The sequence below is a fragment of the Coregonus clupeaformis genome, unplaced genomic scaffold (assembly GCF_020615455.1).
Source record: "Coregonus clupeaformis isolate EN_2021a unplaced genomic scaffold, ASM2061545v1 scaf0080, whole genome shotgun sequence".
Classification (NCBI taxonomy): Eukaryota; Metazoa; Chordata; class Actinopteri; order Salmoniformes; family Salmonidae; genus Coregonus; species Coregonus clupeaformis.
Window position 1 is genome coordinate 306,862 of NW_025533535.1, and position 247,431 is coordinate 554,292.

Here is a 247,431-nt window from a genome sequence, read left to right on the forward strand (position 1 = left end):
GTATGCATGGGTGTCCTGGCTGTGTGCTAGTAGAAATAAACAGACACCTTGGTGCATTCAGAATCTCAACACTTCTTACAAAAACAAGTAGTGATGAAGTCAATCTCTCTTCCACTTTGAGCCAAACTTCCCATGGGGCTGAGGGATCAGAAATGTCCGGTGTGAGAGAGGCAGGTTGAGGTTTCAAGGGTTAGAGTAATGAATAAGTTGTTGTATGCTGAGGCAGTAAAGAAAGTAGAGGAAGACGGGTTAAGGTGGAGGGATGATGAGAGAATTCGTGTGAGTAGTAGATAGGCCAACAAGTGAGATATGCTTTAGTAAGATTGGATTTTTAGCATCTATAGCAATGGTTATCAACTGTTCTACAGGGATGTAACGTAAGTCGCAGAAAATTGAGGTTGTGGTGGCAGCTGCAGAGAAGTATTTGGGTATATGAGACTTGACGTCAGAAGAGTTACAGGGTGTGTTGAGTGGTGGTGTCCCGTCCTTCCAGGCTTTTGGCCTGAGGTAGGACTAGATATATTTAAATAGTGCAGTAGGGTGGTGGGCTTTTAATGAGTGTAGGGTTAGATGGTAGGGTATTTGTTGATTTAATTCAATTTTATTTATTTTTTAGCAAAGTATAATGGAGTTATACTCCAGTCCAGTAGGTGGCGATAATACAACATTTATTGGATGCCAACCGCCGTTAAACCTCATCAAAGAAGAAGAAGAAGAGCATTGCAAGAGTGTTGCTTACCTCTGGCTATATCGAGTCGGTGTCAGTCGATGTCAATTTTTTCATGCATATGCAGTACCTTGGAATGTGTCCAGGTAGTGTCCTGTGTAACTGCGTTCTTTTCTTTGGGTACTGCAATCGGTAAAAAAAAATTATGAAAATGTGCAATTTGACAGAGGTCACATCGATTTACGTGTTTATCAAAAACTACGGATTGCAGCACCCCAAGAAAATAACATTTCAGTAAGGTGAATTTGGAATAAGTGGGACACATTTCGCATTTCTGTCTTCTGTAACCTCTTTTGACATCTATCCAACATATTAGCCCAACCAACACATGATACATTACTGGAATCCTCAAGATGTTTCCTAATCACACACAAAAACGAATGTTGATATCATTTTCACAGGAGGCATGGCACAACCATTTGTGTGCACTGAGTTAAATATTTTCAGTTCGCATTTGGTAGACTGCGACAGCAGGTTAGATAAACTGGGACACCATTATTATAGTAAATTGTACCCCAATTACAATTCTATTCAATTTTGTGATTTGTGAAACATCTGAGGATTTCAGAAATGTATCGTGTTGGGCTAATATGTTCGATAGATGTCAAAAGAGGTTACAGAAGACGGAAATGCAAAAAGTGTCCTAATTTTTCTGAATTCACTTAAATAACAGGACTACATGACATAATTAGCAGGATATACAGTACCACTACAAGAACCAGAGCCCTGCCTAACCTAAGTATTGTAAACTGGATCAAATCAATCAATCAAATGTTTGATTAAAGCCCTTTTTACATCAGCAGATGTCACAAAGTGCTATACAGAAACCCAGCCTAAAACCCTAAACAGCAAGGAATGCAGATGTAGAAGGATATCTTTTCTCCATTGGAAAAGCCTTTAAGACTGCCCCACTTTAGCTAATACATGCTGCCCTACTTTAGCCAGCTGTGGTTAGTAAAATATTTCTGAATTACAATTTGTAAACATAATATTGGCAACTTTTTTAAATGTATTTTCATGCACCAGTACATAGTAGGCACATTTACAATTTGGCACAGTGCATTATGTATGAGTTTTACAATCTTACATTTACAGTGGTCCTCTGTAGCTCAGCTGGTAGAGCACGGCGCTTGTAACGCCAAGGTAGTGGGTTCGATCCCCGGGACCACCCATACACAAAAAATGTATGCACGCATGACTGTAAGTCGCTTTGGATAAAAGCATCTGCTAAATGGCATATTATTATTTATTATTTTACATTTTAGTCATTTAGCAGACACTCTTATCCAGAGCGACTTACAGTTAGTGAGTGCATACAGTTTTTTTTTTCGTTTTTTTTTTTCATACTTTAACATCAACACTGAAGAAAAAAAAAGCTATGTCGTAACAATAGCTTAGATTTTCTCTTGTCAGACCAATAAATAAATGCCTCAGTTTATATGATGTCCACTCTGATCTGAATTCACCCTATAAGGTATGAAATATAATATATATATATATATATATATATATATATATATATATATATATATATATATATATATATATATATATATATATATATATATTTACAAGTATGGACTGATACCGACCCGTTGTTGTCGGAGGTAGGCTACACTCCGCCTAAATTAATCGCCTCGCAACTCAACTCCTTTGAGTATCGTGGAGTTGTATAATTCTTTGCTAGGGAGCAATAACCTGTGGAAATGCTGAATAAATAAAGTAGCGGAAAGTTTATATATCGATGACTGTTTCACTCGGGGAGTTGCTGAGGGGCACTATGGTACGGACTTTTTAGCGTGTAACACCCGGTGTTTGAGTTGCGGTATGGAGTTTCGTTGACTCTGTCCAGTCAGTAAATCTTCTATCGTTGGTATCATTCTCTTTTGTTACACAGTGAAATAAATCGGGATCACAAACCCGAACATCATGGCAGAAAATATTGTAAGTATGACAACACGTTGTAGTTAAAGCTAAAATATTTTGGATTGATAGCCATCTAGCTAACGTTACCGAAGTCTGACCGGCGGAGTGATGAGGCAGCAGAATTAGCCATTTGCTAGCTAACATAGTTAGCATCTCACTAGAATGACAGGGCCTAGATAACCGCTAACTTCCTCTGTTAGCAAGCTTACCTAGCTAGTTAATCAGACATTTGTATTTCAAATCAGCCCACATGTAACGTTACGGTGGTTCAGTTTACGTTGAACTATCATAGCTATTTATTAGAAAAGTAGCTAAATCGTGTGTTAGCTAGGTAGCTAACTATCTCTGTAACTATTGGTTTTGAAAAATGCGTGGACGTTCACTTCGACAAAGGCACGTTGCTGTTGACGTTGTTAGCTAGCTTCCTAAAGCAGCTAACGTAAGTAGCTAAGTTAACATGTTTTATCAACATTGTCCCGGCCCCCAGTTGTTTTTTGCAAGAAATAAGTGATAGCTAGCTACAGTAGCTAACTTTATTAAAAGTTAAATTATCTAGTCAGTGTTCATAGCGACCTTGTCTTCAACTTGTGGCAAAAAATAGTTTTAGCTAGCTAATTACTTAGCCACAAGAGTTGGCTTGCTAGCTAAATAATTAACGTTAGCTAGCTAGTTATACTGTATTAGGGTTGTTGTTTTCTCTGCTCATTCGAGACAAAACAATCCAGCTAGCTAACGTACCAAGCTACAGTAATTATTTAAAAACCAGCCACCGGTAATTTAGCCAGTCCATGACAGAAGCTGCTCATATCATGTCCTTTACAATTCCTAGCTAGCTAACTAGCTAGATTCGATAACTAGTCCTAGCTAACTAAACTAGGTAATTCACCATCGCAACCAAATTATTGCTTGTTAATTATTATATTTTATGTCACTACATCAATGAACGATGGGTGCCAACGACCCTCCACCATCACCCACATTTCTGCACTGTCATGGCCCTGGCACTGCCAGCTCTAGCAGAACAATCTAGCAGGCTAGCTAGTTACAGCAGTGTCATGTTTTCAGTGGGTTGCAGCAAATGTCAGCGAGCTAGTTTGGGGTGTTCATCAAATTAGCTGATGAGTCAAATCACATTTTATTTGACACATGCTTTGTAAACAACAGATGTAGACTGACAGTGAAATGCTTACTTACGGGTCGTTTCCCAACAATACAGAGTTAAAGGTAAAAACAACATATAAATAGTGACACAAATACAAAGTGAATAACAATGAGTAAAAATAACATGGCTAAATACAAGGAGTACCAGTACTGAGTCGATGTACAGGGGTACAAGGTAATGTGTACATAGGTAGCTATGTGTCTAGGCAACCTGATAGATAGACAGTAGCAGCAACGTATGTTAAAGTATGCGCATGGCATCAGTATGCATGTGTGCTCGTGATGTGTGTGTGGGCATATGTGTGTGTGTTGGGGTGTCAGTGTAATAAGTATGTGTGGGTAGAGTCCTGTGTGTGTGCATATAATTAGTGCAAAAAAGGGTCAATGCAGTAGTCCGGGTAGCCATTTGATGAGCTGTTTAGTATTCTTATGGCTTGGGGGTAGCCACTGTTGAGGGTCCTGTTGGTTCCAGACTTGGTGTGCTGGTACAGCTTGCCATGCAGTAGCAGAGAGAACAGTTTATGGCTTGGGTGGCTGGAGTCATTTACCTTTTTTTTTTTTTGAGCTTTCCTCTGACAGCCTGGTATAGAGGTCCGTACTCACCACCCTCTGTAGTGCCTTGCAGTCGGGTGGCTTGCAGTTGCCGTACCAAGTGGGGATGCAGCCAGTCAAGATACTCTCGATGGTGCAGCTGTAGAACTTAGAGAATTTGCCAAATATTTTCATTGGTGATGAGTCATGATCAATATGGTTTTCCAATGTATTTGGTTTGGCAAAGCAATATACATTTAGGAGATAATGGAAATGACCGATTATGATGTGGTGAAATGTAATGTTTTTCCTAATTTACAGATCATCCGTGTTCAGTCCCCGAATGGGATGAAGAAGATCCCCGCCACCAAGAAAGAGACAGCAGCCGCTTTCCTCAATAAGGTATGGAAACATGACATGAAGACAAACATGGGCTCTGAGTGATATTGTAGGCTGTATGGTTGGGCTGTATACAAAAACCAACTACTCCCCACAAACACATGGAAAACTTGTGGGTCTTTCTGTCATTCTGTAGTCATATTCATAGTACATTCTGTCCAACTGTGCTATTGGCCAGGTAGCGTCAGAAGATGGTCATCTTTCTCTCTCTTTCTCCCTTTGCCTAGCCTGTGCTCAACCTCAGTGTTAATTTATTTATGAGGCAGGCAGCTCTGCAGTAAAGGGGGGGGGGGGGTATTTCTGCAGTGTTCCCCATTGCCTGTGCACTGGGCAGCTAATGGGAGTGGCCATCCACTGTGGAAGGATCCGATGCATGGCCCAGCAGAGACCTGTGGGTGTTATGTGGAGAGGTAGAGCTGTGTGTTATTGCAATGCCTTTGAACAGTGGTTTATAAATAGCTGTATCACAGCAGCTTGCTTGCCTGCCAGTCTTGGACCTTCGGCGACTGTGAGACAGTATTGGGTAGGAAATCAATGAAATACCTTAAAGGGGCAGTCAGTAGTTCGGACAACAACTAAGTGGCCACCCCACCACTGTTTTGGTAAAGAGCTGAGGGATGGGGTTTGAGAAATGTAACCACTTTCAAATTCATAGACGGCTATGGATACAAAGAATATCCATCCATCAACATTATAGTTAACCATGTTTTGAAGCTAAATAGTGTTTGTTTACAATTACATAGTTTACAAACAATGGAGTAAAACAAGCTTATATTTTGTGTTCTGATGGAGTAAGACAGTTGAACTAAGCTCATGAAGCATTTATAAGTTATATTATTCAAGAATCAATGGGTACATTTAATTTAAGTCAAAAAATGGATGTAGCAATTACAGATTGCCCATCAAAGTCAATTCCAATATCAGTGTCTGAAAAATAAGTGACCGGCTGTTTGGTTAGAGTGGAGAAGGGTTGCCTTGCCTGCGGCAGAGCCCTATTAAAAATTCATGTCTTTTAGTTAAAACAGAAATGTGTTGCAGATCAATGGAGAGAGTAGTCTATTGTGTATTCCCTGCCTCTGATGTGCAGTCAGTCAGTGAGAGGGAGAGATGGAGAGTTGCATGAAGAGCCCAGAGAGAGGCACTGTGTCTGATCCAACAGGGAGGGAGGAATTTGCCCAGATGCATTCATACGTTATACTCCTTTGCATGGCGTTGTTATATTTATGCTGATATAGGCTAGGCCGCTACTGTTGTCTTGCCCATAAGAATGAATGAAATGCATTTTTGTGACCTGTTCATCTCCCTAGATAACTTTGGGTAGAATGTCAAGTATGGCTGACACAGGATTTTTACCTTGAGCAGTCTACTGATAAAGGATCTTCACACTAACTAGACTTTTCGCAAAAATACCGTCGCAGGGCTTTACAGTGCTATCACTTTGGACACATATGCTCCTAAATATTTTACTGTGCTAACTGGAATTTTTATTTGGGAGCACCAGTGCCCCTAGGGGGAAAAACTTTTCTAATTGCTAGCGATTCTTATTATTAATACCTCAAATATTTTTCATTGTGCTCCTACATTTTTCAACAAAGTGAGCACATGTGCGCCTTGTAAAAAATGTCAGCGTAAAGCCCCGGCTATATTTTACTGCAAACTTGTCACGGCGGTAGCGCACGACACTCGCCCGACAGTTGCCCCCTTATGTGTTGTATTGGAACTGTTTTATTGTAGCGCATGGTGCAAGTATAGGCATGACGTCATAAAAGGTGATTGGGCAAGTCAGTCCGCGTGCATCCGTCATCATAAGTCCAGTGAAGACAGTCTCCTGTGTTATGTTTAAGTGATAATGCCTGAGAATCCGGTGTTTGGAGGATATATTGGCATGGGTGTTGTTCGTCGAGGGCCGGCAAACCATGCCAATATATCCTCCAAACATCGGCTTTGAGGGCATTATCACTTTTATACCCAGTCGTTCGTTGGAAATTTTCTATTGCCATACAGGCTGGCAACGTGCCAATCCCTTGCTTGCTAGCTAGACATCTACGGCTAACTTGTAGTGAAGTCAAACAGTGCAGCCAGAATAACAACAAAGTAGCTGCATTTGCATTTGTTTAAGCTGTTTTCTAGTGACATTTATTTGGAAACATCCATAACAATGAGCTAATGATGCGCGATTTCACCTGGCATAGAAAATGTTCTCTCTCGTCAGCACACTGTTGTTCAGAGGAGCTAGCTAACAACACAGCTAACACAATCACTTCAGACTGAAGCTGGAAAGACTGCAAACTAGAAGCACTTTGTTTTGTTTTAACTGTTTGCTATTTACATTTCTTTGTATACAGTGGGGGAAAAAAGTATTTAGTCAGCCACCAATTGTGCGAGTTCTCCGACTTAAAAAGATGAGAGGTCTGTAATTTTGATCATAGGTACACGTCAACTATGACAGACAAATTGAGAAGAAAAAAATCCAGAAAATCACATTGTAGGATTTTTAATGAATTTATTTGCAAATTCTGGTGGAAAATAAGTATTTGGTCACCTACAAACAAGCAAGATTTCTGGCTCTCACAGACCTGTAACTTCTTCTTTAAGAGGCTCCTCTGTCCTCCACTCGTTACCTGTATTAATGGCACCTGTTTGAACTTGTTATCAGTATAAAAGACACCTGTCCACAACCTCAAACAGTCACACTCCAAACTCCACTATGGCCAAGACCAAAGAGCTGTCAAAGGACACCAGAAACAAAATTGTAGACCTGCACCAGGCTGGGAAGACTGAATCTGCAATAGGTAAGCAGCTTGGTTTGAAGAAATCAACTGTGGGAGCAATTATTAGGAAATGGAAGACATACAAGACCACTGATAATCTCCCTCGATCTGGGGCTCCACGCAAGATCTCACCCCGTGGGGTCAAAATGATCACAAGAACGGTGAGCAAAAATCCCAGAACCACACGGGGGGACCTAGTGAATGACCTGCAGAGAGCTGGGACCAAAGTAACAAAGCCTACCATCAGTAACACACTACGCCGCCAGGGACTCAAATCCTGCAGTGCCAGACGTGTCCCCCTGCTTAAGCCAGTACATGTCCAGGCCCGTCTGAAGTTTGCTAGAGTGCTTTTGGATGATCCAGAAGAGGATTGGGAGAATGTCATATGGTCAGATGAAACCAAAATAGAACTTTTTGGTAAAAACTCACCTCGTCGTGTTTGGAGGACATAGAATGCTGAGTTGCATCCAAAGAACACCATACCTACTGTGAAGCATGGGGGTGGAAACATCATGCTTTGGGGCTGTTTTTCTGCAAAGGGACCAGGACGACTGATCCGTGTAAAGGAAAGAATGAATGGGGCCATGTATCGTGAGATTTTGAGTGAAAACCTCCTTCCATCAGCAAGGGCATTGAAGATGAAACGTGGCTGGGTCTTTCAGCATGACAATGATCCCAAACACACCGCCCGGGCTTCGTAAGAAGCATTTCAAGGTCCTGGAGTGGCCTAGCCAGTCTCCAGATCTCAACCCCATAGAAAATCTTTGGAGGGAGTTGAAAGTCCGTGTTGCCCAGCGACAGCCCCAAAACATCACTGATCTAGAGGAGATCTGCATGGAGGAATGGGCCAAAATACCAGCAACAGTGTGTGAAAACCTTGTGAAGACTTACAGAAAACGTTTGACCTGTGTCATTGCCAACAAAGGGTATATAACAAAGTATTGAGAAACTTTTGTTATTGACCAAATACTTATTTTCCACCATAATTTGCAAATAAATTCATTAAAAATCCTACAATGTGATTTTCTGGAAAAAACATTCTCATTTTGTCTGTCATAGTTGATGTGTACCCATGATGAAAATTACAGGCCTCTCTCATCTTTTTAAGTGGGAGAACTTGCACAGTTGGTGGCTGACTAAATACTTCCCCCCACTGTATATCCATAAAAATTATGCTGATTCATGATTTCGACTGGCTGAGAAAAGCTGCCTGTCTGCCTCATCCTGACTCCCGACCCCTACACATTCATTACTATAGGACAGTGGGAGATAGAATTTCAATACTGAAACAGTGGTGCAAATGTCAGACAGACAGCAAAGTTTATACAAATCTCCGCTATTGAAAACCAATTTTTAGTCTAAAAGAAATGGGAGACAATGTCTAGATTATGTTTTACAGTGGAGATCAAGTTTATAAATTGTCTGGCTGGGCTGATGAGACAGTGGATTGCTTAGTGAGATGGAACAGAGTAAATAGGCATTTCAACGTCATAGCTTTAGCCGGTGGTAACTTGTGGAATGGACACCGGCTGGAATGCGGTTTTAACCGATCAGCGTCCAGGATTAGGCTCACCCGTTGTATAACACTTATTGATTCCTTAAAGTCAACCAAAGTGATATTCTCCTCCAGATTCTTCATATATAGCATAACACTACATGGTGTCAGAAGATCATTAATGATGGCTATGTTTCCACCTCCAGAAGACTTCGACTTCGGTCACCCAGAACGCTGGCCAGAATGGCGCCAAACAATTTCGTTACAGGATAGCAACTAACCTAAACAAAGAGGATGGAGAGGTACAAGTTTGTACTCGGGGTGGCAGGTAGCTTAGTGGGTAAGAGCGTTGTGCCAGTAACCGAAAGGTCGCTGGTTCTAATCCCTGAGCCGACTAGGTGAAAAATCTGTCGATGTGCCCTTAAGCAAGGCACTTAACCCTAATTGCTCATGTAAGTCGCTCTGGATAAGAGCGTCTGCTAAATGACTAAAATGTAAAATATAAATGTACTCTGCTCTATTCGCTGGGTTAAGAAGCTGAACAAGTTTTCAGGACATTCATGTTTTCTATGGAGGAGGATCAGAACTATTATGAGATTGTTTCTGGGTAAGCTGGACAATTATTTTGTGCCCAAAAAGAACACTGTTCATAAAAGAGCCCGCTTTCATCAGCGCGCCCAAAAGCCTGCGGAATCCGCTGAGGAATACATCAAAGCCTACACGAGCTAGCTGATAAATGCTCTGTCGACATTGCCAAGAACCAAGAATATATCCGTGACAGGTTGGTCATAGGGATATTAGATAAGGAGTTGTCAGAGAAGCTTCAACTAACGCCTGACTTGATGCTTGACAAAGCGGTAGAGCTTGTGAGGCAATCAGAGCAAGTAAAGGGGCATATTAGCGAACAAGGGGCTAATGCTAACGGTGCACAGCTCAGTGAAATAGCATACAAATGCATGGTGCAGAAACAGGCATGTACAGAACAAAGGGGCCAAAGCAAAAGGACACCATGTGAACATGACAGGATGCAAACGCTTCAGATGTGATAAGGCACATACTGATGTGCTACTAAGAATGCAGAATGCCACAACTGTAGGAAGATGGGGCATTTCGTGGGCATTTGTCGCTCGCGTGTGGTCAACAAGGTTACTGCACCCAACGAGGGAGGAGAAGCGGATGAGTTCCATATCCTGGGAGTCACAGATGTTGATGACTCAAACAATGCACGGACAGTGAAACTGCCAATAAAAGTTACTGTATTAGACTTTTTAAGATTGATACAGGGGCAGATACAAGTGTCGTATCAGAAAATACTTATAGCACACTGAAAAACATGCCACCACTGAATAGCACAGTAACTAAACTAGACAGCAAAGGGGGTAAAAACTCATTCTGATTGGCTGGGCCTGGCTCCCCAGTAAATCAGAATTATTTCCCCCACAAAAGTTATTTAATTCAGACAGAAATACTCCTCAGCACCCACCACCCTCGAATGTGGAGGTCTTGGGCAAGCGTGGTTACACGTGGTCTGCGGTTGTGAGGCCGGTTGGATGTACTGCCAAATTCTCTAAAATGACGTTCGAGGCGGCTTATGGTAGAGAACATTCAATTCTCTGGCAACATCTCTAGTGGACATTCCTGCAGTCAGCATGCCAATTGCACGCTACCTCAACTTGAGACATCTGTGGCATTGTGCTGTGTGACACAACTGCACATTTTAGTGGCCTTTTATTGTCTCCAGCACAAGGTACACCTGTGTAATGATCATGCTGGTTAATCAGCTTCTTGATATGCCACACCTGTCAAGTGGATGGATTATCTTGGCAAAGGAGAAATGCTCACTAACAGGGATGTAAACAAATTTCTGCACATTTCAGAGAAGCTTTTTGTGCATATGGAACATTTCAGGGATCTTTTATTTCAGCTCATGAAACGCAGTTTAGGTTCAAAGTGTATGTGATAAAGGGGTCGCGTGGAAGCCATCTGCTAGGCCGTAATGTAGCTGTTGTAATGGGCTTGGTGAAGAGATCAAAAACACAAAGTAGCTTGAGTGCTCATCCTGCAGATGTGGACAAGCTGAAGACTAAACCAACCAAAATAATTCAGAAATATGATGCGGTGCCCTACAGTGTAAACACAGCCAGTCGTGTGTCAGTGCCCATGCTCCCCAAAGCAAAATAGGAGCTTGACCGCATGGAAGTGAGTGGTGTGATCACGGAGATCAGGGAGCCTACAGAGTGAGGTGATCTAATGATCCTGGGACCCAAGAAAAACAAAGACTAGCTGAGGGTATGTGCTGACCTGATATGGTTAAACAAATCTGTGAAAAGGGAGAAATAAATTCTACCCACCATGGACGATAGCCTGCCAAAACTTGCTGGTGCAGAGGTGTTTTCTCTTTCAGATGCAGCAAGTGGCTTCTGGCTGATTCCACTAGACAGAGTGCCAAGCTTACCACATTCATAACGCCTTTTGGAAGGTTTTTTTTAACAGCCTTCCATTTGGAATCACTAGTGCTCCAGAAATCTTCCAGCGCGAGATGGACAGAGCTCCTGATGGACGAAGAAGGCGTGGCCATTTACATGGATAATATACTTATTTACTCGGACACGCCAGAGGATCATGTGGTGAGACTCCAGAAAACCCTATACGCACTGGAGAAAGCTCAACCCAGACAAATGTCTACTGCGTCAGAAAAGGCTTAACTACCTAGGATACTGCATCGACGAGAATGGCATTTTTCCTGATGAGTTCAAGATCCAGGTCGCCATGTAATGTCTGATCTGAGGAGGATCCTGGGTATGATACACTACCTAGGCAGGTACCTACTGGGTCTAGCCGATGTCAACAAACCACTCAACGACTCTGCTCAAGAGTGATGCTACATGGACATGCAGTGCAGGAGGAGGCCTTTAAGAAGGTAAAAAGTATCGTCACAGAGTCACCTCTACTGGCATTCTATAATATGACAAAGCCTACCGTAGTCAGTGCAGATGCCAGTAGTTAAGGGTTAGGCGTGGTCCTACTACAAAAATAAGCTGGATAGTTAAAGCCAGTAGCTTATTGCTCCAGGACTCTCACAGATGCAGAGAAGCACTATGCACAGATAGAAAAGCAGTGTCTCGCAGCAGTCTGGACATGTGAAGTTTACCAGATATCTGTATGGCCTCGATACATTCACACTGCAGAGTGATCACAAACCTCTTATTCCACTAATGAACTGTAAAGACCTTGACTCAGTGCCTTTGAGGTGTCAGAGACTGTTGATGCGCATGATGCTTATAACCCTGCAGCCAAGTATGTGCCGGGAAACAGCATGTTATAGCAGACACCCTTTCCAGACATCCCCAGGCAGCTGTTACACGAGAGATCGCAGATCTGACCAGTGAAATCGAGTCCGATGAGGATGTAGTTCGTACAGCATTGCCTATCTCACCCACCAAGCTTGACGTCGTCAAGAAGCAGACACAACCAGGGGTAGCCTAGCGGTTATGAGCGTTGGGCCAGTAACCGAAAGGTAGCTGGTTCGAATACCCGAGACGACTAGGTGAATAATCTGTCGACGTGCCCTTGAGAAAGGCACTTAACCCTAATTGCTCCTGTAAGTTGCTCTAGATAAGAGTGTCTGCTGAAAGACATATGTAAACTGAGATGTTGAAGCGCATACACGATTGTGAAGTGCCGGGCGCGAGCTAGAGGTAGTGTGTGGTGGCCTGGAATAAGTAAAAACATCCAGGAAATATTCAGTACATGCAAACACTGCCAGGAGTCCAAACCTACTCAGAGGAGGGAACTTCTGATCACAACTCCATTCCCAAGTTGCCCATGGGGAAAGAGTATCAGCTGACATATGTGAACTCAACAAGCAAAACTACTTGATAGTTGTGGACTATTTCTCTTGATGTATAGAAATAGCTTACCTCAAATACATGTCAGGAGAAACTACTAGAGCTAAACTGAAGAGCATCTTCGCCAGGTGGGGGTGACCAAATATTCTAATTACAGACACCTAATCTCTTTACCTATTCTCTTTCCACAGCCGTGTCATGAGTCTGGCAAGAGAGACTAATCATTATTTCCCTATTTTTACTGTCAGGTGGGCAAAGAGTTTGGCTTCACCTCCAACGGCTTCTCTATCTTCCTGAACCGCAACAAGACCGATGAGATCCAGTCCCAGAATAAGACCCTCAGCCTGCTCAAGATCAAGTGAGTTTGGAGAAACATTGGTTTGTTACTATTAGACCTAAAACACACCTGTCACTTGGTTCTCCCCAGGAGTTTTTAACAAGGTGATGCTGCTGAGTATAGTAGCGGGAGGGTTGTGTTTTTTAACACACATAACTTCCATTTTCTGCAATCTAGAGCAAAAAATGGCCTTAAATAGCTAGGTTTCCATCCACTTGGCGACACATTTTCAGGCAACTATTCTAGAATCCGCATAAAGAAAATATGCACATTTTCCCACAAGTGGTGTTCCCACTAAATGGACTTGTTGCGGATAAAAATCAGTGTGTGATGACGTAGTGCACACAATGTACTTTTTCACTTAAGTTTTCATGTACCGAATAAAAATCTAAAGTTCAATATGTTTCCATCGCATTTTCAACTCCTAACGATTTAGTTTTGTCACAAACTGTTGCTTTAAATCGCAAATGTGCCTACTCCGGTCTTGGCAGGTGAGCTCTAGCCAACAGGTCGCAGATACATGATGACATTATTATGGATAAAAGCGAGAATATTTGTCAAATTGCAGTCGGGCATCGATCATGTCACCAGAACAAGACCCTCAATATTTATTGGAAAGGAGCGTCAAGATCACAGTGCACTTTCACCACCCTGTGAAGTTCATAACTTATTTAATCTGTAGCCTAATAAACTGTTTGTCTTAGTGGGAGGACCACAGCCCATATCATCACGTGAGTGACTCCAAGTTTACTTTGATACGATGGTTATTATATCAATATTTCCACCGCCATTTCTCGCATAATTAATTTTACAAACACAAAATGATCCCACCACGTTGAACAAACAAATGATCTGTCGACATTTATACAATTGTACCGCGACTCCCTGTTCCAGCACAGCTGTCGCAGTTATATTTTTATATATACGGTATGACTTTACTCACATGAAAACTGTAGATAGAAACGTGGTTAGAGATAACAAAATACTTCAAATAACAAATTACAGTGGTGCAGCCAGTGCACAAGGTGACGCAGCACCCCTCTTACATTCTTTGGGGAGAACCCTGTCACTAATTGTTAGGCTACTCCATTTAGCTAGATACACATGTAGTCATTATTTACACTGATTATACCAAACATTAGGAACACCTTCCTAATATTGAGTTGCACCCCCCTTCTTTTGCCCTAAGAACAGCCAGTCTTCGTCAAGCGTTCCACATGGATGCTGGCCCATGTTGACTCCAATGCTTCCCACAGTTGTCAAGTTGGCTGGGTGTCCTTTGGGTGGTGGACCATTCTTGATACACACGGGAAACTGTTGAGCGTGAAAAACCCAGCAGTGCTGCAGTTCTTGACACAAACCGGTGTGCCTCGCACCTACTTCCATACCCCGTTCAAAGGCACTTAAATATTTTGTCTTGCCCATTCACCCTCTGAATGGCACACATACACAATCAATTTCTCAAGGCTAAGAAATCGTTCTTTAACCTGTCTCCTCCCCTTCATCTACACTGATTTGAAGTGGATTTAACAAGTGACATCAATAAGGGATCATAGCTTTCACCTGGATTTACCTGGTCAGTCTGTCATCGAAAGAGCAGTTGTTCTTAATGTTTTGTACGCTCAGTGTATATCGTCATTTCATTTTGTTCACTTGTTATTATCTTGGATTATCATTATGCTCATTGTGTGTGTGTTTCTCTAGACATGGAGACATGCTCTTCCTGTACCCCTCGGGCTCCCCAGGACCCTCAGGAGAGACCATGGATGTGGCCACGCCTCACTCTTCATCATCACTACCCTCATCCTCGTCTTCATCATCCATGATGTCACGCTCCCACTCGGGACCCCACATCCCCGAGGACGAGATTGACCAGGACCTGGCCAAGCAGGAGGGCAAGATCTACAGGAACAAAGATCCACAGCTGTAAGAGATTTATATCATTTCTGTATGTTGTTGTATTGAAGCAAAGATACACAGCAACAGAGATCCACAGCTGCAATATATTTATAGACTTAAAGATCTACGGCAGGGGTGTCAAACTCTGGGCAGAGTGTCTGCAGGTTTTTGGTTTTCCTTTCAATGAAGACCTAGACAACCAGGTGAGGTGAGTTCCTTACTAATTAGTGACCTTCCATTCATCAATCAAGTACAAGGGAGGAGCGAAAACTTGCAGACACTCGGCCCTCCATGGAATGAGTTTGACACGTGATCTACGGAAATGGAGATCCACAGCTGTAAGAGATTTATAGAATTAAAGATTAACAGAAACCGAGATCCACAGCTCTAGAGAGATATATATATATATATATATATATATATATATATATATATATATATATATATATATATATATATATATATATATATATATATACATACATACATAATACATACATACAGTGAGGGGAAAAAAGTATTTGATCCCCTGCTGATTTTGTACGTTTTCCCACTGACAAAGAAATGATCAGTCTATAATTTTAATGGTAGGTTTATTTGAACAGTGAGAGACAGAATAACAACAAAAAAATCCAGAAAAACGCATGTCAAAAATGTTATAAATTGATTAGCATTTTAATGAAATAAGTATTTGACCCCCTCTCAATCAGAAAGATTTCTGGCTCCTAGGTGTCTTTTATACAGGTAACGAGCTGAGATTAGGAGCACACTCTTAAAGGAAGTGCTCCTAATCTCAGTTTGTTACCTGTACAAAAGACACCTGTCCACAGAAGCAATCAATCAATCAGATACCAAACTCTCCACCATGGCCAAGACCAAAGAGCTCTCCAAGGATGTCAGGGACAAGATTGTAGACCTACACAAGGCTGGAATGGGCTACAAGACCATCGCCAAGCAGCTTGGTGAGAAGGTGACAACAGTTGATGCGATTATTCGCAAATGGAAGAAACACAAAATAACTGTCAATCTCCCTCAGCCTGGGGCTCCATGCAAGATCTCACCTCGTGGAGTTGCAATGATCATGAGAACGGTGAGGAATCAGCCCAGAACTACACGGGAGGATATTGTCAATGATCTCAAGGCCGCTGGGACCATAGTCACCAAGAAAACAATTGGTAACACACTACGCCGTGAAGGACTGAAATCCTGCAGCGCCCGCAAGGCCCCCCTGCTCAAGAAAGCACATATACAGGCCCGTCTGAAGTTTGCCAATGAACATCTGAATGATTCAGAGGAGAACTGGGTGAAAGTGTTGTGGTCAGATGAGACCAAAAATCGAGCTCTTTGGCATCAACTCAACTCACCGTGTTCGGAGGAGGAGGAATGCTGCCTATGACCCCAAGAACACCATCCCCACCATCAAACATGGAGGTGGAAACATTATGCTTTGGGGGTGTTTTTCTGCTAAGGGGACAGGGCAACTTCACCACATCAAAGGGACGATGGACGGGGCCATGTACCGTTAAATCTTGGGTGAGAACCTCCTTCCCTCAGCCAGGGCATTGAAAATGGGTTGTGGCTGGGTATTCCAGCATGACAATGACCCAAAACACACGGCCAAGGCAACAAAGGAGTGGCTCAAGAAGAAGCACATTAAGGTCCTGGAGTGGCCTAGCCAGTCTCCAGACCTTAATCCCATAGAAAATCTGTGGAGAGAGCTGAAGGTTCGAGTTGCCAAACGTCAGCCTCGAAACCTTAATGACTTGGAGAAGATCTGCAAAGAGGAGTGGGACAAAATCCCTCCTGAGATGTGTGCAAACATGGTGGCCAACTACAAGAAACGTCTGACCTCTGTGATTGCCAACAAGGGTTTTGCCACCAAGTACTAAGTCATGTTTTGCAGAGTGGTCAAATACTTATTTCCCTCATTAAAATGCAAATCAATTTATAACATTTTTGACATTTGTTTTTCTGGATTTTTTTTGTTATTCTGTCTCTCACTGTTCAAATAAACCTACCATTAAAATTATACACGGATCATGTCTTTGTCAGTGGGCAAACGTACAAAATCAGCAGGGGATCAAATACTTTTTTCCCTCACTGTGTGTTATATATATATATATATATATATATATATAACTTAAAAGCCATTACCACGAGCCCATCCTCCGCAATTAAGGTGCCACTAACCTCCTGTAGTCTACAGGAACAGAGATCCACAGTTGTAAGATATTTCATAGACTTCGTGTATGTTGTATTGAAGCAAAGATCTACAGGAACAGAGATCCACAGGTGTAAGAGATACACAGCTTTATAGAATGTAGCTAGTTATATTATTGTATTAAGGCATTCAATTGTATCAGTGTATTGATTCAGTTTTTATCTTGTTTCAGGTGTCGACATGGATCGATGGGAAAGTGTGTGCACTGCGTACCACTAGAGGTAAGTGTTCTTGCCACCTTCATTCGTCCAACTAGTACTATTTACTTAAAAATTGTGGTTTACATGTCAGGTTTACTTCTTTGCTGTAAATTGAATTGTTACCTCTGGCTGCCAGCCTTTTGACGAAGAGTACTTGAGCCATCTAGACCCGCCTGTCAAGCACATGTCATTCCACGCCTACATCCGTAAGATGACAGGAGGCGCTGACAAGTGAGTGGCACCAGATGTTCTGTAGCCTGGTCCCAGACCTGTCTGTGCTTTCTTGGTAACATGTTTGGCATGACCACGTCCATAGAAGTTGGCAAGATTGCACAAACAGATCTGGGACCAGCCTATGCACTCTTCACTTCCCTAGCAGGAGAATTGGCCACATCCACAAGCTCTTTGTCTTTATTTAAAACCTATTTTCCTCTACAGAGGGAAGTTTGTGGCCCTGGAGAACATCAGCTGTAAGATCAAGTCAGGCTGTGAGGGCCACCCTCCCTGGCCAGAGGGGATCTGCACCAAATGCCAGCCCAGCGCCATCACCCTCAACAGACAAGTACGCCCCATAACTCTCTCCTTCTTGCTACCAAAGGCCCCATACACTCTCACCTTCTTGTTCCCAAGGGTCCATCTCAATACTCCCCTTTGCTGCCAAGGGTCCATCTCAGTATTCTAAAGTGGCTTCCTCTCCTTGTCTCCTCTCCTTGGCTTCATTTACATTCACATCAGTTCAGATTAAGAGAAGGAGATGACGAGAGGAATCCAATTTAAACTATTGAAATGCGCCACGGGAGATTTCTCAGTCACTACTCATACCTAATGGAGATGGTGATTTTTATAACCCGCCTCATCCCTGCTAACAGAAATACAGGCATATAGACAACATCATGTTTGAGAACCACACCATCGCAGACCGTTTCCTGGACTTCTGGAGGAAGACGGGCAGCCAGAGGATGGGCTACCTGTACGGCAGGTACACCGAGCACAAAGACATCCCTCTGGCCATCCGAGCGGAGGTCGCTGCCATCTACGAACCCCCGCAGGTGAGTGCTCTGCTCTCTCGGGAGTCAGTCCAGTGGCTTGTTAGTGTGAGTTGTAGATGTAGTAAGGTTGGTTAGCCACAGGATGGCAGTAAGTTCACGTTCAATGGTGTGTTGGACAGGTGATAAAATGCTGCTTTTGCAGGAGCAGTTGTCTCCAATAGCATAATAAATAAATTGATGTATGCAATGAACTGATTATTTAAAGATGAACTCTCAAACTTTTGTATAGTTTCAGCCAGTAGTTATGAAAGTGGTGGTCACGACCCAAAACAGGTCCCTGTTTTTTGTGTTCTACATCATCCAATTGTGTACTACATTGTCCATTTCGTGTGATAGGTTACGAATTTTGCAATTTGTGTGATCTGTTGCTAATTAGGCAAATTGCAAAATTAGTCATTAGTGGTGGTGCGTTAAGCCAATCAGAAATACTATCAGATCCCCAAATGGGCACATTTATATGCCTACATTTGCGCGCAGGCCAGGTAGCCTATAGGCCTACTTCTATGAGCAACTCAACATTGACAGGAGCGCTCCAAACAAAAGACAATGACTAAATTGACGAAAGGGAATAAAATAAACCAAAACTTGTTTCTCACAAGTGTAGCAATTTGTGCAATATGCTATGAATTTGTTGTGCTTAAGATCCCAGAGTTCATCTTTAAGTCTGTGATAGAATTACTGTAAGATTGTGTACTTTTTCAGAAATAATGTTAATCCTAGATGTGTTATATTTAATGGTTTGTTTAGTTTTAACTGTTGTGAATTCCTCTGTCCATTAGATTGCCACCCAGAACAGTCTGGAGCTGGTGGAGGACCCTAAAGCTGCAGCCGTAGAGGAGATCGCAGCTAAGCTGGGCCTGCGTAAGGTTAGACGAAACCACTAATTTATACTATTGACTTTATTTGAGCTATTCTAGATTCGGTTGTCAACCTCCCTTCACTCCATATCACTATGAATTCAGTTAAATTGACTGAATTGGAATAGAATTGACCCCAACCCTGGTCAAGACACTAAGATTGTGCTCTGTAATATACATCCACCCTGGTTTATATGGTGTAACTTTAGACTTAGACGTCGCGTTAATGCAGAATTCTGCATTTTTCACAAAGGAATAAAAAGATACAACGCATAAGAAATATCTTGCTGCGTTTTGCTCGGCATCAGACACATTTTGTGCTTCAATTGCACTTCTCCACTCGGATGAGAGTTCAGACAGCGCACTGATGTGTAGCTACTTTTCTCCAGTACTTTTCTCAGTGTAGCCAACTTTTCTCAGGTAAAATTCAAGGGTAACTTCAAGCAAAACATTTGGAAATGTAGCTGGCTACATTCTTTCTATCATAAACATTAGAAATATGATGGGCAGAGCCTCCCGAGTGCCGAGTGGCGCAGCGGTCTAAGGCACTGCATCGCAGTGCTTGAGGCGTCTCACAACCGTGATCGGGAGTCCCATAGGGCGGCACACAATTGGCCTAGCGTCGTCCGTGTTAGAGGAGGGTTTGGCCGGGGGGGCTTTACTTGGCTCATCGCGCTCTAGCGACTACTTGTGGCGGCCCGGGCGCCTGCAGGCTGACTTTGGTCGTCAGTTGAACAGTGTTTCCTCCGACACATTGGTGCAGCTGGCTTCCGGGTTAAGCGGGCGGGTGTTAAGAAGCGCGGTTTGGCGGGTCATGTTTCGGAGGACACATGACTCGACCTTCGCCTCCCGAGCCCATTGGGAGGTTGCAGCGATGAGACTAGATCGAAGTTGGGGAGAAAAACGGGGTTAAAAAATTATATAATGGCCGTGCATCGTGTTTGCCAAAAAATACATTTCTTTTTCATTGTAAGCTCATTTACTTGTGTGGCTGCTAGCCAAATAGTGTTGCACTTCAATTGTCATCTGATGAAAAGGAAGCTATTTTCTGCCGAATGTGTTGCACTGATGTATTTTCTGTGAAGAAAAACTATAGTTTCACTCTATTGAAGCAAAAAAACACTGTTGATTTTCAATATAAAACACAGGTAAAATGGTTTAAAATGCAGATTTCTGAACTCTAACGCAACCCCTGGACGTCACAACTAAACTAAACAGTCTATTCTTCCCCACCTCCACCACCTAACTCCTTCCTGTCAGGATAGAGGTAAAGAGGAACATCTGGGTTCAAGCAGTAAACTCAGGAGGCTACAGACAGGATAGCCTGCGCCTGTCTAGTCTGACTGGCCAGTACAGCCCAACCCAACCCACTGGCCAGAGACATCGATGGGTGGAGGGTCTCTGTCTGCATCCCTAATGGCACCTTATTCCCTATATAGTCTGCACTGCTTTTGACTATTTGGGATGCAGCTTCTTTCTCTCAGGCCATGATGCTCTAATCAATTCTCAGGATTCCTTAGTCTTCACAGGATGATGGCTTAAACAGCTTCCATATGTGTAATGTGTAGAGCTTACACAACCAGCATGGGTTCTCTGGTTTTTGACTCAACCGGGGTAGGGACAATGGTGGAGGACAAACTGTTTGCCAAATGTATTTTCCAAAATGGTATATGTGAGTCAAGCACTACACCTTATTCAAAAGATTAGCCAGCTGGCTCTATGGCTGGTTCTGGAGCTGGATTTGTCATAAGCAAACTTCCCCGCAGATGGAAACCACTGGCCTATCTTTGACGCCACTATCTATTGTTAACTCCAATGTTTTGGCATCTTCCATAAATCACGCCAGCGAATCCGCCACAGAAATAGTCCGAATGAATAGGATGAAGCTCTGGTAATATGGATAACTATTGAAAGATGGATGATGTGTTTTTCTAAAGCCTACCTACCAAAGGTGCAACCTTTGGTAGGTAGGCTGCTGGCAGGCTGATGATGCACGCCACAGATGACGTCCAGTGCCTTCAGAAAGTATTCATACCCCTTGACTTATTCCGCATTTTGTTCTTACAGCCTGAATTCAAAATAAAAAAGTCACCCATCTATCTACACACAACAATTTATTGAAAATGAAATACAGAAATATCTCATTTACATAAGTATTCACACCCCTGAGTCAATACTTTGTAGAAGCACTTTTTGCAGCGATTAGAGCTTTGAGTTTTCTTTGGTATGTCTGTATCAGCTGTGCACATCTGGATTTGGGGATTTTCTTCCTTGCTGATTTCCTCAAGCTCTGATAAGTTAGTTGGGGAGCGGCGGCAAACAGCAACCTTCAACTCTTTCCACAGATTTTCAATGGGATTCAAGTCTGGGCTTTGGCTGGGCCACTCAAGGACTTTCACATTCTTGTTCTGAAGCCATTCCAGCATTGCTTTGGTTGTGTGCTTTTGGGGTTATTGTCCTGTTGGAATGTAAATCTTCGCCCCCAGTCTGTCGTTTGCACTGAAGCAGGTTCTCAATAAGGGTCAAGGATTTGCCTGTGTTTAGCTCCATTCATTGTTCCCTTTATCCTGACCAGTCTCCTAGTCCCTGCCGCTGAAAAGCATCCCCAATGCATTATGCTGCCACCGCCATGCTTCACGGTAGGGATGGTGTGACGGGTTTTCTCCAGACATAGTGCTTTGCATTCAGGCCAAAGAGTTACAATTTTGTCACATCAGACCTCGTAATCTTATGTCTTTTGTCTTTCACGTGCCTTTTTGCAAACTCCAGGCGTGCTGTCATGTGCCTTCCACTCTCCCATAAAGCCCGAATTGGTGAAGTGCTGTAGAGACTGTTGTCCTTCTGGAAGGTTCTCCCATCTCAGCCAAGGAACTCTGTAGTTTTGTCAGTGTTCATTGGATTCTTGGTCACCTCCCGCCCAGTTGCTCAGTTTGGTCGGACAGCCAGCTCTAGACAGAGTCTGGGTAGTTCCATATTCTTTCAATTTCCCGAAGATGGAGACCACTGTGCTCTTGGAAACTTTAAACACTCCAGAAATTGTTTTATACACTTTCCCAGATATGTCTCATCACAATTCTATGTCAGAGATCTACAGACATTTCCTTGGACCTCGTGGTATAGTTTCTGCTCTGACATGCACCATCAACTGTGGGACCTCATATAGACAGGTGTTTCTTTCTAAATAATATAATGTCCAAACAATTTAATTGGCCACAGGTGGACTCCAATGAAGTTGTTGTGACATCTCAAGGATGATCAAAGGAAATTGGGTGCACCGGAGCTCAATTTGGAGTGTCATAGCAAAGGGGTGTTAATACTTATGTAAATGAGATTTCTGTATTTCATTTTCATAACATTTCAAAAAATATTTTGACTTTGTCATGATGGGGTATTGTGTGTAGATGGGTGAGGGGGGAAAAATAACAATTTAATCCATTTTGAATTCAGGCTGTAACAAGTTCCTTGAATTTTCTTTCGCTGTTGCCTTTTAATTATCTGGATAGACACTTGTGGTCTAGCTAACGTTACACCAATCAAAGCAGTGGAGCGTGTAGTGAAGCAAAACTTTAGTGGTCAAAACCATACATCTTGGGGCGACGGCGTGCAGGTTTGCAAAATGCTATCATATCACACAATTATACCATTTATAAAATGGTCAGATATACACTGAGTGCACAAAACATTAGGAACACCTACCCCTTCCATGAGACTGACCAGGTGAATTCAGGTGAAAGCTATGATCCCATATTGATGTCATCTGTTAAATTTACTTCAATCGGTGTAGATGAAGGGGGGAGACAGGTTAAAGAAGGATTTTTAAGCCTTGAGACCATTGAGACATGTATTGTGTATGTGTGCCTTTCAGAGGGTAAGAACTGCAATGCTGCTGGGTTTTTCACACTCAACAGTTTTCCCCTTGTGTATCAAGAATGGTCCACCACCCAAAGGACATCCAGCCAACTTGACTCAACCGTGGGAAGCATTGGAGTCAACATGTTCAACAGGGATGCTGGACCACTTTCCATGCCCCAACGAATTGAGGCTGTTCTGAGGGCAAAAGGGGGTGCAACTCAATATTAGGACGATGTTCCTAATGTTTTGTACACTGAGTGTATTTACATATTTTTTAAATACAGACTAGCTAAAAAATAAGTGAAAATTGACTAATTATCCAATTAAGTTTGCACCACCACATTTTAATTTGCTCCATGGCTCAGGTGGCCAAGTGGACACAAGGCTGTTTGGCTCATCTTTCTGATTTAATAAACAATGCCATGCTGGTTGGTGGTAACATTCAAATAAAACACAGCCCTGAAACTGGCTTAAAGAATTTGTATGTCATATCAAAGAAAATAAACCGCATTCACACGGATTTGCACGATGTGGGTGGTTCGGAATTGTCAATTCAAGGCCAAATATATCATACTTTGACTAAAACGTTGACTTATTGACTTAAATCGTTGTGCAACATCATGGGTAAGCTCTAGCCATCGTCTTTCAGTTCAAAAAAGTGGATTTCCACCTCAATTTCATTCAGGATCAAACTCTAGACTACTGATTTGGCTACATTGACGGGGTCACTGACCCCCTCCGGACCTCACCCCTACCCAACCTTAGGTCTACATCAGCACCACCTTCTCAGAAAATTCTAGGGAGAGCCCTGACTGTACATTCAAAGTTATTTATAGTTAGCTACTGAAGAGAATCCAATTACCAAGTACCCAAAACAGTATTTTGCCTACCATTTCTACTGAGGCAGTCTTCTGCCAACATTATTAGGGGTGGAAAAGGGTGCATTTGCCTATGATCTGAGCAGTGTGGGTGTCGCGCGCGCCGCCGTGGGGTCCGAGGCTGGGAGTGCCGCCGCCGCACTAAATTGGTACTCATAAAGATTATTCAAGTTTGACTGTCTTCCTGTGTTGTCTGTGCTGTAGGTGGGGTGGATATTCACTGACCTGCTCTCTGAGGACACCAGGATAGGAACAGTTAAATACACCAGGAACAAGGTGAGAGAACACATCCCTACCCTGCCCGGACAAGCACTTTAACCTGTAAACCAGAATAGCCAAAAACCAGGGAATAGCCTAACACCTTGTGACTGTTTCTAAAGCATTAGTTTTGTGAACGAATACAGACTTCTCTAGGTGGACAAAGCTGAAATATCTCTGACTTCTTTATTTCTTTGATCATTTAAAATGTTTTATCTTGTCTGTGTAGGACTCGTACTTCCTGAGTGCAGAGGAGTGCATCACGGCTGGACACTTCCAGAACCAACAGTCTAATCCCTGCAGACTCTCACCCGACGGACACTTCGGGTCCAAGTTTATCACTGTGGTGGCCACAGGTACACAGGCTATCTATGGCTCACTTCTACAACAGAATACTACCACACCAAAAGCATGTGTAGATGTGCCCGAGTTGCTTCTGACTTTAGGGCGGCAGGTAGCCTAGCGGTTAGATCGTTGGGCCAGTGACCGAAAGGTTGCTGGTTTGAATACCTGAGCTGGCAAGATGAAAAATCTGTCGATGTGCCCTTGGGCAAGCCACTTAACCCTAATTTGCTCTATGGCTGACCCTGTAAAACAACACATTTTCAATAAAACATTATTTGTTTTTATATACAGTGCATTCGGAAAGTATTCTTTTTCCACATTTTGTTACATTTACAGCCTTATTCTAAAATTGATTAAATAAAAAAATTTTCTCATCAATCCACACACAATACCCCATAATGACAAAGCGAAAAACGGTTTTTAGAGATTTTAGCAAATAAAAAATAAAAAACCTTATTTACATAAGTACTCAGACCCGTTGCTATGAGACTCGAAATTGAGTTCAGGTGCATCCTGTTTCCATTGAACATCCTTGATGTTTCTACAACTTGGAGTCCACCTGTGGTAAATTCAATTGATTGGACATGATTTGGAATGGCACACACCTGTCTATATAAAGGTCCCACAGTTGACAGTGCATGGCAGAGCAAAAACCAAGCCATGAGGTCGAGGGAATTGTCCGTAGAGCTCCGAGACAGGATTGTGTCGAGGCACATATCTGGGGAAGGGTACCAAAAAAAAAATCTGCAGCATTGAAGGTCCACAAGAACACAGTGGCCTCCATCATTCTTAAATGGAAGAAGTTTGGAACCACCAAGACTCTTCCTAGAGCTGGCTGCCTGGCCAAACTGAGCAATCGGGGGAGAAGGGCCTTGGTCAGGGAGGTGGCCAAGAACCCGATGGTCACTCTGACAGAGCTCCAGAGTTCCTCTGTGGAGATGGGAGAACCTTCCAGAAGGACAACCATCTCTGCAGCTCTCCACCAATCAGGCCTTTATGGTAGAGTTGCCAGATGGAACCCACTCCTCAGTTAAAGGCACATGACAGCCCGCTTGGAGTTTGCCAAAAGGCACCTTAAGGACTCTCAGACAATGAGAAACAAGATTCTCTGGTCTGATGAAACCAAGAATGAACTCTTTGGCCTGAATGCCAACCGTCACGTCTGGAGGAAACCTGGCACCATCCCTACGGTGAAGCATGGTGGTGGTAGCCTCATGCTGTGGGGATGTTTTTCAGTGTCAAGGACTGGGAGACTAGTCAGGATCGAGGGAAAGATGAACAGAGCATAGTCCAGAGAGATCCTTGATGAAAACCTGCTCCAGAGCGCTCAGGACCTCAGACTGGGGTGAAGGTTCACCTTCCAACAGGACAAAGACCCTAAGCACACAGCCAAGACAACGCAGGAGTGGCTTTGGGACAAGTCTCTGAATGTCCTTGAGTGGCCCAGCCAGAGCCCGGACTTGAACCTGACCGAACAACTCTGGAGAGACCTGAAAATAGCTATGCAGCGACGCTCCCCATCCAACCTGACAGAGCTTGAGAGGATCTGCAGAGAAGAATGGGAGAAACTCCCCAAATACAGGTGTGCCAAGCTTGTAGCATCATACCCAAGAAGATTAGAGACTGTAATCGCTGCCAAAGGTGCTTCAACAAAGTACTGAGTAAAGGGTCTAAATACTTATGTAAATGTGATCTTTCCAGGTGTTTTTTTTATTTTTATTAATTTGAAAAAATGTCTAAACCTGTTTTTTGCTTTGTCATTATGGGGTATTGTGTGTAGATTGATGAAGGAAAAAAACTATTTAATCAGTTTTAGAATTAGGCTGAAACGTAACAAAATGTGGAAAAAGTGAAGGGGTCTGAATATTTTCCGAATGCACTGTGTGTGTATACATAGCTAGCCTTGGCTTGCACTACTTTCTAAAAGAGCAATCTGTTTACATAACATTGAGTGATGATTGGCATTACCTGATCTTGTGATAATCGTCTTGCCACTCGTATTTAATCATTTATTTGTGTCCATTTCGAGAAATTCGTCTTGCATCTTCTCTCAAACTCAACAGTACAGCATCATCACATATAGGTTATAAATTACAGAAATATAGGAAGCAAATCCTATGGTCGTTGACCAACGGTGGTATCAACCCCCAGTCGGACTCTGTGTTACCCGCCAGGTGGTCCTGATAACCAGGTGCACTTTGAGGGTTACCAGGTGTCTAACCAGTGCATGGCCCTGGTGAGAGACGAGTGCCTACTGCCCTGCCGAGACGCCCCCGAGCTGGGCTACGCTAAAGAGTCCAGCACGGAGCAGTACGTACCGGACGTCTTCTACAAGGTACAGGAACACACACACACGTTTTTATACTGTCTGAACTTCTCAAAACTCAATAAACTCTGAAACACACTGCACTCAAAGGAAGTACCTTTCTTTCTCACCACTAACAGACCATTTGTTATTTTAGAGCACCAAACATTTCATTTTTGCTAAAAACTAAAGGAGCAAATGTTGACATGCTTGATTGATGACATGTATTATGCTTCAATTAAGAGAAAGTTAAATGATTCAGTAGATCAGTTAAATGGATGTGGCTAGAGTATGAATAAATGGAGCTTGCCAATAGTGTTGGGGGAAAAATCGATATGCCGTTACATTGCGATTATTATTTTGGAGTATTGATTGTTTATTTTTGCTAGGTAGCGTTAGCTAGCGCTAGTCGGCTGTACCTGTGCAATAACTCCAGTATTTTTCATCCTATAGCTTGTTCTCATCTTAATTTTAAATAGTGAGCCAACATGTTTTCTGCACTTTTATTTCTATTACTAACCACTTTTTCATCTACAGTTTTTATGCAAGGAAAGTCCTACCGTATAAAAAATTAACCACGACATCTGTGATGGAAACGGGAAGTTTCAGGACAAATGTATAAATGCCGACAGATAATGTTTGTTCGACATGATGGGATCTTTTTGTGGGTAAAATGTATTATGCGCAAATTGGCTGTGGAAACGCCTTAATGCGCAAATATTGATATAATAACCATCATATCGAAGTAAACTTGGAGTCACACGATGATATGGTGTGTGATCCTCCCATTACGAAAGCATGCAGTTTATTAGGCTACAGATGAAATAAGTTATGATGAACTTCACAGGGTGGTGAAAGTGCAGGGTGTTGAGCATGATGTTCCTTTCCAGTAAATATTGAGGGTCTTATTCTGGTGACATGATGATCGATGCTTGGCTGCCTTTTGACGAATGTAAAATAATCTCGCTCGTTTGTCCATAATAATCTCATCATGTAGGCTATACCTGCACTGTATCTGCGGGCTGTTGGCTAGAGCGGAGTGGGCACATTCGCTATATAGCGCAACATGTTTAGTGATAAAACCATCAGTAGAGTTGAAAAAACATAGGAAACCCATTTAAATTGTATTTTTTATTCAGTACATGGGAATTTCACCACAAAAGTTAGTTTTATGTTCACTACATCATACACACAGACTTTTGTCCCCAACAATTACATTTGATGGAAATACGTCTCTGGTGGGAAAATTAGCCTATTTTAGAACATTCACTTGAAAATCCGTCGGCAATTGGAAGGAGACCTAGCTACTGATCAGAATGAATTTTCTCATGTTCTGTCTCTCTGCAGCAGACATATAGGGCATAGACATCCTTCACGTTGACATGACCCTTGCTTGTCCCGTATCACAGCACTGCAGAGAAAGAAAGGGAGAGAGATGGAGTGTCACAGTTTTTTGCTACAGTATTACTATTTCTCTCTCCATTGATTGTTGTTCTTCCCCTCAACAGGACAAAGATAAATTTGGCAACGACATCACATATCTAGCCCGGCCTCTTCCCGTGGAGTACCTTATCATAGACGTGAGTATGATTGAACATTACCTTTTCATATAGGAAAACATCCAGAGTATGTTTGAACTAGGGATGTGACAAATGGGAAAGCAAGTCTTAAAGTTTAAACAGCTATTTATTTTAACTAGTTTTCTGTTAAAATGATAAAAATTCATAATTCCATGTAAATTCACAATGCTGCTGCCAGCAATGGTTTGGGTCTCATGTTACATCCCTTTCACATGGTTAACTATTGCACCTGTACTACTTTACTTCAATTTCCTTCTCATTTAACTTCTCAAAGTATTACAGGACTTCATTGCTGTCGCTTGCCTTTCTCTTCTCTATTTTTCAAACTGTTAACGACGATGACGTAGTGGTGGAGAGTCGACTCCAAAATAATTGATTCCTCGACTTCTTGCACGTCGACTACCATTTCTGAGTGTCAAGATTCTACTCCTAAGATTCAGTATTTTTGGAACAGCGGAGACTGATTAGTTGCCGTACTTTCGAGAACGCTCGCATCTTTCATAGCAAGCTAGCGAGGGACGGAGAGTGCGTGGACGGCCACCAGTCAGAACCATGCTGTTTCTCTCAATGGAAGGCTGTATGTCACAATATTATTGGCTTGCAATGTCTCGCAACTTCAGTAGAGCATGGCCTATCATCAATGAATAGGCTAGGATATTGAGATGAGCGAGATGCAAGACTTCGCTCTCACACAGTCACACATCTGTACATGTGCACAGGTTAGCTTCAAGCTGTTCACAGCGTGGTAGCCAGGGCACCAAAGCAGCAGGGAAGTTGAGACTTGCGCTTCAACGCTCTTAGTCGTTGCAGAAAATGACCCACTGTTTACTTTCTGCGTGTACATTCTTCTTAATGTTAAGGATCCCAATTTCGTTTAAACGTTCACACCCCTAGATTGAACATAGTATTTGCCTTCAGAAAGTATTCACACCTTCACTTCTTCCACATTTTGTTGTTACAGCCTGAATTAAAAATTGAGATTTTGTCACTGGCCTACACACAATACCCCATAATGTCAAAGTGGAATTATGTTTTTAGAAATCTTTACAAATTAATAAAAAATGAAAAGCTGAAATGTCTTCATTCAATAAGTATTCAACCCCTTTGTTATGGCGAGCCTGAATAAGTTCAGGAGTACAAATTTGCCTAACAAGTCACATAAGTTGCATGGACTTACTCTGTTTGCAATAAAAGGGTTTAACATGATTTTTGAATGATTACCTCATCTCTGTACCCCACACAATTATCTGTAAGGTCCCTCAGACAAGCAGTGAATTTCAAACACAGATTAAACCACAAATCAAATTGATTTATAAAGCCCTTTTTACATCAGCAGATGTCACAAAGTGCTTATACAGAAACCTAGTCTGAAACCCCAAACCGCAAGCAATGCAGATGTAGAAGCACGGTGGCTAGGAAAAACTCCTTATAAAGGCAGGAACCTAGGAAGAAACCTAGAGAGGAACCAGGCTCTGAGGGGTGGCCAGTCCTCTTCTGGCTGTGCCGGGTGGAGATTGAGTACATGGCCGTTAAGGCCAGATCGTTCTTCAAGATGTTCAAACGTTCATAAATGACCTGCAGGGTCAAATAATAATCACAGTGGTTGTAGAGGGTGCAACAGGTCAGCGCCTCAGGAGTTGTCAGTTGGCTTTTCATAACCGACCATTCAGAGGTCGAGACAGCAGGTGCTGGAGGCTGAGACGGGGGGTCGGGGGACCCTGTGGCCATGTCCGACGATACCCCCGGACAGGGCCAACCAGACAGGATATAACCCCACCCACTTTGCCAAAGCACAGCCCCAACACCACTAGAGGGATATCAACAGACCATCAACTTACTACCCTGAGCCAAGGCTAGCCCACGAAGATCTCCTCCACCGCACAAGCCCGAGCAAAACCGGACAGGAAGATCACGTCAGTGACTCAACCCACTCAAGTAGAGTATAGCAAAGAAAGCCTGGCACGACTTGAAGCATCCCTTATAGGGATGGCATGGATGAGCACTAGGAAACCAGTGACTCAGCCCTCGTAATAGGGTCAGAGGCAGAGAATCCCAGTGGAGAGATGGGAGCCGGCCAGGCATAGACAGCAAGGGCAGTTCGTCACTCCAGTGACTTGCCGTTCACCTTCGCACCCCTGGGCCAAACTACACTCAATCATAGGACTTCTGAAGAGATTAGTCTTCAGTAATGACTTAAAGGTCAAGACCAAGTCTGCATCTCTCACATGGATAGGCAGACCATTCCATAAAAATGCAGCTCTATAAGAGAACGCACTGCCTCCAGCTGTTTGCTTTGGAATTGTAGGGACAATAAGGAGGCCTGCGTCTTGTGACCGTAGCGTACGTGTAGGTATGTACTGCAGGACCAAATCAGAGAGATAGGTAGGAACAAGTCCATGTAATGCTTTGTAGGTTAGCAGTAAAACCTTGAAATCAGCCCTAGCCTTAACAGGAAGCCAGTGTAGAGAGGCTAGCCACTGGAGTAATATGATAATTTTTTGGGTTCTAGTCAAGATTCTAGCAGACGTATTTAGCTCTAACTGAAGTTTATTTAGTGCTTTATCCGGGTAGCCGGAGAGTAGATCATTGCAGTAGTCTAATCTAGAATTGACAAAAGCATGGATTAGCTTTTCTGCATCATTTTTGGACAAAACGTGTGTTACATAGATGGAAAAAAGCTGCCCTTTAAATATTATTGATATGTTAGTCAAAAGAGAGATCAGGGTCCAGAGTAACACCGAGGTCCTTCAGTTTATCACGTCTATCATTCCAGTGTTAATACTAAATTGTAATTATTTTGCACTATGGCCTATTTATTGCCTTACCTTCATAACTTGCTACATTTGCACACACTGTATATATATTTTCTGTTGTATTTTTGACTTTATGTTTTGTTTACCCCATATGTAACTCTGTTTTTTATCGCACTGCTTTGCTTTATCTTGGCCAGGTCGCAGTTGTAAATGAGAACTTGTTCTCAACTGGTTTACCTGGTTAAATAAAGGTGAAATAAAATAAAAATAAAAAGAGGAAGGATTAATGGCTGTGATAGGAGAAATTGAGGATGGTCTCAATTGGTAGAGCATGGCGCTTGTAACGCCAGGGTAGTGGGTTCGATCCCCGGGACCACCCATACGTAAAAATGTATGCACACATGACTGTAAGTCACTTTGTATAAAAGCGTCTGCTAAATGGCTTATTATTATTTATCAACAACATTGTCGTTACTCCACAATGCTAACCTAATTGACAGTGAAAAGAAGGAAGCCTGTAAAAAATACAAATATTCTAAAACAAGCATCCTGTTTGGAACAAGATACACTGCAAAAAATGTGGCAAAGCAATAAACATTTTGTCCTGAATACAAAGTGTTACGTTTGGGGCAAATGCAACACATCACTGGATACCACTCTCCATATTTTCAAGCATAGTGGTGGCTGCATCATGTTATGGGTCTGCTTGTAATTGTTAAGGGCTGGGGAGTTTTTCAGAATAAAAAAGAAAGGTAATGAAGCAAAGCACAGGCAAAATCCTAGAGGAGACCTGGTTCAGGCTGCTTTCCACCAGACACTGGGAGATAAATTCACCTTTCAGCAGGGCGATAACCTAAAACACAAGGCCAAATCTACATTGGAGTTGCTTAACAAAAAGACAGTAAATGTTCCGGAGTTGCCGCATTACAGTTTTGACTTAAACTTACTTATATCTATGGCAAGACCTGAAAAAGGTTGTCTAGCAATGATCAACAACCAATTAGACCAGCTTGAAGAATTTTGAAAATAATATTGGGCAAGTGTTGCACAATCCAGGTGTGGAGAGCTCTTAGACTTACCCAGAAAGACTCACTGCTGTAATCGCTGCCAAAGGTGGTTCTAACGTGTATTAACTCAGGAGTGTGAATACTACTGTAAATTAGATATTTCTGTATTTAATTTTCAATAAATGTGGAAACAGTTCTAAAAACATGTTTTCACTTTGTGATTATGAGGTATTGTGTGTAGATGGGTGAGATTATTTTACAATTATTACTCAGGCTGTAACACAACAAAATGTGAAATAAGTCAAGGGGTATTAATACTTTCTGAAGGCACTGTAGGTAATTAATCAATGACATGTTGATGAGTAGCTGTAGCACAGGTTTTAGAGCCAGTCAACTGAAAAAAGCCTCTGTCAATCAATATTATTCCATTTACATTCTCCAAGCCTTCCAACTAGCAAGTGTATATACAGTGGGGAGAACAAGTATTTGATACACTGCCAATTTTGCAGGTTTTCCTACTTACAAATCATGTAGAGGTCTGTAATTTTTATCATAGGTACACTTCAACTGTGAGAGACGCAATCTAAAACAAAAATCCAGAAAATCACAATGTATTATTTTTAAGTAATTAATTTGCATTTTATTGCATGACATAAGTATTTGATCACCTACCAACCAGTAAGAATTCCGTCTCTCACAGACCTGTTAGTTTTACTTTAAGAAGCCCTCCTGTTCTCCACTCATTACCTGTATTAACTGCACCTATTTGAACTCGTTACCTGTATAAAAGACACCTGTCCACACACTCAATCAAACAGACTCCAACCTCTCCACAATGGCCAAGACCAGAGAGCTGTGTAAGGACATCAGGGATAAAATTGTAGACCTGCACAAGGCTGGGATGGGCTACAGGACAATAGGCAAGCAGCTTGGTGAGAAGGCAACAACTGTTGGCACAATTATTAGAAAATGGAAGAAGTTCAAGATGACAGTCAATCACCCTCGGTCTGGGGCTCCATGCAAGATCTCACCTCGTGGGGCATCAATGATCATGAGGAAGGTGAGGGATCAGCCCAGAACTACACGGCAGGACCTGGTCAATGACCTGAAGAGAGCTGGGACCACAGTCTCAAAGAAAACCATTAGTAACACACTACGCCGTCATGGATTAAAATCCTGCAGCGCACGCAAGGTCCCCCTGCTCAAGCCAGCGCATGTTCAGGCCCGTCTGAAGTTTGCCAATGACCATCTGGATGATCCAGTGGAGGAATGAGAGAAGGTCATGTGGTCTGATGAGACAAAAATATAGCTTTTTGGTCTAAACTCCACTCGCCGTGTTTGGAGGAAGGAGAAGGATGAGTACAACCCCAAGAACACCATACGAACCGTGAAGCATGGAGGTGGAAACATCATTCTTTGGGGATGCTTTTCTGCAAAGGGGACAGGACGACTGCACCGTATTGAGGGGAGGATGGATGGGGCCATGTATCGCGAGATCTTGGCCAACAACCTCCTTCCCTCAGTAAGAGCATTGAAGATGGGTCGTGGCTGGGTCTTCCAGCATGACAACGACCCGAAACACACAGCCAGGTCAACTAAGGAGTGGCTCCGTAAGAAGCATCTCAAGGTCCTGGAGTGGCCTAGCCAGTCTCCAGACCTGAAACCAATATAAAATCTTTGGAGGGAGCTGAAAGTCCGTATTGCCCAGCGACAGCCCCGAAACCTGAAGGATCTGGAGAAGGTGTGTATGGAGGAGTGGGCCAAAATCCCTGCTGCAGTGTGTGCAAACCTGGTCAAGACCTACAGGAAACGTATGATCCATGTAATTGCAAACAAAGGTTTCTGTACCAAATATTAAGTTCTGCTTTTCTGATGTATCAAATACTTATGTCATGCAATAAAATGCAAATTAATTACTTAAAAATCATACAATGTGATTTTCTGGATTTTTGTTTTATATTCCGTCTCTCACAGTTGAAGTGTAACTATGATAAAAATTACAGACCTCTACATGCTTTGTAAGTAGGAAAACCTGCAAAATCGGCAGTGTATCAAATACTTGTTCTCCCCACTGTACATGTTGTTTTCAGAACATGTTGGTTGCTGTGTGTGTTTACGAACAACTAAATGGTCAAACCGAAACTTTTCCCAATGATGTCAGGATGATGTCTTCCTCTTTCCACAATAACGTCGTAAAATGTTGGCATCTCCACGCCATACATCTACCACCTCATCCTGGGGTGCTGCTAGCCAATGATGAGCCAGAGAAAATAAAGAGAACTAGACAGACTTGCCAAATATTTATTACCATCTGAGAGCACTTTATTACTTCTCTTGTATTCCTCTCTGTTTTCATACTGACATCTGTTTTCTTGGCTCTACATCTCCCTGATGCAGAGGGAAGGAACGTGCTCTCAAAGATCTAACTAGTTTCCTCTTCTTCTCTCTCTTTCCTTCCATCTCCATCCAGATAACCACCACATTCCCCAAGGACCCACAGTACACATTCTGCTCCACACAACGCTTCCCCATTGAGAACAGAGACATCCTGGGAGAGACACAGGTACACATTATCACACACCATTCAGCTCCACACAACGCTTCCCCATTGAGAACAGAGACATCCTGTGAGAGACACAGGTACACATTATCACACACCATTCAGCTCCACACAACGCTTCCCCATTGAGAACAGAGACATCCTGGGAGAGACTTGCTCAGTAACACACCCACAATAACAACTAAAAGGGTTCTATTTTGTTTTCTTCAGTGGCCAAATGGTGACCTACATACTTCTCTCTGTCTCAGAGCTTTCAGAAGGCTCTGTCATTTATTTCCTGACATATAACCCTCTTTGGCAACAGCCATCATTTCTGCTATGTTTCAACCCGACCTGATCACATATGGCTGTCTGCCAGTGAAAATGAATGCTCATGTTTAGAGTCCCTGGGCTATGGGGGGGTTATAGGAGTTATTAATCTGGATCATATTCCATGTTTTCCCCTTTCCTTATGTGTGTCCGTGTGTAACAGGATTTCCACAGTTTAGCTACGTACCTATCCCAGTGCACCTCCGCTGTATTCCTGGACATTGTGTCAGACTTTCACCTACTCATCTTTCTGGTCACCAACGAGGTCATGCCTCTCAGAGTAAGTACTGTAATGCTACACTCTCTTTCACACACAAACACTCTCATACAGATTTGCTCACACACACACAAACAAAACACGTTCAAGCAAAATGTTTTGGTTTGTTGTCACGCTACAAAAGGTTCTGATTATCACCACGTTTGTCCAATGTGGAAGTGGTTATGGTTTTTCCTGAGAATATCTTTGTTGATTTAGGTTAGATACATTACACGCTTTACATAATCACGCTTCACCATCTGGCAGTCCGACAAACAAATCTGGGTTTGGCGGATGCCAGGAGAACGCTACCTGCCCCAATGCATAGTGCCAACTGTAAAGTTTGGTGGAGGAGGAATGATGGTCTGGGGCTGTTTTTCATGGTTCAGCCTCCTTAGCTCCAGTGAAGGGAAATCTTAACGCTACAGCATACAATGACATTCTAGACCAGGGGTGTCAAAGTCAAATGGACGGAGGGCCAAATAAAAAATTTAGCTACAAGCCGAGGGCCGGACTGTTCGAATGTTCATTGAAAAAATTTTTAAATGACGCATATAGTCTAGTGAACCTAATTGAACCTACTGAAAACCTAACAAATATATTCCAATATGATCAGATAAATAAAGCAATATTTTCTTATGGCTCTGTCAGTAATCTTTAATTTTCAACAGACACAAAAGACAAATTTCCTTTATATAAAAATCCCCATAACATGAACATTAAATGAAAGAAACCGGTATTCAAGGCACCATCAGTAGCCTATATTTTCTATTTTAGCAAAAGTGGGCTAAATTTACTTCAAAGAAAAAAAACAATAATAGCAATTTTCTATCATCCACTCAACTGAAATATTTTTAAAATATAATTGGATTGAAATACAATAAAATAAAGTGCAAAAATCTATTAATCAAAAACAACACTTTGTTTAAGGAGAAGTAACATGCAGTGAAAACAAATATTAAACTTTAACTTTTAAACTTGAACTGAGTAAAAACTCTAAATATGTGATTGCACAGTAATGTTCACTTGTTTGAGGTTGAGGGTGATACTTGGTGGTGTCCCATCTTTTCCACAAGTTCATCAATGTTCGGGGTAAGGCTCTGAGCTGAGGAAATCCTCAGAATTGAGTGGAGGTGTTCAGCAGTAAGTCGACTTCTGTGTGATGTTTTGTTCAGGTTCATCAAAGAAAACAGTTGTTCACACAGGTATGTGCTGCCAAACATAGACAACGTTTGAGCAGCCTGGATGCGCAGCTGGGGCATTGTGTCGGGAGGAAACGGGCGAACTCCGCAGCACCCACTGCCGCATATTTTGCCCTCAGTGCATCATTGCATTGGAGGTCAATCAACTCCATTTGGAGGTTTGGTGGTGAGCTTTCCACGTCAACAGCAAATGGGTTACCGAGCAGTTCCAACCTGCTTTTTTGTGCTTCAAAGTCAGCAAATCGGCGTCGAAAGTCAGCGGCAAGCATACCTATTTTATCAGCCAACTGTGCGCTCGGGAACGCACTGGTAGAGAGCTTCTCTTTCATGGTCTGGCAGCTGGGAAAGTGGCTCAAATTTTCTTTCCGCATCTGCGTCTCCCACAGAGTCAGTTTGGTTTTAAATGCCTTCACTGTACTGTACATATCAGAGATGACATGATCCCGACCCTGCAGCTGCAAGTTCATTGCATTCAGATGACTCGTAATGTCACACAGAAAAGCCATTTCACACAGAAACATTTCGTCTCGGAGTTGTGTTGTGTCTTTCCCTTTGCTGTCCAAGAACAGACAAATCTCCTCACGAAGCTCGAAACATCTTTGAAGCACCTTTCCCTGGCTTAGCCATCGCACCTCTGTGTGATAAGGCAAATCACCATGCTCCGTTTCTAACTCCGTCAGAAATGCCTTGAACTGGCGGTGATTCAAACCTTTGGCTCTGATAAAGTTAACTGTGCGCGTGATGATGCTCATTACATGCTCCATTTTCAAGGCTTTACCGCACAACGCTTCCTGGTGTATGATACAATGATAAGCTGTCAGCTCACCTGTCGCGTTTTCCTCTTGCATCTTTTCCCGTATCTTCGCCACCAGTCCGCTCCTGTGTCCACACATCGCAGGTGCTCCGTCGGTTGTCAAACCCACGAGTTTTTCCCAAGGCAGCTCCATCTCATTTACACATCTTGACACCTCTTCATACAAATCATGCCCCGTAGTTGTGCCATGCATAGGACGTAAAGCCAAAAACTCCTCTGTCACGCTTAGGCTGGAGTCCACTCCGCGGATGAAAATTGACAACTGGGCAATGTCAGAAATGTCGGTGCTCTCATCCACAGCCAAGGAATATGCAATGAAATCTTTTCCCTTTTTCACAAGCTGCTCTTTTAGATTGATGGACAACTGGTCTACTCTCTCGGCAATGGTGTTTCTGCTCAGACTCACATTTAAAAAGAGTTGCCTTTTTTCTGGGCAAACTTCGTCACAAACTTTAATCATGCAGTTTTTGATGAAATCCCCCCTCCGTAAATGGCCGGGCTGATTTAGCGATCTCTTCTGCCAAAATAAAACTGGCCTTGACAGCAGCCTGGCCTTGTGATTTGGCTTTTTGAACAGAGCCTGTCGAGATTTGAGGCCTCGTTTTAATTCCTCTGCCTTTTGTAGCCTTTGTTCCATGTCCATATTCTTGTTTTTGTCCGCGTGTTTCGTTTCATAATGTCGTCTCAGATTATACTCTTTCAGTACCGCCACACTTTCTCCACACAGAAGACACACAGGTTTTCCAGCTACCTCCGTGAACATATACTCCGACTCCCACCTTGTTTGAAACCCCCGGTTCTCAGTGTCCACCTTCCGTTTTGCCATTTTTGATGGGTATCTGAAAGTTAATTTTACTGTGATGCTGACGACTGCTGTGCCAATAAATATTGAAATGAAGCAGCCTACTGCTCGGTGCGTCACCGTTGCATTGTGGGAAATGTAGTATTGGTGCGTGTAAAAGATCTGCGGGCTGCCGGCTTGCTGCGGTCTGCGGGCCGGTTCTAATAATAAATCAAGATCATCCCAGGGGCCGTAAAAAACCTTCTCGCGGGCCGGATGTGGCCCGCGGGCCTTGACTCTGACATATGTGTTCTAGACGATCCTGTGCTTCCAACTTTGTGGCAAGAGTTTGGGGAAGGCACTTTCCTGTTTCAGCATGACAATGCCCCCGTGCACAAAGCGAGGTCCATACAGCAAGTCCCTGCAGCAATGTTCCAACATCTAGTGGAAAGCATTCCCAGAAGAGTGGAAGGTTATAGCAGAAAAGGGGGGACCAACTTCATGTTAATGCCCATGATTTTGGAATGGGATGTTCGACGAGCAGGTGTCCACATACTTTTGGTCATGTATTGTACCTTTACGTACTTTTACCCTAAAAATTGCCTTTTGACTTATTCCACATTTTTGTTGTTACAACCTGAATACAGAATGGATTACAAATCTTTTTTGCTCACCCATCTACACACGATACCCGCTAATGACAAAGTGAAAACATGTTTTTAGAATTGTTTTGCTAATTTATTGAATATGAAATACAGACATATCTAACTCACGTAAGTATTCAAACCCTTGAGTCAATACATGTTCGATTCACCTTTCGCAGTGATTACAGCTGTGAGTCTTTCTGCGTAAGTCTCTTAAGAGCTTTGCACACCTGGATTGTACAATATTTGCACATTATTATTTTTAAAATTCTTCAAGCTCTGTCAAGTTGGTTGTTGATCATTGCTAGACAGCCATTTTCAAGTCTTTACATATATTTTCAAGCCTATTTAAGTCAACTGTAATTCATGTTCAACACTTTTATTGCACGCAGAGTGAGTCCATGCAACTTATTATGTGACTTGTTAAGCACATTTTTACTCCTGAACTTTAGGCTTGCCATAACAAAGGGGTTGAATACTTTTCATTTGTTATTAATTTGTAAAACATTTCTAAAAACATATTTCCACTTTGACATTATGGGGTATTGTGTGTAGGCCAGTGACACAAAATCTCTATATAATCCATTTTAAATTCAGGCTTTAACACAACGAAATGTGGAGAAAGTCAAGGGGTGTGAATACTTTCTGAAGGCGCACTGGACAGTCATGGTCAAACGTTTTGAGAATGACACAAGTATTGGTCTTCACAAAGTTTGCTGCTTCAATGTTATGAGATTTTTGTCAGATGTTACAATGGTATACTGAAGTATAATTACAAGCATTCCATACGTGTCAAAGGCTTTTATTGACAATTACATTAAGTTTATGCAAAGAGTCAATATTTACAGTGTTGACCCTTCTTTTTCAAGACTTCTGCAGTCCGCCCTGGCATGCTGTCAATTAACTTCTGGGCCACATCCTGACTGATGGCAGCCCATTCTTGCATAATCAATGCTTGGAGTTTGTCAGAATTTGTGGGTTTTTGTTTGTCCACCCGCCTCTTGAGGATCGACCACAAGTTCTCAATGGGATTAAGGTCTGGGGAGTTTCCTGGCCATGGACCCAAAATGTCGATGTTTTGTTCCCCGAGCCACTTATGGCAAGGTGCTCCATCATGCTGGAAAAGGCATTGGTCGTCACCAAACTGTTCTTGGATGGTTGGGAGAAGTTGCTCTCTGAGGATGTGTTGGTACCATTCTTTATTCATGGCTGTGTTCTTAGGCAAAATTGTGAGTGAGCCCACTCCTTTGGCTGAGAAGCAACCCCACACATGAATGGTTTCAGGATGCTTTACTGTTGGCATGACACAGGACTGATGGTAGCGCTCACCTTGTCTTCTCTGGACAAGGTGTTTTCCGGATGCCCCAAACAATCGGAAAGGGGATTCATCAGAGAAAATGACTTTACCCCAGTCCTCAGCAGTCCAATCCCTGTACCTTTTGCAGAATATCAGTCTGTCCCTGATGTTTTTCCTGGAGAGAAGTGGCTTCTTTGCTGCCCTTCTTGACACCAGGCCATCCTCCAAAAGTTTTCGCTTAACTGTGCGTGCAGATGCACTCACACCTGCCTGCTGCCATTCCTGAGCAAGCTCTGCACTGGTGGTGCCCCAATCCCACAGCTGAATCAACTTTAGGAGACGGTCCTGGCGCTTGCTGGACTTTCTTGGGCGCCCTGACGCCTTCTTCACAACAATTGAACCTCTCTCCTTGAAGTTCTTGATGATCCGATAAATGGTTGATTTAGGTGAAATCTTACTTGCAGCAATATATTTGCCTGTGAAGCTCTTTTTGTGCAAAGCAATGATGACGGCACGTGTTTCCTTGCAGGTAACCATGGTTAACAGAGGAAGAACAAAGATTTCAAGCACCACCCTCCTTTTAAAGCTTCCAGTCTGTTATTCTAACTCAATCAGCATGACAGAGTGATCTCCAGCCTTGTCCTCGTCAACACTCTCACCTGTGTTAAGTTCAAAGAGGGACTTTGTAATAAATTGCAATTCATCTGATCACACTTCATTACATTCTGGAGTATATGTAAATTGCCATCATCAACACTGAGGCAGCAGACATTGTGAAAATTAGTATTTGTGTCATTCTCAAAACTTTTGACCACGACTGTATGTTGTGTAACAGGATTATAATGATCTGTTCACAGGACAGCATTGGTCTGCTGCTGGACGCAGTGAAGACAAAAGATGAGGAGCTGGCTCAGACCTGGAAGAAGTCTGAGCAGTGGGCCACCATCGAGCAGCTGTGCAGTAAGTACCACTGGACATCAAGGAGGGCGCTGACATGCCTTAGTTGAAATTATTACATTTCTATTGCTGTTGGGAAGTTTTTGGTTGGATTTTAAAGTGATGGATGAGTTGATCTTGTCTTGCGTTCAATTCAGTAGACCTTTATTGACCAAAAATACCAATTTGGATGCAGCTCATTACATGCATCATTCCTACATACAAAAATAAGTCTGAAAAGTCATCCCTGGTAAGAGTCACTGCTCTGTTGTCCTTAACCTCTGACCGCTCTCTCTTCTCTCCTCAGGCACGGTGGGTGGGCAGTCATCGGGCCCTCAGGAGTTCGGGGCCGTGGGCGGGGGCCCCTCTACCCCAGCGTCGTCCTCAGCCATGTGGTCTTGCCTCCACTGCACCTTCATGAACCAGCCAGGCACAGAGCTCTGTGAGATGTGCAGCCTGCCGAGGGGTTAAACCCCATCCCTCCTGTGGCCCCCTGCCCTGCTTCCCAAACCCCGCTTCCCAAACCCCTCCTTTACCACCCTGTGTCCAGCCCTGCCCACCTCCCCGTCTCCTTACGCACCAATGACATCATTGCACCGGGATTGGATGCTGCAAGCAACTGTGTGATTGGATGTCTCCTCCTCTTGGCCCTCTGTTCCTCTGTTCCTCACTTCTCAGACTGCTAAGGGGATGATGAGCGTAAAATGATGGCACTCGTTTACACAATCCAATTATGTAACAAAGGATGACTGTGTGCTCTCAATCCTTTCTCTATCTCCTCCGTAGCCCCTGACTGAGACCGGCTGGGACATGTTTTGGTAAAAGCACTTTGGCAACAAGTCTTCTTCCCTATTTCTCCCCATGGCCCCTGATATTCCTCCATGACCTGGCTCCAAAAAACGTTGCTGTGCTTCAGGACAACGGCAAAAGAAAGACTGTTGAATTTGGATGTTATCTCTCACTCACACCGACCAGTGCCCCCCCTCGCTGTCACAACTTATTCTGGAAAATCTGTTGTGTAAATAATATACATTATTTGAGGAATGATTGATGCTGTTTATTTAATTACACATGAAGCATTTTGTTTTCCTGATTGTAGCTACAGTATATATCTGGACTTTTGAATCAGTTTGGGTCAGTTTTGCTCAGTCAGATGCTACAGTTCTTGTAGAACTCACCCTCCCTTACAGTTCAACAGTTATCAGACAGTGATAAGATCTCTTGATTGGCCCAAGCTTAGAGACGTTAAATGTATCTATCATACAGTCTCATAAATCTAACCTCTTTATTTAGTGTTTTCAATTGCAGGAGTGATATTTGTTCTCGGTTGCTCAGGCTCTTCCCCTTGGTTGATGCCCTGCCCTCAGGAGTACGTTTGGGGAGATGGTTATATTTTTCATTTGAATTGGAACTGGCGTACATGCTCAGTATTTGTTAAATCTCCAGTTGAAGCTTATACTGTATAGTACACCATGCCTGTTTTGATGGCTGCTTTGAGATGCTTGCTTACTTACTGGGTTAGCTACCTACACACACTCTCGCTCTCTTGCTCTCTCGCGCTCTCTACCTACACTGGCGCCAGTCCAGGGGGGCCAGAGAATATCTCCTCTGACGGGCTCCTATGGATCTCATCACTCTGCCTTCAAAGACTCCATAGGTCACAGGTCAACATAGTGGGAGAGAAAGATGCCTTCCAGCAGGCCAATGTGCTGTGCACCTGGGATAGAGAGAGGAAGAAAGATGGTCAGGGAGGGAAAAGGACATTGCGAAGAGGGGGGGAGAGGGCAGGCAGTGTTGAAGAGCTTTGGGTGTGTTTGCTTTTGTTACAAACAACCAATATTTCCCTCCACACTAAAAACTGTACAACTGAACTCATTCCATCAGTAGTAATTTGATGTCAAATAACTGATGTCCACTGCACAATCAATTCAGTAGGGAATGTTTACCCTTCTCATGCCCCCTTTTTGAGATCCAGGTTACAGTGATCCAGGTACACTATAATGTCTGAATATGAATGGGTAAGCAGGTATCATTGACCTTCCAGACGAGCACTTATTCCACAAGAGCTCTGTGTCATCACTGGGGGGGTTGTGTTACTTCACATGTATCGCTGATTCAATGTATTCAGCTTTATATGCTTGAAATAAAGTGTGCAAGCCTTTACACTGCTATTTTGATGGCATTCAACTAAGTCGTTGGTTTGAGGTTCCTTTTTGGTTTGATTTTACTCTAATTTGACACTGTAGAAGTCAGATTTAGTCCAACAGATACCTCAACTTTTTCCAGCCTTGAAGTATTTCCTGAAGAGGGGCTTGATTCAAAATACGTAGCGAGCGTCCAAGAGGTTGGGCCTGTGACTTGAATTTTTATCCAATTTGGGGCTGCTATCAGGAAATTGGTATTTTCAGTTAAAAGGAGAGGGGAGGCGGTCATGGCTTTCAAATTATGCTATTTATAAAGCTGTGCTTTTTTTGTATGAGCTTGGGAGTCATTTTCATTGAAGTGAGTATATTAGATTAATTTGAGAATGCGTTAAGGTTATTTTGCCTGTTTCCATCCCTTTCCCTCTGTGAGTTCTTGCAAAAGATGATCTGCTGATGCCATGCTAAAGTATTGACGAACAGAACATAACATATGTCCTAGCTCTGGTCCAGGGGGATTATGTGTGGCTTGTTGATGAAGTTGCACGTAACGCCCTGGACCAGAGCTACATAAGTCCCAACTTCCCACTCAGAGCTGAAGAATGGGACCCTGAAAGAAAGTTGTATGATGGGGTACACTTGGATTTAAATTTTCAATATCAAAAATGCCAGTAAAACAATAAAAATAATTCCTATCAATGGAGTGGCGTATTATTTTGTTGCTTCGTCCTAAAGAAAACCGACATGGTTTCTTCATAACTGTACTTTAAGGCTGATTTTGCCCTCTTAGCGACGTGGTTAAGGTTGGGGCCTATTTGAAAGGCCATATGGTGCGTGGCCTCAGAATGCATGTGTACATACGTGCATCTTCAAACAGTGTACATTTTGAAGCAGGCCATGGAAGAACTGGGACATTTTCAGCTTCCAGGAATTGTGTACAGATCCTTGAGGCATGGGGCCATGCATTATCATGCTGAAACATGAGGTGATGGCAGTGAATGAATGGCATGACAATGGGCCTCAGGATCTCGTCACGGTATCTCTGCATTCAAATTGCCATCGATGAAATAAAATTGTGTTTGTTGTTCGTAGCTTGTGCCTGCCCATACCATAACCCCACCGCCACTATGGGGCACCCTGTTCACAATGTTGACATCAGTAAACCGCTCACCCACACAACGCCATAAACTTGGTCTGCGGTTGTGAGGCCGGATGGACGTACTGCCAAATTCTCTAAAACGAAGTTGGAGGCTGCTTATGGTAGAGAAATTAACGTTAAATTATCTGGCAACAGCTCTGGTGGACATTCCTGCAGTCAGCATGCCAATTGCACACTCCCTCAAAACTTGGCATATTGTGGCATAGTGTTGTGTGACAAAACTGCACATTTGAGTGGCCTTTTATCGTGCGCAGGATGCACCTTGGTTATGATCATGCTGTTTAATCAGCTTCTTGATATGCCACACCTGTCAAGTGGATGGATTATCTTGGCAAAGGTAATGCTCACTAACAGGGATGTAAACACATTTGTGCACACAATTGGAGAGAAATAAGCTTTTTGTGCATATGGAAAATGTATTGGATTTTTTATTTCAGCTCATGAAACATGGGACCAAGACTTTACATGTTGCATTTATATTTTTGTTCAGTGTAGCTTTGGTTTTACTTTGTTTTCAAATGCACAATTTCAAATGGATATGATTTTAGCCATAAAGTCAAGATAACGTCTTAATATGATAAAATAGCCATAAAAATAACATAAGTGTAATGTCCCTGCTTCATCTGCTTCCAATTCAATCCACTAGTCTGTGACACAATGTACTCTATCGTTACTGCTGGCGTGCTGTCTTGATCATTCAGTTTTATGAGGGATCGGTGCACGTTATGGAGCAGTCATTTATAGGTGAGGGTTATCGCCTTTGGACAGATGGAAACACTAGTCTCAACAGGACCCAGGTGGGAAGCTGATGAAGCACAGGCAGGATCGTGTTCACCAGGCACCAAATGGAATAAAACTGACAAACAGGGCGGGACTACGTGAACTTGACCAATAAGATGCGCTAGTCTTTGCAAAATGATTTGCTACGGTGTGCACTATTGAACACGACCCAGGAATGTCCATGAAGAGGTCTGCTCTCACATGTGTATGTGAAGTTTATCTCCCCTGGACACATGGGACACAGATGAAGCCCAGGAAGGAATGTCCAGGAAGAGAAGAGGTGAACTCAGCCTCACAAACACTAGTGAGATATTTATATATGGTACTACTGGTCTATGGGACTAAACTTAAGACCCACAGGGAACCCAGTTTAGCTAACCTTGGCTACTATCGTACAACGAGTACTCCTCCACTCCTGTCTGGATAACGACGCTCACTCACTCTTACTGTCATGCGCCATTTGTAGTCCTCTTGTGAGATAAATTACCATTTATGTCACATGCATTTCACATAGAGGTCACAACATGGGGTCAAGCATGACAGAGCAAGGAAGAGAATGCTGGGGTTAACCATTCTACTAATGAATTCCAACCCAGCCCCTACACATTCATGTAGATCTGAAAGGAATGTACAGATACTGGATAAGTATTATGATAAATGGACAATCATAATAGTGATACATGATGCATGATGTGGGTGTGTTTTTTCTTAGGGGAGTGGAGACATGGAGGACACACCCTTCTCTTGGCGAGACCGCAGTGTGAGGGAGGGGACATATTGATATATAAGCAGGTCCCTCTGTTGGCGCTCTACAAACTTGCACTGCTGTGGGATTATTATCAAACACTGTGACATATTCAGGACAGAGTTTTTGAGTACGAGCAGGTACATATTCTATGTCTTCTTATGTATTCTCAGCAAACACACAAAAAATTATTGTTGAAACATACTGTGAGAAAATAATCAGGTTATTAGACATTCAGTGGAAGATGATAGAATGGATGTCTGCAGAGCAAGTTAAACTGTCATAATTATATCAGTTCAGGTATAATGTATGATATAATGTCTTTATTCTGACTTGAGGATGAGGACTGCAGTGGCTTTGCTGTGCCTGGTGGCTCTGTGTGCAGCGCAGAAGAGGAGGAGAACTGAACAGAACTCAGAATGGGACTACAGGACAGAGGGTGAGTGGCTGCCTGGTCTGTTTTCATTTCAGAATCAGAATCACCTTTATTCGCATTTACAAGTACATTTACAGGTACCAGGAATTTGACCTGTTCAATTGGTCCTGACCACAATAAACAGAATATACAGACAGGATATATAGATGAAGAATTTACACACAATCCACATACACTACCAGTCAAAAGTTTGGACACACCTACTCATTCAAGGGTTTTTCTTTATTTTTACTATTTTTTACATTGTAGAATAATAGCGAAGACGTCAAAACTATAACACATGGAATCATGTAGTAACCAAAAAAGTGTTAAACAAATCTAAATATATTTAATATTTGAGATTCTTCAAATAGCCACCCTTTACCTTGATGACAGCTTTGCACACTCTTAGCATTCTCTCAACCAGCTTCATGAGGTAGTCATCTGGAATGCATTTCAATTAACAGGTGTGCCTTGTTAAAAGTCCATTTGTGGTATTTCTTTCCTTCTTAATGCGTTTGAGCCAATCAGTTGTGTTGTGACAAGGTAGGGGGGTATAAAGAAGATAGCCCTATTTGGTAAAAGACCAAATTATATTATGGCAAGAACAGCTCAAATAAGCAAAGAGAAACGACAGTGCATCGTTACTTTAAGACATGAAGGTCAGTTAATACGGAACATTTCAAGAACTTTGAAAGTTTCTTCAAGTGCAGTCGCAAAAACCATCAAGCGCTATGATGAACCTGGCTTTCATGAGGACCACCACAGGAATGGAAGACCCAGAGTTACCTCTGCTGCAGAGGATAAGTTCATTAGAGTTACCAGCCTCAGAAATTGCAGCCCAAATAAAAAGTCACAGACACATCTCAACATCAACTGTTCAGAGGGGACTGTGTAAATCAGGCCTTCATGGTTGAATTGCTGCAAAGAAACCACTACTAAAGGACACCAATAAGAAGAAGAGACCTGCTTGGTCCAAGAAACACGAGCAATTGACATTAGACCGGTGGAAATGTGTCCTTTGGTCTGGAGTCCAAATTGGAGATTTTTGGTTCCAACCGGCGTCTTTGTGAGACGCGGTGTGGGTGAACGGATGATCTCCGCATGTGTATTTCCCACCGTAAAGCATAGAGGAGGAGGTGTTATGGTATGGGGGTGCTTTGCTGGTCACTCTGTCTGTGATTAATATAGAATTCAAGGCACACTTAACCAGCATGGCTACCACAGCATTCTGCAGCGATACGCAATCCCATCTGGTTTGGGCTTAGTGGGACGATCATTTGTTTTTCAACAGGACAATGACCCAACACACCTCCAGGCTGTGTAAGTGCTATTTTAACAAGAAGGAGAGTGATGGAGTGCTGCATCAGATGACCTGGCCTCCACAATCACCTGACCTCAACCCAATTGAGATGGTTTGGGATGAGTCGGACGGCAGAGTGAAGGAAAAGCAGCCAACAAGTGCTCAGCATATGTGGGAACTCCTTCAAGATGGTTGGAAAAGCATTCCAGGTGAAGCTGGTTGAGAGAATGCCAAGAGTGTGCAAAGCTGTCATCAAGGCAAAGGGTGGATATTTGAAGAATCTCAAATATAAAATATGTTTTAATTTGTTTAACACTTTTTTGGTTACTACGTGATTCCATATGTGTTCTTTCATAGTTTTGATGTCTTCATTATTATTCTACAATGTAGAAAATAGTAAAAATAAAGAAAAACCCTTGAATGAGTGGGTGTGTCCAAACTTTTGACTGGTATTGTATAGTATATAGATACAGCAAAAACAGAGCAATCACACATTCTGGTTGGCCCCTCTTAGGAGGTGAATCATCCTCAGCAGTCACAATTAGCTCTTTCTCTCTTATTATTGCATTCCTTTGTTGCTATCGTATTCTTTATACATGATAAGGACAGGGTAGACAGGAATCAGCACAGGGATTTTGAAGAATTGTTAGAAGTAGAACTAAGTACAAAACACTATAAAGAAAACATTAACAACTTCCCTTGTTCATGCCACTGCAGCAGAGAAGGTAAACACCAGAGTCTGTGCCAACCTCACCCTAGTGTTGGACAACTGGAAGTTTGCCATCATGACCCAAGTCAAAGACCTTCTTCTCAACGACCACAGCACTGTGCTGCCTGATTACGGGAGGTGGGTAGAATCCTGTGTAGATATGTTTAGTAGGTTTTTAGATCAGAAGTTCATTGGTGAGCTCAGACAATGAACATACTGTATGATTTGATAAATAGAAAGGTAAGATACAGTGAAGTATCTATTACATAGCCCATTACTTTGGACATGTAACTTTAGCTTTAGTGTTTGTCAGTCAGATCCCTTTGCTATAACAGACACAATAAGACTCTATAAAAATAACTTGTTTTTGAACTTTAATGGACTATACCTTTCTTTTTTCCTCATGACACTTTTTTTCTCCTCACCCCGCACAATCACTCCCTTCCTCCAGGATCCCTCCTCTATCAGATGCCTTAGGAGACCTCTACAAGGAATTCAATGCCCTGAAGGAGCGCCTGGGGGAGCTGACCACCAAGTTTGAGGGCGTCGAGGCCTTCGTGGACGACGTGAGGGCAGGAAGAAGCCCCTCCCAGAGCAGAGCAGAGCCCCACCCACTGACGCCAGAGGAGGAGAGCCAGAGCACCATGCTGACCGGAACTGGAGAGGGAACCGGTACCGGCTCCGGTATTAGACCACAGGGACGTAGGAACCGGGTGGTGGTCCGGAGAGTCAAGATACCTGCTAATGGTGCCCAGGTCTAAGGGGTTGGACTGTGACCACAAACATCCATACACTCTCCACCTAAAACTCAGTGGTGAAAATAACAATCTCATTCCCTCCAAGCACTCAAGAATTGTAAAAACAACAATGAGTTGTAAAAATGTAATGCTTTCCCCTTTCCGTCAATGGACTCAAATTGTGGGAGACAAGTTGTAAATATTATTTAGCTATTTCTCATTTTTACACAACATTTTACTGAGAATGTGAACCTGTGGAGGAATCTGATAACCTTTTTGTTGATAGGTGGCGCCACAGTGTGTCCAATGACTATGTCCCAAGTTTGTGGCTGGCTTCAATAGGGTTTCCTGTGAGGACTTGATTGATGATTTTATATTTTACAGTACAATTATTTGTCATTTGTTGTTTTTATCTGATTATTGTCTTATTGTACTATTGTATTGGCCTATCATCACAGTTTCACATCTGCATATGAATGATATTATTGATATAATTACTTTGAATCTGTAAATTATATTATCAATCATTAGCCTATTGAGCTATTCTCCAAAGGATGGAGTTACCCCTAGGCACAGATCTGGAATCAGCATTTTACCTGAGAATAGTCATAGGCCTACATGTATTAGGGGTGTCAAGCATATCCTAGATCAGCTGCTTATTGCAGACCTAATAAAGGTATTCTGGTTTAGTTACGGTTTAATGAATGTTAAATAATAAACAAAATAAACAGAAAAAGCGCTTTAATTCATGCGTGTAAATCATAGTGGGCGTGACTGTGAATATGTTTAGGTTTCTATTTTGGAAAAAACACATGCTCAGTTGTTAAGAAATGAAACCGAAAGCCAAAGAATAAGGGACTGTCATACAGTGACCTACCCGCTCTAAACGAAGATAACTTTACGTTCGTAGCTAACACATGTCCAGTTAAAAATGTAAGATATTTTCGCGAAGATCCCTCGAGTTAAGAAAAGGGTGGAGTTTACGAATGTTGTTGGCAAGTGAGTGTTAGAAGGTATTGGCAAATGTGTCCTACTGTAGTGGCTGTATTGACGCGACAGACGGTTCTGACAGATGCCTGAATAGTATTGTAGCAGAGAACACAATTGTCAGGTAAGGAAGTGCCGCCTGTTTTCTCACACCTTGTTGTAGTTGTAGGCTGTGATGTTACCGTTTATTAGAAATATTCAATAAAATGTTTTGTCTATAAAGAGACGGTAAATTGTTAGACGAGTTAAATAAGCATGTATCTAGTACATCTTTAGAGGGAAATACAATGTATATTTTTAATGACATAGTACATAAGTAAGTAAGCAAGCAATTTCTCAGGAAATAACTCCCATACTCATAATTGGGAGATGAATAGTTAAAAACAGAGATATCGAGGAAACAGAAGCTTGGCAACTCCCATCTGACAAACTGATTGAGGAAGTAATCTTACTGCAGCTATAGATGGGGCAGGGCAGCAACGCCAGGCATTTGTATTACTTATTTTCCCTATCTGGATTGGCTGGCTGTATCAAAACGAGCATCTGGCGCAGTTGTTGTTTTGCCTGTTCCCTGTAATGTCATACACGTCAGTAAGTTTGTTTCTGAAGTAGTTAGATAATGCTTCCATTAGAACATGTAATTTGTGTTATCTCCATCTGTAGTGAGAGATGAAGAGAGTGTCGTTAACGTGAAGGTCCAAACCTACCAGAGAGGATACACAACACACAGAGCAATATATCCCGGGCCTGGTGGGTGGGCCAGCAGCTCTGCAGATGGAGCTTGGTTCAGGTGACAGTAGTCCCCAAGGAGACCATGGGTCCATGTCCCAGCAGTGCCCTGGATCTAGGGTGCCAACAGGGATGCAGCTGCACAGCATAAAGGACCAAACTGCTGAGAAGGCCACTGTCACCAAGAGACCCCAGACAGAGGGACAGCAGCAGCAGGTGACCACCAATTTTTACATTTACCAGACGCTGTTTTCCAGAGCAACTTACAGTAGTGACTGGACACATTTATGTACTTTTTCCCGTGCTGGTCCCCCATGGGAATTGAACCCACAACGTTGCAAGCGTCATGCTCTACCAACTGAGCCACACGGGACCCCGTGTGCTTATGCCTTTCACTGTATAATCATTAACAATGAAACAATTTGTGTAACAGTACATATCTTTTCGATTAAAAGATAAACTGACATACCTAATCATTGTCATGGCTCATTGTTGACTTTCTTTTAATCAACAGGGCCAAGAAAAGTCCCCCAGGAGAGATCAGGATATGAAAAAGAAGAAGACAAGGAGAGGTAACAGAAGAAAAAAGAAAGAAATGAAAAATCAAGTTGACAGGGATCCTCAGAGTACACTGGGAAAGGAGGAGATGGAGACCCAAACCGACCAGGTGTGTCAAACCATGGAAACACAGACACAAGAACACAACCAAGACCAACACCAAGCTGAAACCAGTCAACAACAGCTTCAACAGGACCAGTTCATGCATCAGACAAATGATACAAAACAAACACATGTCAAGGATGCTAAGAGAGTTCAGGCCCAGACTCAAACAAATCAACCTAATGGCAAGAACCAGGCAACTCAGACCCCTATAGTTGTTCAGAACACACAGCAGACACAGACAGAACCCTCTGATTCCACTCAGCCAATAAATCAGCAAACTCAGAACAGCGATGGAGCAGGCAGTGAAGGAGCAGCATCAGAACCACCTAAGGGGGAGAATCCAAACTCCACCGAAGGGGTAAAGAGTAAGCCCGAATCAGAGAAAGGGGTACAACATTCAGGAGAAAGCTCAGGGAGTCCCGCAGCCTGCCAGGTAGAAAGGGGAGTCAAATCAAACACCAAGTCTTATGCTGAAGCTGCAGCGGAAAATAAAAAGACTGAGAAGGGGTCGATGGAGCCGAGTCCTCAGACTTCAGATCAAGGCAAAAAGGATTCCAAGAGTAGAGGAAGTCGGTAAGCTGGCAATAGGTTTATGGCATGCTGTTATTGTTTAAAAAAAAAATATATATATATACACTACCAGTCAAAGGTTTGGACACACCTACTCATTCAAGGGTTTTTCTTTATTTCTACATTGTAGAATAAGACATCAAAACTATGAAATAAAACGTATAATAACACTTGTTTGGTTAGTACATGATTCCATATGTGTTATTTCATAGTTTTGATGTCTTCACTATTATTGTAGAAAATAGTAAAAATAAAGAAAAACCCTTGAATGAGTAGGTGTTCTAAAAATGTTGACCGGTAGTGTGTGTCTGTGTGTGTATATATACAGTGGGGAGAACAAGTATTTGATACACTGCCGATTTTGCAGGTTTTCCTACTTACAAAGCATGTAGAGGTCTGTAATTTTTATCATAGGTACACTTCAACTGTGAGAGACGGATTCTAAAACAAAAATCCAGAAAATCACATTGTATGATTTTTAAGTAATTAATTTGTATTTTATTGCATGACATAAGTATTTGATCACCTACCAACCAGTAAGAATTCCGGCTCTCACAGACCTGTTAGTTTTTCTTTAAGAAGCCCTCCTGTTCTCCACTCATTACCTGTATTAACTGCACCTGTTTGAACTCGTTACCTGTATAAAAGACACCTGTCCACACACTCAATCAAACAGACTCCAACCTCTCCACAATGGCCAAGACCAGAGAGCTGTGTAAGGACATCAGGGATAAAATGGTAGACCTGCACAAGGCTGGGATGGGCTACAGGACAATAGGCAAGCAGCTTGGTGAGAAGGCAACAATTGTTGGCGCAATTATTAGAAAATGGAAGAAGTTCAAGATGACGGTCAATCACCCTCGGTCTGGGGCTCCATGCAAGATCTCACCTCGTGGGGCATCAATGATCATAAGGAAGGTGAGGGATCAGCCCAGAACTACACGGCAGGACCTGGTCAATGACCTGAAGAGAGCTGGGACCACAGTCTCAAAGAAAACCATTAGTAACACACTACGCCGTCATGGATTAAAATCCTGCAGCGCACGCAAGGTCCCCCCTGCTCAAGCCAGCGCATGTCCAGGCCCGTCTGAAGTTTGCCAATGACCATCTGGATGATCCAGAGGAGGAATGGGAGAAGGTCATCTGGTCTGATGAGACAAAAATAGAGCTTTTTGGTCTGAACTCCACTCGCCGTGTTTGGAGGAAGAAGAAGGATGAGTACAACCCCAAGAACACCATCTCAACCGTGAAGCATGGAGGTGGAAACATCATTCTTTGGGGATGCTTTTCTGCAAAGGGGACAGGACGACTGCACCGTATTGAGGGGAGGATGGATGGGGCCATGTATCGCGAGATCTTGGCCAACAACCTCCTTCCCTCAGTAAGAGCATTGAAGATGGAGTCGTGGCTGAGTCTTCCAGCATGACAACGACCAAACACACAGCCAGGGCAACTAAGGAGTGGCTCCGTAAGAATCATCTCAAGGTCCTGGAGTGGCCTAGCCAGTCTCCAGACCTGAACCCAATAGAAAATCTTTGGAGGGAGCTGAAAGTCCGTATTGCCCAGCGACAGCCCCAAAACCTGAAGGATCTGGAGAAGGTCTGTATGGAGGAGTGGGGCAAAATCCCTGCTGCAGTGTGTGCAAACCTGGTCAAGACCTACAGGAAACGTATGATCTCTGTAATTGCAAACAAAGGTTTCTGTACCAAATATTAAGTTCTGCTTTTCTGATGTATCAAATACTTATGTCATGCAATAAAATGCAAATTAATTACTTAAAAATCATACAATGGGATTTTCTGGATTTTTGTTTTAGATTCCGTCTCTCACAGTTGAAGTGTACCTATGATAAAAATTAAAGACCTATACATGCTTTGTAAGTAGGAAAACCTGCAAAATCGGCAGTGTATCAAATACTTGTTCTCCCCACTGTATATATATATATTATATAATAAAAATCAACAAAAATATTTTCCTCTTCAAAACAATGAGTAACATAACTACTTCTTCTGTATTACAAAAAAAAATAAAAATACATCTGTGTTGTTTTATTCTCTCAACTTCAACAGAGAGCGGTCCCCAGTAAGGTGTCCTCCTGGGGTTCCTAAGTTCACCTTTCATATCTACGCTGTGCTGGACAAGAAGTTCAGGTTTAACCGAGAATATGACACACTGTTGTTGCACCACGGAAATGGATATACGTCCTTGAAAATTGAACATTTCATGTGAGTGTGCATAATGTTCTGATTGGGTCTGATACAAAGCTACAAACAACCACATACTGTATATATGAAATACAATACAAGCATATAAAATAATGCATATTTCTATGTTTAGGGACTGTCAAAAAGGCTATCTAATAGAAGCAAGTCTCTCAGTAGCAGAAAGCTTAATGACCAGGGGACACATTTTGACTTACCAATATGGTGTGCAGCAACGGCAGAAACAGAGTGTGGAGATCGCCACAAGGAAAATTGAAATTCCATACGATCCACAAGTAATAGGTAAGAAATAGTGTGTCCTACATGCATTTAGTGATGAACTTATACCAATCAATGTACTACTGTATTTAATTTTCATGTCTTTTTTAGAGCTATCAGAGTTAATCAGTTAACTCGAGTTAACTTTTAGTAGCTTTCAGGGCTCCTTTTTTTTTGTGATTAATCGCATTGTCTGAAAGCGTTCATAATACACTGAAAACAAAATACATAATATTTTTGGGATGTTAAGATAACAGCTAAAAACAACAATACCATGTCAAAACAAGTTAACATTGAGGTTAAAGAAGTGTGATTTATCAATTTACCAAATTTTACTAACCATTACTTTTGACAAAATCAAGACTTCAATTTGAGCAAATTCTTAAATCATATATATTTTTTTATATCGTTTGACAGGTCTACTGTTTTTTTTACTATGTAACCTCACTACCTGTAATGTAATTTTTCTATCCAGAGTTGCACCTTTATGAAGGTCACATTAATACGATGGAGGGGTGGTCTCTCCAAGGCTGGCTCAAAAGTTGGACTAAAACAAAGGGGATGGAGATTTCAGAAGCCTGGAAAACATCTGCTAATGTCTTGCTGGACAGAGTCTTCCAAAAATGGCTTCCATCCAAGAACGAGAGCACCCAGCACTTAGTCAAGAACTTAAAACATCTTCACCAGAGTTTCAGCTCAGCTGCACAGCGGGTACTCTACCCAGACAATTCAACACCCCCCCCGATCAAGGTTGGTATAGCAACAATGTTTGACATTTTTTATAAAAAAATCGATGACTGTAGGAGACAGTAAATCTGGGTAGATGCTGTATTCACCACAGTTTTCTCTACTCTTTCTGCACAGGCTTCAGAGTTGATTTCTGAGCGTTTGCTGCAGCTCATGCATGCTGAGTCCCAGGGAACGTCACAAAAGGGCAACCCTCTTCTGCTGGGCTTGTCTGTGTTCATGGTCTGCACAGCTTGTGGAATAGATCTTGGAGTGAAAGGCTGGGCAGAGCTTTGTCGTCTGGTGTCCTCGAGCACTGCGTTGGACAACAAAAGCATTGAGGGATTGCGGAATCTCACAGCCCCGCAATAGTAAGCATGCACATTAGGATTCATTTTGTTTTGTACTTGTACTAACCCTAACCTAACCCTTGAAGAAAATATCAAAATGATAATCACATATGTACACTTATTTTAACACTGCAACCGTTTATGTGTTCCCTTTCAGTACTGTGGTTGGTCTGATGAACCACCTTGCGCAGAAGGTGGTGTCAGAGCTTCCCCTGCTCATTCCTCTACTGCACACGCTCAGACAGCCGGGAGCAGACGCTGGCAGCCTTGGTCCTACTATAGAGGAGGAGAACTGGGCAGGGCTTGAAACATGTTCAGTTCAACAACTTCAGAGAGAGGATCAGAAGCTTTTCTGACAAAAGAAGGTTTGTCCAATTATCCCTCAAAGTGTCTCAAAACTCTATTTGAGTGGTCCACAATGTGCTTTTTAAATCTGTATTTTGTATTGTGAATAATTGTATCATTGTGGAGTAAAACTTAAATAAATTAAATGTAAATAACAAAAATGTTACTCTTTCTAACTCTGCATATACAGTTGAAGTCAGAAGTTTACATACACTTAGGTTAGAGTCATTAAAACTCGTTTTTCAACCACTCCACAAATTTCTTGTTAACAAACTATAGTTTTGGCAAGTCGGTTAGGACATCTATTTTGTGCATGACACAAGTCATTTTTCCAACAATTGTTTATAGACAGATTATTTCACTTATAATTTACTGTATCACAATTCCAGTGGGTCAGAAGTGTACATACACTAAGTTGACTCTGCCTTTAAACAGCTTGGAAAATTCCAGAAAATGATGTCATGGCTTTAGAAGCTTCTGACAGGCTAATTGACATCATTTGAGTCAATTGGAGGTGTACCTGTGGATGTATTGCAAGGCCTACCTTCAAACTCAGTGCCTCTTTGCTAAACATCATGGGAAAATCAAAAGAAATCAGCCAAGACCTCAGAAAAAAAATTGTAGACCTCCACAAGTCTGGTTCATCCTTGGGAGCAATTTCCAAATGCCTGAAGGTACCACGTTCATCTGTACAAACAATAGTACGGAAGTATAAACACCATGGGACCACGCAGCCGTCATACTGCTCAGGAAGGAGATGCGTTCTGTCTCCTAGAGATGAACGTACTTTGGTGCGAAAAGTGCAAATCAATCCCAGAACAACAGCAAAGGACCTTGTGAAGATGCTGGAGGAAACCGGTACAAAAGTATCTATATCCACAGTAAAATGAGTCCTATATCGACTTAATCTGAAAGGCAGCTCAGCAAGGAAGAAGCCACTGCTCCCAAACCACCATAAAAAAGCCAGACTACGGTTTGCAACTGCACAACGACAAAGATCGTACTTTTTGGAGAAATGTCCTCTGGTCTGATGAAACAAAAATAGAACTGTTTGGCCATAATGACCATCATTATGTTTGGAGGAAAAAGGGGATGCTTGCAAGCCGAAGAACACCATCCCAACCGTGAAGCACGGGGGTGGCAGCATCATACTGTGGGGGTGCTTTGCTACAGGAGGGACTGGTGCACTTCACAAAATAGATGGCATCATGAGGAAGGAAAATTATGTGGATATATTGAAGCAACATTTCAAGACATCAGTCAGGAAGTTAAAGTTTGGTCGCAAATGGGTCTTCCAAATGGACAATGACCCCAAGCATACTTCCAAAGTCTTGGCTGATTTATTTTGATTTTCCCATGATGTCAAGCAAAGAGGCACTGAGTTTGAAGGTAGGCCTTGAAATACATCCACAGGTACACCTCCAATTGACTCAAATGATGTCAATTCACCTATCAGAAGCTTCTAAAGCCATGACATAATTTTCTGGAATTTCCCAAGCTGTTTAAAGGCACAGTCAACTTAGTGTATGTAAACTTCTGACCCACTGGTGATACAGTGAATTATAAGTGAAATAATCTGTCTGTAAACAATTGTTGGAAAAATTACTTGTGTTATGCAGTGGAGTGGTTGAAAAACGAGTTTTAATGACTCCTACCTAAGTGTATGTAAACTTCCGACTTCAACTGTATTCAATTAGACTATTATTCCAGTTAGTTCACATTTCGGCTTTTACCTCAGGAGAAAGACATTACAGTACATTGACCTCAAATATGCATAACATCGATGACACTTTCCTCTTTGCAGTATAATTGTCACGGTTCAGACAGACGACAAGAGGACCACAATTGCGTCACACCAGAAAGTTTATCTAAACTTAAGGGGAAAGGGATGTAGGGAGTGAGTGAAGGCTCCAGGGGTTATCCCGTCCGATGTGCTGGGTCTGTGCCTCCCCCAGTGGCAGCGATCGTCCGATGACGCCGGTGGTTGGTGGTCCAGAAGTCCTGGGGGGAGGAAACACAGACACAACGGGGCGGAAATGAAACCAGGCAGCAGTACAGTTCGAGGGAAATCCAAAATACGTAGTAGCAAGGCAGAAGGCTGGTCAGAGTTACCGGGATTGAAGAGTAGTCAGGAGTCGTAATGGCAGAAGCAGGTCTGGATCTCCTGAGGCAGAAGAGTATCCAAAAACCAGGCAGGTCCGGGGTCACAAAACCAGGGTGAGCCAGAAGCGCGAGCAAACAGGTTCCGGGTGTGAGCTTTGCAGACGATCTGACACAGGAGAGCTGAAAGACAGGGCTATAAATACTGGGAGAGGTTAGTGGGTAATGCAGCGCAGCTGGCAGAGTAATTAGAGCCGAGCAGAGCAGGGACAGGTGGGAGCTAGTTAGGCTGAGTAGAGAGAGTGGTGAGCAGAGTGGAAGAAAATTAAGGTGGTAACCGCGGTGGAGTGAGAGGCTCATGACAGAACCCCCCCAAGGGACGGCCCCAGAAGTCCCAAGAGCAACACCACGCCGGGCGGGAGGAGGGGAGCCGGAGGAGGGCTAGAACTCCTCCCGAACGGTCCGAGTGAACGTCCTATCCTCGGAGGAAGCCGGAGGGCCGTGGTCGGGAGATGGGACAGGTCCCGAGACCGGATCAGGCACAGGACAGGAAGCCGAGCGGGCAGGACGGTTAGAGACCCCTCTGGGGCGGCCCCCACGGATTGCAGGTTGATCAGGATGCCGTTGGTGGAAAGCGGTGATGAGAGTCCTATCCACAATCCGACTAGCTGGCACCCAGGTCCTTTCCTCAGGTCCATAGCCCTCCCAGTCAATGAGGTACTGGAGACCCCTACCCCTCCGTCTGGACCGAAGCAGGCGGCGGACGGTGTAAACCAGACCACCATCGACGAGCCGTGGAGGAGGAGGACAAGGCGCAGCAGGGACCAGCGGACTCCTGGGCACAGGCAGGGGCTGCAGCAATCCGGCTGGGGGCTGGCAGGACGACTTGTGTTGGTTGCAGATGGGGCAGGCTTGGACGAATTCCCGTACATCCTTCCTCAGAGAGGACCACCAGAACCTCTGGGCGAGCAGGTTGTAAGTGCGGGTGGAGCCAGGGTGACAAGCTAGGCGGGAGTCATGTCCCCACTGAACGACCTGGGACCTCAGGTCTTCGGGGACAAAAAGGCGGTCAGCTGGGCAAGTGCTGGGACCTGGCTGGTTACGGAGAGCCTCCAGCACCTGTTCCTCAACAGCCCAGGTCAGAGCTGCAACGATGCAGGGACTTGGCAGAATCGACACAGGGTCCTTGGAGGGGTCAGGAGCGGAGTTAGTAGGTACTGGCCGAGGGGTAGTGCGGCGGCAAGCAGGCAGGTTCGGTGGCAGTCCTCTCCCCCACTCCCTGATCACCCCGGTCACCCAGTCGAGCTGAGGGTTGTGCCGGGCGGAGCCATGGGTAACCCAGGATGAGGGGTTGGCCTGGAGAGGGGAGCAGGTGAAACTGGATAGTTTCTTGATGGTTTCCGGACAGACCCATCGAGACCGGGGCCGTGACATGAGTGACCGATCCGAGTAAGTGTCCGTCCAGTGCCCGGGCAGGAATAGGAGGTGTCAAACGGAGGTTCTCCAGTCCCAGTTGGCGTGCCAGCTTGATGTCCATTATGTTGGCTTCGGCGCCAGAATCCACCAGAGCAGCCAGGGTGTGAGTTGAGTCAGAGAGGCGGAGGTGAACTTGCAGCAGGGGTTTGCGGTCGGAGGACTGGATGGTCATTGAACTCAACCGGACTCCCCCTATGCCCGGTGAGCTTCGCCCTTTAAAGGGCAGGTTACCACACGATGTCCGTCACCTCCACAATAGAGACAGAGGTTTGAGGTGAAGCTGTCGCTGGCGCTCTGCAGGAGTGAGAGAGGCTCGCCCAATCTCCATAGGCTCAGACTGATCAAGCTGACCTGGGTGAGTGGCAGTAGATGACAGGAGCCCAGTCGGATCTCTCCGAATGCCGGTAGTAGGTGGACCTTGGCGCCCCCTCTCACGACGACGGGTCTGTATCCCTCTGTCGATCCTGACAGTCAGTGCGATGGCTTCATCAAGAGTGGAAGGCAGTTCATGGGAGACCAACTTCGTCCTTGATATAGTCAGCCAAACTATGGAAGAACGCGTCCCACCAACGATGGTGTGTTCCAAGAACTTCGTCTAGCCAGGGTTCGGAAGTCGATGGAATGGTCTGCGACTGTACGTCTGCCTTGTCGAATACTGAACAGTTCACGAGACGCCTCTGCGGTTGGTGAATCCAGGTCAAACACCTTCAGCATCTCCTCAGCAAACAGGTCGAAGGTTGCACATGCGGGGGGTTTGACGTTCGAACTCTGCTGTTCCCCAGAGTCGAGCTCGGCCCGTCAGGTGAGTGATGGCATACCCAACTCTAGCCCCCTCCGTGGCGAAGGTCCTTGGCTGCAAGGAGAACTGAAGTCGGCAGCTAGTCAGGAATGGCCGGACCTGGGTTGAATCGCCGTTGAACCGCTCGGGGTTTCCAATCTTGGGTTCCGAGCAGCGGCTGCAATGACCGGGGCAGGTAACTCGGGGGCAGGGCTGGTGGGCAGACTGGCTGGGGTCAGGTTGGTGAGGAGTTGAATGATCATGGCGAGTTGTTGTTGCTGCTGCTGGGACTGCTGCTGGTGCTGCTGGAACTGCTGATGCTGTTGGTGGCCGACCTGAAGCAGAGAGGGAGATGACGCCGCTCATGCGGCCTAGCTCTCTCTCAGTGTGTTCCAGGCGTAGCATGGCGGTGGGTTGCTCAGGCTCTTCGGTTTCCATGTCGGGGAAGTGTGCGCTGAGTCCATGATGGTCAGATCGTACTGTCACGGTTCAGACAGACGACAAGAGGACCACAATTACGTCACACCAGAAAGTTTATCTAAACTTAAGGGGGAAAGGGATGTAGGGAGTGAGTGAAGGCTCCAGGGGTTATCCCGTCCGATGTGCTGGGTCTGTGCCTCCCCCAGTGGCAGCGATGCGTCCGATGACGCCGGTGGTTGGTGGTCCAGAAGTCCTGGGGGGGGAGGAAACACAGACACAACGGGGCGAAATGAAACCAGGCAGCAGTACAGTTCGAGGGAAATCCAAAATACGTAGTAGCAAGGCAGAAGGCTGGTCAGAGTTACCGGGATTGAAGAGTAGTCAGGAGTCGTAATGGCAGAAGCAGGTCTGGATCTCCTGAGGCAGAAGAGTATCCAAAAACCAGGCAGGTCCGGGGTCACAAAACCAGGGTGAGCCAGAAGCGCGAGCAAACAGGTTCCGGGTGTGAGCTTTGCAGACGATCTGACACAGGAGAGCTGAAAGACAGGGCTATAAATACTGGGAGAGGTTAGTGGGTAATGCAGCGCAGCTGGCAGAGTAATTAGAGCCGAGCAGAGCAGGGACAGGTGGAGCTAGTTAGGCTGAGTAGAGAGAGTGGTGAGCAGAGTGGAAGAAAATTAAGGTGGTAACCCGGTGGAGTGAGAGGCTCATGACAATAATGCTCACTTTGATCCAGAATCACATTTCTGTGGCTAAAGAGATGCCTCTGGTTTGGACCAGCTGGCTGTCCCTGGTGGCCTCTGAGGACCTTCCAGCATTCTCCACCCTGACGGGCATACCTCCAGAACACCTGATCCAGAGCCTGCTGTACAGGCTTCGACAGTATGGGGAGAATACTGATAACAACAAAACACAACAAAATGTAGAGGTAAGTTATGGATGATTAATGTCTGATAAGATTACTCAGTTAAAGAGTAGTGCTATTGTGGTGGATCTTTAAATATTCATTTGTGACATTTTTATTTCAACTTCCAGGTTACTCAAAAGATCTTGTGCTTTGTACTGGAGAAAGTTGAAGAAGAGAAGGAAAGGTATTGGAATTTGAGATCTGTGAGCGTGAGTCCTTTGAGTGTTATATTATTCTGCTATTGTATGTGTGGTTTTTGTTTATAGGCTAGCAAATTCTGGATTTGTGGACTCCATCCTCTTGAGTTGCATCAATGTTCTGAAGAGCACTTGCCGGATGGCGCGACTTGTCCCGTTCTACAAGGCGGCAGTGCTATCCTTCCAACTAGTGCTGAAAGTAGCTGACATTCTGGATGCTGCACTTGCAAACGAGGTAATTATCTTTCCTATAATTTCAATATGGTAATTTGCTGTTGTTCTTTGAGCTCTAATAGTACACCTAATGTTGTGTGTGTTCCTCCCCAGACTCCGGATGGTGAGGAGAGGAGACCTGAGCAGTCCCAGCTCTATGAAAAGCTTGGCTATGTGCAGCAACATCTCAGCAAGTGGAGAGACAATCTTCTCCACAATGCTCTTCTGAAACAAGGAGCTCAGTCCAAATCACTCAGCTACCCCAAAGAAATAGAGGTACTATAGCCAAACTAGCAGACGTACAAGACCTTAGCAGACAATATTTGTTCCCAGACATTCACACAGTTTTCTGTTAATTATAAACATGTTTGTATGTGTATGTTCACCTTGTGTTGGTAGATGTGGGATGCCTTCCTGAGGGTAGAATGCTCGCTGCAGAGTGTGTCAGCCCAGTGGAGGTCCAGCCTGGACAGAGACCTGAGGAAGAGGATCTCTAGGGTGAGTGTATGGGCCTACGGACCAGGTCACACATTCAGGAAACCTAGGAGAGGTTTGAGATTTGAGAGTAGCTGGACAAAATGGTCATATTCAGTCAGACACAGATCAAACCTAGTCCGGGACTAAGGAGACAATTCAATGGACATTCTTTATTGAGAATTATTTTTAGTCTAGGATTAAGCTTAATCTGTCAGGGAAACCGGCCGGGTCATTCCTACTGTGCGGTGCCTTTTCTGTCCCCAAATCACTTCTTATTTAAAGTAAAATGTGGATTCCAAAAGGCTTTAAATATAAGGTCAGGTGTCCTTTACTTTAAAAACACAAAAATATGGATCTTGAAAGGGAATTTTATGCATTTTGAAAAATGTTTTTTCAGTAGATGTAGGCATTTTTGCCATGTCCCCGGGTGTTATTTGTCAACTTCTAGGAGAATTATAAGCCGTCAAATAATACAATGTTTTAAATCTTTCATTATTTTAGAGTTGTGGACTTGAGTCACATGACTTGGACTGGAGTCACAAATTTGAGGACTTGGAGCCTCAAGACTCAGGACACGACTTTGACTTGAAACTGATGACTTGAAATGATCTGGCCAGGTTTTGTAATGTTTTGGCACTCATTTTGTGGCACAGAGTCTACGTGGATGACTCTCCACGCAGCCAGAGACAGTAGCCGCAGCATCTCCCTTGCAAAAAAACCTGCAACAGATTGGCTAGTGAAATGCACACTCGGCATCAGCAAACTGTCAATCAACACAGGTCGGATGGTGAGCTAGCGAACAGATTGCTAATTTGCAGTACAGCAATAGGATCGGGTGCAGCGCAAACATGAAATTATAGGAAGAGAGGATTGCCATAATGAATAAATATGCAGCTCCAAAAATGGTTTGGTGATCAAGAATATGAACTGTTTACTTTGCAAGCTCATCAGCAATGGGGCAACAATTACTAGCATAGGCCTACTGGTATTTTGGTATGTAACAATTGCATGAAATTTATCATTTACTTATGAAGCTTGCATTTGGAATTTGTTTCAAATGAAATATTACTGTTGCGACGACGCACCACAGGCGCGGCTCTTCACTTGCGCTCTCCAAACTCCCGCCAGTGGAGAGTGCTTTTTTTCTCCTATTGAAATGTTTGCTCTCGCTTTCACACGTTTAAATGCATAAGCCCTATGTGGTAAATCTATATTCCATCTAATAATACAAGAATTGCTAGCATTTCATCATTCCATCCCTGTAATGTTTATTGCACCACGTAGACATTTCTGTTTCATGTTTGATAGGCCTACGATACACATATACTTGGACTTGACTCGAGTCTTGACCCGATCTACTTGGGACTCGACTTGAGACTCGGATCTTGTGACTTGAGACTTGGATCTTGTGACTTGAGACTTGCTTGTGACTCGAATAATTGTGACTTGGTCCCACCTCTGCTATTTTATAGTCCTAGTTAAAATCTCTGTAATCAAAAACTTTTATTTTTCATGATTATTGTATTTTTTATTACTGTATTTAACATTTTCTGTGTCCCTGATAAGACTTTCCACCCAATTTGTAGTAATTCTCCTTCAGAAAACAGCCCCTTCCCACAATGACATCACATTCTGGATGTGTCATCATTTGTTTGGTGGGAAAACAATGGTGCAAAGCTAAATACATATAAACACTCAGTTTTATTTATTTTTTCATGTTTCATGATGATAATCTGTCTCACTAATACATTTCCACGCTGTTAGACTAAATTATACAGAAAATGTATCAAATTTCAAAAATTTAAATATATTTAATATAGAAGTTAAAATCCTCTTCACGTGTTTACCATTATTCTAGCGTAATCTCAATCACCCACAGAGCTATGGATAATTCAGACTCCAAATTTCCACCATATTATCCACCCTGTTAGGATTATGCAATAACAAAGGGATTATGCACCTAAAACGGATTAAATTTTCTGATCTTGACCAATATGTTATTCTGAAAGTTACGAGGTCCAAAAGGCACCACATAGTATGAATGACCCAGCCCTATATCTCCCTGAGGTCAATCATTTTCTCTTTGCTCCACAGGAAAGTGATAAGGACAAGGTGGTGGTGTGCTGCCTTGAGATATCCGTGGAGGCTATAGGGAAGAGCCATGCCACCATACAGACCTGCTTTCAGGAACTGTGTCACTCTGCCATCAAGAACATCTGTCAGGTTAGTGGCGTCCATCTTAACAAGCTGACAGGAAGACGGTCAGAATTATCATTACATTTACATTGACATTTACGAGCGACTTACAAATTGGTGCATTCACCTTATAGCCAGTGGGATAACCACTTTACAATATGTTTTTTTCTTTTTTTCTTTGGGGGGGTAGAAGGATTACTTTATCCTATCCCAGGTATTCCTTAAAGAGGTGGGGTTTCAGGTGTCTCCGGAAGGTGGTGAGTGACTCCGCTGTCCTGGCGTTGTGAGGGAGCTTGTTCCACCATTGGGGTGCCAGAGCAGCAAACAGTTTTGACTGGGCTGAGCGGGAACTGTGCTTCCGCAGAGGTAGGGGGACCAGCAGGCCAGAGGTGGATGAATGCAATGCCCTCGTTTGGGTGTAGGGACTGATCAGAGCCTGAAGGTACGGAGGTGCCGTTCCCCTCACAACTCCGTAGGCAAGCACCATGGTCTTGTAGCAGATGCGAGCTTCAACTGGAAGCCAGTGGAGTGTGCGGAGGAGCTGGGTGACGTGAGAGAACTTGGGAAGGTTGAACACCAGATGGGCTGCGGAATTCTGGATGAGTTGTAGGGGTTTAATGGCACAGGCAGGGAGCCCAGCCAACAGCGAGTTGCAGTAATCCAGACGGGAGATGACAAGTGACTGGATTAGGACCTGTGCCGCTTCCTGTGTAAGGCAGGGTCGTACTCTCCGAATGTTGTAGAGCATGAACCTACAGGATCGGGTCACCGCCTTGATGTTAGCGGAGAACGACAGGGTGTTGTCCAGGGTCACGCCAAGGCTCTTCGCACTCTGGGAGGAGGACACAACGGAGTTGTCAACCATGATGGCGAGATCATGGAACGGGCAGTCCTTCCCCGGGAGGAAGAGCAGCTCCGTCTTGCTGAGGTTCAGCTTGAGGTGGTGATCCGTCATCCACACTGATATGTCTGCCAGACATGCAGAGATGCGATTCGCCACCTGGTTATCAGAAGGGGGAAAGGAGAAGATTAGTTGTGTGTCGTCTGCGTAGCAATGATAGGAGAGGCCATGTGAGGATATGACAGAGCCAAGTGACTTGGTGTATAGCGAGAATAGGAGAGGGCCTAGAACTGAGCCCTGGGGGACACCAGTGGTGAGAGCACGTGGTGCGGAGACAGATTCTCGCCACGCCACTTGGTAGGAGCGACCGGTCAGGTAGGACGCAATCCAAGAGTGAGCCGCGCCGGAGATGCCCAACTCGGAGAGGGTGGAGAGGAGGATCTGATGGTTCACAGTATCAAAGGCAGCAGACAGGTCTAGAAGGACAAGAGCAGAGGAGAGAGAGTTAGCTTTAGCAGTGCGGAGAGCCTCCGTGACACAGAGAAGAGCAGTCTCAGTTGAATGACCAGTCTTGAAACCTGACTGGTTTGGATCAAGAAGGTCATTCTGAGAGAGATAGCAAGAGAGTTGGCTAAAGACGGCACGCTCAAGAGTTTTGGAGAGAAAAGAAAGAAGGGATACTGGTCTGTAGTTGTTGACATCAGAGGGATCGAGTGTTGGTTTTTTGAGAAGGGGTGCAACTAGTGAGTGAATGAGTGAGCCTTTCAGTGAGTGAGTGAGAATGAGTGAGTAAGTGAGTGAGTGAGGGAGGAATTGAGTGAGCGAGTGAGTGAGTGAGTGAGTGAGTGAATGAGTGTGAACATGATCGTGATTGTTATTGATGAGTTCTTTCTCATTTTCAGGATGGGAAAGAGGGGGACCTTATGCGGATGCTGTCTCCCCTGTCTAAGGTGCCCCCCTCCTCTGTCCTGTCTTCCATCGTGGTTGAGTCAGCGGCCCGGTTTGAGAACGACCCTGTTGGTCACCTGCTGGACCCCCAGTCTGCCCTCAACCACCTCCTGTCTCATGGTACACCAATCACTCAATCAGTCTGAATAGTCATAGTTACAATATGTCCACTAGTGTAATCTTATCTATTGATATGCACCAGAGGTACTGTAGCTTACTAGCTCACCATGGTTTATATATGCTTATTGCTTACATATCTTAAACATTACTGTTTTTGACATGATTATGACAGCCTTATGTAGGCCTTATGATGGAGTGTTCAAGTAAGTTTTACCCTTATTTTTAGAGATCCTGCATTAAATGTGTATACAGGTATGTGAGGTTTATACTTGAACTATAGCTAACAGGTAACTGACTATTTTCCAGGGGACTGGAAGGCGTTCCAGGTGGATGCTGCGGCTGGTGATGTGATCGGAGGCTGTCAGAGTGCCCTGGCCTCCCTGGTAGAGGCTCTGTGTCTGGGTCATGTACCTGTGGGACATCTCCAGACCACCCTGAAACACAGAGGGCAGTTCAAACAGATCTACCGCCAGTGTAAGTGCCCTCATATCTCTCAATACATGGACTTAGATGATGGTAGTGGATTTGCCAAAGTTCAATGTTCTCAACATGTTAAATAACAGCCAACCATAGATTGCTATGGAATAGTTTTTGCAATCTCCCCATGAATGCATTTTATCCTGCTCTTCCACAGATAAGAAGCATGCTAAATTGGAGAATGTTCCTGCTGATGCTGAGGTGATCCTGGCTCAAAGAGAGAAAGACCTCCAGGCATTCAACCAGCGACAAGAGCACGTGGACATGCTCATCAAGATGATGGGAAAGGTCTCAGAGAACATCACAGGTGAGAAACAGAATGTCTCAGCAATAAAATGTAATAAGATACAATATAATGTAATAAGCTATTGTAATAAGCTACAATAAAATGTAAAAAGCTACAATAAAATGTAATAAGCTACAATAGAATGTAATAAGCTACTGTACAGATGCAAAGTCACAGAGATAGGTGCAGTAAGTCATCTCAAAATAAAAAAAGTAATCAGAGAGAGAATGGTTGGCTAAGGTATTCTCTCAGCTATGATGTAGTACAGTATGATTCAACATGTTTATCTCTTTCCATCAGCTCCAGAGATCTCCACTCTGGAAGGCCAACACAGAGCTGACCTCCAAACAGTCAGCCTGAACATGCTGGTGGTGGTCCAGCCCTGCTGTATGAAGCAGGGGGAGGAGCAGCAGACATCCCCAGGGCTGGTTCTATGGTACAGCGCTGACCAGGGGGTTCTGGAGATGGCCAGGGAGATGCACGAGCTGGGTGGTAGTAACCTGCTGCTTCTCTCCTGGGTGGAAGGGTCTTTAGAGGTAGCCAATAAAGACCTTACTAGACCTATCCCTATCCCAATGACCCTCACACAGGTCTGCCAAGTAATCTGGAAACCCCGGTTGAGAGTCTTCTGTGAGCTAGGCCTTAGGATCGCTAGGGCACGTGCCACCTTTGAGGAGATCGACCAGGCACTGAAAGCATCAGGGGACCAGGGAGAGGGGATTCAGATGAGGAGGGAGCTGGTGCTGATGTCTGGGAGGCTGCAGGGGTACCAGGAACTGGAGCAAGGCTGGGTAGAGGTTAGGCTGGGCCAGATCCAGGAGTATCGTCAGGTCCATCAGGCAGTAGCCTCGGCCAGTGCAGTCCTGAGGATCGCTGAGAGGATGGATCTTAGAGGAGACTTCAGTGAGATCCACAGTCTCACCCAACTGGTAATAAAGAGTCTCTTTATCATAGAGGTTTCATAATGGTGTTGTTAATATGAAATAATGTTGTTAATGTTTATGATTGCAATTTCTGCCAGAAGGTGTACTGTATACTACATTACCTTGTCTGCTTTTCTCTATTCTATAACAGTTCTATACTTTGTAATTAAGTGTGTCATGTAACATACAGGAGGACGACTCGTTCAAGAGGAGGGTCCTGGGGTCGCTCAGTGATGACCTCATCCGTGCCAAGCAGCAGCTGTCCATGGTCACCCCGCAGCACACTGCATGTCTGGAGATGTTCCTAGAGAGCCATACTCTGGTCAGCTGGGTCCAGGACCAACTCAATAGTAAGACCACTGTCCAACACCACGGTCCAACACCACGGTCCAACACCACTGTCCAGCACCACGATCCAACACCACTGTCCATTTCAGCCATTATGGTTGGCCATTCAGCCATTATGGTTGGCCATTCAGCCATTAAGTTCTAAGTCTCTTCTTTTACTGTTTATTTTCATTCAACAGATATGAGTGACGTGAAAGTGTTTGTGGACCTGGCCTCCATCTCGGCTGGAGAGAATGACACGGAGATCGACCGAGTGGCCTGTTTCCACGATGCGGTGATGGGCTACAGTCCCTTGCTCTACTCTCTCTCCCCCAGCGCTGGGTTTGAGGAGTTCATGACCTCTGCCAAACAGGTGTGGGACACCCTACAAAGAGACGAGAGACTCCCTGCCAAATTGGTGATTATTTCTCTCCATTCTTTGAATTCAATATTAAAGGTATTTTGTCCTGTTTTTGGGGAGACCTAAGGTGACTGTTCTGTAATCATTGGGTGTGTATAGTAACCTGATGATGTTCACACTGAAATACTGGTATGTGTATTCTAGATGGACTCTAGTCGTTTGCTGGTCTGGCTGAAGGGACTGAGGGAGACCCATGGGTCTGTGGAGCAGTCCTCTCTCTCCCTGGCCTCGGCCATTAATGCACAGGGAGTATACCACGTGGGCTGGTCTGAGACACACACAGACAGGGTGAGTGGAACATCTCAAATGAACACAGATCTGACATCAATCAACAAGGAACCATGAAATACACTTCTTCTTCTTCTTCTTCCTGTTTGTAGAGATGTCTGCAGAGCCTCCTGGTGGTCAGCGTGAGGAAGGACCACGAGGTGAAGAGCTATAGCCTGGAGGAGCTACTGGAGCTGCAGAATAAGCTGATGCTCATGTCATCCAAAGGAGAGCATGGCAAGGAGCAAGTCAACAGGTTCACCCAGGTCAGTTGATTTCAATGATGCCTTTACCATTCAGCCCTACTGTATCACAACAAGAACATAACAATAGCAACATGACTGATTTGTTTGAAAAGTTTATGCAATTTTGTGTTGACATTAAATATTTCAACTCCCTGTCTCTCTAGGTGTTTGAGGGAGTTCAGAGACTGGGCTGCATCCTCCTCCAAATGCAGTCTTCTGGCAACATGCTTTTCCGGGAGTGGCGAGCCCAGGTACAGTGTAGCCAGGAGAAGCAGCCATGCATTTGGGTCACCTTCTCTTCCCTGCGGGGTAAAGAGATGGTGTACAGTGGGGAGGTGACAGAACAGCTCCAGACCCTGTGTCGCTCCATGGAGACCTGCCATAAGGAATGGTGTGCTTTCATCAGCGAGAAACGTTCCCAATTCCACACGCTGAACCACTACACATCTGAGCAGGTGATGTACCTGTGCAGGTGGATCTACAGCGTGTGTGTGAGGCGGGCCTGTGTTCCTCAACAGGTGTGGCACCTGCTGTCTCCCATCAAGGCTGGGTGCACGCTGAATGATGTCAGAGAGGCCTTCGCCACGGTAACAGAGGTGTTGTCAGGGACACAGTCTGGCAATCCAGCAGTGTGGGAAGACGATGATGAAGATGATGCTAGACAGTCTATGGACTTTAGATCAATTGGACACAACGTTGACAAAAGATGGGGGTACAATGACGAAAATATCGATAGCAATGTTGAAGAAGTCAGGGATATGATTGAGTTCTCAGATACTGAGGAAGATGAGGAGATAGAAGAACGCTCATCTATAGCCCAGAGTGATGCAATGGAGGAGGAGGCTGAGGAAGGTCTGGAAGTCCTGTGGAGGCGATTTAAAGAGGACATGCCAAGGTACCTCATACAGCATGTAGACATCACTACTCTGGCTCGCTTCCTCTCCTGCCTCTCAGAAATGAACCAACAGCATATCAAGAGGAAGCTGCCTCCTGCACTCCAAGAAGGGAAGCCCAACCTCGTCCTCTGCCCAGCAACAGAGGTCCTGAGCACCACTTTGTCCTTCTACATGGAGAGCCCAGAGCAGCCTCTGCCGTCCACTGATGAAGTTCTGGTCTGCAGAGAGGACACCACAGAGGAACAGGTGGAGATCTTCCTCAGTCGAGCCCTGGGCCGGGGCGATGGTGCCGTAGGGAGCCAGCAGAGGATCTACACCCTGGTCAACCCAGGCCTGCTGGGGTACGAAGTCAGTGTGGCCGTTGGGGAGCTATTCGAGGACCTGGAGAGAAGTGCGGGCCCCCATTACCGCCTGGTGATGGCCAGCCCAGTGATGCACCAGCACAGATACGTGCCCTCTTTCTTCAGCAACCACAAAGTACAGGCAGGAGTGGGCATCACTGCAGAGAATGCCAGAAGATATCTCCGTCACCACTTTACTGTTCCGTTCCAACACAACTCTATCTCACACATCTATCCAGACAAACTGTCCGTCTGGGTTGTCTCGTCCGCTCGCCCTGCAGTTGGTAAGGAAAAATACACATTTTATTCAATATTGTATTATCAGTTACTAGAATGTACTTGTGTTATAAAAAGTATTTACCTTATACTATATGATGTTCTTTTATTTTTTGCAATAGGGAAATCTCTTTATGTGGACCGACTGTTTGAGAAGTTCCCGCAGACTTCTACCAAGGCCCAGCATGTTAGGATCAGACTGATAGAGCCACGGGTTGATCTAGACTCATTGATACAGACCCTGTCAGAGAGGCTGGCACCGTTGAGAGAGCAGGACCCTGTTCTGCTTCACATCGACACTGCTGCGGTAGGTCTACAGCTGTCTCTTTTCTGTGTAATGATCGTGTATAAGGATCAAACTGTCACTATTTGTGCACATAAGATCATGGTAATACTTTGCAGAGAATCAATTAAGCCGATTCTGTTGAATTTCAGGTTAATGCCGGTCTAGAAGAGTTCCTGTTCCACTTACTGGTTCTGGGATGTTTGTGTGACAACAAGGGAATGCTTTGGAGAAGAAATGTAGTTCATCTGATAGCGGTTGAGGTTCTGAGACCATACGCAACCCTTCAGAATCAACCACACACTAAGGAGGTAGGACTCACGACTACTTCTATTAATACTACCCAGACCTCTTTTGGAATATCCTTCTTCATATATCTAATGTGGTCTTATTTTTTCCATAGATGAGAGTTGGACTTCTTGACATTCTACCTACCATCCAATGCAGACCACCGAAGGAGGTGAAGAAGTTGTTGTTGGCGAATCAGAGCACTCGGACCAGGAGAACCTTGGACCCATTGATGGACGAGCAGGAGTTTGCCAGTGGAGGTATTCAGAGGCCTTATCAGTTCCTGAAACGATTCAACAGAAATGAGAACCTGGATCCATTTTACCACCGGGAAGGTTCCAGAGAGGGGGATCCTATTGACTGTCTACATCACCTTCTGGCAAACTGTGGATTGAAAGATCCGTCATGGGCTGAGCTCAAAAACTTCACCTGGTTCCTGAATTTGCAGTTGAAAGACTGTGAGAAGTCAGTTTTCTGTGACCCAGACTTCCTTGCTGAACACCTGCGGGGTTTCAAGGGCTTCATAGTGAAGTTCATGATCCGGATGGCACGGGATTTTGCTTCACCGTCTATGGACACTTCTGACCAGAGTCCCGCTCTGCTCCTTGATGACAACCAAGAAGATGACCTTCTGGCCCGTTTGACCATTCGTAAGCGTTGGGAATGCGAGTCTCATCCATACATTTTCTTCAATGCGGACCGCTTCTCGATGTCATTCCTGGGCTTTCATGTGATGAGAAGTCCTGGCGGAAACACTCTCAATGCAGTTGATCCTCAGAGTCATACAGTGTTGATGGGAGACGTGATGACTCATGAACTTCTACAGGGCCTTCAGCGACAAGGGATCTCACTCACTGAAGACTTTGACGGTTTGCCCAGAGCAGACAAGATCAAGAGGATTTCATGTGTTGTTGGTGCCAAGAAAGGGATGATGAAGGGGACATTTGATCCAGACCCGACCTATGAGCTCACCGCTGATAACGTGATGAAGATGCTAGCCATTCACATGAGGTTCCGTTGTGGAATCCCCGTCATCATCATGGGAGAGACCGGCTGTGGGAAGACCCGATTGGTCCGTTTCCTCTGTGATCTCCAGAGGGAAGACAGGGAGGTAGAAAACATGAAGCTGGTCAAAGTGCATGGAGGAACCACAGCTGAGATGATCTACAGAAAGGTGAGGGAGGCAGAGAGACAGGCAGATATAAACCTGAGAACACACAAACTGGACACTGTTTTGTTTTTCGATGAAGCCAACACCACGGAATCCATCTTTGCTATAAAAGAAGTTCTGTGTGACAGAACTGTGCAAGGACGTCCCCTGAAGGTGAACACTGGCCTGAAGATAATCGCTGCCTGCAACCCTTATCGGAGGCACTCTCCTGAAATGGTGGAACGCTTGGAACGTGCTGGGTTGGGATACAGAGTGAAGGCAGGAGAAACAGAAGACCGTCTTGGCAAAGTCCCTTTGAGGCAGCTAGTTTACCGGGTCCATCCACTGCCTCCTAGCATGGCTCCTTTGGTCTGGGACTTTGGCCAGTTGAGCAATTCCACTGAGCTCTCCTACATCAGACAGATTGTCCAGAAGCAAGCCAAGGATCATGATTTGCCTGTTGCTTGTGGTAATGTAATATCAGGTGTGCTGGCAGCCTCTCAAAGTTACATGCGCAATCGAAAGAATGAGTGCAGTTTTGTGAGTCTGAGAGATGTGGAGAGGTCCATGAATGTGCTAATATGGTTTTACCACCATAGCGATGACCTGTTCCCTGATTCCAACGAACTCACCAGCGTTCAGAGGACTTTGAAGTGCCTGGCACTTGCAGTGGGAGTGTGCTACTACCCATCTCTGGTTTCAAAGTACCAGTACTTATCAGCTATCAGTCGACACTTCCCAGAACCGCTGAACACCCCAGAATCACTGCAGCAGGTGATTTCGTCATGTCAAGACTTCTTCCTCGCGAACATAGAGACGAGGGAGACAGTGGCCAAGAACATAGCGCTTAAAGAGAACGTGTTCCTCATGGTGGTCTGCATTGAGCTCAGGATCCCACTCTTTCTGGTTGGCAAACCAGGGAGCTCCAAGTCTCTGGCCAAGACTGTGGTTGCTGACGCCATGCAGGGCCAAGCATCCCACTGTAGGCTCTTCCAGAAGCTCAAGCAGGTGCACATGGTCTCCTTCCAGTGCAGTCCTCACTCCAGCCCTGAGGGCATCATCGGAACCTTCAGGAACTGTGCCCGATTCCAGAAAGACAAAAACATGGATGAGTATGTGTCGGTGGTGGTGCTGGATGAGATCGGGTTAGCAGAAGACTCCCCACAGATGCCCTTGAAGACCCTTCATCCCCTCTTGGAGGATGGCTGCATTGACAATGACAGGCCAGACCCGCACATGAAGGTTGGGTTTGTTGGGATATCAAACTGGGCTCTGGACCCGGCAAAGATGAACAGGGGGATCTTTGTGTCTCGGTGGGATCCGAGTGAGAATGAGCTGGTGGAAACAGCCAAAGGGATCTGCTCATCCTCCAACCCAATTCTTCTGAAAATCAAACACCTCTTTCCGCTGTTAGCGAAGGCCTTTTTGAAGATTTGTAAAGAGACAGCGAAGAACCAGTTCTTTGGTCTCAGAGACTATTACAGTCTGGTGAAAATGATTTTTGCCATAGTCAAATTTTCAGAAAAAGAACCAAACGACAGACAGTTGGTGGAAGCCATCTTGCGTAACTTCAGTGGACAACCTGAAGACTTTGATCCTGTCATTTTCTTCCAAGATGTCTCCCAGAACCTCAGAGAAGTTCCCAGACCAAGCACTCTGCAAATGGTTGAACAAAGTCTTGCCCGAGACAACAACCAAGAAAGCCGTTACCTCCTTCTTCTCACCACCAACAACGCAGCCCTCCATATCCTTCAGCAGCAAGTCTTTGCCAAGGCAAACTATGCATCCCCTGAGATTGTGTTTGGCTCAGGCTTTCCCAAGGATCAGGAATATGCCCAGATATGCCGTAACGTGAACCGGGTGAAGACCTGCATGGAAACAGGCCGTACTGTCATCCTTCTGAACCTACAGAATCTCTATGAGAGCCTGTACGATGCCTTGAACCAGTACTACGTCTATCTGAGTGGGCAGCAGTATGTGGATCTGGGACTGGGATCCCACAGGGTAAAGTGTCGTGTCCACAGAGACTTCAGGCTGGTGGTGGTAGAGGACCAGATGAAGGTCTACACACAGTTCCCAGTGCCACTCATCAACAGGCTGGAAAAACACAGGGTGGACAGAAGCACAGACCTGACTCCCTGGCAGCACAGGGTTATGGCCAAACTCAAAGAGTGGGTGCAGGATTTCTCTGGCACTGCGGCGTCAGAAGATTTCCAACTGTCTGATGTTTTTGTTGGTTTCCATGGGGATGCCTGTGCCAGTGCTGTCTTGCAGGCCCTGGAGAGTAGGGAACAGCAGAGGGATCAGGCTGTGGATCAGCAACACAAGGATGAAGGCGATGAGCCTCTGGAGGACGTGGACGCAAATGAGACAGGTGAGCACAGACAGAAAGAAGGGGCTGATCCTTGTGTTATGGATGTGGATGCTGATGACGAAGAGAAGAAGAACATTTCAATGGATAAGACTGAGGATGATGTTCTCATGGAGGTGGTAGATGATCAAGATAGAGAACCGGCATGTACACCTACCAATAGCGAAGTAGATGATGATTACATGGCAATGGATGCAGACAAAGATGATGTGGAGACAGGAAACAGTCAGTCTAAAGGGACAGATGAGGAAGAGAAGGTATTTGAATCAGCCAAGGGTTTCCTGTTGAATTGTGCCACACCTGACTCAGTGCTAAGACTGAAGTATACAGACCTTGGAAATCAGGAGAAAGAGAGACTTCAGCAGATGTACTTTCATCAACAGCATAATCACTCACTAAGGGACTTCATGAAGAGCCACTTGAACAAGTCAGAAAACTCCAGCAAGTTTATTGAAGTAAGTAGAGTAACATATAATTAGTTGTGAACTTGTGAACCCAAATAATACTAGTACAGTTTATAGTACCAGTTTACTTCACCAAAACTGTCTATTCATCCATTTTGTAAGGTCACCACATTCTCCAGTTTGCTTACCAAATATGATGTGCGAGGGTTGGCTTGCGCTCTGGGCCTGCACACCCAAACCTTCCTCCTGCTGTCCCTTCACCAATTTGACACAGAGGTCTCCTTCTGCAGCAAGATACGGTACAACACCACTATATCTTAACACCACAAGTTATACACAAGTTTTTCTCTCTACCTGTTTTCATCACTCTCACATTCTCTCTCCTTGACTGCTTTAGCGGCTTCCTACGAGATTCTGGTCCGTCCCTCCATATTCTGGTCGTTCAGATGGACATTGAGGACTCTCACTGTAGTGACGAGCTGATAGCATCAGCAAAGTACGTTTTTTTTTTCATCTGATCGTGTTTGAGATGTTCTCAATAAGTAAAATATTGGTCACAGTGTTAAAGGATCACTATGTTAAACACTGGCCCCTTGTTGAAATTAGGAGAATTGCAACAACACAGCTTGCATTCAACACAACCTTGGACACTTGCCCTTTGCTGGCCCAGGTCAATTTGACAACAAGAGACGGTCCAATAAGAAGGCTGCACCATTAGAATGCAATTTTGTGTGGGCCCCAAAAAATGTGGAGCAATTATTTTTCACACTATCATTCCGCTATTAATGTAGATATATTTATCTGAAATTACAATGCACAAATATTTCATATACTGTAGCTCCTTTAACGAAATTGGCAAATTATAATATTGGTTTAAAACTTAATCTATGTTGTTAAAAATAGTGGGTCAATCCAGTGCTGAAGAGATAGTACACTGCTCAAAAAAATAAAGGGAACTCTTAAACAACACAATGTAACTCCAAGTCAATCACACTTCTGTGAAATCAAACTGTCCACTTAGGAAGCAACACTGATTGACAATAAATGTCACATGCTGTTGTGCAAATGGAATAGACAACAGGTGGAAATTATAGGCAATTAGCAAGACACCCCCAATAAAGGACTGGTTTTGCAGCAGACCACTTCTCAGTTCCTATGCTTCCTGGCTGATGTTTTGGTCACTTTTGAATGCTGGCAGTGCTTTCACTCTAGTGGTAGCATGAGACGGAGTCTACAACCCACACAAGTGGCTCAGGTAGTGCAGCTCATCCAGGATGGCACATCAATGCGAGCTGTGGCAAGAAGGTTTGCTGTGTCTGTCAGCGTAGTGTCCAGAGCATGGAGGCGCTACCAGGAGACAGGCCAGTACATCAGGAGATGTGGAGGAGGCCGTAGGAGGGCAACAACCCAGCAGCAGGACCGCTACCTCCACCTTTGTGCAAGGAGGAGCAGGAGGAGCACTGCCAGAGCCCTGCAAAATGACCTCCAGCAGGCCACAAATGTGCATGTGTCTGCTCCATGAGGGTGGTATGAGGGCCCGACGTCCACAGGTGGGGGTTGTGCTTACAGCCCAACACCGTGCAGGACGTTTGGCATTTGCCAGAGAACGCCAATATTGGCAAATTCGCCACTGGCGCCCTGTGCTCTTCACAGATGAAAGCAGGTTCACACTGAGCACGTGACAGACGTGACAGAGTCTGGAGACGCCGTGGAGAACGTTCTGCTGCCTGCAACATTCTCCAGCATGACCGGTTTGGCGGTGGGTCAGTCATGGTGTGGGGTGGCATTTCTTTGGGGGGCCGCACAGCCCTCCACTTGCTCGCCAGAGGTAGCCTGACTGCCATTAGGTACCGAGATGAGATCCTCAGACTCCTTGTGAGACCATATGCTGGTGCGGTTGGCCCTGGGTTCCTCCTAAGGCAAGACAATGCTAGACCTCATGTGGCTGGAGTGTGTCAGCAGTTCCTGCAAGAGGAAGGCATTGATGCTATGGACTGGCCCGTCCGTTCCCCAGACCTGAATCCAGTTGAGCACATCTGGGACATCATGTCTCGCTCCATCCACCAACGCCACGTTGCACCACAGACTGTCCAGGAGTTGGCGGATGCTTTAGTCCAGGTTTGGGAGGAGATCCCTCAGGAGACCATCTGCCACCTCATCAGGAGCATGCCTAGGCGTTGTAGGGAGGTCATACAGGCACGTGGAGCCACACACACTACTGAGCCTAATTTTGACTTGTTTTAAGGACATTACATCAAAGTTGGATCAGCCTGTAGTGTGGTTTTCCACTTTAATTTTGAGGGTGACGCCAAATCCAGACCTCCATGGGTTGATCAATTTGATTTCCATTGATAATTTTTGTGTGATTTTGTTGTCAGCACATTCAACTATGTAAAGAAAAAAGTATTTAATAAGATTATTTAATTCATTCAGATCTAGGATGTGTTATTTTAGTGTTCCCTTTAATTTTTTTGAGCAGTGTACAGTGGGGAAAAAAAGTATTTAGTCAGCCACCAATTGTGCAAGTTCTCCCACTTAAAAATATGAGAGAGGCCTGTAATTTTCACCATAGGTACACGTCAACTATGACAGACAAATTGAGGAAAAAAAATCCAGAAAATCACATTGTAGGATTTTTAATGAATTTATTTGCAAATTATGGTGGAAAATAAGTATTTGGTCACCTACAATCAAGCAAGATTTCTGGCTCTCACAGACCTGTAACTTCTTCTTTAAGAGGCTCCTCTGTCCTCCACTCGTTACCTGTATTAATGGCACCTGTTTGAACTTGTTATCAGTATAAAAGACACCTGTCCACAACCTCAAACAGTCACACTCCAAACTCCACTATGGCCAAGACCAAAGAGCTGTCAAAGGACACCAGAAACAAAATTGTAGACCTGCACCAGGCTGGGAAGACTGAATCTGCAATAGGTAAGCAGCTTGGTTTGAAGAAATCAACTGTGGGAGCAATTATTAGGAAATGGAAGACATACAAGACCACTGATAATCTCCCTCGATCTGGGGCTCCACGCAAGATCTCACCCCGTGGGGTCAAAATTATCACAAGAACGGTGAGCAAAAATCCCAGAACACGGGGGGACCTAGTGAATGACCTGCAGAGAGCTGGGACCAAAGTAACAAAGCCTACCATCAGTAACACACTACGCCGCCAGGGACTGGACTCAAATCCTGCAGTGCCAGACGTGTCCCCCTGCTTAAGCCAGTACATGTCCAGGCCCGTCTGAAGTTTGCTAGAGTGCATTTGGATGATCCAGAAGAGGATTGGGAGAATGTCATATGGTCAGATGAAACCAAAATAGAACTTTTTGGTAAAAACTCAACTCGTCGTGTTTGGAGGACAAAGAATGCTGAGTTGCATCCAAAGAACACCATACCTACTGTGAAGCATGGGGGTGGAAACATCATGCTTTGGGGCTGTTTTTCTGCAAAGGGACCAGGACGACTGATCCGTGTAAAGGAAAGAATGAATGGGGCCATGTATCATGAGACTTTTGAGTGAAAACCTCCTTCCATCAGCAAGGGCATTGAAGATGAAACGTGGCTGGGTCTTTCAGCATGACAATGATCCCAAACACACCGCCCGGGCAACGAAGGAGTGGCTTCGTAAGAAGCATTTCAAGGTCCCGGAGTGGCCTAGCCAGTCTCCAGATCTCAACCACATAGAAAATCTTTGGAGGGAGTTGAAAGTCTGTGTTGCCCAGCGACAGCCCCAAAACATCACTGCCCTAGAGGATATATGCATGGAGGAATGGGCCAAAATACCAGCATCAGTGTGTGAAAACCTTGTGAAGACTTACAGAAAACGTTTGACCTGTGTCATTGCCAACAAAGGGTATATAACAAAGTATTGAGAAACTTTTGTTATTGACCAAATACTTTTTTTCCACCATAATTTGCAAATCAATTCATAAAAAATCCTACAATGTGATTTTTTGGATTTCTTTTTCTAATTTTGTCTGTCATAGTTGACGTGTACCTATGATGAAAATTACAGGCCTCTCTCATCTTTTTAAGTGGGAGAACTTGCACAATTGATGGCTGACTAAATACTTTTTTCCCCCACTGTATATTGTCTGACAAAAGCTTATGTTGCAATCCCTCAGTGAAACTAACGTTATCGCACTGTGTGTCCAGGTACTGCACAATGAACTACCTGATAACACTGGAGTCAGATCAGTCCTGTTGTTATGTGGTCTTCATCACCAAGCTGTCCCGCATTCAGAGTGGAGGATCTCAACACATTGGCTTCCAAGGAGGTGAGTCACAGTTTCCAGTCTGGCAAGGCTAATGTACAGTGATGTGGTGTTGACTATTGCATATATCCATTAATTAATTAATTCATATTTGTTTGTTTATGGTTCGTTTTGTTTCCAGGTGTCTGGCTTTCAGTGCACATTGATGATCTCAGGGACACAGAAGACATGAGCTTGAACTTGTCGGTTTTCTGTGGAATGCCAATCAGCAAGCTTGTCCCACCTGCACAGTCACGTATAGAGACCTGTGAGTCTGTTGATGCCCAAGCAGAGACAGAGACGGCACACCTGCATAGTCTATCCCTGGTGAGGTCCTGCATTCAGAAAGCAGTGGGTTTGTTGAGAGACCCCAATGACATGACCTCCAGGAGCATGCAGCGCATGAACATACTGCTGGGGCTTCTTGGAGAGAACCACGGAGAGATGGGAGGTAAATAGACAGTCCTTGAGATTATTTTACTGCTCTTGAACTTCGTTGCTCATTATTGCTGTTTTTGATGTGATTCTCACATACAGCCGTCATGTTACTAAAGTATACAAACACACAGTGGAAAACTGTCTCAGTGTACTGCATATACTGTACTAAAGTGAAGTGAAAGCATTAGGGACAGATCGAAATTTACTGGAGAGGGAGGGGCTGGTCCAACTCAAGGTGTCATTAACAACAAAAACGCACCCACCCTCCCCAAAGTAAAAATATTTTCACATGACCCTCCCCTTTTTACTGTAAAATAAATTGAACACCCTCCCCCCTCATAGAATTAACTCAAAATAATGTTTACAACCACAAATAACAATACCTGTAGCGACGCTGTGTTTATAAACGTGCATATAGACTTTGCCACTTCAGCATGCATTTGTGGCACAGTCGATGCCACGCAGGGCTACGGGCCAGAAGGTTGAGGGTTCGCCAACCACCACAGACGAGCTAACTCTCCCTGCCTGTTTCATTACACTACGATCAGAGCCGGCTGCAGACAATGATCAGCTAGGGGGAAATCAGATTTCCAATATTTTTATGCCATATTTATAATTATATAAAATATATGCAACAAATTTTCCACCAACAGTTTTCTGTGCCAAAGCATCACATAACCAATAAACAAAGAATACCAACTTCGGGCACTTCAATATCATGGTTTGCGTTTTCAACACCACAATAAATAGACTATGTAAATCTCGACAAACAGAAAATACATAGGCTTACCCGGTTTCGAAGGCTTGGCAATCTCCGAATCTCATTAAACTTTTTGGTGTTTTGTAACAAGATGTCTCTTTCCATTCATCAATTGGCCGCTGTACAGTTTGGATTGATTGATTGATTTTATTTGTCAGTTAAAAGAAGACATACAGTACCAGTCAAAAGTTTGGACACACCTACTCATTCCAGGGTATTTCTTTATTTTTACTATTTTCTACACTGTAGAATAATAGTGAAGACATCAAAACTATGAAATAACACATATGGAATCATGTAGAAACCAAAAAAGTGTTAAACGAATCAAAATATATGTTATATTTGAGATTCTTCAAATAGCCACCCTTTGCCTTGATGACAGCTTTACACACTCTTGGCATTCTTTCAACCAGCTTCACCTGGAATGCTTTTCCAACAGTCTTGAAGGAGTTCCCACATATGCTGAGCACTTGTTGGTTGCTTTTCCTTCACTCTGCGGTCCGACTCATCCCAAACCATCTCAATTGGGTTGAGGTCGGGAGATTGTGGAGGCCAGGTCATCTGATGCAGCACTCCATCATTCTCCTGGAGGTGTGTTGGGTCATTGTCATGTTGAAAAACAAATGATAGTCCCACTAAGCCCAAACCAGATGGGATGGCGTAACGCTGCAGAATGCTGTGATAGCCATGCTGGTTAAGTGTGCCTTGAATTCTAAATAAATCACAGACAGTGTCACCAGCAAGGCACCCCCACACCATAACACCTCCTCCTCCATGCTTTACGGTGGGAAATACACATGCGGAGATCATCCGTTCACCCACACCGCGTCTCACAAAGCCACTGCGGTTGGAACCAAAAATCTCCAATTTGGACTCCAGACCAAAGGACAAATTTCCACCGGTCTAATGTCCATTGCTAGTGTTTCTTGGCCCAAGCAAGTCTCTTCTTCTTATTGGTGTCCTTCAGTAGTGGTTTCTTTGCAGAAATTCGACCATGAAGGCCTGATTCACGCAGTCTCCTCTGAACTGTAAAGTTCCCTGTAGCTCAGTTGGTAGAGCATGGCGCTTGCAACGCCAGGGTTGTGGGTTCGTTTCCCACGGGGGGCCAGTATGAAAATGTATGCACTCACTAACTGTAAATCGCTCTGGATAAGAGCGTCTGCTAAAATTACTAAATTACTAAAATAACAGTTGATGTTGAGATGTGTCTGTTACTTGAACTCTGTGAAGCATTTATTTGGGCTGCAATTTCTGAGGCTGGTAACTCTAATGAACTTATCCTCTACAGCAGAGGTAACTCTGGGTCTTCCTTTCCTGTGGCGGTCCTCATGAGTGCCAGGTTCATCATAGCGCTTGATGGTTTTTGCGACTGCACTTGAAGAAACTTTCAAAGTTATTGAAATGTTCTGGATTGACTGACCTTCATGTCTTAAAGTAATGATGCACTGTCGTTTCTCTTTGCTTATTTGAGCTGTTCTTGCCATAATATAATTTGGTATTTTACCAAATAGGGCAATCTTCTGTATACCACCCCTACATTGTCACAACACAACTTGATTGGCTCAAACGCATTAAGAAGGAAAGAAATTCCACAAATTGACTTATAACAAGGCACACCTGTTAATTGAAATGCATTCCAGGTGACTACCTCATGAAGCTGGTTGATAGAATGCCAAGAGTGTGCAAATCTATCATCAAGGCAAAGGGTGGCTACTTTGAAGAATCTCAAATATAAAATATATTTTGATTTGTTTAACACTTTTTTGGTTACTACATGATTCCATATGTATTATTTCATAGTGTTGATGTCTTCACTATTATTCTACAATGTAGAAAATAGTACAAATAACGAAAAACCCTTGAATGAGTAGGTGTGTCCAAACGTTTGACTGGTAGTGTATATAAATAAATAAATAAAGGAAGAGAAGTTTAGGCCTAACCCCAGAGAGATAGAGATATGCCGGTGGCATGCTACGACACCGATATGCATTTCTTTATGTCAGATTTCTACTGTGTCTGCTATACAGATATATACTTATATAAGCATTATATTGTTACAGTCTTCCTTACCAAAAGTTCACAAGTCGGAGTCAGTTGGCGCACCGGGATGCACTGCCTTCATATCATAGGCCTGCAGTAACTAAAGCTTAATAATAGCCACACCATACCAAACCTTCACAAACGTTTCTGAAGTTTATTAGGGTAATATCAAAAGTAAGTCAAGACATTGTTAATAAGGAATATACGAGCAGAAGAGGGAATTTAAACCAGGTGGAAAAAACGCACTACCCTCCCCTGTGCCCCCCCAAAAACCACACAACGCTCCCCAAAGCACCCCAAAATGTTTGACAAACCTTCTCTACTTTGAACCCAACCCCCCCTCCAATCAATTTTGATCTGTCCCTTAGGCAATACTGTTTCATGTGCCCTACAGCTCTTTTCCAGAAGGTGTTGCTGGGTAGACTGGCAGGGACCCTAGCACAGAGGGAGGAGCTGGTTCACAATCCAGGGGAGTGGGTGAACAGAGAAGCCAAGAAACGCCAGGCTCTACAGGAGGGGGGCACTCTAAGGTAGTAGAACACCTGGTAGAACACTCTAGAAGTAGAACACTCTAGAAGTAGAACTCTCTAAGGTAGTAGAACACCTGGTAGAACACACTAGAAGTAGAACACTTTAAAGTAGAACTCTCTAAGGTAGTAGAACACCTGGTAGAACACACTAGAAGTAGAACACTTTAAAGTAGAACTCTCTAAGGTAGTAGAACACCTGGTAGAACACACTAGAAGTAGAACACTTTAAAGTAGAACTCTCTAAGGTAGTAGAACACCTGGTCGAACACTCTAGAAGTAGAACACTTTAATGTAGGACTCTCTAAGGTAGTAGAACACCTGGTAGAACACACTAGAAGTAGAACACTTTAATGTAGAACTCTCTAAGGTAGTAGAACACCTGGTAGAACACACTAGAAGTAGAACACTTTAAAGTAGAACTCTCTAAGGTAGTAAAACACCTGGTAGAACACACTAGAAGTAGAACACTTTAATGTAAAACTCTCTAAGGTAGTAGAACACCTGGTAGAACACTCTAGAAGTAGAACACTTTAAAGTAGAACTCTCTAAGGTAGTAAAACACCTGGTAGAACACACTAGAAGTAGAACACTTTAAAGTAGAACTCTCTAAGGTAGTAAAACACCTGGTAGAACACACTAGAAGTAGAACACGTTAATGTAGAACTCTCTAAGGTAGTAGAACACCTGGTAGAACACTCTAGAAGTAGAACACTTTAAAGAATAACTCTATAAGTTAGTAGAACACCAATACCATCTGATTAGACCGACCATGAACTATAGCAATTGTCTTGGATAGAAGATAGTTGATATTGGAAGATACCTCTTTAGTATTTCTTCCTGGGTCTGATGTGTGCTGTTCTTATATAGTTGGTATAAGAAGATGCTTTCCTTAGAATTTCTTCCTGGGTCTAATATGTTCTCTCTGTGTATTCCTTCACTGTAAGACACACCCTATGGCGCTGTCTACAGTCCACCCTGACTCCAGTACTGGCCTATATGGTGGAGGTTCTGGACAGGGATGCCAACCTGGACCTGCTGATCTCTGCTGGGCTCAGTCAGGCCCTCATACAGCTGTGGTTGGACATTCTGGCAGACAGACATATTCTGGACCTTACACCACCACAAAACTCCAGGTATCCAGTTCAGTAAATTGTTATTGTCCCCAAACTGCAATTGTTTTGTATTTTCTGAGATCTGTATAAATGTCACTCTATGAGTAGTTCCAATAACCTTTTGTGATCTAAATTGAAGAAATCAACATAAATAACTAAAATACCTGACTGATATATAGTTGTATAATTCTATTTCCATTTTCCTCTCTAGCGGGTCAGACCAGGAGGTCTTGGTGCAACATTACTTACAGTTGGGTGGTGAGGAACACCCCTGTGCTGCCCCCTTCAGTTGGCTCATGAGAATGCACTTCCAAAGCCTGTGGGAGGAATCAGAGTTTGTACCAGGTGAGTGACAAACTTCATAAACTGGTTTATCTATGTCCCCAATCATGTGTCCATATTGGGACTATCTAGAATGAAATAAATGATATTATGCTATGAGTATATTGTCTAACTCTAATTGAATCTCACTCTTAGTCACAAAGGAGGATGACAGCACCCAGAGGATTGTCCAGTTTGTGAGCACGGCAACCAGTAGCAAGCTGGGTAGCCTCATAGGGAAGCTCTCAGACCAGGAGCGCCTGAACTTGGACCAACGATACCTGCGTGACTTTCTGCTGCTTTCCTTCAAGATCAAGTCTGAGGATGAGCTGAGGGTGCGACTGTGTGAATCTTGAGATCCCATTTGACATCACATTTTAAAACAGTCTAGTAAAAAGATATTGGGAACACTTTATAACAACTGTCAATTAATGATTTATAAATGGATAATTATCATTCATAATGGCTTATTAATGAAAGTTATAATAGTGTTGCCAATATATTTTCGCAAATTGGTTACTCATGTTCCTTGTTTCCGTACACAGGTGTTCACCAGAGCGGCGCTGGGCTGTGTGTCTGAACTCCAGCGTTCCATGACCATGACCCCTGATCTGTCTCCTGCCTGGGTGATGGCTGCAGCCAGACACTATGCTCCCAGACTTGACACTCTGTCCCATATCCTGCTGCTGCAGCCCCAGCTGGCCCCGGACATTCTACAGCAGGCCTCACACACAGAGCCCACAGACATGGTGAGATCACATCAATAACACCATAAATAAGGTCCAGAGTTAAGCGTTTAACTAGGGCGGGAAGTTTTTCCTGGTCACAAATGGCCACAAGGAACAACACCCAAAGAATGATGTTACGACCTGGAGTAAAAAAGAAAGCATGATGACGATCGTGGTCTCTTTTTGTGGCAGCTAGAGGATATTTTGGCTCTTGGAATTTGTGTGGAGAGGACCAAGCTGCAGACTGTGACCTCCCTGACAGAGTGTAAGTCCCTCTTACGCAGAGTGGAGCTCCTACAGCCATGTCTGGATAGAGCATTTGGTCAGAACTACAGCTCCCTCTGCAACCCAGGCTGTCTCCAGCACCTGGACTCCATCAGGTACATTCATTGATTGATATAGTTAGTTAGTTATTCTTTGATTGTTTGTTTGATTGATTGATTGATTGACTGACTGACTGACCGACTGGTTGATCAGCAGATTGATTGATTCTTACCAAATAAAGTAAAAACAATTTTTTTTATATTATGCACCTTCTTCAACTTCATCTTCTGTCCTTCAGGTCTATTTGGCGTGGGATGCTTGTAGTAGCAGCATTCATCCAGCAGGTGATGTTTGAGGGGAAACAGATAGACCCCAGGCTGGAGGATCTGGCTCTGAAACACTGTAGCCTTCTCCAAAATGTAAGTGAGAGGTTGGGTTTAGACAGTATTAGCAATAATGATCCACCCACCCTTGCAGTAGTGTAGTGGAGGGTATACACAGGTATTCGCCGTATACCCACTTTTATTTTTAGGGCATTGTGTATACTCACTTCCTAATCCCCAGGATGCGTATCAAAGTAGTGGAGTGGAGGTATACGGCGTATCAATTAATACGGCTGATTGAACAGATCAGAATGTTTAGCTTAAAATGTTGATAAACTATTATTTCTTGACATTTTAAGCCAGCAATGTGCACACGGCAGTAGGCATATGTGAAAATGTTCCAAAAGGCAATTTGGGGAAAACACTGTTCTAAAATGTACACTGCACATGCAAGCAATTTTATGGACAGAGATGGTAATATCGGTTAGAAATTTAGAAAGAGGGGAGATCTAAAGATGCAACAACTATCATGGGCTGCTAATATGAATAGGATAATGCCTTTGGCTGCTAGACAATGAAAGACAGGAGAGCGTGTAAGTCTTTATAAAATAATTGCCTCCACGGTTCTATGGTGGGATTTTGGCTATAGGCTACTTTGAAGCAAGGAAAGACATGCCTCATAATATGTAGTAAAACGTCCAGGTTTCAAACAGGAAATATATAGTGATGATAGGATAACCGTCTTTTGGTAGATGGAAAGGCTTTCCCAAAAATCTTCTTAAATGTTAACTAGCTACAACTAGCTACGACGTCGCCTATGCCTACCTGTCAGAATTATATCATGATTATTTGCATCAATCCAGTGGCCATTTTGTTTTGCAAACTCCATCTCATGTGTGCTACAGAAACATCGCAAACAACAGTGCTAGTTGAATTAAAGGGTATCTACACTCAGAAATCTAAATTTCGTACATTTTCCCATACCTCAAAAGTGGTCTCCTGATGTGGTGTAAGCATTGTTGTGGACTTACAGCATCTTTTTTTTAATTTTTTTTTGTGTGACTTTGAGAGTGAAAAACTGATTTTTTTTTGGAGATATCTGACTTAGTTGACATTCTCATTTATCTGTTTCAATAGAAGGCCTACTATTAGCCTACTTGCACAGTACAGCTTGGGTTGGCCTGTCTGTGGAAGACCCATATGGGATTTATCATTTTAGGTCATTCAGAGTGTATGTTACTGTATGTCATAGAATTTTTCACACAGGGCGCCTTTTCTTTGCCAAGCGAGCCGTTTGGGAGATGTCTGGTAAAAATTAGAGTATACAGTGCATTCGGAAAGTATTCAGACCCCTTGACGTTTTCCACATTTTGTTACGTTACAGCCTTATTCTAAAATTGATTAAATTGTTTTTTTCCTCATCAGTCTACACACAATACCCCATAATGACAAAGCAAAAAAAGGTTTTTATGAGTTTTTGCAAATTTATTAAAAATAAAAACAGATATATATCACATTTACATAAGTATTCAGACCCTTTACTCAGTACTTTGTTGAAGCAACTTTGGCAGCGATTACAGCCTTGAGTCTTCTTGGGTATGACGATGGGCCACTCAAGGGCATTCAGAGACTTGTCCTGAAGCCACTCCTGCGTTGTCTTGGCTGTGTGCTTAGGGTTGTGTTCCTGTTCGAAGGTGAACCTTCGCCCCAGTCTGGTCCTGAGCGCTCTGGAGCAGGTTTTCATCAAGGATCTCTCTGGACTTTGCTCTGTTCATCTTTCCCTCGATCCTGACTAGTCTCCCAGTCCCTGCCTCTGAAAAACATCCCCACAGCATAATGCTGCCACCACCATGCTTCACTGTAGGGCTGGTGCCAGGTTTCCTTCAGAAGTGACGCTTGGCTTTCAGTCCAAAGTAATAAAATATGGAAAAAGGGAAGTGGTCTGAATATTTTCTGAATGCTGTGTACCCACTTCTCAAGGCACCACTACACCACTGCCCTTGATTGAATACTTTATTGATTACCCGTTCTTTGTCATGTTTAAAGAGAGCTCTGCAAGGCCTATTCAACATGTTGGAATCAGTTTGCAGTTTTTATATGTTTTTCTTCCTCTCAGCTGATGCAGGATTCTCCTGATCTGAGGAACGTGGACACACTGCAGCAGCTGATCCGTATCCTCAACTCCTATCATCAACAGTGCATCAGCGGGGACATACGGTAAGACTCAATTCAACATCATATTGTTTGGTTTTGTATTAAACTAATATACATTTGGCCAAAAGTATGTGGACACCTGCTCGTTGAACATCTCATTCCAAAATCATGGGCATTAATATGGAGTTGGTCCCCCTTTGCTGCTATAACAGCCTCCACTCTTCTGGGAAGGCTTTCCACTAGATGTTGGAACGTTACTGCGGGGACTTGCTTCCATTCAGCCACAAGAGCATTAGTGAGGTCAGGCACTGATGTTGGGCGATCAGGCCTTGTTTGCAGTCGACGTTCCAATTCATCCCAAAGGTGTTCAATGAGGTTGAGGTCAGGGCTCTGTGCAGGCCAGTCAAGTTCTTCCACACCGATCTCGACAAACCATTTCTGTATGGACCTCGCTTTGTGCACAGGGGCATTGTCATGCTGAAACAGCTGTTGCCACAAAGTTGAAAGCACAGAATCATCTAGAATGTCATTGTATGCTGTAGCGTTAAGATTCCTTTCACTGGAACGAAGGGGTCTAGCCCGAACCATGAAAAACAGCCCCAGACCATTATTCCTCCTCCACCAAACATTACAGTTGGGTCTATGCATTGGGGAAGGGAGCGTTCTCCTGGCATCCACCAAAACCAGATTAGTCCGTCGGACTGCCAGATGGTGAAGCGTGATTCATCAATCCAGAGAACGCTTCTCCACTGCTCCAGAGTCCAATGGCGGCGAGCTTTACACCACTAGAGCCGACGCTTGGCATTGCGCATGGTGATCTTAGGCTTGTGTGTGGCTGCTCAGCCATGGAAACCCATTTCATGAAGCTCCCAACTAACAGTTATTGTGCTGACATTGCTTCCAGAGGCAGTTTGGAACTCGGTAGTGAGTGTTGCAACCGAGGACAGACGATTTTTACACGCTACGCGCTTCAGCACTCGGCGGTCCCATTTTGTGAGCTTGTGTGGCCTACCACTTCACGGTTGAGCCGTTGTTGCTCCTAGACAATTCCACTTCACAATAACACTTACAGTTGACCGGGGCAGCTCTAGCAGGGCAGAAATTTGACGAACTGACTTGTTGGAAAGGTGGCATCCTATGACGGTGCCATGTTGAAAGTTACTGAGCTCTTCAGTACGGGCTATTCTACTGCCAGTGTTTGTCTATGGAGATTGCATGGCTGTGTGCTCGATTTTATACACCTTTCAGAAACGGGTGTGGCTGAAATAGCCGAATGTGTGTCCACATAGCTTCACATCACTTAAACATTAAACTTGACGTTTTCCACGGTATATATTGAGCCATAGTTGTATTTCTTATTTCTCATGATACTTTCTACCTCCTAGGTTTGGCATCAATTGCCCAGTGTGCCTATCAGAGCTCAAAGAGCCATCCACACTGCCCTGTGGACATGTCTTCTGTCTGTCCTGCATCCAGAGCAGCCTCCAGACAGACAGGCATTACTGTCCCAAGTGCAGGGAAGACCTGCCACCAAACTTCCAACCCTCTGTGTCTAAAACCATCAAGTGAGTTCAGAGACGGCCTTCAACATCCACCTGTCGACCTAATTTACCTTTTCTCTGAAGCGGGCGTTTGTCTTTACCCCATCACACAGAACAAACTTTATACAAATTGTAGTAGAAATATTTTTATGAACGTGATAGTGTCCAGCATTCACAGTGAATGCATTGACTCCAGTGCTGTAACAAAGCCCTGTGTTATCTCAGGTCAGCCCTGCAGCAGTGTGCAGAGATCAGGGGCTGCTGTAACTCCTTCTTCCTGGAGGTGGTGTCCCGGTTCTGTCTGTCTGATGGGGAGAGCCCCAGAGAGGGCGTCATAGAGCTGCTCTTCTCACTACTCATCTCTGCACAAGGTGAGTGCCCTGGAGGAGATGGGAATCCATTTTGAGTGGTACTGCAGCTACAGTGTAGCAGCTGGAGACAATTCAAATATTAAAGAAAAACATTACATCTACATGTTTCCGATTTTGTATGCCTGCAAGTTTTAGAGTTCAAAATGTTGATTATAAAAGGCTTGTGTGTGCTTGTGTGTGCTTGTAGGGAATGTGTACAGGACCAGAGAGCTCACTCCCTTCCTAGAGTGTGTTGACAACAGTCCTGTTGTCCGCTCTGTACTGCCTAAACTCCTGCTGCAATACAGGTACTTCAAAGTATACATCCTACACTGACATATACTAACATACGCACACATTTCTCTCACATTGTCTATGAAAGAGCTGGCCTTACTCTATCACTTAAAAACAAAGACTGAGATTGAAAAAATCTAAAGTATTGTGTTTATTTAAAAAACAGCATTTCCAGAGCAAGTAAAAACCAATTGTAGTATTGGTGGTAATAGGGTTTTCATAGGCAATGGGTTAGTTATAGTGACATATTTTGGGGTGGTTTGTAGGTGTGGAGTTATTATAGTTGGTTATAGTGGACTAGTAGAGTAGGCTAGAGTGAGTAATAAGCAATTTTGTGGCAGTGATTTCGGTTTAGAATGTTGAAGCCTGCATTCCGTCATTTATAGTTGAAGTATGAATGGTAGCAAAAAGCTGTGTTGAAGCCATCTAGGTTGAGTCGGTCTGCACATTTCAACGTTGGGTTGGTGTTTGCAGGTGAAACGGATCAAGAGCAGTGGCAAATCCAGATTTTGCCTTTGGAGTCTATGAAGCGTTTATGCTCATTTAAAACGGTTATAGTTCAAAAAGTATGAAAGCTTGCTTCCAGACCGGAAGGAACTCTGGGGCCTTGGCTGGTAGAGGTGTAGAATGATTGGGGCCTTTTCTCAATTGCTTTCTTCTCGCGTCCTCTCTCCTCGCCTCTTTCTCAAAACCCATTGGGTGACCATCAAGTCGATGGTCACCGCCTTTCATAGTGTGTTGCATTCTGGGGATCAAAATTGTTCGACTTGTGTCTACATGTCGACTGCATGAACTTTACAAAAATCATGTGAGGTCATGAATTTTTAACTGTAGTCGACTGCAAGTTTCTGCAGTTGCTCTTCACTGACTTCATCCTGCAGCCATCGCCTGCATTGTGGGAGGCTCTATTGTCAACAAATAATCAGGGTGTTTTTGTTTGACCCACGAGAACGTGACCAAAGACTTGACTGAAACAGGAACCAACTCTGCCGCAATTCATGTATTCAGTGGATATGTACAAATTAATGTGATATTTGAGACTCTTTCTCACTAATCGATAGTACAATGTACACACATATATTTTCAGTTTGTGAGTGTGTGATATGGGGGTTGGAGACATGTTTATTTCGACATTATAAAGAACAACTTTTATAAACAATGGCAACACTGCCATGTTGCACTGAGCCTTGCTGTTGGAAAACCACATCAGTGTCTGACTTTCGGCTGTCGCAAATCAAATAAAATCTAATTTTATTTGTCACATGCTTGGTAAACTACAGGTGTAGACTAACAGTGAAATGCTTCCATACGGGCCCTTCCCAACAATGCAGAGAGAAAGAAAAGAGAAATAATAGAAAAGTAATAACATGTAATAATAAAACGTATAATAAATACACAATGAGTAACGATAACTTGACTATAGACGATACAATATACTTTATACTCCATTTACATGGAAATTCATTCTGTGACGTCAGCATACAAATTCACAAACACAACACAATATTATATTACATGCAGTACGGAAAACTAGAACGTTAGTAAACAAGTCACACATTTACATTTTCACATATTCAAAGTCTCCGCGTCCTTCTGTCGACCGTGCATCTGTCCTGTCCCACTGTTCAGCAGCACGATGGCTGATGGAATGGAACTTGCTCCTATTCTTACTGAACAGTGGGACCCTTAAACTCCTTCTGGAAGGCAGCAGCTCAAAAGATTGGGCAAGATTGTGTGTGGGGTCCTCTATGATGCGTTTGGCCTTGTCCTTTGCCCATTTATCATAGAGGCCCTGAAGCCCCCCGCACTGCAGCCTGCGGAGCTTGGACCCCAGGTTCACAGTCCGCCTGAGGATACCCTTATTAGCCACTGACAGCCCACCGGTCAGGAAACAGAAAGTCAGCACACTCTCTATATGGCAGGTGTAGTAGTTGGAGAGTATCCGGGTGTTGACATTCAGTTGTCTCCGTCTGTGCAGGAGGTACGAGGTAATTGAGGTAGATATGTACATATAACTAGGAGTAAAGTGACTAGGCAACAGGATAGATAATAAACAGATGCACCTCCCCGACTTCATGCCTCAACTTTCGTCTACAGTCGGTTGCTTTCGCCTCACCCACTCAAACGAGCCCAGTGTGATATGTTTGACTTGAGTGAATGTCAACAAGATGCATAACAAGCATTGTTAACAGTGGGTGTTGGTCTCAGCACACAGTCACTTCAATTGGATGGAACTTTTGAGTACATCTTTTAACAAAGCTTGTGCGGAGTGAAACTAGGGTTTAAGTAAATGTGAACATACCGGTTGTTACAGTGTATGTGTACTGAGAGACTGTATGTGTACTGAGAGACTGTATGTGTACTGAGAGACTGTATGTGTACTGAGAGACTGTATGTGTACTGAGAGACTGTATGTGTACTGAGAGACTGTATGTGTACTGAGAGACTGTATGTGTACTGATTAATTAGATGCCTAAGTAGCAAGAAAACAATGGGTGGATGACTACTGGAATTTGAGTGAAACTATGCTTTAATTACATTCCATTAAATACTAGTTATTAGGATATAATTTGCGGTTGCTAGGTTATTAATCAGGTGTGCCCAATTTTGATGTATCCTTATAGCGACTAAGTAGGTGATAGGAATGTATTTGCTAAATCTTTGCCTAAATATGCTCCAGCTTTTTCACCTGCAACTGTTGACAGTCATATGGCACTCTAAGCGGGGTTCAGTTAGTTGCAAGGGAATCACAGCCTAATACAGACTCATGATGGGCCAATGCCAATCTACTAGTTTAATTTCTTAAAAGAGGAATTTATACCAGGGTTGGGGTCAATTACATTTCAAATCCATTCCATTTAGAAAGTAAACCTAATTTTAATTCCAATTCCAAATGTTCCTAATTGAAAAGCATTGAAGAGAATAGGAATTTCCGTGTACTTCCTGAGTTGACTTGAATTGATAGGCCTACCTGTACTCTCCAGGGTGTTGTCCTCTTCCTCCTCCTCCTCCTCCTCCTCCTCATGGTATGTCTCTCCCCCAGCTTAATTGTCATCACCTACAGTATGTGGAGATTGTGAATCATAACATTATTGCAAGTTTCACCAGTAGCAGTCAACAATCAATGCTCAGCCAGATCATGTTTTGAGTATGACAATTTGCTTTAGGCCTATAGCCTAACCAACTTATCGTTACTTACCAGCATGTTAGCTGGTTATGTTGGTGAGCATTGAGGCAACAGCAGGTCTTTGTCTTAGGATTTCATACATTTCCGATAGAAAGCGATACATGCTTTACCTCCAGCACCGCTTCCAGTGACTTCTCTTTTTTCATGCAGGTAGCGCTGTTTCAAGGCTTTGCACTTATTTCTTAGGATGTGTCACAGTTTGTTATATCCCTTACTTTGCAAGTCCTGATGTAATTGTTGAAACACAGAGGAGTTTCTTTGGCGTTTCCCATTTAAAATAGATTGGGAAACGTGTCTTGTTTGTGAATTAAACTTAGAAAGACCTTGGTGTCTTCCTCTGTCCGCTTGTATCTTGTCATTTTGGCATGTCGTTTTGTCCCACAAGCAGTAGGAGCTTTATAGTTACATGATCACATCACGTGCCCCGTGTACCTTCATAATTATTTGACAATCATCATTTATTTGACAAATGCAGTTTCCATCATCATTTGTCGCAATAAAGAAAGTTTGACAAAATAAAAATGGGGGGCGTTATTGAGTTGAAGATTCTGTGGTGGTGGCTGTCCTCAAAGAATACATTTCATCGAATTCAAAATTAAATTGACCCTTACGGAAAAACCACATGAATTTCTCGTGATCACATGAAGTGTTCCAGAAACACATGTTTTCATGTGATCACGTGATCTTATGTGAAGCTAATGTGATATGTGACAACATGTAAAGCAACATGTGATAACATGAATCTTTTTCACATGATTTCACATCTGAAATTTCACGTGAAATCATGTGTTATTCCACATGTGAAATCATGTGGTTTTTCTGTAAGGGGAATTCATCAGATACAATGGTTCAAGTCAAATCACAGTACAATAAAATACTTACATGCAGGTTGACTCTCGACAATGCAACATAATAAGAATAATACATGGAATAATACAAATTAGCTCAATAGAATAAAAATAGTGTACATTTGAAGAAATATTAATACAGGGAAGGCACTCAACAATTTACAGTAGGATATTTACACATGTGGCGGGGAGCAGGAATGGAGAGCAGTGTTGAATTGTGCAATAGGTTGTGGAATAATAGTATACACTCCCCTCCATATCTATTTGGACAGTGAGGCTATTAAATCACATTTGGCTCTATACTCCAGCATTTTAGATTTGAGATAGAATGTCGTCTTTATCCTCACCATAGCAACCACGGTGCTTGGCCTATACTGTAGTCTCAGTCGGTATTAGATAGAACATCGCGACCCCACCCGCCTGTGGGGAAAACAACTTGTGGTTACCTAGGTTACCCCATTGGCTCACAGCAAAAACCTGACCTTTTTCAAATTTGTGGGCATGGTTGAGGGGGATTCCTTACGTGAATATCGACTCGGAGCATGGAAGCGCGTGGGGGAAAGGGCTGTGGGAAAAAGATCCCAAATCTCGTCATTGCCCCCTAGCAAATTTAGGCTATTGTTTATATGTGTATTTCACACTACATTGAGGTAAAAATCGGAGGATAACGCTTGTATGGATTTCAACCTCAACACATTTTCATGTCATCGTCACCAATCAACTGCATTACAGTTAAAACCGACTTTGACTACCACCACGGATTTCTGTATGCGAGCTATGCTAACCAATTTATACGAATTGAAGTTAGCATTTAGAAGTCAATTCTTGTAAATCTGAAAAGGTACAACTTCTAAATGTTATGCTGCGAAAAAAGCTAAATATATCCAAATTGGACTTAAGTAACCACATTGTGGGCCTGTTACAATACATAAATCATGACGGATTTGACGAATATCCACTTTGTTAGATCAGATTGGTTGAATGTGCGCCAATCTGGTCAATGGAGCGGTCTGCGTTCCATCGACCCCTGTAACGCATCCATTAGGCGACAGTACAGAATGTCAGCTTTTATTTGAGTGTATTTTCTTATGTATCTGTTTTACCGTTTAGAAATGAAAGTACTTTTATGTTTCTAGTCCCCTCATTTGAAGAAGTCATAACCCGCTGATCAATGTCTAAATGGTTTGACATGATAGCACAGCTGAAACGAACACAGCTTGTTTACAAAGCTGAGCAGGGTACATAAAAGTAGGTATCTGGATGGTAGACTCGTTCTCACTGAAGTGCATTTTCCCTTGTATACCAGTAGGAGTCACTCTTCAGGCAGGAATCGTTGGACTGTGGCTTTGCATTTTATTTCAATATTCCTCTTTATTTAGGTTGATGGCATGATGTTGAAACAATGATGTCGATTCAAACATACCATTTTACTATCAACATTGAATCAAGGTAAAATAAAATGTATAATCAAACTTTTTCCACTTAGATTCCACGTCACAATACGTTGACAAATTATGTTGAAACAATGTTGATTCAACCAGTGGGAAGTATTTGGACAAATTAATTTATAGTGTATTAAAGTAGTAAAAAGTGTAGTAATTGGTCCCATAGTCCTTGCACGCAATGACTCCATCAAGCTTGTGACTCTACAAACTTGTGGATGTGTTTGCAGTTTGTTTCAGTGTTTTGAATTTTGTTTTGCCCAATAGGAACTGAATGGTGAATAATGTATTGTGCCATTTTGGACTCACTTTTATTGTAAGTAAGAATAGAAGATGTTTCTGAACACTTCTATAATATAATATGGGATCAAATACTACTCTTTTGACTACTTTGAAACATTATAAGTACATTTGTCCAAATACTTATGACTTTTTCACATCGGGGGACTAGATACATAAAGTGCTTTAATTTCTAAACAGTAAAACAGATATGTATGAAAATACACTCAAATAAAAGTTTACATGCTGTACTCTTATTTAGAAGCTCGATCTCACACGTGGGACCAGTACGAAAACGTACATAAACGACTAATGTAAGTCGCACTGGATAAGAACGTCTGCTAAATTACGTAAATGTTAAATGGACTGTCATCTCATATGGCACATTTGATCTCAAATCCAAAATGCTGGAGTATAGAGACACATTTTACATTTTGGCTTCACTGTCCAATTAGATATGGAGGGGAGTGGAAGTCAAATGGCAGCAGTCATGGTGTGTAGATATAGTTCTCACACCCAGTAGAACATTCTGAACCTTTCTTCTCCCACACATGTCACTTACATCTGGTTAGGGCAACAGGTGTTTTTCCAGTTTGCATTCTGGCTAGGCATGATGATTAAGAACAATGCTCTTCGAGATGCCCTACAAAAGCCACCATCCCTCATCGTGCACAGTCTAATCCATCATTCATTTTGCGTGCCTGCAGTGCATGACATTGCTCTCATCCATGAATGTCAAGATTCTTAACATGAACAAATATATTATTATTTGTCATCATAGCTACATTCCATCTTATTACGGGTGGTTGTAATCCTGAATGCTGATTGGTTAAAACTGCATTCCAGCCGGTGTCTATTCCACAAGTTGCCACTGGCTAAATATATGATGTTAAAATGCCTATTTACTCTGTTCCATCTGACTGTGCAATCCACTGTTTCATCAGCCCAGCCAGGCAACTTATAAACTTGATCTCCACTATAAAAAGCAGCTAGACATTATCTCACATTTATTTTAGACTAACATTTCGTTTTCAACAGCGGAGATTTGTATAAACCTCGCTGTCTGTCTATCCGACAGTTGCAACATTGTTTCAATATTGAAATTCGATCTCCTGCTGTCGTGTAGTAATGAACGTGTCAGGACCAGACAGACAGGCAGGCAGCGTTTCTCATCCAGTCGAAATCATGAATCAGCTGGCATCATTTTATGGATATATACAAAAAAAGGAGAATTGAAAAAAGGTCAAACGAAACGCAGCTAATTTGCAGTCTTTCCAGCTTCAGTTTTTAGTGATTGTGTTACTGTAGCTGTGTTGTTGGCTAGCTCCTCTGAACAACAGTGTCCTGACGAGTGAGCACGTTTTCTATGTCAGGCGAAATCGCGCCTCATTAGCTCATTGTTATGGATGTTTCCAGATAAATGTCACTAGAAAACAGCTTAAACAAATGCAAATGCGGTTACTTTGCTGTTATTCTGGCTGCACTATAATATGTTTATTATTTTCCAATAAAAAAAGACATTAAAAAAGACAGCGATACAAACATTGACATTCATTGTACTGTTGAATGGGATGGCAAATTTAGAGGACAGAATAAAACTTAACTCACACATACAAAAATAAAATAAAAAATCCTATTAGGTGGTACATATTATAAGAAGACAGCATATAGTCATTACAAACAGTGTAGTTAAGCCAAAAATAAATATTGAGTGGAGTACAGCACAGAGTAGAAGCAGAGCATCAACCCTGTTATGAAGCGGGACTAGACCATTTATCCAGTATTGGCTGCCATATTTAGTAAAACATTAGACTTCTATTGGAGGTATTGTATCGAATCTTTTCCATATGCATTACACTCCCTAAATCCCGTAACCACATTTCAAAGGTAGTAATATGAGCCTTTTGGCTAATAGAGTACAAAGAGAGACAGCCTTCCCTTCCTGGTTATTCCCATCAACTGTACCAAACAGAGCGATCAATGGGTCTGGGGCTATAACTCTATCAAAGGCTTTAGATAAGTCATCAAAAATGAGAGCCCAGTAAACATGTAACTTAGGACAAGTGGGTCAAAGTCCCCTCATCCTGCTTGCACCTCTCACACAGTGGTGAGGTGTCTGGGAATATTTTATACAGTTTCATTTTTTAGTAATGTAACCTGTGTATCACCTTAAACTGAACAAGGTTGTGTCTGGCATTCACTGAAGTGTGGTTTATATTCCTGAAAGCTTTTACCCAGTCCTCATCTGAGATTTCTGAACCAAGTTCCTGCTCCCATGCCCTTTTAATAGTGTCTGTGGATACCTCTATGTGGGCCTGTAGCACATCATCAAGTCTGGAGACCGACCCTTTTGAATGTGGTTTGAGAAGGATAAGGCTATCTAATGTAGGATTCTTTGGCTTAATGCCATACTCTGTGATATGTGTCCTTAAGAAATTCCTGATTTGGAGGTATCTGAAAAAATGTGTTGCTAGCATGTTAAACTTACCCTGTAATTGTTGAAATGAAGCTAAATGAACATCAATGTATAAGTTACCAATTGTTGTGAGCCCCTTCTCCCTCCACTGTGAAAACGCCATATCATCCAATGCAGGGTGGAAAGCATGATTCAGGCAAATTGGGCTGTCAATGTATACAGTGGGTATGTTAAGAAAATACCTAATCTGTTTCCAGAACCTAAGAGTGTGACAAATGACTGGGTTAGAGTCATAAGTGGCTTTTTTCACATATGCTGGGCTATTAACAAGTGCAGGGAGTGAGGAACATTGACAGGAGGCCTGCTCCATCAAAAGCCATGAAGGCATATCATTCTGTCGGATCCCAGGTAAACTTTCCCTCCAGAAAGACACAATGTTCAGATTAGCAGCCCAATAATACAGTTTAACGTGAGGAAGGCCAAAACCCCCCTCTTGTACTTGCATAAATGCTTCTTTAAATTTCTGGCTGCCTTGTTATCCCATAAGAATGGAATTACTATTGAATCCAGTTTCTTAAAATAGCTTTGTGGTATGAAATTGGGTAGACATTGGAAGAGGTAAAGAAACCTGGGTAGGACAACCATTTTAATAGCGTTTATACGACCAACCACGGAGATAGGAAGAGTTTTCCAAAAATCTATATTTTGTTTAAGCTGATCAATTTTCATGTCACTACAATGCCAAGGCTTGTGAACGTGTCCATCACTGTTCTAAATGGGGTAGATTGCAGAAATTGCATATCCACAGGCCGTGATATTGGCATCAATTCGCTTTTTTGCCAGTTTATCTTGTTGCCAGAGAAGAAGCCAAATGTATTCATCAAGTTAAGGGGGGAATAGACGTTTTAGGCTTGGATAACAAAAAGGAACATCGTCTGCATAGAGGGACATTTTGTGCTGCGTGTCTTTTATTTTAACGGGAGCTACATCGGCACGTACACAAATGAGAGTAGCAAGGGGATCCATGGCTATAGCGAAGAGAGCAGGCGAAATAGGGCAACCCTGTCGGCAGCCTTTGAACAGGCGGAATGACTGCGACATCTCCTGATTGGTTACCACGGATGCCATTGGGTGTGCATACAGTGAGGGGAAAAAAGTATTTGATCCCCTGCTGATTTTGTACGTTTGCCCACTGACAAAGAAATTATCCGTCTATAATTTTAATGGTAGGTTTATTTGAACAGTGAGAGACAGAATAACAACAAAAAAATCCAGAAAAACGCATGTCAAAAATGTTATACATTTATTAGCATTTTAATGAGGGAAATAAGTATTTGACCCCCTCTCAATCAGAAAGATTTCTGGCTCCCAGGTGTCTTTTATACAGGTAACGAGCTGAGATTAGGAGCACACTCTTAAACAATTGTTTTCTTGGTGACTATGGTCCCAGCTGCCTTGAGATCATTGACAAGATCCTCCCGTGTAGTTCTGGGCTGATTCCTCACCGTTCTCATGATCATTGCAACTCCACGATGTGAGATCTTGCATGGAGCCCCAGGCCGAGGGAGATTGACAGTTATTTTGTGTTTCTTCCATTTACAGTAATCGCACCAACTGTTGTCACCTTCTCACCAAGCTGCTTGCTGATGGTCTTGTAGCCCATTCCAGCCTTGTGTAGGTCTACAATCTTGTCCCTGACATCCTTGGAGAGCTCTTTGGTCTTGGCTATGGTGGAGAGTTTGGAATCTGATTGATTGATTGCATCTGTGGACAGGTGTCTTTTATACAGGTAACAAGCTGAGATTAGGAGCACTCCCTTTAAGAGTGTGCTCCTAATCTCAGCTCAGTTACCTGTATAAAAGACACCTGGGAGCCAGAAATCTTTCTGATTGAGAGGGGTCAAATACTTATTTCCCTCATTAAAATGCAAATCAATTTATAACATTTTTGACATGCGTTTTTCTGGATTTTTTTGTTGTTATTCTGTCTCTCACTGTTCAAATAAACCTACCATTAAAATTATAGACTGATCATTTCTTTGTCAGTGGGCAAACGTACAAAATCAGCAGGGGATCAAAAACTTTTTTCCCTCACTGTAAGTGGAGCGAGACTGTCACAGTACTTCTTATAGAATTGTATTACATATCCATCGGGCCCAGGGGCCTTGCTGTTTGGAAATTGTGCTATCGCTGTGTTAATGTCTTCTAAATTTATCCCGGCATTGAGTGCAGCAGCTGCCCCCCTTAGGAAGTTCACGCAGCTGCTGAAGTTAGTTTGGAGTCCAAAAAAAAAAAGTCAATTCTGGTATATGACTTATGAACTGACGAAAATAAAGAATAATCCCTATCTGTAGGGTGCGTCAGTCTCCAAATATCGACAATGTTAAGGTTTGTCATCAATGTATTTAAACAGACACTGGCATTTGATTGTTGAAGTGACCTTGATAGCTGTTTATCTAAAAGAGGATCTAACGTACAGTGTTCACTCCCCAGCAATGCCAGTATCAGTTTCCCTTTCTCAGTGTCCTCCTGGATCCCAAATATTCGGATGTTCCGGCGTCTTGAATGCGACTCGAGCATTTCCAGTCGGGCTTTCAGGGTTTTGTGTCATTTTTTAACGTTGTGCACTGTTTCTCTATGTCCTGTAGCCTGGCCTCGTGATCAACTGTCGTCTGCTCGACCTCATGCACCCTGCCCTTGGTTGCCTTCACAGTTTCAGTCAAAGTCCCAATACTCTTTGAGATATCAGCTAACCTTGTGTCCACCTTCTTGCTTAGTGAGTTTATAGGTCACTTGGAGTAGGTTCTGTGGGGAGCTCTTGGGAGCTAGCATCTTCAGCTAACTCTTCGTGGGTCGGCGATGTTAAAATCGGTTCGTTGTCTGTCTCATCCAAATTATCTTGTTTAGCTCCCCCTTTTTTGGTGCCTTTTCCCTTTGTCATATTGCCAGACAATGTTTGAAGTTATAGGTGGTGAGAGATTAAGATAAATATGAATTTGTTTCAAAATTGAGCGTAGCTCTAACATACACGTCTAATCCATAGCACGCTCTCTAGCGCCCCCCCCCCCGGCTGCACTCTTTGACGTGACTGTAAGTTAGCCGTAGTTGGCTAGCTAGTAAGCAAGGGATAAGAACGTTGCCAGCCAGTATGGCAATGGAACATTTACAACGAACGACTGATAGATAGATACAGAACAAAAAGACTGAACGTCTGGGTCGCGTCTCTAGCAACCCTAGATTTGTGTCGGAACTATATCTTGTGGAAGGATGAAATAGTATAAATAAATTAATCAAAATAACGTTTTTAATGAAAATATGTCAATCACTATTTGAATATGTTGGTAATCCAAGGGGGGTTCAGTTAGTTGCAAGGTAGACTACAGCCTCATGGTGAGCCAATGCCAATCTACTGGTTTAAATTTCCTAAAAGACGAATTTATACGTAGGCCTACCTGTACTCTCCAGGGTCGTCCTCCTCCTCCTCCTCCTCCTCGTCTAGGGAGGCCTCTCCCTCAGCAGAGTTGCCCTTACCTAGCAGGTGTGTCAAACGTATTTTGCCCCGGGAGCCACATTCGGTCTTCAACGGGGTCTGGAGGGCCGCACAGAATATTGGTTGTATTTCCTTGCTGTCAAAATGTGAAAATAATAGTCTATCCTTCGTTTTTTGGAATTTTCAATGATCCCTGACTGTCTAGCTTTCATTACAGTGATTATTAGCGAGCTGGACACAGTCAAGAAACTGTATGGATGTACGTATATTATAATTCCTACACAGTTTCGATTTGGTTTTAGTCTAAGTAATATGGGACCAAATACTACACTTAACTACTTTGATATATTATAAGTGAATTTGTCCAAATACTTCTTCACATTGGGTGGGACTAGATACATAAAGTGCTTTCATTTCTAAACGGTAAAACAGATATGTATGAACATGCCCTCCAATAAAAAGGGACTTCTTATTGAGAAGTTCGATCTCACACGGGGACCAGTACAAAAAAGTATGAAAATGTATGCACTCACTACTCTTAAGTCACTCTGGATAAGAGTGTCTACTTAATGACTAAAATGAAAATGGAAAATGTACTGTCGTCTCATATGGCACATTTGGTCTCAAATCCAAAATGCTGGAGTATAGAGACACACTTTAAATTTTGGCTTCACTGTCCAATTAGAAATGGAGGGGAGTGGAAGTCCAATGGCAGCAGTCATGGTGTGTAGATCTAGTTCTCACACCCAGTAGATCATTCTGAGCCTTTCTACTACCACACATCTCACTTACATCTGGTTAGGGCAACGGGTGTTTTTCCAGTTTGCATTCTGGCTAGGCATGATGACAATGGTCTTCGACACGCCCTACAAAATAATCTGTCACTCATTGTGTACTGTCTAATCCCCCTCAAACTCAACTCTGGAACTCAAGCCAGTTCCACTGCATTTTTTCATTGTTCCCCTTTAATCAGGGACTGACATAGACCTAGGACACCAGGTGTGTGTTTAATTAATTATCAGGTAGAACAGAAAACCAGCAGGCTCCGGACCTCATAGGGTAAGAGTTGAATACCCCTGCTCTAATCCATCATTCATTTTGACACACCTGCAGTGTATGTCATCGGTGTCATCCATAAATGTCAGGTTTCTTAACAAAAATATTATCCTTTGTCATTGTAGCTACAGTACATTCCACCTTATTTACCTTAATTGAAAAAGACTCATGAGCACCAACATGTTTGGTGTCAAATGAATGCTAAGACTGTATTTTGGTGAAATGAAGGTATAGATACATTTTTCTACCATTTTCCATCTTATAAATTAGGCATAAGTAAAGGCTTTGATTTCTGGATAAACAGATGGAAAAGGGGTCTTAGAAAACATCTACCATAAAAAGTCTTAAAAGGTATCAGAAATACATCAAAACAAAATGATTTTGATGTACAAACCCCTGCCAACTAATATCAACTCTTGTATTTAATTTTGGAGAAATTGTTTACATTCTGTAAGTTTAAGAAATATTGCCTTGTGCATTGTAATTCCATTACCAAAAACACACATATTTGAAAGATATTTTCTAATTTCTCTTCCTAATGAAGAGCGAGGATAATGAAAGTTCACAGAAGTAACGGTAGACTTACCAATTAGTTGTAGTGATTTTACTGATATCAATTTTGTTTATGAATTATTAAGTGATTAAAACTTGTAATTCCGTTACCAAATTGGTAACGGAATTACCCCAAAATATCGAATGGACTTACTGCAACTGAATTGGTTACAATGGGAAATCATAATAGTCAAAAACTACAGTTGGGTCACCTACCTCTGTGATCCCTTCCACTGGCATACTATTATGTTCAGCTCATAACTGTTTCCTTTGTCTTTCTGTCATCTGGTGGTCAAACCAAGAGTGTTAAAACAGTCTGAGTCTGGACAACCCTCCCTCTCTGCCTTTGTCTCTCACTGAGTACAGTACAGTACTGTACAGTGAGTAGAGCACAACAGAGTACAGTACAATACAATACAATACAGTAGAGTGAGTAGAGTACAGCAAGGCTATTATAGGATTTATTTCTATTAGTTTTTAAAGATTTGATTTGAAATTCAGTATAGTTTCAGTACATTTTCAGACTTGATTTACTAGTTTTTATTCATTTAGGCAGGTTACCTTAGTGTTCTTGGGCACAGGGACTATGGTGGTCTGCTTGAAACATGTTGGTATTACAGACTCAGACAGGGAGAGGTTGAAAATGTCAGTGAAGACACTTGCCAGTTGGTCAGCGCATGCTCGGAGTACACGTCCTGGTAATCCGTCTGGCCCTGCGGCCTTGTGAATGTTGACCTGTTTAAAGGTCTTACTCACATCGGCTACGGAGAGCGTGATCACACAGTCATCCGGAACAGCTGATGCTCTCATGCATGTTTCAGTGTTACTTGCCTCGAAGCGAGCATAGAAGTAATTTAGCTCGTCTGGTAGGCTCGTGTCACTGGGCAGCTCATGGCTGTGCTTCCCTTTGTAGTCTGTAATAGTTTGCAAGCCCTGCCACATCCAACGAGCGTCGTTGCCAGTGTAGTACGATTCGATCATAGTCCTGTTTTGACACTTTGACTTTTTGATGGTTCATCGGAGGGCATAGCGGGATTAATTATAAACTTCTAGGCTAGAGTCCCGCTCCTTGAAAGCGGTAGCTCTACCCTTTAGCTGTGTGGATGTTGCCTGTAATCCATGGCTTCTGTTTCGGGTATGTACGTACAGTCACTGTGGGGACGACATCATTGATGCACTTATTGATGAAGCCAGTGACTGATGTAGCGTTTTCCTGTTTGCTAATGGCCGTATACAGTTCATTGAGTGCGGTTTTAGTGCCAGCATCGGTTTGTGGTGGTAAATAGACAGCTACGAAGAATATAGATGAAAACTCTCTTGGTAGATAGTGTGGTCTACAGCTTATTACATTTTTACATTTTAGTCATTTAGCAGACGCTCTTATCCAGAGCGACTTACAGTTAGTGAGTGCATACATTATAATCTACTTCAGGCGGGCAAAACCTTGAGACTTCCTTAGTCGACTTTGTCTCGGGCCTAACAACATCCGTGCCAATATATCCAACAAACACCGGCTTCGAGGGCATTATCACTTTTATGCAACGGGTTACCAACATATTCAAATAATGATTGACATATTTTCAATAAAAACATTATTTTGATTAATTTATTCGTACTATTTCATCCTTCCACAAGATTTAGTCCCGACACAAATCTAGGGTTGCTAGAGACGCGACCCAGACGTTCAGTCTTTTTGTTCTGTATTTATGGATACGACCCAGTCATTCAGTCTTTTTGATCTGTATCTATAGACGCGACCCAGTCGTTCGTTGTAAATGTTCCATTGCCATACTGGCTGGCAACGTTCTTATTTTTATTTGTTATTATTTTATGTCATTTCGCAGACGCTCTTATCCAGAGCGACTTACAGGAGCAATTAGGGTTAAGTGCCTTGCTCAAGGGCACATCGACAGATTTTTCACCTAGTCGGCTCGGGGATTAGAACCAGCGACCTTTCGGTTACTGGCACAACGCTCTTAACCACTAAGCTACCTGCCGCCCCAAGCATTTGCTTGCTAGCTAGCCAACTACGGCTAATTTACAGTTACGTCAAAAGGTTCAGCCAGAAATAACAGCCAGCAAAGTAGCTGCATTTGCATTTGTTTAAGCTATTTTCTACTGACATTTATTTGTATACATCCATAACAATCAGCCTATGATGTGCGACTTTGCCTGGCAGAGAAAATGTGCTCTCTTGTCACAACTCTGTTCAGACAAAAGAAAGGCAATCCATGACATTCATTTGAGCTGATTTTAATAAATGAAACCATACATTCTCTTTGTTATCCACCACAGCTGACATAGCTATAGCTACTTCTTGTATGTCACATTTATCTGTACATTCCCCTGGATGGTGCATTGGTTGAAATATCTGTCGTAGTCTGTGCTACTACTTCTGCTGCCTTGCTTCAGCCTTTTGGGTGTTGATGGTGCTGCACTGTTCTCTTTGTTTTCAGCCAGGATGTTTCTCCAGCGTTTTCTGTCAGTCAGTGAGGGACGCCAGTAGCTATGGAGCGAACCTTCGCACCGATGCCCACTCACTGACATCATGTCCCTTGCTTCTAAACCAGCATTGGCCAGTTTCTGGACTGTCGTGGTCCTGATGCTGTGATTTGTGTATGTTGTTTTTCCCGCTGCCCTGCAGATCCTAGGTAGAAGTGCTGCCAGATAGTTCAAGCCCATTGGCTCTGACGTGTACCATATCGGGTCCCCGATACACTCTCCTCTCCTTGGGTGGAGATAAAATGCAAGGGCGTTACTCCAGGCATTTCGATAGATATTTCTCCAGTGATGCCACCGGGCATAGTGGGTTCCCTGGCTGCTCGAACATAAATCCACTCTTGGACTCCATGCCCCTCTCCCTTGGGTCCAGATTATTCTTTGTGGCCTCGTTATATGCAAGAGTGGCGTATCTGAGAGAGGGAATGTGTTGTTATAATATTGTTTTCCAGTAGCCTAATTATGAGTGCAACTTAGAAATAACACAAACAGGCTATGAACAACATACCCTAGAACGTTCTCATCTGTTTTTACGAGGAATGAGTTGGGCTTTAGTTGTCTGTTCCCCTCTTTTCCTCTTCGACCCAGATGTAACTGGTCGAACCACACTTTCTCGACCAGACCCCTTGATGTACCGGGATTCAGAGCCTGGGAGTTTTGGAGCTGGGCCATGTCCTTATCGGTGATGGGAGGGTTGCTGTTTGTAATATAATTTCCTTGCCTTCTTAGCTGTTTGATGTTGCCCAGAAATGCATGAATCGAGGTGGTACATTTAGTGTCCATCATAAGCTGTGACCAATGAGTGGGTCATTTAGAAACTGGTTGAGCCCACTCCAGAGGGCCAGGTAGCTGCTTATACTGTACTCCCCCTTCCCATTTCGTACATTTCCATAAAACTGTCGGAGAAGGATGTTAAACTCTTCCTTAGTGACAGTTTTGAAGTCAACAACTTTTTTCTTCTCTGCTAGCCGCCCTCGAAACACCGCACAGCCCAGTTTTTATTCTTAACAGTGTTTTTTTCGTTGCGTCTTTTCTCTAGGTCATTCAATGCAGTATCCCCCAAATCTGCATACCTGGGTATTATTGCCATCTCTTTTTCCCATTCATCCATAGTCATGCTGCCGAAAATATTTTTCAAAAATATGCCACTCATCGGTTTTAGTTTTCGCAACAAAGTATCGATTTAGCCAATAAAATGAAAAAAAGTTGTATGTTGCTATGACAACCAGCTAAATTTGCTGTCTGTCTCCTTCAGACACATTGACTTTATATGGGATGGTGGAGATCGCAATTCAATATTGAAACAATATTGAAAAGGTCGGAGAGACAGACCGCAAGGTTTATACAAACCTCTGCTGTTGAAAACCAAATGCTTGTCTAAAAGAAATGGAAGATAATGTCTAGATGCTTTTTATAGTGGAGATCAAGTTTATACATTTTCTGGCAGGGTTGATGAGACCGTGGATTGCGCATTCAGGCATTTCAACGTCATAGATTTAGCCTGTGGTAACTTGTGAAATAGACACCAGCTGGAATGCAGTTTTAATCAATCAGCATTCAGGATTAGACCCACCTGTTGTATAAATTAATGTGGATGCTACCATGATTATGGATAATCCTGTATAAATAGTGAATAATGATGAGTGAGAAAGTTAGAGGCATAAATATCATACCCCCCCCCCCCCAAAAAAATTTTTATTGGGGGTATGACATTGAGAGGTTAGCATGTCTTGGGGGTATGATATTTGTGCATCTGTAACTTTCTCACTCATCATTATTCACGATTCATTCAGGACTATATGTAATCATGGTACCATCTACATTAATATAGAAGTGTTTAGAATCATATTCTATTCTTATTTACAAGTAAGGTGACTCCAAAATTACACAGTACATGATTTACCATTTTGTTTCTATTGGGCACAAAATAATCTGAGACACAACCAAAACAAACAGCAAATGCATCCAACAAGTTTGCTTGATGTAGTCATTGCGTGCAATGAATATGGGACCAAATACTTAAGTGAATTTGTCGCAATACTTTTGGTCCCCTAAAATGGGGGACTATGTACAAACAATGCTGTAATTTCTAAACGGTTCACCAGATATGGATGAAAATACCTTCAAGTTATAGCTGACTGTCTGTACTTCATGGTCATTGTATCATTTCAAATCCAAAGTGCTAGAGTACAGAGCCAACACAACAAAACAGGTTTTACTGTCCCAATACCTTTGGAGCTCACTGTAGGTCCAACAGATGAAAGGGGAAGATGCAAGCTGTCTATTGTAATACCTTGATGTTCCTAAACAGACTTCTTACAGTCACTGACACCTTTCTTTCAATGGGTGTCACACATAGGCCTAATGAGTCCAAACTTTTCACAGAAGCTGCATGGACAAAAATAATGTCCAATATAAAGAAAAATGTGAATGTCTGTTGACAGTTTTACTGCTCATGATATTTTAATAAAACATTGGTTATAGGCTACTAGGCTATTGCGTGCCTACGTTGGCAAAATCGATGCCGAAACCAATTGTGTTACCACTAAGACCAGCTTTTGGTGAGTGTTAAATATCACCAGTATCGCTGCTTGAAATCGGCACATTGGCACACGTTTTTAAGGACACATCTCAAATATTTCCACCCCTCCCACCTCAGCGCAAACAAGCTGATACAGTGGGGAGAACAAGTATTTGATACACTGCCGATTTTGCAGGTGTTCCTACTTACAAAGCATGTAGAGGTCTGTAATTTTGATCATAGGTACACTTCAACTGTGAGAGACTGAATCTAAAACAAAAATCCAGAAAATCACATTGTATGATTTTTAAGTAATTAATTTGCATTTTATTGCATGACATAAGTATTTGATCACCTACCAACCAGTAAGAATTCCGGCTCTCACAGACCTGTTAGATTTTCTTTAAGAAGCCCTCCTGTTCTCCACTCATTACCTGTATTAACTGCACCTGTTTGAACTCGTTACCTGTATAAAAGACACATGTCCACACACTCAATCAAACAGACTCCAACCTCTCCACAATGGCCAAGACCAGAGAGCTGTGTAAGGACATCAGGGATAAAATTGTAGACCTGCACAAGGCTGGGATGGGCTACAGCACAATAGGCAAGCAGCTCGGTGAGAAGGCAACAACTGTTGGCGCAATTATTAGAAAATGGAAGAAGTTCAAGATGACGGTCAATCACCCTCGGTCTGGGGCTCCATGCAAGATCTCACCTCGTGGGGCATCAATGATCATGAGGAAGGTGAGGGATCAGCCCAGAACTACACAGCAGGACCTGGTCAATGACCTGAAGAGAGCTGGGACCACAGTCTCAAAGAAAACCATTAGTAACACACTACGCCGTCATGGATTAAAATCCTGCAGCGCACGCAAGGTCCCCCTGCTCAAGCCAGCGCATGTCCAGGCCCGTCTGAAGTTTGCCAATGACCATCTGGATGATCCAGTGGAGGAATGAGAGAAGGTCATGTGGTCTGATGAGACAAAAATAGAGCTTTTTGGTCTAAACTCCACTCGCCGTGTTTGGAGGAAGAAGAAGGATGAGTACAACCCCAAGAACACCATCCCAACCGTGAAGCATGGAGGTGGAAACATCATTCTTTGGGGATGCTTTTCTCCAAAGGGGACAGGACGACTGCACCGTATTGAGGGGAGGATGGATGAGGCCGTGTATCGTGAGATCTTGGCCAACAACCTCCTTCCCTCAGTAAGAGCATTGAAGATGGGTCGTGGCTGGGTCTTCCAGCATGACAACGACCCGAAACACACAGCCAGGGCAACTAAGGAGTGGCTCCGTAAGAAGCATCTCAAGGTCCTGGAGTGGCCTAGCCAGTCTCCAGACCTGAACCCAATAGAACATCTTTGGAGGGAGCTGAAAGTCCGTATTGCCCAGCGACAGCCCCGAAACCTGAAGGATCTGGAGGAGGTCTGTTGGAGGAGTGGGCCAAAATCCCTGCTGCAGTGTGTGCAAACCTGGTCAAGACCTACAGGAAACGTATGATCTCTGTAATTGCAAACAAAGGTTTCTGTACCAAATATTAAGTTCTGCTTTTCTGATGTATCAAATACTTATGTCATGCAATAAAATGCAAATTAATTACTTAAAAATCATACAATGTGATTTTCTGGATTTTTGTTTTAGATTCCGTCTCTCACAGTTGAAGTGTACCTATGATAAAATTACAGACCTCTACATGCTTTGTAAGTAGGAAAACCTGCAAAATCGGCAGTGTATCAAATACTTGTTCTCCCCACTGTATAAGACAGGTATATTACCAACCCTGGCGCCAGGTTTGGAAAATAGCAGAGCGCTGGCTTTTACATTACTATATTATAATATTATTATTACAAGTCGAAATTGCCAAAGAGCGTGCGTTTGACACTAGCGCTGTCTTAAAACAGGCCCGAAAATAGGGCCCCTAGTTTAGCAGGTAAAAAACCTATTGTTTTCTTTACTCCCCTAGTGTAGCTCAACATTAAGAGACATACGCATTATGCCAACTACAGTTGAAGTCGGAAGTTTACATACACTTAGGTTGGAGTCATTAAAACTCGTTTTTCAACCACTCCACACATTTCTTGTTAACAAACTATAGTTTTTGCAAGTCGGTTAGGACATCTACTTTGTGCATGACACAAGTAATTTTTCCAACAATTGTTTACAGACAGATTATTTCACTTATATTTCACTGTATCACAATTCCAGTGGGTCAGAAGTTTACATACACTAAGTTGACTGTGCCTTTAAACAGCTTGGGAAATTCCAGAAAATTATGTCATGGCTTTAGAAGCTTCTAATAGGCTAATTGACATCATTTGAGTCAATTGGAGGTGTACCTGTGGATGTATTTCAAGGCCTACCTTCAAACTCAGTGCCTCTTTGCTTGACATCATGGGAAAATCAAAAGAAATCAGCCAAGACCTCAGAAAAGAATTGTAGACCTCCACAATTCTGGTTCATCCTTGGGAGCAATTTCCAAATGCCTGAAGGTACCACGTTCATCTGTACAAACAATAGTACGCAAGTATAAACACCATGGGACCACGCAGCCATCATACCGCTCAGGAAGGAGACGCGTTTTGTCTCCTAGAGATGAACGTACTTTGGTGCGAAAAGTGCAAATCAATCCCAGAACAACAGCAAAGGACGTTGTGAAGATGCTGGAGGAAACGGGTACAAAAGTATCTTCTGCTCCCAAACCACCATAAAAAAGCCAGACTATGGTTTGCAACTGCACATGGGGACAAATATCATACTTTTTGGAGAAATGTCCTCAGGTCTGATGAAACAAAAATAGAACTGTTTGGCCATAATGACCATCGTTATGTTTGGAGGAAAAAGTGGGGACTTGCAAGTCGTAAAACACCATACCAACCGTGAAGTCCGGGAGTGGCAGCATCATGTTGTGGGGGTGCTTTACTGCAGGAGTGTTAAGATAATTGATTAACTAACTATTTCAGTGTCTCTGTGCGTTTCCCAAAGTTTGTAAGACTTTGGTTCAAGAAACGGACAGAGCCTCAGTGCAATAGCCAGGTCTTTATTCAGAGAATAAAGAGTCCATCTTTTATACACACACGTCATACAAAAATCCCACCCCGCTTTAGGCGGGCTGTATTTTTCCACTGTACATGGGTTTAGCTCATGTTTTCCTGACCATCAGGTCACACACACACACATAATCTTATCATAGTCTACTCCCTGCTCGGGCAGGCTGCATTCCTCAGTTATCGCCGTCCTCACAATATTCTGCAACATGTGTCATACTCTCTTCCAAGCCTAACAGTTCTCCTTCTTCTTCGCCGTCCGGCCCAACTCCCACTCACATTGCCAAACAGCAACACAATGTAATCTCAACTTGCCCTACGCTCACACATTACCAGGTAGTAGATTCTAACACATCTCACACAGTTTCGGAGTGTAATAATTACATTTACATTTTAGTCATTTAGCAGACGCTCTTATCCAGAGCGACTTACAGTTAGTGCATACATTATTTTCATACCCCCTGTGGGAATCGAACCCACAACTCTATCAACTGAGCTACATCCCTGCCGGCCATTCCCTCCCCTACCCTGGACGACGCTGGGCCAATTGCACGCCGCCCCATGGGTCTCCCGGTCGCGGCCGGCTACGACAGAGCCTGGATTCGAACCAGGATCTCTAGTGGCACAGCTAGCACTGCGATGCAGTGCCTTAGACCACTGCGCCACTCGGGAGACCTAATTAGTCACTACTAAGAAAGTACTAATCATGCTTATAACAAGAACATTTCAAAACTATATTTAAGGGTGGAACATTTAGTCATTACTTTTAACCTGTATATATTTTACTTTCTATATCAAGGAGGGACTGGTGCACTTCACAAAATAGATGGCATCATGAGGAAGGAAAATTATGTGGATATATTGAAGCAACATCTCAAGACATCAGTCAGGAAGTTAAAGCTTGGTCGCAAATGGGTCTTCCAAATGGACAATGACCCCAAGCATACTTCCAAAGTCTTGGCTGATTTCTTTTGATTTTCACATGATGTCAAGCAAAGAGGCACTGAGTTTGAAGGTAGGCCTTGAAATACATCCACAGGTACACCTCCAATTGACTCAAATTATGTCAGTTCGCCTATCAGAAGCTTCTAAAGCCATGACATCATTTTCTGGAATTTTCCAAGCTGTTGAAAGGCACAGTCAACTTAGTGTATGTAAACTTCTGACCCACTGGAATTGTGATACAGTGAATTATAAGTGAAATAATCTGTCTGTAAACAATTGTTGGAAAAATTACTTGTGTCATGCACAAAGTAGATGTCCTAACCGACTTGCCAAAACTATAGTTTGTTAACAAGAAATTTGTGGAGTGGTTGAAAAACGAGTTTGGCAAGTTGTGGCAAAATGGCTTAAGGACAACAAAGTCAAGGTATTGGAGTGGCCATCACAAAGCCCTGACCTCAATCCAATAGAAAATGTGTGGGCAGAACTGAAAATGCATGTGTGAGCAAGGAGGCCTACAAACCTGACTCAGTTACACCAGCTCTGCCAGAAGGAATAGGCCAAAATTCACCCAACTTATTGTGGGAAGCTTGTGGAAGGCTACCCGAAACGTTTGACCCAAGTTAAACAATTTAAAGGCAATTCTACCAAACACTAATTGAGTGTATGTAAACATCTGACCCACTGGCAATGTGATGAAAGAAATAAAAGCTGAAATAAATCATTCTCTCTACTATTATTCTGACATTTCACATTCTTAAAATAAAATGGTGATCCTAACTGACCTAAGACAGGGAATGTTTACTAGGATTAAATGTCAAGAATTGTGAAAAACTGAGTTTAAATGTATTTGGCTAAGGTGTAGCTCAGCTGGTAGAGCACGGCGCTTGTAACGCCAAGGTAGTGGGTTCGATCCCCGGGACCACCCATACACAAAAAATAAAAAATAATGTATGCACGCATGACTGTAAGTCGCTTTGGATAAAAGCGTCTGCTAAATGGCATATTAATATTAATTAATATGTAAACTTCTGACTTCAACTGTATATCCACAGTAAAACAAGTGCTATATCGACATAACCTGAAAGGCCGCTCAGAAAGGAAGAAGCCACTGCTCCAAAACCGCCATAAAAAAGCCAGACTATTGTTAGCAACTGCACATGGGGACAAAGATCGTACTTTTTGGAGAAATGTCCTCTGGTCTGATTAAACAAAAAAAACCTGTAGTTTCAGATAGAGAGGGTGACCTTGGTGTCTTCCTCTGTCCGCTTGTATCTTGTCATTTTGGCATGTCGTTTTGTCCCACAAGCAGTAGGAGCTTTATAGTTACATGATCACATCACGTGCCCCGTGTACCTTCATAATTATTTGACAATCATCATTTATTTGAAAAACGCAGTTTCCATCATCATTTGTCGCAATAAAGAAAGTTTGACAAAATAAAAATGGGGGGCGTTATTGAGTTGAAGATTCTGTGGTGGTGGCTGTCCTCAAAGAATAAATTTCATCGAATTCAAAATTAAATCGACCCTTACGGAAAAACCACATGAATTTCACGTGATCACATGAAGTGTTCCAAAAACACATTGTTTCATGTGATCACGTGATCTTATGTGAAGCTAATGTGATATGTGACAACATGTAAAGCAACATGTGATAACATGAATCTTTTTCACATCTGAAATTTCACGTGAAATCATGTGGTTTTTCTGTAAGGGGAATTCATCAGATACAATGGTTCAAGTCAAATCACAGTACAATAAAATACTTACATGCAGGTTGACTCTCGACAATGCGACCTAATAAGAAAAATCAATGGAATTATACAAATTAGCTCAATAGAATAAAAATAGTGTACATTTGAAGAAATATTAATACAGGGAAGGCACTCAACAATTTACAGTAGGATATTTACACATGTGGCGGGGAGCAGGAATGGAGAGCAGTGTTGAATTGTGCAATAAGTTGTGGAATAATAGTATACACTCCCCTCCATATCTATTTGGACAGTGAGGCTATTAAATCACATTTGGCTCTATACTCCAGCATTTTAGATTTGAGATAGAATGTTGTCTTTATCCTCACCATAGCAACCACGGTGCTTGGCCTATACTGTAGTCTCAGTCGGTATTAGATAGAACATCGCGACCCCACCCGCCTGTGGGGAAAACAACCTGTGGTTACCTAGGTTACGCCATTGGCTCACAGCAAAAACCTGACCTTTTTAAAATTTTGGGGCGTGGTTGAGGGGGATTCCTTATTATTACGTGAATATCGACTCGGAGTATGGAAGCGCGTGGGGGAAAGGGCTGTGGGAAAAAGATCCCGAATCTCCTCATTGCCCCCCAGCAAATTTAGGCTATTGTTTATATGTGTATTTCACACTACATTGAGGTAAAAATCGGAGGATAATGATTGTATGGATTTCAACCCCAACACATTTTCATGTCATCGTCACCAATCAACTGCATTACAGTTAAAACCGACTTTGACTACCACCACGGATTTCTGTATGCAAGCTATGCTAACCAACTTATATGAATGGAAGTTAGCATTTAGAAGTCACTTCTTCTAAACCTGAAAAGGTACAACTTCTAAATGTTATGCTGCGAAAAAGCTAAATATATCCAAATTGGACTTAAGTAACCACATTGTGGGCCTGTTACAATACATAAATCATGACGGATTTGACGAATATCCACTTTGTTAGATCAGATTGGTTGAATGTGTGTAACGCATCCATTAGGCGACAGTACAGAATGTCAGCTTTTATTTGAGTGTATTTTCTTATGTATCTGTTTTACCGTTTAGAAATGAAAGCACTTTATGTTTCTAGTCCCCCCATTTGAAGAAGTCATAACCCGCTGATCAATGTCTAAATGGGTTGACATGATAGCACAGCTGAAACGAACACAGCTTGTTTCCAAAGCTGAGCAGGGTACATAAAAGTAGGCAATTCTCCCGAGTGGCGCAGTGGTCTAAGGCACTGCATCGCAGGGCTAGCTGTGCCACTAGAGATCCTGGTTCGAATCCAGGCTCTGTCGTAGCCGGCCGCGACCGGGAGACCCATGGGGCGGCGCACAATTGGCCCAGCGTCGTCCAGGGTAGGGGAGGGAATGGCCGGCAGGGATGTAGCTCAGTTGGTAGAGCATGGTGTTTGCAACGCCAGGGTTGTGGGTTCGATTCCCACGGGGGGCCAGTATGAATTTTTTTTTAAAAATTATGCACTCACTAACTGTAAGTCGCTCTGGATAAGAGCGTCTGCTAAAGGACTAAAATGTAAATGTAAATGCATCTGGATGGTAGACTCGTTCTCACTGAAGTGCATTTTCCCTTGTATACCAGTAGGAGTCACTGTTCAGGCAGGAATCGTTGGACTGTGGCTTTGCATTTTATTTCAATATTCCTCTTTATTTAGGTTGATGGCATGACGTTGAAACAATGATGTCGATTCAAACATACCATTTTACTATCAACATTGAATCAAGGTAAAATAAAATGTATAATCAAATATGAAATTCAACATAATTTCCACGACCCAATATACTGTATAATGAATATAGAATACAAAATATTTTTTGCATTTCTATGTGGAATTTTCAACGCAATTTCAATGTATACATAGTTGTGATGATTATGTTGAAATTAGATTGATGTAACAACCTGTTAGTCAGTTTAAGTCAATGTATTTAAGTTGAAGTTTTACCATAATTACAATGTTTACAATGCTGGTTGAAATTAAATATAAACAGTACTGGTTGATGACTTTTTTCAAATCCACTGTATTTTCCACTTAGATTGCACGTCACAATACGTTGACAATTTACGTTGAAATAATGTTGATTCAACCAGTGGGAAGTATTTGGACAAATTAATGTATAGTGTATTAAAGTAGTAAAAAGTGTAGTAATTGGTCCCATATTCCTAGCACACAATGACTCCATCAAGCTTGTGACTCTACAAACTTGTTGGATGCATTTGCAGTTTGTTTCGGTTGTGTTTTGAATTATGTTTTGCCCAATAGGAACTGAATGGTGAATAATGTCTTGTGCCATTTTGGACTCACTTTTATTGTAAGTAAGAATAGAAGATGTTTCTGAACACTTCTATAATATAATATGGGATCAAATACTACTCTTTTGACTACTTTGAAACATTATAAGTACATTTGTCCAAATACTTATGACTTTTTCACATCGGGGGACTAGATACATAAAGTGCTTTAATTTCTAAACAGTAAAACAGATATGTATGAAAATACACTCAAATAAAAGTTTACATGCTGTACTCTTATTTAGAAGCTCGATCTCACACGTGGGACCAGTACGAAAAAGTACATAAATGACTAATGTAAGTCGCTCTGGATAAGAACGTCTGCTAAATTACAAAAATGTACAGTAAATGTTAAATGTACTGTCGTCTCATATGGCACATTTGATCTCAAATCCAAAATGCTGGAGTATAGAGAAACATTTTACATTTTGGCTTCACCGTCCAATTAGAAATGGAGGGTAGTGGAAGTCCAATGGCAGCAGTCATGGTGTGTAGATATAGTTCTCACACCCAGTAGAACATTCTGAACCTTTCTTCTCCCACACATTTCACTTACATCTGGTTAGGGCAACAGGTGTTTTTCCAGTTTGCATTCTGGCTAGGCATGATGATTAAGAACAATGCTCTTTGAGATGCCCTACGAAAGCCACCATCCCTCATCGTGCACAGTCTATTCCATCATTCATTTTGCGTGCCTGCAGTGCATGACATTGCTCTCAACCATGAATGTCAAGATTCTTAACATGAACTAAAATATTATTATTTTTCATCATAGCTACATTCCATCTTATTACGGGTGGGTGTAATCCTGAATGCTGATTGGTTAAAACTGCATTCCAGCCGGTGTCTATTCCACAAGTTGCCACTGGCTAAATATATGACGTTAAAATGCCTATTTACTCTGTTCCATCTGACTGTGCAATCCACTGTTTCATCAGCCCAGCCAGGCAACTTATAAACTTGATCTCCACTATAAAAAGCATCTAGACATTATATCACATTTATTTTAGACTAACATTTCGTTTTCAACAGCGGAGATTTGTATAAACCTCGCTGTCTGTCTATCCGACATTTGCAACATTGTTTCAATATTGAAATTCGATCTCCTGCTGTCGTGTAGTAATGAACGTGTCAGGACCAGACAGACAGGCAGGCAGCGTTTCTCATCCAGTCGAAATCATGAATCAGCTGGCATCATTTTATGGATATATACAAAAAAAGGTCAAATTGAAAAAAGGTCAAACGAAACGCAGCTAATTTGCAGTCTTTCCAGCTTCAGTTTTTAGTGATTGTGTTACTGTAGCTGTGTTGTTGGCTAGCTCCTCTGAACAACAGTGTCCTGACGAGTGAGCACGTTTTCTATGTCAGTCGAAATCGCGCCTCATTAGCTCATTGTTATGGATGTATCCAAATAAATGTCACTAGAAAACAGCTTAAACAAATGCAAATGCAGCTACTTTGCTGTTATTCTGGCTGCACTTTTAAAAATATTTTTTATATATATAATATGTTTATTATTTTCCAATAAAAAAAGACATAAAAAAAGACAGCGATACAAACATTGACATTCATTGTACTGTTGAATGGGATGGCAAATTTAGAGGACAGAATAAAACTTAACTCACACATACAAAAATAAAATAAAAAATCCTATTAGGTGGTACATATTATAAGAAGACAGCATATAGTCATTACAAACAGTGTAGTTAAGCCAAAAATAAATATTGAGTGGAGTACAGCACAGAGTAGCAGCATAGCATCAACCCAGTTATGAAGCGGGACTAGACCATTTATCCAGTATTGGCTGCCATATTTAGTAAAACATTAGACTTCTATTGGAGGTATTGTATCGAATCTTTTCCATATGCATTACACTCCCTAAATCCCGTAACCACATTTCAAAGGTAGTAATATGAGCCTTTTGGCTAATAGAGTACAAAGAGAGACAGCCTTCCCTTCCTGGTTATTCCCATCAACTGTACCAAACAGAGCGATCAATGGGTCTGGGGCTATAACTCTATCAAAGGCTTTAGATAAGTCATCAAAAATGAGAGCCCAGTAAACATGTAACTTAAGACAAGTGGGTAAAAGTCCCCTCATCCTGCTTGCACCTCTCACACAGTGGTGAGGTGTCTGGGAATATTTTACACAATTTCATTTTTTGAGTAATGTAACCTGTGTATCACCTTAAACTGAACAAGGTTGTGTCTGGCATTCACTGAAGTGTGGTTTATATTCCTGAAAGCTTTTACCCAGTCCTCATCTGAGATTTCTGAACCAAGTTCCTGCTCCCATGCCCGTTTAATAGTGTCTGTGGAGACCTCTATGTGGGCCTGTAGCACATCATCAAGTCTGGAGACCGACCCTTTTGAATGTGGTTTGAGAAGGATAAGGCTATCTAATGTAGGATTATTTGGCTTAATGCCATACTCTGGGATATGTGTCCTTAAGAAATTCCTGATTTGGAGGTACCTGAAAAGATTTGTTGCTAGCATGTTAAACTTACCCTGTAATTGTTGAAATGAAGCTAAATGAACATCAATGTATAAGTTACCGATTGTTGTGAGCCCCTTCTCCCTCCACTGTGAAAACACCATATCATCCAATGCAGGGTGGAAAGCATGATTCAGGCAAATTGGGCTGTCAATGTATACAGTGGGTATGTTAAGAAAATACCTAATCTGTTTCCAGAACCTAAGAGTGTGACAAATAACTGGGTTAGAGACATAAGTGGCTTTTTTCACATATGCTGGGCTATTAACAAGTGCAGGGAGTGAGGAACGTTGACAGGAGGCCTGTCCATCAAAAGCCATGAAGGCATATAATTATGTCGGATCCCAGGTAAACTTTCCCTCCAGAAAGACACAATGTTCAGATTAGCAGCCCAATAATACAGTTTAACGTGAGGAAGGCCAAAACCCCCCTCTTGTACTTGCATAAATGCTTCTTTAAATTTCTGTCTCCCTTGTTATCCCATAAGAATGGAATTACTATTGAATCCAGTTTCTTAAAATAGCTTTGTGGTATGAAATTGGGTAGACATTGGAAGAGGTAAAGAAACCTGGGTAGGACAACCATTTTAATAGTGTTTATACGACCAACCAAGGAGATAGGAAGGGTTTTCCAAAAATCTATATTTTGTTTAAGCTAATGAATTTTCATGTCCCAATTCGTTTTCAATAGCTGATCAAGTTTTCTTGTCACTACAATGCGAAGGCTTGTGAACTTGTCCATCACTGTTCTAAATGGGTAGATTGCAGAAATTGCATATCCACAGGCCGTGATATCGGCATCAATTCGCTTTTTTGCCAGTTTATCTTGTTGCCAGAGAAGAAGCCAAATGTATTCATCAAGTTAAGGGGGGAATAGACGTTTTAGGCTTGGATAACAAAAAGGAACATCGTCTGCATAGAGGGACATTTTGTGCTGCGTGTCTTTTATTTTAACGGGAGCTACATCGGCACGTACACGAATGAGAGTAGCAAGGGGATCCATGGCTATAGCGAAGAGAGCAGGCGAAATAGGGCAACCCTGTCGGCAGCCTTTGAACAGGTGAAATGACTGTGACATCTCCTGATTGGTTACCACGGATGTCATTGGGTGTGCATAAATAATTATTATCCAATTAATACATTCCCTTCCAAACCCGAAATGCTCCAGAACCGACATATACTTCCACTCAATCTGATCAAACGCCTTCTCTGCGTCAAGAGCAATTACCACTGCCTCAACTTTATTATCATGATACATTACGTTTAAAAGGCGTCTCAAATTGTAGTATATACAGTGGGGGGAAAAAGTATTTAGTCAGCCACCAATTGTGCAAGTTCTCCCACTTAAAAAGATGAGAGAGGCCTGTAATTTTCATCATAGGTACATGTCAACTATGACAGACAAATTGAGAATTTTTTTCTCTCCAGATAATCACATTGTAGGATTTTTTATGAATTTATTTGCAAATTATGGTGGAAAATAAGTATTTGGTCAATAACAAAAGTTTCTCAATACTTTGTTATATACCCTTTGTTGGCAATGACACAGGTCAAACGTTTTCTGTAAGTCTTCACAAGGTTTTCACACACTGTTGCTGGTATTTTGGCCCATTCCTCCATGCAGATCTCCTCTAGAGCAGTGATGTTTTGGGGCTGTCGCTGGGCAACACGGACTTTCAACTCCCTCCAAAGATTTTCTATGGGGTTGAGATCTGGAGACTGGCTAGGCCACTCCAGGACCTTGAAATGCTTCTTATGAAGCCACTCCTTCGTTGTCCGGGCGGTGTGTTTGGGATCATTGTCATGCTGAAAGACCCAGCCACGTTTCATCTTCAATGCCCTTGCTGATGGAAGGAGATTTTCACTCAAAATCTCACGATACATGGCCCCATTCATTCTTTCCTTTACACGGATCAGTCGTCCTGGTCCCTTTGCAGAAAAACAGCCCCAAAGCATGATGTTTCCACCCCCATGCTTCACAGTAGGTATGGTGTTCTTTGGATGCAATACTTTTTTCCCCCACGGTATGTCGGCCTGGGATAAAACCTGTCTGGTCAGGGTGTATGATGTCAGAAACATATTTTTTCAATCGGTTTGCCAATATCTTTGTCAACACCTTATTTTCTATGGGGAGCAACGACACCGGGCGATAAGACTACATCTCCATGGAATCTCTATCTTTTTTTCAAGATCAGTATAGTAGCCTCATACAGTGTTTGTGGGAGTTTGGCATTTTCTTTGGAATGTTTAAACATTCGCAACATAAGTGGGGCGAGACTGGCACAGGACTTCTTATAGAATTCTATTACATATCCATCGGGCCCAGGGGCCTTGCTGTTTGGAAATTGTACTGTGTTAATGTCTTCTAAATTTATCCCGGCATTGAGTGCAGCAGCTGCCCCCCTGTCTAGTTTAGGAAGTTCACATTCAGTATGAAAGCGTTCCATAGTTTGTGGATCAGTAGCATCGCATTTCGATTGATATAGCTCTGAGTAAAACTGTGCAAACCATTTACTAATATCCTGCGGATCTGTTACAATTTTACCATTCTTGTCTTTTATTTTATAAATAGCTCTAGATGCCTGTACATGCCTTAGCTGTCTTGCTAATAATGTATGTGGTTTGTCACCCAGTTCAAAATAACGTTGTTGTGTTCTTGCAAGTAAAGAGCCCACCCGTTTCAAAAGGATGGTATTGTATTCATATTTCAACTTTGTGATCTTCTCAAGGACTGCGTTCGAGGAATTCGTTCTAAAAACGTTCTCCTGTTCCCCTAACTCTCTTTCAATTTCTTTCAGCCTAGTATTGGTGTGTTTCTTCCTTTCCGACGTATATGAAATAATGTAATCTCTAATCACAGCCTTGAGAGTGTCCCAAAGGATAGAGTCGTCAACATCCCCCGTGTTGTTAGCTCCGAGGAAAAAAAGAAACCTGCTCCTTCAAATACTTACAAAAAAGTATAATCTTTCAACAAGTATGCGTCTAAGCGCCACGGTCGCTGACCTGCAGACATATTGTCGAGTTTCAGCACCATGGACAGCTGAGAGTGGTCCGTAATTAGAATCGGGTGATAGGTAACCGACGCAGCTGCTGAAGTTAGTTTGGAGTCCAACAAAAAATAGTCAATTCTGGTATATGACGAAAATAAAGAATAATCCCTATCGACAATGTTAAGGTTTGTCATCAATGTATTTAGACAGACACTGGCATTTGATTGTTGAAGTGACCTTGATAGCTGTTTATCTAAAAGAGGATCTAACGTACAGTGTTCACTCCCCAGCAATGCCAGTATCAGTTTCCCTTTCTCAGTGTCCTCCTGGATCCCAAATATTCGATTGTTCGGGCGTCTTGAATGCAACTCAAGCATTTCCAGTCGGGCTTTCAGGGTTTTTTGTCATTTTTGAACGTTGTGCACTGTTTCTCTATGTCCTGTAGCCTGGCCTCGTGATCAACTGTCGTCTGCTCGACCTCATGCACCCTGCCCTTGGTTGCCTTCACAGTTTCAGTCAAAGACCCAATACTCTTTGAGATATCAGCTAACCTTGTGTCCACCTTCTTGCTTAGTGAGTTTATAGCAGCCAGTAGGTCACTTGGAGTAGGTTCTGTGGGAAGCTCTTGGGAGCTAGCATCTTCAGCTAACTCTTCGTGGGTCGGTAATGTTAAAATCGGTTCATTGTCTCTCATCCAAATTATCTTGTTTAGCTCCCCCTTTTTTGGTGCCTTTTCCCTTTGTCATATTGCCAGACAATGTTTGAAGTTATAGGTGGTGAGAGATTACGATAAATATGAATTTGTATCAAAATTGAGCGGAGCTCTAACAAAACACGTCTATTCCATAGCACGCTCTCTAGCCTACCTGTACTCTCCAGGGTCATCCTCATCCTCCTCCTCCTCGTCCAGGGAGGCCTCTCCCTCAGCAGAATTGCCCTCACCTAGCAGGTGTGTCAAACGTATTTTGCCCCGGGAGCCACATTCGGTCTTCAACGAGGTCTGGAGGGCCGCACAGAATATTGGTTGTATTTCCTCGCTGTCAAAATGTGAAAATAATAGTCTATCCTTCGTTTTTTGGAATTTTCGATGATCCCTGACTGTCTAGCTTTCATTACAGTGATTATTTGCGAGCTGGACACAGTCAAGAAACTGTATGGATGTACGTATATTATATAATTCCTACACAGTTTCGATTTGGTTTTAGTCTAAGTAATATGGGACCAAATACTACACTTAACTACTTTGATACATTATAAGTGAATTTGTCCAAATACTTCTTCACATTGGGTGGGACTAGATACATGAAATGCTTTCATTTCTAAACGGTAAAACAGATACAGTGGGGAGAACAAGTATTTGATACACTGCCATATTTGCAGGTTTTCCTACTTACAAAGCATGTAGAGGGCTGTAAATTTATCATAGGTACACTTCAACTGTGAGAGACGGAATCTAAAACAAAAATCCAGAAAATCACATTGTATGATTTTTAAGTAATTAATTTGCATTTTATTGCATGATATACAGTGGGGGGGGGAAAGTATTTAGTCAGCCACCAATTGTGCAAGTTCTCCCACTTAAAAAGATGAGAGAGGCCTGTAATTTTCATCATAGGTACACGTCAACTATGACAGACAAATTGAGAAGAAAAAAAATCCAGAAAATCACATTGTAGGATTTTTAATGAATTTATTTGCAAATTATGGTGGAAAATAAGTATTTGGTCACCTACAAACAAGCAAGATTTCTGGCTCTCACAGACCTGTAACTTCTTCTTTAAGAGGCTCCTCTGTCCTCCACTCGTTACCTGTATTAATGGCACCTGTTTGAACTTGTTATCAGTATAAAAGACACCTGTCCACAACCTCAAACAGTCACACTCCAAACTCCACTATGGCCAAGACCAAAGAGCTGTCAAAGGACACCAGAAACAAAATTGTAGACCTGCACCAGGCTGGGAAGACTGAATCTGCAATAGGTAAGCAGCTTGGTTTGAAGAAATCAACTGTGGGAGCAATTATTAGGAAATGGAAGACATACAAGACCACTGATAATCTCCCTCGATCTGGGGCTCCACGCTAGATCTCACCCCGTGGGGTCAAAATGATCACAAGAACGGTGAGCAAAAAATCCCAGAACCACACAGGGGAACCTAGTGAATGACCTGCAGAGAGCTGGGACCAAAGTAACAAAGCCTACCATCAGTAACACACTACGCCGCCAGGGACTCAAATCCTGCAGTGCCAGACATGTCCCCCTGCTTAAGCCAGTACATGTCCAGGCCCGTCTGAAGTTTGCTAGAGTGCATTTGGATGATCCAGAAGAGGATTGGGAGAATGTCATATGGTCAGATGAAACCAAAATATAACTTTTTGGTAAAAACTCAACTCGGTCGTGTTTGGAGGACAAAGAATGCTGAGTTGCATCCAAAGAACACCATACCTACTGTGAAGCATGGGGGTGGAAACATCATGCTTTGGGGCTGTTTTTTCTGCAAAGGGACCAGGACGACTGATCCGTGTAAAGGAAAGAATGAATGGGGCCATGTATCGTGAGATTTTGAGTGAAAACCTCCTTCCATCAGCAAGGGCATTGAAGATGAAACGTGGCTGGGTCTTTCAGCATGACAATGATCCCAAACACACCGCCCGGGCAACGAAGGAGTGGCTTCGTAAGAAGCATTTCAAGGTCCTGGAGTGGCCTAGCCAGTCTCCAGATCTCAACCCCATAGAAAATCTTTGGAGGGGAGTTGAAAGTCCGTGTTGCCCAGCGACAGCCCCAAAACATCACTGCTCTAGAGGAGATCTGCATGGAGGAATGGGCCAAAATACCAGCAACAGTGTGTGAAAACCTTGTGAAGACTTACAGAAAACGTTTGACCTGTGTCATTGCCAACAAAGGGTATATAACAAAGTATTGAGAAACTTTTGTTATTGACCAAATACTTATTTTCCACCATAATTTGCAAATAAATTCATAAAAAATCCTACAATGTGATTTTCTGAGAAAATATTTCCCATTCTGTCTGTCATAGTTGACGTGTACCTATGATGAAAATTACAGGCCTCTCTCATCTTTTTAAGTGGGAGAACTTGCACAATTGGTGGCTGACTAAATACTTTTTTCCCCCACTGTAAGTATTTGATCACCTACCAACCAGTAAGAATTCCGGCTCTCACAGACATGTTAGTTTTTCTTCAAGAAGCCCTCCTGTTCTCCACTCATTACCTGTATTAACTGCACCTGTTTGAACTCGTTAACTGTATAAAAGACACCTGTCCACACACTCAATCAAGCAGACTCCAACCTCTCCACAATGGCCAAGACCAGAGAGCTGTGCAAGGTCATCAGGGATAAAATTGTAGACCTGCACAAGGCTGGGATGGGCTCCAGCACAATAGGCAAGCAGCTTGGTGAGAAGGCAACAACTGTTGGCGCAATTATTAGAAAATGGAAGAAGTTCAAGATGACGGTCAATCACCCTCGGTCTGGGGCTCCATGCAAGATCTCACCTCGTGGGGCATCAATGATCATGAGGAAGGTGAGGGATCAGCCCAGAACTACACGGCAGGACCTGGTCAATGACCTGAAGAGAGCTGGGACCACAGTCTCAAAGAAAACCATTAGTAACACACTACGCCGTCATGGATTAAAATCCTGCAGCGCGTGCAAGGTCCCCCTGCTCAAGCCAGCGCATGTCCAGGCCCGTCTGAAGTTTGCCAATGACCATCTGGATGATCCAGAAGAGGAATGGGAGAAGGCCATGTGGTCTGATGAGACAAAAATAGAGCTTTTTGGTCTAAACTCCACTCGCCCTGTTTGGAGGAAGAAGAAGGATGAGTACAACCCCAAGAACACCATCCCAACCGTGAAGCATGGAGGTGGAAACATCATTCTTTGGGGATGCTTTTCTGCAAAGGGGACAGGACGACTGCACCGTATTGAGGGGAGGATGGATGGGGCCATGTATCGCGAGATCTTGGCCAACAACCTCCTTCCCTCAGTAAGAGCATTGAAGATAGGTCGTGGCTGGGTCTTCCAGCATGACAACGACCCGAAACACACAGCCAGGGCAACTAAGGAGTGGCTCCGAAAGAAGCATCTCAAGGTCCTGGAGTGGCCTAGCCAGTCTCCAGACCTGAACCCAATAGAAAATATTTGGAGGGGAGCTGAAAGTCCGTATTGCCCAGCGACAGCCCCCGAAACCTGAAGGATCTGGAGAAGGTCTGTATGGAGGAGTGGGGCAAAATCCCTGCTGCAGTGTGTGCAAACCTGGTCAAGACCTACAGGAAACGTATGATCTCTGTAATTGCAAACAAAGGTTTCTGTACCAAATATTAAGTTCTGCTTTTCTGATGTATCAAATACTTATGTCATGCAATAAAATGCTAATTAATTACTTAAAAATCATACAATGTGATTTTCTGGATTTTTGTTTTAGATTCCGTCTCTCACAGTTGAAGTGTACCTATGATAAAATTACAGACCTCTACATGCTTTGTAAGTAGGAAAACCTGCAAAATCGGCAGTGTATCAAAAACTTGTTTTCCCCACTGTATGTATGAAAATGCCCTCCAATAAAAAGGGACTTCTTATTGAGAAGTTCGATCTCACACGGGGACCAGTACAAAAAAGTATGAAAATGTATGCACTCACTACTCTTAAGTCACTCTGGATAAGAGTGTCTACTTAATGACTGAAATGGAAAATGTTTTGTCGTCTCATATGGCACATTTGGTCTCAAATCCAAAATGCTGGAATATAGAGACACATTTTAAATTTTGGCTTCACTGTCCAATTAGATATGGAGGGGAGTGGAAGTCCAATGGCAGCAGTCATGGTGTGTAGATCTAGTTCTCACACCCAGTAGATCATTCTGAGCCTTTCTACTACCACACATCTCACTTACATCTGGTTAGGGCAACGGGTGTTTTTCCAGTTTGCATTCTGGCTAGGCATGATGACAATGGTCTTCGACACGCCCTACAAAATAATCTGTCACTCATTGTGTACTGTCTAATCCCCCTCAAACTCAACTCTGGAACTCGAAGCCAGTTCCACTGCATTTTTTCATTGTTCCCCTTTAATCAGGGACTGACATAGACCTAGGACACCAGGTGTGTGTTTAATTAATTATCAGGTAGAACAGAAAACCAGCAGGCTCCGGACCTCATAGGGTAAGAGTTGAATACCCCTGCTCTAATCCATCATTCATTTTGACACACCTGCAGTGTATGTCATCGCTGTCATCCATAAATGTCAGGTTTCTTAACAAAAATATTATCCTTTGTCATTGTAGCTACAGTACATTCCACCTTATTTACCTTAATTGAAAAAGACTCATGAGCACCAACATGTTTGGTGTCAAATGAATGCTAAGACTGTATTTTGGTGAAATGAAGGCATAGATACATTTTTCTACCATTTTCCATCTTATAAATTAGGCATAAGTAAAGGCTTTGATTTCTGGATAAACAGATGGAAAAGGGGTCTTAGAAAACATCTACCATAAAAAGTCTTAAAAGGTATCAGAAATACATCATAGCAAAATGATGTTGATGTACAAACCCCTGCCAACTAATATCAACACTTTAATTTAATTTAGGAGAAATTGTTTACATTCTGTAAGTTTAAGAAATATTGCCTTGTGCATTGTAATTCCATTACCAAAAACACACATATTTGAAAGATATTTTCTAATTTCTCTTCCTAATGAAGAGCGAGGATAATGAAAGTTCACAGAAGTAACGGTAGACTTACCAATTAGTTGTAGTGATTTTACTGATATCAATTTTGTTTATGAATTATTAAGTGATTAAAACTTGTAATTCCGTTACCAAATTGGTAACGGAATTACCCCAAAATACCGAATGGACTTACTGCAACTGAATTGGCTACAATGGGAAATCATAATAGTCAAAAACTACAGTTGGGTCACCTACCTCTGTGATCCCTTCCACTGGCATACTATTATGTTCAGCTCATAACTGTTTCCTTTGTCTTTCTGTCGTCTGGTGGTCAAACCAAGAGTGTTAAAATAGTCTGAGTCTGGACAACCCTCCCTCTCTGCCTTTGTCTCTCACTGAGTACAGTACAGTACAGTACTGTACAGTGAGTAGAGCACAACAGAGTACAGTACAATACAGTACAATACAGTAGAGTGAGTAGAGTACAGCAAGGCTATTATAGGATTTATTTCTATTTGTTTTTAAAGATTTGATTTGAAATTCAGTATAGTGTCAGTACATTTTCAGACTTGATTTTACTAGTTTTTATTCAGTTTCAGTTTGATAAAAACATTTGCAAATAGTCTGGTTAGCCATTTCATTAGATGTTCCGGAGTATTATGGCTTGTGGGTAGAAGCTGTTTAGAAGCCTCTTGGACCTAGACTTGGCGCTCCGGTACCGCTTGCCGTGCGGTAGCAGAGAGAACCGTCTATGACTAGGGTGGCTGGAGTCTTTGACCATTTTTAGGGCCTTCCTCTGACACTGCCTGGTATAGAGGTCCTGGATGGCAGGAAGCTTGGCCCCAGTGATGTACTGGGCCGTGATAATGGTGTTGATGTGAGCCATGACCAGCATTTCAAAGCACTTCATGGCTACAGACGTGAGTGCTACGGGTCGGTAGTCATTTAGGCAGGTTACCTTAGTGTTCTTGGGCACAGGGACTATGGTGGTCTGCTTGAAACATATTGGTATTACAGACTCAGACAGGGAGGTTGAAAATGTCAGTGAAGACACTTGCCAGTTGGTCAGCGCATGCTCGGAGTACATGTCCTGGTAATCCGTCTGGCCCTGCGGCCTTGTGAATGTTGACCTGTTTAAAGGTCTTACTCACATCGGCTATGGAGAGCGTGATCACACAGTCATCCGGAACAGCTGATGCTCTCATGCATGTTTCAGTGTTACTTGCCTCGAAGCGAGCATAGAAGTAATTTAGCTCGTCTGGTAGGCTCGTGTCACTGGGCAGCTCGTGGCTGTGCTTCCCTTTGTAGTCTGTAATAGTTTGCAAGCCCTGCCACATCCAACGAGCGTCGTTGCCAGTGTAGTACGATTTGATCATAGTCCTGTTTTGACACTTTGACTTTTTGATGGTTCATCGGAGGGCATAGCGGGAATAATTATAAACTTCTAGGTTAGAGTCCCGCTCCTTGAAAGCGGTAGCTCTACCCTTTAGCTCAGTGCGGATGTTGCCTGTAATCCATGGCTTCTGGTTGGGGTATGTACGTACAGTCACTGTGGGGACGACGTCATTGATGAAGCCAGTGACTGATGTGGCGTTTTCCTGTTTGCTAATGGCCGTATACAGTTCATTGAGTGCGGTCTTAGTGCCAGCATCGGTTTGTGGTGGTAAATAGACAGCTACGAAGAATATAGATGAAAACTCTCTTGGTAGATAGTGTGGTCTATAGCTTATCATGAGATACTCTACTTCAGGCGGGCAAAACCTTGAGACTTCCTTAGTCGACTTTGTCTCGGGCCTAACAACATCCGTGCCAATATATCCAACAAACACCGGCTTCGAGGGCATTATCACTTTTATACAACGGGTTACCAACATATTCAAATAATGATTGACATATTTTCAATAAAAACATTATTTTGATTAATTTATTCGTACTATTTCATCCTTCCACAAGATTTAGTCCCGACACAAATCTAGGGTTGCTAGAGACGCGACCCAGACATTCAGTCTTTTTGTTCTGTATTTATGGATACGACCCAGTCATTCAGTCTTTTGATCTGTATCTATAGACGCGACCCAGTCGTTCGTTGTAAATGTTCCATAGCCATACTGGCTGGGAAAGTTCTTATCCCTTGCTTGCTAGCTAGCCAACTACAGCTAATTTACAGTTACGTCAAAAGGTTCAGCCAGAAATAACAGCCAGCAAAGTAGCTGCATTTGCATTTGTTTAAGCTATTTTCTACTGACATTTATTTGGATACATCCATAACAAATTTTATTTTTTATTATTATTTTTTATTTTTTATTTCACCTTTATTTAACCAGGTAAGCCAGTTGAGAACAAGTTCTCATTTACAACTGCGACCTGGCCAAGATAAAGCATAGCAGTGCGATAAAAACAACAACACAGAGTTACATATGGGGTAAAACAAAACATAAAGTCAAAAAAATACAACAGAAAATATATATACAGTGTGTGCAAATGTAGCAAGTTATGGAGGTAAGGCAATAAATAGGATATTGTGCAAAATAATTACAATTAGTATTAACACTGGAATGCTAGATGTGCAAGAGATGATGTGCAAAATAGAGATACTGGGGTGCAAAAGAGCAAAATAAATAACAATATAGGGATCAGGTAGTTGGGTGGGCTAATTTCAGATGGGCTGTGTACAGGTGCAGTGATCGGTAAGGTGCTCTGACAACTGATGCTTAAAGTTAGTGAGGGAGATAAGAGTCTCCAGCTTCAGAGATTTTTGCAATTCGTTCCAGTCATTGCTAGCAGAGAACTGGAAGGAATGGCGGCCAAAGGAGGTGTTGGCTTTGGGAATGACCAACAATCAGCCTATGATGCGCGACTTTGCCTGGCAGAGAAAATGTGCTCTCTTGTCACAACACTGTTCAGACAAAAGAAAGGCAATCCATGACATTCATTTGAGCTGATTTTAATAAATGAAACCATACATTCTCTTTGTTATCCACCACAGCTGACATAGCTATAGCTACTTCTTGTATGTCACATTTATCTGTACATTCCCCTGGATGGTGCATTGGTTGAAATATCTGTCGTAGTCTGTGCTACTACTTCTGCTGCCTTGCTTCAGCCTTTTGGGTGTTGATGGTGCTGCACTGTTCTCTTTGTTTTCAGCCAGGATGTTTCTCCAGCGTTTTCTGTCAGTCAGTGAGGGACGCCAGTAGCTATGGAGCGAACCTTCGCACCGATGCCCACTCACTGACATCATGTCCCTTGCTTCTAAACCAGCATTGGCCAGTTTCTGGACTGTCGTGGTCCTGATGCTGTGATTTGTGTATGTTGTTTTTCCCGCTGCCCTGCAGATCCTGGGTAGAAGTGCTGCCAGATAGTTCAAGCCCATTGGCTCTGACGTGTACCATATCGGGTCCCCGATACACTCTCCTCTCCTTGGGTGGAGATAAAATGCAAGGGCGTTACTCCAGGCATTTCGATAGATATTTCTCCAGTGATGCCACCGGGCATAGTGGGTTCCCTGGCTGCTCGAACATGAATCCACTCTTGGACTCCATGCCCCTCTCCCTTGGGTCCAGATTATTCTTTGTGGCCTCGTTATATGCAAGAGTGGCGTATCTGAGAGAGGGAATGCGTTGTTATAATATTGTTTTCCAGTAGCCTAATTATGAGTGCAACTTAGAAATAACACAAACAGGCTATGAACAACATACCCTAGAACGTTCTCATCTGTTTTTACGAGGAATGAGTTGGGCTTTAGTTGTCTGTTCCCCTCTTTTCCTCCTCGACCCAGATGTAACTGGTCGAACCACACTTTCTGAACCAGACCCCTTGATGTACCGGGATTCAGAGCCTGGGAGTTTTGGAGCTGGGCCATGTCCTTATCGGTGATGGGAGGGTTGCTGTTTGTAATATAATTTCCTTGCCTTCTTAGCTGTTTGATGTTTCCCAGAAATGCATGAATCGAGGTGGTACATTCAGTGTCCATCATAAGCTGTGACCAATGAGTGCGTCATTTAGAAACTGGTTGAGCCCACTCCAGAGGGCCAGGTAGCTGCTTATACTGTACTCCCCCTTCCCATTTCCTACATTTCCATAAAACTGTCGGAGAAGGATGTTAAACTCTTCCTTAGTGACAGTTTTGAAGTCAACAACATTTTTCTTCTCTGCTAGCCACCCTCGAAGCACCGCACAGCCCAGTTTGTATTCTTAACAGTGTTTTTTTCGTTGCGTCTTTTCTCTAGGTCATTCAATGCAGTATCCCCCAAATCTGCATACCTGGGTATTATTGCCATCTCTTTTTCCCATTCATCCATAGTCATGCTGCCGAAAATATTTTTCAAAAATGTGCCACTCATCCGTTTTAGTTTTCGCAACAAAGTATCGATTTAGCCAGTCAAATGAAAAAAAGTTGTATGTTGCTATGACAACCAGCTAAATTTGCTGTCTGTCTCCTTCAGACACATTGGCTTTATATGGGATGGTGGAGATCGCAATTCAATATTGAAACAATATTGAAAAGGTCGGAGAGACAGACAGCAAGGTTTATATAAACCTCTGCTGTTGAAAACCAAATGCTTGTCTAAAAGAAATGGAAGATAATGTCTAGATGCTTTTTATAGTGGAGATCAAGTTTATACATTTTCTGGCAGGGTTGATGAGACCGTGGATTGCGCATTCAGGCATTTCAACGTCATAGATTTAGCCTGTGGTAACTTGTGAAATAGACACCAGCTGGAATGCAGTTTTAATCAATCAGCATTCAGGATTAGACCCACCTGTTGTATAAATTAATGTGGATGATAATCCTGTATAAATAATGATGAGTGAGAAAGTTAGAGGCATAAATATCATAACCCCCCCCCCCCCAATGATATTGAGAGGTTAGCATGTCTTGGGGGTATGATATTTGTGCATCTGTAACTTTCTCATTATTCACGATTCATTCAGGACTATCTGTAGTCATGGTACCATCTACATTAATATAGAAGTGTTTAGAATCATATTCTATTCTTATTTACAATGAAAGTGACTCCACAATTACACAGTACATTATTTACCATTTCGTTTCTATTGGGCACAAAATAATCTGAGACACAACCAAAACAAACAGCCAATGCATCCAACAAGTTTGCTTGATGTACTCATTGCGTGCAATGAATATGGGACCAAATACTTAACTTTTTACTACTTTAATACACATAAGTGAATTTGTCGCAATACTTTTGGTCCCCTATAATGGGGGACTTTGTACAAACAATGCTGTAATTTCTAAACGGTTCACCAGATATGGATGAAAATACCTTCAAGTTAAAGCTGACTGTCTGTACTTCATGGTCATTGTATCATTTCAAATCCAAAGTGCTAGAGTACAGAGCCAACACAACAAAACAGGTTTTATTGTCCCAATACCTTTGGAGCTCACTGTAGGTCCAACAGATGAAAGGGGAAGATGCAAGCTGTCTATTGTAATACCTTGATGTTCCTAAACAGACTTCCTACAGTCACTGACACCTTTCTTTCAATGGGTGTCACACATAAGCCTAATGAGTCCAAACTTTTCACAGAAGCTGCATGGACAAAAATAATGTCCAATATAAAGAAAAACGTGAATGTCTGTTGACAGTTTTACTGCTCATGATATTTTAATAGAACATTGGTTATAGGCTACTAGGCTATTGCGTTCCTACGCTGGCAAAATCGATGCCGAAACCAATTGTGTTACCACTAAGACCAGCTTTTGGTGAGTGTTAAATATCACCAGTATCGCTGCTTGAAATTGGCACATTGGCACACGTTTTTAAGGACACATCTCAAATATTTCCACCACTCCCACCTCAGCGCAAGCAAGCTGATATAAGACAGGTAAATTACCAACCCTGGCGCCAGGTTTGGAGAATAGTAGAGCGCAGGCTTTTACAAGTCGAAATTGCCAAAGAGCGTGCGTTGGACACTAGCACTGCCTTAACACAGGCCGAAAATAGGGCCCCTAGTTTAGCAGGTAAAAAAACTACGGTTTTCTTGACTCCCCTAGTGTAGCTCAAGATTAAGAGACATACGCATAATGCCAACTATAAGGATGAAAGAGAGAACGCAGAGAAACAGGTGAGCTGTTCTAAGATAACAAAAAAAAAAAAAAAAGGAATATGTGAATGCACTTGCCACACCTGCATTAAACGTCATATGGGATCAGCCCCAATGCCACATTACAACTTACTCACCTGCCTAACAGTATATATATGTCGTACATATAAGCCTATAGTGCCAACCCAACGGGACTACGCAGAAGAACGGGTGAATGCACAGAAACAGGTGAGCTCATCTTACATATTTGGTTGTAGAATGCAAAATGTTAAATGTCAGTGAATACAAATTGGAGAGGATAATGATATTCATGGATATGATGATGATGATAATCATTTTTTCTCCTAGATTGGAATGGACAAGGAGTTTGTGACAATGGGAAATCAAATAAAGGTTATTGTGCTGCTTCTGTTCATGATGAGTAAGGACTTTATCTGCTTTGTATAATGATGATTGTGTTAGTATTTTACATATGAATTTAATTTAGCTGACCTTGATTCCCCCCCGGTGGTGGCAGTTTGACACAACAGTGAGACTTTAAGCACTTAAATAAAAGACACAATCTCATATTTTGGGGCTACAGGGCTTTACAGGAAGTGCTCGTGCTCAGTTTTCAACCTCTCTGTCTATTCCCTGCAGGCATTAATATCCCTCCAGCCACCACATCAACAACCACTGGTGAGTTTACATTACATTACCTCTAATAACTGATTTTAATCCACTTTTCAACTCTGACTGAATTGTAAAAGACTGAAACCATCATGTGATACTTATAAATAACATGAAACAAGCAGAGATCTTAGAGGCATAGCAGAGCACTTAGTCTTAGAGGCATAGCTGGTAGTTAATTAACTAGCACATATTCATCGATTTTACTTCCTTATTCTACAGAAATAATGCGTGGGAATGCAAGTTTGAAAACTTGGCCTATAAATGTCAGAAAATAACTTGCACACTTCAATTCAACTTAAATTGCGACAATATCACTCACGAAGATCAGTGACATAGAATGAACGATTTTGGAACATAACTGTTTAAATATATATATATATATAGCTTTTTTATACACTCATTCCATGCATTGTTTAATTTAGGAAAGTAGCTAACCGTTGCCTATTTATTGTTGTTTATAATCACATGATGCACCTAGATGATGTCAAAAGTGTTTATTTAGAGTGCATGTTAGTTATAAAGTCAATACTATGACTGATCAAATGTTCTAATGGATTTGTCCTGTCCCTCTGCAGCAGACACATTGTGGGCTTCCTTGGCACTCTCTGGAATGTTGTGTTGTGCTGGTGGCTTGTGCTCCTTGCTAAAACATTATTTAGCAAATACTAGAAACAGCAAAAAGTCAAGAGTAAAACTGATCAAATCTTTGGGGTCAGCCCTAGTTTACCTTTGGGCCTCCTGGCTCATTGATGAATTTTGAGTGGATCACGACCAGAATGGTTTTGGATGTGTTTGGTACTTCCTCATTCAAACAAATGACTACCGACATCTAAAAGCCCAAACCACGTTTTTGTATGAGAGCTAATATCATTATGACTATCATTGTTGCTATTGAGGTGATAATTACTCTTAAAATGCCACTAAATAACTTTTAAATCAACGGGTGTTGGCAGCATGACACAATAGTGAGATTTGAAGCGCTTAAATAAAATACACAGTCTCATATTTTGGGGCTACAGGGCTTTACAGGAAGTGCTCGTGCTCAGTTTTCAACCTCTCTGTCTATTCCCTGCAGGCATTAATATCCCTCCAGCCACCACATCAACAACCACTGGTGAGTTTACATTACCTCCAATAACTGATTTTAATCCACTTCCTCTCTGACAGACTGAATTGTAACTGACTGAAACCATCTCTCATCTTAATGAAATGTTATGTTATATATGTAGCCTGGAAAATGCGTTACCGTTAAGAGACGATTTAGGTGGGTCTTAAATGTCCTTACTTGCGCTGCCTGAAATTGGCACTTTGGCACATGTTTTTAAGGACACACCTCAGATATTCCCACACCTCCCACTGCAGTGCAAACAAGCTGATGTTATACAGGTACAAATAAAAACGTCCTAAAATAGCTCACACACTTCAATTCAATTTATACTGCGTTAATATCACTTGAAAAGTACCTATTTTGGAACAGAACTGTTTTCATTCATTTTATAGTTTTATACTCGCATTCCATGCATGGCTTACTTCACAGGACTTTCCGTAAAGCTTGTGTTAAAACTTTAAGACTAAAATTGCGGAAACATTTCCTTTCATCACTCAGCTCAGTGCGGGGTGGCATATAAAATTATTGAATTATTATCAGATAACGGTTTTCATCCTTGTCTACAACGGTACCATTCACTACAAGCAAAGCACCAGCCATTGCCATTTCAACTGCTTAACATGAGTTGCTGACCTTGTATTTTCATCTAAAATCAGCTTGGCTGAAATCCAGGTGCAGATATCACACTATACGTTCCAATCAAAATTGTTCATCTAATTCCAATGGCAAATGTGGAGTATTTATTTCCAATATTCTCTATTTTATGTCAGTGTGTGGCATCACTCCACACAACACCAGAATAGTGGGAGGTCAAGATGCCCCTGCAGGAAGTTGGCCCTGGCAGGCAAGCCTCCAAGAATCTGGCAGCCACGTTTGTGGTGGGTCCCTCGTCAACAAAGAGTGGGTGATGTCTGCAGCCCACTGCTTCTCCAGGTGAGTTAGCGTGAGATACAGGGAACATAAAGGTTCTAGCACAAAGGACTATGTCAATTGTTTTGTAATGCAGCTGAAATAAGTTTTCCAAAATGTAATTGTCCATTCATTCTGTGTTAATCTTTCATTTTGTCACTTTGATATGTCTTAATTTTATCATTCCAACAAAGCTCAAGCCCAAATGGTTGGAGCATTATCCTTGGTCGACAGAACCAGCAGGGCAGTAACCCCAACGAAGTGTCCACAACTGTGGCTGAGATCGTTATACATCCAGCTTACAATGGAAGCACAAAAGACAACGACATCGCTCTGCTCAAACTCTCCTCACCAGTCAACTTCACTGACTACATCTTTCCCGTCTGTCTGGCAGCAAGTGACAGTGTTTTCCACAGTGACACAGAGAGCTGGGTGACCGGCTGGGGCGACGCCAATGAAGGACGTGAGGACACGTTAATTATCCATTATAGGAGATGTTGATGAGATTATGTCTTATGTGAAACAGTATCCCCAGTGGCCATAAGTGCACATTGATTTTTGTTGTTATTATTACAATTTAAATGACAATTTAAAGATCTCCCATCACTAGTCTTCCTTTGTGTCCTTCAGATCCCCTTCCCCCACCCCAGACTCTGCAAGAAGTGGAGGTTCCAGTTGTGGGGAACACACAGTGTAACTGCCTCAATGGGGTTGGCTCAATCACAGACAACATGCTCTGTGCTGGTGTTCTGGAAGGGGGCAAGGACTCATGTCAGGTAAAGTCCATGCTAACCTATCTTCTTGTTCTCCTGGGCCTAGTTTTTCTAAAGTTATCTGATCGAATTTCGGGGGGCTTTACTTGGCTTTACTTGGCTCATCGCGCTCTAGCGACTCCTTGTGGCGGGCTGGGCGCCTGCAGGCTGACTTTGGTTGTCAGTTGAACAGTGTTTCCTCCGGCACATTGGTGCAGCTGGCTTCCGGGTTTACACCCCCCAAAAAAATAAATACAATTCATAGAACCGGCATCCCCATTCAACTCAATGATACGCCCATCCTATTTATTCTCTTTCCATGCATGAAATCCGATCAGATAACTTTTGAAAAACTGGGTCCTGTTCCAATCCATTTCCTAGCACGTGCCTTTTTAAAATTACTTTGAGAGACTTACCTTGCTCTATCTTCTCAGGGTGACTCAGGAGGTCCAATGGTGGTTAAACAGAACTCTGTCTGGGTCCAGTCTGGGGTTGTTAGTTGGGGTAATGGCTGCGCTCGGCCCAATCTCCCTGGGGTCTACACCAGAGTGTCCCGTTACCAGTCCTGGATCGACTTCCAGATCAGCACCGACAAGCCAGGCTTTGTGGAGTTTACATCCAGTGGGGTAGATGCTGACAGCAGTTACATCTGTCCTACTGTCGACCCCACTGTCTACCCCACTGACACAGATTCCATTTTTGATAATGGGCAGGGTTTGTTCGGCTCCCTTTATATGCTGAGCGCCTTGTTCATTCTGGTGTTTCTTACCATTTAAATAATTGATTCTTACAATCAAGGGCGTGTTTTATTGGCAGCCTGAGTTCATGTACTATTCGTTCGGGAGATTTCTCTTTCAAAGTAAAGGCTGACGTGCCCTGGGAGAACAAGAGTGGGGAAGGAGGTAGCCTATTGCCTAAAATTCTATCCAGTATTGGATGTGCAATGAAGTCTTTGAGTTACCCCAGATCCGCTCCCCTGTTCCCTGGGCACATCTTCCTCAGTGAGTGTTGTTTTCAATGGGCATTACTATTGTATTGATTTATTTGTGAAGATGGATAACTTGAAATATATTTACCTATTCATTCAAGGGGCAATAAGAGATTCAAACAAACGCACACCCTGCTTTGGTAAACAGCTGAGGGATAGGGCTGGAGAAATGTAACTCAAATTCATAGACAGAGCTTTAGGTGCAAGGAGTGACTGATAGCTTTAACCATGTTTTGTAAGGTTTACAATGTTGCCTTACAATTAAAACAAGCTTATATTTTGGCTTGTGGTGAAGCAGGACAGTTGCACTAAGCTCATGAGTCATTTTAAGTTATATTCTTCTAGAATGAATGGCTATATATCTTTAAAGATGCACTCCAGTCTCCTTTTCATTTATCACCTGAATTACTTAACAAAAGTCACATCTCAATAGGTGGTCCAGGTATCCTCATGACAAGGCACAAAGGGGGGTGGGCCTTTCCTCTTTTGTTCTCGATTGCTCCTCTATTGTTCCCACAAGCAAGGGGGAGTCAGATGACATCCGAGTAAACCCATCAGACCAACTTCTTTAATGGCAAACTCTCAAAGTTTGCAGTTGTGTCTAAAAAACACAAAAATAGCTGGTGTGTGTCTTTAATTTAAGTCTGAAAATGGTTGTACCATTCCAGATTGCCCTTTTAATATTTGACAAATGACATATCCTTTAGCTTTGAAAGCTGTATAAGAATGCAAAATCAAATCATTATGGTGTAGTGGTTAGTGGTTAGTGCCGCAGCCCCCAGAGCACATGTGGTGTTGGCATATGTGACACACTTTCCTGTCTCCTCTTCTATCTTTCCTATCAATAAAACATGGGTAACACTATATTTTTATCAGGTACACATATTAACCAACCCTGAAGAAGGCACTGCGCTACCGAAACGTTGGTAATGAGGTTTACCCATTAAATTGTTGGGCGCATATATAGAGTGTGTGACTTTCTTTCTTTCTTATTATATTAGCCACTAATAAGTAGATTATACCTTTATTATGCCGTGTTTATTATGCCGTGTTAGCCATATAGTAGGCATTATTTAAGGGGTTTTGTATTCATGACTCTTCTGTTACTGGCCATTCCTTAATATCATAATTTTAATAAGCTGTATTATTACAGGGGTTAAGTCAATATTCTCCAGAGAATATTGATTTAATTAAATTAAAACTCTGAAGCATAAAAAAACTAAAACATTTCATTGCACTTGCTTTCTCTTGGAAATTCAATCTTTTGAATCAAATTTCCCCCGGTCCAGTGTGGTCCTATTTTTAAGGCATTAGTAGTGCTAATTTGACTCATTATGAACCTTGCTTTATTTGAAAGGATTTGAGAATTTGTTAGAGTTGGGGAAAACCGGACAGCTACAGGGCCATAAGATATGTAGTTGTCTACCTCTAACACCTGTTTTGCAGAGCCATAACGTTAGGTCATTGAGGTTTCTACAAAAAGCATTATGTTGCATCCATTATGAAGCATTTACATAACATCAAAAAATGGAATGGAAGCAGATAAGAATTATGGGTAAAGTAGTCATTCTTCGGTTTGCAAATTGGCCTACAAATGCATACATCATCAGTATGAAAAAGTTATGCACTCGCTAACTGTAAGTCGCTCTGGATAAGAGCGTCTGCTAAATGACTAAAATGTCAAATGTATTGTGACAGCACGGTAACCTAGGGATACCGGACACTCCAAAACAAAAAACTGTGAAAATAAACAAAGATACAAAACACAGAGGAATATAAAGTGGCCAATGCTATGTCACGGGACCAGGCACCTCTTTTGAGCATTTTTCTTTTGGGAGAAAAATGAACAATTCTTGCAGGAGGCGATCCTGGTGCAGTTTTTTTGGCTTACAGAGAAAAAAGAGAGAGCTATTTTTTTATGCTACTGAATTGACAATAATAGCAGCATATCCAGACACCAAAAACCTGAAGAGATTTGAAGGAGTGGGGAATTGCATTGAATTAAATTATTAATGATTTGCCACGCGTAAGGGCGGGGTGCCACTAGTCTATAATATAATACAGTAAGCCACAAACTTGCGACAGGGTCTTATTTTTAAGCAAAACAAAAAAGTGTTGTCCATAGGCCACATTATATTACATTGTGTGTTTTTTTAGTTGTTGCTTTTTTCTTAGTTTTTGTGTTTTTGGAATGTTTGTATCTTTGGGAAACAGTGATGTCTGCACAATGCATACTCCTAAAGGGAAACTGTAGAATAACTACATTACCCATAATGCTCATTGACTGAACATTCCAAATTACCATGGCAATTATGCATCACAGTAGTAACTAGAAAATGACTTTTCCTGAAGTAGATGTGTGTGCTTGCTAGTTTTTAAGTATTTATGGTTGTGAAATAGTTGTAGCAGTGGTAGTCATGGCAGTGGTAATGGTAGTAGTAGTATTGTTAATAATAGAGTTTTCATAGGCTATGGGTTAGTTATAGTGACATATTGTATTTTGAGGTGGTTTGTAGGTGTGGAGTTATTATAGTGGGTTATAGTGGGATAGTATAGTAGGCTAGAGTGAGTACCGTAGCATCATAAGCCATATAATGTTAGCTCTCAAATATTTTAGTTTGAACATTCTGAAAGTGTTGTGGCAGTGATTTTAGTTTATAATGTTAAAGCCTACACTCCACCATTGAAATGAATGGGGATACAAAAAGCTTTATAGTTTATGAAATATGAATGGTAGCAAAAAGCTGTGTTGAAGAAATCTAAGTTGAGTCAACAGTTGAAACGCTTCAAGAGCAGTGGCGAATCAAAATGTTGCCTTTGAAGTCTATGGAACTTTTATGCATATTTAAAACAGTTATAGTTAAAAAAGTACAAACAGCATCAACAATCTTTTGACGAGCAATTGCAAAAGTGCCTTGCAAAAGTATTCATCCCCCTTGGCGTTTTTCCTATTTTAATGCAACCTGTCATTTAAATTGATTTTTATTTGGATTTCATGTAATGGACATACACAAAATAGTCCAAATTGGTGAAGTGAAATGAAAAAAATAACTTGTTTAAAAAATTTAAAAATATATATATATAACGGAAAAGTGGTGCGTGCATATGTATTCACCCCCTTTGCTATGAAGCCCCTAAATAAGATCTGGTGCAACCAATTACCTTCAGAAGTCACATAATTAGTTGAATAAAGTCCACCTGTGTGCAATCTAAGTGTCACATGATCTCAGTATATATACACCTGTTCTGAAAGGCCCCAGAGTCTGCAACACCACTAAGCAAGGGGCACCACCAAACAAGCGGCACCATGAAGACCAAGGAGCTCTCCAAAAAGGTCAGGGACAAAGTTGTGGAGAAGTACAGATCAGAAGAAAAAAATATCAGAAATTTTGAACATCCCACGGAGCACCATTAAATCCATTACTAAAAAATCGAAAGAATATGGCACCACCACAAACCTGCCAAGAGAGGGCCGCCCACCAAAACTCATGGACCAGGCAAGGAGGGCATTAATCAGAGAGGCAACAAAGAGACCAAAGATAACCCTGAAGGAGCTGCAAAGCTCCACAGTGAAGATTGGAGTATCTGTCCATAGGACTACTTTAAGCCATACACTCCACAGAGCTGGGCTTTACGGAAGAGCGGCCAGAAAAAAAGCCATTGCTTGAAGAAAAAAATAAGCAAACACGTTTGGTGTTCGTCAAAAGGCATGTGAGAGACTCCCCAAACATATGGAAGAAGGTACTCTGGTCAGATGAGACAAAAATTTAGCTATTTGGCCATCAAGGAAAACGCTATGTCTGGTGCAATCCCAACACCTGTCATAACCCCGAGAACACCATCCCCACAGTGAAGCATGGTGGTGGCAGCATCATGCTGTGGGGATGTTTTTCATCGGCAGGGAAACTGGTCAGAATTGAAGGAATGATGGATGGCGCTAAATACAGGGAAATTCTTGAGGGAAACCTGTTTCCATCTTCCAGAGATTTGAGACTGTGACGGAGGTTCACCTTCCAGCAGGACAATGACCCTAAGCATACTGCTAAAGCAACACTCGAGTGGTTTAAGGGGAAACATTTAAATGTCTTGGAATGGCCTAGTCAAAGCCCAGACCTCAATCCAATTGAGAATCTGTGGTATGACTTAAAGATTGCTGTACACCAGCGGAACCCATCCAACTTGAAGGAGCTGGAGCAGTTTTGCCTTGAAGAATGGGCAAAATCCCAGTGGCTAGATGTGCCAAGATTATAGAGACATACCCCAAGAGACTTGCAGCTTTAATTACTGCAAAAGGTGGCTCTACAAAGTATTGCCTTTGGGGGGGGTGAATAGTTATGCACGCTCAAGTTTTCATTTTTTTGTCTTATTTCTTGTTTGTTTCACAAAAAAAAATATTTTGCATCTTCAAAGTGGTAGGCATGTTGTGTAAATCAAATGACACAACCCCCCCAAAATCAATTTTAATTCCAGGTTGTAAGGCAACAAAATAGGAAAAATGCCAAGGATGTGAATACTTTCACAAGCCACTGTATGTTGAGTCAGTCTGTACATGTCAATGTTGGTTTGGTGTTTTGTAGCTTTAACGGTTCAAAAGCAGTGGCAAATCCAAACACTTCCCATTCAAGCCTATGGAGCTTTTATGCACATTTAAAACTGTTATAGTTCAAAAAGTTAAAATGGTATCAAAAAGCTGTATACAAGCAACTTATTTCCGGACCAGTCTGCACGTTTTAAATGGCGTTTCTAGCTTAAACAGTTGAAGTCTATTCAAGTCTATAGCCATTGAAATGCATTGGGATTTATGCAAATATGGTTGTAGTGTGAAAAGTATAAGTATTATCAAAATGTTTTTTATGTGTTGGTAGCTTTTACGGTTTTGGCGCTACTGTTGGCAGCGGAAGGCAAATAATAAGAAGTAAGAATAATTTCTAAAGTTGTGCTTGGCTTTCAGCAAGCACACCTAATAAGTATGAAGCATTTCTAAAGTTGTTATTGGCTTTCAGCAAGCACATCTAATAAATACTTTGAGCAAATATAATAAAACCAGGATGTCTTTAGGTGAGGAGCCATTTCCTCACATTGTCATTGTATTTGTCTCAGTTTTGAGCAGGTGAAAGGTCACATCCAGAACTACTTACAGAGCCTAGAGAAGAACATCTTGGAGAGGGAGGATCACACTGAGCTCTACCTGCTCTTTGTCAACTGCTTCCAGGTTACACAGACTTCTACACTATTACTTTACACATGAATGACATTTACATTTTAGTCATTTGGCAGATGCTCTTATCCAGAGCGACTTACAGTTAGTGCATTCATCTTAAAGGCCCAGTGCAGTCAAAAATCTGTTTTTCCTGTGTTTTGTGTCATATTGTACAACAGCTGATTAAACTAACACTGTAAAAGTGTGATTATTTTTTTATCAGGTGTTACAGTGGGGAAAAAAAGTATTTAGTCAGCCACCAATTGTGCAAGTTCTCCCACTTAAAAAAATGAGAGAGGCCTGTAATTTTCATCATAGGTACACGTCAACTATGACAGACAAAATGAGGAAAAAAAATCCAGAAAATCACATTGTAGGATTTTTAATGAATTTATTTGCAAATTATGGTGGAAAATAAGTATTTGGTCACCTACAAACAAGCAAGATTTCTGGCTCTCACAGACCTGTAACTTCTTCTTTAAGAGGCTCCTCTGTCCTCCACTTGTTACCTGTATTAATGGCACCTGTTTGAACTTGTTATCAGTATAAAAGACACCTGTCCACAACCTCAAACAGTCACACTCCAAACTCCACTATGGCCAAGACCAAAGAGCTGTCAAAGGACACCAGAAACAAAATTGTAGACCTGCACCAGGCTGGGAAGACTGAATCTGCAATAGGTAAGCAGCTTGGTTTGAAGAAATCAACTGTGGGAGCAATTATTAGGAAATGGAAGACATACAAGACCACTGATAATCTCCCTCAATCTGGGGCTCCACGCAAGATCTCACCCCGTGGGGTCAAAATGATCACAAGAACGGTGAGCAAAAATCCCAGAACCACACGGGGGGACCTATTGAATGACCTGCAGAGAGCTGGGACCAAAGTAACAAAGCCTACCATCAGTAACACACTACGCCGCTAGGGACTCAAATCCTGCAGTGCCAGACGTGTCCCCCTGCTTAAGCCAGTACATGTCCAGGCCCGTCTGAAGTTTGCTAGAGTGCATTTGGATGATCCAGAAGAGGATTGGGAGAATGTCATATGGTCAGATGAAACCAAAATATAACTTTTGGTAAAAACTCAACTCGTCGTGTTTTGAGGACAAAGAATGCTGAGTTGCATCCAAAGAACACCATACCTCATGTGAAGCATGGGGGTGGAAACATCATGCTTTGGGGCTGTTTTTCTGCAAAGGGACCAGGACGACTGATCCGTGTAAAGGAAAGAATGAATGGGGCCATGTATCGTGAGATTTTGAGTGAAAACCTCCTTCCATCAGCAAGGGCATTGAAGATGAAACGTGGCTGGGTCTTTCAGCATGACAATGATCCCAAACACACCGCCCGGGCAACGAAGGAGTGGCTTCGTAAGAAGCATTTCAAGGTCCTGGAGTGGCCTAGCCAGTCTCCAGATCTCAACCCCATAGAAAATCTTTGGAGGGAGTTGAAAGTCCGTGTTGCCCAGCGACAGCCCCAAAACATCACTGCTCTAGAGGAGATCTGCATGGAGGAATGGGCCAAAATACCAGCAACAGTGTGTGAAAACCTTGTGAAGACTTACAGAAAACGTTTGACCTGTGTCATTGCCAACAAAGGGTATATAACAAAGTATTGAGAAACTTTTGTTATTGACCAAATACTTATTTTCCACCATAATTTGCAAATAAATTCATTAAAAATCCTACAATGTGATTTTCTGGATTTTTTTCCCTCATTTTGTCTGTCATAGTTGACGTGTACCTATGATGAAAATTACAGGCCTCTCTCATATTTTTAAGTGGGAGAACATGCACAATTGGTGGCTGACTAAATACTTTTTTTCCCCACTGTATTTCCACATAGTTTCTGGTTGAAAATGCAAAATACTCAGGATCTTCTAATCACCCGCTTTGGTGCCCTTTCCCGCCCTACTCCCAGACAACTCCCAGACAGTCCTAGCCAAATTCTTGCTTGAGAAAGATTTATTTGGCTAATAAGCTATTATTGTTTATTTTTTACAATTTTAATGGAAAACTATTACAGGTACTGAATTGTTACCCATAAATTATTTGATATTGAGATTTAAATGGATGCATTGGGCTGCATCAGCAAAGGCAGTGCTATTAATAAAAGAGTGTTATTTGTTTATTTTATTTGATTGTTTTATTTTTTGGGGGGGTGGTTGATTGATTGATTGACTGTTTCTTGTGTGTCAGGACTCCCTGCAGTGTTCCGGAGGTTTAGTGGTGGAGGAGGGGAGAGCGCAGCAGAGGAGACTGCAGGAGGACACACGGTTCCTGGGCAGGCTTGCCAGGAAGCAGACCCCTGGGAGACTGGAGGACCCAGCTGAGTTCCTGCTGAGCCTGGCTCGTCTGAGGCTCTGCCTGGGCACCGCTGCCCACCTGCTACAGAAGGCTGTGGCCCAGGGTGAGTTATATAGCAAACTGGGGATTTACTGTCACTTAAATTGGGGATTGAGCCTTTTATCGTCATTAACATAGCCTAGACTGTAGTACCTTTATTCAACTGGAAGCATTGTGAATATTCTATGAGGTTACTTCATAGTTTTTTGTCTCTTTTTCTTCTTATTTTTGAAAACATATTTTTATAGATTTTTTCGCATTGCATATTGTTATGCTCCCTCTGTTACATAGTTTACATTCTGTTATTAAATATGAACTACATTTACAGATACTGCTGGTGGGGCAGGGGGGGATGTGGAGGCTCAGTACCTGTCTCAGGTGAAGGCAGTGTGTGAGTACGGAGGTAACGACTGGTACAGAGTGTTCCTGTTGAGAGCGGTCAATAGGCAGGCGGGGATGGACTGTGTCCTGGCCCTGATGCACAGATCCTCATCCTGGGGATGGGCCTTCCCTTCAGAGGTCCTCCGACTCCAGGTACAACCAGACTGGATATTATATTATTTCTAGTTACTTACAGTGAAATTGTTTGCTATTCCATCTAGTTGAGTAAACCTATTATGATCTCCTCTTGCATTAACCATGGTGACACACATCAGCGGGCAAACATAACAATAATGAGGTACCTGCAAGATGCAAGGTCGATCTTGATCATCCTATCAAATGAAATGAATAATGAATACTTGTTGGCCAAATGCTGGATACACTTTATAGGCCATTTACCTATCCTATTTTCACATGGTGTTTTTCTCAGAGGCTGATTCCAGCAGAGGTGGACCGGTTCCTGTGCTGTGGTCCGTTGTACCAGGCCCTGAGGGACGGGGTGGCTCAGGCCCTGCTTGAGGCTCATACTGACCCCCTCCGGACAACGCTGCAGGTCAGAGTCCTTTCCACACATCCCTGGAACATAGAGATGCAGTAGTTTATCATAGTGTTCTTAAAATAGTGATCTAATAGTGTTACCTACTTTAGATTGTATGTCTATTTGATAAGAGCATCTGCTAAACGACTAAAATGTCAATGTAAATGTTCTATTTAATTATGTGCTCTGGTGCATTCAATAATTCAAGATAATCATTGACTGACTGTGTTCTGTCTCTGTGTTTCTTCTGTAGAATCTGAGCTGCTCCAAAGCTTCAGCCCAAGTTCTCCTGGTCCTGGCCTCGTTCAGACAGGTCACCTGTCGCTTCGCATCACCTGATTCCAAAATTCACCCCACTCCACAGGTGACCATTCTCAATTTATAGTAAACTCTGTGCGGGTTTCCTGGACACAGATTAAGCCTAGTCCTTGACTAAAAAGCATTCTAAATGGATATTCTCCATCGAACTCGCTTATTAGTCCAGGACTAAGGTCAATCTGTGTCTGGGAAACTGCCCCTTATTGTTATAAACTCATGTGGTATGAAATAGAATTCCCCCCTGCCTTCTGAAAGAAATTGTAACATGATTCTCTCATTACAGGAGACAAGGAAACTGGATGACTTCCTGAAGCACAGCCTATCAGGTGAATTCAGAAAGCTCTGCACAGCGCTGTTATCCAATCAGATAGGTGGACCAGACTCTCCTCTCCAGATCACCCAGACTGTTCCAGCTCAACGGCGCCTCCTGCTGGAGCTCCTGGTCCATGCATGCGCTGTGCTCCTCAGTGGGACTACACTGCTGGCTCCACTCCACCAGATAGCCTCCCAGCCTCACAATATGACGGTGAGGCACTCTTTTTCTCTGATACCCTGAATAACAAATGAACCCCTAGCCCCTACCCCCTTGGCACTTGTGACTAAGGGGTAAGGGCTATCTCCACAAGTGGGGTAGGGGCTGGGGTAGATACTGTAATAAGATCATTGAGACTGATAACCAGTTGTCCCACAGGGCTCCTATTTGCCCACCATGCCAGATGATCACACTAGTGAGGCTCGCCAGTGGATGACTAAAGAGGGCAACATCAAGTGGTACTGTAAGTATTTGCTGGCAAATGTATTCTCGTGGTATTGCTTTTGACATCATCATTGCTTGTTGATATGCAGTAGTACTTAATCATTTGACTATTTTGATTGCAGTTTGTGCCAACGGTCATGCGTGTTCTGTTGGAGAGGTGAGGGATCCTTTCTTGTTTCTTTTGTATCTCATTTAGCATTTTATTCCTATAGATTTGACACTGTTCTTCTTCTTTATCTTAGTGCGGGAAACCAGTGGCAATATCCAAATGCCCTGACTGCGGTGTTCCAATTGGTGGTCAAGGTCATAACCCAGTTGCTGGATTTACTCCTGCTCAGCAAAGGTCCTTTGCTTAACCGTCTCTCCCAATATACAACTGAGAAATCTAGTTAATGAGTTAATGCCACATTGACCTTTGATCTCTGTGTGTGAATTTAGTGTGGGGGATCAGACCAGGACGGGGCACGTTTTGGGAGAGGTTTATCGTAGGTCTGAGGCCCCAGAGAGACAGATGTCAACAGCCCAGTCCTGCATCCTTCGACTGCTCAACCATCTGGCCATGCTGCAAGGGACCATAAAAAACTACCAGGTAAGGCCTGACCAATATCTCAAGCTAACATCAAGTAGTTGGATTAGGCATCACAAGAAACCTGTGCTCGGAAGTACAATGATCACTTCTGGACAATATCTCAAGGAATTATCAACTGTTGAAATGGGCAACACATGAAGCCATTATGTTGGTTAATTTAACTGTGTGATGATAAAAATAATGTTTCTTTGTGTCTGTGCAGGCAGTCAGTCAGATGATACACCCTGGTGTCCAAGATGTCCGGGGGTTCCTGTGGAGCCACCTTGAGAAGGACATGGAGGTGCTGGGTCGGACACTGGATCAAAACATGGACAACACGGCTGTTATAGTTCATCTGGTCCTCCACGCCTGTCTGGAGTTCACTGCAGGTGATTACACTTGTCTTCCATTTTGTTTTTACAAATAGTTTTTTACAAATAGTTTTACAAATGTTATATAAAAAATATAAATAAAAAGTTCCTCAGAATTCTTACAAAGAAATGTCTAAAATATTGCCATGTAATGGTTGCACCTCATAGTATTTATAGAGTTTGTGACTTCAGCTTATCACACCTTGTCCTTGCATTGCTGAACCAGGTTCTCGCCACACAAGACCAGACCTGTCCTCTCGACGTGGACGGGAACAGTGGGAGAAACTGGTCTGTGATGCAGTTATCAACCCAATAATCCAGGTATGGTCAAGCTGTGATTAGTTTAGGTTTTTGGTAACACTTTATTTTAAGGTTTGAAGGGCACCTACATAAGGACTAACACAGTCATACAGTATGCCTGGTGAAGGACTATACTGATTTGGGACACTAAACTACATCAAATTTTTTATTGTACCTATTAACCCACCCATTTGATCACCAGCATCTAAGGAGGAAACTGGCTGAAGCTCAGGACAGTATCAGTGCAGATAAAAGGCTGGGTGGAAGCCCCCTGATGAGATTACTCTATGCGGACCCCCGACCCATGCTGCCCCTGCTGCCCTCTCCCTCAGACTGCCCCACACACCACTCCTCCTTCTGGAGCCTGTCTGAATCCCTCACCGTGGAGCACTTCTCTCAGAGAGTGGACCAGGAGCAGGGACACAACACCGTACCGCTCCTCAAACTCTTCCTTAAGAAGGTAACTGGAAGTGAAACTGCTCAAGAATGGGATTCAACAGAAGAAATTCACACACATTGCTTTACTTGATAGCAAAGTTTCACTCCATTCCATTATATTGCCCTTCATGTGACATGATGTTGTCCACATTACTACCTGTTTATAGATAATGGAGTATGTTATGGGAGAGTTTCCATACTTGTCAGTGTGCTTAAAGACATGTTTGTCTGTGTATGTACACTACCGTTCAAAAGTTTGGGGTCACTTAGACATGTCCTTGTTTTTGAAAGAAAAGCAATTTTTTGACAATTAAAATAACATCAAATTGATCAGAAATACAGTGTAGACATTGTTAATGTTGTAATGGCTATTGTAGCTGGAAACGGCTGATTTTTAATGGAATATCTACATAGGCGTACAGAGGCCCATTATCAGCAACCATCAGTCCTGTGTTCCAATGGCACGTTGTGTTTGCTAATCCAAGTTTATCATTTTAAAAGGCTGATTGAGCATTAGAAAACCCTTTTGCAATTTTGCAGACGCCTCACAGGTTGGCAGTGAAGAGGCAACTCCGGGATGCTGACCTAGGCAGAGTTGCAAAGAAAAAGTCCAATGTCTATGTTCTTTTGCCCATCTTAATATTTTATTTTTATTGGCCAGTCTGAGATATGGCTTTTTCCTTACAACTCTGGCTAAGTCAGCATCCCAGAGTCGCCTCCTCACTGTTGACGTTGAGACTGGTGTTTTGCGGGTACTATTTAATGAAGCTGCCAGTTGAGAACCTGTGAGGCGTCTGTTTCTCAAACTAGACACTCTAATGTATTTGTCCTCTTGAAAAGTTGTGCACCGGGGCCTCCCACTCCTCTTTCTATTCTGGTTAGAGCCAGTTTGCGCTGTTCTGTGAAGGGAGTAGTACACAGCGTTGTACGAGATCTTCAGTTTCTTGGCAATTTCTCGCATGGAATAGCCTTCATTTCTCAGAACAAGAATAGACTGACGAGTTTCAGAAGAAAGTTATTTGTTTCTGGCCATTTTGAGCCTGTAATCGAACCCACAATTGCTGATGCTCCAGATACTCAACTAGTCTCAAGAAGGGCAGTTTTATTGCTTCTTTAATCAGCACAACAGTTTTCAGCTGTGCTAACATAATTGCAAAAGGGTTTTCTAATGATCAATTAGCCTTTTAAAATGATAAACTTGGATTAGCAAACACAACTTGCCATTGGAACACAGGACTGATGGTTGCTGATAATGGGCCTCTGTACGCCTATGTAGATATTCCATTAAAAATCAGCCGTTTCCAGCTACAATAGCCATTTACAACATTAACAATGTCTACACTGTATTTCTGATCAATTTGATGTTATTTTAATGGACAAAAAAATTGCTTTTCTTTCGAAAACAAGGACATTTCTAAGTGACCCCAAACTTTTGAACGGTAGTGTATATGTGTTTGTCCGCTGTAGGTGCAGTGTGTGAGACAACTCCATCATCTACCAGAGCTGGCTGCCTTACAGGCTGACTTGTCCAGAATGTTTCCCCTGACAGCTGATATGACCAGTCAGACCATTGCCCAGGTGTTGCAGCACATACAAACAGGTATGTGGGAGTTATTATTCAGGTTGATCAATCAATCAACCAATCGATCGATCACTCAATCAATCCAATTGGTCAATGGTTTGACTGTCGCTAAACTATACCACTGTAGGGTACCAGAAGAAAGTGCTGCTTGGGAGAATGAAGGTCTTCATGAAGGTGTGGAACTGCCTTAGGATGGACGTGGCCAACAATGGTATGTACAAAAAGCACATTTATTCCCCACTATATACTAACCACTGTTTTGTGTCCATTTGGACAGTGTATGGGGAATGTTGTCGGATAAAATAGTCCTTTCTGTATCTAACTCTGTGTGTACTGTGTGTGTATCGCATGTGTTTTGAGCAGCAGACTTAGGTGTGACACCACAGCTTTGTGAGAAGGAGCTGACCATGGAGAGCTCTGGGGAGTTCCTGTCACTCAGTCGTCACGGTCCAGGGTCCTGCCTCCAGATTCTGGTCCAATTCCTGTCAGAGACTCACAACAGCCTGGTCAGAGAGGTTAGGAGACTCAGTCACCATGACAACAGGTTAGTCACACCCACCAAACCTCTACTTTTGATTATTTGATTGGCTAAAATATGGACCTTGACATTTTGATAGGCTTCGAAGACTCTGCATTCAAAAAACATCTCACACTGAGTAGGAGTGCTGATCTAGGATCAGTTTCCCCATTTAAATCATAATGAATAACATCAGCATTCCTACTCTGAGGCACTTTATGAATATTGGCACTGGTTCCCCATCCCATTCATTATAATTTAAAAGGCTAAACTGATCCTAGACCAGCACTCCTACTCTCAAACTGATCCTAGACTGAGCCCTGAATCTTAACTGTGAGATGTTTTTGTTACACCCCTGCAGTGACTACAGTGTTCCTCTGGAGGGGGTGTCAGAGACACAGTTGACCCTGTGCCACCCTGAGAGGGAGCTGCTCCCCCTGGTGTTATCCCACTGTCATTACACACTGAGGACAGGCAGGGAGACAGAAATCTGCTACAACCTGATGGACATCCAGGCACAACTGGCCCGCCACTTCCTAGCTGGGAAACCAATCATCCAAGCCGTAAGAGACAAAACTTTGAGATATCATATTGATACAATTATTGTGCCTAAGAAACATCCATATTTTGCTGTTGTTCTCCTTTAGTATATATATAATACATTTTTACATTTACATTTTTGTCATTTAGCAGACGCTCATATCTAGAGCGACTTAGTTACTTTGTGCATTCGTCTTGAAGTGATACTCCAGAACTGTTGTATAATTCTGCCAGTAGTTTTGAAAGGGGTGCTCACAAGCCAGAAGATAGCCCTATTTGGTAGAAGACCAAGTCCATATTATGCCAAGAACAGCTCAAATAAGCAAAGATAAACGACAGTCCATCATTACTTTAAGACATGAAGGTCAGTCAATATGGAACATTTAAAGAACTTTGAAAGTTTATTCTAGTGCAGTCACAAAAACCATCAAGCGCAATGATGAAACCGCCACAGGAATGGAAGACCCAGAGATACCTCTGCTGCAGAGGATAAGTTCATTAGTTACCAGTCTCAGAAATTGCAGCCCAAATGAATGCTTCACAGAGTTCAAGTAACAGACACATCTCAACATCAACTGTTCAGAGGAGACTGTGTGAATCAGGCCTTCATGGTCGAATTGCTGCAAAGAAACCACTACTAAAGGACACCAATAAGAAGAAGAGACCTGCTTGGGCCAAGAAACATGAGCAATGGACATTAGACCGGTGGAAATTTGTCCTTTGGTCTGGAGTCCAAAAACCATGTCTTTGTGAGATGCGGTGTGGGTGAACGGATGATCTCCGCATGTGTAGTTCCCACCGTAAAGCATGGAGGAGGAGGTGTTATGGTGTGGGGTTGCATTGCTGGTGACACTGTCTGTGATTTATTTAGAATTCAAGGCACACTTAACCAGCATGGCTACCACAGCATTCTGCAGCGATACGCCATCCCATCTGGTTTGGGCTTAGTGGGACGATCATTTGTTTTTCAATAGGACAATGACCCAACACACCTCCAGGCTGTGTAAGGGCTATTTGACCATGAAGGAGAGTGATGGAGTGCTGCATCAGATGACCTGTCCTCCACAATCCCCCGACTTCAACCCAATTGAGATGGTTTGGGATGAGTTGGACGGCAGAGTGAAGGAAAAGCAGCCAACAAGTGCTCAGCATATGTGGGAACTCCTTCAAGACTGTTGGAAAAGCATTTCGGGTAAAGCTGGTTGAGAGAATGCCAAGAGTGTGCAAAGCTGTCATCAAGGTGAAGGGTGGCTATTTGAAGAATCTCAAATATAAAATATATTTTGATTTGTTTAACACTTTTTTGGTTACTACATGATTCCATATGTGTTATTTCATAGTTTTGATGTCTTCACTATTATTCTACAATGTAAAAAATAGTAAAAAATTAAGAAAAACCCTGGAATGAGTAGGTGTGTCCAAACGTTTGACTGGTAGTGTATATATATATATATATATATATATATATATATATATATATATATTTTTTTTTGGGCAATTCCTATGATATGTTTCGAATCCAATTCGTACAATATGTTATGAACTTGTTGTGCTTAAGATCCCGGACTGCATCTTTAAGATAGCTAGGTAAGACAACCACATACTGTATGACAGTCATAGTAAGTACGTTTTCCTCAATAAAGTCGTTATCAGCAAAGTCATTGCTAGTAGGAAAATAAATGTGATTTTTTATTAAATAATATGCATTTACAGTAGCAAGTATACTAACCAGGCATGTGTTTGCAGGACACCTCAAGGTACTTGAACAGACATCAGCAAGACTTCTCAGTAGTCCTTGATGAAGTCAGGGCTAAGATACCTCAGGTAAACATACATTTGCGCTCAGTTTGAGACTGTATGCTTTTTTTAAGCATTGAAGTCATGCCCAGCCCAGGCCCCATTGATTCAATACCAGCCAAGTGTACAGACACACACAGTAGTCTTCCCCTGTGGGATTTGAAGGGGCCATTTTGTTTCGAGGTCAAATTCCTAAACCCACCATACCCAACTCTGTTTCCATTCACTGGGCTGGGAGGTAATCAGTCTCCCCAGCTATGCGCCACTGTGCCCAGCTCTCTGCTTACAGTTGTTCTGTCTGTCTGTCTCTTTATTTGGCGTTCTGTCTTCCGTTCCATCTGTTTTTCTGTCTGTCAGGAGGCGCTGAAGGGTTCCGTTAGCGGTGCTATGAGGACAGGACTGCGTTCGTACACCGATGTGTGTGACGCTGTGTTCGCAGTGGAGATTGGCCTGCGGTTCCTGGGAAAGACTAGCGGAGTGCCCCATGTCCCACTCTTGTCCTACCTGACTGAGACGCTCAAGATGGGCCCACAGATCTCTAGCAGTGTAGCCAAGGTAGAGGATCTCTTAACTCCAACAATGTCTCCACCTAATGCCCGCAGATGCAGTGATTAATGTTTGTTCCTTGTATCTATTTTTGTCCGGGTAGATTATGCATGTGCTCTCCTCATGACTCTCCTTCCTAAGGCACAAATATACTAATATATGTGAAATGTATGTAATAGAGAGACAACTCTATTACAGAGGTCCCCCTGCTTTGGCCCTTTTGACTGTACCCCTCTCATGTCTCTGTCCCAGGTCCTTGGAGAGTGCAGACTGGAACACAGCACATTTACCTGGCAGCTCCTTACCTGCTGGAAGTCTGAGCTAATGCTGAGCAGAGGACAGGTGAGTTAACATATAGCCCATACCTGTATCTCCACGGGTGAGTTAACATATTGCCTATAGCTGTATCTCCACGGGTGAGTTAACACATAGCCCATACCTGTTCTCCACGGGTGAGTTAACATATAGCTTATACCTGTATCTCCACAGGTGAGTTAACATATAGCCCATACCTGTATCTCCACGGGTGAGTTAACATATAGCTTATACCTGTATCTCCACGGGTGAGTTAACATATAGCCCATACCTTTATCTCCACGGGTGAGTTAACATATTGCCAATACCTGTATCTCCATGGGTGAGTTAACATATAGCCCATACCTGTATCTCCACAGGTGAGTTAACATATAGCCTATACCTGTATCTCCACGGGTGAGTTAACATATAGCCCATACCTGTATGTCCACGGGTGAGTTAACATATAGCTTATACCTGTATCTCCACAGGTGAGTTAACATATAGCCCATACCTGTATCTCCACGGGTGAGTTAACATATAGCTTATACCTGTATCTCCACAGGTGAGTTAACATATAGCCCATATCTGTATGTCCACGGGTGAGTTAACATATAGCTTATACCTGTATCTCCACGGGTGAGTTAACATATAGCCTATACCTGTTTCTCTACGGGTGAGTTAACATATAGCCCATAACTGTATCTCCACGTGGTGTAAAATAACCCACAGTGTTGGTGTTAATAACCAGAGTTATTGTTTTACACTGTGGAAAGTGAAACAGTCAGGCAGTTAGTTGGATATACCAGTTCTAGTCATAACAATAAGTGGGAATGATATGAGATGACATTATCTCTACTGATCTTTTCATATCAATGAATCTGTGCATAGACCCAGCCCGGCTCACTTTTAAAGACCAAACCAACAATACAAAATCTGTCAGTGAAGTGAAACTCCCCCCCTGTGACCACATTTAGTAGTTTGTCATGGGGTCAACCCTTTCACCTACCTGACCCTTGACCCCTGCTAACCACCACTGGTTGACATCAGGGACCACATGCAGGCGGTCAGCCTCCATCTGAGGTGTAAATTCAGGCATCGTGTGACATTGGACATGGCAGGCGTTGAACCAAAAACAAATGTTGATCCAAAAAACAGAATTTCTGTTTATTATAATAATACTTGGGATTGACATATGCTTGATTGAATCTCAGCTGGTACTCCTTGTATATACTGTAGCTTCATTCTTGTGTATTTTATTCCTCATTTGTTTGTTTATCTTATTTAACTCTGCATCGTTGAGAAATAACTTCTACGTAAGCATTTCACTGTAAGGTTTATACCTGTTGTATTCGGTGCTTGTGACAAATACAATTTGATTTGATTTGATTCATAATTTGATTTCATGAAAAGCGAGTCTTGTTCTCCTCTTCTGATGATGTGAGTTAAGAGATTTAATCTGATCTAGGATCTGTTTTTCTATCCCTAATTATATCACTTATATCACTGGTATTTATCTTGTGTTTGCTGCATATGGATGTCTTGTGTTTGCAGGACCCGTTCCAGAGGCTGCCATCAGAGTTCCAGCAGAAGTTATCCGAGGAGGAGAGGAGAGAGCTGAGGGTCTTCTTCAGTGGGACAGACATTGACATACTCTCACTGGAGCTGCATGAAATCCTGCTCCTGAAGACCAACACTCAGGCTTTTTCAGACCAGGCTTATCTACCACACTGGGAGTAAGGGCATTATTATACAGATTAGAGCTAGTGGGAAAGATAGGCAACACTGAGAGATGTGTGCTGTAGACTACCTAGGTCACAGTAGGGCTAAGGGCCTTTTTGTCTGCTTTCTGCTATTGTCGACATCACATTGGCAATCCAGCTCTCACGCCCTTTTATGGTCATTAACAGTAACTGACTAAACAAACCTCTTATGGTCATTCACAGTGACTAACAAAACAAACCTCTTATGGTTGTTAACAGTAACTGACAAAACAAACCTCTTATGGTTGTTAACAGTAACTGACAAAACAAACCTCTTATGGTTTTTAACAGTAACTGACAAAACAAACCTTTTATGGTTGTTAACAGTAACTGACATAACAAACCTTTTATGGTCATTAAGAGTAACTGACAAAACAAACAAAGACACTAACCATTTGTGGCTGAATTAAGGATCTGTATGGGGCAAATGTCGCACAAATGTGTAAAACACATTATTTACAAAGCATTTGAATTATTTGATTAGCACTGCTGTCATTAACATCATTACCCACCTTTGGACAGGACTTTGATGTTGATTATACATTTTTCTGATCTTAAAAAATATAACAACAAACAACGTGTTCCCCTTGTATTTTCAGCACCCTGTCCCTCACCCTGGCCACACTGATGTTTAGACCAGAGGAATCTGTCAATCTGTTTATATGGACACTTCTTTCAATCCCAATAAAGCAGGGGCACACACTGAGAGACACACAGAGAGAGATCCCCCTGGGACATGAGGCGGGCCCTTTTGACTCCGAAGGGCTCGGGGTGTGACCCTTACCGGCGCCCATCTGTCAGGGGAAAGGGACTTAAGTGATATACCCTCAGCCGGCACAGGTCACCCCTGCCCCCTTACTAAACCAGCAGCTGGGGCTAGGGACTGAATAGGAATGCAGCGTGTGGTGAGGACAATGGGGTTGCAATGCTAACTGTTGCCTCCTCTCTTCCCCTCCTTCCCTGCTGTCTTTGTGTGTGTGTGTGTGTGTGTGTGTGTGTGTGTGTGTGTGTGTGTGTGTGTGTCCACAGCATCAGGTCCACTCTAGAGAGCCATCTAGAAAAGAAGAGACTCCCACCCATGCCTGGGCATGACTCCCTACCAGAGGACATCACTCTGGACAAAGGGGCAGATATGTGGAGAATGGCTGTAGAGTTTAGAAAGAGATAAGAAGGGGATGCTGGTTTTGATGCTTGTTTATTATATGTTTATTTTTACATTGTGGCCAATGAAAGTATCTTAATAGAGTTTGATTATTCAGCAAATATAAAGTTTGAATCCAAACAAGGACCAATTATGTGCCCTTGAGCAAGGCACTTTAACCTAATTGCTCCTGTAAGTCTCTCTGAATAAGAGCGTCTGCCAAATGACTAAAATGTCAAATGTAATTATGAATATTTCCTTTCGAATGATTACATTATAGGCTATCTCTAGGGCCTCGGCTAACTTCATATAGGCTATTATTCCGACAGTCTTGTGTGTGAATATTGTCCGTTATCTCTAAAGACCCTGTATTAGTTTCCACCCATCCAACCTTTGCCCAGCAGTAAAAAGGGGGTTCTAGTAGCCTAGTAGCCAGTATGTTTCTATGTGTTGTTGGTCCACCAAAATAAAGAAGTTCTATTAGAGTGAGCAACATTATATTGTATGCTGTACTTTTGACATACAGATCTGTCCTGCACCTTTGTCTATTTTACTTGTTTTCATATGTTCTACTTGGAAGAAAATAAATCAATGAAACAAATGTTCAAATTACCATAAACCATGTTGAAACGTGCATTGGTGAGTGCTCCCATGAATTAAAGTAAACTGATTTAAAACTGATTTTTTGCCTTCACATTTGTTAAAACGTTATATTGTGACAACTGGGGCTTGGTTGGGGGCAGGTGGTGGGTGTCACACCCCCCTCTTGCAAAGTCAACCAAACATTTCGTTTGGGACACTGCTAACCGACATCTCCACTCCACCTATCAGATCCTCTGGATTCCCAGGACGTTGTGTTTTTACCGCCAATCACAGTTCTCAGTAGGAGGAGTTCTTGTATTTTCTGGTTGCCACAGAGAAGATGTTGCGGGTTATTATTGCCACTCTCTCGTTGCGTTGATGGAGTAAGTTCACGGAATATTTCTACCGAGCTGTGGTAACGAAGGACTATCGTATTTGACAGTTTGTAGCTAGTTTAGCTAGCTAGCTACTATAGTGGATTTATTGAAGTTATTTCGCTTGATTGCTTCGTAGCCAACATGTTGCTTCTCGCTTATTATGTGGAGAAAGATGAGAGCAAGCTAACTTAAGCTAGCTAGCCAGCCTAGTGCGCCACACAGAGAAGGTTAGGCTACACATAAATAATCATTTTAGGCATCAACCACTTGTTCAAACTAGCTTCTAGGAAGCTAGCATACCCACTTGACAGGCTCTTGGCTTCTAGTTAACGTTAGCTTTGGGCTTTTAGGTGGCTACTGTTAACGTGTGTTGATTTAATAAATCAGTGCCACCATCAAGAAAAATAGCTATTCTCACTGAAACGTCACCATTGGCTTTGGAGTAATTTGTGATAACACAAGCAAGGTAAGTTTGAATGGCCGACTATACGATTATTTGTGGTTTTAACATTTCTATTTTGTTCTTTGGGGCTCCTTATCACCTGTATTCTCCCCTCACTTAGCACAACCAACCTTTACTATATCCTCATACACACTAATTCCATCGAAACATTGTAGCCAACGATATGATAGCTATCCCTTGTTCAATAAATCATGTTACACCGTTGTTCTGCTGTTGTTAAGCAGGGCAGCAAGCTAGATAGATCTTGAGGCAAAGTGTCACATTCTGTCAATCCCAAGTGAACAACGACATACAATGTACCTGCACCATCATGGTTATCTGCCTAGAAGAAGTCTAAAGATTTGAAATAGATTTAGTTGGGAATGGAGTAAATGTGGTTTAGGTGTGAATTCAAGTCAAGTGTTACTGTTACCTCTGAGTGCTACAGTTGTGACTGTTGCCTAGGGCAATAATAGCTGAAGAGGAAGTGGTTGACTGCATCTGTTCCTCCAAACTTGGATCAAACCGCACCAATCAGTTTTCACAATAGTTTTGTGTGTGCCTTTTGAAAGTCCATCTGTATCATGACTCTTCCTCTCTCCCTCTACCAGGCCTTGTCAGGATGCACACTACCCGTAACCCGTCGTCCATCCAGGCCGGAGGAGCAGGGGATGCTCTGGACCTGTCTCTGTCAGGCTCCCAGCTCTCTGTGTCCCGCCGGCCCAGCTCTGCCTCTCCAGGGAAAGTCTTCTCCCGCTCTGTGTCTGTCTCTGTAGCCAGCGAGGGCAGGGGCAAACGCAACACACTGGTGAGTGAAACCAGCAAGCAGTATACATGGGTGCAAGTTAACCCTGTTTGTGACAGTTAGGCTATTACTAATATGTTAAAGCTGTGTTATAGCCGAGATATCATCCAAACTTCAAACTTGTGTTGTACAAAGATACTCATGTTTGGCGTATGAGTGTGTGCTGATATTACATTGTTTTAAGCAACATAGGCCTAAATATAAACGTTCCACTGCCAGATAACTTGGATGTCTTGTATTTCATTTACCTCTTTGTCTGCATTCTTGTCTGTAGGGTGATGCTGGGTTTGGCAGCTCCCGCTCTATCAAGAACTTGAGACGGTCCAACAGTACTACACAGGTCAACCAGCAAGCCAACATCAGCCTAAGGTATCCTAGACCTTAATTATTTATTATGTGTATGGGTGATCCCTGCAGGTATCGAACCCACAACCTTAGTGTTGCTAGCTTATGAACTGAGCCACACAGGACCACTTTTTCCTACAGTGTCTCTATACAGCCAGCCCAGTAGAACCCATATTGACATTGTTTTCATTGCGTTGCCACATGTACTGTATATGTGCTGCAGCATGTAGGCTGTGACATTATTATTCAGTCAGAGATGCTTCAGGCTGGGCACTCACTGTCTTCAGGTCTTCATTTGTCCAACAAATATACTTAGTGTAATTATTCTGGAAAGTGTTGAACATTTGATGTGGATTGGAGTATTTAAAAGGTTCCCTTGTAGCTGTTGTTTAACCTAGTTTCAGTCTGAAACAAACATGTCAGCCCATATCCTACCATATGTGTTTGTCTGGATGAAACATGTTAGCGTACATGGTATGCGTTTGTGACGATATGTGTCAGATCAGAGACAAATTGATTTAGGTTTGAAGAGCAGTATGTGAGTTCAGTGTGGAGTGGAGGATGGTGGCTAGAGCTCCATCCGCTTGAATGGAAGGAGGGAGGCTGGTTGGCTGACTCTTTATGTCTCTCCTCACTGAGCAACAGCTGGCGTCCCTGACCATTCTTTAAAGGACAGTACAATGGGCATTGTGTCATGGTGGCTGCCTGCATTATAAATGGAGACCCAGGACCCGGGGCTGTTGTAGGGCAGCAGAGGCCTTGCTGGAGCTGCTTTGTCAGGGGTTGCAGGGGGAGGGCCATGGGGTCAGGTTACCCCACAGTAAGGAACCAGTGAAAGTGTGTGCAGCACTGCACGCAGAGATTCTATTGTCTGGCAGCTGCCGCTAAGTCCCCCACCACTACCAACTGCCTTCTGGGATGCTGTTAGGGTAGAGGGCTTAAATTAAGGACAATCTAATAGGCTGCCCCTCCTCTCCGGCCCCCGACCCTCCTCTCCCTAAGTCTTTCATAGCTGTCATTGGGTTGCACCCCCCCCAGACATCAGCAGCTTGTAAAGGGAAGCGTAGAGGAATGTGCAGCTACTTGAATCGGTGTTGTCGGATTGCTTTTCATTGGGCCAGTTGGCCCCTTACAAACATCTACACACACACACAGACTACCATACACACACACACACTAAATCTTACACACACACACACTCAAATGCACACAGACACCACCACCCTGCACAGTGCAGCAGGCTACACCAGGACAGATGCCACTGGGGGCAGGCAGGCAGGCCAGACTGACTGGGTGTCAGTCTTACATCTCCCGCTGGTGGTGTGTTGGGTATGAGGTGGTGTTTGGGGAGTGAGGAAGTGTTTGATGGATGAATGACGGGGCATTGGGATAAACATATGCTGTGTGTGGTGTGCATGGATTGGATTCACAATGGAATCCCCCATCCCGATTGACAGAGGGTCTGCTTTCTGCATATACTGTAGAATTCCAACACTTAAGGGAAGGGAAGGGTCTCAGCCTCCACATCTCCGCAGCTGTCATGACAAAAGTATAATCACATAAGCTCCCACTCAGGGCCGCACTTAAGGGCCCCACTGCTTTGTCTACTAGTTTCTTAATTGTGTGTTCTAGTATTTAGCCCTTGTTCTATGCATAGTCACTTTACCCCTACCTACATGTACAAATTACCTTGACTAACCTGTACCCCCGCACATTGACTCGGTACCGGTACCCCCTGTATATAGCCTCGGTATTGTTATTTTATTGTTACTTTTTAATTTATTTTTTACTTTAGTTTATTTAGTAAATATTTTCTTAACTCTATTTCTTGAACTGCACTGTTGGTTAAGGGCTTGTAAGAAAGCATTTCACGGTAAGGTCTACACCTGTTGTATTCGGCGCATGTGACAAATAAAATGGTATTTGTTTTGTTAAAATCTGAGCCTGAAAGCCATGGAGCAGTCTCCCTACTGAGAGTGTCCCACCGTTTGATTAGAATTGGTTTGCACACAGACACACTATAATGTAAATATTATAGAACACATAGGCCTATGTTCCATTTTATAATATTGATGTGTGTGTGTGTGTGTGCCCAGTGAGGACCAGACAGAAGACTTCCTGGCGTTGTTTGACAGCAGCTCAGACGGACGCAGGAAGCTGGCAAGCCTCAGTAAGGCCTCCCCGGACCGTACCACCTGGAACATCCTGGTACTTAATCTATCCCCTCCCACTGTCCTCTACTGTTCCTCACTGTCCTCTACGGTCCTCTACTGTTCCTCACTGTCCTCTACTGTCCCTCACTGTCCTCTAATGTCCCTCACTGTCCCACTCTGTCCTCTACTGTCCCACTCTGTCCTCTAATGTCCTCTATCATTTTCTGCCCCACTGTCCCCTACTGTCCTCTAATGTCCCACTGTCCGCTAATATCCTACTGTCATTTACTGTCCTCTGTCCCACTGTCCTCTACTGTCCTATACTGTCTCACTGTCCTCTACTGTCCTATACTGTCTCACTGTCCTCTACTGTCCTATACTGTCCTATACTGTCTCACTGTCCTCTACTGTCCTACACTGTCTCACTGTCCTCTACTGTCCTCTAATATAATAATAATATGCCATTTAGCAGACGCTTTTATCCAAAGGGACTTACAGTCATGTGTGCGTAAATTTTTACGTATGGGTGGTCCCGGGGATCGAACCCACTAACCTGGCGTTACAAGCGCCATGCTCTACCAATTGAGCTACAGAGGACTCTACAGTCCCACTGTCCTATACTGTCCTCTACAGTCCCACTGTCTCACTGTCCTCTACTGTCTCACTGTCCTATACTGTCCTCTACAGTCCCACTGTCTCACTGTCCTCTACAGTCCCACTGTCCTCTACTGTCTCACTGTCCTATACTGTCCTCTACAGTCCCACTGTCCTCTACAGTCCCACTGTCCTCTACTGTCTCACTGTCCTATACTGTCCTCTACAGTCCCACTGTCCTCTACTGTCTCACTGTCCTCTACTGTCTCACTGTCCTCTACTGTCTCACTGTCCTCTACTGTCTCACTGTCCTCTACTGTCTCACTGTCCTATACTGTCCTCTACTGTCCTCTACTGTCTCACTGTCCTATACTGTCTCACTGTCCTATTCTGTCCTCTACTGCCTCACTGTCTTCTACTGTCTCACTGTCCTCTACTGTCTCACTGTCTCACTGTCCTCTACTGTCCCCTACTGTCTCACTGTCCTCTACTGTCTCACTGTCCTATACTGTCCTCTACTGTCTCACTGTCCTCTACTGTCCTCTACTGTCTCACTGTCCTCTACTGTCTCACTGTCCTCTACTGTCCTCTACTGCCTCACTGTCCTCTACTGCCTCACTGTTCTCTACTGTCCTCTACTGCCTCACTGTCCTCTACTGTCCTCTACTGTCTCACTGTCCTCTACTGTCTCACTGTCTCACTGTCCTCTACTGCCTCACTGTCTTCTACTGTCCTATACTGTCTCACTGTCCTCTGTCTCACTGTCCTATACTGTCCTCTACAGTCCCACTGTCCTCTACTGTCTCACTGTCCTATATTGTCCTCTACAGTCCCACTGTCTCACTGTCCTATACTGTCCTCTACAGTCCCACTGTCCTCTACAGTCCCACTGTCCTCTACTGTCTCACTGTCCTATACTGTCCTCTACAGTCCCACTGTCCTCTACTGTCTCACTGTCCTCTACTGTCTCACTGTCCTCTACTGTCTCACTGTCCTCTACTGTCTCACTGTCCTATACTGTCTCACTGTCCTATACTGTCCTCTACTGTCCTCTACTGTCTCACTGTCCTATACTGTCTCACTGTCCTATTCTGTCCTCTACTGCCTCACTGTCTTCTACTGTCCTCTACTGTCTCACTGTCCTCTACTGTCTCACTGTCTCACTGTCCTCTACTGTCCCCTACTGTCTCACTGTCCTCTACTGTCTCACTGTCCTATACTGTCCTCTACTGTCTCACTGTCCTCTACTGTCCTCTACTGTCTCACTGTCCTCTACTGTCTCACTGTCCTCTACTGTCCTCTACTGCCTCACTGTCCTCTACTGTCCTCTACTGCCTCACTGTTCTCTACTGTCCTCTACTGCCTCACTGTCCTCTACTGTCCTCTACTGTCTCACTGTCCTCTACTGTCTCACTGCCTCACTGTCCTCTACTGCCTCACTGTCTTCTACTGTCCTATACTGTCTCACTGTCCTCTGTCTCACTGTCCTATACTGTCCTCTACAGTCCCACTGTCCTCTACTGTCTCACTGTCCTATATTGTCCTCTACAGTCCCACTGTCTCACTGTCCTATACTGTCCTCTACAGTCCCACTGTCCTCTACTGTCTCACTGTCCTCTACTGTCTCACTGTCCTATACTGTCCTCTACAGTCCCACTGTCTCACTGTCCTCTACAGTCCCACTGTCCTCTACAGTCCCACTGTCCTCTACTGTCCTCTACTGTCCTCTACTGTCTCACTGTCCTCTACTGTCTCACTGTCCTCTACTGTCTCACTGTCCTATACTGTCCTCTACTGTCCTCTACTGTCTCACTGTCTCACTGTCCTCTACTGTCTCACTGTCCTCTACTGTCTCACTGTCCTATACTGTCCTATACTGTCCTCTACTGTCTCACTGTCCTCTACTGTCTCACTGTCCTCTACTGTCCTCTACTGTCTCACTGTCCTCTACTGTCTCACTGTCCTCTACTGTCCTCTACTGTCTCACTGTCCTCTACAGTCCCACTGTCCTCTATGTACTCTGATCAATCAATTATAAAGCCCTTTTTACATCAACAGTTTTCAGGGTCACAAAGTACTATACAGTAACCTCTATCACATAGCCTTCTGCAGAGCTTATAGCGGACAGTTTATATCCTCTAACTCAGTATTGCGTTATGGCCTAGGTATGCTGCTACACAGAAACCTGACTTGTACATTTTCTTTCCCCTTCCAGGATGACCAGCCAAGAGCCTTCCCTACACCTCCCAGCTCTCGCTCCACGGGCAGCGTGGACTCCCCCACCACCAGTGGCCCAAAGAGGAGAGAGACAGGGGTAGCCCTGGCTGCCAACTTCACAGCTAACAACAGGTGGGTCGCATTACACACACACACACGCACACATCAGGGTTTCCGTCAGGAAAAATGTGGCGCCAGACATTTGACCAGCAGCATTTTAATTTACCGGACATTTTAGAAATTTACCGGATCCATATGCATTGATTACGCAAACTGATTAGAGTGTCCACCCATGTTGCTCAGAATGACGGAAATCACATTTAGTTTATGCTAATTCATCTTAACAGAACATGCAACGGCGTGTGTCATTCTTCCGATGAGCAATTTTAAGGTGTTAGAATACATACAGTGAGGGGAAAAAAGTATTTGATCCCCTGTTGATTTTGTACATTTGCCCACTGACAAAGACCTGGTCAGTCTATAATTTTAATGGTAGGTTTATGTGAACAGTGAGAGACAGAATAACAACAACAAAAATCCAGAAAAATGCATGTCAAAAATGTTATGAATTGATTTGCATTTTAATGAGGGAAATAAGTATTTGACCCCTCTGCAAAACATGACTTAGTACTTGGTGGCAAAACCCTTGTTGGCAATCACAGAGGTCAGATGTTTCTTGTAGTTGGCCACCAGGTTTGCACACATCTCAGGAGGGATTTTGTTCCACTCCTCTTTGCAGATCTTCTCCAAGTCATTAATGTTTCGAGGCTGACGTTTGACAACTCGAACCTTCAGCTCCCTCCACAGATTTTCTATGGGATTAAGGTCTGGAGACTGGCTAGGCCACTCCAGGACCTTAATGTGCTTCTTCTTGAACCACTTCTTTGTTGCATTGCTTCGATTTACAACAGGAGTGGCATGAAAATTAACCACGGGAACAGCGTCCTCCATTCGCTATTTACAGTGCCTTCAGAAGGTTTTCAGACCCCTTGACTTTTTCAAAATGTTGTTACATTACAGCCTTATTCTAAAATGGAATAAAAAATACACTCCGCAATCTATACACCATACCCCATATTTACATACAGTGAGGGAAATAAGTATTTGACCCCTCTGCAAAACATGACTTAGTACTTCGTGGCAAAACCCTTGTTGGCATGCCGAGAGATGAGTTCGGATTGGTCTGCCATGTAGCACGCTTGTCTATAATCACAGACGTTTCTTGTAGTTGGCCACCAGGTTTGCACACATCTCAGGAGGAATTTTGTTCCACTCCTCTTTGCAGATCTTCTCCAAGTCATTAAGGTTTCGAGGCTGACGTTTGGCAACTCGAACCTTCAGCTCCCTCCACAGATGTTCTATGGGATTAAGGTCTGGAGACTGGCTAGGCCACTCCAGGACCTTAATGTGCTTCTTCTTGAGCCACTCCTTTGTTGCCTTGGCCGTGTGTTTTGGGTCATTGTTATGCTGGAATACCCATCCACGACCCATTTTCAATGCCCTGGCTGGGGGAAGGAGGTTCTCACTCAAGATTTGACGGTACATGGCCCCGTCCATCGTCCCTTTGATGCGGTGAAGTTGTACTGTCCCCTTAGCAGAAAAACACCCCCAAAGCATAATGTTTCCACCTCCATGTTTGACGGTGGGGATGGTGATCTTGGGGTCATAGGCAGCATTCCTCCTCCTCCAAACACAGCGAGTTGAGTTGATGCCAAAGAGCTCCATTTTGGACCACAACACTTTCACCCAGTTCTCCTCTGAATCATTCAGATGTTCATTGTCAAACTTCAGACGGCCCTTTTATATGTGATTTCGTCAGCAGGGGGACCTTGCAGGCGCTGCAGGATTTCAGTCATTTACGGCGTAGTGTGTTACCAATTGTTTTCTTGGTGACTATGGTCCCAGCTGCCTTGAGATCATTGACAAGATCCTACCGTGTAGTTCTGGGCTGATTCCTCACCGTTCTCATGATCATTGCAACTCCACGAGGTGAGATCTTGCATGGAGCCCCAGGCCGAGGGAGACTGACAGTTCATTTGTGTTCCTTCCATTTGCGAATAAACGCACCAACTGTTGTCACCTTCTCACCAAGCTGCTTGGCGATGGTCTTGTAGCCCATTCCAGCCTTGTGTAGATCTACAATCTTGTCCCTGACATCCTTGGAGAGCTCTTTGGTCTTGGCCATGGTGGAGAGTTTGGAATCTGATTGATTGATTGCTTCTGTGGACAGGTGTTTTTTTATACAGGTAACAAGCTGAGATTAGGAGCACTCCCTTTAAGAGTGTGCTCCTAATCTCAGCTCGTTACCTGTATAAAAGACACCTGGGAGCCAGAAATCTTTCTGATTGAGAGGGGGTCAAATACTTATTTCCCTCATTAAAATGCAAATCAATTTATAACATTTGTGACATGCGTTTTTCTGGATTTTTTTGTTGTTGTTCTGTCTCTCACTGTTCAAATATACCTACCATTAAAATTATAGACTGATCATTTCTTTGTCAGTGGGCAAACGTACAAAATCAGCAGGGGATCAAATACTTTTTTCCCTCACTGTAAGGCTAGGTGAAGTTAAGCTTCCCTAAAGTAAATTGAATGAAATTGCCAAAATTATATAGCCTAAATAGCTTACTGTTTGATGAGCTGTCTCTTGCGCAACATCGACTGATATTTCAATCAATTAATAGGCTAAAATGCATTATTTCGCAATTGTTTCTCTCCCGAACAATTGACCGGCTCCAATTGTATTTATCTGACAAAAGCCGGCTATTCCGGCTAACAGAAATACTGGCACACTCACAGCTAGGCTGGGTAAGAGGCTTTACAGAACTGCATGGCCGAGAAACCAAACCATTCACACTTAAAGCAGCAACATTCTGGATTTCTCTCAAATTGTCTCTCCTGTTTCATGCATGTCGATCACAGCCGATACTGCCCTCGAGCTAAAAGTCCAACAATTCCTTTGTTGGTGATGTTTTTCAAAAAATAAATGTCAAATTCTAATCCTTTATGGTTGGTAGGTATGGATATGACAAGTATGTTTCTTAAGACATGTATCACTGTATTGCCTGAGGGTTGAAGGATTTATCAGACCATCTCAACAGTAAAAGAGTTATGTGTAATTATTATGATAATGTGTACTTTGTTAATATTGATAACTCTGACTGAGAAGCTCATGTGTGACCGACCGGCTCGATTCGGTCTTATGTAGCAAATTATGTTTTTTACATTGGATAAAAGTAGAGCCTCAGAGCTAGGAAATTGTATATCATTCACTACAGTTGAGGAACAATGGGAAAGTAATTCTGCTTTGAAAGTTGATCAACTTGTAACCTCATTTTTGAGAAAATGGGCATTGAATGTTTTGGTACCTACTGGAGAGCTCTTCTTTGTCTACACCCATTCAGCATCATTCACACATGTGAGGCTATGTACTAAACAACCAAAGATTTCAAGACTAAATGCTGGCTTCAGGTGTGTTTGTAAATTGAATCTGGAGTGCCAGAGTGTGCTCTGGGTGTTTGTAAACTCAGAGCGTTGTCGGATTGGCCTTCGTAAATTCAGAGCGTTTCGCTCTCTGCGTGTTCCGAGCGCACACTGGACACTCTGGCTGAATAGTAGGGTTGAGCCGAGCGTTCTGACCTAACAGCAGTCAAGCACCCAAGCTAACTGGCTAGCTTGCTAGCTACTTCCAAAGAACAGCTCACTCTGACCATTTTACTTGCCCTAGCAGAGCTGTTAATGCTGTTTTTTTATGTTATCCAGAGCGTTGGTGACTGCAACTGTGCTAATTACGTTTTTTTTGCCAACGTTTACTGACACCGGCCATATTCAACGGTTGTTGAGCGTTTGTAAATTCGTCAATTATTCTGCACTCTGGCACACTCAGACGAGTGCTCTGAAAGAGTAGATAGCCAGAGCGAATTTACCAGCTACGTCTATTGACAGTTGTCGCAGTGACATCATAAACATTCTATTGAAATAGTGACTTGCATAGTGGTGTGTTTTGTTTAGACATGTAGCTAGCTAGCTAAACAATTAACCATAATCCCAACTCATAACGTTACTACCCTGCATGAATCGGCAGGTATCTAACCAACCAGGTTCAATGTTAGCTAGCTAACATTAGGCTATAACTAGCAATGCAAATGGCTCTGAGATACAAATAATATTACTACACAGATCATACACATGACGTTAGCTAGCTAGCCAGCCAGCTAACGTTAGCTAGCTAGCTAACAGTACACTTTAACTTGAAATGAAAACGACTTTCTGACAAAATTGTGTAATATCTGAAAATGTAGCTAGTTAGACTCTCTTACCCATATACATGGATGGACGCTTCTCCCTCTCTGTCACGGCCATGGTTGCCCTTAATTTGAAGATGTAATCCGAAGACAGGTATTTTATACAACAGCCTTCTGTGTGTTCTCTTTCCGACTCCGTCTACATATTTGCAATCAAACGCCAGAATTTTCTCCATCTCCTTAGCTATCATACTCTAATGATTTCAAAACTCGGTCCTCCAGAAAGTGGAGAGCAACACTTAGGCAGTTCTACTACGTGATATCTTTCAAAAAAGCAGCGTTAGAAAGGATTACATACACATACTGACCAGGTGATATTATAGACAAGCGTGCTACATGGCAGACCAATCCGAACTCATCTCTCGGCATGTCCAGCCCACTCAATATCTCAGTCAATCATGGCTAGCGGGAAGGTTGCTATCTTTTTCCATGGCTAAACCAACTAGGCTCGTAATTTAACAATTGTATTCGTATTTACAGATGGCATACATGTTTGTTATTAAGGCACATGAAAGTTCACATGTTCCAGAAGGCATTTCTGCCAAAAAACACATTTTAATCAAGTTTAAGTTCAAATGGCGCTCCTGTGAAGTACTGACGCGCGACATACAGTGGGGAAAAAAAGTATTTAGTCAGCCACCAATTGTGCAAGTTCTCCCACTTAAAAAGATGAGAGAGGCCTGTAATTTTCATCATAGGTACACGTCAACTATGACAGACAAAATGAGGAAAAAAAATCCAGAAAGTCACATTGTAGGATTTTTAATGAATTTATTGGCATATGATGGTGGAAAATAAGTATTTGGCCAATAACAAAAGTTTCTCAATACTTTGTTATATACCCTTTGTTGGCAATGGCACAGGTCAAACGTTTTCTGTAAGTCTTCACAAGGTTTTCACACACTGTTGCTGGTATTTTGGCCCATTCCTCCATGCAGATCTCCTCTAGAGCAGTGATGTTTTGGGGCTGTCGCTGGGCAACACAGACTTTCAACTCCTCCAAAGATTTTCTATGGGGTTGAGATCTGGAGACTGGCTAGGCCACTCCAGGACCTTGAAATGCTTTCTACGAAGCCACTCCTTCGTTGCCCGGCGGTGTGTTTGGGATCATTGTCATGCTGAAAGACCCAGCCACGTTTCATCTTCAATGCCCTTGCTGATGGAAGGAGGGTTTCACTCAAAATCTCAGCGATACATGGCCCCATTCATTCTTTCCTTTACACGGATCAGTCGTCCTGGTCCCTTTGCAGAAAAACAGCCCCAAAGCATGATGTTTCCAACCCCATGCTTCACAGTAGGTATGGTGTTCTTTGGATGCAACTCAGCATTCTTTGTCCTCCAAACATGACGAGTTGAGTTTTTACCAAAAAAGTTATATTTTGGTTTCATCTGACCATATGACATTCTCCCAATCCTCTTCTGGATCATCCAAATGCACTTCAGACGGGCCTGGACATGTACTGGCTTAAGCAGGGGGACACGTCTCGCACTGCAGGATTTGAGTCCCTGGCAGCGTAGTGTGTTACTGATGGTTGGCTTTGTTACTTTGGTCCCAGCTCTCTGCAGGTCATTCACTAGGTCCCCCGTGTGGTTCTGGGATTTTGCTCACCGTTCTTGTGATCATTTTGACCCCACGGGGTGAGATCTTGCGTGGAGCCCCAGATCGAGGGAGCTTATCAGTGGTCTTGTATGTCTTCCATTTCCTAATAATTGCTCCCACAGTTGATTTCTTCAAACCAAGCTGCTTACCTATTGCAGATTCAGTCTTCCCAGCCTGGTGCAGGTCTACAATTTTGTTTTTGGTGTCCTTTGACAGCTCTTTTGGTCTTGGCCATTGTGAAGTTTGGAGTGTGACTGTTTGAGGTTGTGGACAGGTGTCTTTTATACTGATAACAAGTTCAAACAGGTGCCATTAATACAGGTAACGAGTGGAGGACAGAGGAGCCTCTTAAATAGGAAGTTACAGGTCTGTGAGAGCCAGAAATCTTGCTTGTTTGTAGGTGACCAAATACTTATTTTCCACCATAATTTGCAAATAAATTCATTAAAATCCTACAATGGGATTTTCTGGATTTTTTTCCTCAATTTGTCTGTCATAGTTGACGTGTACCTATGATGAAAATTACAGGCCTCTCTCATCTTTTTAAGTGGGAGAACTTGCACAATTGGTGGCTGACTAAATACTTTTTTTCCCCACTGTACGCCTAGTTTCCTGAAATGGGTCACGTGTCATCTCTCTCCTCTCTCACTGAGGGTATGGAGTGACTAGGGCTGTGGTGGTCGTTACATTTTGTCAGCCGGTTATTGTCATACAAAAGACTGCCGATCTCACGGTAATTGACCGTTAATTAACATAAACACGTTTAGCATCTCCAGGCCTCCACACATACACATGCGTGCCTTTGGAAAATCAACATTTAAAAAAATAGTCTAATAAATCAATTTAGTATACACCATCACAATAAATCCATTATTTATTTTAGTCAGGTCTAAAGAAACATAATGAAATGAAGAAAATGTATTTCAGATCAATCACCTTTAGAAAGCGCTACCATTTCATTTACACTGTTTCAGCATACTGTTGAACTTCTTTCTTCAAATTGATCATCACAGTGAGGTGAGTTTTAAAAGTACGATAGGCTGTTTTGATAAGTGTTTGATGTGATTTTCGATTGCTTTTGCACTGTTCTCGAAAGTGACGACAAATGTGATTATGCATGTAATGCTTTATTATAAAGGTGCATTTTTATGGTAAATTCTTCCCCAAACTTGAAACTCACGCGCAGCCTATGTATGCCAGTTAGGCTCTACACCGGTTAGAAAGCAAATTAATGTTCTTAATTTTAAGAAATTATTTGGCCACATTAGCTGTGATACAAACCTTATCAAAACATATAGTTCTATGGGTTAGGCTACATGAGGTGTGCGACTATGATTTGAAAAAGTCGCCAAAAAAAGGCATGCTCTGTTTCTTTCCTTAATGCACAAGCCGGGCATTATTCATAAGTGATAGGCTAATATTGTCACCCATCAAACTATTCTTAATTTTAATGTCTTTACATATATAAAAGAATATGTGAGAAATTAGTTTTGATTTTTAATGGACCATTATCATGCACAGGGGAATGGGGAAAACAAATACGTCATTTATGCACTTACAGTGCCTTCGGAAAGTATTCAGACCCCTTGACTTTTTCCACATTTTGTTAGGTTTCAGCCTTATTCTAAAATTGATTAAATTGTATTTTCCCCTCATCAATCTACACACAATACCCCATAATGATAAAGCAAAAACTGGTTTTTAGACATTTGTGCTAATTTATTAAAAATAAAAACGGAAATATGCATTTACATAAGTATTCAGACCCTTTACTCAGTACTTTGTTGAAGCAGCTTTGGCAGCAATTACAGCCTCGAGTCTTCTTGGGTATGACGCTACAAGCTTGGCACACCTGTATTTGGGGAGTTTCTCCCATTCTTCTCTGCAGATCCTCTCAAGCTCTGTCAGGTTGGATCGGGAGTGTTGCTGCACAGCTATTTTCAGGTCTCTCCGGAGATGTTAGATTGGGTTCAAGTCCGGGCTCTGGCTGGGCCACTCAAGGACATTCAGAGACTTGTCCCAAAGCCACTCCTGCGTTGTCTTGGCTGTGTGCTTAGGGTCGTTGTCCTGTTGGAAGGTGAACCTTCGCCTCAGTCTGAGGTCCTGAGCACTCTGGAGCAGGTTTTCATCAAGGATCTCTATGTACTTTGCTCTGTTCATCTTTCCCTTGATCCTGACTAGACTCCCAGTCCCTGCCACTGAAAAACATCCCCACTGCATGATTCTGCCACCACCATGCTTCACCGTAGGGATGGTGCCAGGTTTCCTCCAGACGTGACACTTGGCATTCAGGCTAAAGAGTTCAATCTTGGTTTCATCAGACCAGAGAATCTTGTTTCTCATGGTCTGAGAGTCCTTTAAGTACCTTTTGGCAAACTCCAAGCAGGCTATCATGTGCCTTTTACTGAGGAGGGGCTTCCATCTGGCCACTCTACCATAAAGGCCTGATTGGTGGAGTGCTGAAGAGACAGTTGTCCTCCTCTCAACAGAGGAACTCTGGAGCTCTGTCATAGTGACCATCGGGTTCTTGGTCACCTCCCTGACCAAGGCCCTTCTCCCCCGATTGCTCAGTTTGGCCAGGCGGCCAGCTGTAGGAAGAGTCTTGGTGCTTCCAAACTTGTTCCATTTAAGAATGATGGAGGCCTCTGTGTTCTTGGGGACCTTCAATGCTGCAGACATTTTTTGGTACCCTTCCCCAGATCTCTCCACAATCCTGTCTCGGAGCTCTATGGACAATTCCTTCGACCTCATAGCTTGGTTTTTGCTCTGACATGCACTGTCAACTGTGGGACCTTTATATAGACAGGTGTGTGCCTTTCCAAATCATGTCCAATCAATTGAATTTACCACAGGTGGACTCTAATCAAATTGTAGAAACATCTCAAGGATGATCAATGGAAACAGGATGCACCTGAGCTCAATTTCGAGTCTCATAGCAAAGGGTCTGAATACTTACAGTGAGAGGAAAAAAGTATTTGATCCCCTGCTGATTTTGTATGTTTGCCCACTGACAAAGAAATGATCAGTCTATAATTGTAATGGTAGGTTTATTTGAACAGTGAGAGACAGAATAACAACAACAAAAATCCAGAAAACGCATGTCAAAAATTATATAAATTGATTTGCGTTTTAATGAGGGAAAGAAGTATTTGACCCCCTCTCAATCAGAAAGATTTCTGGCTCCCAGGTGTCTTTTATACAGGTAACGAGCTGAAATTAGGAGCACACTCTTAAAGGGAGTGCTCCTAATCTCAGCTTGTTACCTGTATAAAAGACACCTGTCCACAGAAGCAATCAATCAATCAGATTTCAAACTCTCCACCATGGCCAAGACCAAAGAGCTCTCCAAGGATGTCAGGGACAAGATTGTAGACCTACACAAGGCTGGAATGGGCTACAAAACCATCGCCAAGCAGTTTGGTGAGAAGATGACAACAGTTGGTGCGATTTATTCGCAAATGGAAGAAACACAAAATAACTGTCAATGTCCCTCTGCCTGGGGCTCCATGCAAGATCTCACCTCGTGGAGTTGCAATGATCATGAGAACGGTGAGGAATCAGCCCAGAACTACACGGGAGGATCTTGTCAATGATCTCAAGGCAGCTGGGATCATAGTCACCAAGAAAGCAGTTGGTAACTCACTACGCCGTGAAGGACTGAAATTTTGCAGCGCCCGCAAGGTCCCCCTGCTCAAGAAACCACATATACAGGCCCGTCTGAAGTTTGCCAATGAACATCTGAATGATTCAGAGGAGAACTGGGTGAAAGTGTTGTGGTCAGATGAGACCAAAATGGAGCTCTTTGGCATCAACTCAACTCGCCGTGTTTGGAGGCGGAGGAATGCTGCCTATGACCCCAAGAACACCATCCTCTGTAGCTCAGCTGGTAGAGCATGGCGCTTATAACGCCAAGGTAGTGGGTTCGATCCCCGGGACCACCCATACACAAATGAATGCACGCATGACTGTAAGTCGCTTTGGATAAAAGCGTCTGCTAAATGGCTTATTATTATTATTATTATTATCCCCACCATCAAACATGGAGGTGGAAACATTATGCTTTGGGGGTGTTTTTCTGCTAAGGGGACAGGACAACTTCACCGCATCAAAGGGACGATGGACGGGGCCATGTACCGTCAAATCTTGAGTGAGAACCTCCTTCCCCCAGCCAGGGCATTGAAAATGGGTCGTGGATGGGTATTCCAGCATAACAATGACCCAAAACACACGGCCAAGGCAACAAAGGAGTGGCTCAAGAAGAAGCACATTAAGGTCCTGGAGTGGCCTAGCCAGTCTCCAGACCTTAATCCCATAGAAAATCTGTGGAGGGAGCTGAAGGTTCGAGTTGCCAAACGTCAGCCTCGAAACCTTAATGACTTGGAGAAGATCTGCAAAGAGGAGTGGAACAAAATTCCTCCTGAGATGTGTGCAAACCTGGTGGCCAGCTACAAGAAACGTCTGACCTCTGTGATTATAGACAAGCGTGCTACATGGCAGACCAATCCGAACTCATCTCTCGGCATGCCAACAAGGGTTTTGCCACAAAGTACTAAGTCATGTTTTGCAGAGGGGTCAAATACTTATTTCCCTCACTGTATGTAAATATGGGGTATGGTGTATAGATTGCGGAGTGTATTTTTTATTCCATTTTAGAATAAGGCTGTAATGTAACAACATTTTGAAAAAGTCAAGGGGTCTGAATGGAGGACGCTGTAGTGAATGGAGGACGCTGTTCCCGTGGTTAATTTTCATGCCACTCCTGTTGTAAATCGAAGCAATGTGCTTTACAGTGGGGGAAAAAAAGTATTTAGTCAGCCACCAATTGTGCAAGTTCTCCCACTTAAAAAGATGAGAGGCCTGTAATTTTCATCATAGGTACACGTCAACTATGACAGACAAAATGAGAAAAAAGAATCCAGAAAATCACATTGTAGGATCTTTAATGAATTTATTTGCAAATTATGGTGGAAAATAAGTATTTGGTCAATAACAAAAGTTTCTCAATACTTTGTTATATACCCTTTGTTGGCAATGACACAGGTCAAACGTTTTCTGTAAGTCTTCACAAGGTTTTCACACACTGTTGCCGGTATTTTGGCCCATTCCTCCATGCAGATCTCCTCTAGAGCAGTGATGTTTTGGGGCTGTCGCTGGGCAACACGGACTTTCAACTCCCCTCCAAAGATTTTCTATGGGGTTGAGATCTGGAGACTGGCTAGGCCACTCCAGGACCTTGAAATGCTTCTTACGAAGCCACTCCTTCGTTGCCCGGGCGATGTGTTTGGGATCATTGTCATGCTGAAAGACCCAGCCACGTTTCATCTTCAATGCCCTTGCTGATGGAAGGAGGTTTTCACTCAAAATCTCACGATACATGGCCCCATTCATTCTTTCCTTTACACGGATCAGTCGTCCTGGTCCCTTTGCAGAAAAACAGCCCCAAAGCATGATGTTTATACCCCCATGCTTCACAGTAGGTATGGTGTTCTTTGGATGCAACTCAGCATTCTTTGTCCTCCAAACACGACGAGTTGAGTTTTTACCAAAAAAGTTCTATTTTGGTTTCTTCTGACCATATGACATTCTCCCAATCCTCTTCTGGATCATCCAAATGCACTCTAGCAAACTTCAGACGGGCCTGGACATGTACTGGCTTAAGCAGGGGGACACATCTGGCACTGCAGGATTTGAGTCCCTGGCGGCGTAGTGTGTTACTGATGGTAGGCTTTGTTACTTTGGTCCCAGCTCTCTGCAGGTCATTCACTAGGTCCCCCTGTGTGGTTCTGGGATTTTTGCTCACCGTTCTTGTGATCATTTTGACCCCATGGGGTGAGATCTTGCGTGGAGCCCCAGATCGAGGCAGATTATCAGTGGTCTTGTATGTCTTCCATTTCCAAATAATTGCTCCCACAGTTGATTTCTTCAAACCAAGCTGCTTACCTATTGCAGATTCAGTCTTCCCAGCCTGGTGCAGGTCTACAATTTTGTTTCTGGTGTCCTTTGACAGCTCTTTGGTCTTGGCCATAGTGGAGTTTGGAGTGTGACTGTTTGAGGTTGTGGACAGGTGTCTTTTATACTGATAACAAGTTCAAACAGGTGCCATTAATACAGGTAACGAGTGGAGGACAGAGGAGCCTCTTAAAGAAGAAGTTATAGGTCTGTGAGAGACAGAAATCTTGCTTGTTTGTAGGTGACCAAATACTTATTTTCCACCATAATTTGCAAATAAATTCATAAAAAATCCTACAATGTGATTTTCTGGAGAAAAAAATATCTCCATTTGTCTGTCATAGTTGACGTGTACCTATGATGAAAATTACAGGCCTCTCTCATCTTTTTAAGTGGGAGAACTTGCACAATTGGTGGCTGACTAAATACTTTTTTTCCCCACTGTATATTACTAAAGTTGATAAATAAATATAATAGGCGTAACCTATAGAAAGCTGATGGGATCCTCTTTTTAGTGGAGGCCATCAACTCTGTTTTCTCACGCAATTACAGAAATGTTGCGCAACATTAGATTTGCATTGATAGATCTGCATTGATGTCATGGTGTTTTTACATTTACATTTTAGTCATTTAGCAGACGCTCTTATCCAGAGCGACTTACAGTGCATACATTATTTCATACTGGCCCCCCGTGGGAATCGAACCCACAACCCTGGCGTTGCAAACGCCATGCTCTACCAATTGAACTACATCCCTGCCGGCCATTCCCTCCCCTACCCTGGGCAAATTGTGCGCCACCCCATGGGTCTCCCGGTCGCGGCCGGCTACGACAGAGTCTGGATTCGAACCAGGATCTCTAGTGGCACAGCTAGCACTGCGATGCAGTGTCTTAGACCACTGCGCCACTCAGGAGGGACAATAGAGTGCTGAGTAAAAGGCAGTTAGCAAATTTGGAAGGCTACTAATGACCATTAGCAGAATCCTCGCTTGGAGAAACCTAATTACCGTGACTAAAGGATCACGTGGAATTTGACTGCCATCATGACTCCTGACCGCCTCTGTGGCGGTAATACGGTCACCGTAACAGCCCTAGGAGTGACTCCCCCCCCTTACAAAGTAACAACAAAATAAATAAAATTTGAAATAACTTAGAAAGCTGTTATTCAATGTACAAATGCTAGGAAGTTATGCTTAAATTCAGAAATATATGGATGTGGGTCTGGGCAGAGGAGATGTAGTCGTTGTTTGTGTGCGTCTGTAAGTTGTTGTTCGTTTGTATTTGGTGTAAAAAAAAAAAGAAGGAATTTTTGTTGGTATAGGTGATGACAATCATTATTGTTGTATTTTCTCACAAGACTCAGATTTGTAACATTTGTTACAATTAACCCCTTACCTAAAAACCTATGTTATTTTATATGGTATTTAGACACATTCACATAATTATATAAAAGTTAACTTTTTTTACATGAAGTTTGCCAGTACAACTAAGATAATACCTTAGATTATTTTTTTTAAGTCAAATTCATACTTTTACTAAAAGTATCTTCTATAAAGTATAGTAATTTGGTCTACTTTGTTTTTTGTCATTATGACATGCCAAAAAGATAAAATGAAAATTTTATATTTTGTGAATTTAGTGTATTTTCATCCAAATATCAGTTTCAAATCTTAACATTTCTGAATGACCCCGCATTTTTACAGTTGAAGACCTGTGGGAAACACAACAGTGACATTTTACTTCCACCACTGTCGGTTGAATTGTAAGCAACTAGTATGTCCTAGAAACTTTGTTACAGTGTGTAATGGTAGCTAAGATATGTATGTTTGTATAAAAATATTATGAAACTACCTCAAATATTATTTTCATACTAAGCAAAATCCTAAAACTGTTATTTTGTTCCCCGGTCTCCCCTACTTTGCAGTGACTTGCTATGATGACACATGAGCTTTCCAGATAGTTTGTCAGTCAGGGTGTTCAGTGACATTTCGCCCCGGATCTTTTAGGAGCAACAAGGGAGCTGTGGGGAACTCTGTCACCACCATCTTGCATAACAACTACTCTGACAAACCCCTCACCCCCAAGAGCTCCAACCAGAAACCCTCCTTCAAGTGAGTCAAAAATATAATACATTATTTCATTGTCTTTCATTCAGTCTTTTGCGGCATACAGTATACTGCATTAGTACTTCAAAGGTTTGTGCAGTTTTTATACTGTGTTGATAAGAAGTATGTGAAAGAACTTGGTGACAACTGCTGATGTAAAAAAGCTTTATAAATACATTTGATTGATACTAAGTTAATGTCCATGTCTCTCTCTCTGTGTGCTCAGTAACATCCTGAAAGCCACAGTGAATGACGAGGGACCCCTGGAGAGCAGCTCTCTGACCACCAAGTCCCAGAAGAACTTCTCCTCCTCTACGTCTAACAACAATGCTGCCCAGCGCAGCCCCAGAGGCTCCCCCAGCCTGCCCCGTAGGAGAGAGGTCACCGAGGAGGAGGCCGAGAGGTCAGAGTTCACTCAGCAAGGCACCTTGGGAATCAATGCTCTTGTGTTGTAATGTTTTGTCTAGCAAATGTCTTTAGAAGTGCCCTTGCACAGTCTCTGTCATTGATTTTACAATGGTGGAAACTCCCTCCAGCCAAAGCTTACACCAATCCTTTGCTTTTAAATCCGTGATGGGTTGTGTGCATGTCCAGAACAACTTTGGAAAATCAGTCACTCTCCTTCCTTACAGCTCCTTGTATTGATTTGTGGTGACTTTTTTTTTGTTGCGTATTGCTCACCCTAGCCTTTGACCTCTATGTTGTTGTGTCTGAAGGTTCATCCAGCAGGTGAACCAGGCAGCGGTGACCATCCAGCGGTGGTATAGACGCTATGCCAGAAGACAGTCACAGCACGCCAGCCAGGCTGCCCTCAGACGCATCCTTACCACCAAGAAGAAGGTAAACGTCTGGTCTACCTGATCTCTGTTTAGCTGAGTATACCACCACCACACAATACTACTAGGCCATTGTGGTTTTATCCATTGAATCCATAGTCACTAGCACTGCGTCCATAGAATTAATGTAATAATAAGATAATATACAGTGCCTTCGGAAAGTATTCAGACCCCTTGAATAATTTACGTAAGTATTCATAACCCTGAGTCAATACTTTGTAGAAGCACCTTTGGCAGCGATTACAGCTGTGAATCTTTTTGGGAAATGTCTAAGAGCTTTGCACACCTGGATTGTACAACATTTGCCCATTATTCTTTAAAAAAATTATTCAAGCTCTGTCAAGTTGATTGTTGATCATTACAAGACAGCCATTTTCAAGTCTTGCCAATATAAGTCAAAACTGTAACTAGGCCACTCGGGAACATTCAATGTCGTCTTGGTAAGCAACTCCAGTGTAGATTTCAGCAGGTTATTGTCCTGCTGAAAGGTGAATTTATCTCCCAGTGTCTGTTGGAAAGCAGACTGAACCTGGTTTTCCTCTAGGATTTTGATTGTGCTTATAGCTGTATTCAGTTTATTTTTATCCAAAAACTCCCTAGTCCTTGCCGATGACAAGCATACCCATAACATGATGCAGCCACCACCGTGCTTGAAAATATGAGGAGTGGTACTCAGTGATGTGTTGTGTTGAATTTGCCTCAATCATAAGGCTTTGTATTCAGGACGAAAAGTACATTTCTTAGCCAATAATTTTTGCAGTATTACTTAAGTGCCTTGTTGCAAACATGATGCATGTTTTGAAATTGTTGTATCCTGTACAGGCTTTCTTCTTTTCACTCTGTCATTTAGGTTAGTATTGTGGAGTAACTACAATGATGTTGATCCATCCTCAGTTTTCTCCTATCACAGCCATTAAACTCTGTAACTGTTTTACAGTCTCCATTGCCCTCATGGTGAAATCCCTGAGCGGTTTCCTTCCTCTCCGGCAACTGAGTTAGGAAGAACGCCTGTATCTTTGTAGTGACTGGGTGTATTGATACACCATCCAAAGCCTAATTAATAACTTCACCCTGCTCAAAGGGATATTTAGCGTCTGCTTTTTTTTATTTTACACATCTACCAATCAGTGCCCTTTGCGAGGCATTGAAAAACCTCCCTGGTCATTGTGGTTGAATCTGTGCTTGAAATTCACTGCTCAACTGAGGGACCTTACAGATGATTGTATGTGTGGGGTACAGAGATTGTAGTTATAAAAAATATCATATTAACCACTATTATTGAACACAGAATGAGTCCATGCAACTTTATTATGCGATTTGTTAAGCACATTTTTACTCCTGAACTTATTTAGGCTTGCCATAACGAAGGGATTGAATACTTATTGACTCAAGACATTTCAGCTTTACATTTTTTATTAATTTCTCACATTTTCTACAAACAAAATTCCACTTTGACATTATAAGGTATTGTGTGTAGATCAGTGACACAAAATCTCAATTTAATCAATTTTCTATTCAGGCTGTAACACAAAAACATTTAGAAAAATTGAAGGTGTGTGAATAATTTCTGAAGGCACTGTATATGATCCCTGCGGGAATTGAACCCACAACCTTTTTGGGTTAACCCTGTGTAGGAACGAGAACAGAGAGCGGAGGAGGGGAAGTCTCCAGAGGTGCAGAAGAAGGAGGAGGACAGGAAAAGGATTCGTGAGGAGAAGGCTCGTCTTGCCCGCGTCACAGCCATTCAGGTATTATAGAGGAATATTTACACAGCCTCAGCGAAGGTATACAGGATGAATTATGGCTGAATGTATAGTTGAACTATAGCTGAACTTCCTACAGTAGATATCTCTTATCGTACATGAGTCATAACACAGTGGTTTCTAGGCTATTCTTTGTTAGATCCCACTCTCTCAACTACATCTTTCTGTCCTCTGTCTTTCAGACACTTACTTTTCAACCCCAAATGTTCCCCAACCCCAACAAATGCTGCTCCTTCGTTTTTTTTGTTGTATCCACGATGCCCCATCAAGTTCTTGCCCCCCCCCCCCCTCACACACGTTTTCCTTTCCCAACAAATGCCAAAGGCGTTAACCCCACAAAGCCAAATGCTTCAGTCTTGATGACACAAATGTAGTAGATTAGAAAAACACCTTGCAGACAGTTCCCACATAGCCTGGGTGCTGGTCTGTTCCTACTCTCTAGCCAACTACTGATAGAATTGTAATGTTTGACTTGACAATGAGTGACAAGGAGTTGGCAAGATGGCACAAACAGATCTGGAACAAGGCTAGTTCCTGCTCCGGGGTGAAGTTTCCCCATGGTACAGATTTAAGATCAGCTTCCCCTAACCTTTATCATTAGTGGGAAAAATGCTAAGCTGGCCCAAGATCAGCGTCTAGGGGCAACTTCACCCTAGTTCCCCCGTCTCTCCCTCTGTGGCCCTGCGTGCCTAATGTCGCCCCCTCCTGCTGTGTTGCAGGAGCTGCAGCAGAAGAGAGCCCAGAGGGCTGCCGAGGTACAGGCCTTGGCCCAGGAGGAGATGGAGACCCTGACACACAGTGGCAAGGTGGGCCGTAAGAAACCCCCCAAGACCACCACCTCCTCCTCCAGCAACAAGAGCCCCACATCCCCCTGCAACAGGAACCCTATCTCCCCCACTGGCTCTGACGTCAAGGCCCAGAACACAGGTCAGTCTCTCCCTGGGCCTCTAATGGCAACTTGCCCCATCAAGCCTAGTGCAGTCATGGATGTAATGTAAATTAGTGTGCAGTGTAACTGGCTTCCGCATTTCCTTTCTCCATTGCCAGCTAACATATCCTGACCTGTAAGCACATATAGTTGCATACAGACATTGCCCTCAGGTTTTTCCTCTGTTTGTCTACAGACTCTAACAATGTGAACGTTGTGACTGACCTGGATGATGTCACCAACCTGAGAGCGCTGTCCCCTGCACTGTCCAATCGCAGAGATTCTCAATGCTCACAGGTAACAAACCAATGATTAATTGATTCTACCTCTATATAAATGTACCATAACAGTATGAGACCTGATCTTTGGAATATTCCCATTGTTTATGCTTTTTCTCATTCTTAAACCTGTCTTAATTATCTGTATATTGTCTACAAAACCAGTGCGTTCAGGATGATTTAATCTCATCCATGTCCTGACGCTGTATTTGTTCTTCTCTGTATAACAGGAGATTCTGCAGCGGTCAGTGAGTGTGGAGGACCAGCGCCAGGGGGCGCTGTCGAGCAGAGCCCAGTCTAAGACCACCCTGAATGACCTGCTGGACACTCTGAAGCTCCTAGAGGAAGAACCAGAGAGGCTTTCTGAACCCAAGAGCTACCACAAGGAGAAGTACTCCTGGATAGACGAGGTAAGGCTGCACTACTCTCTTCATTCCACAAAGTTGTACCCTTCCCTCTGCCCTTGTTCACTCTCTGAAGCTACTTGTATCTATCCAGATCTGAAGCTACTTGTATCTATCCAGATCTGAAGCTACCCTTATCTATCCAGATCTGAAGCTACTTGTATCTATCCAGTCCTGTTTCACACCTTGATTCACCTCAGCTCTTGGTAATGCCTTGTAATCCAATAGATTTCAACTACTTGATGTCTACTCTACCTTTTTAGCCTTTCATTTTTTTACGAGCCAACACAGTCTTGGGACGTGTAGGAGACCCCAGTGGTTCAAACCCCAGTGGTGCAAACCCCAGTCGGTCACGTAAATATTTTGATTTCTCTCCCTTCCACTCCCTGACCACTAATAACCTGTTTCTATTATTAGTATTCTCTCAGGACAGAGACTCCAACTCCCTGACCACTGATAACCTGCTTCTATTCTCTCAGGATGGAGACTCCAACTCCCTGACCACTGATAACCTGTTTCTATTCTCTCAGGATGGAGACTCCAACTCCCTGACCACTGATAACCTGTTTCTATTCTCTCAGGATGGAGACTCCAACTCCCTGACCACTGATAACCTGTTTCTATTCTCTCAGGATGGAGACTCCAACTCCCTGACCACTGATAACCTGTTTCTATTCTCTCAGGATGGAGACTCCAACTCCCTGACCACTGATAACCTGGAGCGTCATGGCCAGCTGGTCCATACCCCTGTGCTGCCAGACGGGGGCGCTCTCCTCTCTGAGGCCAAGCTACAGAGCATCATGAGCTTCCTTGATGAGATGGAGAAGTCTGAACAGGAGAGACCTCGATCTGTCACCTCAGGGTCACACAAAGAGGTGCGGGGAGACTCACTCAATGTCATTATCCCGACATTGCTGATAAAATAAGGATTTGCTAGTGCAGGGCTTGCCTTCATTTCTGAACTAGACCAGCAACCTCTCAATACTGATAATGAGGGGTAGCTTGTTCTCCCTATCTGACTGTTATTATACACACCTCTCCAATCTTGAGATGTGACTTGAGCTTTTAATTTACCCTACCATATAGGGTTAGGTAGATAAGGTTAGATCTTGAGCTGAAAGGGTGATGTGTTGCTGAAATAGTTAGATGTTAGTGAGTTGGACTGTGTGTGTTGCAGTGTGTGAGCTCTCTCTCTGGCTCTGTCTCCATCGCTCTCTGTCTCTAGATGTTGTCAGAAGAGGATCTTGCGGGAATAGAGCAAGCCTCGGCCACGGCTGCTGAGGTCACTGGCTCCATGATGAGACTGAAGTTGGAGCTGGAGGAGAAGAGGCGCACCGTCAACATGCTGCAGTCCGCTCTGGTGAGAACATGAATAACAACACAATACACAAGATCATCTCACAGCCATATGTGGTGTTTTCTTTTTCACAGGGTAACAGTTGTCAATTGCAGATGTCATATCTTTACCCCATCTCAATCTGTTCCAAAAATATAGATATATGTTTTTGCTAAGACAACTTTGGGGGGCCAAATTGAATCGCAGGCCACCTGTTGCCTTTTGACATTTTAGTCATTTAGCAGACGCTCTTTTCCAGAGCGACTTACAGTTAGTGAGTGCATACATTTTTCATACTGGCCCCCCGTGGGAATCGAACCCACAACCCTGGCGTTGCAAGCCTATCCCTGGTGTATAGTATTCACATGCTAAGCTGTCCCCTCTCCGTCTCTCTCTCGCCCATCCTCCATCCCTCTCTCCCTGTCCCAGACCCAGCAGAGGGAGTTGACAGTGAGACATGTGAAGGAGACAGAGAAGGAACTGAGCAGGAACTTCACTCTGCAGAAGGAGCAGTATGAAGCCACCATCCAGAGACACCTCACCTTTATAGACCAGGTACAAACACACACACACACACGACCCCCTTAGACTCTTATCCAAGGCTATGCCATCACTCCCTCCTTTGAACTGAAATGTCGTTAGCGCCTCTATCTCTCATCTCACTCTATTTTCTCTCTCTCTGTTTGTGCAGCTAATAGATGATAAGAAGGCTCTGAGTGAGCGTTGTGAGGGAGTGGTGGGAGAGCTCAAACTAGTGGATCAGAAATACACCAAGAAGATCGGCCAGATGCAGGAGCAGCATGAACTGGTAAGGGGTCTCACACACACACACGCACACTGCTTACAGGACTGACATCTGCCATCCTCTGTCCTGACCACTAGGATGCAGACTTGAGCCATCCACCACTATGGCTAAGAGGAGGCAGAGGAGATGAGGATCTGTGTTTTATCTATGTTTGTGGTTTAACAGTCTCTTCTGCTGCTAGCGACTTCTCTCTGCTTATGCCTTGTTTCTTTGTGGCATTATGTGTTTGCCTGCTTTGCTTGCCTCTGCTATTGTTGCTTTTTAATCACTGTGTTTTTTCTCCCTCTCCTTTCCTCCTCTCCTTTCCTCCTCTCCTTTCCTCCTCTGTCCCGTCTGTCTCATTTTTCTCTGGCTCTAGGTGTGGCAAATTCTGGGTCCCTTGTGCGAGGTAACCTTTTTCCCTAACCCACTCATCACTCCCGTCTTGCTCTTCTTTCTTTCTTTCATTCGTTCATTTGTCCTCCTTTCTCCTGTCAGGACTGTCTATATGCATGCGAGTCTATTCTGGTACGGTCTGTCTGTCTGTAGACTTGGTGTTGTAACAGTTTTTAAACCCCTGTCCTAGGCAGCTGACTAACCCTACAGTATGTGTTCTCTCAGCCCTTGTCTGTCTTCAGTCTAAAACACTTAAACCCTATTCTTTCATACCATTTCCCTCTTGTGCAATGTAGCCTCACAAACCATTCCTGTTTGCATATCACCACCAATTATGTATATAAACATTTTAATATGAATATATGTATGTTTATGATCACTACACTCTCATCACCAATCTATTCTTGGTCACATGAGATGTAGCCTAATCTTTGGCCAACAGAAATTACCCTTGATGTTTCATTGAGGCACCTTTTTTCATGGAAGATGTCACAGAGATGGTGTCGCTACAGTGTCCCTCCCAGTCACTGTAGTAACTTCTCTCCAAAGGAAGATTGACCTTTGGCATTTAACCTGAACTCTAACCTCTAACCTGCCCCTCTTCATCCTCAGGAGATCAAGAAGCTGAAAGAGTTGATGAGTGTCACAGAGAAGGTCCGCAGGGAGAAGTGGATCGACGAGAAGACCAAGAAGATAAAAGAGATCACTGTGAAAGGTGAGAGGAGGGCCTCCGTTGAAGCTGCCTCGAAGGGCCTCCGTTGAAGCTGCCTCGAAGGGCCTCCGTTGAAGCTGCCTCGAAGGGCCTCCGTTGAAGCTGCCTCGAAGGGCCTCCGTTGAAGCTGCCTCGAAGGGCCTCAGTTGAAGCTGCCTCGAAGGGCCTCAGTTGAAGCTGCCTCGAAGGGCCTCAGTTGAAGCTGCCTCGAAGGGCCTCAGTTGAAGCTGCCTCGAAGGGCCTCAGTTGAAGCTGCCTCGAAGGGCCTCAGTTGAAGCTGCCTCGAAGGGCCTCAGTTGAAGCTGCCTCGAAGGGCCTCAGTTGAAGCTGCCTCGAAGGGCCTCAGTTGAAGCTGCCTCGAAGGGCCTCAGTTGAAGCTGCCTCGAAGGGCCTCAGTTGAAGCTGCCTCGAAGGGCCTCAGTTGAAGCTGCCTCGAAGGGCCTCTGTTGAAGCTGCCTCGAAGGGCCTCTGTTGAAGCTGCCTCGAAGGGCCTCTGTTGAAGCTTCATCGAAGGGCCTCTGTTGCTTCAGTTAAAGCGTTCTCGAAGGGCCTCCGTTGAAGCTGCCTCGAAGGCAGGATCTATGATCTGCTTACCGTACGCTAACCTCAACTAAATCCTATTAGGGAGAAAAATACCTGAAACTGTCCCAAGTTCAGTGTCTAGGGTGAACTTAATTTCACTTCTAAAATAAAAAAGTGATCTCTTCACCATTACAGTAATTACTTTGTTTGCAGTGTAACAATTCTGCTGTGTTTATTTCTGTGTTAACTGGTGATGTCTCTCTCTCTCTCTCTCGCTCTCGCTCTCGCTCTCGCTCTCGCTCTCTCTCCTCTTTTCATTCTTCTTCTCTTTGTGCCAGGTCTGGAGCCAGAGATCCAGAAGCTGATCTGTAAACACAAGCAGGAGCTGAAAAAGCTGCGGGTCCTTCACGAGGCTGAGCTGCTGCAGGCAGACGAGAGGGCAGCCCAACGCTACGTTCGCCAGAGTGAAGAGCTACGACAACAGCTGGAGAGAGACCGGGACGAGCAGTGTCAGAGAGAGAGGGAACTGGCCAAGCAGAGGTTTGTTTGCACACCATACATGCACGCACGCGGCCTCACACACACTCACACTACGATAACATTGTAAATGCAAGACAGGAAACCCAAAATAATGGACAGGAACTAGCTTTATAAGAAATGAAGGCTATTTGAATCACCAAACCACCCCTGTAGATAGTTAACCAATGTGGTTGTCTTTCAGAAGCTGAATGCATTAGAGTATGTGTGGTGTAGAGATGGCTTTCTGTGTGTGCGTGTGCGCGCATTGTACAGATGGCCTTGTTTCCACTAGTCTGTTCTTTCCCACACATCCTGTGTGACGTGGTCACGCTGCCAGCGCTCTAGTGATAAGGTTCAAGGACGGACTAACAATGAAAGAGCCAGGAAGGCAGTGTTTGCATCCCAAATGGCACCCTATTTCCTATATAGTGCACTACTTTTGACAAAAGGCCAACAGGGCTCTAATCAAAAGTAGTGCACTATATACGGAATAGGGTGCCATTTGGGACGCTAGCTTGTGACCCCATTTTCAAATCCGGTAACGCCATCAGGCGAGCCCACAAACCTAACCATTACAAAACTTCAATTCGATTAAATAAGCCTTGCGTGGCAAATTAGCAATTACATTTTTTGTTGCCTAAATTCGACACTCATTGACCTCCATACAAAAATTCCTCACTTCGTGGACATATTTTGTATGGAGGCCTCTCGCTTTGCCTCTTCCTCTCTGCTGCCATTCCACCCATTATGCCATCATTGACCTGAATGGGGATGCCCGTTCTCTTCATTATATTTATATTGCAGCACATGCAGTCAGGAGCAGAGGAGAGGAGAAAATGTGTTTAAAAAAAACTATTTTTTTTTCTATTTGAACGGTTATTACGGTGACTGCAGTCATTTGGCTGGTCAATTTCCACCATCCGAAATTCCATGACCATCACAACCCTATTGGAGTGTATCATTGGTTAAAGGCCCCCTCCAGAGGAAGTTGCCACAACTATTTCAACCTAATTCCTGTCCTAGTGCAGAAATGCTTGTTTAGTTCCACCCTCCAAACACCGACTATGGCTCTGGCACATCTCCAACTTCCTCCGTGTGCACAGCCCGTACTGTCTCTGGCACAGCCCACACTCCGCAGTTTGTAAACAAACCAAACAGCCAGGGTCAGGTTAGCTTAGCTAATCGCTACGGAGCACAGCACATTTAACGGTAGCTACGACAAGGCGAAGGACCATCCACTCTCCCCCTATCTTTTTGTAACGGGATTTAATGATCATAGATTAATACTGAGTTTACTGGAGTTTTACCTACGAGGCTAGTTAACCTACTCCCTGGGCCAATAAAGCTAGCTAGCCAGGTAAAATGTATGCACTCACTAACTGTAAGTCGCTCTGGATAAGAGCGTCTGCTAAATGACTAAAATGTAAATGTAATGTAACTTAGCAACTGTGAATAATTGGTTCCAAAGTTGTTTCAAGCATAAGAGTACCTGTAACTATGCTAGCATTCAGCTGTTTCTCTGATAAACTAATGATCTGAAGAACGGTGCAGTTACATTAGTACTGGTAAAGGAGTGATTTACTCACTGAGCTATAAATGAAATTTGCTACTACATATGGATTTGCTTCACCGCACAGTTACCTATACTATAGCTAGCTCACTTGTTAGTGTCCCATAGGACTACACTTGCTGCTACTGTAACGCTACCGTGTTGCAGCTGTGTTGACATTTCACCTATCCATGTCTTCATCCACTTTTGATGTCGCTAGCTATCCAGCTAATGTTAGCTAGGTGACGTTAGCCCCTGATAAGTCATTCGGCTAATGTGTGCCTTGCCAGGCTGCTTACTATAGCCAAGTGAATGGCGGTAGCTCATCAGAATAATATTTAGCTTTTTTCTTACTCACCGTTTTACCGTCAGCCCATCCAACATCTCCAGATCGATCTAAGTGCATTACAGACAGAAGTAATCCGTAGCACCAGGTTGTAAACGGGAAGTAATAAGCCAACACATGTACAGTACATGTTTTGTAAGTGGTTCCAAATTAACTAAAGCCAGCCCTCGCAAGACACGTATAGTTGGCTCGAAATGTACATACTTTTATCAGGAAACGCTTGGCATAGATGCAGAAAACTTCGGATTTCCCTGTTCACTAAAACAATGACTTATTGACTTAAATCGTTGTGCAACATCACGGGTAAGCTCTGGACATCATCTTTCAGCTGAAAAAAGTGGATTTTCCCTGGTGTGAGATATCTTTGTCAGTTGTTAGCGATATCACATTACTTATGTACATTGTGTTTGGCAAAGCTGACTCACCCTTACGTACAGTGCATTCGGAAAGTATTCAGACCCCTTGACTTTTTCCACATTTTGTTACATTACAGTCTTATTCTAGAATGGATTAAATCGTTTTTTCCCCTCATCAATCTACAAACAATACCCCATAATGACAAAGAAAAAACTGGTTTTTATAAATGTTAGCAAATGTATAAATAATTCTAAACTTAAATATCACATTTACATAAGTATTCAGACCCTTTACTCAGTACTTTGTTGAAGCACATTTGGCAGCGATAACAGCCTCAAGTCTTCTTGGGTATGACGCTACAAGCTTGGCACACCTGCAGATCCTCTCAAGCTCTGTCAGGTTGGATGGGGTGCGTCGCTGCACAGCTATTTTCAGGTCTCCCCAGAGATGTTTGATCGGGTTGAAGTCCGGGCTCTGGCTGGGCCACTCAAGGACATTCAGAGAATTGTCCCGAAGCCTCTCCTGCGTTGTCTTGGCTGTGTGCTTAGGGTCGTTGTCCTGTCGGAAGGTGAACCTTCGCCCCAGTCTGAGGTCCTGAGCGCTCTGGAGCAGGTTTTCATCAAGGATCTCTCTGTACTTTGCTCCGTTCATCTTTCCCTCGATCCTGATTAGTCTCCCAGTCCCTGCCGCTGAAAAACATCCCCACTGCATGATGCTGCCACCACCATGCTTCACCGTAGGGATGGTGCCAGGTTTCCTCCAGAGGTGATGCTTGGCATTCAGGCCAAAGAGTTCATTCTTGGTTTCATCAGACCAGAGAATCTTGTTTCTCATGGTCTGAGAGTCCTTTAGGTGCCTTTTGGCAAACTCCAAGCGGGCTGTCATGTGCCTTTTACTGAGGAGTGGCTTCTGTCTGGCCACTCCACCATAAAGGCCTGATTGGTGGAGTGCTGCAGAGATGGTTGTCCTTCTGGAAGGTTCTCCCATCTCCACAGAGGAACTCTGGAGCTCTGTCAGTGACCATTGGGTTCTTGGTCACCTCCCTGACCAAGACCCTTCTCCCTGATTGCTCAGTTTGGCAAGGCGGCCAGCTCTAGGAGGAGTCTTGGCGGTTCCAAACTTCTTCCATTTAAGAATGATGGAGGCCACTGTGTTCTTGGGGACCTTCAATGCTGCAGAAATTTTTTGGTACCCTTCCCCAAATCTGTGCGTCGACATAATCCTGTCTCGGTGCTCTACGAACAATTCCTTCGACCTCACTGTGAGACCTTATATAGACAGGTGTGTGCCTTTCCAAATCATGTACAATCAATTTTACCACAGTTGGACTCCAATCAATTTGTAGAAACATCTCAGGGACGATCAATGGAAACAGGATGCACCTGAGCTCAATTTCGAGTCTCATAGCAAAGGGTCTGAATACTTATGTAAATAAGGTATTTCTGTTTTTTATTTGTAATACATGCTGAACCTGTTTTCGCTTTGTCATTATAGGGTATTGTGTGTAGATTGAGGAAAAACATTTATTTAATCAATTTTAGAATAAGGCTGTAACAAAATGTGGAAAAAGTCAATGGGTCTGAATACTTCCCGAAGGAACACACATACAGTGCATATCAGTTTTGAGAAGCAGAGGGTTAGGGTTAGAGATGTCTTAAGTCTTTGTATGTTTATTGGATAGACAGATAGTGGTGAAAGAGAGGATGGAGAGTGTGCTGTGTTAGCAGTGTGCAGGATTCTAACCCTTGCTGCAGCGGTATAGTGCACCGGAGGCAGCAGCCTAGACCGCTAGAGTATTTGTATTTATTATGGATCCCCATTAGCTGCTGCCATGGCAGCAGAGTAGACCACCCTAGGCCACAGGGTTAGAGATGTTTAACTGTGTGTGTGTTCCTGGTCAGGTTTGAGAAGCAGCTAGCGGAGGAGGAGATGTCTCTACAGCAGCAGAGGAGGCGGCTCTACAAGGAGGTGTCTGAGGAGAAGGAGAGACTCAACCAGCTGGCTGCCAGGTGAGGTCAAAGGTCATATAGATAGAGGCTGACACCCAATGTTGTCATCTCTGTATGTCTAGGCCTAACACTTCAGTCGCTGTGGACACTGGTGTGTACAGTTAGACTGATGACATGGCCTGTATTTGACTTTACTGTACAGCATCTAGTACATTAGAATCATACAGTACTTAGGCTATCATATGATGATGTGTGTAGTAATGTAATCTCAAAAACCGTAATTGCGTAAAATGCTCGATTAGGTTCTGGGGGCAGATTTATGAGAAACGATAGTAGCGAAGTCTCCATCCCCTTAAACGGAAAGTCTCAGCCAAAGTATGGGACAAACTCGAAAGATGGGAACACCTGCGAAATTGTGATTTGTCCAAATGATCAGTGACAAACATCTGCGTACCGATACAAAGTTCCTCGTTAGTTGTCACATCCCACAGTCTGTTGACAGACGTAACGATACCATCCTATGTTACGTACATCTGTCCACGAGAGTTTACTAGTAATGTAATGCCTACTGTTTGAATAGTGTGTGTCAAGTATCAGTGGAGCATCTCTAAAGTGAATGTCCTCTATCACCACCCTGCAGGCAGCGTGCTGAGCTAGAGGACCTGAGGAAGCATCTGGAGGATAACAGCTCCCTGGCAGGGAGAGCTCTGAGAGAAGAGCTGGAGAAGAGCAGGGAGGAGCAGGAGAGGAGACACCAGGTAATGGACGGTACCCGTCCCTACCATAATATATATATTATTATACAACAGGTGGTTTGGAATTCCCATTGTTAGAGCCTATCCTGCCCATTGTATACTAGACAACATACACATGGCCAGTACATTCATAAAAAGTGCCGTCGTTACCTAGCAACACACTGCTACTACAACTACTACTACTTTTACAGATCCACTGCCCAGCCATGCAATTTATAAACTTGATCTCGACTATAAAAACATCTAGACATTATCTCCAACTTTTGCAACATTGTTGGAATATTGAAATTCGATTTCTAATGTGTCCCATAGTAATGAGGGAGTTGGGACGAAGCAGACCGGCAGCTTTTCTCAGCCAGTCGAAATCATGAATCGACCAGTGTTAGTGAATGTAGCATCACGTTTTGTTGAAACATTTATGGTTTGGGAAAGAGTTTTGCTTTTTAATGCTTGTAACCCTTTTTATAAAAGCAATGACCACATCACAGCCATGATACCAATTTCAAAACACATGGCTTCATGTATTATTGCTGAAAAATGCCATTTAGCAGATACTTTTATCCAACGCGACTTATAGCCAGGCGTGCATACTTTTTTGTACAGCTGGTCGCGGTGGGAATCGAACCAACAATCTTGGCGTTTCAAGAGCCATGCTCTACCAACTGAGCTGCAAAGGACCATCGAGACTGGCCTACAGACACTCTGACTGGCTAACATGGGTTGTGTTCTGTTGTCTGGTCTGTTAGTAACTTTGTTTCTTGTCTGTCTAGGTGGAGATAAAGGCCCTCAGAGAACGCCTGGAGATCGAGAAACAGACCTGGGAGGAGAACTACATGAAGAAGGAGGTGTGTGTGTGCATGCGTGAACACTGTTTGTCCATGTCAGTGTGGTTGTCCCCTCTCCCTCCCTATTTGCTTGTTAAGCACGCTAGCTACATGCACTCCCCCTCTCCTAGCACTGCTATGGTGCAGTGTGGCAGACCACTACACACTCAGCACTGCATTGGCCAACTTGGCCAGTGTCCTAACAGCGTCCTAACAACCGAACAGCCCAAGCTGTTATGTCCATACTAGGGCTGTGGCAGTCATTACATTTTGGCAGCCGGTGATTGTCAAGCAAATAACTGCCGGTCTCACAGTAATTGACCGTTAATAAACATAAACACATTTAGCATCTCCTGGCTTCCACGCATAGCCTACAAGCCACTGATGCAGACCTTTTGGAACATCTACATTTTAAAAAGTCTAATAAATCCATCACAATAAAGCCATTATTCATTTTAGACAGGTCTATATAAACATGATATGAAGAAAATGTAGTCTGTTTCAGAAGAACAGAATAGCATACTCTGAGTTGTCCTTATGGTAGGCCCTGATCTGGCTATACCATATGGCTGTGGGCTACATTACTTCATTTAGCAGACAAGATTTGCTTAGAATTCCATGGCAATATTTTATATTATTTTATAGTATGAAGAATACAATTGAACATAGCTGAATAAAATAGAAAGGATATTTTCTCCACAAAGTATTTGAGGGCGTGCGCACATGCGGCTATTCTGTGTTGAACGGTTAACAAAGAAACGGGTACTCCTATATGTTTAATTTAGAGTTATTTGTGATACAAACGTTGGGCTATATGTTTTGTGTGTAAGGCTGCATGATGAGCTCTGCTTTGTTGTTTTTTTGTGCAGGCTGTACACACTTCATCAGTCTCTCATTCACAATTTGACAAGCACTTGATAATGCCTCGAATTTCCCGCAGCAAATATATCATCCACAAGTGATAGGCTAATATTGTCACCCATCAGACTATTCTTGATTTAATCTTGTCTTTACATATACTAAATAATAATATATGTGTGAAATTTGTTTTGATTTAGAATGGACCATTATCATGATTCATGCACCTGTATCGAAACCGGGGCAGCGGGAAAAAATACATGTCATCTATGCACTTAAATAGCGACTGAAGAACGCTATTCCTGTGGTTCATTTTCATGCCATCCTGTTGTAAAGAGAAGCAATGTGCTTAATATTAGGAAAGTTGGGAAATCAATATAGCAGGCCTAGCCTATAGAAAGCTGATGGGATCCTCCTCTTTTTAATAGAGGCCATCACTCTGTTTTCTCACGCAATTGCATAACCTATAGAAATGTTGCGCAACACATTTTCGGAACATTTGCATTGATGTCAGTGATTAGAGGGACAATAGAGTGCTGAGGACCAGGCAGTTAGCAAGTTTGGCAGGCTACTAATGACAATCGGCAGCATCAGAGCTTGTTTATATGCTGAATGGAGTTGTTTGTAACTGTGTAGGACGAGAAAGCACATGCAGCCTCAATTAGCCTAGCTAATTAGCTAGCTTAACTAGCTTCTCCCGGTTTGATTCAGTCAAGACCGGTACTATGTAATCATATTGGATGATAAATAACCAAGTTATGGCAGCTATTAGTCTACTATAGCGCGAGTCGTCTTGGTTGGTTGCTGTCTCTCCTGCTAGAGCGTCACTTCTCTCTACCTCCTCTCCATTGTGCTTTATCAGCTCCGGTTAATAAAGTAGCCGAAAAAATAATCTGCTGCTTCCCTCACTCGGATCGGACCAGGTCTGGATCCGACCAGGTCTATACGCAACGGGTCTAGTTGTCCTCGGTCCGTTCGGAACGGGTCTCTTATATTTAACATTTTTATTTATGCATACCTTGTCCAGATGGGAAAGCCCCAGGTCCATTTCATGACGGGTCCAACTTTTTGGACCTGTGAAGGCCACTAGCATGCACCCCCACAGGTTTTTCCATGGGCCTTTTTAAAGGGGGATTTTTCATTGTGTTTGGGAGTCAGTCGATGGCACAGTTCCAGTTCTCTGAGCGATCTGAAAGCGATCTCCTCCTCTCCAACCCCCACCACCACCATCTCCTTCCCATCTGCCCACCTCCCACTTCTTCGCTCCCCTCTTAAATGTCATGTGAATACTATGACCTACAGGACAAAGGACATATGGAGACAGGCAGGAAGGATGGCAGAGGAACTTTACTGCAGCAGTCAGAGAAACTAATGGTCACAAAGTCATGCGAGCAACCTCAGTTTCACATTGACCTGCGCATGCCCTGCTGCTGTTGTCAGTGGATTGTCTGTATTCTGACATCGGGGTTTAACCGTGTGTGTGTGTGTGTGTGTGTGTCTGTCTGTCTACAGGAAGCATGGTTGTTGAGTCGAGAGCGCGAGCTGAAGGAGGAAGTGCGTCGGGGGCGGGACAAAGAGATCGAGCTGGCTATTCAGAGGCTGGAGGAGGAGACGAGCGGGGCCCGCGACGAATGTGACCGGGCCGCTGACAATCGGTTAGTCATCTCACCATTAAATGTGACGTGTGTCCCTGTCTATGTCCATGTCTGTGAGTCTGCTTCGTGTGTTTGCAAGTGCTGCAAGGATGATGTGTATATTTTGCATGTATAAATACGCATATGGTTACTAATTTGCCTGAACATACTACATGTCTACATGTTGATATACAGTGTTGATATACGGTCTAGACGCTGATCTTGGGTCAGCTTTGCATTTCCCCTACTAATGGTTAAGGTTAGGATTATGGAAAGGAAAGCTGATCCTAGATCTGTACTTAGGGGAAACTTCACCCTGGAGCTTGATATACTGTTTCTGTGTGTCTCTCTCAGTGTGAAGCGTGTGAGGGAGAAGTACGAGGCTGAGCTGAGAGAGTTGGAGCGCTCTGAGAGGTCCGCCTTGGAGAAACAGCAGGAAATGAAGAAGAGACAGAGTGAGACGGAGGGAGAGCTGATCAGACTACAGGGCCAGCTCAGACAGAGAGAGCAGGAGATCGAGGACATCACACAGGTACAGACACCAGCAGGCCCTGTTCCAATACTCTGAAAACGCAGCCTTCCTTCCTCCCATCCTTAGTTGGACCTTTTTCTTGCTGAAAGCTTGTTGGTGGATATGGCTGGATAAGCTTGGCACATCTAGCCACTGGGATTTTTGCCCATTCTTCAAGGCAAAACTGCTCCAGCTCCTTCAAGTTGATGGGTTCCGCTGGTGTACAGCAATCTTTTAAGTCATACCACAGATTCTCAATTGGATTGAGGTCTGGCCTTTGACTAGGCCATTCCAAGAAATGTAAATGTTTCCCCTTAAACCACTCGAGTGTTGCTTTAGCAGTATGCTTAGGGTCATTGTCCTGCTAGAAGGTGAACCTACGTCCCAGTCTCAAATCTCTGGAAGACTGAAACAGGTTTCTCTCAAGAATTGCCCTGTATTTAGTGCCATTCCTTCAATTCTGACCAGTTTCCCAGTCCCTGCCGATGCAAAACATCCCCACAGCATGATGCTGCCACCACCATGCTTAACTGTGGGGATGGCGTTCTTGGGGGGATGAGAGGTGTTGGGTTTGCGGCAGACATAACGTTTTCCTTGATGGCCAAAAGCTCAATTTTAGTCTCATCTGACCAGAGTACCTTCTTCCATATGTTTGGGGAGTCTCCAAAATGGCTTTTGGCGAACACCAAACGTGTTTGCTTATTTTTTTCTTTAATTAATGGCTTTTTTCTGGTCACTCTTCCGTAAAGCCCAGCTCTGTGGAGTGTACGGCTTAAAGTGGTCCTATGGACAGATACTCCAATATCCGCTGTGGAGCTTTGCAGCTCCTTCAGGATTATATTTGGTCTCTTTGTTGCGCCTCTGATTAATGCCCTCCTTGCCTGGTCCGTGAGTTTTGGTGGGCTGCCCTCTCTTGGCAGTTCTATATCGTGGAGCTCCGCCCCATAGGGGAGCTCTGCTCCTAGTGGTTTACCCTCTGCCCTACGGCAGCAGCAGCCTGAGACAAAATTATGCACACACCTACAGCCAATAGGAGTACAGGTGTCCCTATAAGAGGGGATGCCTCCCCTCAATCAGCCTCCCTTTTTCTTCAGCGACTGGATGACTAGACTGAAGAGCCAAGAAGAGACGAAGCACGAAGACTCAGGACGAAAACGCCGTTGATATTCCAGTCATCAACGTCGTCTAAATGAGCACACCGGGGAGATTTTCCACCCCCCAAAAGCTCTTTTCAGAGCTCAGTGCAGATGCACTTCCATGGCGGCCGGTGACCACCACGACCTATGTTTCGTGTGTTTGGGATCCCAGCATGCCAAGGAAGGCGTCTGCAGTCCCAATTGCGCCTCCTGCGCCCTCCTTTCTTTAAAGGAGAGGAAGCAGCGTTGGGCGTTTTTCAGGGAGGACATCCCCCTTGAGGATGTGCTGTCGATACTAGCCTCTGCTTCAGAGGCGTCGTCCGACGGCGCAGACTTGGGGGAAGATAGGGACTTTGAGGAAGGGTCTGGCATTCCAATGGAACAGTCGGACCCCGTCCCTCATACTTTCAAGCCCCCCTTTCCTTTGGAGAGCGAGAGGGCTTGTAGTCCCTATAGCGAAGGGGATACGAGCTCTTAGAGATCAGAAGCTCTCTCTTTCGCTGCAGCCTCTCTGAGATCGGACTTTCCGGGTCTCATTGAGAGAGCTGCTCAACGGCTGGTAATAAGGCTGCCCCCTCTTCCCTCCGCACCGGAGGTTGATATGATGGAGGGCGGTCCTTATTCCAGGCCAAGTAAGGCGGCAGAGCCAGTGGCTCCTGCCATGCCTTTTTTGGCTAGGTACGTTGAGGGCTTGTGGGAGGCACCTTTAGCGGCGCGTTCGCCTGTAAAAGCGTATCTCCCATTCACGAGAGTGGAAGGAAGGTTTCAGGGTCAGGGAATCCCCAGGTTAGAGAGCGCCATGGCGGCGTATCTCATACCGGGTTCGAGCCCTTGGCCCTCTTCCAAGAAGGCCACGTTGCCATCCCAGAAGGACCGACTCACAGCACAGCTGTTAGAGAAGTCTTTTGGGTTGGGAGCCCAAGCTGTAGCAGCAGCTAACAACATTGCCCTCTTGGCGGTCTCTCTGTCCCGTTTAACCACGGGTAAGACAGAGATGGCACCGGAGGAGGTGGAGGAGGCGTCCAGAATTTCTGGCGCCATACTCCACCTGACACAGGCGTCCGCAGTCTGCGCGGGGAGATCCATGGCCACTTCGGTGGTCGGGGAACGACACCTCTGGTTGTCATTGACATCCATGAAAGAGGCAGACAGGACGTCTCTCTTGAACGCCCCCCTCTCTGACGACGGCCTCTTTGGGGTCGCAGTCAAAGAGGCGACGGAGCGTTTCTCTAAGTTGGAGGAGGAGAAGAAGCAGTTGGCCAAGCACCTGCCGTTGGCAGGACGACTCGGCCCCCCTCCTCCCCAAAGGCCATCTACCTCCGCCCCTCTAAGTAGACCGGGGTCTACGACGAGGCGGCGTAATCGGCGTCATCCGGCGGCCACGAGCAGCAAGGGAACGGGCCCGGCCCTCCCAGCAGCTACGGTAGCCCCACTACAGCCGGCGAGGGAGGTGACGAGGACGCCGACCTGGCCCTCCAAGGGAGGCAAAAGGAGGCGTACGTGACGGGGACGCGGGGGAGAGGATGGAGGACGCATCGATGGTGTCGAACGTGCCCACTGTTCCCCCCCACCCTTCGGTTGAAGGGATGGGTGTTGATGTTAATGCCTTTGTTGATGTGTTTAATAAAGAGTTGGCTCCACCTGACTTTGTCAAAAAAGAGCCTCTTTTCCATAATACGTCCGAGAGCGTTCAAATCTCACCCTCTCTTCCTTACCACTCTAAGAACCGTTCAGCCCACCGAGGGTGCGTTGCTGAACAGGCACTAAGAGTAGGTATCCAGAAGACCTCAATCAGGTCGTCACATCACACTTCACGTATAAGAAGTGCTTTACATAGAAGGCAGCAGTCCCGGTCAGATTCTGACATGAGGACGCAGCCGCTATTTGGGGATGGCGCACTAGCACAGACTAAGGTCTCCACTAGTACGAGCCAGATCCATGCTGCGTTCACGGAGGGCCCGATTACCGCGGTCACCAAGGTGCCCAGAGTATCGGCACCCCCAGGCATTGTAACACAGCAGCTATCTGGGGACGGCGCATTATCGCAGACCAAGGTCTCGGTTAAAGCGATTCAGACCCATGCTACGTTCACGGAGGGCAGGATTACTAGCGTTATGGGTATAACCAAAGTATCAGCTCCCCTGACAGAACGAGCCAGTACTCACCACACTGAGCGTGAATCAACCCACCAGGGGTGCAGTGTTGAACACACACAGAAGGTGAAAGTCAAGAAGGTATCAAGGAGCTGCCTTGTTTTACATCATAGAGACCTCATACTACAGACTTCTAGGAGTACTGTAGTGAAGGGCTCTGATAGCGAATTGCAGTCACCTAAGATGACGCAATTGCTTGCTGGGGATGGTGCCCTGCCGCAGGCTGTGGCCTCGGTCAGCGCAATTCAGACCCGCGATGCGTTCAAGGAGGGCAGGAATACGACGGTTACGGGTTTAACCGACGTCCCTACTCCTCTTTCTTTCTCAGAACGCATCGATAGTTCCTCTCCCTTTCACGGGAGGCCCACCTTGGGCTGTTCCACCACTTCAATGTTGGGGAACAGTGGCGGTAAGGGGCCATAGAGGAATACAGGTCCTTCCTACTGGATGCACCACAGCTTCGCGCCCAGCCGCTTTCTCTGCATTGCTGGCAGTGGCGAAGAAGCTGCACCCTCTCACGCTGGCTAGAACAGACGTTGCAGAAGGGTTATGCTCTCCAATTCCACCGGACCCCACCCCCGTTCAGGGAGTGGTGGAGACGGGTGATGAAAACGCCAGACAAAGTGGCCGCTCTGATGACAGAGATTACGGAACTTTTGGCGAAGGAGGCGGTGACAGTAGTTCCCCGGGGAGCAAAGGAACAAAGGGCTATATTTGCCTTATTTCCTAGTGCCCAAAAAGACGGGGGAGTGAGGCCGATTTTGGATTTACGCATTCTCAACGAGAGCATAACCAAACGGCCCTTCCGAATGCTAACGACAAAACGTCTGCTGGAATGTGTCCAGAGAGGGGACTTTTGTACGAGCATAGACCTAAAGGACGCGTACTTTCATGTGCCGGTTCAGCCGCGTCACAGGAAGTTTCTGCGGTTCGCCTTTCAAGGGGTGGCGTACGAATACACGAGGATGCCATTTGGGTACGCCCTGGCACCTCGCACATTTTCCAAGTGTGTGGAGGCGGCATTGGAACCGTTGCGTCGTCAGGGAATACGGCTACTAGCCTACCTGGACGACCTACTGGTTCTCGCCCCGTCAGCAGAGCTGGCGATCACTCACACAACACAGAGTGATGCATCTCACAAGTCTGGGGTTTGCTGTGAATTGGAAAAAGAGCGCACCCTGGCCCACTCATCAGATTGTCTACCTGGGGATACAGCTAGACACTTTTAGGATGAGGGCCCGAATCTCGGACCCCCGAAGGGTAGCCTTGTTGCTAGCCCTAAGGAAGTGTCGTCCGAATCACACGGTGACGGCGCTGTCGATCATGTCACTTTTGGGTGTCATGTCGTCAGCCCACTCTGTGGTTCCGCTGGGACTCCTGCATATGCGCAGGATGCAGCGATGGTTCGCCCAACTAAGACTAGACCCATTGCGTCAACGTCATCGGTTGGTGGTGGTTCCCCTCTCGCTCAGTGCAGACCTAAACTATTGGAGAAACTCGCGCGTTCTCACGCACGGAGTCCCGATAGGAAAGGTGTCCTCTCACATCCCAGTATTCACGGATGCGTCCCTGACGGGATGGGGAGGGACATGTCAGACACAAGCGATAGGAGGTGTGTGGCCTCAATCAGGTCGTCACATCAACCTCCTGGAGTTGGAAACTGTTAGACTGGTTCTGACCCACTTCGCGTCTACCCTTCGGGGTCGCGATGTGCTGGTCTGGTCAGACAACCGGACCACAGTAGCCCACATAAATCGCCAGGGAGGAGTCAGGTCTCCTGCTCTCCATCGGGCGGCAGAGGAATTGTGGCTGTGGGCTCACGAGCAGCTTCGCTCATTGAGAGCAGCACACATTCCGGGCTACTTGAACGTAGGAGCAGACCTCATGTCAAGAGGGGGTCCTCGAGACGACGAGTGGTGTCTGCATCCAGACATTGTTCTCCAGATTTGGGAACAATTCGGGAGAGCCGAGGTGGACCTATTCGCGTCAAGCGTGAACGCGCAATGTCCTCTGTGGTTCTCTATGAGGGAACAGGACGAACCGCCACTGGGAAGGGACGCCTTTGCGCACCAACCGTGGCCGAGAGTTCTCCTGTATGCATTCCCTCCGCTGTCCTGCATTCTCCCACTGCTAGCCAGGGTGAGGTCAGGGGGGTTGTCAGTGATACTGATAGCGCCCGATCGCCCGGGGGCTCCTTGGTTTGCGGAGATGAGTCAGATGTTGATTGCGCCACCTTGGCCAATTCCACGTCGACGGGACGCGTTGTCTCAGGCGGCTGGCACGATAGGGAAATTGCCCATAATCGGCCAACCACTGAAGGCCTGGATGCTGAGAGGGACAGGCTAGAGCGCCGTGGGTTATCTGATGCAGTGATCAGGACCATACAGGGTTCACGTGCCAGTTCCACTTCTAAGATGTATGCCAGTAGATGGAACGTGTTTTCACGATGGTGTGTCACACAAGGTGTAGACCCCATGAGCTGTCAGGTGGAGAGTATTCTCTCTTTTCTACAGCTCATGTTTGATAAGAAAAAATCGCCTGCCACGATTAGAGTGTTTGCAGCAGCGATTTCAGCTTGTCATGAGGGTTTTGGCAGAGACAATGTCTTTAGCCACCCTCTAGTGAAACGCTTCCTATTAGGAACGCGGCGACTTAGGCCAACACCTAGAGTCACGCTTCCTCAGTGGGATTTGGCTTTGGTACTCGGGCGCTATGTAAGTCGCCGTTCGAGCCATTGAATCAAATACCCCTCAAGATGCTGTCTATAAAGACAGCACTGTTGCTCGCTTTGACTACAGCTAAGCGGGTCAGTGATTTGTGTGCTCTTTCGACGAGACCTGACTGCTTGGCCATCAATGGTGACCTGAGCAGAGCAGTGTTACGTCCTAACCCGGCATTTGTGCCGAAGGTTATTAAGAGTTCATATAGGTCACAGACCGTGGAGCTGTGGGCTTTTTTCTCCTCCTCCTCATAGAGAGAGGAGTGAGGAAAAGCTCCATCGCTCTGTGCCCGGTACGCGCTTTGGCGTGTTACGTCGAGCGCACAGCAGCGATTAGGTCATCGCCTCAGTTGTTTGTGTGTCACGGTGCGGCTGCACTAGGTAGACCACTTTCAAAATTGAGGTTGTCTCATTGGCTTTGTGAAGGCATTGAGACAGCTTATGAGGCAGCGGGGCGGCAATTGCCTCAGGGTATCAGAGCTCACTCCACTCGTGGAGTAGCGGCTTCTACTGCCCTTTTCAGAGGAACAGGAGTAGAGGATATCTGTAGAGCAGCATCCTGGTCGACGCCGTCTCCATTTATCCGTTTCTATCTCTTAGATATGTCTTCTAATTCTCTGGCTCGATCTGTACTCAGCGTGGCTGAAGGGAGATCTTGAGCAAGAAAGAGAGGAGAAGCAGGACTGTGGACACAGGTTTCCATCAGGTCCGCTTTGGTTAGGAAGACATGTTTTTTGACAGATGTGTTTTCTAACTCTTTGGCTCGGTCTGTACTCAACATAGCTGAAGGGAGATCTTGAGCTAGGAAGAGAGGGAAAAGCAGGACTATGGACAGGGTTTCCATCAGGTCCGCTTTGGATAGGAAAACATATTTTGTGGCATGAATCCTGACTGACAGGGTCAGTACAGTAGAGGCATGCGTTGATTAACAGAATGTGAGGTCATCTATCTGCTTGTTCAGTTAGTATGACTCATGTTTTTGTTCCTGCCCACTAATCTCTGGGATTCCATTGAGTGAGTGAGGCGGTCTACCGCATTTACAATGTAGAGTGACACTTGGTGTCATTCCATTAGTGGTCGGTAGTGTTTTCACAGGATATTGAGGCACATCTATCTGCTAGTACAGATTAGTATGGCTTCTATTCTGGTGATCTGCCCACTAGTCATTGGCATTGCCATTGGACTAGGTGGGGCGGGTCTTTAACCGATGACGCGGTATATTGTGACGCCCGTAGGGGTTTTTAGTTGCAGTACTGCGGGACTCGGTTACAGCCATTGCTAGGCCTGACTTTCTCGTTTCGATGGGAAGTGTTAGGCTCGGCAGGGAGTACATTTTGGAGCGCTACGCTCCGCCTTAAACCACTAGGAGCAGAGCTCCACGATATAGAACGATTAGTTACAGGAGTGTAACTCCAGTTCTATGAGTGGAGCGGAGCCCCATAGGACTTAAGGCCCTGCCGACCCTCTCTAGTCTCGCTGAAGAAAAATATCTCGGGAGGCTGATTGAGGGGAGGCATCCCCTCTTATAGGGACACCTGTACTCCTATTGGCTGTAGGTGTGTGCATAATTTTGTCTCAGGCTGCTGCTGCCGTAGGGCAGAGGGTAAACCACTAGAAGCAGAGCTCCCCTGTGACTTCTGAAGGTATTTGGTTGCACCAGATCTTATTTAGGGTCTTCATAGCAAAGGGGGTGAATACATATTCATGCGCCACTTTTCCGTTTTTTCATTTATTTATTTTTTATTTTTTTCATTTCACCAATTTGGACTATTTTGTGTATTTCCATTATATGAAATCCAAATAAAAATCAATTTAAATTACAGGTTGTAATGCAACAAAATAGGAAAAACGCCAAGGGGGATGAATACTTTTGCAAGGCACTGTACATGTTGGTGGATATGGCTGGATAAATGCATGTTGGTGGATATGACTGGATAAATACATGTTGGTGGATATGACTGGATAAATACATGTTGGTGGATATGACTGGATAAATACATGTTGGTGGATATGGCTGGATAAATACGTGTTGGTGGATATGGCTGGATAAATATGTGTTTGTGGATATGGCTGGATAAATATGTGTTGGTGGTTATTGGTCCAAGACTGTAAGGTGACTTATCTAGGTCAATGATGCCCATGTTAAAACCCTTTCTCACCCCTGTCCCTCTATCCCATATCCCTCTCCCCTGTCTCTCTCCCGTCCCCTCCCCTCTCTCTCTTTCTCTCTCCTCTCCAGATCCGTGACAAGCTGTCCGAGGAGCGTCGCAGCCTGGCAGAGGTGATCAGGCAGGAGTTTGCTGAAAGACTCATCGTGACGGAGGATGAGAACAGGAGGATGAAGATTGAGACGTCGGAGGTCAGGGCTAGGCTAAGGCTGGAGGTCGAGAGGGTCATCAGGGAGAAGGAGGAGGAGCTGGCAGAGGTCCATCAACGGTGAGGATGGAGGGAGAGGAGAGGGATAGGAGAGGGGAGAGGGATAGAAGGAGAGGGGAGAGGGATAGAAGGAGAGGGGAGAGGGATAGAAGGAGAGGGGAGAGGGATAGAAGGAGAGGGATAGAAGGAGAGGAGGGGGATAGAGTGAAAGGAGAGGGATAGAGTGAGAGGAGAGGAGGGGAGGGGGATAGAGTGAGAAGAGAGGAGAGGGATAGAAGGAGAGGATATTGTGTGACGGTATTATAGCCAGGTCTCCCTTGGGAAAGACCTCAATGGGGCTAACTGTGGCAATGTCAATTTAATCACCAGTATTTACACTGTTCTAGAATAGCTGGGCACAGACTGTTGTCTGTTTGTTTCCTGTATAATGAGATTGTGATTCAGTCGGTAGTGTAGGATGTAAATAAAAAAGAAATTTGAAATAACAGCGAAAGGAGAAAGTCATCTCAATGCCTAACAAATGTTATTTTTCCTTATGTTTCTTCTCTCTTGTTTTGGCAGGGTGAAGTCAGCCATCTTGAAAAAGGAAGAGACTGTGGCTAGCCTGAGGAAGCAGCATGAGGTGAGTCCTAGTCTGGGTCCCAAAGAGCACCCTATTCCCTTTATAGTGCACTACTTTTGACCAGAGCCAATAGGGGGAATAACTCACCGTTTGGGACATACGGAGACAGGGGTTTTACACTAAGTTAACATTGGAGAGGATTGAAAGGAACTGAGTTGGGGCGTGAGAAATGATTGATAGCTCTGTTAAACCCCGCCGTTCTCCTTTCATAGGCTGCTCTGAAGAGGGCGGACCACCTGGAGGCCCTATTGGAACAGCAGAGGAAGCAGCTGCTGGAGAAGTGACTGACAGGAGGGCAGGACTTGAACACCACCATCTCCACCTTTTCCTCCTTTCTCTTCCCCTCACTCCTTCATTCATTCTGTCACTTGGGGCCCCTCTTTTCCCTCTGTTTTTTCTTTGGTCTGGTGGATATGATTCTGATAGACTAGAAAGAGAGAGCGAGAGAGAAATGGAGCTTGCCTGACTGTATCTCCGTAGGCTTCTTGATAAAGCCCCAGAGATTAGAGACTGGCCTCTCCCAAGCAGGCCGAATACGGCCAGGGAAACAGGCTGGAGAGGATGCCGTCTGCTGTTTTAAGCGCCTCTCAGGCTGGAGGAGCCACAGACCAGGGGTGCTGTGATCTTTAACTGCCCAGAGGCCCAGTGGACTCCTGGAAGCACTGAACCATTCTCTCCCTACAGAGTTTATAGACTAGGGGGGCAGTGATCGTTTACAGTGCAGAGGCTCAAACAGTAAAGCAGTGGACGGACAGAACCATTCTGTCCCCATATGGGCCATGGACCGGGAGGGCTGTGTTGACTGAACCATTCTGACTGAACCATTCTCTGCAACCACCTCTGGAATTTATATAGATTGTGAACCCCCCTAAAATCTGAAGGAGCTGGAGAGCCCCCCCCCCCCACCCCCGTTCCCCACAGAGCAGAGACAAGGCTGCTGCCATGGAGAAGAGAACAGTTCCAGATGTTCTAAGCCAGCCCAGGCCTGCTCTGTGACAGTGTGAAGTTTTCCGAGCAGGCAGAGAGAGGTGGAGGGGGGCTATGTGGTCGTTCTGAGGAGGAGGGAAGGGAATCAGCACCCCAAACCACCCTCTTCCCTGCTGAGGTCCTGCAGTCAGTCGTTCCGACACGTCTGTAGAGAGTGCTGCTGAATGAAGCTGGGGCTCGAGGTTGCTCGGCGGTGCCCTTTGTGTGTGAGTTACAGATGTCTTTTGTCCTGGTGCCCCTCTGGGCTAGTGCTAATTATAGGATCTGCTGCCTTGGCTTGGTGCGGCCCCCCCACCCCTCTCCTACACACACACACACACACACACACACACACACACACAAACACGGTCACTCACTCAATCACAGTCACACACACACACACACACACACACACACACACACACACACAGTCACTCACTCAATCACAGTCACACCCTTCGCTCCTGCCCCCCTGGCAGTCACAAGCCTAGTTTAGCTCTGATAGGCAGGTTTGTTATGAGTGTCTTCATCAAAGTCGAGTCTAGAAATAATACTAATCTTGGTGTAGACAAGTTGTATAGGACGTCAATAGAAGGAAATGGTGAGTAATTGTGGGATGCTGAAAAAATCTACGGATAGGAGACAATGAGGAATGATACTCTGATAGCGTGTTTGGTGTTGTTGAGAGTCATGGTTTCAGTTTTTGAGGGTTTTGAAAGTGAGGCAGAAAGAAGGGGGGAGAGAGCGAAGGAGAGGGTGATTGAAGGAATGCGCATAGGAAGTGTTTAAAGGATTAGGAAAGCTGAGACTGGGACTGAGTGGGGCATGGGGGGTGGAGAGGGAGGCACGACACAAGGCAAGCCTAGTGGTTTCATGTGACCAGAGACCCAAAGCTAAAAGCCCCAAGAGCCTGGTGGGTCTGATAGGATGGTAGTCTGTGACAAAAATACATCTAACTCCCACTGAAAGGGTCCCACACTGGGCCCCTCAACTCAACAGAAGTAAACTAGCCCCTAAACACCCATGGGAAGGAACTATTCAACTGGTTAATGACATTTTCACATATAGATATACACAGTGCATTCGGAAAGTATTCAGACCCCTTGACTTTTTCTACATTTTGTTACGTTACAGCCTTATTCTAAAATGAATTTAATTGTTTTGTTTTTGTCATCAATCTACACACAATACCTCATAATGACAAAGCAAAAACAGATTCTTGCATATATATATATATATATATATATATATATATATATATATATATATATATATATATATACACACACACAGTGAGGGGGAAAAAGTATTTGATCCCCTGCTGATTTTGTACGTTTGCCCACTGACAAAGACATGATCAGTCTATCATTTTAATGGTAGGTTTATTTGAACAGTGAGAGACAGAATAACAACAAAAAAATCCAGAAAAACACATGTCAAAAATGTTATAAATTGATTTGCATTTTAAATGAGGGAAATAAGTATTTGACCCCTCTGCAAAACATTACTTAGTACTTGGTGGCAAAACCCTTGTTGGCAATCACAGAGGTCAGACGTTTCTTGTAGTTGGCCACCAGGTTTGCACACATCTCAGGAGGGATTTTGTCCCACTCCTCTTTGCAGATCTTCTCCAAGTCATTAAGGTTTTGAGGCTGACGTTTGGCAACTCGAACCTTCAGCTCCCTCCACAGATTTTCTATTTGATTAAGGTCTGGAGACTGGCTAGGCCACTCCAGGACCTTAATGTGCTTCTTCTTGAGCCACTCCTTTGTTGCCTTGGCCGTGTGTTTTGGGTCATTGTCATGCTGGAATACCCATCCACGACCCATTTTCAATGCCCTGGCTGAGGGAAGGAGGTTCTCACCCAAGATTTGACTGTACATGGCCCCGTCCATCGTCCCTTTGATGCGGTGAAGTTGTCCTGTCCCCTTAGCAGAAAAACACCCCCAAAGCATAATGTTTCCACCTCCATGTTTGACGGTGGGGATGGTGTTCTTGGGTCATAGGCAGCATTCCTCCTTCTCCAAACACGGCGAGTTGAGTTGATGCCAAAGAGCTCGATTTTTTTTTTTTTTTTTTTTTTTTTGGTCATTTAGCAGACGCTCTTATCCAGAGCGACTTACAGGAGCAATTAGGGTTAAGTGCCTTGCTCAAGGGCACATCTACAGATTTTTCACCTAGTCGGCTCGGGGATTAGAACCAGCGACCTTTCGGTTACTGGCACAACGCTCTTACCCACTAAGCTACCTGCCGCCCCCTGCCGATTTTGGTCTCATCTGACCACAACACTTTCACCCAGTTCTCCTCTGAATCATTCAGATGTTCATTGGCAAACTTCAGACGGGTCTGTATATGTGCTTTCTTGAGCAGGGGGACCTTGTGGGCGCTGCAGGATTTCAGTCCTTCACGGCGCAGTGTGTTACCAATTGTTTTCTTGGTGACTATGGTCCCAGCTGCCTTGAGATCAGTGACAAGATCCTCCCGTGTAGTTCTGGGCTGATTCCTCACCGTTCTCATGATCATTGCAACTCCACGAGGTGAGATCTTGCATGGAGCCCCAGGCCGAGGGAGATTAACAGTTATTTTGTGTTTCTTCCATTTGCGAATAATCGCACCAACTGTTGTCACCTTCTCACCAAGCTGCTTGGCGGTGGTCTTGTAGCCCATTCCAGCCTTGTGTAGGTCTACAATCTTGTCCCTGACATCCTTGGTGAGCTCTTTGGTCTTGGCCATGGTGGAGAGTTTGGAATCGGATTGATTGATTGCTTCTGTGGACAGGTGTCTTTTATACAGGTAACAAGCTGAGATTAGGAGCACTCCCTTTAAGAGTGTGCTCCTAATCTCAGCTCGTTACCTGTATAAAAGACACCTGGGAGCCAAAAATCTTTCTGATTGAGAAGGGGTCAAATACTTATTTCCCTCATTAAAATGCAAATCAATTTATAACGTTTTTGACATGCGTTTTTCTGGATTTTTTTGTTGTTATTCTGTCTCTCACTGTTCAAATAAACCTACCATTCAAATTATAGACTGATCATTTCTTTGTCAGTGGGCAAACATACAAAATCAGCAGGGGATCAAATACTTTTTTCCCTCACTGTATATAAATAAAATAAACTGAAATATCAAATTTACATAAGTATTCAGACCCTTTACACAGAACTTTGTTGAAGCACCTTTGGCAGCGATTACAGCCTCTAGTCTTCTTGGGTATGATGCTACAAGCTTGGCACACCTGTATTTGGGGAGTTTCTCCCATTCTGCTCTGCAGATCCTCTCAAGCTCTGTCAGGTTGGATGGGGAGTGTTGCTGCACAGCTATTTCCAGGTCTCTCCAGAGATGTTAGATCGGGTTCAAGTCCGGGCTCTGGCTGGGCCACTCAAGGACATTCAGAGACTTGTCCCAAAGCCACTCCTGCGTTGTCTTGGCTGTGTGCTTAGGGTCGTTGTCCTGTTGGAAGGTGAACCTTCACCCCAGTCTGAGGTCCTGAGCGCTCTGGAGCAGATTTTCATCAAGAATCTCTCTGCACTTTGCTCCGTTCACCTTGCCCTCGATCCTGACTAGTTTCCCAGTCCCTGCGGCTGAAAAACATCCCCACAGCATGATGTTGCCACCACCATGCTTCACCATAACGATGGTGCCAGGTTTCCTCCAGACGTGACACTTAGCATTCAGGCCAAAGAGTTTGATCTTGGTTTTGTAAGACCAGAGAATCTTGTTTCGCATGGTCAGAGTCCTTTAGGTGCCTTTTGGCAAACTCCAAGCGGGCTGTCATGTGCCTTTTACTGAGGAGTGGCTTCCATCTGGCCATTCTACCATAAGGGCCTGATTTGGTGGAGTGCTGCAGAGATGGTTGTCCTTCTGGAAGGTTCTCCCATCTCCACAGAGAAACTCTGGAGCTCTGTCAGAGTGACCATCGGGTTCTTGGTCACGTCCCTGACCAAGGCCTTTCTCCCCCGATTGCTCAGTTTGGCCGGGCGGCCAGCTCTAGGAAGAGCCTTGGTGGTTCCAAACTTCTTCCATTGAGGAATGATGGAGGCCACCGTGTTCTTGGGGACCTTCAATGCTGCAGAATTTTTTTGGTACCCTTCCCCAGATCTGTACCTCGACCCAATTCTGTCTCGGAGCTCTGCGGACAATTCCTTCGACCTCATGGCTTGGTTTTTGCTCTGACATGCACTGTCAACTGTGGGACCTTTATATAGACAGGTGTGTGTGCCTTTCCAAATCATGTCCAATCAATTAAATGTAACAAAGGTGGACTCCAATCAAGTTGTAGAAACATCTCAAGGATGATCAATTGAAACAGGTTGCACCTGAGCTCAATTTTGAAATCTCATTGCAAAGGGTCTGAATACTTATGGAAAAAGGTATTTCTGTTTTTAAATGTTTATACATTTGCTAAAATTTCTAAAAACCGGTATTCACATTATAATTATGGGTTAATGTGTGTAGATTGATGAGGGAAACATGAATTTAATCCATTTTAGAATAAGGCTGTAACGTAACAAAGTGGAAAAAGTCAAGGGGTCTGAATACTTTCCAAAGGCGCTGTATATATATCTGAACGTTCCGTCCTGCTGATACTTTTATGCTTTTTATTTGTTTACCCATTTAAAAAGTGAAATGTTTGGAATGTGCCACTCAGAAACTAGAAACTGTTTAGAGTTTTAATTTTCAGTCTGAAACAGTGGACTTCTGGGTAACTCCATATCCTGAATAGTAGGGAGTTGGGGGTGGGCATGTGACACAAATTTCAGATGTGTTCTATTTTTCATATTTATTTGCTATTTTTACATTTATTTTACCGTCTGATCTGATGCTCTCGTAACTGACTCCCGGTGTGTTTATCCTTTACATGCAAGTGCTGTGCACAAAGTGACGGGTTGAAGGACTTAGGGGTGAATCCTAACAAAAACTAAAGTCGAATTTTGACATCAATGCATGACTAAGTGAACTTAAGTGGAAGTTTGGAATTTTCTCTTATTGATTACAATGCAAGCAGCCCTATTCCAAGATAGTGCTTGTGTACCTTTTCATTCACAGAAACACTACAAATCCACGTCCAGTCTGAGCTGTACAGTTAGTGATGCTCGATGGTGCCATTTTATTTAGGATGGTATGTGTTTAGTTTGTCAGGTTTTGCTGATGTGAAATATAGAGGATATAGTGTCAAAGCCAATATTACGGCTTCCTTGGAGTGTGAGATATGGGTCTAGTGTCGCTTTTTTAGCCTAGTGTGTTCTTGGGTTTTCAGTTGTGGGAGGTTTAGCTAGTAGCTACATGATTTCTGACAGTGAAGGCTCAACAATGGCAGCACTGTCACATACTGTCTCTCCTCATCCTATTTAGTGGAGGCGGACAACTTCCAACAATTCACAAATATTCCCAAACTTCAGACACACAAAATTCCACTCTTCTATTCAGTATCACAGAAGCAATTCAATGGCAAGGCTTTGAACGCCAGTTAACACATGTTTCTCTCATCTTTAATCAGTTATTAGTCATTGGTTACATCCCAAATGGCACCCTATTTTCTATATAGTGCACTACTTTTGACCAGTAGTGCACTATATAGGGAATAGGGTGTCATTGGGGACGTATGTATTTCTTTATGGGGGAGAGGCGGAGGCCAGCCATGGTAGAGATGACATGGTTTGCATGTGGAATTGGCTCCCTATTCCAAATATACTGCACTACTTTTGACAAGTGCCCGCATAGGCTCTGGTCAAAACTAGTGCACTAAATAGGAAATAGGGTCCCATTGCGGGCACAGCCTTGATCCCTACCATTCCTCAGACAGTTAGCACTGCGTCCAGGGTTGTTGGCCTCTTTGCCCAGAAGGGTGGCAGCATGGCTTGCATGCCAGTCCCACACGTGCCAATGAGTCCTGCCTTTGTGGTTCACTTTGATCTGGGATGACCCCCATGGCACACACACTCTCGCTCTCACTTGTACCCTTCATTTGTGTTGAATTTGAAATCTGACTTTCTACACAAACCACTCCAGCTGTCTTTTGATTGTATTATTTTTATGTTCAGTTTTTTATATATTGTCGTTTTAATGTATCCCCATGTGTTCTTACTTGTAGCTCTTGGTCTGAATCTTAACTAGGTTTAGTTGCATTGTTATTCATGGTGATTGTTCGAAAACTGTGGGAGAATTTTTTTTTGACTGATCCTCAGTAAAAAGTGAATAAAGAAAAGAAAAGCCTATTTGGAAGAGTCCCAGAGTCTCTTGTCTTTATAGTCACAGTGGAAGAGTCCCAGAGTCTCTTGTCTTTATAATCACAGTGGGAAAACAAACAATAGCTCTCTTGTTTCGTCTCTCCGTCCCCGAGACGATAACTCATCTAGAAAACATTTCCTCAACCAATCAAATGCCATTCCATGACCTTACGAATTGGGCGTCTATTTTGATTAACTGGAATTGCAGTTATTTTGTGGTGAATAAATCCAATACATTTACGTGCCTGAAATGTTAAAATCATAATTTACTGTAGGGTATGTTTGTTTACAACCATCAGTAAGGCATTGATGTCTTACACTCATATCTGGAGAGGTCAAAACTCCTAAAGGGTTGTCGTTTCCATACGGCTGGAAAGACGTCTGTAGCTGACTAGACTACTGACCCACTTTCCTTCCACTTCTTCTTTGCCCTCTAGCTAGCTCTCTCATTCACTCCTGACTACTAAAGCAACCGGTGGTGCGTACTGAAATGCATTTGCTTTCTGTAGGTTTTCTCATTTCTTTCCAGAGAGGAAGCCATACCACGAGAACTAGACTAGGACAGCCTATGAACTGATTTCTGCTCACACACAGAGACGGAGAGCTTTCACTTCGCTCCAAGGTCCCTGCTGACTGGGCTTGTGAAAGAGAAGATGGGGGAGGGGAGAGGACCCATACATTTTGGGGCTGGAGGGCCAAAGGGTGACTACTGATAACCTCTCTTCGCTCTGTGTGGAAATGAGGAGACTTGAAGTCTCCAGTGTGTCTGATTAAAAAGCAGACGGCTGCTGTCTTTGACGAGGAGAGAACACTCATTCAAGGGCCTTTTGTTTGTGTTTATTGATGTCATGTGTGCGTGCATGTTTGTGTGTGCGAGGGGCTCAGCCATCTTGACTGTCACTGTAAGCTAGGCTATGATTCAAGCTTCAACACGTTGTGATCATAGCAAGTATTTTCTAGTAGTGCGGTCTTCTCATGTCTGACTTTATTGCAGCCTGTCGTAGAAGTTCCCCCCCATTCTTTATCCCCTCCTCCACAACACGAGGGGGGGGTTGACCAATTGCCAGCAGCTGTTGCTCATTTCACAATAGTCCCGCCCATGCTGTGCCAGGCTTGAGTGTATCCTGCGCTACAGTTTACTTAGTTAAAGAAGACTTCTTCTGGCGTAGAGGATTTTCTACTGTACTGCTATGTACAGGACTGCCACTAAAGAAGAATAGTCACAGGTGAGGGGATATGGGGACATTTTAAAATACTTTTCTATGTTTAGCTTTCTGTTGAGACAGAGTTTTCTCAGAGTAGCGACTTGCTGTTTCTGTGAGGGTGAGGAGCGTGTAGTCATGACTTGTTACTGGGCATAATGTATTCAACTTTGACAAAGACCATGAAAAGTTTGCTGCTTTTTTTTCTCCCCCACTTTCAGGATAACCAAAAATACTTTTAGGAAATAAATCAAAGGGGAAAAGGTATTTTATTATCATTATTTAACAGAATTGAACAAAAGGTGATAGCAATGCCAAGCTTATAAAATCCATATTCTTTAAGACCTTTTAAGGGAAAGTGTTCATCTCTATTCTCCACTAAATGTCAAAGTTTTCACTAACAGGCTAATAATGAGGATCTAGGAGTTCCTTCCATTCCCTGGCCATTTAACTTCAAACAAACACTGAAGAATAAGTCAGGAAAAGTACATCAGTGACATCTGATGCCATCATCTGTGTTACAGTAGTTTGATACATTTTTACTGATGTATTCATTGTATTTTGGTATGTTTCAACGATGGAGCATAACTTTAAGAGACTTAACTAGCCTAGTTGGTTAAAGATCAAATAAGTTATTAGCAGAACAGAATGTAGTGCCTGATGGCATGTTTTCCACCCTGTGCTGTCTTTACCCTGTCATTGTAGTCAGTGAGGTGAGAATTGAGGTGGGGGAGTATGGTCTCATGGACATGCTAATGCCTTGACTCTACCAGAGTAACTGTTGAGTTTCAGATCGTTCCTTATGGTTTATCACATCGAGGGGAACATGAGAAGGAAAAACATTGGATGCAACCAAAATAGCACCCTATCCCCTTTTTATATCCCCTTTTTATTGCACTAGCTTTGACCAGGGCCCTTAGAGTAGTGATGTGATTCTGGTTTCCTGTTGTTTCGATGACGCTCTTGTTCTTGTCTGGTTGAGGATTGAGCAGGGTTGTCAGAAATGGTACATTTGGCAGTAATTCTGCCCAGTGGTTTAAAGTACTTAAGTAAAAATACTTTAAAGTACTACTTAAGTCATTTTTGGGGTATCTGTACTTTACTTTACATGTTGGACAACTTTTACTTCACTGCATTCCTATGAAAATTATGTACTTTTTAACACTGACACCCAAAAGTACTCCTTATAAGAAAATTGTCCAATTCACGCCCTTATCAATGGAACATCCGTCTGGTTTACTTTCTATAAGGAATTTGAAATTATTTATACTTTAACTTTTGATACTTAAGTATATTTTAGCAATTACATTTTACTTTTGATACTTAAGTATATTTAAAACCAAATACTTTTAGACTTTTACTCAAGTAGTGTTTTACTGGGTGACTTTTACTTACATTTACATTTACATTATTTAGCAGACGCTCTTATCCAGAGCGACTTACAGTACTTGAGTCCTTTTCTATTAAGGTATCTTTACTTTTAAATGGAAAATAAATCAACATAAATATGGGTTGTATTTAATGGTGTTTGTTCTTCACTAGTTTCTCTGTCAGTCTCTCTCTCCATCCGTCTCTTCCGTTGCGCTCGCTCTCTCCGTCTGTCCGTCTGTCTCTCTCTCTCTCTCTCTCTCTCTCTCTCTCTCTCTCTCTCTCTCTCTCTCTCTCTCTCTCTCTCTCTCTCTCTCTCTCTCTCTCTCTCTCTCTCTCTCTCTCTCTCTCTCTCTCTCTCTCTCTCTCTCTCTCTCTCTCTCTCTCTCTCTCTCTCTCTCTACACAACATACCTCACCTCTGCATACATAGATACAGCCTGGTACAATCTAATAAGTGTACACAGAACACACATAATCTATAAAAAATATTTAAAAAATGCTACAGATATCTCTCTGCTGTCTGTCCTTTTCTCTCCAGACTGTGGTGGGGTGAGAGGGAGCAGTGTCCAAAAAACCCCTGTGGACTAATTAACAGTCAGATCCACCCCTGGCCCTAATATATTTTCTGTTGCTCCCATGAAAAACCCAACCATCCTCTTCAGAAGGACATCAGTGACTCCTCTCCTCCCCTGTACTCCCCCATCCTCCTCCCCCTCTGCCTAGTTCTCATGTTCCTCCTCCGGGGAGGGTGGAGAGCAGGGGGCACACACGCAGCCAGCTGCCGAGGCTTGGGGCCACGGTGACGGGCATGGGGCTCAAGAGGAGGCTGGGGCTGTGCTTCCTGGGTGTCATCTCCCTGCTGGTCATCTACATCCTGTGTTTGAGCCTGGAGATCACTGTCCCCTGGCGCATGGTCGACCTGAACCTGTCACACTTCCCTGGTCTTGGGTACACACAGGAACTAAACAGGTAAACAAACAACAATGCACCAATAGAAACATCCGGGTGGAAATTAAGCACTACTGTCAGGGAATGTTGTTGACCTCAAGGTTTTCATTTGATTAGTATCAGTTAAACTGACAATCAAACAATATGATCTTGTTCATTGTCAAAACATGATCAACCAGTTGGTTGAGAAGTAATGTAGAGCTAAATTGTTGTATAGTTCAAAAGCAATTTTTGGGGGTTTCGATTAAGTATTTGAATTGGTAAAAAGGCTGACCTAGTGGAATGTTCACTTTAAAAAAATATATAATAATAATCCTGAAATTCATCCTAGTAATTTCCCTTGGTTTGCCTAATGAGCAGCCATAAAGAGGGAAATGGCTGAGATCATGGAGAATTAAAAGCTGGTTTTCTCTAACCACTACGTTCTTCCTGCAAGTTGTATCATTGTGGTTTTCAAAATGGAGCCACACCAGCTATGCGAAATAGATCGAGGAGGATGGAAAAAAAAACATCTCGCAGGCGGTAGTCCCTCTGAGTCCTGACATGGGAAACGTAAGCCTGGTCGTAATGGGTAGGCGATAGTCCAGTTTTAAACGCATGGGGGTGCAGATAAGATGTATTAAGAGAGAGGCTCAGGAAGAAATGGAAGCAGCTCTCTCTCTCTCTCTCTCTCTCTCTCTCTCTCGCTCTCTGAGATGTCTATTTCAGAGACTAAATGATACGTTTGAGCGGTTCGAGCTTCAGCAGGTCTGTTATTTTAAGCTGCCGCCTGCCTGCCTAACGTAGCCCTTGGGTTTCACTAAGCAACAATGGGTAGTGCTTTTATCTGAATGCCAGAGTCTCCAAATAGCTCTGCTCTGCCTATACTTTTTAGTTCCAATCTGTGGCTCTCCAAATGCAGGAGGCGATGTGTTTATACACATTATTGGGGCGGCAGGTAGCTTAGTGGTTAAGAGCGTTGTGCCAGTAACCGAAAGGTCGCTGGTTCTAATCCCCGAGCCGACTAGGTGAAAAATCTGTCTGTGCCCTTGAGCAAGGCACTTAACCCTAATTGCTCCTGTAAGTCGCTCTGGATAAGAGCGTCTGCTAAATGATGTAAATGTAAATTATGTAGCTCGCTGTATTAAGAAAGGCCGGTAAATGACATTAGCATGTCTATGGAAAAGGGGGTATTTTGCCTCTAAATCATCACTTTATTTCCTTGTCTGTGTACTGCTCGAGAGCCTCTTATGACCGAATGAATAGTCCAGGATGTATCAGTCCTTCAGTTCTAATTCCTGGTCCAGATGACTATGGCCTTTTGATCTCAGGTTCAGCATCATCTGATTGGGTTTATTGCATTGGTTTTGTTATTAATATAAATCAAATCAAATGTTAATTGTCCACATGCTTCGTAGACAAGTGGTGTAGACTAACAGTGAAATGCTTACTTATGGGCCCTTCCCAATAATGCAGAATACAATATATAAAAAATATATAATAATAGTATGTGATGTGTGTGCCTTTGTGTATGTGTTGGAGTGTTAGTGTAAGTACGTGGACACCTCTTCAAATTAGTGGATTTGGCTATTTCAGCCACACCCGTTGCTGACAGGTGTATAAAATCAAGCACACAGCCATGCAATCTCCATAGACAAACATTGGCCTTAGAATGGCCTTACTGAAGAGCAGTGACTTTCAACATGGCACTGTCATAGGATGCCACCTTTCCAACAAGTGAGTTTGTCAGATTTGCCCCAGTCAACTGTAAGTGCTGCTATTGTGAAGTGGAAACATTTAAGAGTGACAACGGCTCAGCCGCGAAGTGGTAGGCCACACAAGCTCACAGAACGGGACCGCCGAGTGCTGAAGCGTGTAGCGCGTAAAAATCGCCTGTCCTCAGTTGCAACACTCACTACCGAGTGGAAGCAACGTCAGCACAAGAACTGTTCATCGGGATCTTCATGAAATGGGTCTCCATGGCCGAGTAGCCACACACAAGCCTAAGATCACTTTCCGCAATACCAAAAGTCGGCTGGAGTGGTGTAAAGCTCGCCGCCATTGGACTCCGGATCAGTGAAAACGCGTTCTCTGGAGTGATGAATCACGCTTCACCATCTGGCAGTCCGGCGGACAAATCTGGGTTTGGCGGATGCCAGGAGAATGCTACCTGCCCCAATGCATAGTGCCAACTGTAAAGTTTGGTGGAGGAGGAATAATGGTCTGGGGCTGGTTTTCATGGTTTGGGTCTAGGCTCCTTCGTTCCAGCGAAGGGAACTCTTAACGCTACAGCATACAATGACATTCTAGACGATTCTGTGCTTCCAACTTTGTGGCAACAGTTTGTCCCCGTGCTCAAAGCGAGGTCCATACAGAAATTGTTCGCCGAGATCGGTGTGGAAGAACTTGACTGGCCTGCACAGAGCCCTGACCTCAACCCCATCGAACACCTTTGGGATGAATTGGAATGCCGACTGCATGCCAGGCCTAATCGCCCAACATCAGTGCCCGACCTCACTAATGCTCTTGTGGCTGAAGAAAGCAAGTCACCGCAGCAATGTTCCAACTTCTAGTGGGAAGCCTTCCCAGAAGAGTGGAGGCTGTTATAGCAGCAAAGTTGGGACCAACTCCATATTAATGCCAATGATTTTGGAATAAGATGTCCACATACTTTTGGCCATGTAGTGTGAGTGTGTGGGTAGAGTTCAGTGTGTGTGCATAGAATTAGTGCAAAAAGGGTCAATGCAGATAGTCTAGGTAGCTATTTGCTTAACTATTTTAGTAGTCTTATGGCTTGGGGGTAGAAGCTGTTCAGGAGCCTTTTGGCCACAGACTTAGTGCTCCGGCACCGTTTGCCGTGCGGTAGAAGAGAGAACAGTTTATGACTTGGGTGGCTGGAGTCTTTGACAATTTTATGTGCCTTCCTCTGACACCGCCTGGTATAGAGGTCCTGGATGGCAGGGAGTTCAGCCCCAGTGATGTACTGGGCCATACGCACTACCCTATGTAGCACCTTGCGGTCGAATGCCGAGCAGTTGCCATACCAAGCTGTAATGCAGCCAGTAAAGATACTCTCAATGGTGAAGCTGTAGAACTTCTTGAGTATCTGAGGGCCCATGCCAAATCTTTTCAGCCTTCTGAGGGGGAAGAGGCAGTGTTGTGCCTTCTTCACGACTGTGTTGGTGTGTGTGTGGACCATGATAATTCCTTAGCGATGTGGACACCGAGGAACTTGAAGCGCTCGAGCCGTTCCACTACAGCCTTGTCAATGTGAATGGGGGCGTGTTCGGCCCTCCATTTCCTGTAGTCCACGATAAGCACCTTTGTCTTGCTGACGAGAGGTTGTTTTCCTGGCACCACACTGCCAGGTCTCTGAACTCCTCCCTATAGGCTGTCCCGTCGTCGTTGGTGATCAGGCCCACCACCGTCGTGTCATCTGCAAACTTGATGATGGTGTTGGAGTCTTTATGTTCTGGATTATATAGTATTATAAACCGTGTTTTTCGAGCCCTGTCATATACCACGGGTATGACAAAAAAATACTTCTTACTTATTACATTGGTAATCAGTTTATAATAGCAATATGGCACCTCTGGGGTTTGTGGTATATGGCCAAAATACCACGGCTAAGGCCTGTGTCCAGGCACTGTTGTGTTGCGTAGTGCCAAAGAACAGCCCTTAGCCGTGGTAAATTGGCCATATACCACACCCCCTCGTGCATTATTGCTAAATTATACCATGGCATTGTTGAGTACTCGTTTCTGATTGGCTTCAAGGGCATTCTAGTATGTACATTATTTATCTGTAATGCAAGGGAATAACCAACGGCTATGAAGTTCATTTTTACATGTTCTATGTTTGACCTGCTTTTCAAAAGCAAAAGTCGAATTGAAAACATTGTCTGTTTGTTTGGCTACCAAGGCAACTACTGTAGCTATCTAGTAAACTTGCTAGCTAGCTAGCTACTTCAGTGCATTTCTACCAGCAAATTAACACATTACTAGCAGCAAATGTGTTCATTTATAGGCGTAGTATGTGGGATAATCAACTCGGGGCTCTATGCGTACTCTGGAAAATGTAATGTCTGCAAAAACAAAAACCTTTTTTTTTTTTTTTTTTACTATAGTAAATACTAGAGTATTCAATTTGCATATACCCTGCCCATTCCCCTCCCCCATATCCCCTATATGTGTGCCACCCATAGGTGAGAAACCTACATGCCAAGTATAGACCATATGTGTTCCCTAAAAGACCAGAAGTGCTGAAATATCTGTTCAGAACCCAGTCCTATCTTTAGTATTTCTCCAGTAGGTTTCCTCAAGTAGAAAGCCTCCACTTCTATGTCAAAGATAATATAACAAAAACACTATAGGAAATACTACAGTATACTACAATCCGCAAAAACACTACATTAATTACTATAGTATATTCTACAGTTTTATTTGAATAGTATTTATACTACAGTTAACTGTAAATACTATAGTAGTATACAGTATACTACTGCAGACTTTAGTCCACAAAAATGCTACAGTGAATACTACGGTGAAGTCCTCAAAAACACTACAGTGAATACTATTGTATTTACAGTTGAAGTCGGAAGTTTACATACACCTTAGCCAAATACATTTAAACTCAGTTTTTCACAATTCCTGACATTTAATCCTAGTAAAAATTCCCTGTTTTAGGTCAGTTAGGATCACCACTTTATTTTAAGAATGTGAAATGTCAGAATAATAGTAGAGAGAATGATTTATTTCAGCTTTTATTTCTTTCATCACATTCCCAATGGATCAGAAGTTTACATACACTCAATTAGTATTTCATAGCATTGCCTTTAAATTGTTTAACTTGGGTCAAACGTTTCAGGTAGCCTTCCACAAGCTTCTCACATTAAGTTGGGTGAATTTTGGCCCATTCCTCCTGACAGAGCCTGAGTCAGGTTTGTAGGCCTCCTTGCTCGCACACGCTTTAAGTTCTGCCCACAACTTGAGGTCAGGGCTTTGTGATGCCCACTCCAATACCTTGACTTTGTTATCCTTAAGCCATTTTGCCACAACTTTGGAAGTATGCTTGGGGTCATTGTCCATTTGGAAGACCCATTTGCGATCAAGCGTTAACTTCCTGACTGATGTCTTGAGATTTTGCTTCAATATATCCACATAATTTTCCTTCCTCATGATGCCATCTATTTTGTGAAGTGCACCAGTCCCTTGTGCAGCAGAGCACCCCCACAGCATGATGCTGCCACCCCCATGCTTCACGGTTGGGATGGTGTTCTTCGGCTTGCAAGCTCCCCCCTTTTTCCTCCATACATAACGATGGTCATTATGGCCAAACATCAGACCAGAGGGCATTTCTCCAAAAAAGTATGATCTTTGTCCCCTTGTGCAGTTGCAAACCGTAGTCTGGCTTTTTAATGGCGGTTTTGGAGCAGTGGCTTCTTCTTTGCTGAGCAGCCTTTTAGGTTATGTCGATATAGGACTTGTTTTACTGTGGATATAGATACTTTTGTACCTGTTTCCTCCAGCATCTTCACAAGGTCCTTTGCTGTTGTTCTGGGATTGATTTGCACTTTTCACACCAAAGTACGTTCATCTCTAGGAGACCGAACGTGTCTCTTTCCTGAGTGGTATGACGGCTGCGTGGTCCCATGGTGTTTATACTTGCGTACTATTGTTTGTACAGATGAACGTGGTACCTTCAGACGTTTGGAAATTGCTCCCAAGGATGAACCAGACTTGTGGAGGTCTACAATATTTTTTTCTGAGGTCTTGGCTGGTTTCTTTTGATTTTCCCATGATGTCAAGCAAAGAGGCACTGAGTTTGAAGGTAGGCCTTGAAATACATCCACAGGTACACCTCCAATTGACTCAAATTATGTCAATGAGTCTATCAGAAGCTTCTAAAGCCATGACATCATTTTCTGGAATTTTCCAAGCTGTTTAAAGGCACAGTCAACTTAGTGTATGTAAACTTGGAATTAAACCCACTGGAATTGTGATACAGTGAATTTTAAGTGAAATAATCTGTCTGTAAACAATTGTTGGGAAAATTACTTGTGTCATTCACGAAGTAGATGTCCTAACTGACTTGCCAAAACTATAGTTTGTTAACAAGAAATTTGTGGAGTGGTTGAAAAACGAGTTTTAATGACTCCAACCTAAGTGTATGTAAACTTCCGACTTCAACTGTACTATAGTATTTTTTAATGTGTGAGGAAATGCCTCCTTCCTCTTCTCTGTTCAATGTGGATCACACCGTTAGACCAGTGTGACCAAAGTTGACAAAATGTTTCTGCAGAGTCAGATACAGAGAGATATAGATCAACCTCTTGTCTCTGGCACACTTTTACTTTTACTAGAGGACCTTTGCTTGTGAGAGATTATGTAAAAAGTAAACTGGCTTTCTACAGCAAAAATAAATGTTACATTGATTCAATATGTGTTTTGTTTCCATTATTAGTAGCAGGATATGGTTAACTTGGAGTAAGCCAATGATACTTTTTATGACATACAGCGTTAATAACCACAACAATTGCACATTGTTACACTAACCAGCAGAGTTGTTGTAACAATGCACTATCCCTTTCTGCTGCAGGGAATGTCTTGTTTGACCGTTGCCGTGTTGTTTTGTCTTCCTCTAGGTCACATGACTCTGTAGACTCGATTGACGGCAACACTCCATCACCCAAAGCAACAGAGCCACCCTTCATTGGAGACAGTTACTACAGTGAAGATGCCCCACCTCAAACAGTGAGTTGAAGCTTCCCTTTCTGTGATTGCTGTCTACTTCAGAGACCTTAGAAGGGCTGTGGTCTACTTGCAGTCAACGTTGACTGATTTGAGGAAGGGCTGAGGGTGGCACTTTCAGACATATGGGTGGCTATTCATGGGGGCACTGTGAAAATAATGCCCCACACTGCTGTAATTAGGAAAATGGTTGACACTCTAGTTAACAACCAGATTACACAACCCAAAATGTAATTCATACAGCCATTTGATACGCTTTGGGCCATCTTAAGCCATCTACATATTACATTGTGAAAATCGGGCAGATGTATTGTCACATATTTATAAACTGCAGCTCTGCAGGTCTGCATGGTACAATTACACTACTAGTTCACTGTTCATCAGCCTTGACGCTGATGTTAATGACTTAATGTTCTACAATGACGTTTGATGTGTGTGCGTGCGTTGGTGGGCGCGTGTGTGAGTGGATTCATTTCCAGTGAATTAAATGAGTAATTTCTGACATTTTAATTAGATAATCGTAGTGTAATGTTTTTTTTTTAGCACAGAGAGTTTGGGGATGATACAGTAAGGCTACATCCCAAATGGCACCATATTCCCCACATAGTGCACTACTTTTGACTAGAGCCCTATGGGCCCTGATCAAAAGTAGTGCACTATATAGCGAATAAGGTGCCATTTGGAACATAATCAATGTGTTTTCCACGTGTTTTCCACGTGTTCTTCATAACCGCTATGTCTCTCCCCAAGAATTATAATTCTCCACATCCCTCTAGTCATTATGCAGCTCTTCCACTGTAGAACGTTAAATTACAAGATACAGTTAATTACTTCCATTGAGAGTCATACAATTTATGATGTTGCAAAGTCTGTCGACTGGAACAAGTATTGCTGGCGTTGTTATAGCTTATGTGCTACTATAGAATGATAACCATGAATTTGAGGTGTTACTTTGTTTTGGTGGTGTGCCCCTTACTCTAAAATTAAAACACAGGGAGTGTATAGAGTCTCACAGTAGGAGTGCTGATCTAGGTTCAGTTTAGCCTTTTAGATCATAATGAATCAGATTACATGGACAGGGGGGGATCTGATCCTAGATCAGTACTCCTACTCTGAGACGCTTTTTAAAGATGGGCCGAGATGTACTCATAATGGATTCAACAGGAACTTTCATAGTCTTCAATAAGAATACTATTGTTGTTTATTTTCCCTCCAGGACTGTCCAAACAGTATTCGTAGCAGGGTGCCCCAGACAGACTTTGGGGTTAGGTATCTGGGCAGGATCCCTGTCCTCCAGTGGGCCAAGCATGCCACTACAGAACAGTACCAGCGCCTCAAACTGTACCCAGGGGCTCATGGCTGGGGAAACCTTGACATTGACAGTAAGTACTTTCAATACATGTTGACGTGACCGTTGTTTCAATGCATTACTACAAATAATATAGTTAGACAACATTGGCTAAGCGAGACCGTGCGTGGTGTTGCCGTTAGTGTGGGTGACTAACACACAATGTGGCCATTGTCTAACTGCAGTGCCTTTGCTCCATGGCCATCGCAATAAAGATAGGACACGCAACCCTTCATGGTCAGTCAATAGGACATCTGTGCCTCTTTACAGATACATGTGAATCTCTTATCAGCTCAGATGTAGAAGAGTAAATGATGGAATCATTCCATTGTGTTTACCCCATAGACTATACAAATAAAGATTTACCCACACCTTGCCTCAGGCCCCATTTTGTTTTTTGCAGCTATTTGGACAACACGACCCTTTCAGTTGAGTGTGTAAGAATCGTCCATTGGGTGATTTGCATTAGGCAAATCCATTGGTTTATGAATATTTTTTTTTATTACATTGGAATGCATTTATTGCCGCGAGCAAGGCTTTTTATTTGGGACTGTGTGAGGATTAAACCTGCCAATAATTCTAAAACGAATCTCCAAGGTCTTTGTAAAAAATGAAAATTAAATGTTTTTATTTTGTTGTGCAAACAGCTCTGGTGTCGACCCTATCTGTTCTCAACACATCAGCCAACTGGCACATGTTTGATGACTGGGAGAGTCGAAGCAACGGCTCGCAGTGTGTCTGTTGTGCTGTCGTGGGCAACGGAGGGATTCTGAAGGACTCAAAGAAAGGCCGGGAGATTGACCAACATGACTATGTCTTCAGGTGAGAGATGCCTTTTTCGACCTTGTTTAGTCTTGACTTCCTCAATAGCCTGGGGGCGAGGTTAGACCATTTTAGGTGTTCAAACGTTTACAAATGTTTCATTCTACAGGTTCCTTGTAATGAGCATTTCGATGTTAATATGACAGTTGGCATTTTGTCAATCAGGATGGCCCATTCAAGGGCTTATCAAGAGTCTGTAGATTAGAATGAGGCATGTATCTGGTTGCTGTGGTTACCAAAGGGTCTAAGTGGTCATTTCTTTCCAATGGTCATTGACAGTGTTCATGCTACTGTTGTAATTGGTCATTGACAGTGTTCCTGTGTTCTAATTAGTCATTGACAGTGTTCCTGTGTTCTAATTAGTCATTGACAGTGTTCCTGTGTTCTAATTAGTCATTGACAGTGTTCCTGTGTTCTAATTAGTCATTGACAGTGTTCCTGTGTTCTAATTAGTCACTGACAGTGTTCCTGTGTTCTAATTAGTCATTGACAGTGTTCCTGTGTTCTAATTAGTCATTGACAGTGTTCCTGTGTTCTAATTGGTAATTGACAGTGTTCCTGTGTTCTAATTAGTCATTGACAGTGTTCCTGTGTTCTAATTAGTCATTGACAGTGTTCCTGTGTTCTAATTAGTCATTGACAGTGTTCTGTTCCGTGCCTCTGTTGTGATTCCAGGACCAATGGAGCTGTGATTAAGGGCTTTGAGCAGGATGTGGGCTCTAGAACGTCCGTCTACACGTTCTCCACCAACACCCTCCGTAACTCCATGAAGAGATACGCCGGAGCGGGCTACAGAGGACCACCGCTGTCTGAGGTGAGACCTTCCATGATGATGATGATGGTTCACGATCAAATTGACTCACTAGGAATAAACATGACTTGTTTTTATTTATTTATTAATTAATTCATCCATCCATTCTTTTATTCATTCATGCATGCATGCATTCATTCATTCAAAGACAAACTCGTTCTTTTATAGTCTGATTGTTTTCACCTCTCTCTCTCTATCCTGTAGGAGACTAGGTATGTCTTCCTGCCAGACCATGACAGGGATTATCTGCTGATGAAAGCAGCCGCCACACACACTCCAGTAGAGAGAGGACCAGAGAAGAGCAAAACGTAAGATACCGCATGGGTTCACATCCATGGACACAGTTTTGATTTCATTCCCCACACAGCATCCATGTGGACTGCAACTGCAATTGAACACCGTCAATGTCACCCAAGTATTACTTCTTTATTAACAAATGTGTGTTCTATACTGTTCACCATATTGATGTTTCTTTGTGAATAAATTGCTTAATTTTTTTCTTCCTCAGGCCACCCACATACTTTGGAAAAAATGTGAGTGTAGAAAAGTTCAAGATGTACCATCCAGATTTCATACGTTACATCAGAAACAGGTGAGTAAAAGAGGGGAAAATAAATGAGTTATCTTTGTGCTATCTTTAGGATAGTTGTTGTGACTGATCAGAATCACACCTGAGCTCTGATTACACACACCTGGACATATAAACTCCTTTGTGCCAGTGCCACGAACCCAAGGGTCACGTAACTAGAATGACATCTAAATTAATTAACCATATCAGGATATAGTGTGACTCTACTGAAAAGGACAAGTGTTGTGTATTGTTAGCTGTCCTCAAAACAAGGAAAATGTGGTAGCTAGGAGTGGTCTGTCCAACACCTTTTCTCCAACAAGGGCATTTTAGGACAGGATAGGATCAACTTTAGTGTCCCTGAGGAGAACTATTTTAATAGTTAGTTAGAAGTAAATATGTGCACCTGCAGTGTGGTTGTTAAATGGTTTTCATGTTCTGTGTAGGTTCCTCCGAGGCCATGCCATGCAGACCAAATACAAGGACATCTACCGTCCATCAACAGGTGCTGTGATGCTGCTGGCTGCTATGCACACCTGTGACCAGGTACGGTATAAGCTACCAACAGCCACTAAAAAGTAATTGCAACACTTCATATTTGAACAAGAGAAGACCGGTTATGACCACTGACAGTAAAAGCACAAGGTATACCGTAACGTGTATTAGTTAGTTACGACCACGTACAGTAAAAGCATAAGATGACGACCGGTGATGTAGTGGTAAATAAATTGGTGGGTAAACTCTGATCGCCGGTCACGGTGAAAAAAGTTACGCTCCCTATACTTTCAATGCATTTTTCTGCAAAAGGTGGGTAAACTGTTAGGCAAAATAAAAAAGGTAGATCAACTGCATTTACCCTCCACTACACCACTGATTACGACTCCCTGGACATGACTGCACTTGCTTTACAGATTGACAGTACTTACTCTGGCACTGATAGCCTTCAATTAGACATGCAGCATGTCACTCAGACCACTCATGAAAGCAAAGGTCAATGAGGTAATCATCTCTCTCTGTCTCTCTGTCTCTCTGTCTCTCTGTCTCTCTGTCTGTCTGTCTGTCTGTCTGTCTGTCGAAAACAGGTGAGTGCGTACGGCTTCATGACTCCAGACTATAAGAACTACTCTGACCACTACTATGACAGCAGTTATCACCCTGTGGGTTTCTTCATCAACCATGACCTGAAGATGGAGATGACATTGTGGCAGCAGCTCCATCAGGCAGGCCTCATCACGCTCTACATGCACCAGTGACCTCAGGAACTAACTCACTCCAGGTCGCTATGGCAACGACCACATTAATTACATAAGTCTATGGTAATGACTCCGTCTCCACCACTGGCTCCCATAGTTAGCCAACTCCCAGTAAACCAACTTGCCCGTCGCTGTTGCAACTACGAGATTTATAGAGTAATGACTCCATGTCTGACTTTGTCACTACCTGCCATGGTGGAGGTTAGCCAAAACCTCTGAGAAAATGGTCTCCATGGTTGGGCTTAGCCAATCCTCTTGAGAAGACTCTAACAGGGGTGGAGGCAGGTTGGCAGGGAGACAGTCATAGACTGTTGCTGACACTTGCTGAGTTACCAGCAATATTATTTTCATTTTGGATGAAGATTGTTTTAGACTGCACAGCTGAAGTTTTTATCAATGGCATTTTGGACATATTTTACCAATTAATGTTTTTTTTAGCCTTTTTATACTATTTTAAGACGTTTTGAGTCTTTTAAAACCATTTCAGACAATCAGGTTCTGTGGGTCTTAGTCAGACATATGTTTCTAGACACTTCTACATTAATGTGGATGCTACCATGATTAGGGATAATCCTGAATGAATCGTAAATAATAATGAGTGAGAAAGTTAGAGGGTCAAAGATCATACCCTCAATACATGCTAACCTCCCCTGTTATTGGTAATGGTTAGGGGTTAGCATGTCTTGGGGGTATGAACTTTGACCTTCTGTAACTTTCTCACTCATCATTATTCACGATTCATTCAGGATTGTCCCTAATCATGTTAGCATCCACATTAATGTAGAAGTGTCTAGAAACATATGCTATTCTTATTTATAATAAAAGTGACTCTATTGGGCACAAAATAATCTTAAACACTGCCCACACGAACTGCAAATGCGTCCAACAAGTTTGAAGAGTCACAAGCTTGATGTAGTCATTTCGTGCTAGGAATATGGGACCAAATACTAAACTTTGTACTACTTTATTTAAAATAATCATTAGGGTTGTCAATCATTTTGATCCCTACCTTTTTGAGAGAAAAAAAAGTATAACTTGTTAAACAAAATCGCTTTCTCTGAGCAATTGTAAGTATAAAATAATATAATTTTTTTGCATACATTGTAGATCCGTATTTTAATTATTTATTTAATCCAGTTGTTATTGCTCATCTAGGGTGTAAATAATTTCTGACCCCCCTGTATGTTGACAAGGGATAGGGCTGTTGCTGCTGGGGCGGCCACCTACTTAAAATACCTACTCCCTCACTGCCCTAAATACTTTCGCACAGCATTGCTGGCAGTAGTCATGGTCTATTCTGATATGTAGTCAGATTATGTTCAGATGATGTTACTATGTTTCTGTGTGGAGTAGTGGGTCAACAGACAACTGAAGTGTTTGACCAAAGCAAAGCTGAGGGGAGAAGATAACAGATATATATTTTTAATCAAATTAAATGTTTTATGAAAATGAAGAGATTTGTACATGTATTTTACTTTCTCACTTAAAAAAATGCTAATCATACAAGTTTCCTTATTAATATGAGAGAGCAATGCTACATGGACAAGAACTGTATTTATTCAAACCACCACCAGTGTGTGCCTTAATGTGAATCTCAATCTTTTGTCTGCAAAATGAGTTGTCGTTGAGGTAACTGGGGAAACTTATTGAAGTGAAGGAAGATGTTTCCACAACAACTCCAAAAGGACATGTTGTCAGTGGCCTTTATCTTCGGGCACTCGCTGCCAGAACATGAATGGACGTTTCCAAGGATCTCCTGGAGAATCTGAGTGTGTGTGTGTGGCTGGACTAGACAATAGAGCAGCTAGACTCTTCTCAAACGCTAGCTCAGGGCTGGATTTGTTAGGCACCAAACAGAAGAAAACGGACTGAAACAAGGACGGACTACTTAAACTCTTCCAATAAGAAACGTTTATTTTAGTTTTCCGTTGCAGGGCATTTTGCTACGCTGTCCCCTAATGAATAGAACCCAGAATGAATAGTGACACAGGTCACAGAGAAGTATCATTGTTTCTGCTGAATATTGATGCCTGGTGAATGAGGTCATTCAGGACCCAAGAAGTACATTAGATTAATCTGATTACTGAGACCATAGAGATTGATCTCTGACTGAGACTTTGCATGGTCACCTCCACATGGGAAGTGGCATTTATGCAGAAAATGGTAGCACCTACCAAGGCTCACTCTACGTGTGCATAATATCTATGTGGTGCATGGTAAAGAAACCAAAGACCCTACAACAGAATCAAGGAATTAGCTTATTTTTATGTTTTATGTATTTTTAGAATAACAATCATTAAACAATAACAATAAATGGTTCAGGCTTTCCTCTACGGAGGACTCACATCAGACATTCATTTTTCAATGTGCACAGTACATTTTAACAGGGGGAATTGGGTTGAGTACCTCCATAGTGCCATTTTTAGAATGGAGGTTTTTAATGTATAACAAATCTATAAAGAAATTGAGAATTAACGTTTGTATTGTCTTGTATTTCTATTTGATAGTATGTCATGTTAGTAATCTGAACATAATGAAGTAGTCAATAGGATTAAAGCAGGTTAGGAACACACCACCATCGAGCAGTTTTGCATTAAGGCTTTAACAGCATGTGCAGTGCCTTCAGAAAGTATTCACACCACTTGACTTTTTCCACATGTTGTGTTACAAAGTGGGATTAAAATATATTTAATTGTCCTTTTTTTGTCAACGATCTACACAAAATACTTTGTCAAAGTGGAAGAAAAATATATTTAAAAAAACATTTTAAAAACTTGAGTCAATACATGTTAGAATCACCTTTGAAAGCGATTACAGCTGTGAGTCTTTCTGGGTAAGTCTCTAAGAGCTTTCCTCACCTGGATTGTGCCAATATTATTGGTTGTTGTCAAATTGGTTGTTGATCATTGCTAGACAACCATTTTCAGGTCTTGCCATAGATTTTCAAGCCGATTTAAGTCAAAACTGTAACTCGGCCACTCAGGAACTTTCACTGTCTTCTTGGTAAGCAACTCGAGTGTAGATTTGGCCTTGTGTTTTAGGTTATTGTCCTGCTGAAAGGTGAATTCATCTCCCAGTGTCTGGTGGAAAGCAGACATAACAGATTTTCCTCTAGGATTTTGCCTGTGCTTAGCTACATTCCGTTTTACTCCTGAACTTATTTAGGCTTGCCATAATAAAGGGGTTTAATACTTATCAACTCAAGACATTTCAGCTTTTCATTTTTAATGAATAATAAAAAATAAATAAAAGGGGGTATTGTGTGTAGGATAGTGAAAGAAATTGCAATTATTCCATTTTAAATTCAGGATGTAACACAACAAAATTTGGAAAAAGTCAAGGGGTCTGAATACTTTCTGAAAGCAGAGATTTTGATGTAGAGTTTAATGTCTTCCGCTTGGTTGGTTAGGGTACATTATGTTTAGTCTTATTGCCCTGCCTGTGAGAATATACTGCTCGATCACGTGAAAACCATGCCCTTTTAATCTTTAATCCACTGTTAACAAATGTGTTCTGTACAGACAAGATAAGGCTGGGTATAAAGTACAGGAATGTGGTCACACACTGCTGTTTTCACTCTGCTCCCAAATGGCTAATATCATGACACAAACACAAAGAAAGTACAGTACACACAGGAAAAATCACGGCACTTGAGAAAGTATTACACCAGTATTACAGATTCATCATTCCTTTTGGAGGTGAGATAATAATAGCCACCCATGTAGTCAACCCTGGCCTTTTCTCATGTGGGCAAAAGTCCATCCTCCACACTCTCCTCCGTCCTCTCTTCTCCGTGGCCCGGAAACCGATAAATGGTGTCCCGAAGCCACTCCTGCGTTGTCTTGGCTGTGTGCTTAGGGGCGTTGTCCTGTTGGAAGGTGAACCTTCATCCCAGTCTGAGGTCCTGAGCGCTCTGGAGCAGGTTTTCATCAAGGATCTCTCTGTACTTTGCTCCGTTCATCTTTCCCTTGATCCTGACTAGTCTCCCAGTCCCTGCCACTGAAAAACGTCCCCACAGCATGATGCTGCCACCACCATGCTTCACCGTAGGGTTTCCTCCAGACGTGACGCTTGTCATTCAGGCCAAAGAGTTCAATCTTGGTTTCATCAGACCAAAGAATCTTGTTTCTCATGGTCTGAGAGTCTTTAGGTGCCTTTTGGCAAAATCCAAGCGTGCTGTCGTGCCTTTTACTGAGGAATGGCTTCCGTCTGGCCACTCTACAATAAAGGCCTGATTGGTGGAGTGCTACCTATCGTTTTGTCTATAAAATGTCTTGCACAACTAACTTAATTTGGTTTTATCACTACATATTTAAGTGGAGAGTCATTTCATACAAGCGCATTTTCGGCCACGTTCCTTCTCCTCGCTGCCTCCTTGATTACCTTTGACCTTTTTTGAAAGGCGAGAGAGGACGGTGGAAAGAGGATGCAAGAGTTGAGGAAATCCAATTGAGAAAAGCCAATGACACAGCAAAGCAACCATGCTCATATCCAGAAAACTGTGACTTCCTCTCTCCAGTCCTCTATAGCAACCCACTCTAAAACATTTTTTTGTTTGTCATTTAGCAGACGCTCTTATCCAGAGCGACTTACAGGAGCAATTAGGGTTAAGTGCCTTGCTCAAGGGCACATCGACAGATTTTTCACCTAGTCCGCTCGGGGATTAGAACCAGCGACCTTTCGTTTACTGGCACAATGCTCTTAACCACTAAGCTATCTGCCGCCCTTTGGTGGGGATGACCCTTCTCTGACCTGTACTTCCTGGGTTTCTTCTCCATCTTGACCATGTCGGAGAACTCTGGAGGAGAGAAGGCAGAGTGAGAGAGGAGGAGGAGAGGAAGAACAACGTGTAACTGACCATCTGGGTCTGTGAGAGAGTTGTCTAGCTGTGGTTTGAAACGCAGCCAACAGGGAGAGATGTCTCAGCAATGAGTCATGTATTACACTTCAGCAACAGTGTCTGCCAAATGTTAAACGTCTGGCAGCTGGAGGTAGTGTAGTGCAGTGTGAGAACATGGACAGAGTGCAAATGAATACAGGGTGTATTCAAATGAGTAAAGATTGTCCTGTCTATGCAGGTTAGGGAAAAGTAAAACCTTGAGTACTGCTGTTCATTTTCTCTACTATCAGGCCCTTCTGCTGTGGAACATGTTAACGATCATTAAACTCCCACCAGCCAGCTACAGTACCATTCTGTGGTACATTTTATTCAACGGTTGTGGTTACTCATTACAGTACCTAATATCCAATCCATGAGGTTTGACATTTGTTGTAACACCAGGTTTCTATGTGATCAAGTGACGTCTTTGTGACATACAGAATATAACTAGGCAACCTTTATACCTGCTAAACATGTTTGTCCATGAGTAATATACTTTGTTTGTTGTATTGACCATAACAGTCTGAACCTGGCCCTGTGAACAGCTGCCATCTGCTGACCTCTAGTGGGAGGTAGGGAGAGAGAGAGAGAGAGTGATTGAGAACTCTCACAAAACCATTTGAATGTTTGAGTTCTTCTGTGCTGAAAAAGTAAGTGAAATTGTGATAGAAATGTTGGTTGACTAAAACCAGTGGAACACAATGTCCAAATGCATATGGTACGCTCTTTACAACACATGGAAATCCATAGGGAGTGCCTCCTCTCGTTGAAGTCCTGACTGTCTAATAACCCTGGCCTACATACAGTATGTTATGGAGAAATAAATAACATCCATCTCTCTGGTGCAGGTAAGATAGTGCTTGAAGTGCAAATGATAGACTGAATGAGGAGACAAGGAATGTGTGTTAGAAGAATGATGAAACATACTGAAATCTTCAACTCGCTCTCTCTTTCAAATGTTATATTATTGGCTATGTACAGTGTTGTAACAATGTGCAAATAGTTGAAGTGTGAAAGGGAAAATACATTATTTGTGGTTCTGTGTGATCTGTGGGAATAATGTGTCTCTAATGTGGTCATACATTTGGCTGGAAGTTAGGAAGTGTTGCTCATGACGGCCTCTCTCAATAGCAAGGCTATGCTCACTGAGTCTGTAATTAGTTAAGGATTTTCTAAATTTGGGGTCAGTCACAGTGGTCAGGTATTCTTCCTCTGTGTACTCTCTATTTAGGGCCAGATAGCACTCCAATTTGCTCGGTTTTTTGGTTGATTCTTTCCAGTGTGTCAAATAGTAATCTTTTTGCTTTCTCATAATTTGGTTGGGTCTAAATGTGTTTCTGTCTGTGGGGTCTGTTTTGTGTTTGTGAACAGAGCCCCAGAACCAGCTAGGTGAGGGCTTTGTGTTGGAATATGTGGGCATCGCTCCTTTTAGGTAGTTGTAGAATTTAACTGCTCTTTTCTGGATTTTGATAACTAGTGGTAGAGTCCTATTTCTGCTCTACATGCGTTGTTTGGGGTTTTGCGGTGTACACAAAGTATATTTTTGCAGAATTCTGCATGCCGAGTCTCAATTGGGTGTTTGTCTCATTTTGTGAATTCTCGGTTGGTGAGTGGACCCCAGACCTCACAACAATAGAGGGCAATGGGTTCGATAACTGATTGAAGTATTTCTAGCCAGATCCTAATTGGGATGTTGAGTTTATGTTCCTTTTGATGGCATAGAAGGACCTTCTTGCTTTTTCTCTTAGATAGTTCACAGCCTTGTGGAAGTTACCTGTGGTGTTAATGTTTAGGCCGAGGTAGGTGTAATTCTTTGTGTGCTCTAGGGCAACAGTGTCTAGATAAATTTTTTATTTGTTGCCTTGGCTACTGGACCTTTTTTGGAACACCATTATTTTTGTATTACGGAGATTTACTGTCAGGGTCCAAGTCTAACAGAATCTGTGTAGAAGATCTAGTTGCTGCTGTAGGCCCTCCTTGGTTGGGGACAGAAGCATCAGATAATCTGCAAAGAGTAGACATTTGATTTCTGAGTCCATTAGGGTTAGGCCGGGTGCTGCAGACAGTTCTAGTGCCCAAAAAAGGTCCAGTAGCCAATTAATTGATATACTGTGTATGTTGAAGAGGGTGGGGCTCAAGCTGCATCACTGTCTCGCCCAATGGCCCTGAAGAAAGACATCTGTGTGTATATTGCCAATTTTAACTGCACACTTGTTAGTTGTGTACATTGATTTTATAATGTCAAATGCTCCCCCCCAACACTGCTTTCCATCAATTTGTATAAGAGACCCTAATGCCAAATCGAGTGAAAAGCTTTTTTGTAATCAACAAAGCATGAGAAGACTTTGCTTTTGTTTAGTTTGTTTGTCAATAAGGGTGTGCAAGGTGTATACGTGGTCTGTCATATGGTATTTTGGTAAGAAACCAATTTGACATTGTTTTCAATGAGGAAATGTTGGAGTCTGCTTTTGATGATACTGCAGAGGGTTTTTCAGAGATTGCTGTTGACACATATTCCACGGTAATTATTGGGGTCATATTTGTCTCCACTTTTGTGGATTGGAGTGATCAGACCTTGGTTCCAAATATTAGGGAAGATGCCAGAGCTGAGGATAATGTTGAAGAGTTTAAGAATAGCCAATTTGAATTTGTGGTCTGTATATTTTATCATTTTGTTTAGTATACCATTTTGGGGTTGGAGGGTTTGTATTTTGTTCTGTAGCTCATCCAATGTAATTGGGGAATCCAGTGGGTTCTGGTAGTCCTTAATAGCTGATTCTACGTTTTGTAAAGGCTCATGTATATGTTTTTGCTCTTGGTTCTTTGCCAAAAATGTTGGAGAAGTGGTTTATCCATATATCTCCATTTTGGATAGATAACTCTTCTTGTTGTTGTTTGTTTGGTGTGTTCCAATTTTCCCAGAAGTGATTTGATTCTACGGATTCTTCAATCACAATGAGCTGTTTTCTGTCATGCTGTTCCTTCTTTTTTCTGTGTTGTTTTAGTGTTTCACCATAGTGAAGGCATAAGCTAAGGTTTTCTGGTTCTGTGTTTTTGTTTGGATAGGTTTTCTCAATTTCTTTCTTAGGTTTTTGAATTCTTCATCAAACCATTTCTCATTGTTAGTTGTCTTAGGTTTTCTGCTGGAATTTCAATTTGATTTGTTAGCTGAGAGGTGAAATTCGTTGTTCAGGCTTCCTACTGCTAAGTTTACACCTTCACTATTGCATTGTCCAGGAAGTTTTCTAGGAGGGATTCGATTTGTTGTTGGTTTCTACACTACCCTCTTTCCATCTATAGCATTTCTTAATAGTATGCAGTTTGTTTGCTTCAATGCCTCATGGTGGATTATTGCTCCGTTCAAGTAGATTGTGATTTTGCTGTGATCTGATAGGGGTGTCAGTGAGCTGACTGTGAACGATCTGAGAGAGAGATGGGGTTGAGGTTGGTGATAAAGTAGTACTACTGCCAAGAGATGAACTATAGGTGTACCTACCATAGATTGTGTGTGTACATGCCCAGTGTGTGACAGAGCTGCAGGAGTTGTGACCCGTTTTTGTTGGTTATGCTGTCGCAGTTGTGTCTAGGGGGGCATATGGGGGAGGGAATGCTGTCACCTCCAGGTAGGTGTTTCTCTCTCCTCTCATGTCTCTTTCACACACTTCACCACCACACCTGGATCAGTAGCGCCCCATCCGTTCTGCGCTTGTGAATGATCTGTTCAACTTGCATCAGGCTGCAGAGGCAGTAATCAAGTTTGCTGGCTGTTCGCCTCACAGCCAAGCACTGTAGCTAGCTGCATGAAGAGTGTAGAGTAAAATGTGAAAAAAATAAAACAATTAGAGTGTAATTTCCCCAAATTTCAAACCCTTATTCAAGGTTTCAAAGACATCTCTGATGAGAATAGGCTACCTGTCCTGTTGGGGGAGGATGCAGAGAGCTGTGGGTTGGCAGCGCACTGCATTGCTGCCTGCCATAAAATGAGGGACAGTGTCTGACAGACCAACCAACCTGCACCAATGTGCTCTATGCCATTGTTATTGTTCAATGTATGGTTATATTGACCCTTGATTATAGTTGTTACTGTTGTCCTATTGACAATATTGATAATTATATTTGAATTATGTTAATATTGTAAATGTATCACTTAATCTCCTAAGTACACTTTGGCAATATGTACATTGTTACGTCATGCTAATAAAGCAAATTAAATGAGAGATTTTTTTTTTATAGATGATGTGTGTTCCGTGTACACTGTTATTGGATTGTACCAGGCTGTATCTATGTATGCAGAGGCGAGGTATGTTGTGTATCACTGTCTACCAATCCGGTCTGTCACAGATCCTGCTGGGATCAGATCCTTTAAAGCAGCTTGCAGTGATCTGGACCACTGCACACAGACACACTAAACACAGCCTCCATCCCAAATGGCACACTATGTGCTCTGGTCAAAAGTAGTGCACTATATAGGGATTAGGGTGCCATGTGGCTTCTATTAAATATAAATATATTTTTGCTAAATTGCAGCTCCATTGCTTGTTTTAGTATACAGATATAGATTCCCAGATCCCAGAAAGCACCTTTAAGTATTTCATGTACTGCTAATATATTTAAGCAATACGGCCTGAGGGGGAGTGGTATATGGCCAACACACCACGGCTAAGGACTGTCCTTAGGCACAAGTGGTACTCGCTAAGCAAGCAGCGTGACGTCCTTTAAAGGGGTGCCGTGACCCGTATCTACAGTTGCTCAATGCTGGGGTCACTGTTGAGTAAGTTTGAGGGTTGAATGTAGCAGATGGGAATGTGTGACACGTACTCCTCAGCCTGAAGCGTCCCCACTTGCGCCAGTGAATAGCTAGCTTTTCGCGTGTTGCTGACTGGTAAGACGCTTCAGGAGGGCGGTCACGTGTGCTAGCAAGGCAGAGGTCCCGAGGTCGTGCCAGGTATTGGCCGAATCGGGAGGAAGTGGTACTCGCTAAGCAAGCAGCAAGATGTCCTTTACACACACATTTAGCTGGAGCGGCCTATCAACACTCATCTCAAAATGTATTTGACATAATATTGACCCAAGATTGAATTTTCCCCACTTAAAGTGCAACCCAATAATACAAATGACTGCTTAGGTTATCTACACAATTAACACATGATTTTACCCATTGGTCAAAATATCAGTTTTTGATTGGACACCCTAGAATTTGTCGTGCACTTGCTGGGGCAGGCCTGCTCCCTCCGTGGCTAAAACCGGTATGAGAAATGTGCTAACAAATCTTTGTGCTATGAAACTAAATAAATACTGCACTCTGACCCACAAAACTTTGATAGATTCATGATTGTGGTGTCAGACAAAGCAAGCAAGGAAAGTTAACATCAAAACGTGATGTTTTATTAGGGGTTCATAACATCTATTGTTATTGTCTCAATTCATATAATTTTTTTGCTTGCCATGGTCAAATAACTCAAGTATAGATTTTTTTCTGATTTGGCACACAGAAACTAGAGGCCATGAGTAACTTGGTCAAAAAGAACGGCACCGATTGGCCTATACGGGGCGCTGTTATAAGCAGTTTCACTTAAACCCTCATCTGTCGCCCCGTTTGACCTACTAACTTGAAACGGACTTGAAACCTTCCTCATGCTGAAGAAATTTGCCTCAAGTACCCATAAGGTCCATCAGAATAGATTTTCCTCCATCTTGGAAATTTGGGAAAAGCTTTGAAAAACGTATCATGAACCATAAGTAATAACACAACATTCTGTATGTAGGGTACATCTCTTAACTTAGTTTGAGAAAAGCTAAGGGATTGGTTAAGAGATGGCTGAGATTGATCAATCAGGAAATCTGATTTTATGTGTCCATTTACATCCTTTGTAAATTCACTCCACATTGGCCTATCAACTTAACTTTTTGGGGTCATCAAAGACATTATCTTGATGAACCATGTTAAGTTTGAGGAAACTATTCTGCCCTACAAAGGCAAAACACACTAACTACGAATTTGGTCAAAAATCTTTGATCTGTTGTAATGGCCTGGTATATTATCTGATTAATGTGGTATTTAGTTTCATGACACAAGAACAAGCCAGTTGATCAGAATACATTTTGTTGCCTTACAACCTGGAATTAAAATAGATTTTTTGGGGGGTTTGTATCATTTGATTTACACAACATGCCTACCACTTTGAAGATGCAAAATATGTTTTATTGTGAAACAAACAAGAAATATGCCAAAAAAACAGAACTTGAGCACCCCCCCACCTTTTGCAGCAATTACAGCTGCAAGTCTCTTGGGGTATGTCTCTATAAGCTTGGCACATCTAGCCACAGGGATTTTTGGCCATTCTTCAAGGAAAAACTGCTCCAGTTCCTTCAAGTTGGATGGGTTCCGCTGGTGTACAGCAATCTTTAAGTCATACCACAGATTCTCATTTAAATGTTTCCCCTTAAACCACTCGAGTGTTGCTTTAGCAGTGTGCTTAGGGTCATTGTCCTGCTGGAAGGTGAACCTCCGTCCCAGTCTCAAATCTCTGGAAGACTGAAGCAGGTTTCCCTCAAGAATTTCCCTGTATTTAGCGCCATCCATCATTCCTTCAATTCTGACCAGTTTCCCAGTCCCTGCCGATGATAAACATCCCCACAGCATGATGCTGCCACCACCATGCTTCACTGTGGGGATGGTGTTCTCTGGGTGATGAGGTGTTGGGTTTGCGCCAGACATTTTCCTTGATGGCCAAAAAGCTCAATTTTAGTCTCATCTGACCAGAGTACCTTCTTCCATATGTTTGGGGAGTCTCCCACATGGCTTTTGGCGAACACCAAACGTGTTTGCTTATTTGTTTCTTTAAGCGATGGCTTTTTTCTGGCCACTCTTCCGTAAAGCACATCTCTGTGGAGTGTTCGGCCTAAACATTGACATGATTGACATGTGTCACTATTGCTGCTTCTTGCTAGGCAGAGGAGGTTTTGTCATGGCTGGTGGGTTGGGGACAATTGTAATGCAGTGTTAAAATGACCCTGACCCAAGCAGCCAGAAAAAATATATTTTAACTTTAGGATTGTATGAATTATACAAAAACTAACTTACATTTACATTACATTTACGTCATTTAGCAGACGCTCTTATCCAGAGCGACTTACAAATTGGTGCATTCACCCTATAGCCAGTGGGATAACCACTTTACAATTATTATTTTTTATTTTTTTTTAGGGGGGTAGAAGGATTACTTTCTCCTATCCCAGGTATTCCTTAAAGAGGTGGGGTTTCAAATGTCTCCGGAAGGTGGTGAGTGACTCCGCTGTCCTGACGTCGTGAGGGAGCTTGTTCCAACATTGGGGTGCCAGAGCAGCGAACAGTTTTGACTGGGCAACTTAAATAGCCTTAGCGTGCCTAATAAGTTGTAAACCGATATATTGGGGCACCATCAGACTATTCCGATGTTTTGTGAGGAACCAAATGGCCATGCACAAACGGGTGTTACGGTAAATATTGGTGGCACGGGGGAAAATGTAACGCCCAGACTTTTTGGATTAAAATCAATATTGCGATCCGACTGTCTTATTTAGACGGTCGGCAGGTAGCCTAGCAGTTAAGAGCATTGGGCCAGTAACTGAAAGGTTGCTTGTTCGAATCCCCGAGCCGACTAGGTGAACAATCAGTCGATGTGGCCTTGAGCAAGGCACTTAACCCTAATTGCTCCTGTAAGTCTCTCTGGATAACAGCGTATGCTAAATGACTAAAATGTTACAATATTTACAGACCTATAAATGGAATGAGTGATTAGGAGACATGGTGGTCTCTGAGAAATAGATAGACAAAAAATATGAGTTACCCCAAGTCTCCCCTACAGTACATTAGTAGAGGATTAACACACCAGAGCTTCTGATGACAGCTTCCTAATGAAGTGTGAACATTTACAGCTTCACTGCCTGTGTACACAACACTACAGTACACGTGCACTACCCGTGACTAAGCTGTTGTACTGTATGGTGATTGTTATTACTATTGTAGGCCTACACCTGCCCAAGTTCTGGAGATGAGCGTTAGCTATATTTGGTGCAATGCATCAGTTTTCAGCTTCTGGGATTTATGGTTTAGACATAGAGATATGTATTCTTGTGTGTGTTATTTAATTCAACATATGGTGTGTTTGGATATGTTTTCCTACTAAGAAAAGTTGTACCCCCACATAGTGAAGGCTCCAGGGTCCTTGAGATAGAATGGTTCCAGACCGGTAGTGCAAGAGAAAGAAAGAGAAAGACGGAGAGAGAGAGAATGAAAGAGCAAAAGAGAGAGACAGAGACACAGAGAGAGTGTGAGAGAGAGACGGACATAGAGAGGGGAGAGAATGAGAGAGCGAAAGAGGGAGAGAGAGAGGAGCTGTGGGCCCGCGGAGGAAACCAGAGTGTGGTAGTGGTAGGCAGCTGCTTAGGTGCAGAATGACCCGTGCTCCACAGTGGCTAGTTAAAAGTCTGCAGCCGCAGGCCCTCTCTACTCCTCCATCACCCCCAGGGGACCGCTCTGAGTCTGGGGTGGAGGGAGGGAAGAGGATGATGGGAGAGAAAGGAAGGGAGAGCCTTGGAGTCTAGGTTGAGGAGAAGGAGTAGTGGGTAGGGAGGAGTGGTGAGGTTACAGTATTTTTGCAGTGATTCCATCACTGTCTTGCTCTGTGAGCACAGCAGAGGGATTTATGAATTATCTATGATGTCTTTGAACATGATCATTTAGAAGGTTGTGTTGATTTTTGCATGTGCATTTGAAAAGGAAAGGAATAACACACAGTGTGTGTTTGACTTGGCAACGTGTTAGTCAGAGAACACCAATATAGATTATTCAACATACCAATGATTTGATATGCAGATACAAACCGTATAGACTATGAACAGCATATGAACATGATCGGAGTGGTGGTGATACGTGTGTTGCGAGACAATCACTTCTGTTCACCTTAAAAATCATTGCTCCATCCCCCTTTATCCATTCATGCTGTTACCAGGGCAACCAGACACAAGCAACACAGTGTATCATTCAGTCAGGGATCAGAATATGAAGTAACTCGACAGAAAACAGCAACAGCCTCAGAGGAAGATATACACTGATTGTACAAAACATTAGGAACACCTGCTCTTTCAATAACATACTAACCAGGTGAGTCCAGGTGAAAGCTATGATCCCTTATTGATGTCACTTGTTAAATCCATTTCAATCAGTGTAGATGAAGGGGAGGAGACAGGTTAAAGAAGGATTTTCAAGCCTTGAGAGAATTGAGTCATGGATTGTGTATGCGTGCCATTCAGAGGGTGAATGGGAAAGACAAAAGATTTAAGTGCCTTTGAACGGGGTATGGTAGTAAGTGCCATGTGCACCGGTTTGTGTCAAGAACTGCAATGCTGCTGGGTTTTTCACGCTCAACAGTTTCCCACGTGTATCAAGAAGGGTCCCAATGGACATCCAGCCAACGGGACACAACTGTGGGAAGCATTGGAATCAACATGGGCCAGCATCCCTGTTGAACGGTTTTAACACCTTGTAGAGTCTATGCCCCGACAAATTGAGTCTGTTCTGAGTGCAAAAAGGGGTGCAACTCAATGTTTTCTACACTCGGTGTATATCGACAAAGAAAAACACAGAGCAAAGAGAATAAGAACATAAATAGAATAACCTAGATAGCTGGTTCCAGAGCCTTCTGTTACGAATTTAAGGCTTTGTTTGCATTCTAAATGACACCATATTCCCTACATAGTGCACTAGTTTTGACCAGAGCCCTACAGTACAGTATATGGGGAGACACTGACTGATTCCATTTTTTTCCATCCATGTTCTATCTAACATAAACTACACCATTAGGAAGTAAATGGGTCTGGGATGGAATCAAGGACAGACATGACAAGTAATATATATTATCCTCTCCTGCTGTGTTGTACAGTATAGGCTACACACAATATTCACTCTGACAGAAAATGAGTTAGTTGGAGGACCTCAGCAATGATTATACATTTTGTAGCCCTGTCATGTAGCAACAGATTCAAAACAGTAACATTTATTTTCATTGTGTCATTATTTTCAAGGTAAATGTTTTCCTTCCATGGCAAATACAGGGGAGTGAGAGTCAGCTAGAACAGCTAATCCATCCCTATAAGAGGCAAGCAGATTATAGTAGCTATGCATGATGTATTAAGTGACCATGTAGACAGCATATAGAGGGGGTTGGTGGGTTATACAGTCACTAGTGAAAGTTGCAGTCTTCACATTTTGCTGCCTTAAAATGTAATCCCAAGAATGAATAAATTATATTTTTGCACTGCCAATCTACACAACCTCCTCCACATTTTCAAAGTGAAAACATTTTTTGTTTCATTCCAAACACTATATATCCATTTTCAGAAATGTTGGTAAATTAGCTTTTATTGTTTATAATAAGAGTCTATTGAACCACCCATGCGTCAATCTAAGTAACATAATAACAAATCCCCATCAAAATATGTCAGTTTAAGCTAGTGATATCTTTTTTTTTTTTGCATGTGCTTCCAGTAAGAGTGACTTCCAATAAGTGCATTCATTGTAAAACAGCTAGTTGAGACAACCACATATCACAGTCAAATATACAGGCTATGAACATTCCATTCAACCTAAACAATGGATATATAGCGTTTTGCAAAAAAACTAATTTTCATACCCATCAAAAATCTATGAATGAAACATCTGAGAACAGTAATATTTTACACACACATGAAGGTACCCATAAGCAATCATTTCTGATAAAAAAAACACAAATGTGAAACATTTGTGGATATAGGGTTTTCGATATAAACCCAAATTAATATCAAAAATGAACATGTCTTGATTGCATATGTCTTTACACCCCAGGGTCAATACTTGGTGGAAGCACCTTTGGCAGCCATTACAGCTTTGAATCCTTTTGAATAAGATTCTATCAAATGTGGAGTAGGTTGTACATCGGTAGGAAAGAAACAATGTAATATTTTTTTTGATTTAGATTACATTTTAAGGCAGCAAAATGTGAAGAATGTGCAAGGGGTGTGTAGACTTTCACTAGGCACATATGATGGAAAGAATGTGCCAAAGAGGGAATTACATCCATGGAATGGGAAACAGCCCTGTCACATTTGTGTCCCTCTCTCTGGGTTTAAAGAAGGAGTTGCATTGCTAGTAACATACAGACTGTTACATGTGAGGAGAGGGGGAGCTGACTGTGTCTGTCTGACTGACTGCAAACCTCTAGCTGGAAACTCTCTCTGTCTCTCTCTCCCAGAGAACCCTGCTTGTGCCTTTTCTATGCTGTTACATCACAGTCTCTCTGTCTGTGTGTTCATGGGTGCTGCTGTATTGTGCTGTTCATCCATGGCTTCTGCTTTGAGTGAATGAGATGTGAGAGGGACAGATCTATTCCTCACTACAGCTTTAGGCAAATGTTGAAAATACTTATTTTCAACCAAAAATACTTTTCAACTTCGTTTGCATGCTTCTGGCCCATGCACAGGAAACATACACATGCACACACACATGCAGAGACATATTTGCTGTTGCACACTAGGATCTATAGAATAGAATAATATTATGTGAAACATCAAGGATGTGCAACATAGTAGCCTATTATTGTCATTTATTTAAATGTGAAGTTAGAAATTATAACATGTAGGCTAAGGAAAAGGAATAAAGTCACATCATGATTTGCAGTGGCGACCCATCATTCAGGGCAGGTGGGGCAGAGACCCCCTGTTTTAAGACCTGCCTGTTTAGCTAAAAAATAAATATACAATATTATTTTGGCATTAATACCTGTCACATATCAGTTTGCAAAAAAAAATTTGAGTTAATAAAGCCACATACAAACATGGTCTCTTTTTTGCTTTCTTGAGTAAGGCAGGTGTTTCAGCCTAGCTCAGTGGTGGTGGGGCAGCCAGTGGAAAATACGGAGCGTAGGGGTTGGTAATGTTCTCTAGTTGCACCGTGATTGGCTCAGTGTTCTGTCACTCATGGGGACACTACGTCACCGCAAAATCTACGGGGAGAGCTCGAAAATTCAACCCCCTTGGGTGCTGCCATAGAGTTACATTAAAAGTGCCCATCCAAGAAAGCTTTGATTGGACTGATCATGTCAACATCATACTTTCAAAACCTTAGCTAGCAAGCTAGCCAATCATCATCATGAATCAAGTCAACAATCTACTGGCAAATCCTTTTCATATGAAGAGAAATTATAGATTAAACGTATCTGAGCTCAACGGCCATTGGACATAAATATTACGCAACAAGTTGGAAATCGCAAATTCAACAATGAGTGGTTTGGAAGGAATCAGTGGCTAACTTGCTACATTTGCACACACTGTATATATATTTTCTGTTGTATTTTTGACTTTATGTTTTTTACCCCATATGTAACTCTGTGTTGTTTTTATCGCACTGCTTTGCTTTATCTTGGCCAGGTCGCAGTTGTAAATGAGAACTTGTTCTCAACTGGCTTACCTGGTTAAATAAAGGTGAAAAAAAATAAAAAATAAAATAACTGCAAGCATTGCAAAGCAATCACTAGCCTGCTATTCAGTGGAGTGGGTGTGTGGTCTAAGTCTGGGTTTAAGGGTCTCTTTTCCAGGCTTATAAGGATAAATATTCATTTGCAACACCATGGGCTAGAAAATGTTGAATACATTGGCCTGCTGTCAATCCAGCATGATTTCTGCATGTTCAAAACAACTGGAAACTCAGAACTGGGAAATCTCAGACTTCAGTGAGTTCAAGACAACTGGGAACTAGCTCCGACTGGGAAAATACATTTTGAATGGTCATCCAACTTGGGAATTCCAAGTTGGGAACTCGGGCCTCTTTCTAGAGCTCCGACCTGAAGATCACTGACATCATGATTTGACCTTGTTTTTTTTCAGAGTTCCCAGTTATCTTGAAAGCACCATAAACCCAGAGTAAGAACGGCCCATGTTCTGAATTCTGTCGCTGTACATTTCAAAAGTGCTAAACAAATAGTTATATTGACTACGTCCGTCCTAGCTCGCTCATTAATGTCTTAATCGAAATTACGGATTGCCTCTTATCCGCTTGTCTTCCCCTTATGCCATAGTTTGTACATCTCAATTGTCAGTAGAAACCACATTTGTTTAAGCAAGTCAGCCATATCAGTTATGTTTTTTTTAAAGGCAGTAAATGAGGCTGAATTAACTGTTGCACTGCCAGACAAGGCTCCGCTGATAGCCAGGTTTAGCAGTGTGGTAAGATGTTGGGACTGCTGTTGGACTCTGCTGTTGGGACAGCTTTATGTAGGCCCTAACAGTTTGTGGGCACCGTTTGTCACCTTATAGTGCAATTAATGTATTGTTTAGTGTTGTGTAGTGTAGTGGCTTTGCTGACATGAATCCCAATTTTTTTTGTTTGTTTGCCCCACCAAGATTGACATGCTAAAATCGCCACTGCATAGTTTGTACATCTCAATTGTCAGTAGTATGGGGGATTTATTATTCTCCTAATTGATGGGATGACTAACTTAGAAAGAATGCATTCTGGACTGTGCTGATGTAGGTTGTGTCACCTGGCAAGCTGTGATTGATGTGAATAGCTGTTTTAGGGGGTAAAATGAGATAAGGATTTGTGTCTCCAAATACTAGAATATACTGGTTCTTTGTGATCTGTGAACCTTCCTTGGACGTAGGAATGGTGTCTAGGGGAGCTGGCACTTCTCATTATGACAGGTTGTTATGATAAACGTATGCCTGGAAACAGGGATGCGCTAAGAGGCGGGGAACAGCCAGTGCGCCAACGGATTGGCTGAGTAAGTCTAAACCACGCTCAAGCGTCTACTCTGATTGGCCAGCAGAGAGGTGGGAAACTCTCTCTCTGTAAGAGTATTTTAGGAAGAATCTAAAACAATGGATTTAGTTCTCTGAAGTGCCCTGCGAGGTATTTCAAGGAGCCTGTATATACGAAACATCATATTTACCATTGAAGTTTTTTGCATTAATTAAAATAACTAGTATATCTTAGAAGTCGTGTTGACCTCTTTTGTTCATAATGCCAGATTTGAATTGACGCAACTTTGACAGTAGAAACCTCATTTGTTTAAGCAAGTCAGCCAAATCAGCTATGTTTTTTAAAAGGCAGTAAATGAGGCTGAATTAACTGTTTCGCTGCCAGACAAGGCTCCGCTGATAGTCAGGTGTAGCGGTGGTAACGATTCACTCCATGGTGCTGACAATAAGCTTTATGTAGGCCCTAACAGTTTGGGCACCGTTTGTCACCGTTATAGTGCAATTCATGTATTGTTTAGTGTTGTGTAGTCGCTTTGCTGGCATCTAAACATATTGTATTTTTTTTGCCCCACCAAGATTTACATGCTAAAATCGCCACTGATGATTTGAGATCAACAATGTGAATTGT

At 43.2% G+C, this 247,431-nt stretch overlaps 5 protein-coding genes across 7 annotated transcripts; all 5 read left to right on the plus strand.

The window, feature by feature from the left end:
• The first annotated feature begins 2,435 nt into the window (after positions 1-2,435).
• Positions 2,436-44,038, plus strand: nploc4 (NPL4 homolog, ubiquitin recognition factor). The gene is made up of 17 exons (XM_041889130.2): positions 2,436-2,671; positions 4,667-4,747; positions 13,107-13,216; positions 14,900-15,121; positions 17,488-17,536; positions 17,652-17,746; positions 17,954-18,077; positions 18,385-18,564; positions 19,344-19,430; positions 24,356-24,427; positions 24,639-24,765; positions 26,929-27,089; positions 28,568-28,639; positions 34,870-34,962; positions 35,432-35,548; positions 41,120-41,222; positions 41,506-44,038. The coding sequence occupies exons 1-17, from the start codon at positions 2,657-2,659 to the stop codon at positions 41,667-41,669; spliced, it is 1,872 nt and encodes a 623-aa protein (XP_041745064.1). The 5' UTR covers positions 2,436-2,656; the 3' UTR covers positions 41,670-44,038.
• A 5,669-nt stretch (positions 44,039-49,707) lies between these two features.
• Positions 49,708-158,851, plus strand: rnf213b (ring finger protein 213b). Its single transcript, XM_041878961.2, is given in 63 exon segments — positions 49,708-51,119; positions 51,418-52,139; positions 54,206-54,361; positions 54,474-54,640; positions 55,092-55,366; positions 55,481-55,713; positions 55,850-56,000; positions 56,002-56,099; positions 61,511-61,739; positions 61,847-61,902; positions 61,985-62,150; positions 62,243-62,404; positions 62,528-62,626; positions 64,700-64,828; positions 66,545-66,710; positions 67,017-67,184; positions 67,345-67,494; positions 67,774-68,402; positions 68,587-68,746; positions 68,924-69,141; positions 69,289-69,432; positions 69,525-69,677; positions 69,821-71,177; positions 71,292-71,476; positions 71,605-71,763; positions 71,856-75,716; positions 75,828-75,964; positions 76,063-76,161; positions 79,824-79,945; positions 80,064-80,372; positions 83,554-83,689; positions 84,634-84,822; positions 85,013-85,146; positions 85,279-85,457; positions 85,668-85,871; positions 86,043-86,230; positions 86,413-86,533; positions 88,554-88,654; positions 89,977-90,156; positions 90,358-90,503; positions 90,691-90,790; positions 143,876-143,987; positions 146,173-146,383; positions 146,648-146,853; positions 147,131-147,253; positions 147,492-147,602; positions 147,840-148,082; positions 148,248-148,332; positions 148,436-148,470; positions 148,556-148,656; positions 148,752-148,902; positions 149,105-149,270; positions 149,479-149,573; positions 149,755-150,012; positions 151,458-151,590; positions 151,700-151,783; positions 151,936-152,116; positions 152,451-152,652; positions 154,376-154,453; positions 154,784-154,981; positions 155,225-155,314; positions 156,821-157,002; positions 158,059-158,851. Coding segments are annotated over 63 exon segments (15,693 nt in total). The 5' UTR covers positions 49,708-50,948; the 3' UTR covers positions 158,198-158,851.
• On the plus strand, positions 133,179-139,737 carry LOC123483341 (serine protease 27-like). The gene is made up of 7 exons (XM_045213145.1): positions 133,179-134,767; positions 134,986-135,024; positions 136,094-136,132; positions 136,897-137,059; positions 137,230-137,498; positions 137,666-137,811; positions 138,222-139,737. The coding sequence occupies exons 1-7, from the start codon at positions 134,701-134,703 to the stop codon at positions 138,561-138,563; spliced, it is 1,065 nt and encodes a 354-aa protein (XP_045069080.1). The 5' UTR covers positions 133,179-134,700; the 3' UTR covers positions 138,564-139,737.
• A 284-nt stretch (positions 158,852-159,135) lies between the features above and the next one.
• Positions 159,136-207,246, plus strand: cep131 (centrosomal protein 131). Of its 2 annotated transcripts, XM_041889102.2 has the most exons (27): positions 159,136-159,595; positions 160,183-160,379; positions 160,651-160,745; positions 162,818-162,929; positions 165,684-165,817; positions 179,543-179,647; positions 179,868-180,044; positions 180,358-180,481; positions 182,112-182,225; positions 182,960-183,167; positions 183,365-183,465; positions 183,677-183,856; positions 184,534-184,725; positions 185,076-185,210; positions 185,616-185,741; positions 185,878-185,994; positions 186,350-186,379; positions 186,979-187,081; positions 187,939-188,140; positions 192,273-192,380; positions 192,961-193,078; positions 193,846-193,920; positions 196,270-196,412; positions 196,746-196,923; positions 205,150-205,346; positions 205,848-205,908; positions 206,121-207,246. In XM_041889102.2, exons 2-27 carry the CDS (start codon positions 160,194-160,196, stop codon positions 206,190-206,192), a joined length of 3,393 nt encoding a protein of 1,130 aa, XP_041745036.1. In that variant the 5' UTR covers positions 159,136-159,595; positions 160,183-160,193; the 3' UTR covers positions 206,193-207,246. The 2 variants fall into 2 exon arrangements, with proteins under 2 accessions (XP_041745036.1, XP_041745043.1); XM_041889109.2 differs by lacking the exon at positions 186,350-186,379.
• A 6,992-nt stretch (positions 207,247-214,238) lies between these two features.
• Positions 214,239-228,755, plus strand: st6galnac (ST6 (alpha-N-acetyl-neuraminyl-2,3-beta-galactosyl-1,3)-N-acetylgalactosaminide alpha-2,6-sialyltransferase). Of its 2 annotated transcripts, none has more exons than XM_041889087.2 (10): positions 214,239-214,327; positions 216,212-216,642; positions 223,244-223,352; positions 224,566-224,731; positions 225,345-225,519; positions 226,195-226,333; positions 226,535-226,638; positions 226,839-226,922; positions 227,345-227,444; positions 227,981-228,755. In XM_041889087.2, the coding sequence occupies exons 2-10, from the start codon at positions 216,482-216,484 to the stop codon at positions 228,149-228,151; spliced, it is 1,209 nt and encodes a 402-aa protein (XP_041745021.1). In that variant the 5' UTR covers positions 214,239-214,327; positions 216,212-216,481; the 3' UTR covers positions 228,152-228,755. The 2 variants fall into 2 exon arrangements, with proteins under 2 accessions (XP_041745021.1, XP_041745026.1); XM_041889092.2 differs by having other exon boundaries at positions 214,241-214,327; positions 216,336-216,642.
• The last annotated feature ends 18,676 nt before the right edge of the window (positions 228,756-247,431 follow it).

Coding starts and splice junctions, on each gene's coding strand:
- nploc4 (XM_041889130.2), top strand. Junction 18,078..18,384: donor CCATCACCCTCAACAGACAA/GTACGCCCCATA, acceptor CCCTGCTAACAG/AAATACAGGCATATAGACAA. Junction 41,223..41,505: donor CACCATCGAGCAGCTGTGCA/GTAAGTACCACT, acceptor TTCTCTCCTCAG/GCACGGTGGGTGGGCAGTCA.
- LOC123483341 (XM_045213145.1), top strand. CDS start 134,701: ATGGACAAGGAGTTTGTGACAATGGGAAATCAAATAAAGGTTATTGTG. Junction 136,133..136,896: donor CACCACATCAACAACCACTG/GTGAGTTTACAT, acceptor ATTTTATGTCAG/TGTGTGGCATCACTCCACAC. Junction 137,499..137,665: donor GGGCGACGCCAATGAAGGAC/GTGAGGACACGT, acceptor TGTGTCCTTCAG/ATCCCCTTCCCCCACCCCAG.
- cep131 (XM_041889102.2), top strand. CDS start 160,194: ATGCACACTACCCGTAACCCGTCGTCCATCCAGGCCGGAGGAGCAGGG. Junction 193,921..196,269: donor AGAACTACATGAAGAAGGAG/GTGTGTGTGTGC, acceptor GTCTGTCTACAG/GAAGCATGGTTGTTGAGTCG. Junction 196,924..205,149: donor AGATCGAGGACATCACACAG/GTACAGACACCA, acceptor TCTCCTCTCCAG/ATCCGTGACAAGCTGTCCGA.
- st6galnac (XM_041889087.2), top strand. CDS start 216,482: ATGGGGCTCAAGAGGAGGCTGGGGCTGTGCTTCCTGGGTGTCATCTCC. Junction 226,334..226,534: donor GAGGACCACCGCTGTCTGAG/GTGAGACCTTCC, acceptor TCTATCCTGTAG/GAGACTAGGTATGTCTTCCT. Junction 226,639..226,838: donor GGACCAGAGAAGAGCAAAAC/GTAAGATACCGC, acceptor TTTCTTCCTCAG/GCCACCCACATACTTTGGAA.